The 288,358-nt window shown below is 45.6% G+C and overlaps 11 protein-coding genes across 23 annotated transcripts in view; 4 read left to right on the top strand and 7 right to left on the bottom strand.

Annotated features, from left to right (window-relative positions):
* sst6 (somatostatin 6) overlaps positions 1–983 on the bottom strand; it is a 1,827-nt gene extending 844 nt beyond the window's left edge. Inside the window, exons 1-2 of the mRNA XM_062541713.1 lie at positions 837–983; positions 191–385 (exon numbers count right to left, since the gene is read on the bottom strand). Of these exons, the coding sequence (XP_062397697.1) occupies positions 191–346 (156 nt within the window). The 5' untranslated portion in view covers positions 347–385; positions 837–983. The remainder of the gene's footprint in view (positions 1–190; positions 386–836) is intronic.
* A 1,972-nt stretch (positions 984–2,955) lies between these two features.
* Positions 2,956–10,894, bottom strand: pgd (phosphogluconate dehydrogenase). The gene is made up of 13 exons (XM_062541719.1): positions 10,742–10,894; positions 10,017–10,092; positions 9,696–9,875; positions 9,540–9,605; positions 9,334–9,452; positions 9,073–9,142; positions 8,847–8,981; positions 8,491–8,680; positions 6,080–6,210; positions 5,798–5,931; positions 4,655–4,754; positions 4,075–4,197; positions 2,956–3,610 (listed from the first exon to the last, which is right to left on the bottom strand). The coding sequence occupies exons 1-13, from the start codon at positions 10,834–10,836 to the stop codon at positions 3,491–3,493; spliced, it is 1,539 nt and encodes a 512-aa protein (XP_062397703.1). The 5' UTR covers positions 10,837–10,894; the 3' UTR covers positions 2,956–3,490.
* A 1,640-nt stretch (positions 10,895–12,534) lies between these two features.
* kif1b (kinesin family member 1B) lies at positions 12,535–87,224 on the bottom strand. Of its 4 annotated transcripts, XM_062541714.1 has the most exons (49): positions 86,963–87,224; positions 85,176–85,325; positions 65,879–65,955; positions 65,224–65,403; positions 64,665–64,730; positions 63,990–64,168; positions 62,578–62,689; positions 61,720–61,797; positions 61,143–61,208; positions 60,875–60,892; positions 60,454–60,529; positions 59,919–59,997; positions 59,553–59,695; positions 58,211–58,270; positions 56,553–56,686; positions 53,933–54,012; positions 51,260–51,335; positions 49,290–49,369; positions 48,547–48,653; positions 48,047–48,130; positions 47,662–47,842; positions 47,377–47,449; positions 37,500–37,602; positions 36,683–36,831; positions 33,544–33,722; positions 32,628–32,774; positions 31,209–31,460; positions 28,687–28,805; positions 28,304–28,389; positions 27,709–27,838; positions 26,810–26,960; positions 26,450–26,540; positions 25,863–25,981; positions 25,399–25,457; positions 22,893–23,001; positions 22,675–22,741; positions 22,453–22,537; positions 21,964–22,069; positions 19,466–19,580; positions 19,078–19,211; positions 18,921–18,982; positions 18,301–18,446; positions 17,509–17,751; positions 17,188–17,259; positions 16,669–16,790; positions 16,239–16,391; positions 15,864–16,056; positions 15,539–15,657; positions 12,535–15,347 (listed from the first exon to the last, which is right to left on the bottom strand). In XM_062541714.1, the coding sequence occupies exons 2-49, from the start codon at positions 85,279–85,281 to the stop codon at positions 15,305–15,307; spliced, it is 5,409 nt and encodes a 1,802-aa protein (XP_062397698.1). In that variant the 5' UTR covers positions 85,282–85,325; positions 86,963–87,224; the 3' UTR covers positions 12,535–15,304. The 4 variants fall into 4 exon arrangements, with proteins under 4 accessions (XP_062397698.1, XP_062397699.1, XP_062397700.1 ...); XM_062541715.1 differs by lacking the exon at positions 58,211–58,270; XM_062541716.1 differs by lacking the exons at positions 58,211–58,270; positions 60,875–60,892.
* A 557-nt stretch (positions 87,225–87,781) lies between these two features.
* ube4b (ubiquitination factor E4B, UFD2 homolog (S. cerevisiae)) lies at positions 87,782–121,938 on the bottom strand. Of its 2 annotated transcripts, XM_062541720.1 has the most exons (29): positions 121,647–121,938; positions 119,819–120,041; positions 117,301–117,436; positions 116,878–116,965; positions 115,760–115,907; positions 115,241–115,469; positions 114,561–114,983; positions 113,604–113,714; positions 112,179–112,320; positions 111,498–111,598; positions 110,944–111,058; positions 110,498–110,581; positions 109,895–109,951; positions 109,629–109,745; positions 107,193–107,291; positions 106,758–106,871; positions 106,185–106,383; positions 104,785–104,923; positions 103,442–103,541; positions 103,151–103,278; positions 102,586–102,684; positions 102,004–102,239; positions 101,196–101,322; positions 100,401–100,545; positions 99,904–100,038; positions 91,102–91,293; positions 90,368–90,542; positions 89,490–89,636; positions 87,782–89,209 (listed from the first exon to the last, which is right to left on the bottom strand). In XM_062541720.1, exons 1-29 carry the CDS (start codon positions 121,668–121,670, stop codon positions 89,145–89,147), a joined length of 4,098 nt encoding a protein of 1,365 aa, XP_062397704.1. In that variant the 5' UTR covers positions 121,671–121,938; the 3' UTR covers positions 87,782–89,144. The 2 variants fall into 2 exon arrangements, with proteins under 2 accessions (XP_062397704.1, XP_062397705.1); XM_062541721.1 differs by lacking the exons at positions 113,604–113,714; positions 114,561–114,983.
* A 1,037-nt stretch (positions 121,939–122,975) lies between these two features.
* On the bottom strand, positions 122,976–134,103 carry nmnat1 (nicotinamide nucleotide adenylyltransferase 1). The gene is made up of 9 exons (XM_062542047.1): positions 134,050–134,103; positions 133,327–133,466; positions 132,922–133,105; positions 131,677–131,810; positions 127,445–127,837; positions 124,808–124,933; positions 123,961–124,139; positions 123,684–123,785; positions 122,976–123,580 (listed from the first exon to the last, which is right to left on the bottom strand). The coding sequence occupies exons 2-9, from the start codon at positions 133,439–133,441 to the stop codon at positions 123,509–123,511; spliced, it is 1,305 nt and encodes a 434-aa protein (XP_062398031.1). The 5' UTR covers positions 133,442–133,466; positions 134,050–134,103; the 3' UTR covers positions 122,976–123,508.
* A 147-nt stretch (positions 134,104–134,250) lies between these two features.
* On the top strand, positions 134,251–137,209 carry lzic (leucine zipper and CTNNBIP1 domain containing). Its single transcript, XM_062540117.1, has 7 exons — positions 134,251–134,323; positions 134,937–135,054; positions 135,154–135,289; positions 135,382–135,480; positions 135,589–135,684; positions 135,803–135,884; positions 136,164–137,209. The coding sequence occupies exons 2-7, from the start codon at positions 134,954–134,956 to the stop codon at positions 136,220–136,222; spliced, it is 573 nt and encodes a 190-aa protein (XP_062396101.1). The 5' UTR covers positions 134,251–134,323; positions 134,937–134,953; the 3' UTR covers positions 136,223–137,209.
* Positions 137,210–137,862: 653 nt separating this feature from the next.
* clstn1 (calsyntenin 1) lies at positions 137,863–172,803 on the bottom strand. 7 transcript variants are annotated; one of them, XM_062541722.1, is made up of 19 exons: positions 172,524–172,803; positions 160,618–160,740; positions 156,817–156,846; positions 154,456–154,651; positions 153,847–154,055; positions 152,934–153,084; positions 152,474–152,667; positions 151,937–152,185; positions 150,851–150,972; positions 149,222–149,384; positions 148,530–148,580; positions 147,224–147,381; positions 146,907–147,055; positions 146,261–146,493; positions 145,049–145,219; positions 143,990–144,135; positions 143,644–143,779; positions 142,497–142,681; positions 137,863–141,756 (listed from the first exon to the last, which is right to left on the bottom strand). In XM_062541722.1, the coding sequence occupies exons 1-19, from the start codon at positions 172,603–172,605 to the stop codon at positions 141,562–141,564; spliced, it is 2,943 nt and encodes a 980-aa protein (XP_062397706.1). In that variant the 5' UTR covers positions 172,606–172,803; the 3' UTR covers positions 137,863–141,561. The 7 variants fall into 7 exon arrangements, with proteins under 7 accessions (XP_062397706.1, XP_062397707.1, XP_062397708.1 ...); XM_062541723.1 differs by having other exon boundaries at positions 152,474–152,659; positions 152,935–153,084; positions 172,524–172,802; XM_062541724.1 differs by lacking the exon at positions 156,817–156,846.
* Positions 172,804–189,296: 16,493 nt separating this feature from the next.
* On the bottom strand, positions 189,297–220,276 carry ctnnbip1 (catenin, beta interacting protein 1). Of its 2 annotated transcripts, none has more exons than XM_062541729.1 (4): positions 220,161–220,276; positions 207,580–207,697; positions 203,869–203,959; positions 189,297–191,834 (listed from the first exon to the last, which is right to left on the bottom strand). In XM_062541729.1, the coding sequence occupies exons 2-4, from the start codon at positions 207,673–207,675 to the stop codon at positions 191,776–191,778; spliced, it is 246 nt and encodes an 81-aa protein (XP_062397713.1). In that variant the 5' UTR covers positions 207,676–207,697; positions 220,161–220,276; the 3' UTR covers positions 189,297–191,775. The 2 variants fall into 2 exon arrangements, with proteins under 2 accessions (XP_062397713.1, XP_062397714.1); XM_062541730.1 differs by having other exon boundaries at positions 207,580–207,694; positions 220,161–220,266.
* Positions 220,277–247,530: 27,254 nt separating this feature from the next.
* On the top strand, positions 247,531–254,062 carry ptges3b (prostaglandin E synthase 3b (cytosolic)). Its single transcript, XM_062541731.1, has 8 exons — positions 247,531–247,684; positions 249,348–249,461; positions 249,551–249,620; positions 249,729–249,827; positions 249,972–250,061; positions 252,620–252,676; positions 252,869–252,896; positions 252,999–254,062. Coding segments are annotated over exons 1-8 (480 nt in total). The 5' UTR covers positions 247,531–247,682; the 3' UTR covers positions 253,019–254,062.
* A 2,185-nt stretch (positions 254,063–256,247) lies between these two features.
* Positions 256,248–282,333, top strand: baz2a (bromodomain adjacent to zinc finger domain, 2A). Of its 2 annotated transcripts, XM_062541734.1 has the most exons (30): positions 256,248–256,416; positions 258,505–258,634; positions 258,814–260,079; positions 260,555–262,726; positions 263,243–263,569; positions 264,392–264,940; positions 265,165–265,225; positions 265,485–265,593; positions 265,840–265,941; positions 266,487–266,712; positions 267,086–267,147; positions 267,239–267,304; positions 267,609–268,025; positions 268,970–269,224; positions 269,387–269,601; positions 269,903–269,977; positions 271,768–271,948; positions 272,137–272,199; positions 272,346–272,490; positions 272,729–273,450; positions 273,611–273,878; positions 274,025–274,180; positions 274,419–274,579; positions 275,063–275,128; positions 275,884–276,167; positions 277,008–277,143; positions 277,249–277,395; positions 278,209–278,459; positions 278,620–278,763; positions 279,774–282,333. In XM_062541734.1, exons 2-30 carry the CDS (start codon positions 258,505–258,507, stop codon positions 279,943–279,945), a joined length of 8,928 nt encoding a protein of 2,975 aa, XP_062397718.1. In that variant the 5' UTR covers positions 256,248–256,416; the 3' UTR covers positions 279,946–282,333. The 2 variants fall into 2 exon arrangements, with proteins under 2 accessions (XP_062397718.1, XP_062397717.1); XM_062541733.1 differs by lacking the exon at positions 256,248–256,416 and having other exon boundaries at positions 258,499–258,634.
* Positions 282,334–285,008: 2,675 nt separating this feature from the next.
* On the top strand, positions 285,009–288,061 carry LOC134087900 (aquaporin-4). The gene is made up of 6 exons (XM_062541735.1): positions 285,009–285,023; positions 285,723–285,917; positions 286,482–286,643; positions 286,783–286,947; positions 287,252–287,332; positions 287,846–288,061. Exons 1-6 carry the CDS (start codon positions 285,009–285,011, stop codon positions 288,059–288,061), a joined length of 834 nt encoding a protein of 277 aa, XP_062397719.1.
* Positions 288,062–288,358: the final 297 nt, after the last annotated feature.

Below are 288,358 nucleotides of genomic sequence, written 5' to 3' on the forward strand. Positions count from 1 at the left end.
AGAAAGAAATCAAAACAAAAAAAAATTGGCAAGGAGTATAATAGTGTCTAAATAACAAATGTCCATATACTACTTTGCTGACTGCAGCCGTACCAACACCCCATAACTCAATCTTCACAAATGAGGCTTTAATTCTCATCAAAGTGTAAACGGAAACGACACTATTCCCATAAGCGTGATCTGGACCCACCTCATTGCTTAGAGTTTTCTCCTGCACAGGAAGTGCTCCGGTCTGGCCTCCACACCACACGATGAGGATCAGAGGGACGAGGCTGGTCAACACTCTCATGGTGATCCAGGCACTCTGTGCTACTGAACAAGTGTCTACTCTGACGAGTACTCCCATGTTTTTATAGACCCTCACTCCAGGAGCTCTGACGCACAGCTGTGGAGATTCATGAGGAATATTGGATTAGTTATCCATTTCAAGGACTTGTTAGGCATCACTGTTTTGCTGGAACATAAATTAATACAGTGTAGCAGTTTTCTCTTCCTGAGACAGATGTATTCAACATAACTTCCCTCATCATGAATAAGTAATGTGAAAGTGAGTCAGTCCTTTCCATTATTAACCAGAAGAAAGTTAACTCGCCAAATTCCAAAATAAGTTATTCATTGTCGTCTTAGATATGTTTCATTAATTTCTTATCAAAGGGATGTTTTCTTTTACAACAAGATAAACCGTGATCGTCTGGTAACAGTAGCAAATGCAATGCTGAGAGCCATCAGGCTATGCTATCACATTATCAAAACATCTAATCTTATCAACAAAGGCAGTTTTAAATTGGATTACATATACTCAAGAGATACAGAAAAAAATCTATACAAACCAGCACCTTTTGAGAATTAGGTGGCGGTCTTTGTGGATGATTTCACTGGGTCGTGGTGGATGAATCTCATGAGAAGCACAGTTCATTGTACTGGGCAGCCTTCACTCTGACAGTGCAGCAGCCTATGCATTATTGATTGAGCAGAGGAGGGTGGTGTCCATTTCCCCCCCTGCCCCTTCACCTGCTACCATCTCCTCATGCAAGGGATGATTCAGCAGCATCCATCCACCCACACACAGCCATTTGAGTGCTCTTAACCAGGTTGTGTGTTTTTATTTACAGGCCAGGCCTGTGAATTCTCTTCAGGACACCAACATAATTAAGAGGAGCCTTCTCTCTTTCTTATTAGTCTCTCTTATTCCTGTACGGGTGTAAATGCAGAGATGCTTCTTTCTGTGCAACTAATTGGGAGTGTGTGTGTGTGTGTGTGTGTGGGTACGCGCGCAAACTTAACAGCAGACAGGGCATTAAAAAAATTCAAGACAAAGAAAAGGTTGGGGGTGAGATGGAGATGGTCAAAAACAAGCTGATGAATAGAAACAGCCAGACAGTGCTAAGTGGGCCATTGATGAAATGTGGGAGAACACAGGGCCAACCCATAATGTAATGTTGTCACCATGTTGTCCTTTGTCCTCACAAAGAGATCACAGCTGTTTGTCGGAACCGTGGTTTTGTGTCTTGATTGTGAAGTGGGCAGGATGTTCTCTTGAGTGAAATGCGCATAAATAGGTGAACAATGGGAAAGGAGGGTAGAGAAAGCAGACAAGAGGGCCATATTGGGTAACCTTTGCAAAGGGTGACCATTATAAGAACAGGTGGCCTATGTATTTTCAATAAACGGTGCTCATTTCACCCCAAGAACAACTTGACTTAAACTGGACTCAGTGTAAACTGTCCCCTGAAGTTGACCTGACAAAACAGAATCTCACAGACTATATGGTTTATACTCATTCTAGTCAAGAGAATCCACAACCATGTTATAAAGCCATAAACTGTAAACTATAAAGCCTCTAAGAGCTCCTGGTGTTCACATGCTTGTGAAGAGGTGCTCACTAATTGACGTTTCCTCTGCAGGTGTCTTTTCATTTTGTACAGACACTGACAGTTGGCCGTGAATCCAACAGAGGTAAACAATAGCCCACCACTGACTACCATGGAAATTTACCTGGCACACAATACACTTCCCTTGGTTTCAATTTAAATAGATGCACATTACAGCAACATATTCATCAATAAATATATGGGTTATATATGGGTTATATATGGGTGTCTGTCTACTCAATTCCAGAGTTCAGGAGATATCTTCTTTTTCTAAAGTAGTAGTTGTAGCCACCGCAACAGTAGCAGTTTTACATTTAATTACCAACAGTGCCTTGTGTAGAAGGGACATAATCAGCAGAGACTGTAAGACACTAACAGCTAAATACAATTTGGGTCAAAGGTCTCCAAGTCCTGATGTCATATGACTCTGTTGATCAGGCTATACAACTTAGCGCCATCTTCTGGTGAAAGCTTCACATTACACCTTCTACTACACAATCTAATGAACTAAATCACAGACCAGGGTCTATTTTAAAATCACAACCTCTGATGGCACCAAAACCCATTACAGCTATAAACAATTTAAAGACACAATTTATAACCAGATTGCAAAGAAACAATAACAATCTAACAATAATTACCTTAATGGCAATGATAGCAACCTATCCATAGTTTAGTAGTAAAAATCAATTTCACAAATAACGCAATACATTTCAAATTTCATATTAGTTTTGTATTTTGTAGACCTGTATTTTCAAAGCACACAAAAGCATGGTATTATAAAGTATACGATACCACAGCATCTCAATTATAACCTCTTTAGAATGATGCAACAAAGTTTGACAACAACGTTTTATTCAGTCTATGATGGTCAAAGATGATAAGAAATATGGTTCCTGAAATGTCATACACTCAAGGCAACACATTAAGTGTGAAGTGAATTCCTTTGGTACATATATAGACCACGCTGGTCACGTGTAACTAAAAATAACAGTAAAAATGGCAGATAAGACCCAAGCGAAAATACAAAACCTGAAACCCTGTTTACTTGTGAGGCGGCTTGAGTGAAGAGGACAAAAGCTAATTAGAAGGGATTTAAGTCTTTATTTAGCCTAATACAGTGCAATGGTTAACCGTAATCCAGGGTTAACGTTGTGAACTCTGGGGCAAACATGATTGAAGCAACATAGACTGTCAGCAGATACAAATGTGTGTGTGTGTGTGTGTGTGTGTGTGTTTATATGTATCCATTTTAATGCCCCCCAAACATACACACACACATAAAACCCTAGATCTGTAACGTGTTTTTCCAGTGACGGAAGGTCTACAAAAGCTATCTATATATGGCTACACTACTGGGGAGTTGGGGGGGGGGGGGTGTTTACATTGCACACGTGTAACGTACTATGATTTCGCTCACTCGGTCATAAATAGATCTCTGCATCAATATCAACACACCTTAAGAAACGTCAATCAGATAAGGATCAAATGGTGGAATTCTCATTGGATGCGAGTATCATAAGAGTAGGAATGTCAGATTCCTAGCGCCATCTCTCTGATCCTCAGTGGAAATATTTTTTTCTTTCACTCCTTCCTCCGTTTAAGTACTCATGGCCCCTTTAGGCGTTGTAAGACGATGAGGAGACGGTTCCTCCGTGGCCTGTCCAGTTAGTGTGAATGTAGGTCCCAGGGTTGGACAACAGCTCGTAGGTGTGGGCACCAAAGTAGTCCCTCTGAGCCTAATGGGTTTTGCACATACACACGCACGCACGCACACACACACACACACACACACACAAAAACATAAACACACACGAGTAAGTAACAGTCATAACAAATACTAACTCATCAGCATGGTAGGTTTTTTTTAGAAACAATGAAAAGTTATGCCTACAAGGTTATAGCTCTTGCCTTCAACTAGAGTATTTCACTACTATGCCCTCAAATGACCCATCCCCTTAAGAAACACCAGCACTAGTTATGACTAACTGATCATGTGACACTTTCTAATCCCCACACTCTGCCATATGGTGAGAGGGGCTTTTTGGTGTTAGCCCTTATCTGTCTTTCGTGTGTGTGTGTGTGTGTGTGTGTGTGTGTGTGTGTGTGTGTGTGTGTGTGTGTGTGTGTGTGTGTGTGTGGGCGCATGTGTTTGTGTGTGTGTGTGTATGCATACAGTCTGTGTATGTATTATGTGATTTACCTGCAGGAGGTTGGCTGGAAGCATGTCGTGTCTGTATCCATCATAGAAAGACAAGGCTGTGGTGAAACAGGGCATGGGGATTCCCTGCTGCACCCCGGTGCTCACGGCACGACGCCAGGACTCCTACACACGCACACGCACACACAGACACAGACACAGACACAGACACAGACACAGACACAGACACAGACACAGACACAGACACAGACACAGACACAGACACAGACACAGACACAGACACAGACACACACACACACACACACACACACACACACACACACACACACACCAAATTAAAAAGGGAACATCAAACTCACCCTGTTCATAACATTCTCATGTGTTCAACAACTCATGTGTCGTGGGCAACAGTTTACTCAACACTGGAATGAAATGCAACAATTTCACTCAAAGAATGTCAACCAATTTACAGTGCCAACGATTAGTTACTGCAAGTCTGAACAGACTTCTTCACAGTAAGGACAGTCAGTCACTGTATTTACAGTGGCAGCTGCCAAGTGCTGATGGGGTGAGTGGCCTGGTGGTATTTATAGTGAGGGCTGGGCTGCTTCCCCTTCTTTACCTGGCACTCCTGCACTGCATTGCTGAAGAAGGTGTCCAGAAGCAAATTCTGCAACTCGGAGTCCCGGTCAAAGGCCTCTTTGATTTTACCCAGGAACACACTGGAAACAACAAAATACAAAACAAAACAAGAGAACCGCATAGTTAGAGGAGTCATAGTATACAGATAGAGAAAAAAAAACTGTGTGAATGTCATTCTGTTTTTTTTTTTTTTGTGTGTGTGATTCTGTCTCTCACAGACACCAAAAGTACCGTGGGCAGAAGACGCAAAGGGACACTTTCTTGTGTTGCAACAAAAAGCCATCATTTCCTCATTCCTCTCTGCCAATCACTTTTCTAGATATACCTCTTCTTATTTCCTCATGTAGGCCTCCTACTCCTCCTACATTGCATCACACCAGAACAGGAAGGCCAACTCAAATATTCCCTCATTGTGTCACTGTGTCAGTAAATTCTCTCAATACACAACAGCAGCTTGATTTCAGCCTCACAGCTACAAATTTACTCTATTCACTCAGATTAGCAAAAAATGCCTAAACCAAAGTACATAGAAAAATGCATTGGTTATTACAAGACAATAATAACTAGCAACAGTACACTGAATGAATACTTGTGTCTTTGATGAGATATCGATCAGTGGTCCAGTGTCCACCATTCACTCTCAGTAAAGACATTAACTTGCACCATGTCTGTCAAGTGTGGAGCTGTCTGCTGAGTCAATGTGCCTTTCTCATGGCTGCATGTGATTTTCTTAATGACCACATGTCTCTCTGCACATTAGCCAGCGGCATGTGGCAGGCTTCCTATTGTTCTCTATGATTCGCCAGCGGACCGGTGACAACGCTGGCGTAACGCTAACGTTGAACAAACGGAGTGTTGAACTTGGTTCAACTTTCAAGCACAACGCTCGGCTCATCAATGTCAGTTTTAGAATGTTCAGGTATTTTGAGCAATCAGATTAGTCCAAGAACGTAACAACAAAGATTGTCTAGTTACTAAACCGTCTCTGGTAACAACGTTGACTGCAGCGTAATCTAGATACGAGATAGAATGTTTTGGATTATTATAGTCTGAGCGTTGCGTTACGCTGGTCGCTGCCGCCTTATATTTATGTGTGTGGACGGGGTTGTGCTGCTCTGCCCACCTGCGGATGATGCAGCCCCCTCGCCACATCAGGGCGATGGCACCGTAGTTCAGGGACCAGCCAAACTCTTTGGCCGCCTGCCGGAGGAGCATGAAGCCCTGAGCATACGAGATGATCTTGGAGGCGTACAGGGCCTGAGAACAACACACACACACACACACACACACACACACACACATTTAATTTCAGATCAACACAGCCCAGAAAGCGTTACAAAAATATAAGATCTTACAAAATATTCAAAAGGGGAGGGAAACAGGCCCAATCGGAGTCCTTCAGTACCTTCCTGATGTCCTCCAGGAACTGTGCTTTGTTCCCGCTGAACGAGGACGCAGGGGGCCCCGAGAGGCTCTTGCTGGCCACCACTCGCTCATCCTTCAGAGAGGACAGACATCTGGCGAAGACAGCTTCTCCTGTTGGGACACACACACAGACACAAACTCAGTCAGCTCAAGATGTGGCAACACTCTTTATCGGAAAAATAATAATTTAGTGTTATGCAACCCACTTGATTCTCTGGATATCTGTATCATTTTTAGCTTGAGAATACCCCTACGACCTTTCGGCAAATTTGGCTTTTGGCTATTTCCAATGTCCCGAAAACACGGGCATACACATACAATCGCTAATATGGCATGGATGTGCATGTCTTTGAAATGTAGTAAACAACTGCATTAAAAACCTTTGTTTATAAGAAATTGCTACACGTTGGAAACGTTTTGGCAAGAGTTTAATGTGCCAACTGCTAGTTACGCTCCTGCTGGGAGTCGTAAGTCAATTAACCTTTTCCAGACCGACCGGTTCAGTTCAGGATCAAAAATCATGCTCCAGTGCAAGTACACAACAAAATGCAAAAAATGGAACCTCTGTTCTGACATACTGTACCCTATTCTATGACATATTATCAAAGCTCATCATCTTTTGTTATTAACTGAGCCCCAGGGCTCATTCCAGAGCATGGGTGTCCACTGTGGCAGGTAAACATATGTACAGTCCGGGACATAAACAATAGCCCACAAGGCCACAAACAATATGATTGCATCAGTCCATTCTTCAATGACCATGTCCTTTGTGAGAGAGGCTACAGGCCATGCCTCTGTGACCAGATACTACCCTACAGTACCAGAGTAAACATCAGACCCTGGGACTTGGCCTTGTGCTGTTTCAACGTTTTCACAACACTGGAAAATTGCTGAGGACAGCTGGACTGATAGCCCAGTCTGTGGACATTTCAACATTAAGATTACATTAAGGCTTGCTACACCATCGGCACACATGAGCAATATTTAATCAATGTTTCACAAGACGACAAACCCTGTCACTGACACTCAGGAGCCAACAATCAAGGTCACCAGTGACTAAGCACTACTTCTTAGGCCTTTGTAAAAAATGGGTGAGTCTCAGCTGCATAAACAAAGCAATGGAGTTTTTAATCTAGCAGTGAAGGAAAAGCCAGTAAGCATGACACAGCAGAAACAGTCTCAACACACTAATGCCAAACTGATGCAAAGTTAAATGAGTAAGGGAGCATATCAGGCTGAGTGTAGGGAAAGAAACAGTGAGAGAGAAAACACGCAGTCACCATGAACTAAGCACCTATCTCCGCCAGCAACCTACTGAAAGCCACACACACACACACACACACACACACACTGTACAGTCCCCGCCTGCCTGCTCGCTACTGCCTCCTCTCTCCCTCTCTCTCCCTCCTTCTCTCTCTCGCTCTCTCTCACTGCCACAAACAGACCCTCTCTGCAGCCTGATGTCCAAGCACAATGCAGCCTTTTGTTCTCCAGCACACAGCGCTCTATAAGAGAAGACCCTGTAGAGGGGTCACTCTCATGCACTACTAATGTAAGCGGGTGACAGTTAACAAAGCATACCTATTCATATCATTGCTCATATGCGCAAAACGCTGAGGTCAGGGGATCTCTTAAAGTTTCATGCTTTTGAGTTTTCAGTGAATGAAAGGTGTAGAAGACTGGCTAGACCCAGCCCGATCTGCCAGCGATTGGATTTCGCCTTGCAGTTCAGGCTGGAAACCTGCATTTGATCTCTCCTGCTTTCATTACAAATTTGCGGGGACCAATCACAAAGTGGCATATCCACCCTGCGCGCCTGGATCATTGGTCTGATTGGTTGAATGACTATCCAAGCGCACAGAGACATTTGAACTATAGCCATTGATCACACCTCTTGTGCAGTAGAAATACAGCACAGACTTCCCAAGACTGATGGTCAATCTCAGAAGATTGAGCTTGGTTTGGTGATAGCCAGGCTATTAGAAAAGTAATCTGGAGCTAAAAGTTAGCACAGGTCAGGAAATAACATGATCAACTGGGGCAGACATCCATGGGGAGATGGATCAGTGTATCAGTCGTGTCCACTTGTGCTGTTTAGGGACACTGTGTTTGTATCCAATATCTGACATCACAGCCGGGGTAATTTATGACACTGCAAGCATCGCAGCGCAAGCCAAAGGCGCAAGAAGAGAGAGTCCAGAAAATCCCACTTATGTCACATCAGGATGAGGTGGTGACCAGCAAAGCCCTCAATCTGCTTAGGGGGAGGCGTCCATCTCATTCATCACGTTCCAAACGCACTGGCTATTCTGAGCCAAAGCGGTGGTTAAGCTAAACGGCCTGGTAACTCTGGCCACCAAGCAGTAGGTGTCTGGGGCAGAGGCGCCATACCTATGAGGGTGACGGGGGTGCCGTACTCCAGCGCTGAGATGGCGGTCCACTTCCCTGTGCCCTTCTGCCCGGCGCTGTCGCGGATTTTGGGCAGCAGGTGGGTTCCGTCGGCTTCCTTGTACTTGAGGATGTTGGCCGTGATCTCGATGAGGAAGGAGTCCAGCTCTGTCTTGTTCCAGTCGTCAAAGACCTGAGGGGGCGAGACACAAGTTGTGATGCAATCTTGAATGAGGTGGCAGAGACACAATGACACAAAGGCAGTAACGCTACTGGCAAGACAATAAGGAACAAGGAAGTGAGAAAGTAATTCTATACAAAAGGATGAGATTGCGGAAGGTGTGTGAGACGTGTCTTACCTGTGCCATCTCGTCATGGTCCATTCCCAGAACGTCTTTCATGAGGTGGTAGGCTTCACAAATAAGCTGCATGTCTCCGTACTCAATGCCATTGTGGACCATCTTAACAAAATGCCCTGCTCCCTCATCTCCCACCTATGGAATGGTGACAGAAGAGTTTAATCACAGTTCAATCCTGTGGCTTAAACATATGAAACCCTTAGAGATTCATCACTGCACTACTTACCCAGTCACAACAAGGTTCGCCTGTTCCCACTTTGGCAGCAATGCTCTGGAAGATATCTTTTATGTGAGGCCTGTAGTAAAACAAAAAAATATTGCTTGAAAAACATATTTGCTTACAACAAATATGGCAACTGGTCCATACAGTTCACTAAAATGACAGCTCTCTGCAGTGGTTTCCAGACACCATACATTAACAACATTGTAATTAGCCAGCTGGTCCGCCAAATCCAGTTGATGGCCATGTCATTATATTAGTCCTCACCAGGCCTCTTTGTGGCCGCCTGGCATCAGCGATGGTCCATAACGAGCGCCCTCCTCTCCTCCACTCACTCCACTGCCCACAAACAGCAGGTTCTTCTCTTTGAGGCTGCGACAACGACGCTACAACACCATAAAAAAACAATTTGCTCGTCATTGCAAGAACCATATTCAGAATCACGTTAAAATGCTCTCGTCATGGCTACTCACTGTTGTGTCTCTGTATTCAGAGTTCCCCCCATCGATGATGATATCGCCAGCCTCCAGAAGAGGAACCTGTGAGGAGGAAATGATGAGGTCACTAGAGGATCATCAGCAGTACAGACATTACAGACATGAATGTCGCTTGCTAGCTGCACCACCTACCAGTTTGTCAATGAAATCATCAACAGCCTGGCCTGCCTTGACTAGGAGGACAATGCGGCGTGGGGTCTTCAGTTTTGACACCATGTCCTCCAGGGACTCGGCACCAATAACTTTGGTGCCTTTGGCCTCATTCTGTAGGAAGTCGTGTACCTTGGACACCGTCCTGTTGTATGCACAGACCTGAACAAGGACAATAATAATAAAGACTATAGTCCCAAAATAATGCCATGCCACCTTTCAATGAATGGCCATGGATAGTTGAATCAAATATAATGCGACATCATCTTGGGACACTTGTTGCAAAGCTTTGGCTTGACTTACCACAAAACCATGGTCATTCATATTCAGAATCAGATTCTGACCCATTACGGCCAGGCCAATCAAAGCAATATCTGCCCTGTGAAGGCAACAAACATGCATTAACTTCCAGCAAACACAACTGTCTGTAAAGTAGGAAAGTTAACCTACAACTATTGCGAACTACTTTACTGTCACGCTTGCTCATAATATTATGAATAGCACGATGAATAGCCTAAATGGAATTGGTCTTTCCTCTACAGTTCACACCTTTTTACCCAATGCATCTCAGAGAGCTTCTGAAAGGTATGTTCCATTCACGGACATGCCGTAGGACAAGGACATTTCTACACCTAAAAACCTACTCTGCCCCAAAGATGTGTTCTGTCACGTTGTGAAGTCATATCGCATGATGAAATGTGGCCTTGAGGGTCCTATTTGCACATTTTACCGACATTTTGATCAAGGTTTGGTTTATGACTAATGGAAACAGCACAAAACGGCAACACAACGTAAATTTAATCAAGTGTAGTTAGCGATTTCAAAATAGTCGGGTTTAGTTAGCTCATTAAGTAAGTTAGCTTGAAGGATAGCTTACAACCAACTCGCTTGGTGTTAGCCATCCAAACTGTTAATGTTAGCTGGCTAGGCATTTAACTAACTACTGTTGTCCGTGTGATTATTGAGATGAACACACGTCAATATTATGACAATAAATGGCACATGGTAATCAAAGAGAGCCTACTTACTGTGCCATGGTTGCTGATGGGTTGCGACTGGAAGTGATACTATCCCACACAGATCTAGCTACTTGTAGTACACCCTCCTTCCCGTACTTCCTCATTCAGGGCACCAATGCAAGTCTGTGGTGTGGCTAGCAAGAACATCCCATCGCACTTCCATGCGAGAGAAACAAGAGAGACCTAGCTGTCACATGACGTATAACAGCCTCAGTCTCTTTTAGTTGTCTCATTGGTTCAAGGCATACTGAGCAGACGAGTGAAAAATCTCATTGGTCAATGGCCTCTCAATATTGTTCCGGCTGTATCCACCCATCAGTATAAATCTAAACCTAGGCCTGATAAGAAGGCCTACTTGTGTAGCCTGAGCTGAACTTCCCTTGAAATGGGTCAATGGAACAATGACTTTAAAATACTCGTTTCTACGTAATACGTAATTTATGTATCCACCTATAATCTAAATCTAGTCCTTGTTATCAGAGGAGAACTATCCCTTTGGCTAATGTTCCGGTTTCTAAACTGGTTGCAGTTCCTACTCTGGTTCCACTGGAGGACGCTCGCGGGCGATTGCCGAATGAATGGGGCAGTTTAGCCTACCCCCAGAGCCCGTCCCTTATTAGACATTCTCTGCTACTCAATATATATTTGCCCTCAATATATATTTTTTTGGTATATGTAGCATTTTGAATGTTGCATTAGAAAGAGAATACATGGTAGCCTAAATGGTCCAGTGGCTTTAAAAGAGTAGCCTAATTCCTATGGACTGTTTCTTACACATCTTAGGCTACTCAAAAAATATGCATGGCTCATCCCTGTCCAATTTATCCTAGTGTTTTCCTAAAAAATAACAATAAAAAAGAAAGCTGAATTGCTCAGCCCAAGAGCGCTTTGAATAATGAGACTTAACAACTTTGTTTATTATTCTGCCAATGCACTGGTTGTATTTTTATTGTTACCTCATTCACTAAACAGTTCAATGGTGCAAGATTACCATACACAGAATTAAGATATCTGCATCACACGTCTAAGCTATACAGCAAATGGATTATAATTATTACAAATACAGGAGACATATTTACACTTTAATTCAAGCTCCAAACAACATGTAGGATATATTTACAAAATAAGTCTGAAAATGAAGCCAATCTGACAAATAATGTACAATGTTAATGTCTTACATTTTATCCTGTTTGCCTCAAAGTCAGTGGGAAAGTATGATTTTATTCATGTATTTTTCTTTCTTTTTGGCCTAAATGATTCTTCTGAAGGGGAAAAGGCTGCTTTTCTGCTACTTTAACTTTCCAAAGGCAGTATGGGAAGCATTATGAAGGATGATACAAGAAATAGTAATGATATAAAGCTGCTGATGTGTACAATTAGGCAAAGTCTGATATAATCTTCATACGTTATTACTCCCTGATATTAGTTTTTTTAAAAATCTAACAAAGTAGCACTCCCTGTAATACCTTCCTCGTACGGCCCAGCAATAGATCTAGCAAGAGGTGTTGTACTGTTGAATGGTACAAATGGTACAAAACCCAACTGTTTGGTTTAAAACATAATCCTCAGCAACAGGAAGCACTCAAATAATAAAAAAGAAAAGAAAAAAAAAAGCCTAACATTTCCTGAAGAGATCCATTTCTGGGGTGCCATCTTAGCTTATACCACTCCATGTTGTGAGTTGGTCAACGCTTAAAGTACATTCAGAACCCACGTGAACGGGCTAAACCGGTCACACAGCCACTCTCACCCCTTCCCATTCAACCACACCGCCTGTGAGAAACAACTGAAACAGGTGCAGGTTTGATTTGATCCGTTAGTTAGAACCATTTATTATGTGCAAAGAGCTGCAAACTAATATATACAATGCAAAACAATAAATACAGTCAATGAAATGTCCACTATACATTAGTAACCCAAGCCATTCGAAACCCTTGAAATTCTTTGCTCTGGTGCTTTTTTTTTTTTTTTAATAAACTGTTTTCAAAGATCATGCTCATCATAAATTTGCTTCGGTGCCACATGAACAGTGTTTCACCTTAAAATGTATGCAATTTGAGAGAAAATTCATTTTTCATTACAAACAATTTCCACAGATGTTAAATAAATCCAACAGCTTGGCAAGCCATTAGGCTGGTCGACCCACGGTCATACCAACAGCTGTTTTCATCTTTTTATTCTGTACAAAATGTCCTTGAGAATGTACAACTGCGAAAGATTCAATGATTCAATGCACATCAATCCCCCTGATCTTTACAGGGTAAATTGCGGCTCAATTGTGCAGCCAGCTGAGGTGATGGTGCCTTTAGATATCCATACAATCAGGACAGTCAGGTTTAAAATGCAGGTCCTACTGGTTGGCTGGCCAGAGTCCTGCTGCAACCTCCGTCTATGCCTCTCACAAACAACCATCTCTCATGTGGCGCAGAATCAAGACAAACCACATTAAAAATGACAAATTCAGATGCAGGTGCTGCAACCACATGGCACTCAGAGCAAGGATTTTCAGAGAAAAAAAAAACAATAGTAAAATAAGCTCAGAGCATTTTGGTCATCCCTTTTGTTGCCTCCACTCCATTTTGCCACACTAGACACTCTACAGTAGAGTTAAGCATTAGCTTCTTGCATTAGCGACTTCAAAAGAAATCCCATTTTTTTTTCTAACCAGACAGTGCTGAGACCACCTGAACCTCCACTACTTCGTTATGCTTGGTAAATGAGCATTTTAAATGTGCAAAACAACATTAAATATCACTGGATAAAAAGGAACAAAAATGCCCTTCTCACATAAGTTTTTTTTCTTTCATTGCAGATTACTTGAATGAATGAGTGGGTAGTATAAAACAACAGTGTTAATAAAAAAATAAATTAACAGTATGAGTACAATAAGGAAATACAAGGATCAGTTTCAAGAATGCTTATAAATCAAGGAATTTGCTGTTAAGTCATCTGGTCTGTTGTGTACTGTATACTCTAAAGGAAAGCTGGAAATCTGGCCCGATGCCCCTGGTACAGTATCCAGACTAGGGGATTAGGACTTGCCCCTGGTACAGTATCCAGACTAGGGGATTAGGACTTGGGGTTAACTACGGCCTGAGCATACCACAGGTCAACAGGGAAATCTCTCAGATCCTGACTACTAGATTAATATGATGTTCAATGAAATAACAAGCACATGTTAAGTTGCCAGGTCCTTAAATCCCTGGTGTCTGAGATATTTTGAGAAGTTCTCCCACTATCATCAACGACTCGGGGTGTCAAGTCATATTTCTGCCACTGGATGAGCTACTTTGATCCCAACTTTTTCGCCATCAGTAATATTCCATGAAAAGGAAAAAAACGCGTAAGTGCAAAAGGAATGTCAGGTCTTTTATAAGTAGTGGTTAAAGCACAGTAATCCTGAAAATATGTACAAACGACATTCCCTTCACAGTCTTTTCCTCTTTGTTCTTCAGTACGTCTGTGTTTTGCTATCTAATGCAAGTTGAATGTCTACGATGTTGAGCGCACCGCTGATAACCTGGCTTTGGGGGGGTTGGGGGGGGGGGGGGGGGGGTTAGGGGAGCTCAATTGCACTGGGGTAGAGGGAGTCTGTTCAGTAACGTCCGGGAAAAGTGGATGCGACAATGACGAACATACAAACCTCCTGCTGTCCCTCTGAAACACTCCGCGGTGCCCCTTTCCCCTTATATGTACACAAACTAGGGAGAGAGGATCAGGTAGCTACCTATGCCACAGGGGGAGGCTTGTACAGCATAGCAAGTCTAATGTTGCAGTAACGAGAAAGATAGAGACCCTTTTAGAGCTCCTAAGTCAGCGCGTCAATTTAGATGATCTATTGATGTAAAAGCTAGATTCCATGAGGTTTACTCTCAATATCACCAGCAGCAACATTTCATAAGCCAACACTCCATTTTACATTGGGACGAGCGGACTCCCTCCCTCTTAATTTCATTTTACTACAGTTACTATAATTACTTAATTGTTTTCTCCTTCAGACTGCTCATCAGTAATGAGTGAGGGTGTTGGAGGGTACTAATAGTGCCCTTCATTTTGTTTTAGTAAGCAAACCTAAGTCTTCCCCTGAGCACTGCGGCTGTTTTCATGCTGCCAGACACGGGTTTCTGCCTGACGGGTAACACTGATGAGGACGATCTCTACAGATGAATAAAAAAAACAAGAGCGAAGAGAAAGTCTGTTCTGAAGAACCGTGCACACACGAATAGACTACTACAACATGCTACTAGCTAGAAGGTTTCTTTTCTTGTTATGACAAATAATGAAACAGGGCCAAAACAAGAGGGAGGGGTCAGGGACAAATCCAAATGAAAACACGGAAGGCAGGGCAGAGAGAAATCGAGAGAGAGAGGGGAGAAGAGTGAAGAGGGGGAGAGGAGGAGGAGGAGGAGGAGGAAGAAGCAGGTTATTTTGGAACTTAAAAATAAAGTTCATTTGCTGGAGTAGAGACTTAAGCCACAGGTCAACGTACAAGAGAAAAAAAAACGTCAATAATCACAAAGATTAATAAGTGTTAACACTGTTCAAAGGCCTGCCAGAGGAAGACGAGGCCTGTTAGTTCTTCATCAAGCCAGAGCGCCTCCTCGCCAACTTTGACCTAAAAGGAGAAGGACAAAACAAAAATGAGTCCTTGATATACAGTATGAATCATACACAGTCTCCAAACCTATTCCCATATCTTCCTGCCTTATGGTGCTTGAGATAAGGATTTGCAAGATCATGTCCAAAAGCAGCAAAAACACCAAGTCATTGGAAATAGTCCTAACCCCACCCTTCAGAAGTGTTTACCTTATTGTTCCTGCCAGCAGTGGGTTGAAGGCATAGAGCCAGTCGTTCATGTCTTTGTCATTGTTGGCTTGTAGCAGGATGCCTCTATGCTTGGTGCACACGGCAAATGTGTTGGGAGTCTGCAAAACAGGAAGTGAAAAACAAAATGTATTGTTATTAGAGGACAAAAAAATGCTTTCGAGTTCACAGAAAGGTTTCTCAACAGTCCATGAACACACAGCAGATAGGACAAATGAAAAAGTGAAAGACTTCCTGAAACTTGATCAGAAGGAAGTAACAAGTAGCCACTGGGTGATGGGGGTCAGTTGTGAGGTCCTGGTCTCACCTTCAGCATGGCCTGCTGGTCTTCGCTGTATTCCACCTGGGCCGTGGACAGGTTGAGCACCCCCCTCTCCACGGGGTCCTTGTCGCTGTTGTAGATAAAGACGTAGGGCCGGCGCACCACCACAAAGTGCTTCACCCAGGAGTTGGAGCGTGGCTCCATGAAGCACAGGAATCCCTTCTTGGACACCACCGCCCTGGAGAAAGTGGAGAAAGTTGACAAAACAACGTTTAGGAAAACAACACTCAGGTATTATAAAACGTCTGTATCTACCCTGTGAGTTGTGGATTGGTTCAATAATTATACACAGATGACCACGTTCATTGTTTACACAGTTTTGACAGTAAATCTGCTCTGCCAGGTTAGCGGAGTGCTTACCCAGGCCTCATCTCTTCTATGTTGGGTACCAGGTTGAGGAACTCGTGCTTGCCGGCGCGGGCCAAGTAGGACGTCTCCAGGGTGGGCACCATGGGGAAGTTCTCGTAGTCGGAGCAGCCGGGGCTGGAGGCGCGGGAGTTGTTTTCCGGAGTCCTGGCAAAACGGGAAGGGAAGAGAGAAGGATGCTTCAGATACTGCGCTCTAGTCTGGTGCTAGTTTTTAGACAATGTGACCGTATGTAACTATTTCCGGTTCTGTATATGTTACTTTAAGCAACTTTACATGAAGTCAGCTGCCTGAGCCTCCTTTAAATAAAGTAGAATGTCACTCTCAGAAATAGACACTCATTGGTCTGAGGGCTTAAGCGAGTGGTAATCTGGGGCAGGTCTGTGGGTGTGTGTTTGTACGCGCGGGGGAAAAGGCTGCTTACTTCTGATCCATGGAGCTGCAGCGAGAATCGGACAGCGAGGGGCAAGTGGAGGAGGGGGTGAGGGTGGCACTGCTGAAGCTGGTGACCGAGGGGTCACGACCCATGGGGGAGATGTCCGAGAGCTGGCAGAGGGGAGGCAGACCGCAGGGGCGAGAGAGAGAGAGAGAGGGAGGGAGGTAGAAGAGAGAGAGAGAGAGAGAAGAGAAAGTTGAGACAGGAGAACAGAGGTAAACAGTGAGTGAATAAAGCCCAACGCCCACCAGACACGCCGTTCAGCGGTGTTCGGCGGTCTGGGCTTGACGCGCAGGATTTTAGAATAGTTTTCTATCTCTGTGCGGCTGCTGCGCGGCAGACGTTTCGAGTGGGCTTTGCTCCATTGAAAACAATGGAGTTCTAATTTTTTTATTGTCGCGGCGCGCCGCGTACGTGTCTGGTGGGCGTTGGGCTTAAGTCTTAATCAGAATAGGTGATCTTGACTAGGACTGAGGGAGCTGTTGGTTGTGAGGTCGTCTAACGTACCTTGCAGTCACTGATGCTGTTGCACACCTGGTTGTACTCACTGTTGAAGGTGTGTGTCATGAGACGCAGGCACTATAATAAGATTGATAAATGTCAAGACATCACTGACAAGGTTCTAGCACATTCTATTGTGTACACGTCATTCTACAACAAGAATTCATTTTTACTAATGAAACATTTTAACATTTTTAAATCTCTATCAATGTGATAGAAGCACACATGCTGTATGAACAACAACAACAACAACAACAAGAACAACAACAACAACAACAACAACAACAAAACATTTAAACAAAAAGCGAGTCTTCTCTGTCCCCTTACCTTGGTGGCCAGCTCCTTCTCCCGGTCCACCAGGCTCTCGATGTCGGCCGAGTCGTAGCCACTGCTCTCGCTGGGCGTGATGGCGCTCTCGAAGGTGGTGCTGGAGATCTGCGAGGAGATGCTGGTGGAGGTGCTGAGGGTGCCGCTGCTCATGCTGGGTGACAGCGACTCGCTCAGCGACTTGTGGGGCGCCGTCTCGGCCAGCTTGTCACGCAGGAGCAGCAGGTGACGCGTCTTCTCCACCTGCACGGACACAACACCAGGGGCAGGGACAGGGGCACGGAAGAGGGGTGTGAAGTAGGTAAGTACAGTAAGTAAGCCTTTATTGTGTGCTTTAATTAAAGGTATGCTATGCAGGTTTCGGTATTTTAGACTCAGACTGTAGAGCTCCCTCTAGAGTCACAATGTATTGATATTTTTACTCTGCTGTTGTAAATATCAAACTTCTTACGACTTGTCCCACCTGTACACAATGAAAATGCATGCGTGTGTGTGTGTGTGTGTGTGTGTGTGTGTGTGTGTGTGTGTGTGTGTGTGCGCATACATTAAAGGGTGGGAGAGAGTCAAAGAGAGACATTTTGAGTAGTGGGTGATGTAGTGTGTGTGTGTGTGTGTGTGTATGTGTGCACATTGGAGAGCAGTTGAGTTTTAAAGAGAGATGTTAAGAACACTGGGTGATGTAGTGTGGGTGATGTAGTGTGTGGTGTGTCTGTGTGTGTACATTAGAGAGCAGGTGAGTTTTAAAGAGAGACGTTATGAACACTGGGTGATGTAGAATGTGTGACCTCTCACCTCATGCAGTTGCTCCAGTTTCTCCAGTTCCCACTGGTGCTCCAGGATCAGACTGTCCCCCCGGGGCCTCCAGCCCGCCAGGTTCTCCTCCCCACGCACATACGCCACCGAGGTGTCCAGAACCTTCCGTCTCCTCCGCTGCATGCCTACGGTAGAATATTACACACAGTGCACATGAGTCGGCAAGTAGAAGACCATCATTACAGAAGATAGCCAGTCTAAAAACAGTGGTTTACTTTTGTCTTCATACATTACAATCTACATCACAATCACGTTGACATCATGATCTCAAAATGAGTCAGATCATAAAACGGTGAACAGGATTAATTACGTCTCTGGAGGAAACTGAATGAACGTCGTCCACACAGACCAAACCATCAGGAAAGTCTTCCCTTGTATTGATGAATGTAATGTCTGAGCTTGATGTATTATGATTGGCTGTCTGCTGTTTATCATCTCAAAATCGCTCTCACAATGATCTCCGACTATATTGTTTTTCCATGTTGTTATCTTTAAAATTCAAGTGTGCACATTGTCATTTACATAAACTAGAGCGATACTTTTTGCGTTATCCTTATGGTTATCGTTCCTGATAGCCCACTAGTGGCCAGGGATCTCACCTGGGCTTCCCGTGTCAGACATCTTGCACAAGCTCAGTTCATAGATACCGGTCACTCTGTTGCTGTGGGAGAGAAAGCGGAGGGGTGAGGCTTTGGGCTCGGACTGTATAATGCAGTAAAAAATAAAGTGGATCTCTGTTGATATTGATCCGCTTACCAGTCAGGAGTCTTGGAGTAGCCAGTGCCAAAGAGGTTCCGCAACGAGCGGGGAGGGGAGATTTTGGCGTCTCTGGAGTAGAACACCATGCAGATGTCTTTGGTAATGATGGCGGGCTGGATGCAGTGGTCAAGCTGTGGGAGGCAGCATACTTTATTAGCACACATACACAAAGAAATCACCAGTTTATATGAGAAAGAAGCATGAAGGTAAGGGATCACAATTAGGAGGGGATATCAGGTGCAAGGCCATACCAAAATGAAGAACAACAGATTGATACTTGGCTGCATTTTATAAGACCTACAAGAAGCTGTTCAGTTATAGCACGGTTGATTTAAGTTTTTATCTGATGTGTAAAGGCGATGTATCCATGGCAAAGGGAATTGACCTCCAGGTATGCAGACAAGGTCATGTAGATCTTCTCTCCGTATGGAGTCACACGGTTGAGCAGGAGAGAGTTGTGCAGAGAGCTGTCCCACACGGCCTCGAAGCGGTAGAAGGTTCTGGAGACGACAGAAGAAACATTCAGATTATTTTGTCTAGACATGGATCTTAATTTTGTTGGGGAAAGTCTGCTACACAAGTCTTTTGGGTTAGTGTATCTGATTATCAATGTTTGTTTGAATGCTTCTTGAAACAACATCACTGAGAACAGTTCTTTAAAAAGGAACTGAAAATACTGAAAACAGCCAAAGGTACTAACAGAATGATTGGTACTTCAGAGGCATCATAAGTGCTACAGTTAGTGGTGTTTACTAGGCTGCTGGTCATTTCATAAGGAAGCCGGTGAAGTTTATGCACAAATACTCAAGGAAAAGAAAGCCATTTCCTTTTTACAAAACCTCTCTTTAGAAACAGACTTCACTTCTTCATTTTATTGCTACACAAGAGAGCCTATTGTACCTAACAGGACTGGCAGAGTTATGGCACTGCCACTCCTTGGCTTCTAGTCAACGTGACCACTAAAGCACATTAACAATCCAAGAGAAGACACACACCCAGCCGTCATTAAGCTGTAATGCTGAGCGTCATTTTAGATAATCATATGGGCGTGGGAGAGAAGGAATGGATTGTAGTCTGAAATTTAACATGAGGGCAAAACCAACAATGACATACCATAACAGACACAGACAGGTTTTGAATAAGTGTGTGCACCTGTGTGCACACGTCTGGTCTGTGACTGACTGACCAGACACACAGAGAGCATCTGCGTCTGTCTACAAATTAGGTGAAAGTGATGAATTCTGCGCTGATGACTCATCCTCAGTCAGTCAGTCAGCCCCCTCCATCCCACCCATCCCTTCACCCCACACTGGGCCTGTCCAGCCAGCCCCCTCCACCCCACCCATCCCATCCCTTCACCCCACACTGGGCCTGTCCAGCCAGCCCCCTCCACCCCACCCCACCCATCCCCTCACCCCACACTGGGCCTGTCCAGCCAGCCCCCTCCACCCCACCCCACCCATCCCCTCACCCCACACTGGGCCTGTCCAGACCGTCTCAGCACCAACAGAAAGCCAATTAGACAACTGATTTACAATGCAGACATATCACTCATTACCAAGCATTATATATCAGTTAGTAATACACTACGGATTGAGATAAAATGGCTACATTGGTGTTAATGGCACAATATTTCATGATTATTTGCACTATATTGCCATTCTTGGCAAAAGCACTTGAACGGTGATTTGACGGTGTGCAGTACTGCAAAAGGACATGACGGCAATACAGAGGGACAGCTGTCTTTTAAAGGGACACTTCACCGATTAGCATTAAGCTTTCTACCTCTGCATCATTCCCTCAGTTTGCCTTGAGATGGGAGAAATACGGATTTCAATGAAACCGATGAATAGGACTTGCTTTCAATGATGCGAAATGATGATTTTTGCATCATTGAAAGCAGGAAGTCCAACACTGAAATCCATATTTCTCCCATCTCAAGGCAAACTGAGGGAATGATGCACGGCCATTCAAAAACATGACTGGTTTTCTAAAGATACAAAGCTTAATACTAATCGGTGAAGTGTCCCTTTAAAAAGAGGTGAACTACTACACAGCACATCTAGTACGACTATCAGGTCTGGGGAGGAGCATAAAGGACTTAGTGCAGAAAGTTCTTTATGTCACAAATACCTAGGAATATCCTTATCAATACAGAGCCTGAGCAAAAACAAGAGTCCGGCCGCAGCAGGAAAACAGAAAGGAAAGGAAAAGAAAAGAAGAGACAAAGAGCAAACATGTCAGGCAACAGAAGATGTTTGAGTAAAGAGAAAATAATTGTATCAAATTAAAGGAAAACATCATAAGAAGCAATAATGCATAAGCCAGACAATAGACAAAAACCAAAAAAACAAGACAAGCACATGAATGATGATACATCGGACTACATGATAAACAAGGTGAGAAAAAAAATCAGTGTTCAATTTGGTTTTTGACCACCAGGTGTCTCTGTTGTCTGAGGACCTTGCTGTGCTGTTCCTTCTGGACCACCATGATGATAGAAATATGTCTCCGCCTCACTACAAAATGTCCTAATCTTAATCATAATCACAAGCTCTACTAAAAATAGAAATAGAAATATATGACTGCATCTGTTTCAATTTAAGCATGACAGTGCAATTATTCAGGGTATTATTTCTCCTCCTTCAAAATCTATTCCATCTGCAGCAGCAACTACGACGGTCCACGCACGGCAGATCTGGCAGCTACCATGACACCTGGTTCTATATACAATACACAAACATAATAATCTAATGCATAACTTTTCTGTATATTTATGGGTCATTAAGCATAATGACGCATAAATAGAGGCTGCTGGTTTGTGGAGCACTATATGTCCATTGAAAGGAAGCTTTAATAGTGCGTATGAAGTGTGTTGAGTACCTGTTGGAGTTGTGAGAGGACTTGATGTTTTTGGCTGATATGATGTTGAGTGATAGGACTGCATCTGCTGCAGTGTCGTCCACCTCAGCCTTGCTCCTGATCCGACCTGTTCAAGCAACAATTCATCAATCACTGTACACTCCTATCGTAGTGTCCTGTGTATTAACCGCATTGTGTATGAGCTGCAGAACAGTGTTTTATGCAAGTTAAAAGAAACAAAACCATATCAATCCCATGTTAACTGTCCCCTGTGTATTAATCTCATAGCTGAAGAAATTGAGCAAAATCAATGTATGAGCCGTGGCTAAAAGTTGGGAAATTAAGGTAGTTGCCACATTTGATTATGTTACTATACATAATATGGCAGATGGAGACCTGTTAAACCAGAGATGCGAAAAGAATGGTGCTATTCACTAACAATCCCCATCCACACGCAGACTCAGACGGAGAGGAGAGAGAAAAAAACCGGGTGCAACGGGTAATACGCACCAACCACCAGCTCCCTGACGTCTTTCCAGTGCAGCTCACTGCCCTTCTCATGGATGAGGGTGACTGTGATCCTACGCTGGATACCCTGAAGCACACAACACACACCATTGTATTTCTCAACTAGAGTCGTTTGTATAACAGCACATGAGATGCTTCTCTAACCAGAGACGTTTGTGTAACAGTGCATGCCATGTGTCCTCCTCTCCACTAGGGGGTACTAACCTGGTGCAGCAGGTAAGTTCCATGGCAAGGCAAGCCTCCAGAGTGATCCACTACAGCTGGGATGTACCTGGAAAAAACGAGACAAAATTAAAATTGATTACTCACGAGGAACCTTTAATGACCTCGCACTGAATGTGAAGTTATCTCAGTCAAGCCAGTTTATATAAGAGCAGAATTGATTTTCATTTCTGGCCGGCGGTGGATCAGGTCACACTTACTCTCCAGTTGGCTCCAGCTCGCTGATCTCAAACCACACCAGCAGGTCGTACTTGCTCACACACTGGCCCAGGTTGGACTTGCTGATGGTGTTCAGCTTGGTAGCAGGGACTGGGGAGAGAGATGGAGAGAACAGCGCATGAGAAACCAACAAGAAAGGGGAAAACAATGACCGTACCCACCAACGGAGAAGACGGAGAGCTGTGACTGTGGGTCAGCAAGGGTCACTCAACCCAGTGGAAACATGGCCCACGGCAGGACACTGCAAAGCCCTTGCCAAGGCCACCACGCTGCCTAGCTTAGTTTATTGAAACACCATTGATGAGGCGAGACTGACTTGCCAAAATCCATCCTGGCTGTCACACACTACATTGTCTGCCCATTTCCCAGACAGGTGGAAAAGAGCTCCTAAACATATCTCTGGCTGTTAAGGGGTGAGTGATGTGAGGGACTGAGATGGGAGATAACAGGGGGGGGAAATAACGACATCAACACGTTGCTTTTATGTTGCGCTTTTCAAGCCACCCAAAGCGCTTTGTAGTGAAGGGAAATGGATGGCTATGGTGGCTGGTGAATGGAGGTGGTAGGGATTAAAGGAAATGACTTCAGACGCTTTATTAGTCTCCGTCGGATCCACAGACGGTCTGCAGGCCGGCGAAATCAATGTGTCCTGACGTGGTTTATGCGGGCGGCTGACTAGCGAGCCTCAGCCACACTAAGCCCTTCCGTTTTTATGTCCAGTATCTCTGGTGGAGCCCTGCGTAATGGAGTCATCATGATGACAAAATAGAGAGTCACTACAACAACAACACCACAACTTCACCGGAAAGCTCGCCGGGAGACTACGAGGGAATCCTGCGTCTGCCGGGGGACCAACGGAGCTAGCGAACACGGAGAAAGGCAGCTTCCTTTGCACAAAACATCTGACATCAAACGGCATTACTGAGGGAACGAGGCATCAAAAGAGTCAGCGACTCTGCGACAATGACACGAGACAGCTGCCAACAGTGGGAACGTTAATATCTACCACTAGCTCCAGCTGAGAAGGGGAGTCGGCTGATGGGATAAGCAGCAGAAGAGACTGATCCCTTTTTTATCGCTTCATGCCCCTCCCTAACTAACACAGCCAGGGAAGGAAGGGAGGAAGGAATCACAGCCGTGGCGATATTTGTTACAAAACGCCACTCTCATTCGCGGCATATGGCTTAACTACTTCAGGGCAGCAGGGACAGGGAGCTTTAAGGATGGATACAGCCACAGGGGTACAACTAAGCACACATCACGGGGTGACACTAACACGAGGGGTCAGCGAGTTGTCTCTGTCTACACCCTTGAGTGTGCCAAGCGGTACCAACCATCGTGCTTGGGCAACGCCTGGGCCGGGCTGTTGGGCACGGGCAGGAAGGGGAAGTGGGAGAGCTGGTCGGCGCCGTCCTCCAGGCTGGCCACGGCGGTGGAGGCCAGCGCGTTGGCATGCTCCGAGAGCGTGTCCAACACCTGCCCGTGCACGTAGCCGGTCATCAGGTACCTGATCAGCTCGATCTTTCTGGCGTGGTCTGACGTGGGCGGAGGGGGGGGGGGGGGTCATTACATGCGGCAGCATGAGGGGGATGTGGGGTTAGTTGAACGTGATGGAGGGGGGGTGGTGAAGGGGGGGGGGTGAAAAAAGGAAAACAAAAACATTAAACATGCAAGTGTTGTGAAATGAAAAATAAAGATGGAGATTAAGGGTGGTGATCATGGATCATTATGTCTCAAGGTAATGCATTTAGTCCAGAAAATGATGGAGAAAGAATCCATATTTGCTTTTTTAATGTAGTGCCTGGAGTGGCTCCAATGAGAGCACAGACTCTAGACAGTCATCATTCTTTTGTTTGGACGGTGCTGTGAACACCATCCATCCTGGCTGCTAATTGAGTTTGCACAGGAGAGGCACGTAGACATGGGGGTTCAGTAACACACACACACACACACACAAACAGAAGGGATGCTGCCTTAAGGCCTTGTGATCTTGTGTGTGTTTGATTCTCTAACGTGCCTTGCCTTGCCACCTCTGGTGCTGGGGCTGCTCCAGTCTCTCCCCTCGCTCGCTCAAGGGACACAGAACCTGCGGCCCTGAACCCCCTCTTGTGATCAGGAGTGCCCAGGAGGTGGAGGAGAGGAAAGGAGAGGAGCGAAGAGGAGAGGAGAGGCCTGCCCATTCACCGCTTGATCTAGCCCTCATCCCGCTTTAATGATTCATGTAATTACTTATGATAATGCTCAGCATGGAAATGGGGGAGACTGCTCGGGGCCGGGATTATTCAAAGCATGTGTTTAATTATGCAAATAGTACATTCCTCCCTCCTCTCCGTACCACTGCTCTGGCTGGAGAACAGCACAAGGGCCGGGACCCTTTTTTCAATTTTACGTACTTAGACAGGCAGAGAATAAAAAAATACTTATGAAAGTGTGTTTGGGGGAGAAAAGAAGATAAAAGATTAAAACTGTAAAGCTCTGGTGACCTACCTGGTTTAGACAGGGGCATGGGTGGGGGGTAATACTTCCTTGAGGACTGGAGGACAGGGCTGAGGAAGCAGAAAGAAGACTCATTAGAGGCTATTAATGCATGCATCTGAGGAATAGGCATGCACATTAATGCAAAACATCAAAGCAATCCAAAGCAATGGAATATGAAGTGTTCTTATCACTTGTTCACTGAAACTCTTCTTAACCATGCTATCTATTTCTCTCTCTTTTCAGCTGAAATGGGCAGGGGATAGTTATCAATATTGAAGTGCTTAAAAGAAAGGACAGAGAAAATTCTGTATTAATTATGTATTTTCAAATCATACATGGTCTGGCCCATGCCTGAATTCTGAAACGTTTAGCCCTGATGTCAGCCTCCGCACGCAGTGACGCGAGCAGGTTTGGTCTTGATGTCCAGATCCAGGTGTGCTGTATTGTGGGACACGGCGGCCAAGCTGCCTTACCTGAGGAGATCCTGGCCATGGAAATGGAGCGGGTGCTGCTGATAGTGGCCGAAAACCTCGAACACGATGGGCTTGGTCTTGATGTACTCGATGAAAGACTCGGTGACCTCCACAGAGACCTGTTTTGGGGCAGAGGAGAGCTCAGGTCAACAGGGATTACATCACCTTGGTGCCCAGATTAATAACATGGGATCAGAGAGTATCTAACGTCGAAACACCGGCGATGGCCGAAAGCTGCTTATATAAAAACACTGCCCTCGCCTCGCAGTTCAAACCACTTCTTCACAGGTTTGTTTCTTTTTTCTTTGGGTGTAGTGAGGTGGGCGTAGTGCAGTGACATTTCCAGGACAGGGATATTGATGCTCCTGGTGTTTTTCCATTCCTCTCTCCACACTCTTTTACATCCTACTCCTCCCTCACCTCTTCTCAGCCTTCCTTCAGAACTCACTCTCTTTCTCTTTCAATCTGTAAAGTTCTCATTTCTCCTTCAAGATTCTCTCTCTCTCTCTCTCTCTCTCTCTCTCTCTCTCAAGTTCTTACTCTTCAATACGCTCAGACACAGCAGGCACATGGTCTGAGTCACTCACATTCTGGACGTGGTAGAAGCCCAGTGGGGTGCCCTTGCCGGTGTTCTTCAGGGGCTCTGTGGAGAAGGCCTCATCATGGCGGTGGAGGAAGCTGTGGGAGAGGACAGTTACCACATTATAAGAACATCACCTCACCCGAACACACCGCTGATGATGGGTTGCCATAGCAATGGTACCAGTGGAGACAGAGATAGATAGATAGATAGATAGATAGATAGATAGATAGATAGACAGATAAATACAGACAGTCAGGCAGACAGACAGACAGAATATACTGTACATCCACAGGAAAATGCAGGAAGATAAACAAGAAGAAAAACACTCATTGTAAGGACTGAATCACAATTGTGACAGACTCACTTGAACTGGCAGAAGATGTCGGCGTATTCAGGCAGGATGCCACTGGCCTGCAGGACGGTCACGCGGAAGGTGAAGATGCTGCCCACTTCCAGCTGGCCTGCCAGACCCTCGCCATGGACCAGCTTCCCCTCCACGTTACCCAGCTTCAGGTCTGATGGGGACGAACACAAACGCAAACACACGACTCAGAAACATGAATCCAAACACGACAGACTAATATAATGCTCTAGCAGGTCAATATGAACTTATCGTTTTCACAAGGTATTTTATTGAGGTTGGAATAAATAAGTTCATAAGGTCTGTAAAATGAGTGTTCCAGATGCGTTAGGCAACTACACTAGGCTTGAGGGAAATCACCCAAAATCGTGTAGAACTTTGGTATGAACATTAAAAAATGAAAGTCCAAACACACATACAAATAAAAGTGTACAAAAAAGTACAAATTTGAACATTTGAGCTATTAGGTTTATGTACTGTACTGTCAACGAGGCATGGCTGAAATGCGGAGTCAAGAAATACTGCACACTCATCATGTTTCTGAGCTGAAAATACTCTTGGGCCATGTTTTATTGAAGAGGCCGTATGAGGAACAGATTTTGCGGTATCACTCGCTTTTCTCCATTGTGGTAACATGGCAGTAACGCTACACAAAACATACCACAGACCTTATGATACAACCGATACTTCAGTACAAAGACAGGACCACCATTCGACAAAATCCTCAGAACTCGGTCAAGTCACCTGCACTTCACCCCCGACGTCATTACAATAACTAAGAGCTTTATTTGCTGCATGTCTCGCGCATGTCTCATTAAGTTAATCAGACAAAGACACAACAATGTCTAGGGCCTTCAATAGAGACATCTGCCCGCACGCCGCCACACAAAGCTGACACCTACCCATTTCATTCATCCTGTTCATCTCCTCCGAGGGTGTAATGACCTCTGAACTCTGACCCTGGCCCTCCACAATGCGCAGCTCCTCCAGAGAGATCCCGGAGCGGGTCATGGCCGTGGTGGAGAAATCGGCCTGTGAAGGGAGGGAGCGAGTGAGGAAGGGAGACAGAGGAGGAGAGTGTGAAAGTCCACAAGAAAGACATTAAGATAGAAGATGGAGGAGAGAGCAAGAGGGAGGAAGAGAGAGAAAAAAAGAGACAGAGAGAGAGAGAAGTATTAAACAATAGTAAATTGGCCCAGCTGTCCCCTAGCACAGCAAGTGATAAAGCATTCAGTCAATGGGTAGCAGCACAGGCTAATAGAAATGTCAGGGTCTACTTGTTCGAGTGAAATTTAGGACAGAGGCCTGAACCTATGTGAACTCTTCTCAGGGCACCTCTGCAGTGAAAAGGCCTCAATCCCTGTATTGTTCTGCATTATTGTCTAAAGTGTTTCACAATGTGATCCTTAGATAAGGAAAAACAATGCCATGGAATATGTAACAAACAAGATCCAATTACTTTTTAAAGGCAATAAACAGTTGGTCATTCCTACTCACCTTTTTGAAGTACTCGTCATCAAAGGAGATCTTAGCTGTGCCTGACTGCCTCACTCCTGAGCCATAGTCTGGAGCTTCTTCATCGGCTGTGGAGAATTAACAAAACAATTAACCACACTGCTTGTCTGCATCAATCATTCTCTGAAAGATGTCAATTTTCATTGGCTATATTGGCAATATTTCATTTTGAATCTAATTATTCAATATATTTAGAGTCTAGTACAATGTCTTCGGAGACAATCAAATGACATAAAGGTAACAAAACCCCCTCCCATACAGCCAAAACAAATCTAGACATGTTTAAATACAAATATTTTTCAAAATAGCCGCATCAAATCTGTCGACACAAGTTCAGCGTTCCCAATGAAGTGAGCAGCACTGACCTGCAATGGCCTGGACCCCTACACGCAAAAAGCCCCGCACGTCGCCCTTCTCCGTTACTATGGCAACACGGTGCACCAGGGGGACTGAGTATAGCAGGTTGCTCAGGTACACAAAAGCCCTAGAGGAGGTAGAGCACAGAACGCCGTTTTAGCTGTATGTGCAGACACACACACACACACACACACACACACACGCGCACACACACACACACACACACACACCGAACACGATCAGATTCTACTCTAATGAAGTTAGAGCACATCAAAGAAAACAAACTCATTAGGACATAAGCACACAAGACTCCATTACAAACAGATGTAGCCTATCTACGGGTTACTTGCAATGACTCAAACCCAGTCACAGAAAGGGCAAAGCAATCGTTTCAGTCAATTCATTAGAATGGCCATGAGCTTATTGGAAAATGGATTAACATAACAATGAAAAAAAGAAAAAAAAAAAAAACAGCTGTACACAGGTCTAAACAAATCAAGCAGAAACACAGCGTGTATGTGTGTGGGTGTGAGTATAAAGATGGGAGAAAGAGAGATAGAGAAAGAGAGAACAGGAGAGAGAGAGAGAGAGAGAGAGAGAGAGAACCATCCCCCTCCTCCCACGAGAGTCAAGGCCACGAGAGGAGGAGAGGAGAAAAAGAGTAATCACGCTGCCAAACCAGTGAAGTCACAGTGACGCAGATCCCATGAAGACAGCACTACAGGCTACAACACACGACTCCCCCTTCCCACCCTCTCGGTTTCTCTGTCCGTCATTCAAGAGACTCAAAATAGCCTTTTATAAATGGAAACCAATGACATCAGAATAGAACACTACAATATATATAAATATATAAAAAAACACAAACGCAAATCAAATAATATTACATGGATGTGAAAGCAGGGTTGATGAGAAACACAATGAGTAACAGATGCAGGAGAACCAATGACGATAACACGCGTGGATGAGTGTGTGAGCGGAGAGGCCCAGCCCAACCCCACGCAACGCAACACAGACAGATGAAGACTGGTTAATGCAGTTGGCAAGGACGGGATGGGATGAAGCAACACTCTGGGCACAACAGAAGGGGAGGTGAGGGGTGGGGGGCATGGGGAGGCACTGCCAGCTCTGATGCCCTGCCTGACTTTGCCAGCGACCCTCTGACCTGATGTATTTCTGCCTGGACTACCGTAATTTCCCAACTATTAGCCGCGGCTTATACCGGTACATTGATTTTGCTAAATTTCTTCAGCTATGAGGTTAATACAGGGGGCAGTTAATATGGTGTTAATATGGTTTTGTTTCTTTTAACTTGCATTAAGCACTGTCCTGCGGCTTATACACAATGCGGCTTATATGCGGGAAATTACTGTAATACACTAATGGTGTGTAATGGTCTTTCCTCCCATTCATGTTCTATTTACATTTTCAAATATGTTTCAGCACACAAACGTCTGATTTTCCCCTAGCTAAGAACACATGTGCTCAAAGTAGTGTGCAGGTGTTTTGATGTATGTATGGCTATGGATGAAACCAGAGCAGAATCTCAATACTGATCTATGGATCAACTGCCTGTCTGTTGCTGCACACATGTACTGAATATGGGCTTGAACTAATGTTTGAAAAGAGGGTAACACTTTATTTTAATGTGACGCTGTTACAGTGTACCTACCTAATTAGGTACAGTGGTACAACCTGTGTAACAACATGTACTGTCAGGTACTATCATTGTACTTACATTATGTATTTGTGGGTACCTACATATAGTTGTTACATTGTAACACTGAGTGCTTTTTCCAAACTTTGCCAATTTCCCTACATTTTTCATCAGAGGCAAAGGGCTGACCTGAGACCTGCTGGATGGTGTAAATCTTGTCATGATAGATTTAATATACAAACCATTCTTAGCTCCAGTCAAGGCCTCATTGTCCTCAGTGTACATGTAATAGCTGCACTGCTACACCTTTGTTACTCTTTGATACAGTGGAATAAACCTGTTAAGTGTAGCAGTTAACTACTTGCACGCGCATATGACATGTATGTTGTGTCTTTGATGTCTTGGAACATGTCTGCCATTACCCTACATAGCACATGTATCAACTGTGTTGGTACACACGTATTACTCTTTGATACAGTGGCATAAACCCATTAAAATGAAGTGTACCAGTTATGTCCATTAAATCTATCATGACCAGATGTACCCCATCTACAGTCGCAGGTCTCAGGTCAGCCCTTTGCCTCTGATGAAAAATGTAGGCAAATTGGCAAAGTTTTGAAGCACTCAGTATTACAATGTAGCAACTATATGTAGGTACCCACAAATACATAATGTAAGTACAATGATAGTACCTGATAGTACATGTTGTTACACAGGTTGTACCACTGTACCTAATTAGGTAGGTACACTGTAACAGCGACACATTAAAAGAAAGTTTTACCGAAAGAGCTAGTGCCTCCTCCCTGACCTCCCTCCGCCTCCCTCTCCACCCCCTCCAGCCTCCACCCCCTCACAGGCCCCTTTGGCACCAACCTTCCCACCAGGGTGAACCAGGGGGAGCGGTCGTAGAAGGGGTCCTGGCCGTCGCTGAACAGGTCCGAGCCCTCCTCGGTGCCAGCGTCCGAGCTGGTGTCGTCGACGAAGGCCTCGTCATCCATGAAGTCCTCCATCTCGCTCTGGCGCTCGTCGGCCAGCTCGGTGATGTCCGAGTCGGCCGTGGAGAAGGTGGGCGAGGGCGTGCGGTCGGCCAGGTGCTCGTTCACGCAGCCGTGGAAGATGGGGGAGCTGGTGTGGGTTGGGTGGGGTGGGGCGGCAACAGAAATGCAGAGCAGTAACAACAGTGGTTAGAAGGAACAAAGAGAGAGAGAGAGAGAGAGAGAGAGAGAGAGAGAGAAGGATACAGAAAGACAGACAGAAAGAAAAAGTGAGAGAGCGAGAGACAGACAGAAGGGAAGTGAGACTAACAGACAGACAGACGGAGCGCTCATCAACGGTCACAAAGCATGTAAGCATTAATGGACATTCCTTCCCAGGGGCAGACATGGAAAAAAGAGCTGGCATTCAAGAACATTCCATTAGCACAGAGTAGTCATATTCTCCTAGACCTCACAGTCACGTTTCTTTTTGAAATGGAACCACAGTTCTCCCCGTTTACAGAATATTTCTAATTTGAAACACAAATGGGTATCTACGGCAAACATATTGATGTGACGTGAAAACATAATGGCAGGGCAATGTAAGAATTCAGAAATAATAGACAAATAATCAAAGAGTGACCACTCAAAATAAACACAATTGAGATGATTTGTTGTGCTCATAAATGACAATGAGAGAGGGACAAACTCAAAAAATACATGAGACGAAAGAAAACAAAATAACTTAAGTACAAATAACAAAGAAAAGTACAAATGTCAAAGGAAAAACACCAAATAGAACAATAACGAGGGGTGGGGGGGGGGGGGCAAATACAAAACTGAACAAAGCAAATTATTATTTATAAACGTGTGTGTGTGAGTGTCTCTATGTGTGTGTGTGTGTGTGTGTGTGCGAGAGTGTCTATGTGTGTGTGTGTGTGTGTGTGTGTGTGTGCATGTGTGTGTGTGTGTGTGTGTGCATACAGTATACATAAACATAAATGAGAGGAAAAGAAGTGGATGTGGATGACCTGAGGCTTGCCGGATAAATGAGCTTAATGAATGATTCATGAAGATCCCCCCACACCCCTCTTCTCCTTCCTCCCCTCCATCTCTGCCTGAGAGAAGAGTGAGAGCACCACCCACCCCTGACTCCATGTCTCATTAAACACTCTTACGTCCTTACACTTAGAGTCTAAGTAAACACATTACACACACACACACACACACACACACACACACACACACACGCACGGAGATGACTTCAGCAGCATCACAAATCGTAGGGGTCATAAGGTCATGGCGAGCGGAGTCCTACCTGCCCACCAGCTTGAACCAGTGGAAGCGGTCGTAGAAGGGGTCACTGCCCGTCAGCGCCCCGTCGCCGCCTTCCTCCGCTCCCTGGTTGGACGAGGCCATCTCGCCCGCCCGGTCGTACATCTCGCGCATCTGGTCCAGGCGCTGCCTGCAACCCCACACAGCAGAGAGCACGGCCGGGTCAGACTCAGCGCCACAGATGGGCTTTAATAACGGAGGTTTTATTTACAGACAATTTACATCTGGAGTGTCAGGAGAGCCAGACTGAGCCTGGCAGAAGGTCACTGGTTCGGTTTCCCAGCGGCCAAGGAACTATTATGCATTTTTCAGACTGAATGTGTAATGAATGGCTACAGCTGGAACTGTCTGCTAAATGGCTACGTATAAATCATAGCCTTTAAATGTAATTCAATGCTGCCATTGTGGGGGGAAAAACTTCATTCTACAATTAGACTAATATGGTTAGGGTCAAAGGCATATTCCACAAAACTCAAAGTTATGGGCCAAGTACAGTGTTGAATGCTGGGCTTTGAGTGTGTGTTCAAGTGTAGAATGTTTTTTAATATTTATCACATGTGCTGGTAAAGAAAAAATCATTTAATTAAATTGGGAGAGTTTATCATTTGTCTCACTCAGATTTCTGTCCTGCACCTCAAATTTACTGATGGCTGGATATGATGTGCCTTTTGGTTGACAATTCCCATTCATTTGCTCAATAAGTATTAATAATAATTTGGATTTGTATAGCGCCTTTCTCAAACCCAAACAGCACAGCCAAGACAGCAATGCATACCGAACATAACTGACCGAACAAACAGAGACAGAATTGACAAGAGGCAGAGACTGTAGTGTTGAAGTGTAAGGCCTGTGTCCAGGCCACTGTGGCTGCAGGCCGGCCAGTCCGTGTCTCTACTTACTTGAGCTTCTCCAGTGACCAGTAGTGCGTGGCGCCGTTCTTCAGGTCCTGCACCTCCACGGCCACCACGGTGCGGGGGAACGGACGCAGGTCGCGGTCCTTCTCCGGCTCGGGCGGCAGCAGCTCCGGGGGCAGAGGCGAGTACAGGGTGTCCGTCAGCAGCACGAACTGGAACTGCACCTGCAGCCAGGGCAAGATGGAGGGAGCAGCAGGGCGATAGAGAGAGAGACGCAGATAGAAACAGACACAGAGTAATGAAAAGAGAGGAGGATAGAGAAACGGGCAAATGGAAAAGAAGAAACTGCATTAGCTCATTCACCAGTATGCATTGTGTGAGAATCTAGCTGTTGGCTGGAGATGCTGTATAGTGCCCCAGTGTACATGGATTAAAGTGAAAAAAACTCATCTGACTGAAATTTTTTTGTCCAAAAAAAAAAAAAAAAAATTGACACACGCAAGTGAGGCAAATCAAAGGGCCTTAGCGCAGACCTACATAAAATAGGGCCATACAGACTAATTGTACCCTCCGTTTACAAGTAACACATTTTAAAGTAGGCCTAGCTATTCAATACTGCACACTGTTGCTTATTAAGAGTGCTCCGAGGGCCGGCCATAGCCCGTTGCCCCCCCCCCCCCCCCCCCCCCCAAAAAAAAAAAAATAGGGGGTTGGGGGGAGTCACTGTCACCCCTGAGAAAATGTATTAAATACTGTTATGTAAATGCATAAATTCTGTGCATTTTCAATCAGAGATTAGGGCCAGCATTATCCCTTAAATGCATGCATGTCTCCAAAACATTCCTCACCAGACATGCATGAAAACAATTAAAACTCACAGCCATAGGTTAACCGTCAGATAGGCCTCTGTTATTGAAGATTTTGAATAATTGATTTGAAATGTAATATGCTAAAGAATTCTGATGTTTGCTGATGTCAGGATATAATTTGGTGTAACTTTACTTAGTGTGATTAGGTGACATGTTGTTTAATTAAAGGTGCATGTCGCTTTAAGACGTTTTAGTTGTTGGAGAACGTGATGCACGGCAGAAATGTTAGGAGTTTCACGGTATTTCTGACCGTGTTGGTCGTGTCAATTGTATGAGAACTGTGCTGTTTGTTACAATAAACATCCAAGAATATTAACTGGAAGACAATACGTTTTTATAAGAACACGCGTCAGTCATAGGACTCCTAATATAAAAGTTTCGTTTATTGGAAACGGACCTACGACTTTCTCTTTGAAGAAGACAAATTAGGCAAACTGTATAGACATAGCCTAAGCTACTGGATCCTTTTGAATTGTATAAATGAACCTTGTTGGCTTATTATAATTATTTTTTGAGAAATTAGCAGTTAAACTAAACAGTAGGATAGCCTAATAGTGGCGTGGCGCAGACACACACTTTTCCGTTGTCTGTCTCTGCGTTTCGGGCGCACCCGACTCTATTAATATTAATAATGACCGAAAGTAGGCTATAGCCATGTTCTTTTTGACTATTCATCTTTAAGCTCCCCAACACTGCCGACCTCTAAGTAGTCTAATTTGATGAGATCGGGGAACTAGCAAGTGTGGACAAGAAGTCATCGCAAACAACGCAGAACTTTGCGCAGCTAGTGCGTGGATGTCTGTCCTGAAGCTATTCTATAGCTTACTATTACAACTGGCGAAACTACTGTTTATTTTCATTTTACTTTTATGAAGAATAATTAGCCCAAATCATAGACTAATTAAACCGAAAAAACGACAGCTTTCCTGAACTTCTGCATCGCTTGTTTAACCTACAAAAGCCTAATAGGCTATGTTAAGCATGCGGCTCCAAAGTAGGCTATAAATCAAGACTGTTCTTTCATCTGTTTCAATTGGCCTTTTTCTCGTTTATTATTGTATCATTATGATGATGATGATGATGATGATGATGATGATTATTATTAGTAGCAGCAGCAGCCTAATAGTAGTAGCCTAGTAGTAGCCTAATGTTCATCAACGCAGTTGCACGACCGCATTTATTTATTTATTTATTTATTTTGCGCACAACGAAGATTTTAACATAGGCTAAAACACAGGCCTATCACAAAACAGGGTTCAACAAGAGGTGTAACCATCACTGCAGCTTGCAAGGGAGGTCGCGCCGCATCTCCCCCCCCCCCAACGCAAATATTTTCTCCCCGGATCTGCATCAATCTCATGATTGACCTCTAGCGCCGCCAGTTGACGGAAATCCGTCATATGACGGAAAACTTTAATCCATGCAGTGTATCAGAATGGAGCGTTCCCACTCTCTTCCTGTAGATATGCTGCACCTGAAACTGCGCACCTGAAACTACAATCCTCCCCACGGCACCCCTTCCATTTTCATATGCTTGACTCTATCCTGCCTCATTTTCGGTACCACTTCATCCATATGAATAAATGCAAATTAAAATATATATATATATATATATATATATATATATATATATATCCTATCACCCACACTGTCATCACTACTCAGAGTCAAACCCCAGAGCAGCAGGCACTTTTTTGACTCGCATGAAATATCCGCTTTGGCTCTGTCTGCTGCGAGGGAGGGGGTGCCTGTGGGCCGGGTCTTTTGAGGTAATATCTGCGAAGCGGGGGGGAAGGGACGGGGTATAAATAAAAAGCCGAGCCGAGCAAGGGATCGAAAAGCACGGAGGGGAAACGAGAACATTTACTTTCTGTCTGACATTTATGACCTAGCTCCCGGAAGCTGCCATGTTCGGTAATCAGAGGATATATCACTGGCACACCAGCATGAAGGGAAAGAGAGAACCAACCAGCGGAGAGGGGAGACAGGCGAGGCGGAATGATCTAGAAATCCAACTAACAGGGACGGGGGGGGGGGGGGACGACTCTATTCATTAGGGTCTGGACTCCAACCATCAATCAGTGCTGATGAGAAAAAGCAGTTAATGCTTCTAGGGTGTATTTCTCTCCCCCAAAAGCCTGACAAAGATTTACTTCATAAATGAGAAGATCTCCACAGTAGCTTGTGTTTAGAATCTGATTTGGTGTAACCATAGGGCACTGGCATAACCATAATGCATTTACAGTAGTGTAACAGGACTGTTTAGTAATGCATTTTACAATATTACATGAGGTGCAGGTGTGTGTGGGCCATACCTTCTTCTTGAGTTCCACACTGATGGCGTTGGCCTCTTTGAGGTACACAGCATTGCCCCACAGCTGATCACGCAGCGAGGTGAACTGGTGGTACCTCCACTTCCTGAAGGCCCACTGGGCCATCTCAAACTCATGCTGAGTCCACGGCACTGCAACAATGGGGTCACCACATCAGCTGACTCTCTTTTCTCTCATATACACTGAGATACTTTAAATTAGGGTTCAACACATTTTACCCAGACAGTTAAATATTCTGTAATAACAGAGACCATTCTCTCTTCTCTGAAGCGGGTTTCAGATTTTTAGTTCCTTATTTGCTATGATAAATGTTATCACTGTCCTGTCTGAGTGTATTTTTGTATCAATCTCTTTCTTACAACTTATTTCATGCAAACTAATAGATTGGAATATTTTCTTTATTTATCTAATCTGGCAATACAAGTACCTTCAGAGTTTTTTGCTTACTGTTTTTGAGAGGATGTACCTTCCCAGTCGTGTGTGGTGCTAAACCTGAATTGCAAAATCTTTTTTCCTTTCATGCTCTGATGAAGTAGCCTAGAAATCTAGACGCCCCTAGCGGTGGCTCGTCAGGCTACTGATGAAGGCCATGCACCCGAAACATTGACAAATTTGTTTTTGACTTGGCCAACAGATGAGATAGAGTGCAGTTCTATAGTTCTAAGATTGTGTGTGCAACCTTTGGGTAGTGAGGTTGGAACCATTTAGACTAGTTTATCTGACAGAAAAGCAATGCTATTTTAGCTTTGGGTTTGCTTGTGTTGTCAGAGATAAGGATTTGGACCAGGCTTTAAATTACCTTCCTCCTCCTCCTCCTCTTCCTCATCTTCGTCGGGCGTCTCAGCAGCGAGTGAGCGGGTCTCCACCTGCTTCTGGAGCTCCTGTAACTTGCTCTCGTATACCTGTGGGACACGCGTGGTCAGAGGCACAGAGGGAAACAAACACAGGGCCTGTCAGTGCACACAGGCCAGCAGAGGCCGCAGGGATGGGGACAGAACGTAGAGGCCTCTGAAACATTCAACATTACATCAGAAAGCTCTGCTGGAAGGCCTTGGTATTGAACCTGACTAGTATTATATACAGTAGAGGCGCCATCTTCTTCAAAACTAATGACTGATCAGTAACTAGGGGAAAAGTCCTTTTATGGTTATGGTTTTGAGATTCGACGGATGCTTCTGTCTAAAGCAACTTACAAATAAAACAATACCATAGTAGGTAAGACTACATTAAGGAGAATAGCCATAATAAACAATAATGTCAATGCAATCAATATCCTAATGAAAAGAAACAAATACTATAACATTCTGTAATATAATATACAAACCGTAACTGAAACGCTTAATTAACTAAATGCAGGCTGAGATTATGTTTCAGGTTTGGAATATGGCTCTTCTCAAGCCCACATCTGATACTATAATAGACACCATTTTCCTCCATTGTAAGGTCATTCACTAACACGACTCAGCAATGTTGAACAGAACCTTACCCAGAGTCAATTCACAGTTTCCCTTAATAATCTCCTCCAGCACCAAGTCTGCACTCAGCCCTCTGGGACTTAATCACGCCTACATGTGAATGGGGAGGAGGATCATGCGGAGGCCGTGCTGGGGATGGTGTATATGGGATGGGATGGGGGGTGGTGGTGGTGGTGGTGGTGATGGTGGTGGTGGTGGTCTGCGCTGCGCCCGTGTATGCATGTCGCTCGTCTAACCCGGAGGGGGCCCCCTAGCTCGGACGCCTCCCGTCCCTCGGTCACCAGGCTTTGGATGGCGGTGAGCTCATCCTGTTTGTTCAGCTCTGGCAGCAACAGTGCGGGCTTTTGATTCGCTTCCAGAGCGTTAACCCTTTCCTCCCCCTGCGACGCCAGGGCCCCCTCTCTGCAGAAAAAGATGGGCCCAATCCAGCAGCACAGGCGCTGTTTACAGTGCGCAGTGCCATGGCGACCACGGTGGCAGAACTCGGGCTGACCCAAATGACGCTTAATTACCATAATGGGACATTAATGAGGCATGACTCGGAGGGAAGCAGTAGGCATGGGAGGGGAAGGGACCATCTGAGAGGTTGTTTACTATGCAGTCATCCAACATAGTTTGGCACGATAAGGACAGCATTACACATGATATCTAGCAGCTATCTGGATCTGCAGCGCTTTTGGGTCCACTGAAGCTAACCGCTGGACCACCATTGGAATGAGTAGTCTGCAAATTGTTTTTAAAGAAAATCAGTACTTGTTCTCACATTAAATGCAATTTTCTTTGGACCAGAAACCAGAAAGTGGAGTTATTTCTTAAGAGCTAATACATCATTTGTGAGCAAGAACACGATGGCTTGATTAGGCTGCAGGCAGTAAGCCTGTGCCTTGAACTCTCTGGGCAGGCTCTTATTTCTGCCTTCTTTCATTACGGCTAGTTTAGTATTTTTGTCGCCCCCTCACTAAATAATTCAAAATGCAATCTTGGTCAACCAGAGTTCGCCCAGAAATATGGGTCAGATCAGCATCCATGTTGAAAAGTCCACCGCCTACTGTATACTAACATCACCAAGATCCCAAAGGCCTCAGAATCATCAGCAGGCTATCTTTACACACATGTTTGGATACGATTTGGCCAAAGTATGTGCGCACTGACAGGTCCAACCTTTGGTTGCAAGTATAAGATGAAGATGGGTAATCAAGGCTTTGACTTTACTTCGGTCTGATCAAAACCACAAAGATAAAGGGCAACCGTTTGATGAGAGGCACAGGGACACAGCTCAAGTTTTCACTGCGCTAGAACAAATCATGTGCATCCACATATTATTTTGGTGGGAAAAGCAGGCTGGTAGCTAGCCAGCTTATTCACATTAAGAGTGGAACAGGAATGGATGCATATGGTTGTTTAGCATATGAAACTAAGGACACATACACATAGCATGGGCACATTAACCTCAGTCTACCAGCATCAAAATACCCTTCAAAAATAATAATGAGTGAATCAAGGTTGGGAAACTGAATATGATATATGATCAAAATTATGATTGCAGTGTACCTCTAAAGTCTATAATTAGCTGATGAACACGACCAATACACAAAGCAATTCAAATTTGCCAGTTTATTTCAGTCAAACCTTTTTTTTTTCAGTCAAAAATGTCTGTAGTGTATACTCAGCACATGGTGAAACACAACCGCTGACACCCTTTTGTGTTCTGCTTTTAAAACCAGCAGAAGTCCTTGTGAACAAGTTTTGTTTCATTGCACAAAAAAAGTGCTCTGGCAGCTTTCACAGAAGCATCTTGGCATTGGCCGCCCTGAGGCACTCGATTTGCCTCATGGTAAACAGTCAGACAAACAAACAAAACACTGAACAGTAAGTATACTATAGATATATATACTTTCAAAAGAACAAAATCACTGTTCATTTGATCTTTTTTTTTTACAAGGGCATTAGCATCCTCCTGGTTGTGCTTGGAGTGGCCTTCAGCACCGGTTAACACAGTATTGTTCATTTTCAAAGGCAATATTTTTCACGTGGTGGAAAGGTACATACTGAAAGGCATGCGTAGATAGTCAGATAGCGAGTGTCCAAGCGCTTATGTAGTCTTGCTCAGAAGCCATGCATAGATTGGGTGAGGTGCTAAAGCAGGATTGTGTCCTTAGTGATCTTAGACACTACACGGGAAGAAGCCGCTAACACACACACATCTTTAAGGCAACATCTTTACTGTGACACAATAGTATTGATTGCCTTTCCTGCCTCCCATGTTGATCCAACCCTGTGAGTCAGTCAAGAGAAGCTATGTGGACACGTAGTGTTTTGTTTATAATATTTTTCTTTGTGAAAAGTCCAGCATAAATGTGCTCATCATCGTTAGCACGGTTCGATTTAGCAGTGGTCCAGACGCAATCATTAAAAAAACATCAAGGATTAGGGAAACATTGGAGTTCAATGTTTGTAAGGCAGCATAGGAAAGCAAGGCAGCAGCGAGGGCAGCCGGGTTCTTAACCCTTCATCTTCTGCTGGACCTCACTTCACGGCAAACAAGCTTTGGTTAAACTGTGTGTGTGTGTGTGTGTGTGTGTGTGTGGGCTATGGTACTCCACACATGAACACAGATATTTATGTGCTGGCTGTTACGCTTAAGTTTGAGCACAATAAAAGAAGAAAGTCATTTGTGCGGCTTTTGGACGAGGGCTAGCGAGTAAGAAAACCACGACCAAAAGTGAAGGTGGGTATGAGAATAAAAAGAGATAGATTGCAGCATGGGAAAGAAAGAGTGGCATAGCACAGGCAAATTATTCACTTGGTTCAGTGAAACTTATCTAAACTTTTTTGATAGCTCAAAGTACCCCTCCCCCCCCCAAAAAAAGATTCATTCATCCTGAAAACTCTTTGCTCTCCATGCTTCAGACGTGCATAGACTTGTCTTGTTTTCCTTTCAAAGTTTTTGGAGAAGAGTTTCTGGAAACCATGGCAACCCTCTGTTAGACTTCCTCCCCTGGGAAGTAATGCTTTGTGTGCTCCCTCAACGAGAGCGCCCCCCCCTCCCCTCCCTCCGCCACAGAAAATAAATGTGATTCTAATCATGCTGATTGTGAGTGGGGGATTCAGCAGACTGTTCCAGAACATTGCCTACATCTCCATGGGAACAGCATGGCCAACCTCCCCCTGCATAGCAGTTCATAGTGGTGTTCCAGACAGTGGAGAGGCAACAATGTGAACCAAACCATGACTAGACTAGTCATCTCTTTCCCTCAGTGAGATTCAGTCTTCTCTTCTCTTTTTAAAAATCTAGTCTTCATAACAAACATATTCGCTAACAAATGCCACACTAGGTGTAGTGGGCAGATAATATTATTTCATGTAAACATGTAAAAACTAGGCTACGCTTCCATTGACTAAGAGAGTGGCAGTTAATCCTCAGAATCCCAGCATAAACACTAACAAAATGTCTCTCAGCATTGTAAGGCTCCTAAATCAAACACTTAGTCATACATTCTATGTGTGGTATATGGCTGGCAGATATTAAGGGTAGAATATAAAATCATTATGGGAGTTTTCCATCTTAATGCCTAGTTTCACTGATGGGAAGACTAAAGTTAGCGATACATTTGGGAATCGCTAAGGCACTTAAAAAAAAAAATCCTAAAACACCTCCTCAATATCCTTCATTTGCTTCAATAAGGCAGATTCCTAGCTCAGAGCATTCCTGTTTTTCAGTCAATGAATCTTAGCCTGTTGTTATCTTTTTAAAAAAGACCTCCTGAATTAGGCCACCAGTATCAGTAACTACAGTGATTACAATAGCTGTCAGGAGAAACAAGTGAACAAACACACATTTGAATAAGCTGCATCTCAGTAACAATATGATCATACCAAACGTTCAAAAACACAAAGTTGTGGCTTTTCTTTCCTTATAAGGTTCTTGGGCAGCTATTACGACATCTTTTGGATATCTTCAGGACAAAAATGATTGAATCTAGCAAGAACATTCAATTTTGACCATAACATTGAAATGAGTAGACTTGTCTCAACAATAGCAGGATTTGCTCCTAGCACCTCCTGGTAATCCCAAAGTATTCGCTCTTGAATGCTTGCTACATCAATCAGAACTCTACTCTTCCAGGAGGAGACACATTAAAATGGTGGGTGACAATGCAGGTGATGACTCATTTCATGAAGATGAAAATTGCTTGAAAAATTGTATGGGGTAAATAATACAAACGTAACATTGATCCTAAATATTTTTCAACATAAAGTATATCCAGGATTTACAACACCTCAACTGTTTGTCACCTGTTTGTTTGCGTCCCTTGAAACCGAGCAGTCACTCGCTATTTGAGGCGAAACAACTGTAACAGTTGATTTGAATGGGGGGATGCAACAATCAATATAGCAATACTGAATATAGCAATACAGCTGCAATGTGAACCAAGCAAAACACCTAATACTGACTGTTCAAAAGAAAGCCACTGCTGTAGCAGGGTTCATTTCAATGAGGACAAGCCATCCAATGCAGCAATGTTTCATTCGTTCAATGAAGTAGTGGCCATGTTTGTTCGTGGCGGGCATGCGTATGTATGTGTGTAGGCGTTTGTATGTGTATGCGTGCGTGTGTGTGTCTGTGAGTGTGTGTGGCAATATGCATATGTCTGCATGTAAAGATTCTCTAATCCAGCACTTGGGCCCTTGGGCGTCCAGTCTACTCAGCGATGGGTCCTCTGCTCTCACACTGTCGTTTCCCTGCTGGCCTTCAGGTTGGGGGCGGACAGCTGCCGGCGCATGCGGGGCGGAGTGTGGAAGTTGTTAGAGTGGGGGGGCTGGTCAGGGCGGGGTTGCTGGCGCTGGTGCTGATGCTGGTGTTGGTACTGGTACTGGTGCTGGTGCTGGTGCTGTCCCTGTCCCTGTCCCTGTCCCTGTCCCTGGAAGTGGCTAGTGTTGCTGTTGTTGTGGTTGTAGGGCTGGTATTGTTGATGGTGCTGATGGTGGTGGTTTTGGTGGTGCCGTGGCTGGTGATGGTGGTGGTGCTGCTGTTGCTGTTGCTGTTGCTGCTGCTGCTGCTGCTGCTGTTGGTGGTGGTGCTGTTGGTGGTGGTGCTGGTGGTGCTGGGACCTCCTGTCGCAGCTGCTGCTGGACTCTATGTAGCTGGCCGGGCGCTGGCGGCTGTTGAGGGAGTTGCTGCGGCCGCGCTCGTGCGGCCCGTTGCCCTGGTGACCGTGCCTGCGGCCCTCGCTTTGACTCTGGCTCCGCTCCAGGTCTCGGCTGCCCCTCCGTTGAGGCGTGGGACTGGGCGGAGGCTGCGGGTGCGACTGGACCACGATCGGCCGCCTCTCCTTGGGCTCCCCTCCTCCTCCTCCTTCTCCTCCTCCTTCTCCTTCTCTAATGACGACTCCCAGTCCTCCCTCACCTCCGGAGGCACCGTCCTCCTCTGGCAGTTCGTTGGGCACCTTGAGCTCGATCACCTGGCTTTCGGTGATGATGATGTGCGTGCCGGGGCTCCAGGAGTTGCGGTGCTTGGGGTTGCTCTTGAAGGGGAAGCGCAGCTTGCGGTCCTCGGGCGGGATGAAGCGGTGCGGCCCGCTCTGCCGCCGCAGCTGCCGGGTGATCTCCTGCTGCTGGAGGCTCTTGAGGCGCGCCTGCTCCTGACGCATCCAGCGCAGCCGGCTGCGCTGCTGGCCCGCCTCCTCCTCCTCACCACCTCCTCCAACTTCTCCTCCTCCTCCACTTCCTCCTACTCCTCCTCCTACTCCTCCTCCTCCTACTCCTCCTCCTCCTCCTCTTCCTCCTCTTGCTGCAGGCCTGGTTGCCCGGTCCACTTCCCGGAGGAGGCTCTCTGGAACCGCGTCGGACCTGGCCTCCACCGGGGCTTTGCCCTCGCTGGCGCTGCGCACGCGGCCCTGGACGGGCGGCTTGTCCATCAGGCCCTCGCCACCACCGCCGCCAGTGGTGCCGCCGGTGGAGATGAGGGGCAGCACCTTCTCCATCTTGACCATCTTGTTGCGGAGCGCGCGGATCTCCTCGTCCTTCATGTTGTTCTGCTTCTTCACCTCGTGCAGGATGTCCTCCAGCTTGTCGATGTGCACCTTCAGGTCGCCCATGTCGGGGAGCCCGAGCCCGAGCCCGAGGCCGCCGCGCCCGTTGGTCGGCGGGGGCAGCAGCGCGTCCTCGATGCGCTCGTCGCCGCCCACGCCCACCGTGTCCCACACGTCGCGCGCCACCGCCCGCCACGAGTCCCGCTCGTTGGGGTCCTTCTTGGCGTACGTGGCGCACAGCTCCTTCATCTTCACGATGGCCATGGCCTCGATCTCCTGCCGGCTGTGGCGGAAGTCGTTGAGCGCCACCTCGTAGCAGATCTCCTTCACCGCCTGGATCTTCAGGTCCGAGATGGTGACCCACTTGGAGTCCTTGGTGAGGCGGCGCCGCTGCGGGACCTTGTACACCTTGACGGGCTCGCGGCGTTTCCCGCTGCTCGGCAGACCGCACTTTTTCACGATGGTCTGCAGCTTGCTGGGCGGCAGCTTCTCCCGCAAGGAGGTAATCAATCTCCAGCTCTCCTCGCACGAGCGCTTATCAGAGTCATCGCCACTATCTGAGTCGCCGTCCTTGAGGGGGGAACAGAACAAAAACAAAACAAAACAAAAAAAACAGGGGGGAAAAGTTCCGAACAAAAAGGGAAAATTAACATGGAGAAATCCAAACGAAAAGGATGTAGCTGATTTTAATGGAAACAAGTAGTAATATGTAAATTGGGAGCCTAAAGGATTTTGAGGGGCTACGGAAATGTTATCTATAGCATTTGTAGATTGTTAAAAAATATCTTTTGATTCTATAAGGTCTCTCTATAACTAACTGATGTGTTTACTAGACTTTCATTTAAAAACACGAGCCAATGTGTATCATTAGATAGATAGATATATAGATAGATAGATAGATAGATAGATAGACTTTATTGATCCCCAAGGGGAAATTCAAATTATACTACATTACGGGCTAAACTAAATTTGTCCATGTGATTACACATTGTGGGGTTAAGAGTAAATTACACCCACACAACAGTAATATAAAAAGCTGTTAAAAGCTTTGGTAAACGGCAAGGAAAATATTTTAAAATGGAATATGGAAAATATAATAAAATATAATATAATATAATAAAATATAGTATACTATAGTATAATATAGTATAATATAATATAATATAGCTCCCAAAGTTACATATTAATATTAACGTAAAAGGCAAAATATGGCTTTAACAAAAAAAGTCAACAAAAGGAGGTGGGGGCATGTCCTGGGGGCTAGATGTTCTGCCTCAATTTTTCAAGGTTATTCTGAGTACTTCCTGTTTCCTCCATTATCGAAACTTCCACCCACCCTCAAAAAAACCATGCTTCAGAAAAAGGGCATGCAAAAAAGGGTAGCTGATCTGATTCGGAAAGCTTATCCCCCGACTTGAAGTCCTTGGGAAAGAAGAGCTGGTTTAGAGAGAGGTTCTAGCGACAGCAGTGAGGTTAGAAGACACAAGAACTGCATGAGATGTTAGAGGAGGTCGGAGGAAGAGGAGGAGGAGGAGGAAGGGGGAGAAAAACGAGGTGGGGAGAAAAAAAGTGAGGAAGATAAAAGACAGGGCAGCCTGGAGCTTTTTTTGGTTAAAAGCGTCGGTTTCATCCAACTACAGTTAGGAAGTTAGTTCAGAGAAAATGCAGTTTCTCATTTCTGGTTCTCCCCTCGTGCGGAGTAGGCAAGGCACAATACTTCAAAATCACAGTCAGATCGAGCAGATGCTGTCAAGAGGACAGGACAGGTGGAGGCCTTTTTTTGTGGCAGCGATTAGGTCACGGGTGGAGACGGGTCCATTCATCGTGTGGTGCTCAAGTGAAGATAGTGAGTAGTGTTGGGTGGAGGTTGTGTTTCTACTTGAAGGGATTGGGGGGGGGGGGGGCATAACAAAGACCATGAGGAAAAATCACCATAGCATTGGAGGGCTTGTCATCATTGACTTAACAGACCCCTGAGGGGATGTAATGTATTTGTGCGTGCCCACTGCATCCGGCTCCGACACAGACTTTTGGACGACACATGGAATTGCCCGGCAGAAGCCAATGAGAAACCACATTGTCACTACGTCTTGGCAAAAATAAGAATACTACAGCAGAGATGTGGTTATCATCATCACAATGCATTGTAAACACCGGCAACTGCATTGGAAAGCTAAGAACTCAAGATGAAACAAACAGAAAGCTAAGCTAAAACAACGACTGTGGTTGTTTTTAAAAAGCAGACTCGTCATCAAACCAGTCCAACTTAAGTCTCAAGCCACAAACGCAGTGACACTAGAATAGCGACATAAGGCCTCTTGGTAACATGAAAATCAGGAATCGGTTAAGAGAGAGGACATGCTACACAAACAAAAAACCATGCAAAAGCAGCAAACGGAACCCAAGCAATACTTTGTGGAGCGGGAGCGCCCTTCCCATTTGCTAAAGCCAACTTATGAGGCTTACATTTTCAATTGAAACCCGATTTCATATTTAGTGTGTTCTCAGATGCTGTTGTGCAAGGTTCTGTCTCAAATCTAATTTAAGAGAAAAATCAACAGGATTTTGAGTATAATCCACAACCAATTTCAAATGTCATCTTTGACATTGATTACTCAATATCAGTCCATTTAGGGAACAAAGGAGATACAAGCTTTGACCCTCTTTGTAACCCCTATTATCAGCTATTAACAACTCAGAGAGAGTGGAACTCCATGCAAAGAAGTCAGCCATGCATTGAGAGAGGAGTGCTTAACACACACAGCACACACAAATAAAAACACACAATCTCTCAAACACACACACACACACACACACATACTATAATCTAGGGAGTCAAGAAATCAGAGTGCAGAATTAGTGCTGGTAGGACTTCAGAGCAAGTGGGGAGACTCTGGCTGAGATGCTGAGCAACCCACTCATGAAATCATTCGCCACATAGGCAGAATGACCTGCATCAGTGCACTCCCTCCCCTCCCTCTCACAAGGACTTCAGTGATGGACGCTGCAGGTCCGTTGTGGAAAAGGACTTAATTACAGTCACTCTCCACAAAAAAAATGATACCACTTTGGATCAGTCTTCTTGAGCTACCAAAAGGCTATTCTTGGCTATTGTCATTTGTTGGGATCATATCAGATAGCAGAAGTTGACTGAATAATAGGAACTTACCAATCTCTGTTGCTCAAGAAGTTGGTCTGCCTCTTCTTTCTCCTTCTTGTACAAGATCTCCATTTCAGTCAATCTACACACGAAAGGAAAAAGTGTGTTTTCTTCCGCAATTTTTGCCCAGAAGTATTAAAGCCCATTTTGGAAGGTTGCAATGTCACAATGTAAGAGAAGACCAAGAGCACGGAGCCATGGTCAAAGCTAACATGACCTTGACCTTGACTACAGTGAACCAACCCCCAATTTATGATGGTCATTTAACAGTCTCAATATCAACACTAGTCATACCTCTTCTCCATCTCCTGTTTCATGTCAATGCCTTGTTTCTCCAGCAGCTCCCTCTGGGCGAAGGTCCAGTCCACAGGCTCGACAGGGGTCTCAGCTGATGGGGTCTTCTCCCTCTCGGCGCGTGCCTGCTCTGGGTGGTTGAAGCGGAATACGTGGTTCTTCCCCATGATGATGCGGTTACCTTGGAGAGAGTGGACAGATTCTCAGGACAGCTTTGTAGCGACTCAAGACACTCAAGACATTTCCATCTGCATTTGAGAGTCTCCAGATTCTCAAGTGAGCTTTGGGATTGATGCCACATTGGATTAGGAACCAGAGGTTTGAGATGGTAGTACTGTACAGTATGTGTGAGTATGGACATCTCTGTTAAACGAAGGTGACCTACCTGACCGAAGCTGTACAGCTCCAATGACACGTTTGCCGTTGACATAGGTTTCAGATCCCTCACAAGGCACCAGCGTGACGATCACTGCAGCACAAAGAGAGCCTTCAGGGTCACTCAACACAAGAGGCTCCTAAACAACCCATTCATTATTATCCATGTGGTGTACACAGATTCCTGTATTTCTCTGTATTTCTCAATGTTAGTCAGAAGAAGAAATACTTCTGGTATTCTAACAAAGTTCTTTTGGTTTTCATGTGTTGGCTTCTTTAGTTTCCACTGAAAACGAATGGTCTGTTAAAAACCACAAGTGTGTTGCATTGGGACAATCTTGTAAAAACATTTTCAAACTGTGAGGTCACTGCAAAGATGACTGAGGTCACTCCATCAGCCGCCCAACCCAACCCCACTTGAGTTTTGTTTTGGCATTTGACCACTGCGGCACTGCCCCGCCCAAACTGTGCTTCAGTTCTTTTTTTTTTGTTTAATAGTGCCGCTCTTACCCTCTCCATTGCCGCCCTTCTCGCTGCAGAAGATGCAGTGCTCCTCTTTGATGTGCGCTCCGCTCAGAACAATGTCCTGGCGCCTCTCTGCGTCAGCCTGGCCCACCCTGTCAGGAGAGAAGGCAGCCATTTTAGAGGTGGTCGCATCCCCAGGGGGGGAAGGATGAACTCCTATTCCCAAAAGACACTGCGGCATCATTCCGCCTCAACAACAGCCAGTATGTTCTGATGCCGCGTCCACCTGTCAGTCACCCACAACTCACTGGAGGAGCTTCATGTACACTTCCTCCTCCAGGGGGAGTTATCAAGGGGGAAGAAGACTGACAGGGGAGAGGACGGCAGGAGGAAGAACAAAAGAAGCCATCAAAAGAAGATGACACGCTTTTCCAAAAAAAAACCTGTGAGCTGCACAAAAATGCCAATTTAATCCTGGCAGATAAGAGTTTGATTTAAGTTCTGCATGGAACTTTTGAAGGTTTTGTTTCACCTTCATCTTATCAGGGCTGTGTGGCCGATGCAGACCTTTCAGGCTAATCCCAGGTGGATTTCAAAGGAGCTCCCTGCAAACAGGGTTTTAGTAGTCCCCAGGAAATGGTAATAACCACAATGAAAGCATTCTATTCTGAGTCACCAGAGATGAGAGGGACGTTCATTTGGGGGGATTTCAGCATTACAGAAGCTATGAGCTGCTTTGCCATTGAAGGTAGACATTACAATGCGCCATCCTGAGCTGTGCTGCATACCTTGTGATGCCATCTTTGATGTAGTACAGTAGACACTCCGACATGAGCGGGTCCTCGTTGAGGTTGACCAGGTGAGGGGTCTGCAAAGAGGGAAGAGTATCGGGAGGTGGTTAGAGGGGTTCATACTATTTTTAGCTATCAAACATCAACTGACCACTAGACACTAAACATTCTGCTCAAAGGTAGGATTGTGGTCCTGGAATTAATTATATTTACATGAGTGAAGGTTAACAGGAGTCCAAGCTTTAAGCACAGTTGACACTACTACTAAAAAGAAAAATGGTGACAGTCTAAGAGTTTCGGAAGGGGGTGCAAGAGACTAGATGTTGGACAACAATCTCCTGCCACAGGGACACACAACTGCACAGGGTGGGGTCTCCACAGGTGAACACAACAACTCGTGCTCAGACTCTACAATAGCACTGTAAACAACACCAGTCTAACTCCGCTAAAGCCACCAACCTTCTTGGGCGAAAAGACCCCATTTAAGTCTGCGAAGAGATCACATGGTCTCTCTACGAAAAGCTATGTGATGGAAAGACAGCGAGCGAATGCAGGAGAGCAAATGAGATAGAGAAGAAGAAAGAAATGTTAAAAAAGAGGACAAACAAAAGCAGTCCACAAAGGCAGTATGTGTAGTAGAACAAAGCGAAAAAGGTGGGGAAGACACAGTGAGTCATAGGGGGTTTGTGGATCTGGACAGGAGTGTCTAATATTGTGTTGGCTGCACTCAACCACTCTGTGAGATGAGGGTTACTGGGGTAGATAATGAGATGACAGAACCGTGCACCCTCATGATTTAAATCGCAGCCATGTGACGCAGTCTGACGCATCCGTTAGCCTGTGCGTGAGATGGGTTAGCAAACCTAACGTGAGGGGGGGGGGGGGGGGTAGGGGGTGACAAAGAGCACTTACACTGTCTGGCTAAGTGGGTGTCGACACCTGCATCCATCTGGCCTGTCTCTGTGTGTCTGTCTCTACGTGTCTCTATGCGTCTCTCACTTTCAATCTTTCAATCTTTCTTACTTACTGGCCCCCACCCACCTCTGACCTCTACTGACCGGTCTCTCTTTCTTGACACCTAGTCTGCTCTCATTATCCTTCCTCCCAATAATGTACCCTCCAACCTTTCCTTTCTGAGCATTCACTCTTTCTCCCACAATATCTCCGTCACAAACTCAAACTCTAAGTTGCCGTCAGGCATGGCTATGACACAAGAACAAGGGGGTTCAATTTCACATGCCTTTGAAATAGAACTCTGCAGCTGAGGACTGTTGTGGCTGAGCACAAGCCCTCGAGCACTGCCTAGCTACGAAATTCACTACCTACTGGATCTGAAGGGTCTTAGAAACGTTTGGTTTTCAGTATCTCTACAACAGCCACGTCAAAACTGCTCTAATGTGGGAGAGAATATTAACTACCTACTGGATCATATGGGTCTTAGAAACGTTTGGTTTTCAGTATCTCTACAACAGCCACGTCAAAACTGCTCTAATGTGGGAGAGAATCTTCACCTACGGGGTCATCTAGAACACCTATGACTGCACACACAGGGGAAAATCAGTCATTTCACAAACCTTGTCCATTGAAAAACTATCAAAGTCTTCACCAAACAATGATGTTGGTCTTTCGGGATATGGCTATAACATAATTATGGGCATGGAGAAGAAGAGGACATACAGGAGGTGGTGTGAACAAAAAGAAGGAAGCGGACAGTGAGAGCTGAGAGGTTATACATGGTGTGAGAGAGCAGTAACTCCCGATGGGCAGACTTGTGGTTAGTGAGGATGCCCCAACTAGACGCCTCTTCAATGGACAGACAGTCGCTCTATTCTCAGCGTCTGGTTGCATGCAATTCTTATTAATTAGTGGTGGTTTTCCAGGGGAAATATCTTATGTGGGGCTAGAGAGACAGAAAATAACACCGTAGGCCTATATACCACCGGCTTTTCCAAAAGAGATCCTTTTACCTTTTTCGGTGAGAATACGCCAAGCGTTCCTCCATCCTCTCGGATTGCCACGCCCATTTCAGCCAGGAGAGCCTCCCTGAAGATGAAACATTTTGAAAGAGAGACAGAAAGAGAGAAAGAGAGAGAGAGAGAAAGAAAGAACGAAATAGAGAAAGAAAGAAAGAAAGAAAGACAGAAAGAGAGCAAAAAACATGACATTTAATTATCCTGTGTGGCATTTACAATTGTCAAATTACACCAGCTGCTTCCTGTGCTAAACTGGAACCTTCAGATGTCAACAAAAGATGCTGGTGCCTGGGGTGCGCAAGAACCAACTCGATTTCCAATCCCAGTGCTGTCACTCTGCGGAGACACCCGTCTGGGCCGTGTGACTCCATTACTGATTCTGTCGCTCAGCGGGAGGTGTGGAGTCTCAGGGAGCAGCGGTAATGCCCGGTGACATTTGAAGGCACCGAGAAATACACAACCATCTTGCATAGGATGAATGGCATGGTGTATGTATGGGTGTGTACAGTATATGTATGCATGTTGTTTGTGTGTGTGTGTGTGTGTGTGTGTCTGAGAGAGAGAGTAAGTGTGTGTGTGTGTGTGTGTGTGTGTGTGTGTGTGTTACTCGCATACATTTCTCTGCATGGGTCAGTGTGTAATGCAGGGTGCCGCGGCAGCAGCCCACAGAGCCAGGCGGTGACAGGCACCAGCTGGGCGTGTGAAGGCAGGGCAGGAGTAGTGTGACCCTGGAGTGGGAGAGACCGAGAGAGGCAGGCCAGCGAGGGAATTCCGGGTCTCGGGAAAAACTATAATTATGCTTCCGAAGACAACCTTGGACAACAGACTAGAATATTTTTTACAGAGATTTTACGTTTCTCAAAGTCACTGAATACTGTCTGTATGAAAAAAATGAAAACAATCGGCTTTACCCAGCTTGAGTTGTAAGGTTGTCAAGTTGGAGCTTCCAGGCAGCTACAGGGCTTCACTCTGGGGGCATGAAAATGGGGGCTCATGAACATGCTCCCAGAGTGTAGCACCATGGCTGCCTGGAAGCTCTCCATCTAGCAACACAAGCTAAGAATAACTGATTGTTTCCTGTTTTTTTTTTTTTCATACCGACATTCATACCGTGCACATGACCTTGAGATCTATGTGAAAATGAGCTGGATTTCTCCTTTAAGTGGGCCATACTACCTTAAAAGAATCCAACTTTCAGCATAGCAATTCTAAATGGAAAGTGGCGCACCCTTGCAACCAAAAGAGTTCAGTGTGTGAGAGTCAGTGGTGAGACATCGCCACCCCTGAAGAACGAACTGGGTGTTCCCCAGGGATCTGTCCTGGGCCCTATTCTGTTCAGCATCTACATAAATGACCTGCCATCAGTGTGCACTGGATGTGAGGTTCAGATGTATGCTGATGATACAGTCATATATGTTCATGCAAAAACTAAAGCCCAAGCGGCTGCCAAGCTCAGCGATATAATGGTACATGTACATAAATGGCTTACTTGCTCACAGCTGTATCTCAATGTTAAGAAGACAGTCTGTATGTTCTTTAGCAAAAGCAACACTGTATCTCACTGTGAACCCAATGTCTGTGTGTCTGGGGAGGTCATTCAAACAGTTACACAGTTTAAATATCTAGGCATTATTCTTGACTCCACTCTATCATTTAAACATCAAGTGAGAAAGGTAGTGCAAATAACCAAATATAACCTAGCAAACTTTAGGTATATAAGGAACTGTTTGACAACATCAGTAGCAAAGCTTTACATGAATGCTATGATAACCCCTCACCTAACATATTGTATGACAAGCTGGACCCAGGTATGTAGCTCAACATTAAGGCCTATTTTGTCACTTCACAAACAAGCACTCAAAACCCTGGATAAAAAACCCAAACTTTACCACCACTGTAACATTCTTAACAAATATAACTTGCTCAGTTGGGAAAATACTTTAAAATACAGTGATGCATGCCTAATTTTTAAGATCATTAATGGGAAGGCCCCCCCACCACTCTGCACTTTTATACAGCAGAAGTCATCTAGCAGCAGAACCACAAGGTCTGCCTTAAGAGGGGACTGTGCAGTCCCTCTTAGGTCCAGTTCCTTTGGCCAATTATGCTTTTCTGTGAGAGCCTCTAAACTATGGAACCAATTGCCAGTGCACATTAGAAATTCCACCTCTCATCATACATTCACACACCATCTTAAGGACTGGCTTTTGACCATGCAAAAATGTGAGCACCTTTCATAATACATGGTTGTCTGCCTCTATTAGCTGTCCTGTAACCCTTAGTGTATGTATGATAGTAAGATGGATAGATGGTTATGTTATTGATCCCCTAAGGGATGTATGGCTGTATGGTTATATCTTATGTTTTAATGTTTTAATGGAACCAGTCCTATGGCTGTCTGTTTTATTGTTGTATATCAATTGCTGTGTGATTTAATATGTTCTTTTTTTTAGCCACTTGTGCCTAGTATTAACATCTTGCCAAAGGACTACAGTTGAAAATTAGCCAGCTGGCTAACACTGGCACATTTACAGTAATGTTGATTAATGTGCACTGTCCTTTAAATAAATAAATGAAATGAAATGAAATGAAAGGGAAAAACATGTCATGACGGCAGTTCTGTTCATGTAACATTAGGGGACCCATTGTCTCTTTTGTCCATCTTACCTCTCCATTCGGATGGCCTCAGTCTTGCGGAGCTTCTCTTCCCAAGTTTCATTAAGTTCTGCGATAATTTTCTCTGATTCCTGCAGGGGAAGGGGGGAAGGCCAGATGTAGTCAGCATTCGGCCCTTCAAATCTGCTCTAATCTAAATTGGTTCCTTAAAATGCTGGACTGAAGGCAAGGGCAAACCTCAAAGTTTAGAGGGCCTGTGAATTTTTTTAAGTGGTGGCTAATCCACAAGATAACAAGAACACATGCGGTCAACTGAGTACACACCATAACATTATATATAGTTGCTAGATAAATATACAGTATGCCTTTGCAAAGTTTTCTTCTGAATTCTTCTGCATTTGGGTTGTGTATTGAATAAGCTGCAGCTGTATCTAAATGACAGAAAATGCAATAACTTGCTCACTGCGCATCACTAAGTCAGCAGTTTTCCTTCAAGTATAAAGAACTGTTCCCATCTTGGGTTGCAGAGTCATTGATTTGGACTCAGTGCCCCCTCCATCAGAGTCCAGTTACCCAAAACCTTCCTGCAGTGCTTTCTGCAGTGGCAGTGACACTAACTCAAGGTTCAGCAGTCAAGCGTGAGCAGAAAGTTCTAGATAAAGCGTTCACACTGGTACACAGTAAAAGCTTCAGGACCATTGTAAGAGGCTTACTTTTGCCCTTTTGAACGCTATATCTGGCAAGAAAATGTGATAAACTGAGGAGAATGCTGGGCACATTCTAAAATGAAAACAGCTACATGTAATTTTGAGAGCATTAGTTCAATCCAACCTGTATAATGTTGGGGGGAAATCTGAAACAAAAAAATTGAACTCTAAACCGCTCAGACAGGCAGAAATAGGTGCATATTCTCCAAGCACTTTCATTGTGTTCTGCGGTCATTGTTCTGGCTTAAGAGGAAGAAAAGACCCAGGGGCCATCTGGCCTCACGCAGGAAATCTGAACGCTAAGCCACATCCCATTCTGGATCCTCTTCTAAAGGGTTAAACCATCTGTTGTCCTGGAGGGCCGCATTGTTTGCTATCCTTATAGCCTTATCGGCTGCACTAGGAATTCTGGAGCACCTTTACACAGGAATTCTGGAGCATGTTTACAGAGCAGAGTGGCGGAAGCTTATGATCTGGGATGGATGCTTCTCCTTCCCTCGTCCATATGGCTGATCCTAAGTTACATAAGACTGAAACCTGTAGAGTTTGAATGGTTAATGACGTTCCTAATGGGTCCGAGCACCACAGGAAGGAACAGCGTGTTACTGTCATGTGCCTCGCCTGAAAATATGTGTGCCGTGGCATGATCAACCTGAGCCCTCCATATAAGGGCAACTAGACCACATGCATGTGAATAATTTACACCTGCTGGGGGTCTTCTCTGACTGAGGATGAACGACTGGTGTGCGGGCTTTGAGTAGGCAACTGAATACAGTTACCACTTGGGGACAACAGGGTTGTCAAATGTCATGTTGAGAGACGCTGCTAATTACTGACACAGGCACTTGATGAAAGGGAACTCGGAATTGGTAAACACAAATTAAAGGCGTAATTTCGCTCAAAGGAAGTGATGAATCATAGCAGACTGGACGCTTGTCCTCCAAGGGGGATAAGAGGACACTTCTCACACATCACACTTTCTAATTTCGTGTGTTTTTTTTCTCTCTATCATTTACGCTTGTTAGCCACGAAGGCCAGGTCTATTTTCGTCTGATTTCCTCCCTGACTGCGTTGGAAGCTGACGTCACTGGGTGACTGAGTGCCGTGCACCGCTGTATCCATGGAAACTGCAGCTCCTAATGGATGTACATCTCCTTGCCCTCTCGTCGACAACAAGAGGTATAGATGAGTAAAAGCAACAGTGGAAGCTAGTTACAGATAAAATTATGGTATACAAGAAAAACGTACATTTATGGCAATTTTGACTAAAATATCAATTAGGATAAGCAACATACTTATTTGCAAAAAAAGAAAGAGACCCTACACTACATTGATTAAATGAAAAAGGACAAAACCCAGAACACACTCAACCATATATTTGGTAGAAATGATGAGATATGTAACTGGTCAATCAATCCCTTTCTATTTCAGAGAACTAATAGACTTTTCCACAAATCATCTGCCAACACAACGGCAATGTAAGCAGAGATCAGCCCAGGGACATCTCCCTGAGGTTACCATGGTGATACAGCGCACCCTCTTGCATCCTTAATCAGCTGTCTACTCGGTGAGAGATCTTCATTTAAACAGATCTCACCAGGGCTTAGACCGAGAAGAACACATTACTTCGCACAAGAATGGCCTATGGGTGTTTCAGCCTTCCACTACATACTAGTAGTAGGTTCTTACATGGATCATCATGAGTGTAAGGCAGGTTGCTATTGCAACCGTTAACCTACTGTAACAATACACAATGCAGCTAAGTGGACAACCGTTCTCTTGTGGGCTTTAACCCAGACCCATTGCAGCAGTGTGCAGAGTGAGACCCAGTTCCAATCAGTCCCATCAAACTCAATGTGTCACCAAATCCTAGCACCAGGTTATTTGATGTGATCAGTAACTTTGAGGGGACACCAGGGTGCCATGGACTACTGGGGTGGGGGGTGGGGGGGTCGGTGAAGTACCTTGAGCCGCTCGATGGCCTCCTCTCCTCCCGGCGTGGACATGATGCGCTCCTGGATGCTGGAGACGGACGTCAGGCCCACCTGGCTGCAGAGCGAGCCAGAGGACGGGGAGGCTGTCAGGGAACCAATAGGGGCTGTGGAGAAATGGCCAGGGCGTTGGTTCTCTGAGGCTAGCAAGTATTTATGCTGACTGTTGTGAATATCTTTCAGGTCTGAGCGACAGAGAGGGAAGGCACAGCGAAGATCCACAAGGAGGAGACAGGTTTGGAAGTGTGGAAGACAATAAAAAGGGGAGGTTCAGGAGAGGGAAAGACAAAAACAGAGAGAGAGAGAGAGACACACAAAGAGAGAGACAAGAGGAGGAGACCACAGTCAGACACAGAGTTTCACAGCAAAGGACACAAACAAACAAACAAACACCAGAGAGCAATGGAGGGCAGTAGTTTTCACTCCAGGGACAAAACTAGCAAACTTGAAGAATGTATATGTTTGACCTCCTACAAAACCTCATGAAAATAATGCTTTTCACAGGTGCACTTTACAGAGGAGTTCTTACAGCCAGAAGGGCCTTATATTCAGGGGCGAAAATGCAGGCTTAAAGATGTGCTCCTAATGTCGCCCCATGGTTTTTGGCCCGGGTGAAAACTAACTGCCAACACTCTGTCGAGAGAGAGAGGGGGGGGGGGCATGAGGCTGCGGAGAGGCCAAGGGGAAAAGGTGGGGGGAGGGGGACAAAAACACCACATGCTGCAGAACATCAGGCTTTTGGTGCAGTGAGGTCTTGGTCCTTCTTGCACACAGGCACTCACAGTCAAATATTCTCTCTCCAAAACGCACAAGCGCACACGCACAAGCACACACATACACGCACACGCACACACACGCACACACACACGTGCCTAACTGTGACCGTGCCCACCATCGCTTCGCAGCAGCCAGACAGCATTGGGGCACTGGAGCATTTAAAGCATTTCAGGTGAGCAGGACGAGCTTCAGCGCAGCCAAAACCTCCCTCTAGAGCCCTGAGGTTTCAACATCTGTCCTTTCATTCACCGTCGCCGGGAATACGGCCACTCAAAGATGTCTCTCGGAAAAAATGGAACTCTCCGGAAAAGACATGACCGCTGGGCAGCCCATGTATAAGTGTACTGTTACAGTGGCTGAGAAGGTGGCCAGAGAAGGGGGCAACCACAGCATGACTGTTTCACGGCTTAATTTTCTGTTCCATTTTTTTTTCTAGCATATAATGAGAGTACGGAGGGAAGTAAACCATTTGCATTTTCTGCCTGGTGTACGTCAAGAATTCCCAGACAGATGTATACACATTTATATTGCATTTTGTTGGCACTAGTGCCTTAAGTAGCATTTAAATGGAAAGGATCGACTTGGGCTACTACATCCTTCAGAAATGTGTATGAAAATAAATTGAGGAGAAACCAGGGAGATAACAATGGAGGAGTCGGAGGAATAGAAACAGGACAGGTACAAATTGGGAAAGAGCAACAAAAGGGAACAAAGCATTTGCCAGTATCATCTCAGAGAGCACACTAACAGAGATATACCATTTTTCAGGCCAGACATCACACTATTAACCATTAACTGGCTCTAAAACTACCTCTAAAAAGTCTAGCCAAACTCAGCACGGCAAAGAAATGCACCTGTCCTTCGGTTGCTCACTGCCTCCATTTGAGAAATCAGAAGAGATCTAACATTGTCACCTGCAATGAACAATTGAGATAACAACACAAGCTTCACTGGCAAGAAAGGAGAAAGACAAAGATTGAATAGAGAAGGTTATAGAGATAAAATGGGGGACAATGAGAACAAATAGGGGGAAGAGGAAGACAACCAATAAACCAAACAAACACTAAATATTAATATTAATAATAAAATACTAATAATTAAATGGGGAATTAAATAGCATCTGGTCATACTGTTTAAAGTATAGCATTCAAATTGGAGCAAGCGCCGAGCAGTCAAAGGAGCATGCTACGGTAGCCTGGCAGCCACCCTCCCCATCCCCGCTCCCACCCCGAACCCCTTCACTAGGTCATTTGTCTGGGACTCCTTGTGTTAAAAGCATGGGCGTCAACTGAAAAATAAGGCATGCAAAGCCAAGAGGTTCGCATTGAGAGGGGGCCAGAAGCAATGATCAGCCTACTGAGAGGGAAAGAGGAAGAGAGAGAGAGAGAGAAAGAGAAAGAGAGAGAGAGAAAGAGAGAGAGAGAGAGAAAGCAGGAGTGCAAGTGCAAGAGCGAGAGCGAGAGGTGGATGGTGCAAGGCCCATCACACTTATACACACATTTGCTTCCCGGGCACTCATCCCCCATTGGGTCCACTGGAGGAGGGAACACGGGGCAGAACACGAGAAGGGTCAAAGGTCAGAGATCAGAGGTCAGAGATCAGAGGTCAGAGCAGAGCGAGGACTGGCAAAGGAATGGCTGACTGAGGCACACACCTGTCCACACCCGGTCAACCGCTCATAGAGGATGAGCAGGAGGGTGGACATGAGACTATACTACTGTCTGTAGCATGCAGACTTCAGGAATTAACTGTACAATATGAAATATTCCATCTACATTTCAACACCACTATGCTGTATTGCTGACTTCTAGAATTCAGTTACACCTGAATGTATTCCACTTCTTATCTGTTAGATGACTTTGACCAAAGGGCCTCTATCAAATAACAATGAGGACCAAAAAAAAGCAGCTTAAACTGAGCTCTTTTCATGACCAAGTGTTTCTCAGTCTTGTGGAAATGGTCTTTAGACAGTCAGGAAGCAGGGTGAATGGAGGACATGATATTAGCACATCAGAGAGACTGACAATAAAGAGGTAGTTAGATAGAGAGAATAGGAAGAGGGTGAGACAAGAGAGAGCAGAGCGCCTTGCCAGTGTGTACCAAGCTTGTGATGGCTCTAGGTTTCCCGCCTCCCCCCCCCAACCAGATGGCACGAGGCCCTGGGGCCAACAGAGGGGGCACTGCCGCCCGACTTACTGTCCAGAATATCGCCCAGGCCTTGGGCGCGGAGCAGATCCTTGAGGCGGTAGACCTCATCCTTGAGCTCGCGCACCAGCTTGGCATTGGGGTCCTCGTTGATGACGGCATTGCACTTGATCTGCTTGGCGCGGTCTGCATACCTGTGGTCAAGGCGAAGAAGAGAGAGATGTTGACAGATGCATCAATTCAGTCGAGGGGGTTATGGGGGGGGGGGGGGGGGGGGGGGGCTAAAGGACTGAGATGACCGCCAGAGAGCAGACTTGGGGGGGGTCATAAAGTAGGGCTCTACAGACAGGGCGTGGGGGGGGGGGGGGGGTCATAAAGTAGGGCTCTACAGACAGGGCGTGGGGGGGGGGGGCTTACCGCAGGGTGCTGAGGGTTTCGTCGTAGTTGATGTCGGCGGGACTGAGCGCAGCCACCATAGCGGTCCGGGAGTTTCCACCTGAGCACACAACAGCAACATTAACGCTGTGTCACTCCAAAGCACTGCACTGTTACCATAACAACAAACTGCCTAACCTAGCGACAGATCGAGAATGCCACCGGACGGATAGCATGCATACAGTCAGAGCAAGTTGAATATTTATCACAAAGAATCTGTTTGGCAGAATCCTAACTGCAGTGTATTATGAAAACATCAATCAACAGGATACATTTACATAACCCTTTCCAGGAAAAAGGCTAACGCTAACGCGCCGCCCGCGCTCACATGTCATAGCTGGGTGCAGATGTGGAAGTGAGGTCAGATGAGCGATAAGGGGAGCAGCAGCTGACTGCTCTCATCTCACACATCTCTTCTCTCTTCTCACAGCCACCACAACCACAACTACAACTGCTGGTGATTGATTACCCAACGGCCCTTCCCCAAAAACACACGCCGCTCTTTTTCAGCTCTTACCCAAGTTCTCCCGCAGCAGCCATGTGAGCACAGAATCTCTGTAGGGGATGAAGTCTGACTTCTTCTTCTTCTTGCTCTGTTTATACACACACGCACATACACACACACACACAAAATGTCGCCTTTATTCTCTGTTGCGAGAGGAGAAGAAAGTGTGGAGAAGAAAGACGAGTGGCTGAAATGCATTAAGTGAGTTGATGGGTTGATGTATGGCATATCTCCATGCTCATCTTCATGTTTGTCCAATGGGTCACACTTGGGGTCACAGTGTCACGCTTAATGAAGGTTAGGTGGGGTGGGGGCAGTGAGGGTCAGAGGTTTATGAGAGAACAGAGAGAAGGAATGAAGAGGGCTTATTTATTTAGTTATTTTTGTGTTGGGGGGGGGGGGGGGGGCAGGACTGAGGGGGTTGGGGTTTTACCTTGCTGGTACAGTTATCCTGAGCAGGGAAAGCATTGGCAGAAGGAAGAGAGAGAGCAGTCCAGTTACAGGCAGGAAAAATAAGCATGGACACAGACACACACAGACACACAGACACACAGACACACAGACACACAGACACACAGACACACAGACACACAGACACACACACACACACACACACACACACACACACACACACACACACACACACACACACACACACTTCGCTCATACTGAGAGGCCAGATTGCCTTAAGAGGTACTCACCACCTCAGCCAGTGCAGAGATAACCTTCCCCAACGTGGTCAGGGATTTGTTAATGTTGGCTCCCTCCTGTGAAGTCCAAAGAACAACATGATTAGCAGCCTGCATTTTAACTATTATCTTCATTCATGCTTTCCACCCTGAGTGATAGCCACGCTGCAAACACAAACATATCCCTAAGCCATCAAGATACCACTAATCTGACCCCTGTGTTTGATCCAACAATACTACAACAAACTCTAAATTGCTTCCGGTCATATGGCCGTCTGCAGATCTTGACAGACAAGTAGTACTAGAGCACTGCTATGTAAGAAGAAATGCTTTTATAATAAGAGGGTCAACAAATTGTAAAACAAACAAGGTGTGGGCTGCTTATGTGGTATTTAAAGGGCGAGACTAGTGAAGGAACTTGTTACGTCTGAAAACATTGTGACATTATGTGTAGCTGAAGTGGTGTATATAATACCTAGATCTATAGTGAATATTAATGTGGAGGGAGGAACACACACACACACAAACACACATCTAGATGGAGCTCCCGCATAAGGAAGTGGCCTTGAAACTGTATTCCAAGTCCTACCTTTAGCCTTGTCCCCTTGGCTCCTGTCGAGTCAGCACGCTCGCTACCTGCCAGATCCACCAGGCTGATTTTGCTGACCTGAAACAAGAGGAGTTCAGCAGGCCTTCAATGCAAATGAAACTGACACAAAGGTAGAGAAAAGACAAACACGCCACACCCCATTTCTCTATTTAGATAAGTCAGATAAGAAAATAATCAAGGTCGTATGAATCAAATAAAACAAAAGGGTTTGGACTCTTAATCTTAATCAATCTTCCCCTCAAGGACAATTTCACATGTGAAGGTCATACAGTACATGAAAACAATCATGTCCTACAAACCTTAACATAGCAGTTTGATGAAGACATAACTAAAGACAACAACAACAAATAAGAACAATAGTTTGTGAACTAGACTTGAGGTGGACCTTGTGGCTTGACATTTTACAGGAGACGGTTATGAGTTGTGGGGAAGCTCTCCATTATTCCCAGATCAAGGGGAATGTTGTCACTGTAACCAGAGGGGGAATAGTTTCCTTCAGGCCTGCAGTGCGGCCAGCGCAGAGCCGCGGTGACACAATGGCTGCCGTGTGCCTGGAGAGCACAGGCGCTGCTTTGTGCCGCCACACATCCAGACAATGACCCCTACAATGGCAGGAAGAGTGGGAAGCTCTGCTATGCTGCTATGGGACAGGGCGGGGTGGTGGAGGTCGTGGTGGTGGAGGTGGTGGTGTGACTGAGAGAAGAGGGGATGTTGGAGGGGAGGGGGGGCAGATTTGTATTTTGCACCCAACTAAGAGTGCAAGAAGGGGAAATAACAAAGGCTGGATAGAAATGCCGGTGGGCTGGCGCGTGGCCTCAGGGAGCGGCGGCGTCTGACCTTTTCGGTGGAGAGGTCGGTCTCGTTGTCGTGCCTCTTCTGCGTGAAGACGATGGTGAAGACAGCGTGCGAGCGGCTGCTGGTCTCGTTCATGTTGGTGGCGGCCACCGTCCTGGAGGTGAAGAGCAGAGAGTGAGTTGTGAGGACAGGAGCGCCAACACACACACAAACACACACACACACACACACACACCGAGTAAACAAGCCAGAGGTCATTGGAGAGAGACCAACACCTGTCGTATTGATGGGAAACCTGCCCTGTCCAGCAGAGGGATTATGTCAGTATGAAAACGGGACATGACCTAATGGACATCACTCATGTGTTATCAACCCCGGTAAAATAATCTCCTCGTCACCTCATAAAGATGGGGGACTTTTTTTACCAGGGCCTGACTCATGTCCATTCAGTGCTGTGCCGACAGACACCCAGGCATCAGAGGCTTTGATGATCTCTTAGGAAGTGAGGACAGTAGTCCTGAGTGGGAGGTGACTGGCGGTGGGAAGAGTGGGAGGAGGGACAGGGATAAGGCTGTGATGCGAGGCCCTGGGTGCTGATCGCATGACTGGTGGGATTGGAGTTTCCTGGGAAGAGGTGGCAGAGGCCGGAGGTGGAGAGAGTGACCTGCAACGTTACCACAAATACACCTTGTGACTCAGCAAAGCAGATTAAATCCTCACCACTCTTCCTCCAGGGACACCATGCCTTCTCTCGCTCCCTCTCTCTTTCTCTCTCGCTGCCTCTCTCTCTCTCTCTCTCTCTCCCCACCCACCCTCTATATCTCTCTCCCTCCCTCTCTCTTACAAGCCCAAATACATAACAGACAGAAACAGGTAAAGTCCGTCAGCACATCCTGAGAGGAGAACGAACTCTGTGACCTCGCCCCTCAGTCTGCAGTATCAGTATTCGTGTTGGCGCAGAACACTGCTTCAGGCTGGCTGAAGAGCCAGCGCCACTCTAGACCCAAATTACAGCCTCGTTTCGTAGCCTTCTACAACACTCAGGGACAAACAGTGCGCCTTGTTTTCCCCCTTTTTCTCTGCTTCAGCAAGAGCACGAGGAGCGCACTTGTGAAGTTCAAATGAGCGCAAAACAACAGAAACAAACAAAGCAGCCTACTTAATATTCCAGGAACACTCCTTACGTCAACAACAACAAACACTAGATCTGAAGAAGGGACATAAACAAACTGGAACCAGTTTAACAGGCTGCCTAACTGTCTGCCTGTGTCCATCTCCATGTGTCTTCCTCTGGAACTTTCTGTCAAACGTCAATTCATAAAAATCCCTCCCCCTCTCTAATTTCTCCATCTCCACCTCTCTCCATTTCTCTCTCTATCTAAAAAATCCCTCCCCCTCTCTAATTTCTCCATCTCCACCTCTCCCCATTTCTCTCTCCATCTTGCTCTCTCTACCTGGCCTTATTTCCGGCGTCCATGAGGTCGGCGATGTCGGTGTAGGAGGTGACGGCCAGTTTGGACAGGTCCTCCACGTAGGGCCCCAGCAGCGGATGCTCGCGCACACGCAGGTTGCCTTTGTTCTTGGGGTTGAGCAGGTCCCGCACGCGCTCACAGTAGATCTCCATGTAGCTGACCTGCACAGAGACATGGACACGGGGTCAACAACAGGCAGCTATTCATCTGTTACCCAGCAGGCCTAGGCCACTCTGTTCAATAAAAATGAATGAATAAACTAACTATTCCTATTCAGCAGTGAAAATTTGGCCAGAGAAACACTCACCTCACTCGTACACACACACACACACACACACACACACACACACACACACACAAAACTAAAAAAAAAAATCCTTTGATTCAGAGCCATTTTAATTTGTAATATCTTGGATAGGATGTCTACACACATCTCCATGTTGGGGCCATTAGCATTTGAATGGCGCCATGTAACTCGGTCCACTGAATGCCGTGGGCAGCAGCCAATCTCTTTTAGCCGAGAGGCGGCCTGAGAAAGCCACCATTACCTCATGGCTGGGACTCATTCCTGGCAACGATGAAGCCCCAAAGAGCTTGGGCAGACTTTGATACTGATGGGGAGGGGGGGGGGGGTTGAGGGGTACACAGGCTACTCACCTCCACCGAGAAGGAGATGTCTCCATTGTTGTTGTCATTGATTTTCTCAAAGAGATCTTCACAGAGCTGCAGCAGAGAGGGATGGTGTTGGGGGATGGGAATGGGGATGGGTGGGGGAGAGAGAGGGATGCATTAGACGACAAGAGGAAATAAAGAGCCCGATCGATACGGCACAAAAATATCTCGAGACGCTGGAGGGAGCCACACTTGTAGCCCAATCACAAAGGGAGCCGGCTACTTAGAGCCAGAACTAACAAACAGAGCGGAAAGGAAACGTTCCCTTGTGACTAACACTGGCTCACTGAGTTCAGGCGTAGCAAACGACTTAATGGAAGGTGCAAAAATGAACATGCATACATCTCTGCATCTATGTGAGAGAGTGTGTGTGTGTGTGTCTGTGTATGTGTGTGTGTTTGTGTGTGTGAGAGTGCATATGTCTCTGTTTGTTTGTAAGTATACCTGCAATGCAGACTCAGAGTATGATTCATTATGGTATCATGATGTCTATATGTGTAGGGTAGTGTCTGTCTGCATCTGTGAGTGTGACTCAGAGCGGTACCAGAGGTATGATGCCTTCCTGTCCTTCTTCCTGTTTGCCCATCATGGTGTAGGACTTGCCCGAGCCCGTCTGGCCATAGGCGAAGATGCAGACGTTGTAGCCCTCGAAGGCATGCTGGAGCATCTCTTTGCCAATGTCATTGAATACCAGGCACTGTGAGGCGAAGCTGGGGTCCTCTGGCTGCAGAGGGAATAAGAGAAACACAGACATTGACACACTCCATTACAGTTTGAGATTGCTTAAAGGGACACTTCACCGATCAGCATTAAGCTTTGTATCTTTAGAAAACCAGTCATGTTTTTGAATGGTCGTGCATCATTCCCTCAGTTTGCCTTGAGATGGGAGAAATACGGATTTCAATGTTGGACTTCCTGCTTTCAATGATGTAAAAATCATCATTTTACATCATTGAAAGCAGGAAGTCCTATTCATGGGTTTCATTGAAATCCGTATTTCTCCCATCTCAAGGCAAACTGAGGGAATGATGCACGACCATTCAAAAACAAATACAAAGCTTAATGCTAATCGGTGAAGTGTCCCTTTAATGACAATAACGATGGCATTTGTGCTAGCTTCGCTAACGCTAACAGCCAAGAGGAAAGAAAACATAAATAATCAGATGAATTGCAGACTAGAGGGACATATTGAGACTCACAGTGGTGTGTGACCAGTAGGAGTAATCAAAGTTGAAGGACTTGGGTGCTTCTTTGGGGTTCTTGGGGTTCTGGATAGCTGGAAGAGAGAGAAAGAAACACAAGGTTGAGATGGAGGACACAAAGGCATTCATGCACATCATCAACTCTGTTTGGCAGCCAGTTACCACAGATAACACCACTGACACCCCAGAGATGTTAAAACCACACTGGCCACATATGTGACCATTCACAGCGAAATCAGTCGTTTTGCGCACATCGTTATTTTGAGTAAATCAACAATAACAAACTTCCGGGTTAAAATGTTGAATTTCACGTTTTCGCATAATTCGGCTGTATACAGTCTACAGTTTCATATCATGAACGCATTTCACTGAAAAACCTACGTTTTGACTGTTAAACCCGGCGAAGATTCAACACATTTGCTGTCATTCCCGTTGTGCACGCGCCGCTTAAACAGGTGATTTCTCCTCTTCTGGCATATCATGACAGGAGAACCATGTCAACTTTGGATGCGGTTATCTTAGCGATAGTTTGTGTAATACCCTCGATATACATATCGTTGGAAAGCTTAGTTTATGGCCGTTCACGTGAGCACAATAACTTAATTTACTAAATTTTACCGAAACGACTGGTTCCGCTTTACAGGGTCACATATTAGCAAGGTCCCCTCCATGGTCATCATGATTCATGCCTTTAACAACAGAAACAGAACCGTTCCTCTTAAGCTCATAGGATCCTATACCAAATAGGGAAGCATAATGTGCTGCCATGATTTCTGACCAAATAGAAACCAACTACCTGCTATTTGACAATGCTGTGACTGCCCTGACAAGACATGGAACGAGGATGTAGATCAGCTTATGATAAAGACTGCTACCAGGTAGCCTGGCATATCCTGGTATTGATGTTTATTTAAGACTACCCATCACAAAGAGAGAAAAACACAGGTGCATGACTTCAACTGGTAAACAAACCGCCACTTTCATTCTAGAGCCCCTGAGGATGTTATGACACCGCTTCAGTTTCAGGAACCGAGAGGCCCTGTGAGGCTGTGGACTACTGAGCTCAGCTCAACAAGGGACAGTGGGATTAGGGCTCTGTAAAGAATAGTGGGGTGCTTGGATATCCTAGCTGAAGCACTGGATTGCCAGTGCCTTGCAAGCTATGCTGCAAGCTACGTGAGAGATTTCTACTCCGTACGCATGTGCTGCTGAGAGAGAAATGTGAGTGCTCTCCCTTGAGGGCGAGAGGCTGTGAAATGGTGAGATCGCTGGGGGAGGGGAGGGCGTTTGTGAGGATCAGAGGGTATATGAAACTGTGTGTGTGTGTGTGAGTGAATGTGTGTGTCCATGCTAGTATAAGTGTCTGTGAGCCTCTCACTGCACACTATGTAACTTCGAGCATGCCCCTCTCTGTGAGAGCGTATGCATGCATGTGTGTGTGTACATTTGGCAGTGGTAAGCCAGCGTTTCCTATACTGTCCTCCAGCCTCCCTCTCCTCCATCAAAAGGGCCACCCAGTCAGTCACTCTTTAATGAACTGGAATCTGTGGGCGCGCCAGCTATGCCATCCGTGCTGCCCGCAGAGCTGCAGCGCTCTGCGCCCGGCCTGCCCACGACACGGGCTTAGAGAGGCCTGCAGCGCGACAGGGCCTCTGGCTTTGGCAGGAATGCGCCGGGGAGATATATATAGCCAGAGTGCAGTTGTTGCCGAAGTCCCAGCTGACAGACTGCAGAAGAGTGTGTCGGTGAGTGTGTGTCTGTGTGTGTGTTTGTGTGTGTGTGTGTGTATGTGAGTGTAGAAAATAGGGGGGTGTGTGTGTGTGGGGGGGGGGGTGTTGGACTTGACTGCCATGCATGCCACCACTGGGAGAGCTAGGATTGGAAATGCGAAGTAGGGGAGAGGGGAAGGGGGGGCAGAGTCATAAAAGAAATATATATACGGACAGGAGAGACTGACGAATGTGATGAGCACGCTCCTGGGGGCCTAGCAACGGGCCAAACAAAAAGGCAACAGCAACCCGGCGAGGAACCGAGCACATGAGTGCGACAGGGGAAGCGGTCTGGAAAATAGCCTGACGTGATCCCACTGCTCTATGACTACACCTACTTCCACATCCCATCTCCTCCCTACGTCTCCTGCCCCGCCTAATGAAATGATGAAGAGCAGGCCGAGGAGGAGGAGGAGGAGGAGGCGCGGCCAGAGCGGGTGTTTAGTGGACTCCAGGGGAATAGCAGAGGAGGAGAGTGCATTGCGTTTGAATGGGGTTAGGAAGCAAGCAGCCACTATAGCCCCTTTCACATTCAGAAACGATACATTAGCGTTTAAGAAATAGCGGGTTCAGGGGATTTCGCAATGTGAAAGGTAGACGTGTTCTGGTCCCGGGGTTGTCTGAAGCCGGTTTCAGAGGCGAGTTATGGGAGGCGTTGCCTAGCAGCACGTCACACGCAATTTGGGAGTGAACAATGACGTTAAGCATGCCTTGGACCTCGGAGATAAACTGATAAACACAACTGTCATGCTAGTTCTACGTGGTTTAGCTTCGAAATGATGGCGGGCCACTTGTTATGTTATTTGAATGCCAAATGAGGTCCTTTAGTCTGTCGAAGTCATATTTCAGTGTGCTGAGTCCTGAACAACTTCTGCTCTGACAGTTAGCTCGTTGGCTAGTTAGCTATCATTAGGCAAACTTTCTAAACAGAGGTGCTGCTGGCAGCAGACGGTTTTGGTAACCTAGCAACAATAAACACTTGACCGAAGTGCTGAGAAAAGGAGGTTCAGGGCACTCTCAGCATAAAAAACGTGATTGTTGGACACACATATATGGACACAGCAGCTAAAGTTATCCTAGTCTCTTGTGTGTTTCCTGTATTTTAACCTCCTGCCTGGCTAAATACGTCATCAGTCACACACCCCTAATAGCGGGTTGACCTCTGTTCCTTTCATATTCAACACGGCTCGGCTCTGATACTACCCCCCGAGACGGGTTGGATTGCCGAGGCGGGTTGACTCCCCACCCCGTGTCGTCAATGTGAAAGGAACAGCCTTAACGTTAAATTCGGCTGATTTAGCGTTAAATTCGGTGAATGTGAAAGGGGCTTATGACGTTAACAACACTGTCCCCACTCAGCCACCTCCCCCATCCATCCCCTGCCACTGCATGCAGGGCTGCCGCCCCCCCGAGCTAATCAATAATGCAAAACATACGACAGGAGATCAGGTATCGACCTTTCTCTCGAACAAGTCACACACAGGTGTGTGTGCGTGTGTGTGTGTGTGTGTGTGTTTGTGTGACCCGTCACACACACACACAGAGAGACACGCACAAAAACAGCATCTGTTGATGCTCTAGTGAGTCTCACTCCTGCTCAGGTGAAAACGTGGTCAGGTCCACTACACGTCGTGAGCAGGGGGGAGGGCAGGCTGGGGCTCAGCTTGCCTTTCTAGGGCTTGGGTGAGATCGCGGAGGCGCGGCACTAAATTGGGCGAGATTTCACCTCCTGACCCAGGTCCTGCAATGCACAGAGGAGAGGAGAGGGGAGGAGAGGAGAGAGGAGAGAGGAGAGCGGCAGGAGCAGGTGGGAGAGGAGAGGAGAGGAGGAGAGGAGAGGGGAGGGGAGGGGAGGGGAGGGGAGGGGGGATTTACACGGCCCCGTCCTTCTTCCCTGCTCCTCTCTTTCCTAGAACAAAACCCCATGGAGGCCAAGGCTAAAAGCAGTGAGGAGGGGTGGAGTGAGGAGGGGTGGTGTGGGTGGGGGGGGGCCCATAAACCAAGCACTGGACAAGCGCTCTTCATCAGCAGCCTTATTAAAACAGCCAGTAAGCAGAGGGAGGCAGACGGGGCTGGACAGCAGCCCAACACCATGATAGGGTACAGGACAGTACAGGACAGGACAGTACAGGACAGGACAGGAGCGTCACTTCACATGTCTCATGGTCAGATTCCCACCACATCAATCAATCAAAAAATGATGGACTTCCCCTGTTGCACATCAACAGAGCAACACTACGGACGGAGTAGACAAGGAATGAGGTGACTGCCCCTCAAATACAAATACACACACACACACACACACACACACACACACACACACACACACACACCTGTTAATCAGTCGTTGTAAAATGTCCCCCAGCCTCCTGCTAGACTGGTGGCGTTGCTGTAGGTTTGCCTCATCTCTCTGTATTCTGCTCATCCCTCTTGTTTGTCAGACATGTCTTCTCCCCCACCCCTCCCCACCCCTCCTCTCCTCTACTGGTGAGGGTGAGTCATGCTCACGACGCACCTGCCCACTCATTCTCACACGATCGGCTTGCGCTCGCCATCCTCTCTCAGTCTCTCTCTCTCTCCCTCTCCCTCTCTCTCTCTTTCTCTCCCTCTCTCTCTCTCTCCATCTGCCATGTGGCATGCAGAGTGAATGGTCTGTTGTGGTGACTGCAGTCATTCTACGCATCTATATTGCTCGATGTGTGCCCTCTGATCAACTGATCTGGAATCAGAGAGAATATGGTGAAACAGATCGGTAAGGCCTTCTCTCACACTGATCTGAGGCTGCATGCTAACGAGTAGAAACACACTGAAAGCCCAAAGCCCTGCATTATGAAATGGAGGCATGATGGAGAGTTTCTAATAGCATTTTGGTCAAGGGCAATTTGCACTGACGTGCCACTGATGAATTCGTTCAGCCACTCCAAACCTTATGAAGGAGGAGGAGGAGGGAGAACACATGGTCAACCATGACGCACATTCTTTAGAATGCATGAGAAACCAAAACTGTGGATAAAAATGGACATCTTTTGGGGAGACAGATTCATTGGGCATTCACGTGGCATTGGACAGTCTGGCCAGTGGACAATGCACCCCGAGACCCGTGTTGCTCATTTTGTGACAACCTGCGTCATTCCCTTCGCATACACTGCTCACCCATGGCAACAGGTACAGCAGGCCTGAACCCTTGTAACCATAGCAACTTCCACGTCGCAGAGGATGGGGGGGGGTGCTTAACGTTACAGCAGTACTCTGCATTCCGACAAAGCCACACTGCGTTTGCCCACAAGGCTCGCCGCTCCGAGTTACTGCTTTTATGTTTACTGACAATTATAATGCAATTATGCGCTAAAGCACATTTTCAGCCTTAAAAATCCCCTAAAGCTGACTGAACATGGTAGAGACACACACAATGACGGCATTAGGATTTGTAACTTAGACATTAAGCTACTTAGCATTCTAGACATCCATAATTCTTTGATGGGGGAACTCCACGCACAAGCTAGCTACACACACACAATCCCGCTCTGTTGCAGTAACTATGAATCGCTGCCAGTGATAAGAACTAGCGACTACTAGCCACATCAGCTCATCACAATCACAGCACAGCCGGGCCTCATTAACATACTCTAGGCCCTTAATGTGGTTAGCAGTACCTTTAAAATGGTCAAGCTCATTACTCACTACACAGAGACCACATGAGGCTAACAGCTATGTGCTAATAGAACTAGCAGTGCCAAGCAGAGACTGCAGCACAATGCCATTCAGGTTGCACACCTGGCCTCTATGCTCTTGTCCTCAATGCGCCATTAAGTGGAGAACCCTTCATTATGTTAATTTCGCAGAGTACGTGTCAATGTGTCATCCACTGCCCATTAACAGTGTCCTGACCCCAATCCGCTGCACGGGCCAATGGTTGTCGCAGCAGCCGATCACATGACTCTGCAGCCTAACTAACTGGGCCCTGGCTGCACAAAGTTGTCAGGGTGGGGGGGAGTCCGAGGGAGAGGGAAGTGAGAGTGCGACTGCAAGAGTGCGAGCGAGGCCGAGACTGAGAGGGCATCTCAAAACCACCACGAGGAGGACATTCACATGTTTCTCCACCTCCTCTCCCTCCTCTGCCTCACACACTCTAGTTTGCACACACACATGCTGCATTCACACTTCACAAACCTCCTGTGTGTGTGTGTGTGTGTGTGTGTGTGTGAAGTGAAATCTGGTCCTGCTGTGCCAAGCAAGGCCAGGCGAGCAGGCTCAGATGCACACACACTAATGAGCACCTCAGCTCGTTTCTTTTGAAGGAGACGAAGCCTTCGCTCTCTTTTATGACTGTAGAGGTGTGTGTGTGTGTGCGTTTTACCAGCTCTGTACTAGTTGCGCTTGGAAAAGCACAAGCAAGAAACCATGTACCAACCCTCAGAGCCCTCCGAACCCCTTGACTAAATGACTAGGGGTTGGGTTCCAGCGCATGGCGATAAGCCCGTGGTCTTCCACGGATGGCGCAAGGTGACCTGAGAATAGTGGGGATGCCGAGGCTTAGTGCGTCTGAGCCCAGTACCCCCCCCCCACCTCCCCTCCCGTCCAAACAGCCCAGTGGGGAGTCCAGGCAGCAGCTCACCACCGCCACCGCCACCGTCAAGAGAGGGGCCATGAAACACACAGAGGAGAAGTAGTGCGTTTAGAAAAGCTTCCAGAGCATGTTAAGATTAGAGACTTGGGCGAGGCAAGCATAATAAGCACGTGTGCATGTGAGCCACCGTGAGGCAGAGGTATTTTAATGGCGTCCCTCAGGGCCTGCGTGTGTGAGTGAGTGTGTCTGTATGTGTGTGTGTGTGTGTGTGTGTGTGTGTGTGTGTGTGTGTGTGTGTGTGTGTGTGTGTGTGTGTGTGTGTGTGTGTGTGTGTGTGGCATAAGGTTTGTAGTTTCAGGTTTGTGGAAAACCCCCTGCTCCAATGCTTCAGGACATCTCCTTCTCTCTCTCTCTGTATGTACACACAATCTCTCAGATGCCTAGCTCCACTTGGAAAACCAATTAGCAGCTGAGATGATCTATACGATAATATATGAACTGAGGATACAGCTTGAGCTCCAGGGACACCGATACGCCCATACGGACACAGGGGGCCCCTCCAGGAGGAAACCCGGAGGGAGGGCACAGGGCAGGCTGTGCAGCCGGAGCTCCCCGACCACATGCCCGGCGTGCCGGACACGGGGCTGCTTTGGCAGCGGGCCCTAAGGGCTGGGGGCTGGGGACCGGGGGCCCCATGCCGACTCCTCGCACAGATGGCAGAGTTCTTGCTGGATGGCACTCAAACGCTAAGCTAAAATGAGCCGCCGACCCACTGCTAAACACACACACACACACACACATGCACACACAGACATGGAGAAAACAGCTGATCTGCGGTCACACCATATAGTCCGGACACAACATCTCCAAAACAGAGGGGGTGGCCATAGGGTGGCCAGTGGGTGTCCACAACTCCAAAGGCTACAGCAGCAAAACCTTTAGAACCCCATTGTGTCGGAACCCCACGAGGCCTCCACTTTCCATGTGGCAACTCGATCAAACCAAATAAAGAGTTCCATCCACATTCTGCACCTCAGCACTCTTTAAAAATCACCTCTCCAACCTTGTCCTCGGCAGATGGCCCAGATGTATGTACAACTGAAATGATATCAGTCCGCTTTTAGTGCACTCAAGATAGAGGGGGTGGTGGGGGGTTGGGGGGGTTACTTGAGTTACATAGACAAGTTGCTGTTGGTTTTTCCAAATAAAAATTTGGCACCCCAGAGAGGTGAAGATTCAAAAATGGAATGTCAGCAAATCATGACACCATCTCACATAGTCAAGTTGACCAATTAGGGACTTTCAACAAGCGGTTTAAAATAAAAGTCTCTGGTAAGCCCTAAAAATGACTGGGCCTCCGCTGACACTGACCACTGGGGTTCTCAGTCCGCTTGTGTGGGGCCGCGTCCCGCTGGGGGTGTGAAAGGGAAAGAGTAACAGGAAGAGAGAGGGACAATGGCGCGGGTGAGGGAGGAGCGCGGGAGAGACGAGAGCGGCGGCGGGACGAGGCCGGGCCAGAAGAGCGGAGCGTGAGCTCATCTGTTATGACAAGGCTTCATTCTGGCCCCGTTTCCTCAGACGAGAGGGGACTAAAACTTTTCCCAGCAGTCTCGGTTTTGTGAGCGGCTCCCCAGAGAAAGAGAAAGAGAAAGAGAAAGAGAGAGTGGGTCAAAAAGAGAGAGAGCGAGTAGAGATAAACAAAGATAGGAGATAGTGAGATCCTGGCTCACAAACTCAGCAAAGCGGGATGATTTAGGATGTGTGGAGAACCAGGTCATTGATAATATTTCCCCATAACAGCTCTTATCTCCGCTGTTGACATTCCTAGAGAGTGTGTATAAAGACTTCACCCGTTAATGAGTCATAAAAACGAGCTTTATGGCCGCTGTAAGGAAAACAGGAACAGCATCAGAGGGAGCAGCAGGTGGGGTGCCTTTCCTCCCTGTGATGTCTACGAGACGATCAAACTAGCCGACAGATATGCTACGAAGAATAAAAACACAGCGTGAGATTGTTAACCGGCGAGGCCATGGCTGCTTCAAAGCAAGTCAATCAGAGAGAGAGAGAGAGAGAAAGAGAGAGAGAGGCCCGGAAGGAAGGGGAAAAATGGCTGTTGCAAAACAACTGTGAGATGAGAGGAGGACAGGAGGAGAAGAAAGAGAGAGAGAGAGAAGTGGGGACTGTCCCAGCTGCCCACTCGCAGAGGCCTGGCTATTTATACAGCGGCAGGTGGCAGATGGTGCCGTGCCCGCTGACAGATTCTCACTGACAGGAAGGCAGAGAGAGAGAGAGAAAAGAGAGAGAGGGCTGTACCCCACAACCTTCCTGACTTGCTGGACATTTTTCTGGTGGCCTGCACCTTTGTGCATGTTCAGGCTGCAGGAAGTGCCCCTGCAGGACCTCTCTCAGAGTCGTTTGCGCTTGCTTTCAGGTTACATGTTGAATAGGGCAAAATAAATTATAGCTTGTAGCGGTAACCACCACTGAATGAACACAGCCAACATGGCAACTGAAATATAGGCTTTAATTAATCATACTGGCGCTGGTATTTAGCAATTTATCAAGTAATTACAGTTGCCATGGCCCCATAGCAATATTCGAGTGTAGACTCAACCTGAGGGAAGGCCTAACTAATTTAACAGTCTAATGTTGTTGTTGCTGCTGCTGGAGAAATGCTGTAGGTCTGAATCGAGCACCACAGTGGAAAAAGCAAAAGGTAAAAAGTATCGGGTCGTTTCTGTAAACATTTGAGCCACTTGAAAACCCCACAAGTTCCTGCAAGGGTGTGGTGCCTTATGTCTCTATGTCGTCCGCTAGGTGCCTAAACACACGAATGTGTGGTCCACTTGGCCCACGTGTGCGGCCCACTCCGCCAGGCTAAACAAAGAGGTCCACTAAATGTGGGGAAGAACATTTCAAAAAGAGGAAATACCAAAACCCAGGGAGAGAGAGAGAGAGAGATTCGAGGGCAAAGTTTCTGGATTGTTCAACGTGGAGGGCTATCTTACTGATAGGAGCTTCTCGGCCAAACAAGGCTTTTTCTTTGGCCGATCTGATTAACAGGAAAGTCATTCAAAGGCACATCCCCTCTTCCCCAAAAACAAGCGGTGAAAAGTCACATTAGTGTTTGCACCGAGGGCGAACCCGAACCCATTCCCCCCCTGAGTAAACAACAACATGCAGGGCGGTTTGCACCTTCCAGGGGGAGAGCAGGGTGTGGCGTGGTGGGGTATCTGTCACAGAGAGGATGCCTTGGAATCCTTCCTGAGGACATGTTCCAAATCTCAGCTGTTTACAGCTCCACTGAGCCGACACACAGCCAACAGCCAGAGCGCACGCTCCTGTGGACTCACGCCAACCAGGAAACGGCATGCTGACAGGTGCCCCAGACACCCAACACGTCTACAGATCAAAACGCAGCCCTGTCAGGAGAGTGTCTGTAGAATGTGCTGGATCGCCTGTTTTTTTACCTCTTCCCTAATGTGTGTGTGTATGTGTGTGTGTGTGTGTGTGTTCGTGTTCGTGGGTGCATATCTGTGTGTGCTTATCTGTGTGTGTGTTTATGTCTGTGACACCAGTCCACGTGGCAGGAGACCTTTCCAGTGCACTGGTCCGAGCCGCGTCTTGCTCTAAATAGAACACTTTCCAGGAGCATGGGAGAAGTACAGTGTGCCGGTCTATTTTGATAAAGGCCATTCACCTCACACATGCCCACTCTCCGGGTACAGGTTCGCGGCCGCCTCAGGTTTCTGCCTCCTTCCCTTCCCAACGTCAGACGACAATCTCACCACAGGGCTTTTATCTCCTGAGAACTGTGCATCTGAAATGTCACGCCATATCAAGGGTGTTGGTTTACCTGCACACACATGCAAATATACCCTTCTTACGCTGCAGGCTAAACAGTAACGACCCATGTGGAGTTTCTCTCATGCTTTTACCACAATCACTGTAGTTGATGGTATGACTTAAATAGCTGAACCATGACTGATCTGAGGCCTGCATGGGCTTGTAGAAAAAGTGCTTTAGGGGAGAGGCCCTTTGATGGCGGTCAGATTTATTGGTTTTGTACAGGTCACCCCTCTTTGTTCTGCCCAACACAGACCCTACCTGCCGGCCTAGTCGAACACCCCCACTGACTGTGCACAGTGCACACGCTACTGTTGCACATGTGCAGCGAGCAGCTCTTTTGAACATGAGATTCCACAACAGGGCCCCCTGCCTAACATAGGGATGACCTGTTCGACCCCAATCTGCTCTGTGAATAGGCCTCCCGAGTCGAACAGACACTCTCAGTGAAAGCGTGACCCATGACCCCCAAATCCGACCCCAAACCACCACTCCCCCCCCATTGGCCAGCATGGAGGTATCAGTGCTGCCTCTACACTGTGAGGATGTGAGCAGGGAATCTGTAGTGGCAACGTGGCATAAGATTTGTTCTGAGCTGACTGGGAAACAAGCACGCTAACGAGCATGCTGGCTGTCGGATGACTAATTGCTTTGTTCTCCAGTGAACGGAAGTGATGTGATGGCTGTGTGCTTGTTTGTGTGTGTGTGCATCTGTGTCTCGGTCTCTCTCGGTCTCTCTCGCTCTCTCTCTCTCTCGCTCTCTCTCTCTTTCTTTCGGTCTCTCTGTCCTTCTGTCTTTCTGTCTCTCTGTTTATCTGTCTTTCTCTCTGTGTCTCTCTCTCTCTCGCTCTCTCTGTGTGTGTGTGTGTGTGTCTTGAGTAGCCGTAGGCAACGGGCTCAGCATGAACAGCATGTGATTACTCCTTTTCATCAGGCAGACATTTTAACTAACAGAAGATTTCCACATCGCCCTCTAAAATCTTCCTCTAAAGCCACAGATAATGACTTTATTCATCCACTGCACAAACAAATATGCACGCGTGTGTGCATGTGTGCTTGTGTGTGTTCATATATTATGTGTGTGTGTGTATGCGCTAGTTATGCAAAACACCAACGGGTCCAAGACAGCCAAACAAAGTTCAGAGAACCCATGACCCCTGAGTGTGTGGGAGGGAGTGAGGAAGGAGATGGGGAAAATGAAAATGTGTCTACTTTATCTGGCCCTCCGTGCCTATGCTGAATAATAGAGCACGAATGCCAGTGCAGCTCACCGAAGGCCGTGCCTGGATTACAAAGGCCTGTGTGCACTGTGGCTGCTTGCTGATACAGCTTCTTACTCATTCACTGGCCAGACCACATAGGGGGAGGGAGGGAGGGAGGGAGAGAGGGAGAGAGAGAGGGAAGGAGGAGGGAGGGAGGAAGGAAAAGATGTATGGGCATCAGCAAGAACACAGATGCATGGATAGATTGAGTGGATGGATGGATGGATGGATGGATGGATGGATGAATGGATGGATGGATGGATGAGGAGAGAAAGAGAGAAGGGAGGAGAGTCGCACGACCATCTCTCAGCTCTTAGGCAACAGGCACAGCCTTGAGGGCTGGAGTTCTGAAGTCTAATGAATGCAGCTTGGTCGTGGGAGAAAAACACACCCACCCACCTTCACTCTGTGTGTTTAAGCTGCTTACACAGAGGACAGTGGACTTAGGGGAAGAGCCCGTGGGCAGTAAGCCGCAATTTGGATGCCAGAGGCTCGTTTTTAAAAGCTACATTTTGATCTTTACTACATCTAAATGACCATACTCACTTCAAGGTTCACCAAGCCACACACTGCAGTAGAAAATGTAATCAATCCGATAATGCACAATTGGATTAATCTATCATAGTCTATCATCATTCTGCAAATGGACAAAAATCAAACAGGATCAATCGGGACAAAATGGGAAAGGATGATAATGCAAGATCTGCAAGTCTGAGCTGCAAAGATTTAATTTATTATCAAGTCTGAAACATCCAGGCAGTCGGCTCCTCCTTTGAGGGCTAGTCTTGTACTCTGGCGGCGTGGACACTAAAAGCGCTGAGATTTATTCGGTGTTGTGCCGTCTCACTGGAGACCGGGCTGGATGCTGGCCTGGCTCGCTGCTCTTATTAATACAGGTAATAGATTTCGCTCTGGCCGGAGGCGCAGCCAAGCCAAATTCCGCTGGATCCTTTGAAGTCATTTCTGATGCGTCTGTGTCTGCGGGGAGCGGAGAGCTAAGCCAGGGCCAAAAAAGCTGAGTCGATACAGACCAAACGCTGGATGGACGCGTCATCCGCACCCCTCCATCCAGTCCTCAAAGTGCCGATGCTCCCCGTAAACCCTGTAAACCTCCCACCCCCAACTCCCCAGCCTAATCTAATCTCATCTCATTTAGCCTCCACTGGCGTGTGTGCCTTAAACCCCACTGTCCCTGCAGCGAAAGGGAAGAGGAGACAGTGAGTGAGGGAGAGGAGGAGAGGGGGAGAGAGGGAGGAGGCGGGAGGGGCACGAGAAGAGAGAGAAGAGGAGAAAAAAAATCCCATAATTCCTGGGCATGAGGCAGTGATGCCGCCTCACGCTCTTGTGCACGTGACGGCGCCTGTGCTCGGCACTTCGGTGCAGCATCTCCCCCTCCCCCCTCCCCCCTCGCGCCTCGTCTTCAACACAGGTCTGAGAACAGCCCGTGCAGCCGCAATCAAGAGTGTGGCTGAGGGCCGATAATGAGCACAGTCATGTGGATTTAACAAACAGCCTCAACGAGAGGACTTTGACTAATAGATATTATTTTGCTGAGCATCAGGATAAATCAACAGGGGGGGGAAACACCTCACAAAACACCCTAATACACAGAGTTTCTTGCAGTTCCATCTCAGAGACTAGGATAGTATCCATCCCTGAGCTACAGTATGATCGTGTGACTTTTATGCACATGATTTTATGATCATGCATTTTATTGTCGCAATGTGTGTCAATTCTTTCAGATACCACTGATTAGGAGGCGTCCCAGAATGGCTGCTGCCATTTTACTTGTATCATTCATAACTACAGTTGTAAACCCTCCTGAGCTGGCTACAGTCAGGACAACATACAAGGCAAGAGCGAGAGAAGACAGGGAGAGAGAGAGAGAGAGAGAGAAGAAAAAGAAAGAGGGTGAGGACAGAGGAGGGCTGTAACTGTTCACTCACGCGCAGATTTAGGCATCTTAATACGCTCGTCAAATAATATTTGGATGAAGCGTGCAGTTATTTTAGGGTTAGCTTGCCTTGGACACAGCACAGAGAAAACTTTGTCACCCATTCCTCTAATGAATGTTGTTCTCCTCATAAGGATTTCAGTATTTCAGCAATCAAATGATCCAACTACATTTTCAGGACGGGGCATCTCAGTTGGTATGGGAACCAGACTGAGAAAACATAAACAAAACCGTTTACATTGCTTTTAATATGCATTTAGCTTTATTCAGTTTAGATTAACGACAGACAGCCCTGCTACGTATCCAACTATAAAAGCAAACAATGGCTGCGTTAAAGACTTCAAGTATCTAATCCGCATAGCGCTGTGTTGGATTTAGGGCTGCTGACCCCGGCTAGACCCAGGCTGAGTTACGACCGTGAGGACCAGGGGTCGGACAGATGGGGCGACACACATGAGAGTGAAACCACACCGTGAAAGGAGAAACGCAAAGGCAATGTCACAAAACAGCAGCCATTACCCTGATGGAGCAAACCAAGGCCCACATAGAGCAGCGTGATACACTACACAATGAGAGCACAACATGAGAGAAGGCACACAGCTGCTGGGTCTGGACTTAGAGCAGCGTAAAGGCAATCTAGGGCACCTCTATATGCAGCAACACACACACACACACACGCATGCCCTTACTGCATTCTAGCTTATGTAACGGTCCTGTCGTGCTGGATGGAGACAAACAGAATATATGCATCTGTGACAGAAGTGTTGGTGCATAGAGATATGGGATGTTGTTTATTCACGGGCAATTACAGGGGATCTAGGCAAAGACTTAAGCACGAATGAACAGCAGATTGTCAGCAGCACCGACAGCACAGGAGATGTCACTATTGATCTTGGAAAAAGGAGCCGTCGCAACATGCTGAAATAGTTGCGCTCAGCTAGCTCTCCTAAAATGGCCTTCAGAGACACTAGAGGTCAAAAGGTCAGCGGCACTGATACAGGTGACAGGCTGTAACAGTGATTTATAACACTCTTACCCAACATTTGCGAAATAAATCAATTATAGCCTTTAAATGTCAACAATTCACACCCTTCATTGACCCTACGGACAGATAGACGGCGCTTCTAAGTTTAGACACATTCTCTTTCTCCTTCAGGCAGACGTCAGGTTGGTCATTACAATTCAGATCAAGGCACCACTATTTCCATCTCCGTTTGCCTTGTGTGTGGGACAGCTCAGCAAGTCTGGGTCAGGCCCCAACTGTGCACTCCACCGTCTGCCAATACATCCTGGTAACCTGAATACGGGGCTCGGCTCTGGAGTCTGGACTAGGTCTGGCACGGTGTTGTGTGGCGGCGGCGGCAGGCGGTGCGGGACAGCGACGGTTGGATGAGGAGGAGGCGGAGGAACGCGACACCTTGAGTGTGGGCGGCTCTGTGCGCGCGGGCACCTGGGAGGCTCGTGGGGGATTAAGCGCCTGTGGGGCCTGAAGGCGACCTCGGCCGAGCTCCGGGATTACGCCGCCTAATCGGGTCAATCGGCCCGCGAGCACACGCCTCCACTGACAGCTCGATACAAAGACATAACCTTCCCTCCGACCGCATTCATATTGCTTCTCCTCGCCACGCAACCTTCTCTGTCTGCGGCGCTCAATCATTCTCTGTCTTTAAGGTCTCTTGAGATGTGACTTTCTCTCAGTTCATATTCCAGCCCCATCACCAAATTCCTTCCACTGCTACTTCTCTCCCTAGGGCATCTCTCTTTTCCTCACCTTCTCTGTCTCACTTTCCCTCCCTCACTCACCTTCTCTCTCTCTCTCTCTCTCTCTCTCCCTCTCCCTCTCTCCCTCTCTCAGTGTGTAACACAACTCCTCTGGTGCAGACTGCAGAGCCTGCTAGGCATCTGCACTCACCATCTCATGCTCCATTCATCCCAGTTCTGACAACTGGCTGTCCATCAGTGGCGGAGCCATTCTTTTGCTGACACGCCCCCCCACCCCCCCACCCCTCTCTCTCAGGTAGTCCTCGTTCCCAGCAGACAAGCTGTCAGATCGCCTTGTACCTCCATTTGCCAAAGATGGAGAAAGTCTCCCACTCAATAGAAAATGGTGGCTTTTGCTGTGTTGTCAGAGTGAAGCATTCTGACCCTCTTAAAAAGGTCAGAGGCCCAGACATCCCACCATAATGCAATTATGTTTTCTTCCCTTTCCTTATATGGACACCCAGCCTCCAAATTAGTCAAAGGTGGAAAAGAGAGACACGCGTGACTTCCACTGGACCACCAGGAAAACCCTGACTGTGTGGTGGGACAACGGGAGCAGTGGCTCCACATCTTCTAAATGGGGCAAAACAGAGCACCAGTGGGACTGGGTGGCAGCAGCAGGCTGGGGTGCAAGGAAGGGGTTACATAAGGTAACGGCAGGAGATGAGCAGACACTGGAGCCACCGACCCCAGCGAGCGTCCCTCCATGGCCCAGAGCACAGGGCGGCCCTTAACGACTATCCCACTCCACACTGATTACATTAGTTCTGCTGGGACCAGGAGCCCTCGGCAGACACAGCACTGGCATACAAGGAGGGAGGGAGGGGGAGGGAGGGGGGGTCAGAGAGAGAGAGAGAGACAGTGAGAGGTCTGGCTTGAGAACAAGTTGGAAGAGTGCTTTGGAGAGGAAGGGTGGGGGAGGGGGTCTGAAATCAGACCCTCAAGACTTAATCAAATAACTACTTCACCACAACTATGCCCACTACCATCCCCCATTCAGGCTCACACATCCATATTGTTTGGCAAAGGGTGGAGGAGAGGAAGAGATAGAGAGAAAGAAAGAGAAAGAGATAGAGAGAGAGAAAGAGGGAGAGAGAAACACAGAGAGAGAGAGGATGGTCCTCATCCACTCCCACACATTTCCTGCAGGGGTGCAGAGACAGAAAGGGGCATCATGAGGCAGCCCCGTCAAAACAGTTGCCATGATCCAGCCACTGACCAGCAGGCTACCATTCTGTCCTCATACTATCACACAAGAAATTCAATAGCGTGACAGTAATGGACTAAAAGGCATCACAGCAGTTCAGAAAGGCGCACAAACACACACACACACACACACACACACACACACACAAAGATAAAGCACAGCCACGAGAGCTAGTCAACATCCGTTTTTGGGGGAAAAAATCCACGTCAAACCACATCAAGTGCCAATATGATATGTAGAGTGCATATGCATTTGAAGCAAGCTCCCATCTTTAGCATTATGCATTTGAATCCAACTTCAATCTTTAGCAATTTATCTTTAAATCAGCAAAATCCCCAAAGTGCAATCCACAAACCCGTGCTTCTCTTTTACACTCAAACATCTGCACGCACATTTTTTCTTAAGCTTTGAAGCTTTTTGAGGATGTGTGAAGCACCTTAAACCACAAGTGAGACCGAGGTATTTCCTGCCTCACACCAAACATGCCTTTGGCGGGTATTTCCTGCTTCTTGCGAAGCAAGCCTTCAGCAAGGCCTCAAGAAACACACATCAATACCACCACCACAACTGAGGCACCAGGTCAATAGTACCCAAGGTCGCATGGATGTGCAGATTGCTTTCTCCATTTCAGGGAGACTTTCCCCCCAAGGGTCATCACATTTAGGAACTGACTGAAGAAATACACTTGTGTCAAAGTCCATCTTGTTTTGAAAGACATTCTAAGCTTCAGTCATGTGATTGTGTGTGCGTGGCACAGCAAATTCAAGCCAGCTCGGCCTAACCGATGCAGCGGGACAAAGCAAGCAGCACTGCTGCTAAGCTCAGGCATCCTCCGGCAGAATGTGCTTATAGTCAGTGATATGAAGCGACCTCTGCAAGGACACACAAGCTCAAACGTGAGCATGCAGCAAGGTCACATGACCTGGAACTCGTCCTTGTTCCGTCCAGACCTACACACACACACACACACACACACACACACACACACACACACACACACACACACACACACACACACACACACACACACACACACACACACACACACACACACACACACACACACACACACACACACACACACACACACACACACACACGACTGCTGGGTGTACCTTCCGCATTAGTGTCCTGATGAGGAAAAGCATGGGCCCGGAGCCAACACTGCTCTGCTCTGCTCTGCTCTGGGGCCTGCGTGTGCCGTAAGCAAAGAGCTAGAAAAGACTGCAGCTTCACCTCGCAGGCTCTCACCGCCCTGCTTCAAACCCTGCATGCATACCTCTGCATCAGACACCTCTACTGCAGACCAGCCTGTCCGCAGGGACACAGAAAGGTTCCACCAGCTACCACACACTTTCAGTGCAGGGAACATTTTACAAGGAAACACGTGTGCATTGTAGTATGCTTTGCTGAAGTTTTATAAGGAATCAAACGGAACTCAACACACATCCACACTGAAACAATGAGGTTTACCTTGGCAAAAATGACAGCCAAACATGCATTTAACTGAACCTGAATGAACACACAAAAAGGCTACAGAGTTCACAGAGGCAGATTGAACCTTGTAATGAAAGGGAGTTGTTAAGCATGACCATCTCTTGTGGATCTTGTGATGACCCACACAGGGTTCTCTACTGACCTACTTCACCGACAACAAAACGTACTGTGTGTGGCTTGCAAATTAAAAAGATGACTTTTCCAATAAGTTATATTGTCTATGGTCTTAGTTGCAAAAAAAGATAAACCTCTTTGAAAATATATATATGTTTAAACCACAAACAGACTGCTGAAATCTGCATTATATTGCTCTTGGCAGTACAGATTCCAGCTGATGATTCATACTGGGTGGGCACGATGATTCACTAACTTACTAACGCACGTCATAAGGCCGCGTATGTCCATCCTGGCTGATCAAACTACATGTGTTTTTCCACCTAGGTCACTCAGAAAACAGTCCCATTCCCCAGCCAACAACATGAGGTACACACCAATATAAAGTCTGAGCTTAACTCATAACTATGCTGATTCTGTGATTTGGATGTCTAATAATAGATTCAATGGATCACAAGACTTTATATCAACAGGAGTACTTCAACCGCTTTTGACTAAATGATTCAGGATAAATCATGGCCATCCAGAAGCAAACAGTTAACATAGCAAACTCATTAAGATTGACCAATCACAATGTAATATTCCTCTGCAGTGGGCCCTGGGCAGATGGTGTCTAAGACATCAACAATGACATACCCTCAACACCAACTACTACATCTGAATCGTGATTGAGAATGCTGAAACACACACACACACACACACACACACACACACACACACACACACACACACACACACACACACACACACACACACACACACACACACACACACACACACACACACACACACACACACACACACACACACACACACACACACACACACACACACACACACACACACACACACACACACACACACACACACACACACACACACACACACACACACACACACACACACACACACACACACACACACACACACACACACACACACACGGGGTGGGAGGCTGCCAGCCAGGGGAGGAGAGAGTGGCTTCAAAATGGACCAGCTCAGCATTCCTGACACAGAGAGATCCTCCGGCACCAAATCCTTTGCTTCCACCTCCTCTTACCAAAGAGAGGAGGGAGGCTACTTCTCAGGCTCTTTTTCACAGCCTTTCAGCATCAAACTGGAGGTTTACGCTTTTTCCTCCCCAATTTACAGCTCAGCAGATTTATTCTGATGTCTTAGGCCTGCTCATCTTACTTTGGGGTGTGCAATGCTAGGTCTTGGGTTTTGAATCCATGCAGTTCAAACTACTGACTTGCATTAGAGAAAGAACAAAGCCCACTCCAACATTTGTGTTAGGATAATAAAGAGGGCACTTACTGGTGGTCTTGCCTTGCATCTGAATGATGCATTGGGACTCTTTGCTGGTCTCCCTCGAATTGAAGGGGCGCACTCTCACCGCAACTTTCACCGAGGCCCCCGACATGGTTGCGACTGTGGGGTTTTCACACCCAAGTTATTCCACTTTTCCTAGGGGGGGGAAATGTGAAGACCTTCAGATTTTCCTCACAATCAACACAATCCTTAAATGAGCCAGTTATGACACAATTACACAGTTATACACATATTAAACTTCAGTCTGGCAGTAAATGCTTTAACAATTAAATGTCACCAAGGGCCTGTGGCAAAATACTCCTCCAATAACGATCTTGCTTGACTGCAATCCTTCACTAGAGCATTGAGGCAGAAGACAACTGCATTATAACCATTGCGCTCTCTGAATTGTGTTTAAATCAGCGTTTGTCATAGTTGAAAGTTACAGTAGGTCTATGCGTAAAAGTCAACACAAAAGCCTGATAAACAACAAATGGTGGCACATAATAGTGAATGCAGGTAGCCATGTGTCATGAAACTGTCATGTCAGGGACAACAAGACCAAAGGAATGCGAGAACACACTGAGCATAAACAGCTACCAATGAGATCCAGTAGGCCTACGGCTATTTAGTTGGATATCACACAATTAATATGATATGTAACATTACAGCGGTCTGCGATGTGTGAAATGCCCTCAGTCGTTTCCATTCCCGAACTGTATTTCTCCGGCTCGACTCGTTGTAAACATGGCTGCCGCTAACCTGCGGCAGGGATGGGCCATATCTGGACATTCCATTTAACCACTGCCCGACTAGCTTGTAGATTTATTTGACAATATAGTCATCTATATTTGTAAACACGAATATTTTCGCACAAGACGGAAATTCATCACCTAACCTGACGGCTGTCTTTTGGGATATAATTATCGACTTTGGTTGGCTCAAATGCTCCTAGTGCTGAAGGCTAAGCCCCAATCTCTTTAAATTTGTAACAATAATGTTCGCAAAACTCTCATGATAGCCTTCTTGAAAAGAGATGTTGTGATCCAGTGCCCTTGTAGCCATTCCCTTCCTAAAGCATACGCCCATGAAATTCTATCCGACTACTTTGGGCAGAAGAGAAATGGCTAGGCTACCAGACACAATAACACTCAGATTTGCCCATGCAAAATCTTTTGATATGAACTAATCTGCAAGTGGTATTACAGTCCAGATTGTAGGCCTGTGTCTAACAGTTGCCTGTGACATAGCCTACGTATTCTACAGATGTTGAGAGGAAATCTGTAGGATCCTATGTCGCCTTGCGGTAAACTAGCCAAAATAGAAGCCTATGGTTACAATGTTGCAACTTCATGCGCCGGTGATTTTCAAACGAATATTGATACATATAAATCATCCATGGCTGCAAATCCACACAACAGCATTAACGATTAAACATGGGAATGTAATTGACGATATCATTTCGCCTGATTCCATCATATTTTAACCCAAACAACTCTTCAACGCCCTTAATAGGACAACAACTTGACGGGGCATCATTTACATTCAGAAACGTCAACAAATGTTACATTGCACAGACATAAAAAGAGAAAAACAAAACAATTTGGTTAACCTAGCTTACATCCCGCGGAGGCAAATATGGTTCCTAAGCATTTGACCCAAAATACCCCTGCCATCTTGCAAACAATGCTGCAGTACAAAATATAGCTATAACCTTAATAATGCATCCATGACAATGTATTTCTGTCTAAATTCATCAGAAGGGTAAGTAAGTAGGCCTAGAGATTACTCACCTTAGGCGATCTACTAGAAAAGACTAGAACACCATAGAAAACCAGCAGGATTTGGAGGCTGAATGACGTCTGGATCAATAATCAGAGTATAGGGACAGGAAAAGATTCTACAGTTCCGTTTTTGTCACATACACCCATTATAGCAATGCTTCATTCTCCACCATACGGGCTTCCACTGCATTCGGTGCTATCGGCCGAAGGTTATTTTTCCTTGCGAGATGAGACTAGCGGTGCTGGTGGATCGGTTCACTAGCTAGCTTTGGAGATGGTTGAATGCCTTGATTTACTGAAAAGATTACGTCAACTCTGGCTTCGCCGTGTTGACTGTCAGCTGGGTAAACCAATTGTATCGGGTTTGTCCTTGTGCGTTGTAGTCGTCGTCCAATGACTATCTTCAAAGTACATGAAGGGTTGGTACTGTCGTCGTGACGCAATACTGCAGGATTTCTTACGGCCCTCGCACCATTATTACTAGGTCGCCTGCCTGTAGTGTGAAAATACGCCACCTGGCAGGAACTTCAGGAAAGTGTAGGCTAACCAAAGTTGGTCTTTTCAAAAACCTTTCACTTTATGTTAAAACTTTGAATGATTTTAATTCTTTAACATTTGCCTTAATATCCTCAAACTCCAGATGAAAATATGGCCCAAGTGTGTAGACCACAAGATGGCCATAAAAATTGAACATTATCAAAGTAGCCTACTCCAATGTTTTTTCCAATGTTTCACACTCCAGCATTTTTAGCAGAGTAAAGGACAGGCTACAACACATGCCTTTAATCTTCAACCATAATGAGACCATGTGGAGAACCAAAATAAAAGTTCACATGAGCGCTTTTATTTATTCACACTGACAAATCCCCCTTGCATGATTCCATGTTTAAAAAAACAAGCATGACACTAGAGTAGCAAGTCTGTGTGCATCACCATTTATTACATTTCAAAGTCCTGAATCCAAAAAAAGATTTGTAGCAAAGGAAGCAAAGTCCTGTACAATTTAACTTTTGTAATCTCTTTCTTTTAAATAAAATCGAGGGGAGGGAGGTGAAAAAAAAAAGGACTCGGCCATATAACTTCACAACAGATTTCAACAACCAAAGTGGGGGTGGGGTGGGGTGGGGGTGGGGCGGGTATGGACAGCAGGATCTGATGAACCATTTTCAGTGTGGGCACAGAAATCAATGACAGTTTTTGAAGACAGACATCTGGTGTGAGCGCATCGTTCTCTAATGCTGGTCATGCTGTACGAATGCGTCACACTCGGATGAGGTCCTTGGACTCGCGCTCGAGCATCATTGCGATGGTCCACCTCCGTCGGCGCACGGAGGTGCTGCTTCAGTCATGAGCATGACGACTTGAAGTTGACAGGGTGACACATTCGATACCACAAATCATTTGCTGGTCACTCCAGAGTTGCACTGACCATTTCAAAATGCCGCCTAATCAAATCCAACCTTTTACTTTTACAGCAACGATCCCCTTTTAGGCAGTCGATTTCAGGACATTTTTTTAAATACACTTATCCCGTTTCTTTCTTTCCCAGGGTCATCAGTAGAGGAGAATGCATGGTGATTTGACATTAAAAGCCAGAAGCCGCCTGACTGTGTGGGAAGAGCAGTTTTGCATTTTCTAGACCACATCTACTCATCTTGTTTTACCTCATTGAAATACTGAAAGCAAAGTAGGATGAAATGGGCAACAAAGAGAACAGTCCATCCATCCAGTAAAAATCAGTGTCCTTTTCTTTACCTCATTGTTAAAATCAGTCAAAATGCACAAATAAAGTTGCCTTTTCTTTTACTTTGTAAATGTCACAACAAAAATCCTGGGCTCTTTTAAGATCCAATTAAGAGGCAGTCTAACTACTTTCCGCAAGTTCTCAGCAACCCCTGGTACTCATTCAATTAAATATATGTATATATGCCGATATATATACAAAGTCATCAGCAAAACTTTTTGTTTAAAAGTCTAATTTTTTATTATGCTTTCGTTTTAGACCCAGGAGCCTAAAAGACACGGCTCAATGAAAAAAAAAAAAAAAAAAAAGGGAAGGAAATGAAATCAGAATATTTTCCTTTGTGTTACTGTTGTTTATCTGATTTTCTCTCTCTTTCTCTCTATCATAGCTTGGTGTTGAATTCTGGCATGGTGAAAACCTCCCTCACTGATGGTCACATGTGGTTTACTAAGACAATCTGCCCCCCTGCTTCTCCCGCATCCAGGCATGGATACGCTCCTTCAGCTCTGGCACTGTGACACAGAAATCACACACACACACACACACACACACACACACACACACACACACAAACACATAAGAAATATGTTTTAGCTGAGTATCTCTATGCAGAAAAGATGAAAGTCATCTTCGACATACACCGATGTATGTATTTCAGTACATCTAGGACACACGTCATGTCTTTTGTAGATGTCATGAGATATCATGTTTGTGTTATTTGCATAATAACATATTTGTGTTTGGTGTGGTTTTTTTTTCTGAAGGCGTATGTATGTACAGCATATTATTTACCAGACTCCAGCATGCTCTCCGTGAGTTCCTGTCGGTTGAAGGGGTCCGTCGGAGAGTTGAGGAGATGCCGCAGGATGATGGAGCGGTCCATGATGTTGCCGGACGGCAGAATCACCGGATCAGTCATCAGGGTGTCCATCAGAGGGTCTATTATAGACACAGACGGACAGAGAGAGAGGACTGATACCACAGCTCGACCACACAGATCACCAGGCTGAGGCAGCTGACAGGCAGCTACAGCTATGAATTCACATTAGAGTGTAGGCTCTCAGTGCTTCTACACCCTCGTTCAAACGACAGGAAATCTTTTTTTAAAAGATGTGGTGAAATGTTATTGCAAAAAATTACTGTAAAATAACTGTTTTGGCCAGTAGCCAGCTCTTGTGTATGGCATGAGAAGAACTAACCCCACCATAAATAGACAGATATATAGATATTGGAGAGGCATGCTGTTTATACCCTGCTCCCTAACCCAAAGACCTGAAAGGGGTCATGGCAAAGGATTCTATTTATATACAGGGATTAAAAATAATACTGTGGGATCACCAGTGATGTTTCAATCTAGGGTTCCACTTAGTGAGACCTCCAACAGTGCTGGGGAGAGTGGGCATACCACGCTGTAGCTTTCCCAATTAAATAGAGGTGGAATATAGGGCATGTCTCCCTACACAACCTCTCGTATGTGTACAATTCTATGCAGACACCAGGCAGGTTGCGGAGAGGATGGAGACCTTTTGTGCCAAAAGTGTGATACAGGGCTCTGTGTGTTTGTGTGTGTGTGTGTGTGTCTTGAGTGATAGGAAGACAAAGGGAATACAGAAGGTTCAGGGGAAAAGTGAGACAGATGAAAGACTGTCAGTCACAGAGGTCATTCTGACCTTTAAACTCATCGGGAGCGTCACTGTAGTCCATCTCTGACTGGGAGTTCTTGGCCACAATCTCCTCCACCTTCTCCGAGAGCAGCTTGAACTTCTCAATGGCGATAGTGGATTTGATGCCAGCTTTGCGCATCTTGGAGATTACCTCCTCGAACAGCTCCCTGCTATACGATCTCTGCACCAGGGAGAAAAAGATACAGACAAAAAAGTTTTAAAAAAAGAGAATATAAGCAGAGAGAAACAGAGACCGAGAGTAAAGGAGGGAGGATAGGAGATGATTAGATAAAACAGCCTCTTTGTATCATTTTCCACAAGCCTCTAGAATAACATGACACAGCATTTATCCCCCCCACCCCCCCCCACTCTCAGGACCCACACTCCGCAGGACACGGGCAATGCAATATATGGAGTTTGCTGACAGGGAGACTTTTTGGGCTGTTGCTCCCCCTGAATTTATTCATCATTTGAGGGAGGATAGCAGAACTCTGATGATGAGGTTCAAACGGAGACAGGTGGAGATGGTGGGTTTCGAGAGCTTTTATTTCATGTGTGGATTTCAAAAACTGTGACATTCTTTATCACCAATTTAACTCTCTCTCACCTGGGCCACTTAAGACTGTAGTGAGAGTGAAGTTTTACCCCGCTGATGACGTGTTGTCACAATGGTTATCTGGCTCAGTGCGGGAGGAACCGCAGGCCTTGTTTTTTAAAAGACTAATGCAACAGGAGCCCACCTGGTCATCAGCGATAGCCTTGGCGAAGCGCGCGCAGTCCAGCTGCAGGTAGATGTCCGTCAGCTGGTCCAGGAGCTTTTTGGGCTCGAAGCCGTACTTCTCAGGGTTCTCCACCTTCAGGTCACGGCACTTGGGTCCACAGAGCTGCTGGAGGTTAAAGTTCAGCATGGCGGCCAGACGGGGTCCCAGCTCCTGTATTTGGTGAGGGTGAGGGTGGAGGGTTGGGGGTAGGGGGGGGGATAACCACAGGCAACCTGTCAGTCACACACCGCTGCACTTATACAGCTGCATTCTTTCCACAGACTCCCAGCCAAGCACTGAAGTGCTGGCGGAGCTCACTTTCAATGGTGTCCGACTCCGCTCTCCCCCCGCTCCTCCCAACTCCCCTTCCTCTGCCACTATCTCTCTTTCCTCTCTGGCTAAATAAAACCTGTGTTCTGCCCCCCCCCCCCTTCAGCAGCTCAACTTTCCATGGGGACTATAAATACCTGAGCAAATCAGGGTACAAAGTGGCCCATCTGGACCGACTGCAAAACATGAACCCCATTCTGTTTCTACATGCACCTCAGCTGCAGGGTGCTACATTTACGGCGAGCATTGTTTTGTGTCATGTATAGAATGGCCTGCTCAGAAATACATCAACACATCTAAACACTATACCTTCACCTGGTTACGTGTATGGAGACATCATTTGATCTAATTTGATATTGTTATATGTGCTATATGCAAGTTGGAGATGTCACACATGCAACAATGCTATGAAGCAAGGAAATATGACTTTGCAACTAGATTCCTTTCAATTATTTCTCATTTTGCAATTTTTGCAATTTGCAACAAGGCTTGTGTAAACGTTCTGTAATCTCCTCGTTTCAGTCTTGTAAGCAGTGACCTTGCAAAATGCCCAAAAGTCTTGGCCAAATCCTAGTCTGTGACTACATGTGGGAGGGTGTCTGTGACGGTCCCGAGTGTGACCGCACATATCTATCGCCTGGTCGGCACAGACTATGGATTTATGTAATGTACGAACTATTGGATACACCTGCACGCACACACAACCAATGCACGAACTCCTTTCATACACACGCACACACAAACAAATGCACGAACTTCTTTCATACGCACGCACACACGAACAAACTCAACGTTCTCATCAATGTCACTCACGTCAAAATATATGGACTAGATAAGAGTATTAAAACTATGCATTTTATTTATACAAAGTTGGTGCACAAACTTTTGTGTAAAGTGTTTGCATGTTTGGTTACCGGCGGCTGCTGCATTCTCCGACTTCTGACTGTCCGACAGTAAAGGGGTGCCGCCGGGGAACAATGGACTGTTTATTGTGTTCCGGGGGAATTGGCCACGTTCATGTGGGTAGCGCGGAAGGGGGGGAGCAGGGCAATCCTGATCAAGTTGCTTTGTGTATTTGTCCCTGTAACTACCTGTTTGAATGTGTTTATTATGTTATGTTTATTTGAATTGGTTATTAGTTTATAGAGAAATATTATTATTTTGACTCAGAGTCTGTCTTGTGAATTATGTGTTAATTGTTTGTTTTGTGTTCACCTGTAATTAAGAATGGTGCTGGTCACCTGTGTATATGTTCACCTTTTTGTCAGTCATTGTCAGTGCTAGTCTAGTCTTGTCTCGTGTGTTTGACTATAGGCCTAGTGACTCTGAGAACTAGTTTTTGCTATTATATATTTACATTGCTATTCTTCTATTTTTGTCGTAAATTACTTTTCCTTTTTGTCACCCGGATTTGCTTGCTTTGACTTGGTAAGCCCTACAATTAAATTGAATTATTTTTTCATCTTATCTGCGTTGTCCCTCTGACTCTGTGGCCAAGCCCCAAACAAATCGACGAGACTCATAGCAGTTCCGTCACAACTGGTGGCAGCGGTGGGATTGGCCAATAGAGGGCAGCAGATTTTTTTTTATTTTTTTTTTTTTTTTATTTTTTCCCTGTCCCTTTTTGGGCTATTTTTCCTACATTGGGAGGCTTTTTCCTACATTTTGGAGCTGTTTTTCCATACATCTCTGGTGGACTACTTTTGTGCCATGGGACCCAAGAAGGTGCACGCGGTGCAGCAGAAGGTGGGCCCCAGCGGGAGAGAAGACGAGGATGGTGATGAGCCGGAATTAGCCAGTGTGTCCGAAGACGCGTCGATGCAGGAACTTCGGGACATGTTCCGAAGCCACATGGCCCAACAACAGGCCCGAGACACCCTTATGGACCAAGAGGCTACACGACAGGAGAATCGGTGGAAGACCCTGCAACATCAGTTCAGTCTCCTGCAGCGGGAAGTGCACGAGAGGACGTCACCAGATCCTGGAGAGCCTGCTCTGAACAGCCGTCCGGAGCTCCAAGCCAGGTCCTCAGCCATAAGCGGCCATCCCGCACCACTCCGGGCAAGTAGTCAAGTCAGAAGCCAGATAGAAAAGGAACCTCGAATGCAATGTTTGAAAGACACAGATGACATTGAACACTATCTGGTAACGTTTGAGAGGATAGCCATGGCGTGTCGGTGGCCAACAGCCGACTGGGCAGTAAGGTTAGTGTCCCTCCTGTCGGGCAAGGCTAGGGCTGCTTATGTTAATATGGACCAAGAGGATTCACTCAATTATGATAAAGTGAAGGTGGCCATTCTAGAGAAGTATGACATCAACCAGGAAAGCTACCGGATACAGTTTCGGAGTTCCAATGTGCGTGAGGAAGAGACACCGAAGGAATTGTATGTCCGGCTGCGAGACCTGTACCACAGATGGGTACAGCCCCAACGGCACTCCAAGGAGGAGATCGCAGAGGTAATCATACTGGAACAGTTCCTTCGCATGCTGTCCCCTGACCTCCAGGTGTGGATAAAGGACCGTGACCCCGATTCTGCCGCGGAGGCAGCCAAGATGGCTGACATCTTCGTGGCGGCCCGGCGTAAAGGCCAACCCTGGACATACACCCACTGGAGAGGGAACAGAGAAACCAACCGGCCTCCCTGGCAGCCTCCACCACCCAAGACCAGCAGTGAGGGTAAGTCTGTGAGTGATAGGGGTGGTCCGTCCAAACAGAGCCCTGGTTTTAAGTCTAGTGGCCCCAGAGTTCCAGTCTGCTATCAGTGTGGGCAGGAGGGCCATATAAAGCCAAAATGTCCTAACAACCCAGCCAATCAAGCTAACATCTGCACAGTACCTAGGGCCAGCTCTCCCAAGAACCTGGTAGCGCTCCACTGTCATGCTGTAGAAGTAAATGGGCGGGAGGTTAGTGCACTGTTAGATACGGGAAGCATGCAGTCTTTAGCCTCCTCAGAGTTAGTGCCACCCAATCTTAGGAACTATTCAGTGCTGACGCAGCTGCGGTGTGTCCATGGGGAGGAAAGGTCGTACCCAACTGCTAGTGTACATGTGCAGGTATTAGGGCAGACTTATCTGTTAGAGGTTGGGGTGGTGGATAGTTTGCCTTATCCAATGATTTTGGGCCAAGATTTTCCCACTCTGTTTGATCTGGTGACTGCTAGGAATGATTGTAACATGGTTGTAACACGAGCCATGGCTACAAATAGTGAAGTTGAGTCCAGTCCAGTCTCTGCCCTGCCTTTCTATAATGCTGACATTGAGGCCCTGCCAGGGAAGGGTAGGAAAGCTAAGAGTCAGAGAAGAAAGGAAAAGTTCCAGTATGGGGCGTCTCAGTGTCAAGAAGAGTTGTCACCAGAACAGGTGGAGGTGCCTTTAGAGATACCCCAAGATATTAGTATGCTGCAACAGCAGGATCCACACATTGGGCCATTATACCAGCAAGCTCAGGAGAGGGCGCAGTGTGGGGGTGATGATAGTGGGGAGGCAGGACATGGGTTTTACCTCAGGAAGGGGGTGTTATATAAAGGGGGTGGATCAGAGGCAAGGATAGTAGCCCCTCAGAAAGTCAGAGGAGTAGTCCTGGAGTTAAGCCATTCTATCCCCTGGGCAGGTCATTTAGGCAGACAAAAGACCAGTGACCGTGTTAGTCGCCATTTTTATTGGCCGAATATGAGCAAAGACATTGCTGAGTTCTGTAGGGTATGTCCAGAATGCCAGAAAACCTCTAGCAGATGTCCCCCTAAGGTTCCCTTAGAGCCTATGCCCATAGTCGGAACACCCTTTGATCAACTAGGTATGGATGTGGTAGGACCCCTTGAGCGTAGCAAAGCTGGAAACCGCTATATGTTGGTGATCACTGATTATGCCACTAGGTACCCAGAGGTATTTGCTTTGAAGGCAGTGAAGGCTAGAACGGTGGCCACCTGTCTCATTCAGCTGTTCTCCAGAGTGGGTTTCCCTAGGGCCATAATCACAGACCAGGGAACTAATTTTATGTCAAAGCTCCTTAAGCAGGTCTATACACTGTTAGGGATAAGGGGCATACGGACTACACCTTATCATCCACAGACCGACGGTTTGACTGAGCGGTTCAACCAGACCCTCAAACAGATGTTGCGCAAGTTTGTGAGTGAATCTGGTGCTGACTGGGATAACTGGATTCCCTACCTTCTCTTTGCCTATCGTGAGGTCCCGCAAGCTTCGACCGGGTTCTCCCCTTTTGAGTTATTGTATGGCCGGGACGTACGAGGACCCCTGTCCCTGCTGAAGGAAGCCTGGATGAGCGACGAGGAGGTTCCACAGTCCCAGAGCACACTCGCCTATGTCTTGCAGATGAGGAAGAGCTTGAAGAGTATGGCACAGCTCGCCCAACAGAATCTGGAACAGGCACAACAACGCCAGAGGACCTACTACGACCAAAGAGCCAAAGCCAGAAGCTTTCAAGAAGGAGACAAGGTCTTGGTGATGCTGCCCAGCGATACCAGCAAATTGCTGGCAAAGTGGCAGGGACCATACCAGGTGACTCGTAAGCTTGGATCTACTACGTATGAGGTCGTTAAGGAGGGGAAGAAAGGTTCCAGGCGAGTGCTGCACATCAATCTCCTGAAAGAGTGGCGAGAGCGACCAGGGGAGAGCGCTGAGGTGTTCATGATCCGGCATGTGAAGGATGAGGAAGAGGTGGAGGAGCAGTACCTACCTGTACCATCGGAGGGCGCCCTTGACCTTAACCATCTTTCTCCTGCCCAGTTAGCTGACATCCATCCTCTCAGCAGCTCAGCCTTGTTCAGTGAGAAGCCAGGATACACCAGACTGGTAGAGCACCACATAACGTTGTGTGATGGGGCTGTTCCCCGTCGCATGAGCTACCGCATCCCGGAGCGTCTCCTGGTGGCATTGAAGGAGGAGGTCGACCAGATGCTGACAATGGGCATCATTGAGCCGTCTACAAGTGAATGGTGCAGCCCGGTTGTATTGGTGCCCAAGAAAGATGGGAGTCTACGCTTCTGCGTTGATTTCAGGTATTTGAATTCCGTTTCAAAGTTTGATTCATACCCGACACCAAGAATTGACAATATCATTGACTGTCTAGGCTCCGCAAGATGGCTGACTACTTTAGATCTGGCAAAGGGCTACTGGCAGGTCCCTCTTAGCGATTCTGCCAGGGAGCTAACAGCCTTCCGGACCCCCTGGGGTCTTTTCCACTTCGCTGTAATGCCATTTGGCTTACATGGGGCCCCAGCATCGTTCCAGAGATTGATGGACAAGGTGCTGGCTGGAACCAATGGCTTTGCGGCAGCATATTTGGATGATGTCATAGTTTACAGTAAAACGTGGGACGAGCATCTAAAACATCTGGGCGATGTGCTGCAGCGGATCAAGGCGGCTGGCCTGACCATCAATCCAACCAAGTGTGCCATCGCCAGGAAGGAAACGGCGTATCTGGGGTATGTGATCGGTGGGGGAGTAATCAAGCCCCAGGTACAAAAGCTGGATGCCATTCGCCAGTGCCCCTTCCCCAAGACGAAAACGCAGGTGCGATCCTTTTTAGGTATGGCTGGGTGGTACCGAAGATTTGTACCCAATTTCTCGGTCAGGGCAGCTGCTCTTACAGACCTGACACGGAAGAGCGATCCTGTCCATGTCCAGTGGTCTGAGGAGGCCGGGAAGGCCTTCCAAGACATCCAGAACGCCCTGTGTAATGAACCTGTACTATACTGTCCTAACTTTGAACAGAGTTTTGTGTTGCAGACTGATGCTTCGGATACAGGCATAGGTGCAGTGCTCCTCCAAGGAGAACCTGAACATCGGCATCCGGTGGCTTACATCAGCCGGAAACTCTATCCCAGGGAGGTGCGATACTCTACGGTCGAGAAGGAGTGCCTGGCGGTGAAGTGGGCCCTTGACGCCTTTAGGTACTACCTCTTGGGCCGTGAGTTCCTCCTTGAGACAGATCATCGGCCTCTACAATGGATGGACCGCATGCGAGACTCCAACGCACGGATTACACGCTGGTACCTATCCATGCAGCCCTACCGCTTTACCATCAGCCATGTTCCGGGACGGGATAATGTCACTGCTGATTTCCTCTCCCGCCTGCCGGCTTGAGACCTGAGGAGGGGGGGTGTGTGACGGTCCCGAGTGTGACCGCACATATCTATCGCCTGGTCGGCACAGACTATGGATTTATGTAATGTACGAACTATTGGATACACCTGCACGCACACACAACCAATGCACGAACTCCTTTCATACACACGCACACACAAACAAATGCACGAACTTCTTTCATACGCACGCACACACGAACAAACTCAACGTTCTCATCAATGTCACTCACGTCAAAATATATGGACTAGATAAGAGTATTAAAACTATGCATTTTATTTATACAAAGTTGGTGCACAAACTTTTGTGTAAAGTGTTTGCATGTTTGGTTACCGGCGGCTGCTGCATTCTCCGACTTCTGACTGTCCGACAGTAAAGGGGTGCCGCCGGGGAACAATGGACTGTTTATTGTGTTCCGGGGGAATTGGCCACGTTCATGTGGGTAGCGCGGAAGGGGGGGAGCAGGGCAATCCTGATCAAGTTGCTTTGTGTATTTGTCCCTGTAACTACCTGTTTGAATGTGTTTATTATGTTATGTTTATTTGAATTGGTTATTAGTTTATAGAGAAATATTATTATTTTGACTCAGAGTCTGTCTTGTGAATTATGTGTTAATTGTTTGTTTTGTGTTCACCTGTAATTAAGAATGGTGCTGGTCACCTGTGTATATGTTCACCTTTTTGTCAGTCATTGTCAGTGCTAGTCTAGTCTTGTCTCGTGTGTTTGACTATAGGCCTAGTGACTCTGAGAACTAGTTTTTGCTATTATATATTTACATTGCTATTCTTCTATTTTTGTCGTAAATTACTTTTCCTTTTTGTCACCCGGATTTGCTTGCTTTGACTTGGTAAGCCCTACAATTAAATTGAATTATTTTTTCATCTTATCTGCGTTGTCCCTCTGACTCTGTGGCCAAGCCCCAAACAAATCGACGAGACTCATAGCAGTTCCGTCACAGTGTCAGATCTTATCAGTTATCTGGTGTTTGGGCAGCATTAAAGCGTAAGTTTGGCGGAAAATGAAAATAAAGCTATTTTCTGAATGAAAATACATCAACTAAGCCGTGGAGGAAGTAATTTTCGCTCATCACGCAGTACAGAGCTAGCACTGGCAGGACCTACAGCCCAAAATCGCAAACAGTGGGTCAGCATTGGGCTTTCAGCCATGCGCTTTCAAAATCGCATTTTTAAACCACTAACATTGCTCAAAACAGCGGCAAACCTCGTCAGCAGCTTGCTCTAGGTGTCTACACATAAAACGAAGCACCAATCAGTCTGTAAACTTTGGAATAGTCTGTATACACGTGGAATCAATTCGAGACCGCAACACCGTCTGAATCACAGAAATGTCTCGCGAGATCTCACACGAGAGCTCGTGGACTTTCCTTCGTGAGGAACTGGAAGGTGTTAGTGTTCATAACAGTCTTCTTTTATAAACGTCGGGTTCGTGAGCCAAGTTGTTGGTGGTTCGTTTTATGTGTAGACACCTAGAGCAAGCTTCTGACGAGGTTTGGCGCTGTTTTGAGCAATGTTAGTGGTTTAAAAATGCAATTTTGACTACCCGTAGGAATAGCTCCCGTGCTTCCGTGTGAGATCTCGCGAGACATTTCTGTGATTCAGACGGTGTTGCGGTCTCGAATTGATTCCACGTATACAGACTATTCCAAAGTTTACAGACTGATTGGTGCTTCGTTTTATGTGTAGACACCTAGAGCAAGCTGCTGACGAGGTTTGCAGCTGTTTTGAGCAATGTTAGTGGTTTAAAACTGCGATTTTGAAAGCGCATGGCTGAAAGCCCAATGCTGACCCACTGTTTGCGATTTTGGGCTGTAGGTCCTGCCAGTGCTAGCTCTGTACTGCGTGATGAGCGAAAATTACTTCCTCCACGGCTTAGTTGATGTATTTTCATTCTGAAAATAGCTTTATTTTCATTTTCCGCCAAACTTACGCTTTAATGTCCCAGATATTGTTGCCACTCGAGACAGGCAAAAGACCAAGAACAAATTCTACTGTCCTTTTTCCACCCAGCATCACAGTTCCAGACAGCCAGACTACTAGACACAGACACTACCAAATACTGTACTGAGCAGGATGCTCGTACACCCAACACCATGACATTAACCAGTTGGCCATGCTGACCAATGGGCAGAGGGTGTGTTTGTGTGTGTGAATGGGTGTGTGTGTGTGTGCGTGTGTGTGTGTGTGTGTGTGTGTGTGTGTGTGTGTGTGTGTGTGTGTGTGTGTGTGTGTGTGTGTGTGTGTGTGTGTGCGTGTGCGTGTGCGTGTGTTTGTGTGCGTGTGCGTGTGCGTGTGCGTGTGATTGTGTGTGTTGTTGGGGGTTACTCACAGGTCGAAGGAAAGGCTTCTGGACCTGCTTGGTCAGAATGTGGAACATGTCCACAGTCTCCGTGGCCAGAGCCAAGTAGGAGCGCGAGACCCGCTCGTCCTGGGTCAGCTGGGACTGCCGGCTCTGCTGCTGCTCCTGGGGACCGATCAGAGAGCGAGAGGCAAGTCAGGAGACGCAACAATCACAGAACTCAAAACACAGTGATGCCACAACGCCCTAGCTGCAACTCACTCTAAACAAATCAGTTGGAAGTCCTGCTGTGAACATATTTGCATTTATACATTGCCCCTAAGCACATGAACATCAATCAGAGCACAAACAACAGCTATGGTAGCCAAAACAAATGTTCACTTAATATTTAAAATGCTGTGTGTAATTATACATACAACGGCACCCATGTTTAAGTCTGTTAAACTGTCTGATATATCTGAACTCTTAGATATTCTCTCGAGCGCAGGTCAGTCAGTCTCCTGCAGAGGGAACATAGATGTGCTAACCCTGGGCAGCTGATCCCACTGCTCCTTGTTCTTCATCTCCTCCTGGATCTCATGGATGCGCTTCAGGGACTCCAGGCTCTCGTCCAGCAGGAAGGTGGTGTCGTTGATCAGCATGTTGATGTAGCGCACAAACTGCTTTCCGGAGCTACGCCGGACATGGAAACAGACAGGAACAGAGGGGTGAGTGCTCGTTTACAATCCCTCATAACATTAGGATTCTCATCTTTTGTGATTACTCTGGACTTCAATTGCATTATTCTTTTGGTGTTGGCTTATATGCCGTTTCACACGGAGAGAAATGGAATAGAGCATTATGTCCAGTATTCCAATATGTGGTTTAATGTTCTGCATTTCTCATTAGTAGGTCACTTTGACACTAAAAGCATGATGCTACTTCATGACCCTGTATGACATGTCCCAAACATGGATAATGTAAGGCGCCAGGGTTGAGATCACTTCTTGTTTGTTTGGCATCAAATACCATTGGCGTCATTGATTAGGGTAGCCTGGATGTCTCCTGACTCCACTGCCACTCCTGACTCCACTGCCACTGTTACTGAATGATTATCTATCCTTTGCTGCTGTGTACTTTAAGCTGGATAATTTTGTGTCAAGTCAGTGCAATGTGCATCGTGTGTGCCTCTCTCCTGTATACAGCCCAATTAAACTCTGCCTCTTGATTGTACTTCTCCGTGACTGGATCTTGTGTCTCACTTCGGTATGCCATATTTTTACCAACAACACTGAAGCGATGAACACGGATCTAAGCATGTGCCACAGCGATGGCCTACTCACTTGAACTCCTCCAGGAAGGTTCCGTGATGTGCAATGTTCTGCCACAGGCTCTTGAAGATGGTGCTGATGTGATAGCGGATGGTGAACTTGTCATAGAACTCGCTGGTAGCACCGGTGTGCTCCACATCTGCATGTGAACAACATAGGGTTACTTTCAGTTCCAACAATCCTCTTTATTTAAATGGAATGTGTTATCATATTACAATATACTATACTTATATACCTATTTCTCATTTGGCTGGCACTATAACGACTATAGGGCCATTCTTCCTAGTGCAACTCAGTCAATTGCATGCCAGCCCAGCTCCTTAGCCACTACACTTCAACCACCCCAGTGTATTATAAAGCTTAAACTATAGATTGATATTTTTTATTAAACATAACATATATATTTATATTCTACTACACATTCTAATTTACAACAGTAAAATTCCATAACTTTCCTTCCCTGACAAAAGCCCTGGATTTCCATACTTCGGCATACCGACCAATGATCTTGAATCTTCTACTTTTTTTAGACTAGGAGATTAATAAGTAGGCACTGAATAAACACAGTTGGGCTACTCAAGCAAGCAGTAAAGCTATACAAGATATACATCAATGATGAGTGGAAATGTATTTGAATTAATGTATTTTGGCAAGCCTATTCTAAACTGCTACAACATTGCTATTCCCTGACTTTCCAAGTCTGGAATTTCTTAAATTCCATGACATTCCAGAGATTCCATGACCCCTGGAAAACCCTCAACCGTGTGCTCTGTGTATACTCCGACCGCATTCCTCCGAGGCAACTGGATGTGTTTCTCACCGGTGTAGAACTTCATGAGGGCGGGGACCAGCTGATGGATGGCGAGCGGGTGGTTCTCCATCATCTCGAAGAAGCGCTGTGTGCGGGGCTGCACGGCCGGGTTGGTGACGAACAGCACCTCCACCAGCTTAGCAATCAGGTAGGGGTTGCGGATGTAGTTCTGACTGCAGATGAACACGATCAGGAAGGTCACAATGTCCTGAGTGCAAGGCTCGTACAGGACCTGGGGAGAGTACCTGCAAACAAGATGGAGACACACACACCACACACACCACACACACACCACACACACACACCACACACACACCACACACACACCACACACACACCACACACACACCACACACACACACACACACACACACACACACACACACACACACACACACACACACACACACACACACACACACACACACACACACACACAGTGTCAAAACAGCAGGCATAGATTGAGTTGGGACATACTGCTGAGGCGATTCAATTGGTTCTCACAGCCAATTCACAAGCCATTCATATCCAATTCAAAAGCTGATGGCAGAAGATGGACCGAGTCACGGGACAAGAAGGCCCTTTACTTACTGCACAACGAAGAGCAGGAACTCGGCCACGTCCTCAATGTAAAACTCAGGCAGCGCTGCAAAGCTCTTGGGAATCTCTGGGTTGAGAGGCAGCGTCATGCTGGAGCAGACAGGATGTGAACAGGATTTAGGCAGTGGCACTCACAACTGGGATATACTGTATATATATACACACACACACACACACACGTAAATAAAATAGAATAGAATAGAATATATACTTTTTTGATCCCGTGAGGGAAATTCAGTTCTCTGCATTTAACCCAATTTAACCGAATTAGTGAACACACAGCACACAGTGAACACACAGTGAGGTGAATCACACAACCCAGAGCAGTGAGCTGCCTGCCCAACCAGCGGCGCTCGGGGAGCAGTGAGGGGTTAGGTGCCTTGCTCATGGGCACTTCAGCCGTGGTGGACTGGTCGGGGATCGAACCGGCAACCCTTCGGTTACAAGCCTGATGCGCTAACCAGTACACCACGGCTGCCCCCAAATGGACAAGTGGCATAGAATAATAGAATAAGCACAGAGAGGTGTCTGCGTTGGCAGCAGAGGTGGTACGCACTTGGGGTAGGCAGGGTCCACCAGGCGCAGGATGAGCTGAATCACCATGCTGTAGAACTGCAGGCATCGGCGCAGCAGATTCTCGTCCAGCAGCCCGGCGTCTGCACAGGCCTTGGCGCGCACCAGTTTCTGCACAGAGGGACGGGTACAATAGCATGTTAAGAGCACTAAAGCACCACTACACTACGAAAACGCAGACCCCTCAGAGGAGTTATCCCATGAGCAAATGTCGATAAATCTGAACAAAGCAACAAGGGGAAAAAAAAAAGTATTTGGTTGCATGGAGGCCGACCTTCAGCTGGGTTTTGCATCTCTTCAGCATCTCCCTGTGGCGACTGGCCAGGGGTAAGTCCTTCCATTGGCTCTCGCTGTTTTTCAGCTCCTCAACCGTTCTGTGACAGACACACACACACACACACACACACACACACACACTCTTACTTTGTGAACGCTGGGGACATTCTTTCACACAGTGTGTGCAAACCCACCCAGCTCACACGTCTGGAAGAGAAGTCATTAGCTTTGTGTGGGGTTTGTTTGCTTGAGTGCATTTGGCATTTCAGACACCAGGGGGCCCTAGTGGCTCTAGAGAGAGAGAGAGAGCTGCATAATGAGTGGGGGGGGGGGAGAAAAAAAAGAAAAGGAGGAAAAACACATCCAAAAATCGGAGCGCTTCCCTCTCCCTCTCCTCTCCTCTCCTCTCCTCTCCTCCTGGGGCCAGTGTTGTGAAGCGGAGGAGTTGAACGGCTGCCACTAATGCAGCGCTAACCCACATAAGCCGTTATTTCAGGAGATGTCTGGAAACAATGCTACATTAACGGAGCCCTAAGGAGAAGTGCAATAAGGAGTAAAATAATACAGCCTCTCTCTCTCCAGCACAGCAAAAAGGGAGGGGCGGTACAGGGGGGACTTCAGGACTTCAGGGGAGTCCATTTGGGTACTACAGGAGTACTACAAGAAATCGCATTACATGGCCCAAGCTTTGTGCGGCCCATTTTATGAAGCAAGCCTTCAAGACTACCCTAATGAGAACAATGCTTGGACATGCGCTCAGGCAGAACACGACCGCTAACAGACATGGTCATTAACTTTCGTAGTCAGTGCCTGTATCATCAAGTACTATGGACTAATGAGACTCTTAAGACTTTGCGCTCAGTCAAGACAGCCATAATGTACACAAACCTAAACAAGACTTCCACTTTTAAGTGAGCATCACCCAGAGAGGTTTTGTGTGTGTGTATGTATGTGCGTGTGTGTGTGTGTGTGTGTGTGTGTGTGTGTTTAGGGCAGGAGTGGCAAGGGAGGTGTAGTGGATGAGCACACCGTGTAATTCTCCAGGCTAATCTGGTCATTGTGTTAGCAGAGTGCCCCACTGATCTGGAGCAAGCAAAGTAATCCCCTTTGATCGAAAGGCTGCCCGACAACCTTCACATTGTCCCCACAATGTGGATTAAATAAAACAGTGGCCATCTTTAGAGATTTACAGAGGGCCTTATCAAAACCATCTCCGTGTCCCTTACTTTCCTCAATGTGCAACTGTAATGTGATATACAGACAGGAGTCGCCTTCAGGGCAGAGAGAGAAAGAGTGTGTGTGTGTGTGTCTGTGTGTGTGTGAGTGAGAGAGGAAGAGTACCTGTTCAAGTCCCGGATGGCTCGGAGCCTGCGGATGTAGCGCCTGCAGCCGGGCAGGATGGACAGGTGATGTGTGTGCAGCGTCAGGAAGAAACACTCCGTGGGGAACTTTGGCTCCGAGAACTTGGACGGGTTGTCATCTGCGAACGACCACACCAGACCAGACAAGCACGGCTCTCACAGCGAGTCCAACAGGAAGGGAATATTTCATAAGTACAAGGACAGTGCACGGCCCCTCTCAGTTACTCAGTGACAGGCATTTTAAAGGCAAGCGTGCCTTCAGGGAGCCAAGGTCAGTATTTGGTTGCAGATATATTAGCAAGGCTCATAGTGGGGCTTTGTGATGCCCCGGGCAAATTGATCTCTTTTCGGGCTGTTGAAAGAACAGCCTTCATTTAAAACAGACGGACAAGGAACACTGGGCAAATATCTTCTGGGAAGTTTTCTTTTCTTTTGTTTTTGTTTTGTCTACAGAAAAATGAAACCGTGCAACACATCTACAAACACAAACACACATAATCTGCTGAGCACTGCAGCCTATTCACAAAGAGTCCACAATTCTGGCAAAAGGTTACTGACATTTAAGCTCAACCGTCAATCAATTTACAGCCCACACCTCGGCGCTCTTGAAGCAGCGTGTTAATGCGCTGGAGGTGTTCATGGCGCCACTAACTCGAGCCTCTATGGGTGCCTCTCATTCGTCTTTTAATCTATCCTCCCTTCCTTCCTCGGCCCTCGTTCCCACTGATCGAGCTAAAGCATGATCGGGCGGCAACAATGGGATAGCCTGTCCAGTGTTCTTTATAGATCAGTGGGAACGAGCTGGAGGACCGAGGAAGGAAGGAAGGGAGGATAGATAAAAAGACGAATGAGAGGCACCCTATATCTCCCTCCCATTTGCGGAGGCAGGGCTGTGTACACCACAGCACACCCTGAACACACAGCTGAAGGAGCGATAGAAGCAGTGAACTGAACGAGCAAACACTGCCATGGGAATTACAATGACAGGCAGTAGTCTCTTAGACAGTTGTATCCCAAGTGACTTATGTACATCAGCTTCAACAGAGCAACTCGGGGTTAAGCAGAATTATGCCCCCAGACTGTAGCATTGTAGCTGCCGTTCTACTCTGTTGGCTGCAGCAACTTGAGCTAGGTAGCACTGGGGGGGGGGGGGGGGGGGGGGGGGGGGGGGTTTGTACCGACTGTACACAGTGACCTTGAGAAAGAGAAATCTATGCGAAAAATGGCCGGAATTCTTGCTCAAGGACACGGCAACGGCAGCCGGGAATTGAACCCTGAACTCTTCTGACTCCTGCTTGCTAGCCCAGTTCCTTAGCCACCTTGCTACCGCCGCCCCCCCTCATCAGCATCTGCAGTGGGTGTAGCGGCCGGGTTACTCACGCAGCTCGCCCAGCCAGCCCTTCAGCTCCTCCATGGTGGCCTTGAGCCGGGTCTCCTCGGTGCTGACCTGCAGGCGACACTTGGGGTGGAAGATGTAGAAGGGGTCCACCGTCTCCAGCTTGATCTTCATGCTCAGCTGCTGCAGCACCCACAGGAAGTTCAGCATGAAGCCGTCCGTGGAGACCAGCTTGTCGTCCGTCTGTGTGTGTGTGTGTGTGTGTGTGTGGGGGGGGCGAGGTGACAAGAGGGACAAAGGAAGAGCAGAGGCCAGAGAATGAGTGAAAAGCTCATCTCAGTACATCGGTCGAGGAGTTGAAGAAGGTTAAGACCCACACACTACATGCGCCAACATGTACAGGCATCTTACACATACTAAATGTGTCGTTCTAGGCAATAAAGTAAACCAACTGAATCTAATCTGATCAAAATATGTGTTGAAAAGCACTGTTTGACTTGAGACTTGACTGAGAAAAGAGCTGCTGTCTGAGAAAAGTGCAGTTTGAGTTAGACTTTGAGAACGCTGTGATAAATCTGAGAGCCAATGAGCGAGAGCGCGAGAGCTCCGCTGCGCACCTGCATCTGGGCCTTCTTCACATTGCGGTTGACCAGAGCGGCCATGTAGCTGAGGGCGGCCTCCCTCGTCTCCCCGTTCAGCAGGATGTTGTGGAGGATCTTGAAAAGGTCTCCCTGACGTCCAGAAGATAAAAAAAACCACACACAGCACATTCATTTCACGTTTACCAGTCATCGTGTAGGAGTCGATGATCATGCATATAAAACAAAAGCTGCTTGCTGCTAGAGTCATAATGGAGAACTACTGAAACATTCAAACGGGTGAAATGGGGAGACGGGTTCAGCTGATTTACTCTCACTACTCCAGAGAGCTCATTAAAAGCCTTAGTCAGAAGATGAGTGTCAAAGAGAGGAAGGGTACACATACGCAGAGTAGTGTGTGTGTGTGTGTGTGTGTGTGTGTGTGTGTGTGTGTGTGTGTGTTGCAGGGCGTACCCGGGCGGACTCCAGATAATGCTGCAGGGACTGACTGACCACACGCGTGTTCTCCATCGTGATGGCAGGGCCTGAGAAGTACTTATCCCCCACTTTGGTCTGGAACAAACACACACACACACACACACAGAAAGAATGTGAACAAATAAGTCACACTCACCTTCTGCACGAGAGCATACAACTTAAACGACGACAGGTCTAAGAACAACAAAGTCTATTTATAAACAATTACGAGTAAACTTTCATTGGGGACTAAAACAGTCAAAGTAGTTTTGAGAAGGACCATAGCGATAGGGGGAATCTTGCTACTTTAAGCCACTGACAAGATTCAAAACATCATCCCACTCTTGTGATAATGTGGAGAGGGTCCCTATTAGCCTATTTCATAAGATGTCGCCACTGTGTAAACTAACTTCCTCTGGACCAGCTCAGTCTACAGGAAAGACAGAAACAGGAAGATGTTTTACCCTGCCAATTAAGGCATCATTACCATCAACTAGGCCAGACACCTGGACACTGTGAAATTGGCTCATAGACAAACTGAAGTCATTTTAACTTTAAGTGTGCAAAATACCTAGGAAAAAAATCTCTGCACACTTGGATCCATGACAAAAAATGTGTATTTTACTACCAAGCTTTCAGTCCTAATGGTGCATTCCAGACAGCATTTAAACTAGTGGGATGTGGGATTTATCCTACCTCCAACTACGAAAGATGCACTGGAACGCCTGTCGAAGTGGGAGCTCCTACTTGCGAACTCGTAGGAGCTCAACCTGCCCCGACCTCAACAAAATGAAGTGGGAGGATTATGGCGGCGCCCATGGAGACATGCTCCGTGAGAGATAACTTCAAGGAATACGCTATAAACTTTAGGGTAGGGTTGTTTTAGACACAGTAATTAACTTGTTCTTCATATTATGACTTAAAATTGTGTCAACAAAGAATACAGCGTATTGTGAAAGTAACGTTATAACGTTATACAGTTAGCCTAGCCTAATATGCTAACGTTATGACGATATACTAACGTTACGGCGGTCACCCATGTTTTCTAAACCTCCCACTCCAAAATGCTTGGAACGCTTTGAAGTGGGAGGTAGAACCTTTCAGGTAGGGTAGGTCCCACCTCCCACTCGTTTAGATGAGGTCTGGAATGCAGCATTAGACCTTCATCAGGGCATTGCACACCACATACAAAGCAGTTCATTTAGTAGTCTATCAAGGGTTCAATCAGTGTAATCAACAAAGGAGACACACCTGTCTGTGATTACTGAACTACATCTCCCAAGAGGTCATGAGTAGACATATTTGTAGTCTATAGGCCTATTCGGACGGGATTAGTTTTATGGGGGGACGTACAGTAATGCAGGTTTATCATATGACCTCTGTAATATAAATGTCCAATTCGGATGGGACTAGACATCTCTGTCATTTTACTTGACATGGGAGGAGTAACTACGTTTACGTTCTGCCGTCACATCTTCGTCGCTGTGCACGTGATACTTTGCGTCAGGTACGTGCGGCATTTTCAGATTTGAAAGACTACAAGTTGGTTAAACTAGCAAACGTTAGCTTTATGTTATGCCATAAGTAGTTTGAAATGGCTAACAATATAAAGCTAATAGGCAAACTAGCTAACGTCCTATTAGGAGCTACACAGCATGTCATGTTTTCATTCAGACTATGGTGGAATTGTTTTCCAATCAGGATGTGACGAAATATTACAGACATCTTTACAGAGGGTCGCGTTCGCACGGGATTAATATTACCTAAGGTAATTTCTCCGGACCGTTTTACGGAAGGTAAAAGTGTCTGTAAATGTCACCGACATACTCCGTTATGTTTACTGACATGGCGCGTCCGGACGGGACTACATTACCTGGTAATTATTACTTTACCTGATGTCACCCCATAAAACTAATCCCGTCCGAATAGGCCTTAATACCTAATCTCCTTTGTTGATTACACTGATTGAACCCTTGATAGACTAGTAAATTAACTGCTTTGTATGTGGTGTGCAATGCCCTGATGAAGGTACAGTATAAGGACCAAAAGCTTGGTAGTAAAATACACATTTTTTGCATGGATCCAAGTGTGCAGAGATTTGTTTTCCTAGATATGTTGCAGACGTTTTTCTGGCACCTTGGTGTTTGAGAGTGCGGTGTACTACTCTAGAACTTCAAGTGTGCAGAAAGGTATAAAAAGGACAGTTTGTGCAGTCAGTGCATTAACTTACTATTACTCTGTTCACTGCCATCTTGTGAGAAGACAGTCAGTACAAGTCAATTATCAAACTTCTTTCACGTCCACTGACCGTAGTTTGTGTGGCGTTTGGTACTTGACTTGTATGACATGGACTTCACCCAGCAAGATGGCGGCGACCGGAATAAGATGGAAGTTGTGCTTTAAAATGAGAGAGGTAGGGTAAGAGCAACTCACGTCATCCTCTGCAAACACAGACAGGCTGAAGAATGTTCCAAGGAAGGAGAGTCTCTGGACCTCTCGACCCCCGGCCGGACTCAACGGCTCCGGACACCACAGTGGTAGAGTGGTGATCTGTGTGACACACACACACACACACACACAGAGACAGTAATGTTAAGATTCATCAGTGCACGATCATCTCAACCCAAAATGATGACCACAGATGAGAGCAGTCTCAGCTACCTCCACTCTGTGTGTTTTATTGCGTTGCCAGCACTTACCAAATTGCACATGGGATGAGTTTTGCCAAACTTGATTTCACAAAGCTCAGCTAAAGCCTGTCGGGGAAAACAAAAGATCAGATTAGAGAGGGACAAGACAGATTCTGCTCTCCTTTTTAATTCCCAAGATTTCATTTGCAAAGCCCACTTATTGACATTCACAGCAGGGCTCTGGGACATGAATGAGAGCAGATAGAAGCCATCTTAGTCTATCTTTCTAATGTATCTCTTCTTTGTTCTGCTGCCTCGTGGCACTTTGAGGCATCCAAACGCTGGAATTGAATCAGGCGCTGAGATGTCGGCGTGTTTCCTGAGACAACCTTCAGCACCCACACATTCACAGGTCTCTATAGAGCTCACACACACACACACACACACACAGGTACCCTATCCTCACCCACACACACACACTCTCTCTCTCAGTCTTTACTCACAGGTGACCGCGTTCGCACCACTCGGTGCCAGGCACACAAGCACCTCCGTTGGCATGGTACCCAAACGGAGTGGGTGTAGGGGCAGAGGGGTGGGTGGCTTATAACTGGAGAGCAATGCAGCTCACTCAGAGTGAGCGGAAAAGAAAAAAAAAAAAAACGTTGCACTTACCATCAGCGGGTACTTGAAGTTGTCACTGTCAAAGGAACATTCTTTTACCGCCAGGCCGAGCCCTTGGAGGATGGGCACGAAGATCTGCGGGGAGAGAGACGGATGACAAGAGAGCGCGGCGGGGGAGCCGTTAGAGAGGCGAGGCGGAGCAAAAGGGAAAAGGCAGACAAATCTCTCTGACTGGCACGTCAAAAGGGATGCTTGCCCTTTCATGAGCACATCTGAAGACGTTCTAAGCAGCAGGGGGCATATGTAGCCTAGCGTGTTTAGAGCAAAAACAACTGACAGGAAGAATGAGAGATAAGAGGGAGAAAGAGAGGGGGAAAGAGAGGCGGGGGAAGGCAATGAAAACGAAAGAAAGAGGGATACAACAACAACAAAAAAAACACTCAGTGTATTCGCTGTCTGCCTCTCTCCTTCCCTAATCTGCTGTGAGGAGAACGCACCTGTTTGAACACCTCCTCCTCCTGGTGAGTCATGCGGAGGAGCTCCAGGATGAAGCCATACGGAAGGTTCCGGCACAGCATGTAAGGGACCAACAGCGACGACTGCAGCGGAGCCCTAGACGGAGGAAACACACACACCGCTGTTGTCAGGGCTTCCTTTGTAAAACAGTTCCCATGTGAACACATGCAAATTTATATAGTTTGGCTTAAAAAGTGAATCATATTCCAAACAAACAATTCCACACTGGTAGCCACTTTCTTACACACACAGATGTAGACATAGAAATATTACGTCTACAGTACCTATGTCTAAACAAATAAAAGTTAAGAATATCAAAGTCTATACAGTATGTAAGCCATTGAAAAATCCCACATAACCACCTCACCCCACCCCACCCACACCTAACTCCATGAATCCCCCACAACTAAAAACCATCAGAGACTGAGAAGATGAGGTGAGGAAAGAGCAGGTGAGTTGTGTCCGGCCCACTGGGCTGACTGCTGGTGGCAGGTGGCGTATGTGTGTCCGTGTGGCGGAGCAGCTGGGGACTGACCTGGGCTGGGTGAGGGCGCCCTGCAGCACCAAAGCAGCATGGGAAATACACTGGGAGCGAATGTTGCTGAGCAGCTGACTGACACAAGGCTGGCTGCACATCTGACAAGGCAGAGAGAGAACACACACAGACGGGCATGAGGCCAAACAGGTTCACACACACACAGATACACACACAGACACACACACAGACACACACACAGACACACACACAGACACACACACACCACATACATGGGCACAAACAAACAAACACACGGAATTCCCACCCACAGGCCCATATGCAGAGGATCAAATTTCACTTTCAGTCGTTCCTTCAGAAGAATGTTTTTTTTAATCTGATAAGAGTGGATAAAACAAGCCTCAAACCACACCTTATTCATTCCATTTCCTTGTCATGAGACAAATGCCTTCATCTGCTACCGTACCTTGATTTCTATTTAATCTTTAACTTTATTTTCAATTGCGCTCGCATGGGTTATGTGCTTACTTTATCAAGACAATGGAACATTAACACGCCTGTGAGCACATACTTAAGCCGATTGCAGACACATTAACCAGCCATCTCTGCATATCAATTCCCCAAAGCTCTCTTCCAATCACCATAAAGTTCATCACCACAGCCCTCTCTACTGGAGATATGATATCCTAAACCCACATCTCCGCCATCATTGGCTAGTACCTTGGGGGCCTTCCTCTCCTCCATGCCCACACTGTCGAAGCGCTCGATGAGGTAGTTCAGCATCTCCGTCTCCTTGCACGCCTCAATGGTGAAGCGGTCACTGCCCGAGTCCGACACTGATGGCCCTCCTGAGGCACCCAGGCTGCAAAACAACAAACAATAAACAAATAAACAATCTCAAACGAGCAGGGACGTTGGAGGGGGGGGGGGGAGCACACAGCAGTAGCAGTAGCAGTAGTAGTGAATTTTGGCCTCCTAGACAGAGAGGAGAGAGAGGGAGGGAGGGAGGGAGAATGAGAAAATGAGAAAGACGGAGAACGAGAGAAATAACAAGGGTTCAGAGAGAGGCCATTCTGATTTCCCCCCTGAAAGGGAAAATGTCATCTGCTCCCCACTGTGCCGTAAACAAATCCTCCAAAGCCTTGTTGTTGAATACAACAGCCAGCGATCACCATCAGACGACTTCATTTACACTCTGAGGTCTTATAAAGCCTGACTGCAATCACGGGTTTTCAACACATACACACACACCACTTCGATGCAGGGGAAATGTTGAGGGAGTCGAGGCATTCTGCAGCTGCTTTACAAGTGGAATCTGGTCTGCCTCAGCACATCACACACACACACACACACACACACACACACACACACACACACACACACACACACACACACACAAAGAACGCCTGCGGAACGGCGAGATCTTGTGACAAATGCGTGGTTAGTGGAGGATTTCACAGGCACATTGGAAGCCTGGCCAGAGAAGATGAGCTGCAATGCTTCACTCCACAGCAGAGGCCTACCAGACCTGCATTAGTAGTGTTACTGATCCAACAAAGTCCAGAAGAACCCTGTTCTGACACCTCACTATGTGCACCTCTCCATGATACATCAGTCCATATTAGTTCATGTCCAAAGCGTAATGCAACAGATGTCGTTTTCATTAAAAATGTAATTTATTTGTATTTTTGTAATTGACATCTATATAGATTTTTGTTATACAAGACCATACAAAAAAACTGATTTGACCATGACCATTTGAAATGCAGGGGCTTGAACTAAAATGCTGCTAGCTTTTCAAACATGAAACAAAGTAAGTTCAACCAAACTCTTCTGAAGGCCAATGCAACAGACAAGCTCAACGTACAAATACTACAACATCACAGTGCATACATCTGATCAGGGCATACGTCTAACTATTAATGGCAACGGACCCCTGCACTGGGCCAATCTACCAACAGCCCAGACCTAAGGTTATAAAGGACTCTTCACACCCGCTATCTAAGTAGCCCAATAGTGGAGGCCAGCTATGCTGTAGACAGCAGCTGTATTAGTGGCCAGGCAGCACGCAAAAGCATGCATGGCACACACACACAGGAGGGGGGCGACCCCCTCGGACGCGAGCAGGCAGCACCGCGCCGGTACCTGGAGCCAAACTGCACCCGAGAAAAATCCTCCTCCTCCTCCTCTTCCAGTTCTTCATCACTGCTGTCGGGAGACACGTCGGAGAGGGCGAAGAAGAGGAGGGAGAAGGGGCTAGATCACCGAGAGAGAGTGAGAGTGAGAGGGAGAGAGACGAGACAGACAAGAGCAGGAGTGACAGATGACAAAAATAACAGAACAGAACGGGAGAAAGATGAGAAGAGACCATAAATCAGACAAAAGGAAAAACAGCAAGTAGAGGGAGGGAGCAAGGCATGATGGGAGATAGGAGAAGGGACTAATTCTTATGATGATGCCCTTAATACATTAAATATATTTATTCCCAAATGAATATCATAATATATCCATTTCAAATCTAGCATTAGACACTAAACAATATCTCCAAAATTGGCCGCTTTTCAAAGCATGTACCTGAAGTCTTGACTATTTCTGCTGTTGACGATAGTCAAATCATGCACTAAGCAAACACCACAGGCACTTTCACAGCAGCTCTGTTAGTACTGAAGTGTGTTAGCTGGGGGAAATGGCTGAGGGGCATTTCACAAAACAAGTTTTCTGCGTTAGTAAGATCACTGTGCTAAGTGAATCCAAAAACTCCAGACTGAATGTCCTGTGGAGATCCTGCTTTGTGAAAAACACCTTTAAAAGGAAAAGCCATCTTACAATGTCTTCCTTTAACTAAAAGGATAAAGGGTTAGGTATACAAGCATTAAGAATGTCTAGCCTCTTTGAGGCAAATAATCAACACTCCAAACCATCACTGGGTATTAATAATTAGGTGCAGTGCACACAAGAGACTGCGTGCAAATGACTCAGTCTCTATCTCTGCAGTTAAGCCCAAAAAGGGTGAGGAGAGGGGAGGGGGGGGGGTTGTTCATCAACTGGATTAGCCGTTTTAGTTGCCACTGCCTCACAAGGCACATACAAATCAGGCGGTACCTAGAGGGCATCCTGGCAGCAAGGGCAGTCCGTCTGGCCCTGGCACTGGGGGAGCTGGGTGGCAGCAGGGGCAGGGGCATGGAGCCCGGTTGCCGCTGGCGGGGGGAACTGAGGGAGGCCGTCAGCGGGCTGAAGGACGGGCCCTGCCCCGGGGTGGGGGGCCCCGTGGACCTGGGGCTGGGGCTGGGGATGGGGATGGGGCTGGGGGGCACGGCGGAGGCCGAGCCCCAGGGGGAGCTGAGGGAGTAGGGCCGGTAGCGCTGGGAGATGGGCAGCGGGGAGGTGGGGGAGCCCAGGGCTGCTGGGCGGGGTGGTGGCGGGTCGGTGGGGGAGAGAGGGGTGGTGGGGGTGGAGGAGGTGGACGACGGAGCGCTCATTCGTGCTGGGTTCAGGGCCAGAGGATGGGGACTACACCCATACAGACTGGAAAACAGTGACAGTGAAGAAAAGATTTGGCAGAAGAAAAACAGAAAACACATACACACACACACAAAAGTAGACTAACTAAAGTTCGACAAGTAAGAGTAAGCCGAGAAATGGTGGTGAAAAACATCCACAACAAGACTAATGAAAGGCGAGAACAGACACAGAGAACCTGACCACAGAGGAATGTGGATGGCCATCAGGAAGAAGCCATCAGGAGAGAGGCCGGGCCCGTCAGGCTAAAGAGCTGCACTTGCCTGGATAGAGAGCCGGCACCGAAGGAGCCGGCGCACGGCATCATGGGACTGCTGCCCTGGCTGGAGGGCGGCTGCAGGGTCAGGTGGTGGTCGGGGGATTTGGCAGCGGCGATTGGCTGGGACGTGGCGGTCAGGCTGGCAAAGGGGTTGTGGTGGACCCGCGACTGGGTGGACATCATGAGAACCTCCATCAGGATTTGACCGATGAGGTCTTTGAAATCCGAGTAGACTGGGGGAGGGTAAGGTAAAGAGAAACAGGCTATGACGCAAAAGTATCACAATTTCTGCCCAGCGGCCTTGCTAGACAGGCGTCCCAACAGGACCGTCCAGCGTATCAGCACCACTCAGATCTTTGTAAACAATCTTGCCGTTCTGGTTTGTACATCTCAAAAGTCCCATTCCCCCAAATTTCACATTATAGGTTTGATGTTTGAAATGGGCATACAAGAGCATCAAATGAATCAGTGGAAAGCGAGCAGCTGATTCTCTGATTGGCCCATCGGGTCCCCCACGGCTCACCATCTTTTGGGTTCTTCTGCTGGAACTCCGCTGCCAGGGCTGGGAGGAAGATGACGTCGCGGTCCTGCTCCTTCCAGGACACGCGCAGGATCTTACAGATCAGCTGCAGGGCCTGCTCCTCCGACACCTCAGAGTTGGAGGAGGACTCCTGAAAAGGGTGGGGGTGGAGGGGGGGGGGGGGGTGTGTGCACAAGCGCACACACACACACACACACACACACACACACACACACACACACACACACACACACTCTATTAGTCATTGCGCTTGATTCACAACGCTGGCTGTGGCTGTTTACGCTCTAGCGCATGGATGGAGGGGTGGTGTTGACAGGGTGCAATTTATGAGGCTGACATTTACGCTGGTGTGTCCAGAAGCCAACAGCGGATTGGTTCAATCTTTAATAAGAACAGCTGTGCCCAGGCACAGTCAACACACGCAGGAGAGTGAGGCAAGACTCATGCCGATGCTGCAAGCACCACACCGCGTACAGCACTACCTGCATCAGGGTTTCACTAAATTATCCTTCTTTGTGATAATGGCGCAGAGAGCTTAGCATTTTCTTTGGAACGACAGGCAGATGACAAAATCACATGTCCGCTATATCATCAAAGTGTTTTTGATCAGTATCGGTAGGAAATTACATAATGCAAATATGCAATAAATCCTGCATGCTCTCTCAGATAGGAAGCGTCTGTCATGCATATTGGCCATCACACCGCCGTTCTGAATGTCTTTCAGGACACTCCCACCAGTGTGTTGCTATACCAAGCTAAATGTATGGACAGACTGATTCAAAAATCAGTGGATCAGTGAGATGGAGCTGTGTTTCACTAGTGTGAAAAGGTAGCTGATACTGAATGTGCCTTTCAGATCATTATCAATCCACTCTCAATTTTGGGAAAATGTGCATACCGGTAGCTGTATGAGTCATATAATCAAATAGAACTAAAATGATATACAGTATCAGTCTTAGAAATATCAATCTATTTTTTAAATAGCGCATTACTACTTGCCATCAAAGACTGACCAAAATACTCCATCCCCTACACTGTTTATTTAATACTCAGGGTTGAGAAATTGCCCTTTGGTGAATCTGCAGTAAAGGGGTGTCAACCTTCTCAGAGAGGTTCCTCTTCTCTCGGCGATCACTGTCTTCCACCTCCATGTTCTCAATTCCTGAGTCCACATCCACCTGGGACATGCTGGCAGAGGCAGGGACAGGCACAGGGAAAGGGCAAGTTAGGACACATTAGCACTCCTACAAAACAAACACTTGTCTTGTGCATTCACCCAAGAGCTCATCCCATCACCATTGAAATGCAGCCACAACATGAAATGTTGAAATGTTGCCACAACATGAGCATTCCAAGGATGATGTTTTTGTTTAGCTATTGCTTTTTTTGTGTTTTTTTTTTTGCACTCAATCGTCATCTTGATGTCCTTCACATTTTTGAATTGTAATATCAGGGGGTTTGGGGGGTGGAGAGGTTCACCCTGCCTTGCCCCTCACTGGTCATGTGGGCCTGTAGCTGCTTACCTCTTTTCACAGGAGGCAGTGTCAATGTCCATGCTTTGGGATCGGGACAAGGTCTGTGACTGGGTTTCCAGGCTGTTGGAGGGAGAGCTGGAGAGAGAGCTGACCCCCTCGCTGCTCTGGCTACGATACGCCACCCCTGTGAGAATGCACACGCACACACACACGCACACGTGCACACACAAACACACACAGTGAAGGCCTCTTACACACTAGCCAGGATTCATTACCTTTTCACTATTGTAAGAGTATAAAAGAAGCAAATAACACACTATGCTGTTGTGGGATTTTCATAAACAAGTGAGTTGCACAAGACCAGGGTCACAACATCTCACAAGCTCAACATATTCATGTCAACAAGTATCCAACTAATATAAATAAATATAGCTAGCAATCTGGGCACATGATCAAGATCACACGTAAGAAAGTCACCATGTTACATAAAAGCGTTAATTGCGGAGAAATTATCTACACATTCTTTGAGAGCGGGAGATTTTCTACGAGCCACCTGGTAACCTCCAAGACAACAAAAGCAGGTCTTGTTTGCCTAGAATACACACTGACAAGCCCAGAGGCCATCTGAGCACAGTGGCCTGATCTCCCAGAGAAACAAGGGCATCTAAATGCATCTAACGGCTAAGTAGCCCCAATCGATCCTAAGTGTATTTTTAGCTGTTTTGAGTGAATGGCTTTCTATCCAACAGCAACATCCCAAAAACCATTGACTGGCTTTGCAGCTGTGCCATCACCATTTGTTTATTAGTCAACGTATTTCTAAACATTAAGCACTCTGGCTTTCCTTGCTTGCCTACTCCTGCTTCTACTCTCTGATCATCTGTTCTGGAAAATGTTAAATCCTTTTCCACAATAGCATTCAATTGTTCCTACTGCCCCAGCATATAACCCCCCCTGCACATATAACCCAGCGTTTTCTAGAAATCTCTTGAGCTCTTCTATGAGTGCAGTTCACAGAGCAATAAAAAAAACACAGACCAGGGCTCTATTGTCCTCGTGTAGATTCTAGAGACGTGCGGTCATTGACGCTTGTTCTTTTTTTTTTTTTAGAACTACAGAGTCATGAAGCCTGATGCAAAGAGTGGACTGTACAGATCAACTACAGTACACAAAGAAGCTAATGGCCTAAAAGAACTGGCAGACCTGCACCAGGGGATGTTTCAGAGGCCTGTGGAAAGCATCACACGCTATTTTGCACTCTGAAGCTTATTTGTTATTCTAACTCTAGTCAAAAGAGCTCACAGTTAAGTTTTGAACTATTCTGTAGATAACCTGCCATTCTATCAAACACTGTGTAAAGACTCTCATAAGATTGTCTTAATAAACCTATAAAACAGAGTTCCTATTAGGTCAAAGGGCATGAGCCACGCTATTAACAAACTTATGCCAGAAATATGAGCTTCAGCTGAATGCCTTACTAGGACAGGTGTGATCAACATTGTACATTACATGACATGTGAAAAACTAGGTCCAGTTCATCTACTCGACCTAAACTGAACTCTGAACCGGCAAAGGAGAGCGAGAGAGAGAGAAAGAAAGAAAGAGAGAGTGAAAGAAAGGGAGAGAGAGAGTGTGAGAGAGAGAGAGAGAGAGAGAGAGAGAGGTGTGCTATGACTCTGCACTTTCCCTTCAGAGTGACGACACAATCATCCTTCACCAGCAGGACACAGCAGGTAACCTCTGCTTCAGCTGACAGCTGATAACATCTTCTGCCCACGGAATTTCCCCACACGCGCTTTGCTCATTTAGTCCCGTAAGCGTCTATGCAAACACGATACTTCTGTAGCAAAGAAGCAGGCAAGGCCAGCGGCTCTGACATGAGACCCTGTGTCAGCTTTTTGGTTTCTTATGCATGATTCATTAGCATCCTAGGGTCTCTCCACCATCTCTGCTCACAACAGAGGTGGAGACACTGTAGTGAGACATTACACCTGAATAGATCATTTGCTTATAGACAGTGAATCACATATGTGGAAAGCAGGACAAGGAAAAATGAGGATAAAGTTAGATGGGGGGTTGACTTCTCTGACAATCACATTTGATACAGAGGAAATACAATAAATTCCTGGAGACAAAAACAATGAAAATGTGAATTACGCTACTTCACATCTTCTAAAAATAGTGCCTGATTAAACCAGAGAACAGACAGAGGAGGCCAAAACACTGAGTGGGATTTTTCTGTCATAACACAGGTAAGGGGCCACAAAAACAAGAAACCTGAGAGCTATGCCAAAGGCATGCAAAACCAAAAAGGTTTCAGGTCGTAGTGAGAATGTGGTTAGGAGAGTCACAATCATATAACAGGGGGGCATCGTGACACAATAACTTATATATATTCTAATGGTATTTCATGGTTATTAAGTAAATTCAATATGCCTACAGATATGCCAAATCTCACCTGTGGACTGGTTTACTAGGTTCACTAATTCAGAAATCTGAATAGAAGATAGAAGCAACAACTCCAGCCACGATCTAAGAACTAGTGTGAACCAGTGCAGCACTTTACCTGAGGCCCCCATCGGGGAGGTGGCAGGGGTGGTGATGCTCTGGGTGTTCAGGCCCAGAGTGTGAGAGGGGGCAGATGGCATGGGCTGCGGCGGGGGCCCCGAGGGGCCAGGCAGGGGACCCGGAGGGGTCTCTCTCTGTGGAGACGTCAGAGGCGTGCTTAGAGGGGTGCTGGGCTGAGACGTCTGTCCCCCTGCCAGCCGCGCCAACCGCCTCCTGCGGATCTGCAGAACACACAAGGACCAGTTCAGGTTCATCAGCTGCCATTTTCACCACAGCGCCATGAGTGACAAAGCCACATTTCCGGATCAATGCGCAAAACATGACCTATTTGCGATGTTGCTAGGGGGAGAGGTAAAGGGTGATCATTTTGTTTATGCAAACCAGAAGATGTTTTCAATTATAGAATTGGCCTATTTTTCCCGTACAACATGGTACTAATGTGGCAAGGTAAGAGAATAAAATCTAAGAAGTCATTGCTCCCTTCAGCACTTGGAAAAACTACAAAAAAGGCCATCAGAACATTAGGGCAGAAAACAATAGAAAACACATTTTTTTCTATGGTTCACTACTAAAAAATCTACCAAACTGCTATTTGGCCTTCATTAGTCAGTCTACGAAACATTCAGTCTTCTCGAGACTATGTCTCATACATTCTCCAGACTTCATTCTGTAAAAAGCTTTACATAGGAATAGAAAGGTGAGAGAGTAAGCATAACACTCATCTCACGTACATTAAGCAAAACAATATTAATGGCTCCATTGGCTCATCATTTCATGATGGAGGATTATCGATTCAAATAGAGTAAATATGATTGTCTCAAATTAGGCCTACAAAAACTACTACAAACAAGGCACATTCCACTTACATTGATATATGTCGTAAGAAAACAGATTTTAAAAATGAATAAATAAAAAAAATGTCTCTGTTTAAGCTTTTATTCAGATGAGAAAACAATGCGTCTCTACATATGCACGGAGTATTTTAGTTCACGGGGAGATGACTATTTGAAGCGACGTGCAGAATTTGTACACCTTCAGAGTGTGGGATCGTGATTACATTTTCGTAAAGATCAAATCACAGTCAGGTCGTTTATTGGGCAATGATAGGCTTTAGTTCATAGCTTGTCAATCGTGAATGGATATGACATGTCCCATCAAACGACACAACAATTCTTAGAAATCTGGCTAACTTGCCTAGCTTGCTCACAGGCAAACATATTTTGGTTCCTAAACGAATGTGACAAAGAAAATACATGGCAGCTAAGAAATGCTCTGAGACTAGCCCGTCATATTTTAGAGAATTGCACTCCACGAAGAATACATTATCCCGTAGCCGACCAAAATGAAACAAAGATCGACTTGTTTATTTGTCTCTTGGCGTTGACTAGCATAGCTCGATAGCTATGACCAATTCATGGGCGACAAACGTTAGGAGGCACAGAGCTATCTGATTTATAACTTAACGATGGTTTAAAAGAGACATTATACTAATACACGATTTTGCCATATGGTGCATCACATTATCTAACGATGACTTCCTAAATCCTACCATCAATACTCTCGTATTTCTCCTCGAGCCCAAACACTGAGCATTTTAGCTGGCTAACTGACATAGCCGGCTAGTTAGCCTTCGGCTAAAAGCTACTGTATCATGCTAGTAAACTAGCTTACAGGGAATACCAATGCCTCGACTGAGGAAAAGGTGACAATGACATGCAATCAAACCCAGAGCGGTGTGAAAGCAATAAGTACACAATTAGGGCTAAATAAATATACTCATTCTCAAATAAAAAGAACGAGAAGGTGAGAAACAAGAGTGACCTTACCTCGTCGGCACTGAGCTCTTCCATCGTCTTTCTTTTAATTTTAGCTAAATAATTTTGCTAGCCTGCCAGCTAGCTATCTTATAATGGCCAAAAGTGCATAGTCCACTAAGTCAAACAAAGAGCAATAACGTTAAACCTTGATTGTCTTATTATAATGTTCAAAATAAACGGAGAGACACATGTACAGTTTCCTTCTTGAGATGCTTTCCTAACCGAATTCTATGAAGAATGAAACAAACACAAAAGTATTATTCGTCAAAGCCAGTCAAAACACCATCGCGGCCATTTTGGATATCAGATCACGTGACATGGGACAGATTTCAAGATGCGGCAGTCCACTGAGGTCATCTGAGAGGTTGGCCTAAAATGATTGCTACATATTTGGCTACATTATCATACACGTAACTGCTTTTATATGTCACATAATCATACAGATATAAGTTGTTCTATTTGTAATCTGTTTTGATTTTCCTCAAGCATATACCCTTAAAACAAGGATAATCTTGTTAGATTTGTGCTGACCAATTCCTCTCATTAGTCTGTGTGTGTGTGTGTGTGTGTGTGTGTGTGTGTGTGTGTGTGTGTGTGTGTGTATGTGCGTGTGTGTGTGTGTGTGTGTGTGTGTGTGTGTGTTTGTCCATATGTTTGTGTGCAGGCCTGATGTGTTCTGACCAGTTCTAGTTTGGAATGGTAACTTCATACCATTATAGCCTACATGGCCTGCCCTACTGCAAAACAACCTAATTAATTTGCTCAAGCAAAGCGACCCACCAATTCTACAATTCACCAGCTCTGCAAACACTCTGTGTTTTTATGACACTATGTGTAGATCAACCATCTTAATATTATGTGAAATCATTTCAGCTAAATGTTTCGATGAATTACATTTAACTAGGCCATAGCCTTAGTCTGGTTTTCACCATACTAAACTCAATCTGCCTGGCGAAATTCAAATTCCCCGGAAGTTCAGGCAGGGTTCACCCAGCCTACCTCTCAAACACTGAAATCAAGAAATATTCAGTAAGATTCAGTAAATAACCAAAATATAGCCAAATTGTAAGACTTATGCATAGGCTATAAAGCCATTCTCTGGCACAAATGAACAATCTGCTTGTCAGGGTTTACCTCAGTCCATCGTTATAGGTAAATATACTGGACACCACCCATGTTTAACCAACTGTGAGTGCATGAGAATGGGAATCGTAACTCTGTGTGTGTGTGTGTGTGTGTGAGAGAGAGAGAGAGAGAGAGAGAGAGAGAGAGAGAGAGAGAGAGAGAAAGAGAGAAAGTATTCGTTTTTTTAAAATAAAATAAATATCTGCAAGTATGATCAATTAAATTCAACTTTATTATACAATTACATCCACGGAAGGAGTGTCACATAACTTTGTATATATAAAAAAAGATAATCAGTTCAACATCACATGAGAGATTGGTATCATCCAAACAGCAACTCATAAACAAAATGTCAAACAAACGGCCAAATATTGGCTATGGCTCAAGTGGGACTGCGCAGGCAGCTTATCACAAAGATTGATCTGCTCAAGGGGATGGGATGTTGTTTTTCCACTAACACAGCTGACAGCAGCAGCAGCACCTACATTAAGCACTTTCTGCCCCCCTGAGGTCAGTGAGTGTAAATCACCCCGATGGTATGTGCACTCACAATGATCAGTAGCCTGGATGCCAGACCGAAGTTTAGACGTCGTCAGGCTAAATGATCAGTGCCTGTGAGTGACTTATGAGTAAGGCAGTGTTTCCTGTCTCTGAAATGGAGAACATTAAGTTGACACCTTTTTTACATCTGCAGCTCATTGTATTTAAATAGACTTAAAAAGAGTTTTTTCTTTTTTTTTTTTAAATCAATCTTCCCCCAGTGGAAGGGCAATCCTTTTGAAAACTTGTTTGCAGACCTCGTTCTCACAGTACAGCTCCTAGTAGAGAAGCAAAGACGGAAGAGATTTTAGTATTGTTTTCACCAGAAGACAAATGTGTATACAAGGAAGCAATAAGGAGATAAGACAGTGTTGTGCATACCAGGTGTAATTTATCGTCCTCAATCCAGTGTGCCCAGCCACGGTTTTTCTTCTCTCCCTCCTGAGTGCACACCATCCTATTCCCCTGCCATGTCACCAGTGACTGCAAAGGACAGAGAGAGACTGTCATGATTATCTTGGTCTGAATGAAATTTAGATGATCTCTTAACAGAATATTGAATGGTATTGTACATTAATCCAAATAAAAACGTTCAAATATATTATTAATTCATGCGTGCAAAAAAGAACCAGACAAATAGAGAGGATGTTCATTGTACCTTGCAGTGTCTGTTGTCCAAGCCTTTGGTGAATTCTTCAAATTCTTCGCCCACTCTGAAGGAGAATGTGTAGCTTCTGAAGGTGGTGAGGGTCTTGATAATGTAGACATCTCCCACCTGCTCTATCACTTTCCTCTGTTTTAGTTTCATGGCGATTTTGCGCATGGCGATGCCAATCCCTGTGGGAAGAGATACCATTAAAATCAAACAAAAGGACACAAATCCCATACCCTCGTTCCTGCAAAGTGCTAAATGAATAAACCAAGAAACTTCCCTATCACATGAGCTGAAACTTAATCTCGGTCATGATTTTTTAAAGTCACTTTTGGATGGATTGAGGGATTCTTTCAGGCCCTATTTGGTTGTAATTTCCTAATACTCAACAAGAATATTGGTATCATAAAAAACAAAACAAATGTAGCCTAGTTGTTGCACGTGCTGTAATGTTCCAGAACATCATACGACTGATTTATGAGGGAAAAACTCAACATTGGATGCTAATTTTGACTATTTATACACTGTTTCTGTTACTCACATTAATTTAATGTCCTACAATATAAATATGCGTTAAGACCTATTTATGATGAAAGAGATAAGAAGCTACTTAAGCTGTGAAATGTATTACATACCGTACTCAACATTTCAAGTAGTTTTTATTTTTGCTTTCACCAATGCAGCAATTTGCCTGGTAGATTTTACCCCGAAGACAATGTGACTGATTTGTTTCTGCTCATTCTATTTTAAACTATTGTATCAGGTAAATAAGCTGCATTATAGCCTATACAAAACAAAGTGTGCTCCAACGTGACATTATTCACTTTACAAATTAAGTATGACAACTACTCACCCATTGTAATCATGAATCCATCAAAGTTGACGTTGCTAATCAATTCCCAGGTCCCGCAAAGACTGGCTGGCATTTTTATCAAAAGTTTTGCACAGGGGTAATTGAGACCACCTTCAAGGTCCACCACTCACTAGGTTGTTATTGAATCTGATCCACACTTTCAGTGTAATGCCTTTTTATCCTCACCTAGTAAGTGGGAGGTGCTTTGGGATGGATTTATTGACACTGGTGCCTGTGGCCCCTGTTCAGGTGAACCTTTTTTTTTTACAAACAGGAAATAAACTTGTCTGACAAGTCTATAAACTGTTGTCAAGAAACATAGGAATAGGAATATAGGAATCTCGCAAAGCAAACCCTGAGTATAATGTTTTTGTTAATGCATGTTGCACAACCAATTCAATTTGGCAAAAGCAAATGTACTCCCAAAGTGTGACTTTGCACTTCTTTTAAGCAAAACCACCAAATTTGCTTTCAGCTAATCTCAAAACTTAAAAGTTGATGTGATAATAACTTGTTTTTAGCACACGTGCCAACAGCTTGGTCTGACAGACCTAGCTATGTATAACTCTGAATGAAATATGTGTTTTCCTGTAGATAAGGAAGCATGAGAATGGAATGAAATCGGTCAGCAACAACAAGCACGGGTGAAACAGCAACAAGCAATCTGGGTGGATGGGTCTTGTCACCACTGACAGGTGTGGAAAAATACAAGCACAACACAACACCCAAACATTCAGGGAAGCTGTTGTGAAATCTACCATTATTTTTTACTAGCGTTTTTCCCATGTTTGTTCTTATGTCATCTCTTCATTTTATTTACCACCATTATGTTAGTTTCCCTCAAATAAACACCTATTATTTTGCTGAGAGAAACACAACTGCATTTATGCAATTCAATGGATCAAATGTATACAAAGGGACAATGATGAAGGGCCATTGTCTGGAGAGATCATATTTAAATAGGACAATGAAGAGGAAGTAAAAGCATATGATCAACAAAAGAGATAGTGTAATGTAATAATAGACCAATTTTACAAAACTATACCCCTATTTGAAAGACCAGCAGCCGCCACTGGTAATCACTGATGTTCCGGAATTTACTTGAGATAAGAAACATTTCTGCAATTTCTCAGCCATTCTATCTGCTTGATCAGACTTGATAGTCATGCTCGTGTCACAACTTTGATTGACAAGAGTATATTTGTGCACTGATCACTGATCAAATTGTTTCCGGATTTAAATGACTCTTCCTTTCACTACTGAAAGCAACACAGAAACTTTTTGAGAAATAAGCTTATTTGCCGTCTACCTTAGAGTTAGATAAGAGGATTATCTCAACATAGAGTTAAAAGAAAGTTTCAAGGTAATGGGTGTAACTACTGTATGCTAAAAGTGTTACACTGGGTTATTGCTCACACAGAGATGAGAAGGATGATCCTCTTGTCTAATTTTGGGGTTGATGGGAAATTAATTTAGCACAAAGCTGACTTGTTCCTTCAACTGAATTAAGCATAAAGGAAGACACTGAATTTCTACATTCAATGACACACATACATTGATTTTAGTTATTGACTTGGTTAGTTCTTAGCTAGTCAGACTAATCATTCTCGTAGGGCTGTATGCTACAGTTAGTTCTAAATTCAAGTGTAAATGATAATAATGTCTTAAGGTCTATTATAAATATGATCATTATCAGAAGATTTGTATGTTGTTCACATTATTTGAATCATTGTTTGCCCCTGGATCAGACGTGGACATCCCGGGTTCAGAAGGTGTCAAGTCCTGCCAAGTATTTGATCCAACCATTTAGTAAACCAGCTCATCCCAATTAACAGCTAGGTAGATCAGATAATTTGTGATATCACCTGTGTTAAAGGTGAACTATGCAAGTTTTTCTTAGCTTAACTTTCCTTAATTGATCAGCTTCGTAGTCATTGGAATGGTTATTTGACTTATTCCAGGTTGAATGGCGGCTATCTAGGGACTGTGAGTGGAAAAACACACGCTTGCAAGTTTGTGCTCTGCAGACAAACCTGGGTAGAAGTATGGTAGGACCAGGCTAGTAAGATATGGCAGCAGGACCTTTACTTTCTGGAGCTGGATTGTCCACCTCTGCCCTGGAGAAAGAAGTCACAGTCAAGTCACTGAGGCAATTCCTCAGCCATACATTTCCATGACATTTAGATGCACTGTAACAAAGATCCTTTATTATTGACAAGATAGAGCAACGTAATGCATCTCTATGGAAGCAAAATCCGAACAGTTCCTGTCTGCTTAAAGAGGCGTGTTGCAAAGACGTCATAGTGGAATATCGATCTCTGTCAGATTGGCAAGCAGTTCAGTTCGAATGTTAACAGGTCTGCTTAATGATCGAACGTTTGCGCCTCTCGCTCCGCTTTAACCCTCTCTGACTGTAAACAGTAACACTGAATTAAAACCACTTGACCAGGACACCAATCATTTGTTTCTCAAAATGCTTTTTTATCATTCAGTAGACCTATAGCCTTAGGCTTATAAAGATTTCCAGCCATTTTCTGTAGTAAATACACACTCTTTCTCTGTAGTAAAGATTTCACAAGGCAAGGCAATTGTGATTCAATTCCAGTCAAGTATTTCTGGATCTTCTGTCCCCTTCTCATGATGTAGTGCTGTATCTCTGCAGGGGTGCGAGAGTGACTCCGGCGTTCTTCTTCTCGCTCTCGGCACTGTAGAGGCCCCTCTCCTGGATGTACCAGAGCACGGGGTCCGGCAGCAGGTAGCGGACACTCTGCCCGCGCCGCAGAGCCCGACGAACGTGCGTGGCCGAGATGTCGTTGGTCACCCACTCGCGCGTGACGAAGATGTTCTTGCGGTTCTCCCACAGCACATCCGACTGCTGGATGAAGCGCTCCGCGTCGCTGCCGCCCCTCGTGATGCAGACAAGGCCGTGGCGGCCCACGATCTCCTTGATGTCCTCAGGCTTCCAGAGGTTGGGGACGCCAAAAGATTCCAGCACGTCTGCCCCGCACAGCAGCTTCAGCTGGGGCATGTCTGAGGACAAAACAGTAAATACATTTCCATTTGATGTGAACTAGTTGGTCTTGTACAGTGCCAGCATTCACCCACCTTGGACATTTCCTGTTTTTCATTTACAAAAATTCCCTCTATAATGTCAAAGAGAAAGCACATTTCTACAACCCTAAACCTGAAAAAGTTGGAATGTTGTGAAAATGAAAAATATGCCTATTTTATGGACAATAAAATACTTTACATTTTATGGAAAATATATATTCTTTACATTTGATGCCAGCTATGTTTCAAAAAAAGTTGGGATAAGGGAATGTTTCTGCTTCACCTCTTCATTTGACATTCTTTAAATGTTTAGGAACTTAGGATACCAGTTGCTAGAGTTTTGGAAATGAAATGTTGTCCAATTCCTGCTCGTTATAGGATTTCAGCCATTTAACAGAATGGGGTGTTCTTAATCATGTTTTCCCATTCCATGGTGCACCTAATTTGACAGGTCTGGACTGCAGGCAGGCCATTTTAACACGTAGACCCTTCCTCTATGGGGAAATGCAGTTTAAATATGTGCAGAATTGATTATGCCATTATTTTCCTGAAATATGCACTTATGCACTTCCACACCCCTTCATATATGCTGGGTTTTGAACTGAGCATCATAACAAGTTGGATAAGTTGGATCTTGGCTTCATTGAAAATGAGGGCTACCCTCAATGACTCTCCGGGAATAAATAAAGGTTGAATGAATGAATGGATAGTTGGATAAGCCCTCTCCTCTTTAGCCCAGAAGAGTCCATGATTTCCAAAAATAATTTAACGTTTTGATTGGTCTAACCACGGGACCTTTATCAACTACCTCAATTCATTTTACATGAGCTCAGGACCAGAGAAGACACTGGTAAGGCTTATTTCTTTATCATGTCTAAATATAACGATAAAGTTTACGCTAACATTTGTGAGTTGAGTAACAAACAGAAAATGGCTATCGGAAATTTTCCTGACCCCATACAATGATTTTCTTAACAGAAACAGGTCTGGTTGTAATACAGTGCCATCTGAAGTCCAAAATACCAGTCAATAATGTTTTTTAGCTCTGTTCCTTGTTTGCAAACATTTCTCTGGATTCACTGAATATTTTAATGATATTATGTACTGTAGATTATGAAATCCCAGATTACTTAACGTCATATTAAGAAGCATTATAATTATAGGGTTTCATCATTTGCCCACACAGGTTTACACAGAGTGATTAATACCTACACATCTTCATTTTTAAGACATTCTGCTTCGGAGTCTGATTTTTTTTACTCAGTCATGTTGTGAAATGTTCCTCATTTTGTTTTCTTTATCATTACACAACCTTTCCAGCATTTTGGAAACGTGTTTGCTGGTGTCAAATTCAGAATTAACATGTATATTTTCATGACTGTCAGTGTCAGTGACTGACATAATATATCAACAGCTTTCCAGCTAATTGGTGCTAGTAGTCTCAAAATTAGTGAAATGGAGATTGCCTGAGTGTAGTATAGTATAGTTATATAAAGACACCTGAGTCTGGAAGGTCCAATCACTGGTCAATCAGTATTCCTGGCTATAATTCCACCATGGAATGGACTAAATAAAGCTCCAACCCCCTCAGAGAAAAAAGGTTGTTGAAAAGTGTAAATCCATTACTAAGGAATGTAAGGAATATGGCAAATGTGCAAATCTGCCTAAAGCAGACCATCACCACAAACTGATTGACCCTTCAAGAAGAATAGTGATGGGGAGACCACCAAGGCACACTTCACGTTTCAGAAGAAATGCTTGTTAGTAAAACCTGCTGTAAGAACTAAAAATGGTGAAGCAGCTTTTAGTTGTTATGGAGTTCAGCTTTGGAACCAACTTTCAGATGACATCAGAGTTGCTAAAACTGTAGCCAGTTTCAAATCTAGACTTAAGACCAAACGTTTCTCAGATTTTCTGCTAACTGATCAAATGCTAATTGCCCATTTCATAGAGCACTCTTTGAGAGAATACTATTGCTGTCCTTAATAAGCCTATTTCACAAGATGTCGCCACTGTGTAAACTAACTTCCTCTGGAACAGCTCAGTCTATAGGAAAGACAGAAACAGGTAGATGTTTTACCCTGCCAATTAAGGTATCATTAACATCAACTAGGCCAGACACCTGGACACTGTGAAATTGGCTCATTGGACAAAGGGGAAATCTGTGAAGTCACCCTGTCATTCTACATGCAATAGACAGAACGGGCATTGTTGCTGAGGGTGTAATGTACTGGGCGCTACGGCTCTACCAGGCTTCTCTGAAGCTCTATTCAGGTGTTGACTATTCTACTTGGGTGTTAAGTACTCAGAAATACTGGGCCCTATCAGTCGGGCATTTTGGCCCTGAAAGGAAGCATATGTGTGTGCTTTAAAGAGTGCTGCTATTCACTGGGTGCTTGACTGGGATCATTATCACAGAGTTACATATTTTGAATCTGGGAAAGTCTTTCAGTTGAAATTTTAATCGATTCTGAACCCTGGGTTATGTGTATTTGTGTCACGTCATCCTGGGTGTGATTTTGTGCTGATTTGTGATTATTAAAGGTAATCATTGAAACATGTCTGAGTCCCTACCTGAACTAGAATTTGACTAGACTATCGGCCTATTGGTCGGACATTTTTGTCCCTGAAAGGAAATATATGTGTGTGCAGATAGTTCAGGGCTACTTCAAGAATTTCCATATACACACCCAAGCCCCTTCCAACCTGACAGAGCTTGAGCAGTTTTGCAAAGAAAAATGGAGTAAAATGGCAGTATCCAGATGTGCAAGCCTAACTGAAACCTATCTACACAGGCTCCATGCATTACGGCCAAAGGTGCATCTACTAAATGCTTGAAGGGGGTGAATATTTATGCAATCGCTTTGCATTATATATTTTTAATTAATTAACATGATAACTTTGTAGAAATACAAGCTTTTTATAGCCACTGTATGTACCTTGCTATGGTTATATCGCTGTTTGGCTAAATCCAGAGCGGTAGATAAAACAGAGTGGCGACACTCCCATAGACCTCCATAGGAAAAAATGGCAGCGCTTTTTCCAGGCTATTTCCTCGTTATGGGACTTTTGATACTATTTACAGCCAATCTCTTGGTCAGTAGTCAATGAGTTAATTGATTACACCTTCCAGCATCCAGAAGTACATCCCAACCTCCTGTGATTCAGCCATTCAGCACAGGTTTTTTGGAACTTTTGATCGTGTGGCGGCAACATCAAAGAGGGTTGCAACTCTCTCTCTCTCTCTATGGCTCTAGCTAAATAATATATTGTGCATTTTATGGATGGATGGATTGATGGATGGTGGCCCCTCATTACTCACCTAAACCTCTCTTACTAAAACAAGCAATCAGCGAATAGCACATGGTCAATTTCTTAGAGGGTCACAGTATGCTCTTCTAAGTGAACGTTATGCAATATGATGTAGCAATGTAGCAAATTGCAATGTCCTAATGACCCTATGGTTACAGGCCCTGTACCCATTGTAGGATCATGAGGACATTGCATTTTCAGTGCCCTAATTTCACATAGCACCAGACAGGTTACACATGTAGGGGTAATAAAGGTTTGGTTCAGAATGTTGTCATAATGCACTCGATTGGAGGAATGTCACCTGACAAATGTTGAGCTATTGACTGGCTTCATGCCTGCACAGAGACATTCCACAAACAAAGCAAATGTGTCACTAAAGCCCTGGGGTGTCTACCCAGAGGGCTTTTCTGCTCTCCACTCAGCCTCATCCAGTCACAGTAAGTGGAATGTTCTTACATAAACAACTTATACAAGCTATAGTAATTATGCCAGTGGGGCTTGAGCACCTTCTCTTGATGAACACCCAGAGGAGCCCTGGACCATACACTCAGGTTCCTCTGGACGTTTTCTTTTAAAAGACTTCACCGTGTCCACCTCGTCGTTGTTCTGCAGTGTTGCTACTAACTCCGAATGGTGATGCCTGAAAGAATCCAAAAGTGGCACAGCGACAAAAAGATGATGTCACTTTGTGTTACCTTATTATTCAAATTTGCAACACATGGAGTCACAGATCAGATTTAGAGATATTTAAGGACATCAGGTCAAATTACTACAATTTGCTCAGTGGTCCAGGACAGTGCACAGTGAAAAAGTAAGTAAAGTTAAAAGACATTTTCGCCAGGATTGTATGCTTTTATGTACAAATGATCCATGAATAGTACATCTGTCATTTTTTCTGTCATTCAAGAATTTCTGTTTTGTCTGCGGTTTCATATTTTCCATTATTTTTGCATTATTTTCCAGCTCCAGTCTCGACAGCATGACCACTTCCTCCATGCGCATCTCAGTTTTCTCGCTCTCTCTGTCCATCCCTGCACGGGGCTATAGGAGCCTTACCATTTTACCACATTGGGTTATAGGCTAGGCTACCCTCAACCCTCTACATTTTCATATTAGACTGTTTCGTCAAAGCCTATGCTTGTAATTAAAAGTAATCTAATTACAGGCACACTTCAGTCATTTTTGCCATATCTGTTTGAATTCAGTGGTTGTAACCCCAGTGTCTATGAATGGCCTATCTTAAACGACCGTGATCAATTTAAATTCCCGCAACAGTGATCAATTGGTGCCCCCTTCGAAAAATGTAATGCCCATCCGTGAATGGTGTCTGTCGTCAGGTCTGACAAGGTAATGAGCGTGCATCATATCATAACATTAATTCCTGCAGGTGCCCATGAATAGCATACTGTCATTATTGGAGTACTGTGCAGAGAAGTTATGGTAGGCCAACTAGGAGCATATACGCACACAAGAAATGATCTCTCTCGTTGATGAGTAGCCTGATGGTACACACAGTGCGTGCGGCCGTACACCTGCATGCGCGCCTGTTGTTCACAATAGCAATATCCTCTGCAGACATTCAAATGCTCACAGAAACAATGGGCGATCTCTTGGCACCACACACACCCACTGAATAATGACAGTGCCCACAGCTAGCTAGCAGGTGTTACTTGCATACAGTCACAGAGCAACCATTTGTTTGCATGGAAACACCATTTCACAAGACACATCTGCTAAAAAGAAAGCCTCACCTCACAACCTTCGCTGTTTCCACCCACTCAGATTGCTGGCTCTCCCAGTCATTGACGCGGATCCAGCCTGAGTTCTCTGTGGCAATCCGGGCCATATGCACCCTGTGATGGGCCTCGATCAGACCCTTCTTCTTGTACGCATCCCCAACAGGAGAAATTAGGCCTTGTATGACCTTGTACTTGCCTGAGATGGGAGCAAACCAAACAAGCACAGGTCTATGTATTGTTTAGATCTGTGATCTTGCATGTGAATAAAGTGCAGTTGGGGCAACTTTTAGTAGTGGCAAGACAATTGAATCCTTTTTCTTATGACAGTCAAACAACTTATAGTCCTGTTCAAAAACAGGACAAATGCATTGCGAATGTAATTAAATCATGCTAAAATATCAAAAGCATAGCACATACCTGTGTCCTCAAGGTGGTCCCGAGCCAGCTCAAACATTCTCAAGTGCATATTTGTAATGGGGTTGAATGAACCACAAGCCAGCAGGACAACTTTGATTCTCTCCACCTGCTCCATGGTGCAGATTTAGGCACTAAAAGACCTAAACAACCCCACAAAAAGTTCATCCTGACACCTAATTCAATGGCATGCACACAATAAAACATTCAATATGAGTCTGAAGCTGCCACATTATATGCAGCTTTTAGAAATGGACAAAACTAATCCAGGCCCAAAGGTACCACTCCCTCAGCAGTTTCAGGGTGAGATCTCATCATGCTCACCACCAGGGCGCGCTGTAGAGCTAAACCCAAAAGTCCACTCCCCAATGAAATGAAACATTATTTTACTCTGAACAAGACACCGCCGTAGTAGCTAGACTACTTGAGTTCCCTAACTTTAGCGACAGGGTACAATGTCAAGAACTTCACGCTGACGCTAAATCAAAATGATCTGACATAAATGAGCGTTTCTAGCTACTTGTAGCTGAGGCCCAAGCAATTTATTTTGCTTTCACACTAGGTCCGTTTAACTGTGTCACGTATGAATCAAGGTAACGCAATTTTGCAGATATCAAACAACTAGGTTGCAAAAGTTAAGATTTAATCTTTGTATTGTAAGATTGTTGTGTTTCAGGGAAAAGGGTAAAACCAGGTACATCGTTTTATTTGCAAAGCACGACTCACCGAAGCACACCACCATAACACTACTCTTCCTCTCTGCAATAACGATTATTCTTATTGGACAAACTGAGCTGTATAGATCAATCGGATTGGTTTTCATGTTTACAACTCTCATACCTCATATGTTCTCAAACTCATGTGTGCATGACTGTCACCATTCACCGGAACTCTTCCAACCTATCCTTAGTATTCATGATCAGTGCAAAGCACTGGAGCTAGCATTTTCATTGCACTGGCTGCGAAACAACTGTCTAACAAAAAGGTCTTGGTTCTAGAGGTAAGTGCCTTGGTAGCAGTTTTGTTTAGTTGTGTTTTTATAAGTTTCACGTTTTGATATAATTTGACATTAACTAAGCCCTATGAATGTATAAAGCTATCTTTTCACTTTCTGAACTCTCTCTGGCAACGCTAGGTAGGTAGGTAGTTAGCTAACGCTAGCTAGATCAACTGGTAAAGGATGTTGGGTAGCTTCTATGCCTGATAACAACCAACACCGAGTTTAGATATCGTCTCAACTTCCTGCTCCTAGAAGCACAAATATAACGTTGTATTTGTATACATGTGTAGTATGTGTAATATGTATACCTTATTTGAAGTAATGTAAGCTCCCCAGCTTCCTCATCAACCCCATTGCGATGGTTGTGTTATTCTAAATCTATTTGGAAACGTGTGACTTGACAGTAAATTAGATTAACATTATTCTAGCAGTGTTATCATATGACTGTCATTCATTGTAGACGTCATGTTGGTTGTAGTTGGCCTACTTCTCTTTCCCCAAAGGATCCTGTGCGAAGTATCCAGCAAGCTAACGCAATGAAGGAAGTTGTTTAGGAGATACATACACATGTCAATGTGCATTGTCTCATCCGTTGTTCACTACGTGTGTGTAGGTGCAAGCTTATCAAAAATGGCCTCTCGTGGGAAATCAGAAACCAGTAAACTGAAGCAGAACATGGAGGAACAGCTGGATCGGTTAATGCAACAGCTTCAGGACCTGGAGGAATGCAGGTTAGCTTTTTTAGTCAACAAGATGATGTCCAGCTGCATGCCAGTAGCCTAAATGAATGTAATAGTATTCTAATGTAACACTGTATTGTCATTCACCAGAGAAGATCTTGATGATACAGAATATGAGGAAACCAAGAGTGAAACGCTGGAACAGCTAAATGAGTTTAACGAGTCACTGAAGAAGCTCATGTCTGGAAACATGACCTTAGTTGATGAGCTTGGGGGAATGCAACTGGTAAGTGTCAAATACTACAATGTACTGGAAACATTCATATGGAAGGAAAGTCATCGCAGACTGATCAAGGGTACATATTCTGGGTTTTCCAGGCGATACAAGCTGCCATCAGCCAGGCATTCAAGACTCCTGAAGTGATCAGACTCTTTGCAAAGAAGCAGCCTGGGCAACTGAGGACAAGGCTGGCTGAGGTAGGATGAAAGTGAAACCGATATTACCACCATATTTTACCCATGCAGACAAATTACAAACGAATACGCTAGAGGCCTACTGACTATATGAGTTTGTGTCCCTCATAGATGGACCGTGATGTGATTGTGGGAAAGCTTTCACGGGATGTCTACACACAGCAGAAAGTGGAGATCCTCACAGCCTTGAGGAAACTGGGGGAGAAGGTGAGAACGCTTATCGTATCATCGTTTCCGTACGTTATATATACCGGCCAGAAGTGTCGACTGCCACTAGTTCAAAGTCACACTCTTGGATACATTTCTCTGTCTGTCTCTCTCAAAGCTCACTGCAGAGGATGAGACGTTCCTAGCAACTAATGCTAGTGCCACACTCAGCCAGTTTGAAAAGGTCACTGCCAACCTGGGTAAGTCTGGAGCTCTTTGTGGCATCCATATGGAGACTGATTTGGCCATCGTGGACATGACTCAAATGTTGGGAGTTTACATTATTTTACGATTCCGACTATATCCAGCAATATGGCTTCATCTCTGTCTGTCATAAACATATTTTGTCTGGTAGGAAATGTCGAAGCTGTGCATCCCTATTGACTTACATAGAGTTCATAGTTTAGACTACGATTGAAACGGCTTATATGATTTGTCTATCGTTTCTCATCATTCTCTTACTGATGATTCTCTTCTAGGATCTGAAGACAAGATAATGGCATTGGCTAGTTCTGGTGTGGAGAAAAACAAGGCATAGCTGCTTCATTTACAGCTGGAAATTCCAGTGATTTTGTTCATTTGTTTTTGTATAGATGATATGATTTTATTCTTTTTCTTTTTTAAGGCAGTGACTGTTGTGAACCCAAGTCTGGTTAGGACAATGGGGTTCGACCAAGCTAGCTAAATATGATGACAAAACATTTGCTTGGCCATGTGCTTGTGAGACACAGTTTTCAAGTCAACGGGCTTAGGATGAAATAACCACGGTCAAGTTACCTAATTGTGACGTACTTTAGATTGTTGCTGACTAACTGTATATATTTGCCCCTTTATCTACCTAAATTTTGTTAGGTAAACATTTCATTGTCCTTTCCAGGCATGTGGTCTAACAGTACTGCCCAGTCTATTTTGAAAAGGATAACAATTCCTGCCTGTTTTATATTGAATGTGAAGTGCCATCAAACCATAGATATAGTATATTCACCAGCTTTATTGCTGGTCTAGATGATAAACCATGATAATGTTGGGGTTTTATATCTAATTCTTACAGTCTTTTTTGATGCATGCAAAGACATGATTGTATATTAGGTTCCTGTAGGTACAACAATGAAAGTTTACATTGCTGCTTAAATGTATGCCTTACATATGTAAGAGTAGAACACGTAAATAGCACTTTGTATGTGTTATTTGTTTTCTTTTTTTGTGTGTGAAATCATGAAAAGGCATTGCAGTTATTACTTGTCCAAGAAGGTCTATGATTTGAGTAGGATCAATGAGTGACCACATTTTGAAACAATGCTGCATAATATCATTGTACTGATAATCTCTGCTATGCTGCATTTCATGCACAGACATCAAAGCCTGTGCAGCGTCCTTTGATATTGTTGTGTTTGTGAAATGAGACGGTAACATTTTACTTGGTTACTGAAATTTTATGTGAGTCATATTTATACATTTTCAAAACATCAATGTATTTGTTTGGTGATTTATGTTCACACTGTTTGCAACGTTAGTTCATTAAATGGACTTCTGACAATAATGAACACTATTTAGTTGACCATAGAAGTGTAGGATAGTAACTAAAAACAGTCATTCAGTACATTCCCAAAAATGAATGAAAGGACCAGAGAGGTCTTGAGTTTGAACTAGGATATTGCATCCCTTGGGCTATCAGCTAGAAAGGGCCATGGAGGTCAAAGGGATGGTTTTATCAGTGAAGATTGTGTACTGTCAGCAAAACCCTAAACGCCATTTTCTTAATGTGTAGAGGACATCTCTATTGCTGCGGGTTTTTTTTTCTCTTGTAGCAGTTGTTTCCATTTCCAACACCTGGGGTCACCAGAGCTCCTTACAAGAACATAAAGGTTTGTACAATTCATGGATATTTAGACATACATGGACATACAGCATTTGTTGCACTGTTTTATTAGCTACTGACCAGAAATGCAACAAAATAATTGAAATATTGAAAGTCTGCGGAGCCCCACCCCTCCCCCATTCTGGTATACTGCCATATTTGTACATCTTGTGCGATTTATTTTAACATAGTGTTATCAACATGTATGTTGCGGTTTAACAGTCACACTCGGCTAAGTACTAAATTCCTGGACTCTAGAAGGAAACATTTTGCAAGCTTTGCAAGAGCATCCATGAAAAGACATGACGCTGAGTCAGAGACCACTTTGTATCTCATCTTGACTTCCTTTATTTTTGTTCATGAGCAAGCATAAACTTCACCATATGATGCCTTTGAATGGTAGAAGAGTGAGTGCAGCCCTGACAAGCACAAAGGGAGCATCCAACAAATCTACAAACATCCATTCTTTGTGCCTTCCGTTTTAAGAGCAAAATAAAAAAGAAAAGGAAAAAGGTAGGCAGATGACACTGGAGAAGGTATATGCCTGCGAATACAGTCTGAGAATCAGTAGTTTATTTATTCCTCTGCCAACTCTCCCAAGCCCAGGGTCCAATGTGTAGTACACACAAAATGTAATAGCTGGGCTGTTCATGCTTTTAAAAACATCTCTCCTGTCAAACTTAGTCTCATGTGGGGCTTCTCTTGCAGTGTAATGGATATTCCATTACATGCCATAATGACAAACATGTCCATGGTGACCAGTAGGGCCACCAATAGGAGAAATCAACACCCAGCAAAAAAAAGGCTATAGAAAGGATTGAGCAGAAATACAACCCAATGGAACTTTTTTGCATACAGAGTCAAATCTGGACTTGAAATGGAATGGTTGACGTATTGATCCTGTGGTTACTACAGCAACCTCAACAAGATTTAGAATGACTTCACAAGGAAAGAAACATAGTGATACCAACTCATTTTGTGTGTGTTTGTGTCTGTGAAAGACTATTACAATATTGTGTGAGTTTTGCAGAGAACTGGTTATTTTTGTTGCTTCCAGTGAATTTCATGCTGCCCTCTATATATTGTTTTCTTGTCAGGTAATCAGGCAATACACTTCAAAATGGCCTTTCACTATACACAGATCGGTAAAGTCATACCCACATGATGCTGCCTAAAGCATCTCAATAATGTACAGCTTTTTAGAAGTGGATTTCCTTAAACATGACTGAGTACAATATCTATCGATGAGAACAATATGTACCTACTTTCTCTACACAACAACGTGAACACAATACAGCTATTTAGGACAATTAAAACTTTCACTTTTTGATTAACTAGCAGTTGACCCCCAGTACCCCATATTACAACAAAAAAATAATGAAATCACTCCCCCTTCATTTGTAACAACTCTAGCATTAAATAATTACAAAACAAGGTAAAAACGAAATCACCAGGACTATGACGTGGATGAGTGTGATTTTTTTCTGTCTTTTTTTTGTCTTTATTAGTTGTGTTAGTACGCTGTGATAGGCAAAAGGCACTCCCAACTTCACCAGCTTATACTTGGACCTCTCTGTTAGGCCCTATTCTGTATCGAGGGATGGGTAGTTGCTTATCCAAAGCAACATAAGGAAAATAACAATGTAACAGAAATGAATTCAACCCACTGGTCTTCAGAATGCTCAGACCTATGATCCTTACATTGCTGAGCACAGATGACCCTTACAACACTTGGTTGCTTGCCTCAAAATGGAGGGTTTTCAGATCATCTTCAGCCCAGCTACAGCAGACCTTCAACATTCTTCTTCTTTTTTAAATCAACTATCGAACCATAGATTATACAAAGCTTTTTCACATTCTTCAACATCTGCATATTGCTTCAATGATCTGTTTAGTTCTCCCCATAAATACGATTTCATCTATGCATCATTTTGTGTAGGGTAAACCTTTATTTGTCCAGTTTTTATGGGGTAAAGAGACAATCACTTTTCAACGGAAGTACAGTAGCATAAGATCAACACTAGACACATCTTCCCAATTGGTTGTATAAATTTCTTACACTTAGCAGAAGGGAAACAAGTTCAGCAAATGTAAACAAACGTAACATGACTACAGTACAATTGCGTGAAGAATAAAGCATTGTGGTCAACTGCAAAAAAATATTTCTCTGAATTTTACAATTAAAAATGGTAACACCTGATCAATTTTCACAATTTCACAAGAGTACAGTCCCATTGCCAAAAGCCTACAAGCCTCAAAGGTACGCCAGTATTCCTGAACAGAATGTGACTACCTATTACTACCATGACAGTGATAGACCAATGAAAAATGAATCAAGTGTTACATTTTTGTCAAGGTTAATCTACTCATTGTTTTTTTGCAGTGTAGCCAACAGACAACGTCTAATAGCAATTTTCAGCTGTCATTCAAGAAGCAACAGTGTGCTTGTTCCTGGACTGGGTTCTTGTAAAGCTCAAATTCTTGACACACCTCTTCGATCAGTCTATAAAATCTGTTTGGTATGACGACAACATGGCAGAACAACCATTGTCACTGAGGGCACCTATGAGGGGAAACTCTAGGCTCGGTTCCAGTAGAGTCATTATGTTAGGTGACAGGACGAGTTTGAACCCATCACCTTAAAAGATTGCACATCTGCAGGTGGGACTACTCTGTACCGCATATACGCACGTTTAGCACCTCAACGTGGTTACTGAATTTGGGCCCGTCGTGAGGCTATCACAGGAATGGAAACACATCAAAGCTTAGCGACAGAGCATGTTTCCTAAGCCTGGCAAAGATTTAGCAAAATGATAACCAACAGACCGATCCAAGTCTGAGGCCCCTCATCTTAAAAACGAAGACAAAATGAGTGACACTTTGCCCTAGAAACCTCACTGATGTTTTTTTTTTGACATGGGTTTCTCTCTTCGAAGAAAATGTTTCTCACAGAAGCATGAAGGAAGAGTTTTGCCAATTTTTTTTTTTTTTAAAACATGCTAAAAGCATTTGAGACACAAACAATCTACAGCAGGTTACTGCATCATTATAATATATACTGTACTTGGAACCCGTGGTTCAGGCCATCACTACACACACAAACTAATTACATGGTCTCGTTTTGTATTTACAAAATATCAAAAAAGCAACTTCATCCTCTACACATGACTCGGCAAATTTATTTTCTCATGCACTGAAAAGAGGAAAATGAAAGGAGAGCAAACGTAAGTATGGCAACTTGCATGTTCAAAGCATTTATCACCTGCTTCTCCTTTTCTCACCCTCACAAGCGCACAAGAAAGAAAGAAAGAAAGAAAGAGAGAAGGTAAGAGAAAGAAAGAAAAACAAAGCAAGGAGTCCAAGCCTCTCTCTTGCATTTCTGTGGCAAACAAATTAGTAATGCAGTACATGTGCAAGAAATATACATCAAATCATTCTCCGGTTTAAAAGACTTTACATGTGTAAGGACTAAAATAAAAAAGGTGCAAGGTCGTGTCCTCACATAGCTCAGAACAATGCAAAAAAATCTATACCAAGCTTCCCTGGGATTTAAAAAAAGAACAACAACTCATAAATATAAATTAAAAAAACGACCTCAGCTATCCTTTGAAAACTATACTACACTTCGGACCACCACTAAAAGATGACAACAGGGAAGCCTTGGCCGGGTGGAAATGAAGCTGAATCTGCCACATCTGTAACAACAGACACCAGATATATAGAGATTTATATATATTCATATATACTTGTTTTGCTTTTAAGTTTTTTTGATTCAATAATCATGGCTCCTTAGGAAGGGTGGAGAGGTGGGTTTGGGGGTGCGCAGGAGGGACAATGGGTCCCAGCTGACTGACAGGTGAGAGGGTGGGGTTGGTTTTGGTGGTGGTGGTGTTGGTGGTGTTGGTGAGAGTGTGTGCAGGCGTGTTTGTGGAGGTGTGCGTGTGTTTGTGGTGTGTGTGTGTGTGTGTGTGTGTGTGTGTGTGTGTGTGTGTGTGTGTGTGTGTGTATGTGGTGTGTGCTCAGTAGGTAAGTGTGGAGTCGTCCCACTCCAGCTGCTGCTGTCTGCTGGCCCCCTGCTGGTCCTCCTGCTCGGCGCCCTCCTCGTCCTCGCTGCTCTCCGACTCGGCGCTGGTGATGTCGTCCTCCTCCTCGCCATCCTCACTCTCCTCCTCCTCTTCCTCCTCCTCCTCGCTGCTGTGCTGGTCCTCATATGTCTGAGAGAGAGAGAGAGAGTGAAAGAGAGAGAGAGAGAGTGAAAGAGAGAGAGAGAGAGAGAGAGAGAGAGAGAAAGAAAGTGAGAGAAAGAAAAATTAGCGTTCCAACAGGAGATCAAATCATGAAATGTTTTTAAAATGGAGGGGGGGCGGGGGGGTGGGTGAGTGGAGTAGCTTGTTTAGTAGAGCAAGAGCTCAGCTGTGAGGACACAGCCACTCTGCTGCAGTGTTTAAATAGGCATTAGATGCAGCAACGCTAACCCAACAGCCATCCATAAATACACAACTAATCCTCTTGTCCGGCTGCCTCAATAGCACAGTGCGTGTGTGCATGTGTGCGCGTGTGTGTGTGTGTGTGTATGTGTGTGTGTGTGTGTGTGTGTGTGTGTGTGTGTGTGTGTGTGTGTGTGTGTGTGTGTGTGTGTGTGTGTGTGTGTGTGTGTGTGTGTGTGTGTGTGTGTGTGTGTGTGTGTGTGTATGTGTGTGTGTGTGTGTGTGTGTGTGTGTGTGTGTGTGCATGTGTGCGCGTGTGTGTGTATGTGTGTGTGTGTGTGTGTGTGTGTGTGTGTGCATGTGTACGCGTGCGTGCGTGTGTGTATGTGTGTGTGTGTGTGTGTGTGTGTGTGTGTGTGTGTGTGTGTGTGTGTGCATGTGTGCGCGTGTGTGTGTATGTGTGTGTGTGTGTGCATGTGTACGCGTGCGTGCGTGCGTGCGTGTGTGTGTGTGTCTGTTAGCTGTACCTCCATGGGGTTGACGGTGATGGTGAGGGCCGAGTCGTCCCAGTCCATCTCGTTCTCCTTGCCGTTCTCCTGGTCCCTCATGGTGCGCTGGTGAGCGGCGCGGATGCGGAACACGCCCAGGATGATCATGAACACCAGGAAGCTCACGCACACCACGATCACCACGGTGGCCGCGCTGGGCACCACTGCAGAGAGGGACGAGAGACACAACCCGAGGAGTGTGAGAGTGTGTGTGTGAGTGTATGTGTGTGTGTGTGTGTGTGTGTGTGTGTGTGTGACACATACACACACAAAGAGAGATGGCATGTGGGTATGTATCAGACACGGTGTGTGCATGTGTCAGAGAGAGGTGGTGCGGGGGGGGGGGGGTGTCAGGGGGAGGAAACACAACCAGTTGGGGGGGGGGCATTGACAGGCAGCTCCTTTTCATTTTGACTGTCTAAACGCCATTTGACCCAAACTCTGGGTCAAACTCTTTATGTACTGCGAAATATGTGCAGACCCAGAGGTTAGGCTCCACGCTCCTGGTGCATCCAGATGTCAGGCAGCACTCACGCGTACCCTTAATCCTTCAACTTGCACCCATTAAACAAGCTCCAAACGAAAACATTTCATGTGTGCCCTACTTTTGCCATGTTAATTGACTCTAATCCACCAGAAAAAGCATGCAGTAAAAAGAAAGCAGAATTTTAGAACGAAAAAATTAAGCAGATTACAGGTTTGATTACAAGGGCCGGATTAACTTTAACAAGAGATTAGCAACAGCAACAAAAAAAATCTAGTACAACTATTGTTGGGGACTACAAGGCGTCCTCGTGGACAAGAAGGTAACTTGACCTGGATGCCAGGAGTGATGACGTTATTCCTGGAATCTGAGTTTTGTTTCCTTTAAACGACATTTTTCTCTAGCGGTGATGAGAGGAAGAATGAGTACATGAAGTGCAGTATTCAGCAAAGTCGTTATCTACAAATTCCCTTGGACATTGACCTCTGAATAAAAAGATGACCGTGAGCGTGGGAAGAACGACTTATAAAACGCGCTCAAACACCCATGCCAGAGTGGTGCTTGTGCTCATGTGTAAAAGTGGAGTGAATCTAAAAGCATGGTGACCACGGGCCAGATGTGAGTATGGGACAGGGTGTTCACCTGAGGCTTGGTGAGCGTTGACCAGGTTGTGTCCGGAGAGGTCCACTGAGGCATGGTGCACTGGGTTGATGAACTGGGGCTGCACCATGGCGTTGTTGGCGTGCTCCATGGGGTTGGCTGTGTGGATGACGTTCACCTATAGGGGCAAACATAGACAGTGGGAATGGGACATGAGTCAAACACGGTTGCAGTTGGAAAGCTCACACTCACTGTTCTGTTCCTCCGCTTAATACACTGTGTGTCTGTTACGTGATCCTATCCGTATGGTAATCCAACCCTTATGCCGCATTTCATTTGAGGTCACGTCAGAATCTAGTCGTGCCAGAATCCGAGGATCCAGTCCTACCTCCACTTTGAATTCGTTGCTGATGTAGCGGCCGTTGAGCTCGGAGCAGGTCAGCTTGAACTTCCGGTCGAAGAGGGCCTCCGTGTGCCAGTTCCTGTAGCGGATCAGGTGCAGCACCTGCTCGTAGGTGGCCATGGTGTTCACACCTGCACACAGGAAACAGAGACACTCTTAGCATTCAGGTAAACGATAGCACAGGTGCTCATGGAGCAAATCACGGACCTGCCCCTGGCCAGCAGGCCCACTCCAGGGTTTGTCCCCGGAGCGAGGCAACCCCTTTGTTCATCCCCCCGGCACACGCACACGCACACGCACACGCACACGCACACGCACACGCACACGCACACGCACACGCACACGCAAACGCACACGCACACGCACACGCACACGCACACGCACACGCACACGCACACGCACACACACACGCACACACACACACCCTCCGTTGGTTAAAAAAATCCCGGTTCCAGCTTTTCAGACGGAGGACGGTATTCAGGTCAGACACTCATCCAATTCACTCGCTCCCAACTCAAGCACGCTGCATTATCAGCGCTGATCTCTGATGACTCATAGCAGAGGGCATTAATTGGTGCCGTGATCATCATCATCATCATCTCTCTTTCGCATGCATTAGCATCAAGTGCTCACACTCGTCAACTTATCACTCTCTCCACCATGGAACACAGGTGGGTTGAGAATGGCCATAAAAACGAGCAAATGTAGGAATTGACAGAGCGGCAAAGAAAAAGAGAGAGAGAGAGAGAGAGAGCATGAGAGAGAGAGCGTGAGAAAGCATGTGTGAGAGAGAGAGATAAATAGAGAGAGCGTATGAGAAAGACAGCGAGAGAGAGCGTGTGTGAGCAAGAGCATGAGAGAGAGAGAGAGAGAGAGATAGAGAGCGTATGAGAAAGAGAGAGCGAGAGAGAGTGTGTGTGAGCAAGAGCATGAGAGAGAGAGAGAGAGAGAGAGAGAGAGAGAGAGAGAGAGAGAGAGAGAGAGAGAGAGAGAGAGAGAGAGAGAGAGGGGGCTGTAGGAAGGGAAGAGGAGACGAGGGCGTACCGGTAATGATCATGCCCACGTTGGAGGAGCTCATCTCCAGGCCGTGCTGCTGCACCTGGGCCAGGTCCACCTCCAGGCTCTCGTGCTCGCCGTCCAGGTCGTCGCCCACCACCGTCACCTCGCACGTGTCCAGGTTGTGCATGATCTCCTCCGACACCACCGTCTCTTGAACTGAGGGACAAAGAGTGGACACGGAGGTTTATGAAAAGAGTCCGCAGTATTCTTCTTTTTAGTATTGACAAAAATCATCATGAAACAGATGCACTAGACATACTGTAGATATGAATTATGTTTCATAATCATTGTTTGATTGTGAAATCAAACCAGCTGTGGTCAGTAAGGGCTACTTAAAGGAATACGCCACCCAAAAATGAAATTAAGCTAGTCTCGGTCACCCCCAGAGTTAGAACAGTGAAAAAAACCCGGTTAAAATCCGTCCGGGCATTCTCCTGCTTTGGGAGCAGCGATGTTAGCTTTAGCTTAGAACAGTTGCTGTAGATGAAGGGTGTCAGTGAGCACGTCCTCCAAAAAAGTGACCGAGACGTCTACATTTTTTCCTAAATATATCTTGGGAGCCGTGTGTTCAAAACGAGTACAAATCATAATGCAAAATCGAACGAGACTATTACCTGGGCAGATCTTTACTTGGAACTATTTTCAGCCTCATCGCCGACGAAGCACCGCTAGCTAGGCGCAAAGTTCTCACGTAGCACCACTTGTGAAGTTCCAGTCGAATCTAGTTGGGAGTTTACAAGACTGCTAACTTTGCGCCTAGCTAGCGGTGCTTCGTCGGCGATGAGGCTGAAAATAGTTCCAAGTAAAGATCTGCCCAGGTAATAGTCTCGTTCGATTTTGCATTATGATTTGTACTCGTTTTGAACACACGGCTCCCAAGATATATTTAGAAAAAAATGTAGACGTCTCGGTCACTTTTTTGGAGGACGTGCTCACTGACACCCTTCATCTACAGCAACTGTTCTAAGCTAAAGCTAACATCGCTGCTCCCAAAGCAGGAGAATGCCCGGACGGATTTTAACCGGGTTTTTTTCACTGTTCTAACTCTGGGGGTGACCGAGACTAGCTTAATTTCATTTTTGGGTGGCGTATTCCTTTAATACTAGCTCTCTCCTATTGCTAAATAACTGCCCATTATTGTGATGGCATTAGTGATGATTATTATTATTATTATTACTGTGATTAGCAGAACAGTACCTGTGGGGTCATCCTCGCCTTCGGTCTCGGTCTCCGGCTCCACCTCGCGGGTGATGGTGCTGACGATGCGCATCTCGGGGAAGAGGGTGACGCCCTCGGGGCTCTCGAAGTCGATGGCGGCGCGGGCGAAGTGGTCGATGCCGCTGAGGCTGATCTTGGGCTCCTCGGGCTGCAGGACCATCACGTAGCCCTCGGCGTCGGGCACGGAGATGCACGTCTCCTCGTTGAAGCACCTGACGCGGGCGAGGAAGAGGAGGAAGAGGACAGGGGAAGATTACTGATATAGCAGAGCATCGTAGCAGTTACCATAGGAACAGGCTCGCTAAACTCCCAAAAATAAATCCCTGTTTGGGTGCGAGTTAGAACAACACGATAAAAATAAAAGTTGAAAACGGCGCCCTCGAGCATCTGCTCAAAGACGTATGTTTATTGACAACATGCCGCAATGAAAGAGAGCTTAAGAGCTTGAGAGTGCTGCTTTCTGCATCATAACCATTCTCATGCATACGTGCACTGGGATAATGTTACTGAACTGAAGACAGAGAGTAAGATAGATAGAGAGAAAAACAATCTGCTTGTGTATGGAGATAACAGGATGGAATGAACCGGAATGGGATGAAGAAATGGGATGGACAACGCCACTTACTTGACCGTGGTAGAGATGCGGAGGTGTCTGATGCCAGGTGTGGGGAACTGCCTGGAGTTCAGGTAGGAGATGTGCTGCATGACCTTCTCAAAGCTCTCAATGTCATCACCCTCCAGGGTCAGAGAGGACTGGTTGGGGTTCAGCTGCACCTGCACAGGACAAAAAAGATAGAGAGAAAGAAAGAGAGAGAGAGGGAGTTGGTATGACCAAGGTATCTCCAAGGAATAGCTCAATGAAAGGTGGCGAATCACAAGGGAAACTGCTTTCTATTCTTAGATGTTCACCTCTGACCTCTGAACGCTGACCCTTCCCCTTACCTTCACGTTGCTGGCCACCTCCTCCGGAAGCTGCACGTCCAGGCCCTCTTTGCAGGTGTACAGGCAGTCAATCACCTTCTTGTTGTCCAGCTTGCCCGAGCGGATCATGAGCCCGGCAAGGTTGCCCCTGAAGTACTGAGCCATGTGGGCACTGCCACCTACAGGATACAGAAACGGAGACGGGCACAGTGAGCCTCGGGAACACGTACACGCGCTGGCAAAGTCTGTTTTTTTGGTCTCATAACTCGAGCATGCCACCTCTGCAAGAACTGCCTGCGTGATTGATGGCCATGCAGGTTAGTGTGCCCTGTCAGGATGAGCGTTGCCCGGAGGCTTGGCTTAGAAACACATGATGATAACTGGCCCCGAGCCACATGCACGTCTCTCACACAAGATGGGGGAACAATAGAGTTACTGTGATGCCGTGACAGAATGGAATGCCAATGAATGGTTCAAAGTAAACAAAGAAGAAGTGGGTAAAGAAGGAGTAACAAAAAAACACTGTCATTCCATAAACATACACAGCTAATTTGTCAATCTTACTTTTTAGTGTCTTGTATATACAATACACCTGGGACTTTGATATGTGTTCTATGGCTTACCGGTAAATCCATAGAGTACATATCAAAAATATAATCCTAGATATCATAGGTGAGATGCCACCTTTTATACTGATTTAAATTCAGATGCGGTATCTAAAAATGGCCCAGTCATGGTGGCTAGCGGGAGCTGGCTTTAAAATGCAGGAGCTCAAAAACTGCCTGATCATGCTGGCCAATGGAGCTGAGTGGAAGTTTATTTCAGGACTCTCTCTCTCTCTCAAGGTGACACAGCAGCACTGCAGAGTGCTGGCCAGCCCTGACTGGCCAAAAATACTAGACACCGTGTCTACTGTGTCTACTGTGTCTACGGCAGTGAAACGAATGTTTGCCTTCTCCGCTATTGTGCATTGTGTCAAACCAGCCAGCCTGTGACCTGAAAACAGAAACTGGCAGAGCAGCTGAACTGTGGTTCGTAAAAGAAAAAGAAGAAAGAACAGGATGAACGTAAAAGAGCGAGGGACGTACAGACGAGCGAAACTGAAGACTGCCTCATGCTATGAAGTGTTAACGCGAGCTAAGAAGCACGTGCGACTCCTCGGAACAACTAAAACGCTCCCCGAGGTGCGGGTCGTTTTAGTTGGGGGGAGGAGGCGGGCTTGCATAAGCACACAGGGTTAACACTGCATGTGTGTATGTGTGTGTGTGTGTGTACACGCATCGACATGTCTGAGAGAGACGTTTGAGGGAAGAATTGTGCGCGCAACCTGTGGGAGGCTCAGACACGGCCTCGGTCTCATTGTCAACTCCTGAGCCGTCTGTGGAGGTGAGACACACAAGAAGAGAGAGAAAAGCAGGGAGAGACCAAGTCTTCGTTAACCAACAGAGAGAAGAACTCAGTTAAACATATCAAGAGTGTCAAGATACATTTTCAGATTGTGTTTCCCAAATAAGCTTTAAATGCTGCTGCAACAAACGTTTAAGTTATATACCATATTTGTTGCTGGAATGTTATTCCTTATTTTCTAAGTCGCTCTGGTTAAATGCAGGTGCTAATTGAATCAATGTAAATGCATTTCCGAGCACTCTCGCCTTCATTGAAGGCTGCAGCACAATGCCACGTTTGAGAAACACAGCCTGGGTTACTCCTTTCGTACAAATTACATCCAGGGTTTAGGACTCTTGCCTCCAGAAATAAGAGTCTCTTTCCGATGAATGCATTTCACTTAGAGCTACACCAAATTATCCGTCTAATGATCATCGCTTAGCTACGCTAGCAGCCTACGTTGTTATGCATGCAGAATATGTCGCCTCAGGTGGCGACAACATGCTCTATGGATTACCTAAATCTACAGGAGAGAAAGAACGGGAGCAACAGACAAAGAGAATCCCTTCTACCCAATTAGAGACATTGTCTGGAGACAAAGAGGAGCAACGAAAGCCAATTGCCGCGCGTTACCTTGCCAGCAGGCGCCGATGGTAAGCTGGCTCTCCAGCTTGGAGGCGTGCAGGGGGTAGTCCTCGGTTACCAGGAACGGCTCGAAGGTGACGCCGTCGACAAACAGGCTGACCGAGGGGAACTCGATGTTCAGCACGTAATGATGCCATTCCTTATCGCAGACCTGAGATGGGAAGAGAGAGAGATAGAGAGATAGAGAAGAAGGGAAAAGAGGGAGAGAAGATCAAATCGGGATGAAATATTCACTCGGTGGATATGGCTGCCGTAGTGACTGTTATGGCAGATAGAAGGACTGCGGCTGTGCAGTCATCATTTCATCTGACAGCCATTTGCCATCAAAAGTACATCAAATCTACTCTGAAGACGATGCTCTTCATCTCATACTATTGGGTGAGAATGCTTAGGGGTTTAACAAGGAATTTCATGAGAAAAGGGGCTTCAGTTTCTGATGCTCATCCTGCAGTGCAGTTTCCTACAGCTCACTCTGCAGTAGTACAGCGCAGTCACTGTCTGACTGTCTGACAGCCAAAACAACTGCAACCCGCATCATGAGCACCCAAACAAACGAAAGCCTTTGAAGCATGATGATGCAGAACACACACACACACACACACACACACACACAGACACACACACGCACGCACACACACACACACACACACACACACCTATCTCCCCTCCCTCCTCCTTCTGCGCTTGCAGAGGGCCCTTCACTCCAACACAATTTCCTTCCGATTCCGTCGGGGTGATTTGGTGCTTTATTAAGTTTCAAACAAAAGGGCGTTTCAATATGAAAACCCACATCAAAGCCAAAACCGACTGCTAAGGGGAGCGCAGAGACTTTTGGAAGTTTTTTTTTTTTACTTTCCTGAACTCATCTCCCCAGCAGTTTTCTTCCACTGGGAACTGAACCCACCTCGGGCTAGTTTTGTACTTTCTGAGGCAGGCACTTCCCAGTTTGAAATATTTAAACCCCTACACAGAAGTACAGTAATGCTAACAAAAATAGGATTTAACGAGTGTGGATTATATTCTGATCGCGTGCACACGCCAGAAAGAGCAACTCTGGTATATCCCGTTCTTAGGTCTTTATGCAGCTCCAACATCAGCAGCTTAAGATTCATTTGATTTACCAATGTTTTGGGAGGCTGGAATAATTACGCAGCCGAGATAAAAGAGCGAGCGCACAAGAAAAAAGCACAAAATTACCAACCTTATCCAATTAGTGCTTAGAACATGGCTGCCCAACTTAACGTTTTAGCTGAATAAAAGCAGGATTAAGATCTCCTCCTTGGGTCAGACGGGGTTTGGTCGTCTGCTTTCAGATTGGAGTTGGATCTGCTTTAAGCCAAATTACTCCAGCAAGCCCTTTTGCTCACAGTCAGCAAATATTCTACCCAACCACTGGGCACTGTGTGTGCCCACACAAAGAGGAGGGCACCATCGAGACCCTCTTGGCTTGTTTCCACCGAGGACTCCTCAGCGGTTCTATTCACATTCCTTTGAGGAAAGGTTCTATGGGTGTCAACAAAGGTTCTTAGCGGAGCTTTCAGCTTTGTGAGGGAACCCATGAAAAACCTTTCAATGAAGAAAGCTGTGCACCATGGCTAACTCTCACTCTGAACTGACCTGGTCCAGCTTCCAGTGGAACTCGGCAGGCTTGTAGCTCTCGGCCTCTGTGGGGTCCTGCCTGAGAAGCAACACCAGGCGACAGTTGTGGACGTACAGCGAGTAGTGGTGTCTGTTCATCTCTGCAAGGTAACGACCACAACCAGAATGATGTTATGGCTTCATACATACAGCAATCACGATAAGATTTGACTAGAGTGCCAAAGTGGACAGAAGTCAGGAGATTAAACGAAACTATTCAGTATGGCAGATAAACACTCAAAATGTCTGACAAAAACATTCAAGATAACAGTTGTTTTCAAAGAAATATTTAAGCCTTCGTCTAGAATTCTTTGCTAAGAATAAGGCATATGAATTGCATAACTAGGTCATATGGGCAGTTAACCATATAAGGTAAACAAAACCTTCACAACAGACAATCAGATTGGCCACAATCCCATCACCGGTGCCAGCCATAGCTAAAAGCATAGCATGACCGCCTGCGATGGCTACATGCTAATGTCCACATGATGTAATCCTACTTACATAAGTACTGTAGAGTTCACTGCTAGAACAAGATTGGATTGTAGTAAGACTGGGAGATCCTGTACACTACAGTATACTGCGAGGATGAACCGCTGAGAGCAGTGCAGCCTACACAGCCTGACATGACCCTTGCCTTTACGGAACCCACCGAACATGACACCCTAGTTGTCCTAGTGCCATTTCTTTATTTTGTATTTTTTTTTTAATTTATCCTTTATTTTACCAGCTGATATCTCATTGAGATATTCAAATCTCTTTAACAGGGGAGCCCTGGACATAGCGGTTGACATAGTGTGTTTTATTTTCAGGCCATTTTCAACCCACTAAGGATAGGAATTCAGTATCAAGCAAAACATTTCTAGTACATACAACCACACAGATACAACCACACAGATACACACACACACACACACACACACACACACACACACACACACACACACACACACACACACACACACACACACACACACACACACACACACACACACACACACACACACACACACACACACACACACACACACACACACACACACACACACACACACACACACACACCTGACTTGTCAGAGTTGCAGAGGATGGTCTCCTTCTCGCGGCCCCCGGGACCGTGCCTCATCCACACGGAGACGGTGAAGGGCTCCTTCAGGCTGGTGCTCACCACGCCCTCGGGGATCTTGATGGCCTGAGTGCCGTTGAACTCAAACACCTGGTCGCTGTCGTGGCCGTTGTCGGTGGGCAGCCCCACGGTCCAGTTGGCAGTGCTGCTGGGAGTGGGCAGCAGCTCCACGGTGTTGCCACTGGCACCTGCGACAGGCACAAACAAACACACCACGTGTGACTCATGACAGAACAAGTGGTTGCACAACAGACCTGGCGCGGCATACTTTTTCACAAATGTGCTTTAAATGTGTTGCTGATAAAAAAACAAAACAAACAAAAACTCCTACAGACCATTCGAACCAAACACAGCTTCCACTGTATAATCCTACTGAAGGTGTTTGTTCAGGACAGAGGCGTTCGACCGTAAAGTTAATATTTTTTGGGCCCTAGTGTAATGTGAGATGGCATGAGGCGTTCTGGCACTGCACTCACCACACAGCTTGTGCAGGGACTTCTCAGAGTACGTGTCTCTGTCGCAGCCCTTGCCAATGTGACTGGTCTCCAGCTCAATGGTGGCCTGGATAGAGGTGATGGGCTCCTCGCAGGTCTCCAAGTGCATGCTGGGAAACAGGGCCAGGCTCCCGGTGCCGGGCTCATACTCGATTCTCTTATTAAATCCTGTCCCCCCAGGATAAGGAAAAAAACAAAACATTTGTTATTCGTCAGCGACAGCACAACAAAAATAGCAAAATCATTGCATAAAACGATTACTTCGGTTTTTGTCTGTGTTCCTATGCGTTCCCGGGCCAACCAAATGACTACCCTTTTGAGATTAAGTAGCTTATCCATGTACTGCTTACATGATAGGATCACCTCGCTTCATTGAAGATAAAACCAAAAATAAAATCTGCTAGTGTGTGTTGGGCAGTGGGGAAGTGGGCAGTCTGTGCTACCTTGCCAGCTGGGTTTGCAGGTGGGCTTGATGTTGATCTTGACGAGGACATCCTCGGAGGCCCGGTTCTTTCCACAGTCGTAGGCGGTCACGGTCAGCTTGTACATGCGCTCCTTGCTGTAGTTGAGTTTCTCTGTGTTCTTAATGTTGCCTGATAAAAAAACATAGGAACATTAGATTGTTCTTTTCAGGGTTGCCTTAGAATCGCTGTAAAACGGAATACCAAAAGCAATTTAATATAACCTGTCTATTTAGACGCATCACTTAACAATTTTAACTCATAATTCTTATACTCCAAATGGACTGCATGCTCAAAATATTAACATTTCTGCATGGTTGTGACCTTGCACTGACAAGAACAAAAGAGAGTGGAGGGGAGTGCTGACTAATGCTGGGTACCATATTAGAGAGCTACCCACAAGAAACTCGATCGCTGCAGCTCTGACTCTGCAGGGTATGTATTAAACCGTTTGAACAGGAGATGAGTAAATTCCAACCCCATCTTTCATTTGCACTCCATCTCCATCGACGATTGAAACAGGAGATTGAAAACATCCCTGTTCAGTGAAGTTGGCACAATATGCAGCCGAGCTAAAGCCGTCGCACCACGTAATTCACTGTGTGTTCAAAGCCCTGAGCCAACAGTCAAAACCCATCATTGCATTCAGAACACACCTCAAGGTGACGGGCGTTCACTTCAAAGCTACATGTCGTATTTAATTTTAAAGCAGGCCACTGCTTTGCAGAAATCAATTTCATGGGTGCAGCTTCGAGCACCACAAACTAAACCACTTCCGAATTGCCCTGATCGCCAACAGTGTCACTGTTGCCATGTCTAATGTACCACCGAGGAGCAGCAATTACAGCTAGGGTGACATTTTCCCGCCCCCGCCTGTTCATCCGGGACTCCTACCGTCCTTGTCGATGGAGAAGGGCACATCTGGAGTGACGATATCATAGCTGCAGATCTGGCTGTACTGGAAAGAGCAGTCGGCGTCAACAGCCTCCACCTTCAGGATGTTGTCGTACTTCTTCCCCTCGATGACGGTGGCCTTGTAGGATTTCTCCTTGAACACGGGTGAGTACTCATTCACGTCGTTCACCTGGATGTGGACATTGGCCCTGTGCAGGGAGGAGGAGGGGGGGGGGGTTGTTGGTGCAAGATTGAATTGGGAGAGGATCAGAGTTGAAGGGTATAGCCATGAGCCACAGCCATGACGCATGTTTCATTCAAAAGCAGATAATTGGATGCAGCCTGCATCGAACTGCTGGACGAACATATAATGATTTTGGGTCATCTGTGTGACAACCTCTCTCCCCCAGGATTTCAAATCACATTATGTCACAGTTGGCTTGTCTGAACCAAGGAAATCTTCATGTCGCTAATTACTTTTTTTTTCCATTAAGATTTACTAATACAATTCCTAATAAAAAGAGATGATGAATATAGTAAGTGTAAGTTGAAGTCACACAGCCTGGGTTTATGGAGGTCGAGATAAATTGGACATGTGTGAGAACATACTTATGGGACTTCTTCATGTTAGCTCCGTCTGGGCCCTCGCCACAGTCGTAGGCCTGGATGGTGAAGGTGTGCTCCTTCTGCAGCTCACAGTCCAGCTTGTCCTTGGCCCGGATGACCCCCTCGCCCGTGGACTTGTCCAGCACCACCGCCTCGAAGGGAACATTCTGTCCGTGGATCCGGAAGCCACAGATCTCGCCTGGGTACGCCAAAAGATGGAGAGCAAGGAGGCGTGAGTTGAGCGTGACCATGACTTCCGGGAGGGAGAGAGGAAAGGAGGGAGGGAAGGAGGGAGGGAGGGAGGGGAGGAGGGAGGGTGGGAGAGGGATGGGAGCGGAGGAAGTAAGGGCAGGGTAAGGTGGGGGGGGGGGTGAAGGGGTGTTTGGGGAGGGCATCACAGCAAAAGAGAAGCTACCCACTGCGGCAGATCATGTGGGAAAAACAAACAAACAAACAAACAAACCAACCAACTGACCAACCAAAACCAATAAACACAATGAAAACAAGAGCACACCACACATAAATAAAGAACAGCCAAAGTTGTTCTGTGTTTAATTCTCTTGGCAGCCAAGGGATTGTACACTGTTTGTACACTGGTGGGAAGGCGAGGGAGAGGGGTCTGTGAAGGAAGCTGGTAGCACTGTGGGGGGGTGGGTGAGTATTTGGGAGGAGGAGGGGAGGGGTGTTGTGGGCAGGGGTTCGAGTGGAAGCATAGTGTTTCATCCAAGCCACTTTGATCACATTGCATCCACACATGCAGTAAGTAACCCAGAAAAAAAGACAGAGTGAGAGAAAGGGAGAGAGAGAATAAAGACAGAGAAAGAAAGATGTGGAAAGGCATTTCACAGGAATACTTTAATACAAAAGTCAGCAAAATCAAGAGAAACAACAGAAAAATACAAATAAACTAGTAAAAGTGATAATCGATGTCTGTGAAAAATCTCTCACAGCCTCAGAAAATTCTGAATTTTTGAGGATGCCAACAGAAAAATAGAAGATTAAAATATTGCATTTATGGTCAGTGGATGGACAAGTATTAATGATGGAGTGTGGCACATATTACTACTAATACAATTACTGTTGTCCAGAAATTATGACAAAACAATGGAAGAAAACATAAACAAAGGGGAAATCCTTAAACTGAGAGGCCATTTTCCACCTAAAGCTAGGCTTTTAGCATGATGGAAGTCTTCCTGTGCAATGTTGACTCTCCCACACCCTTTTAAGAAACAAAGGGATGAGAAGAATAAAACAAAGAAAAAAAGCAGAACAGTAAGAAGTGATCAAAAAACGTAAGCACTGGATGAGAGCCCGGGGGTTAGAAATATCCACTTGCTTGACATCCACATCCAAAACACCAGCTGCAGTCATGCTGTGACCAGGTAGGGGGGTTAATGGTGAGAGAGGTGGACGAGACCAGACGAGGTGTACGCTACGGTGAATCGACAGAAAGCTTCGAGAGTTTGCATCAGTTAACAATCTCAGCAAAATTTCGGGCTGGCGCAGGGCTCCAGGAGACGATAGAACGCATTGGGAACCTTCTAGAAACTGGGCATTTGCTTCCACTTTTCTTTCTTCTGTTTGCAATTTTTTTTTTTTTTTTCGGGATTCAGATTTTAGAACAACCACCAGAATTTTTGTGCATGTGCATATAACATGGTAACAACTGAAAGTGTAGCATGCCATGTCCAAGACCATCACAATATATTATAAGTATTGGAAGGTTGTATAGATGGTGTAAATATTTCCAATAGTCTTTTCATAAATGAGTGTCACTAGTATTTTAACCATTCAGTGTCATTTTGAGAATGTTTCTCAACAATAAATAAACAACTGATTCCTCAATTTAGGATTTACAAATGTATCAGTAAATCTTACTCCGTACCTGTAAAATGTAACCTATTTACAGGTTATAGGCCATAACCTAGTATTACTACTTCTGCCTACTTAGAATTCATATCTGTCTGTAATATTTGACATATGCACATGCTTAGTTATGGATTTTTCCTGCATGGAGAGTTTTTTTTCCGTAAAGAGAATACACTGCTGAAGCACTGTTAGGGTCTGCAAACTACAATGGATGTCTCATGCACAGATATTTCTAGATACATTCATCCCCACAACACACTTTTCATCCAGTTATTGTTCTTTTTCCCACAACAAATTTAGGGTGAGTGAAAAAAAACAAACAAAATAAAATAAAAAGTAGAACCAAACGGAAGTGAAATCAAAAGACTAGGAAGAGATCACAGAGCATAACAGGAGTTTCTGTGTGAAATGCCAATGCTTTTTGTTTTGTTTGCGTTAGTGGGGGGTTAATCAAAACAACAGTTCACAAAGCAGTAGAAAGAACCCGTCATTCACCTTCTTTGGTGAAGGTCACCTCAAAACTCTCTACAAGAGGGGAAGAGAAGATAAACCCAGATCAGTCAGAGGGAAGAAAAGTCAAGAAAAGGCTGAAGAGCAGAGAGAAAAGACAGATAAGAAAGAGAGGAGAGAGGGAGAGAGGGATGAACAGTTTATCATGTGGACAGAACATACGAATGGCACAGCAACATTGAAAGACAAACAGAGATAGACATTGCAGTTTCGGTCAGACATTAGAGCCCAGGGTGAAGGTATGGAGGACATTTTTTATCAAGAGACAGAGAGCACTGATATAGAGCAAGGGGTCAATAAATAATGGCTGGCAGTGGCAGGGGGTGGGTGAGTGGGGAGGAGGGGGGAGGCATGTTATTCTTTTCCAGAAGTATTGGGCACACACGCTCATATTTTCCTCATATATACAGGAAGGGAAAACAGAGATGGACTTCCTTTGGGTATTTTGAATACGAATGCGGATATTCAACAAATGGAAATAGAAATTCAGCCACTTGAAATGGACATCATGTAATTTGTAACTCTCACAGCCTTGACGGCTCTAGATTGTGTCTCAGAGAACCATTTCATTACCACCACCTCCACACAAACTGAGCAGACAAAACAAAATAAAAACAAAACAAATCAAAACAAAACAAAGGCCAAAAGGCAGCTGGAAACCAACATAGTTCAAATGTTTAGTCTACTGTGCTAAAGCTCAGGAGGCTTTAAAGCCGGCCAGTCAACAGTGCTGCGCGAGGGGTTAGTTCTGCTCGGCTGCCCGTGCTGAGGCCTGGCTTTGGCACCCCCACCCCTCTACCCCAACCTCCCCCCTTGGCCTCTCGCTAGCCGGGCTGTCCACCCAGGTTTTCACCTCAGCAATCCAAAATGGATTTCCCATTAGGGGCTGCTGTTCAAAGCAAGTCATGCAATGTGGGCCTTTGTGCCTCCCCCAATGTCCAGGCAAGGGCTTAACGACGACCTCAGCGCCATTCCAGGAAGACAAGAGGCTTCAGCTGCTTCATGCCAAATGTCAACTAAAAGGGGGGAGGCGGGGTGGAATGGGGGGGGGGGGTTCCCATCAACCTCAACCACAAAGAATATCGACTCAGCCACTAGACTCCGATCCCGAGAACATCGATCCACTGGGACCAAACAAGTCTTTGCGAGGGACAAAGGGTGAACATAATAACAAGGAACTGGCATTGCTGTGTGCCACATTGTTAAGGTTCCTATTTTGTCCCTGCTTGACTTCTCATCTCGAGGATGATGGCAGATTTAGGTTTTTTATGAGCCCTCTATATGGTGTGTGGACGGAGCGATGCTCTGAAATGGCTGCCCTATACTGTAGATGTGAAGAGTTGATGGCTGTGTAATATCAATTCAGCTCCAGGGCCTCCTCTCAGCACAGCTGATCTGGGGTCAGCATTCTCATGCCAATGTCCAGAACAGAGAATGTGGGGATAAAACTGTCTGAGAAAAGAAAAAAGGACCCCCCTCTCGGCAATTTATCTTAGACTTAAGGTCACCTCTAGCCCACAGCACAATATCCATGAAGGGAAATGTTGGATGAGAAGAGCCTGATTGATTTGAGCTGAACTGTATCTGCACAATTGTTCAAAAATCAGTCTAGAGTTTAGAAATAAGAAACAACAGTCATAATTGTGTTGCCTCGTGTGTCATGTATAACACTGTACTGTGTTGTTCTAGAATGTGATGGTGGGGGGGGGGGCTGAACCTGTGCTCAACAGTGGGAGGGAGGCCTGGGGCTGAAAGCTTCACTTGTGTGCCTCGGCCCCAAACTGCAGAGAGGTGCACATTCACACAGGCATGACAGAGGATGACTGTGCTTATTCGTCAGCTAGCAGGGGCCCCTCTCAAGCTCGCAGGCAGGCAGCAACACACACACACACACACACACACACACACACACACACACACAAGCGGAGCAGAGACCCAAGTCCTTGCTCAGCCACCCATAGAGCGTTGGCCAGCGTCGCACCAGGCTGATCTGCTGACAAGGAGAGGCGGCGCAGTGCCGACGCGGCGTGGCAGCGCCAGAGCCAGAGCGATGCCAGTCACCCCCACCGCCACGTGACTCGGCCAGAGAGGGAGCACTGGCCAACAGGGACAGATCGTCCGGCTCTCTGCTCTCCGTCGCCTGATCAGAAGGGTGTGCCTCAGTGACAAACCAGCCCAGTTTGGTTGGGGGGGGGGAGAGCATTCCCAACGGAGCTACTCCGTGTTTGAGAATATAAATGAGTACTTACAAAAAAAAAAAAAAAAAATGACTGCATATCAGTTTATTTGAAATTCAGAGTGGATTTTCAAACAAATTGGGTCAAGTAAAGTCCACTGAGATGCAGGTTTTTGAAGATGGGTAGAATGGGGGCTTGATTAAGACGGAAGAAAACAAAAAATGCACATCCTGCGACTGGGACTACCACCACCACATCAGTCAGAATGAATGCATCCTGTAGTAGGCCATGGAGAACGATCATTTAGCACATGTGCCACGGAGTTGGAAGTGACATGAAAGCAGGGCTGCTGTGAGCAGGCCGTTAGGGAGCGCCCAAAGGCGATGGGGGTGGGGGTGGGGGGTGGGGGTGGTGGTGGTGGTGGTGGCGGCGGCAGCAAGTTGGCGTTGTCGGCAGGAGCCGAGTGCTCACTGCTCGTCTGCATCAAGAGCAGACCCACCAGGGGCCCTGGAACAAGGCCATCTTGATGTGATCTTGATGTCATTAATGAGAGACATGGATTACCGCTGCCAGGGCCTGTTAATTGTGTCTTATCAGGACAGGCAGCATGGAGAGCCAACCTAAATGCTGACTAGCTCCAGAACATTACTGGATCCTAGAATTCGACCGATTCTACAGAGCGGTTTCATGAATAACAAGCCATCACAGCTTTGATACAAATGTGATGTTTACTGTGTAAAGCAATATCTGTGTTACCAATTTTTCTTTTTTCATAGAGGTATAACAAAAGAATAATCAGAGACAACACCCAGGTATTCAATAGAATGAATTAATGGTGGCCTATTCATTGGTATTCATAGGGGAAATTAATGGGGAACATTCCATTTCAGTCGAACAGTGTTGACATTCACAGCTTAAAAAGCAATCTTGTCAGAAAAATCCATGAAGATCAATTTGTCAAGGGGCCGAAGCTGTCTTTCAGGAACAACACAATGTCAGTAATATAATAATAGTCCAAAAACAGGACTGTGGCCACTTGTGTGCGTGTCTACATTTGCGGTGGGTATCGGAGACCAGAGAAAGGGCTTAACAGCAACACTACAATTAAGTCATACATGCATAGTTACATAGACATTACATTAATACCAAGGGATCCATTAGCAAACATATTAAAGAGATTCCAGCAGGAAATTATCATTAAAAGCACTGAACCATCAATAGCTATGACTTTAGATTTACTGTTTGATGCCTAGTTTCCACTTGACTTAATGGGTTAAACGACAGGTTATCAGAGCACAATTCATTTGCTTGCACGGAGACTGACAGATCGTTTATCGACTTAACCCAAGGGGAAACCGACCGTGGGTGGTTGGGTGGATGTGTGGATGAAAAAAGTGGGTGGGTTTCTATTGAGGTAATTACTGTGAATTAGCAGATCAAAATCTGACATCACAGACTCAGCGTGGGGGCTCCACAGGAGCCACAGAGGGCCACCCCCCATACAGGCTGGAGAGGTGGGGGTCTGCGTACGATAGTGACCAACACCACAAAAAAAAAGAAAGAAAAACAGCACAATTCACAACACAATTTGGCAAAACAGCATTCTCACCTGCGTAGCGCAGCGGGGCATCTTTGTCCAGGGCAATCAGAGGAGGGTCCAGCAGCACCTTGTCATCATTCTCTGTGACGATGCCGTGATACGTGGTCTCGATCCATGGCTTATGCTTATTAACTGCAGGGAAAAGGGAGACAGAGCAGCGAAACGTCAGGACATGAGGACACGGGTACTGACCACCCTGACCAACGTGACTGATCTGGTACCGGGGTTGACGAGATGTTGAGGTCCAATTATAACAGCATTCATGACAGCTTTGGGGTGAACTTTAAGAGAGAATCAACTCCCCCTCAGTCTTCTTCGCCGTGGAGGAAATGATCTTAATAAGCATCTTCCAGGGGCAATACATCCTGCAACACATCTGCAACACAGCATGACGGCGTCTTTTTGCTTTTGTTGTGTGACATATTCTTGCTGCACCACAGGGCTGACAGCTGCCTTTGAGAGAGAGAGAGAGAAAGAGAAAGAGAAAGAGAGAGAGAGAGAGAGAGAAAGAGGAAGAATATGTGTGTGTGTGTGTGTGTGTGTGTGTGTGTGTGTGTCCAGTACTGGATCTCATTAGAAGGGCCTGTTTGTTGTTTGTGCAGCGGTGCTGCCACCGGCTCGCTTTTAAAACGTCAGTTCCAAAAGCAATCCCCCCCCTCCACCACCACCACCATCCCCACCCTCCCCACCTCACCTCCCTACCAAACACATCGTGGCTGCAATGTCAGGCCTGGAAGCAAAAGATGGGATGGGGAGGCTGGGAGGGGAGGGGGGCAGTGCAGTCCAGTGCAGTGCAGTCGACGTGAAGGGCAGACCGCTCTCCTCCACAGAGAGACATAAGCCTATCCTCTTCCTGTTTTCAGAGCCTCAGCAGTTTTCGTGCGAAACCTGATATCTTTGCACCAGACGCAGCACGGACTGATCATTTCACTGCCTCTACCTCTACCGAACGACTAATGGGCCTGACCGAACGAACATCGCTGAATGCTTGCGGCTCATCTTCACAGAAGGCAGCCTCCATCTTACAAAAGGCACATCCTTCAGGTAACCATAGCAATGCAAGCGCCCATAGACCGGCCGCGTTTATGAGGCTATAAAGCTCAGCTTCACTGCTACTTAACCGGAGGCCTCAGCGTCAGCAGCTGTAGTTATGCCTTTTGGTTTCTGGCCCAGAAATCCAGGTTAAGCCCGCTGGTCTCATGACCCCCAGACCTGCTAACAACAGCACAGTAGCCATTTTAGAAGGGAGAGGGGGGGGGGGGGGATCCTACTTAGCACTTTCATCAAGATCTGCTCAAAACGGCAGAGAAAAAAACATATTGCATATCTTGCAGTGACATCTGACACCACCCTGCCTTCTCTGAGGACAGAGCATCTCCAGCAGCAGAATGAAAGCATCTGCTTCAAAGGATATTCATCCCCACACATTAAAAATAAATCAGCCAGCAGGGAATAGCAGAGATTTGGCAGCTGCAACAAACATGCTCGAGCAAAGTCTGGAAATGTATGAGCTTGGGCTAATATTCAGCTGGCTATATGCACCTGGGACCAGAGACTCACCCCAAGGCTAAAGCCTCCCATCTCACAGGGAGCCCATGAAAAATGGCTTTTTAGACACAACACTAAGAAATCGTTGCATCTCCTCGTTATGAAGTGGTATACAATCTCCTTGGTGTGGTGAAATTTGACGTGCGACTTTGAGTGCCTTTAATGGCTAATCTTTTGCTTTTTTAGAGCGGCTTTCGTGACATGCCATCGCTATGAGTTTAAAGACAATAAATCTTTCACCGTGACAGAAATAGAAGCCGGAAAAGGGGGAAGGGCGGGGGGGGGGGTGTCAATGATTCCAGCTGAAAGATTTATCTCACTGCCCCCCAGTTATGACTCAAGGGAGGACAGATAATGAGCCAACTGACATGATATCGGTCTATGGCTTCTGGCACAATAACCACAAATCTATTTAAACAACTCAAGCGAAATGCCAACAGATAACAAAAGGCTAGCAACAAGATCTAAAAGGCTAAATACTGCACTGCGGCCACAAACCACACCAGCATATTGTGATTACCATCCTGATTTGGTGGTGTGTCTTTAGGGGAGATTGGTGGTGGGTGGCGAGGGGTGGGGGGCGGTTTAGGGGTCTGCCTCTGAGTTCCAATCTGGCGTGGTTCAGCGTAGTAGCCACGCCCATGGGTCATCTTTAGCGCTGGCTTGCTCACATGACCTGAAGTGTGCCGCTGCGGTTGATGGCCGTCTCTGGACAGATTGCCCGGCCAGACTACGGGGATAATCTGCTTTAGGCCCTGGGTTTGTCCAACCCTAAGAGGCATAGTTAGCTATGTCACATGGCCGGTGGGGAGGGAGGGAGACCAAATGTGTCTTGTTTTTTTGTTAATCATGAGGTCAGCGGCAGGATAGGGTGTCCAAGCTGCTGTTTTTCGGTCTTCTCATTCATTAAAAGAGGACTGAATAACAAGGACTTAAAAAGCAAGCATACTGGGATTCGGACTAACGTGAACATTCAATAATCTAGTTGCTTACCATTTTCAACAATACTGTCCAATCAAGATTTGGAAATCAGTTTAAATGATTCATCAATTTCACTGAAAAATACCTAAAACCACAAAGTGGGCGCTATATTGAACAACTACACCCTTATTATACTATATTATACACTTATTATACCTGGTATACCTGTATCCAATACATTGGCCATTCGATAAAATCATGTTAGACTGATGATGGAGCTCACAGAATATCTGTTAGAGGCCAGTGGGCAAATCTGGCCTACAATTAGGCATTACACTGGGATGCTTATAATGAGCACATAACCATGTTTGTAGTACATGTCCAGAACAGGTGGTGTGGAGCAGGGTCATGTCAGGCACTAGCTAACCTTAATCCTACAAATGGTACACGTCAGGGAACACACACACACACACACACAGACACACACACAGACACACACACAGACACACACACACACAGACACACACACACACACACACACACACACAAACCCCACATGAAAAGACTAAAATATTCATTTGATCATTTAGAACCGTTATTAATGACTAGAAAGACCCATGACTTATAGCTTTGTTCTTCTTAAGTGGAGTTAGAACACATGAGTTCAACATCTGCAGTCGCACAAGTGCAAGCACTCACACACACACGATCCCCAGAGCCACAGCTTTATACCTCACCTCACACAAAGCTAAGCTCAAAAACAACACACCAGCTCCGCTCTAACATCTGCTCCACATGCACACACACACACCCACTCACCAGCAATCGCACCCTGATTAAGAGCAAATTAGCAGTGGTGCCACCGCTATTTTTCTTCCGGACGCGACGAGCCCAGCCATTTCAAACCATTCACTCACAGGCGGCCACGCACTTCCAGTCTGGGGCTATTAGAGGACCATTATTATTAAGGGCAGAGTTAACCTTCAAAGTGGGCCGCGTGTCTCTGTGGGGGCCGCTGTGGTGAATGAGATTACCGAGGCATTTCTGATGTGGCTGATAACTTTTAAAGAGCTCCAGGGCCCTGTATGTCAGGCACATGCGAGCCTGTTTGGGGTGGCTTCGCGCCAGCCTCTCCATCTTTTCCGCCCGCTCTTTCAAAACTCTTTCTTTTCAGTTCTGTCGTTCACATGCACTTTGTGCGAAAGCCTTTCAGCATGGCAGGGTCACACTAAAATAGTCCCGGCCAGCCAACTCCTGCAGAGCAGTTCAAATCTGCAAATCACACAAAATGGCGGAAACAGAGAGCCATTAGTCACAGGCTACAAGTTAACATTTGCTTTGAGGTAATATGGACCAGAATGACAAATTAGCCCACACAAACAACCAAGCTATTTTTTCCCATTTATTCTATACCAACCCCTGAGCCATCATTTGGTGGCACTGAAAACATCCATCGCTAGAGCTGAGAGCCCTTGACTGCATCAGGCATACAAGCTGCTACGAGCTCCTCTCCATCTCTCGATCTCCATATTAATCACACTCTGGCTTAACTCCATACATAGGAGCAGATGCCACACACGGGCATGTAAGTTACACTCCGTCCATTTTGCTCCCAAGGGCAAAGCGAATAGCTTAATTTGCATGCATCCAAATGGCACTGTGAAACACGTAGCATAAACAATGTATGGATGAATGGCATAGGGTCACATTAAGGGGTTGAAAGAGAGTTGCGTAACATGCGTAACGAGGTGCAAATGGTCTGCTGTGAATGTGCTCATTTCCAACACTTACAGTATATCCCGATACTGCAGTGATGCTTAAGCATACATTAACATGCTTTGCTTTCTATTTTTAACATCTCTCTTCGAGCATTTTGACGCAGAGCATAAGACTGATCAAAGTACTTTCTGATCATTGAGCATCATTGTATCTGCTGAAAAGACCCCTTCACATGATGAGTTTAAGTTTGTGTGAGTCACGATCATTCAAAACTCCCACATATGCTTCCGGTACTGTTCGACTGCAGAGATGATTTCACTTGATTTAAAATGAAGCCAACTAAGCTATTTGCGCCACATTAGAGTATGGAGAGAATGCAGCCTAGCTCTGATGACAGCACAGGGGTTGAAAAAAAAAACAATGCAAGGCTTTGGGACAGGGACAGAGCCAACTATTTACTTTTCCCTCTTTCTGTGTGTGTTTGTGTATGTGTGGTTACAGGCTTTCGGGAATGGGTTAAATTGGGCTGCCTGCCAGTGTGGAAGTGGAGGCATCCGGAATACCCCTGCCAAGCCTGCCACAAACACCCACCCCCCACCCCCCCTCAACTCCAATCCGACGCTTAACTGCTAACCTCAGCATTCCGGGGACATAGACTGCGGCTGACCGTGGGTGGGAGAGCCGTCTGGTCACCACTGCGACCGGCTCCTGCTCCTATCAGCAGCCATCTTGCCTTCTAGCGAGTGCACTCTCTTGTGTCACCGCTTTGTTACAGTGCAGATGCATCAACTGATATGTGATCGCATGATCCATGCACACGATCGATCTAAAGGGGGCTGAAGCCAGGCGGCATGGGTCATGTACAGAATTGGTGGGTGGAGTGTGGGTTTGGTGGGGTGGTGGGGTTCAGGATAGGATGTAGCAGTGCTGCGATGCATGGCATGCAATCCGTTTACCCATCACGTAAACCTAGTGACACCTAATCTTATAATGGGATGTGCACCCGTTTCATTCACTTGCAAGGTCATAGAGCGCAGACACACCGCGGAGGAGGTTCCTCAAAAGGATGGCTCTCATGGGTCACGGTTCAATGGGTGTCCTCTTGGCCCTGTGCAAAAAATGCATCAGCCTCAAGGCAGGAGATTGTTCCTCTGGTTTGCTTGGTGCATGCATCTCAAATTGCTCGTGAAGTGGGTTGAAAGGTTTTGTGCTGCTCTGCTCCGATTGTTTCCCCATGTCTAAGGTTTCAAAATGTCAACAAAACAAGTTGGGTCAGGGTTTAAGCCAGAAGAGGTCAGAGGCATGCATATCTGACCGAATAAGAACCGGAACAATTATTGAGTCTGCAGTCCACTGACAGACTAAGGAGGTAATTGGCAAACAGTCACAGACCTAAAGGGAGCAAAAAAAGGAAAGGAAATGAGGAATCTGATAAGGCCGCTCAGCCCAGGGGCATATTTTGCTGTTGCAGCCAAGCGTGTCACAATTCCCTTCGTTCCGTTGTCTGACCTGAGCTTTATTCAGACATCGGTTGGGTGGGTGCCTTTCAGTAGAATGAGGAAACGTCGGCTATTACAGAAATGCTGATGGCAACTACAATGCATTGATGGAGACAACAATGCCTTGATGGTTCCAACTCAATTCTACCGTCAAGATATTTATACTGACTTTGGGCACTACATCCTCACTGTTACAACACAATACTGTTTGTCAGGTCAGGTCAGTCTTGTCCGGTCAGAGGTCTTTTCTTATTGGTCAGCCAAACTTGAGAATTCAACATGACGTTCAACCTTTTGTGATCCCTTTCTAACCCAGAGAAAAGCCTGTGTAACACGTCTATTGAATCAATCCGTGGTAATGCTTAACAAAAAAAGGGTAGGCTAATCTCTCTGACCGATTTAACTAGATTTTTGTAAGGTGTAAGGTGATGGTGATTGCATCCAGCTTGGGGAGAACACAACAGGCAACAATCTGTACCAATTAGCACACAACACCTCCCTGCTCAACACCTCTCTCTGACGATTGTAAGCTGTGAGATCTATCGCGAAGGGTGTTAAAGATCAGATAGCAGAGAGCTTCTGTTTGCAATTGGGAAAAGGGGTTATGGGTGGGTGGAGCAGTGGTGGTGGGGGTGGAGGAGGGGTCGTCGTATGATCTCTACCTTGTCAAGTTGCACTAGAGACAAAAACTTGAATGCCTCTTCACAGGTGTCTAGGAGCGGCTTCAAACACTTTTCAGCAAAGGAACCTTCCCTTTGACCCGACATACGCATTTGTCACAGTTATGTGACGTCTTCACAGAGCACGTTGCAACTCGTGAGAATGGGCAACCCAACAATGGGCTTGTCCTAATCCTGCATTACAATGGCCAGTCTGCCCACACACAACGTGGCCCCCAGGCAATGGCTACGCCACACCTTTGAAAGGAACTGTGAAATGTGGGGAATAATATTCGCCATCATTGCACCTTCTCACCCTTGTACAACATTCATCTACGAGTAGACGAGTGGGAAGAAGGAATGTGGTCTCTCTGAACAGTGCTTATTGAAACGCTGCGGCTATAGTCCAGTGGCATTCAAGATGGCTTTGCTGCCAGTACATGGCAAAACTGTATTAGTCATTCAGTGTGTTTCCTTCATAGATCATCTTTGATCTCTTTCATAATAACTCTGCCACCCTCTTTGCATTGCTGGCATGACCCAGCAGAGATTTTTTGTGATGGCATCAAAAATCCATTTAATTAAACTGTCAAAACTCAGCTCATACTTTTTCATTTCAGGCGCCTGCATAGAGAATTAGATTTAAGACAGGAAACGCTACCATAATCCCTTAGTCAATTTGTCCCCAGTCAGAAATGTAGGCGCACACTCCTCTGTTTGCGGTAGAATTGAGAAGTGTCAGAGCTTGTTGAAGCAGGCCCTCCTCAATCACAGAGCTTTGACTGTTCACAGCAGCCTAACGGCCCTCTCTAGACAAACCTGTGGGTGGGGGAGCCCCCCCAAACGTCCCCAAAAATATCCCTCCCCCACTGGTCAAAGCCTCCAACGCCTCCCCCCTCTCTATTTCGCAAACAGAGGAGCCCTCACAGCCACACCAGGGCAGGCAGGGGGTCAATGTATGCTCAAGCAAACGTCTGTTTGTTCAGCGGGCAATCAAGGCTCGCACAAACAACGCAAAGGCATTTTCACTGGGGGTGGAGGCAGCAGGAGGGGGTGCACGGAGGGGGTTTTGGGAAGGGTGGGGCGTAGTGGAGGCAGCTACGATCGGTGTGAAAGCTCCTCAATCAGCATTCAGCGCCAGCCACACAAAAGAGCCAGTGAAAGTGAGAGTGGAGCGGGAGGAGGAGGAGGAGGCGAATGAGGAGGAGGGCCCAGGCCCCGTGGAACCCAAGAGAGCACACAAAGCTGGTTTTCATTCCCACCTGTGGCTGTGGAGGCCACTGGGTGCCTCGCCTGCAGGTGAATGTGCTCTCTAGTTACCTCGTTCCCATGGAGTGTCAATGCAGTGACGCATTCGGTGTGGAGTACAGAGCGGGGCGCAATATTTTTTATGGTGACAAAGCGCTCCAGGGGAGTTTCAGATTGGAACGGCTCAGCTCCGCCGTTCAAAATGAAAGTCATCATTTGCCTGGATTGCGTCTGCATCTTTGCAATTACGTTGTAATTAAATTTGACGCCCCTGCCGAGAGAGCGAGTTATCCTTCCAGGGTTTTCTCAAATATCATAATAAAGCAACTATCTTGGTTTGTTGTCCATCAAAACAGTTTCTACCCAGCCAGCTACCTGCCTGCAATCATCATGATCATCATGACACATCCTTATCGAGGGCATCTCAAAAGGAAACACTCAACCAACTTTACAAGACCAACTACATGGAAGTGACTAACATAACACTCAGTAGTCAGCAAACAATTCTTGATGGATCACTGACTAAATTCAAGCAGGCAAATGAACCTAGTAATGGTTACAGCTGCCTCTTCACAGACCTGACACACAAATACAAAAACACTCACACTAAAGGCCCGTCCACACCAAGAACGATAACGATAACGATAACTTTAACCATAACGATAAATGCGTCCACACTGGCCAACGATAAGAAAAGTCTCTCCTCATGTTAATGAATGTGATGGCTAGAATATTATGGGTTCTGATTGGCTGTTAGCTTTTTATCGTTCTCAAAATCGCTCTGAAAGTGATCAACAACGATATCGTTCTTCATGTCGTTATCGTTATAGTTTAGGTGTGAACGTTGTCATTCATATTAACGAGAGCGATATTTATTTATAGTTATCGTTATCGTTATCGTTCTTGGTGTGAACGGCCCTTAACTCATCACACGCACACACAGACAGTAAGGTAGACATTTCCTGCAAGTTAGTAAGTTCCTGAATAGTGCATTATTGGTTTAAGCAGCCTTTGGCGACAAATGAAAGCTACAGTACCCATGTAACAGTGGCCACATTGTGAGGCAGTCATTCCACAACTTTGCCCCAATCTGTGGGCCAAGAAACCCCTTTGTTCCTGCTAGTTGAGATTCCTTGAATACATAGGCCAACAAATCAAGAGGTAGCTGCGCAACATGGGGCTCATAGGCAAACCAGTAAAATACAGTGTGTGTGGGAGGTGAAGCGAATCAAACCAAAACTACTTAAGGGTTATCTTCACACAAATCAACATCAGTTTTATTCTGGCCATCTGAGCAAGACCATAAAGACTTGACACGGCCATGCTAGATTTATTCTCAACTTCAAGCCACAACACATTCCTCTGTGAGAGTTAAATACAAACCACTGGGTATATTTAGTGTGGTTGTGAATGCTAGGCGTTGTGGGTTATCTTGAGCATAAGCTGACAGAGTTGTTGCCATGACCAGACCAACTCATGCTCTTTCAAGACCGCAGGTCTTTCCATGTATTGAGAATCATGCTGTTTAAAAATGTGCAAATTAAAGATTAAAAGTCTCTTAATGTATGTGTTCAGATAGGCCAGGATTTATGTCAGAGTGGGCAGCCCCTGGAGAGCCAGAATGGTCAGTTCATTTTACACAAGACTTGCGTCCAGGGCGCTTTCCTGTCAGTATGACGACCAGCGGAACTGATTAACAGCGACTGTATACGTTAATGTGCACAGGATGAGGCAAAAGCTATTAGTCAATTAACCTCTGGACCTTCAATATCACATCACAATTTTTCCAGGGAATAATTGAATGACACAACTGGGATGAAATAGTCACTCCATATGAACATATTCATGTGAACTGCCTGCTGGTACTTCAGAGAGGAGTGTGGAAAAGACAGCAAATATGACAGTACCGTGCAATGCTGTGTGTCTGCTGGGACAGGCCAAGCGTTTGACCGGAGGCCACAAAAGAGGAGCATGCAGCTGGTTGCATCTGTTTACATGAGTATGCTTCGAAAGGTTTTATATAGCCTCTAGGATCAGTGTGAAACAGGAATGAGGCTCCTTTAGTGAGACAGAAAACTGGGTTGTACAACATATGACTAGAACATACAGTAAGTAGAATAGAATGTGGTAATTTAAACTCTTATCAAAACCAAGAATAAAATACATAAAAAAAAACCAGACACCTGAATTAAATGGTGTAGGAGAGTAAGGAGTTCTTCAGATAGAGATTTCAATCTCTCTATTACCTCTATCTCCAGAGAGTGTTGTTGACACACTACCCCACACTAAACTTTAGTTTATGATGATGTCCACACCCTTGAAGCAGGAGTGGACTTAAAACATTACTCATTTCCTGGTGTACCTGGCCCAGTACTCTTTCCACCTTCGCCAAATTCAACAGAATACGATTTGCAATTACAAGCCACGTGCCAAACACTTCCTCAAGTCCTTGAAGAGGTTTGCTTTGAGAGATATGCCTAATGACAACATAGCCTCTATGTTTAGACTCTGACTGCTACGTTGACCACAAATAAAGTAAACCAACACCCTTAGGTCAGACTGAGCTGAAAGTGAATGTTTTTTCAGCCTGAGAGAAAGGCAAGCACCATCCAAATATGGAAATAGCACATGTTGCTTGCTTTCTCTGCAATGGCTGTGAACAAAGCAGGTGTGCTATGCAAACACATTTGGTCAACTAGACTAACAGATCTCACAGTGAGTATGTAACGTGTCCATAGACCCAACAGCAAATCTCTATGCTTTCTTATTCCTTGTGTTTCATTTACCATATTTCATTCTTTAATCAAATGCTTTCGCTGTTTTGTTCTTTCTCTATCAAATTACAAATTAATTTAAGTAGAAAAGGCACAGTAAAATTGTTCCTATTGTGAAAGGATAAACAATATCCAGGTATCGTGTCTGCTTTTCAGATGGTCATCTGGAGCCTCGAATGACTGTCAACATTTGACACCAAGGCTTTGAATAATCAACCATCAACTGTGAAGCAATAGGTTAATTATCTGATCTCATGCTGGTGGTTCATGCATTCCCAACTGCGTCTCATTGCAACATTTTACAAGTCCTAGCTACACCACTTCCACATGAGACAGTCTATTGTGGGGCCGTGTTCTATAAAGTATCGAGGCCATATAACTATGTAACCAATAAAATGGATGATAGGCTATGTATAAAAAATGGGGGAGGGGGTCCTGCCTGCGATTTGCGATTAGAAAGAAGGGGAGCGCCAGAACACTTAAGGGCTAGCTGTTGTAACGCCGGTGAAAATGGAAACTTCGATTGTTCTGTGATAGCCTCACAGAACAGAAAACAGCTACACTGGTGGGTAATCCATTCACACGGCACCACCAACCATTCAATTAAATTAGTTCTGTGCTTTAGTTCCACACTGAAGTATCGATGAGAGACTGACCGCCCTGCTACCACTGGGCTAAGCTCAGACGGCTCTTTCACGCTATATTCATCATCTACGGAGCAGCTTGGTGCACCTGCTGCGATGATTTAGCTGCGCTCGGGAATGTGATACACATGAATTTTTAAATTACCATACAAGTGTTGGCAAGTGGATCTGCAATGCGTACATTGGTAGATAGATCACCTCATCCGCATGGTGTTCGTTTGGGGCTTATTTGACATTACACAATAAATTATACACATATTTTACAGCTAACACCATAGGCTACACTGCCAGAAGCACTTGGTTAGGGGCGAGCCGAATGTAACACTGATTGTAACAGCGGTGAGAAACGCAGGTATTACTAAATACTGTTATAAAATAGGTGTGCTATGCTACTTCGCTCACAACTGCGTTGGTTAGCCAATAATAACAAAATCCTCAACTGGGAGTTGCCAACGTGGTTTTACCCGATAAAGAAGCCTCAGACAGCTTTGCTTTCAATAGCAAAGGGCATTCCTGCATAGATTTTATTTAATGGATGACATTCTGGAAATACGCTAAACCACCTGCATAGGCTACCTCTGAGGAAACTGCCAACAAAAACAGAATTTAGTCGTTTGAAAATGGCAGTGCGCTTTATATTTTGCGACACGCGACATATTATAAGCTACACAGATACTTTGGGAATGAACATCCATCCGATTAGGGTGCGAGACCATCCTATCGGCTGGGTCGCCCATCGGGCATCACCACAGAACCTAAAACATCCCATTGTTATCCCAAGCAGAAATCACAACCCCCTGAAAGCAAATGATTCGAATGAATGGTTTTTATTCTTTTACCACGGAAACAATCCCTCTGAATGAACGAGACAGTGAGGGATAAACGCAGCGTCTTGCGGCTTACCTTTGGTTGCCTCCACCGCACATAATAGTCCTAGGACCAGTCCGATTGCAGACGCGAAGGGTTTATACCTACGGAACTGCATCCCGTTTTTTAAGTAAAAAAACACGAGAGACGTAAACACTCTTCTCTATTCCTCGTCAACGCGATCAATTATAATTCACCCTGTAAATAAATATCCATAAGATGTAATTCGGCAACCGCGATAGTTCTAAGATGGCTGCCGCCACCGCCGCTTAGCTATTCCCTTCAATCACCCCTCTCTCTTGCAGTTTTGCAGCTGTATCCAACGGGAGCGGTGGTAGCGTGACGTCAACACTGTTATTGTGGGAGTGCTTGCCCAGTGCTCAACCAGACAACTAACCGAGACCCAGGGCGAGACCCAGGGAAAGTAATAAGAAGTCTGTTTGTAGAGGGCAGTGCGCACTGTTTTTAGATGTAGATCTCTACATCCGTGATGAACCTGCTCTGCTTTTTATCATCTATATAATAAAATAAATAAAGAAGACACGCTGTAACCAACAGCCTATTTAGTCCATATAGGCCATCACATACATAATTATAGCCTATACACACATTTTAATAATATTCTATTGTATATCCATTGCTCAGGCGTTAAATAAAAATGACATAAATATTATGGTGACTGATGATTACTTCAAAGTAAATTGGTAGTCATTTGGTGACCAGTGTTATATTGTTTTTTTTTAATTTATCTCTAGATTGAATGCACTGTAGAGCAATCACATCTTAGGATATGTAGCCTTTCTAATCTTCCCTCTTACTGCAATACATTATTCAGTCTCCTGCATTGAGTAGGCTACTCACTACATGCAGGGGTTGGCGCGGGGAATATAGCCGTGCATGTCTGAATGCATGACAAATGTGTTTTCTTGAGTCAAATGTATGATTACTTTAGACCCGAGTATTTGTATTTGTATGTACTTGCATTTGTCTTTGTATTTGAAAAATATTATAAATAAGAAGAGGGCTGAACCATGGAGGAATCCAAAGACTACCTAACTGCAGTTTTGCAGTCATTTGTCATACTCTCATCAGGGCCTCAGATTTCTACAGCTGACGAAGCACTGTGCACTTCTAGAAAGACAGAGTACTGACCCCCACCATGAGTAAGCATCTCCCCCCCCCCCCCTCCTCACTCTCTTTCTCACCATTCTCTCTGTCGCTGCTTCCCTGCCTCCCTTCCTCCCTTCCTCCCTTCTTCACTCCTCCCTTTCAGTCTGTCTGTCTCCAGTAAAATTTTAATTAAACTGCACCATGGTGTGAGCGTGGCAAGGTTCACAGAGGGGGGAGAGGTGTGCTCGGAGAGCAGAGTTGCTTTTCTCCGTCGCCTGACTGCAGCGCGCTGTCGGATAAAACAATGCTGGGGAATGCGATCGCACAGGAGACTGATGAGTCACAGCCGCATGGGTTTTAAAGGTTACAGTGCTCACAGTTTGCTGAGTGTAAAAAAATGTGTGTGGCTCCCAGCAGAGGTCTGCATTAATCGATGAGGGTGCTAACTGAAAGTAGGTGAAGGTCAGAGAGGTTTGACATAACCCTCTGCATGACTTTGACATGCATCTGATGTGATTCCCATCATCAAGATTTATAAAAAATAAAATCAACTCTGACTTTGGGGTAAATGTGAAGTACCCGTGATGTGAAAGCCAGGGGTTTAAGCACAGGTGAACAGTTCAGTGATGTTTTTGCACATTGTCTTTTCAGAGGGAAGTGATCCTGATGAATTAGGTGCACATGAACACAATGCTCTTGCGCACGCTGAACCACAGGACTCTCTCTCTCTCTCTCAGCTCTAAATAGCTTAGTAATGTCTGGGAAATGTAGGTAAAGAGGAATGCTTACTCGTGAGCACACTCATGTAGCCTCAGTTCACTGCCGGGTCTATTAAACCGGCGCTGTCTTCCCCCGGCAGCAGGGCCAGGGCACAATGGGCATTTGTTCCTCTCTGGCAAGGCATGAACTAACTGCTAGCAAAGCCGTAGCCTCTACAGATGTCCATTCCTCTGGAGAAAATGGGGGCAACAGAATGCTCTTTGTGGATGCTCGTGGACAATAGCTCGTCTAGGCCAGACTGAGTGTTTGCCACAACCACTGATCTATAAAGAATACCTGGATAGAGCATCTACGTCAAAATTCTGAAGCCTACATGGGGGCGGCCATTATGGGACCACTTGCCATAGGAATGCATAGACAGTAAAAGACAGTAAAAGAATGTTGCCGTTCTGCAACAATGGAATTGGAACACCTCGCCGCCATTATGGGACCACTCGGGACAGTTCCATTGGCTTCATTGTTGATGGGTCAGCAACAATGAGATAGTCTATCCAGGTATTCTTTATAGATCAGTGGCCACAACAGTGAGACTTGAGCAGGATAAGGGCATTTCCTCCGGGTACACAGCTACCTTTTTTTTTATTATTATTATTATCGTGGGTCATAGAAACACCCATAAACACTTCAGAGAGAGACTTTGTTCTCATGCCAGCCGCAGGGATGGGGCTGAGGAGGATCTTTGATCCTCACAGTGCAAGAGTATATTTCCCCCCCCCGTAGAAGAAGCAGCAGACAGGATTTGAGGATTTGATTTATGAACTTCCTCGGGTGAAAGTGAGCTGAGCTTAAGCTGCGGAAGTGTCCCCCAAATTCGGCGCCGTCTCATCCTCTCAGCTCTGTCAGGCTGCCTTATTGTCAGCACGTCGGCTTGCGGCTACAGATTACAAAATGGTGTGAGTCAACCATAAAACTTACCGGAGTGCTGAAAGCAGAAAAACAGATCACCCAAATGACTACAGGACTTGCTGATGATTCGTGCAGAATTGTATAATTTGCACAATCTGCTGTCAACAGTCTATGTGCAGTGTAAAGAATGCAGAAAATTAGGATGGCATCAGACAAAAGTGCTTAAATGAAGTCATCCCATAGTCTCAAGATCTGAGAAGCTGTAAACGTCAAACATTGTTTGTACCCACTGGCTTTCAGTGTCCCCAAAACATTCCAACACGGTTAGTTTGTGTGTGTGTGTGTGTGTGTGTGTGTGCATGCGTGCGTGTGTGTGTGCTTCTATTTGCAGCGGAGTGATATGTGTTTGGTGCCATGAAAAATAGATAACTGTATCTTCCCAGCAATTTCTATGCACGTTCCACCCACCAACAGCATGCTGGCTCTCTGCATGACGTCCTGGTGGTTTCATGGAATTTCAGCGTCAAATGAGGGAATAAATTAACAGGGATGATTAGTTTAATGTGATTTTCTCATGTATTATCCATCAAAGATTTCAGAAACAATATGTTGGCACAAAAATCAGTGGTGCTAATTTATCGGTAATTACCCATTTATGTAAATCCAAAGTTTTAAAGCTATTTGAACATAATAGCAATTATATAAGTGAGAGCAACACTGTTATTTCTGCATTGTTTGTAGTTTTCTCAACCACTTAAAAATATTTCTACCATATCTCCTGAAACTGGATAATAATCTATCTCTGATTGGAATTTATACTTCCATTTTGAAATCCTTATGTTAACTGGATGTTCATTATCTGAGACAATCTTTTTCTTAACCAAAAGTGTTTCAGTTTGAATACCTTATGCAGCGTGATAGGCCAGAAGTATCAAGCTTTGCAAAGAGACACATGGTTGCTTAGAAATACCGAAGCAACCTTCAGCAGAAGCAAGTCGTTGAGAAGACAGTTTGTCATCAGTCTAAGCAGAACTCACAGTGCACTTTTATACAGAGAAATATGTCCCAAAGTAAAAGAGTAACATTTTTATCTACTCAGAGAGAAAGAAGGGAGAGAGAGGCAGAGAAAATAAAGCCAAAATAAAGTCAGCTGTCCATATTTCAACAGCTGACCTTGTTTGGAAGCAACCTGACCATACAAATACAAGACAGCCAACAAAAAATATAATTTTCTCAAACCTTTAATCCCTACACATCCGTGAAATCAGACTTGCTCCACAACAGCAGAAACAATGTGGACTCCACCGACTCTCATATTCAAACCTTCCTCCTTTGATTGATTAATAATTTGCCAATGCATATTTCATGTAAACAGGGGACCCACTGCATGGTCTACCCAGGCGGTGTTGTTGCACTGATTAATACGAGGTAGGGGCAGCGGGCTCTGAAGTTTTAGGAATACATGAATTTTGATATGTGATGCCTGACTCCACATTCATCATCGCCGCACGATGTATGCATGCCTCTGAGAGAGCAGCAGGGCTGTGCGAGAGAGAGTTCATTTTTAAGTAAACACACCGGCTCTGGCTGACAGAGGCACAACACATCACACAAAGCCAAAGATCATGAAAGGAGGAGAAAGAGAGAGAGAGAGAGAGAGAGAAGAAGAAGTGAGGGGAAAAAAAACAACCTTGCCAATTACAGGGCTCAGCTGCAGTGCGGCAACGTGCTCAAGTCGCTCAGTTGCGCAGAACGTCTTCATCTGTTGCCGGGTTGCCTGTCCCTTGACAACAGGGGTGAAGCTGGGGAGGTTGCCAGAGTGTGACAGGGTTGACGACGAAGAGTCGTATTCTCAGGAGCCGACAGGTCCCACTGGGGAGAACACAGGATCTGAGACGTGTGCAGGTTCTATTGAGATGTCGTGTGTGTGTGTGAGTGTGTGTGTGTGCGGGAACAAGGCAGATGGTTAACAGGGAAAATGGGAAGCTAAGAGTTAAATGGCCTGTGCTATAGAAACAACTCCTTGAGGCTTTCTTTCTTCCTTGAAGGTCTCAGCAACATGTTTATAACTTCCTCACTGTGAGTGTGCTGTTTATAACTTCCTGTATGGTCACACATAAGCAACACATTTCTCTAGAGGTCTAATTTGACAGTAAATGCTGTATACAGTAAATAGGACAGCAAATAAGGCAGTGCATCCTGTGAGACCTTATACCTTGATGATCTTATGGATTGTAATGTTTACATTTTTAATTAAGACCCCCCCCCCCCCCCCCCCCTCCCTAATTGTTTAATTTAGCATAGAAAGGTATCTAGGACTTTCTCGCAATTGGCTCTGAATGGGAATGTGTCCATATGGGAAACACGTTGGCTTGGTGGGGTCAGGAGTGTGATGAGGGCCGATGGAAGGTTTTGACAGTTGTGTTCTTTTAGGACCTTGACCTTTGAACTGCTGTGAACTGCTGAACTGAAATGCTGTGAACTGCTACTGACACACCATTTTCACGCCCCAGCAGTGGTCCCTCTGCAGCCACTGGTCACTCACCGGACTGTTCTCCACTGAAGGACACACACATACAACACACACACACACACACACACACACACACACACACACACACACACACAGACACACAGACACACAGACACACACACGCTCCCCAGTCACCAATCAGTCACCAGTGACTGGCGTCTCTTGAGATGGAGGCGTGTGCTGCTGCTCAGCTTCTCTCCACTCCATCAGCGTAGAGCCTCGGGGCCGGACCCACGCCACACCACCACGCCTCCTCTTATAGGGCCAAGGACTCAAGGGGGCACTTCTGACACGGCTGCAAGCATCAACTCACATGCCTAGGCAAGCGCGCAGACACACACACACACACACACACACACACACACACACACACTCACTATACACAAATGCGCACATATAAGGAAACAGACACAAATGTCCACTGACACCCCCAGTGATGTCAGGGCAAAGGCTGAAAAATCAAAAATCAAAGACTGAATCAGACAAGCACACTCCTAAAAGCACACAAACGCGGACGACCAAAACAAATACTGTGCATATATAGCACGCCTATGCACACAGATGCCCTGCTCTGAAGAGAGGCTGAGCTCCCTAGAGCAAAACAAAAAGAAAAGTGAGAGCAGCTTAGAGAAAATGTGGGACAGTGGGACATCTGCGATCACGTTCACTTGCCGCATGAGAAAACCTGTCGTCCAGATGAAGGAAGTGAGCCCACTCATTATCCCCACAACACCGCTCAGAGGAAAGTGGGTGATATAACAGAAAACCAGAAGAAAGAAGAAACGGGACACATGCCAGAGCTTCCTCCTCCTCCTCCTCCTCCTCCACCTCCTCCTCCGCCTACAGCCTCCATCTCTCTCTCTTCGTGCTTCTCTGTTGTGTGTGCAGTTGGGTGTGGAGAGCCACAGGCCGAGGCAGCAGCAGACTCCAGCCGGGGTGGATCAGACCGGCCGAGGCCATTAAACGGGGTCAGTGCTTAGTCAGGTGAGGCGAGGCCCGGCCCGCGTGGCGTGGCATGACACAGCACAGCACCGCGCCTAGGGCCGTATCAGCATCGACTTGCTGCCAACGCCTGTCACTAGACCTCAGCTTCTACCCATGCCCCACGTCCCCCCCTACACACACACACACACACACACACACACACACACACACACACACACACACACACACACACACACACATACACTGAGTCTGAGTCTGTGAGACAGATAGAAAGACAGAGCCACTGAAGCTGCTGTCTTTGCCCAAGTCAACCATGAGTAATGTCAGGAGGCAATGTCACATTTTCCTGAAAAAAGAAAGAGGAAATTGTCTCATGGCTGGCTCTGGCAGAAGACTGGAATAGTCAGGGACCAGTGGTCTGACTCTGGACAGTCTGTCTGGCAGTGGCCAGGCTAACTACCAGACTGAGTGGACTGAATGGAAAGACGGTTGGTTTGGTCAAGGAGATGACGTAATGGATGCCAGTGATGGTGGGTGATTTCTGGGATGGTGGAAGTCGGTGCACTCCGTTATTGACTGTCCTTTGTGTCCTGGGAAGCTCACACCTGCCTCCACTGATTATTGGCGTGGGCGAAAGGCTCCTGAGGCATGCAATGCAATCGCTTGACAATGTCAAACACGTGTTTTTCTGTGCGACCACTGAAGACCCAAATGACATGCTCCTCTGTGCTATTCAGCTTTGACAGACTGACAGAGGGAATGGTTCCTTCCTCTTGATCTTGGATCTTGAGCAGATCCCTGTCCACTGAATCAGCCGCCCAAGTGGCACTATTTCTGTCATGTCTGCTCTAGCAAGCAGGGGCTCACGATACACAGCGGTGGCCGAATGACCTTTCAGTTATTGATCCCCTCAAGCATCAAGAACGCCTCCCCGCCCCCCCCCCCCCCCCTCTCTCTCTCTCTTTCTCTCTCTCTCTCTCTCTCTCTCTCCCCATATCTCATAGTCCCCAGATGTGGTTGTGTGTGTATTTGCAGTATCAGCAGAGAGAAGCGTGAGGTGAAGTGATTCATCCAGAGCTGCCAGCAGAATGCATAAGGAATGAGGGGCGATTTCTAAGCCTCAGGCAGACAGAGAAACACAAACCGGTCGTGAAGAGAGACCACAATGCCCCCATACATCATCATCACATCGCACCTCACCAAAATGTCCCTATGTACTATTATTAACACAAAAAAAATGACACAGAACCACCAAATTTTGAAAGGCCATGAGATAGAATGTGATATAGAATGTGAAATGCCGATTTGTAATACCTGATATTTTTAATTATATTTATTATAAATTACAGCAGAACAACTAAAATATCTGGGGTCAGAAATTGACATCAGCATCTGTACCATGTGCATTCGTATCAAACTCAAAATACATGACCTCCGTAGTGGCTGTAGCTGTGTTGGTTCAGATGGAGGAATTTGTGTAATTTCACACAGTGTCCAGATGAATCTGACGTCATTCCCTCCGACACCCACGGGAGAGAACTGGGCATGTGTTTCCACCCGTCCGGCCCTCAGGGAGTCTGTAAATAGTCCACTTGTTCATAGCTGCCGTAAAAACCCTCGTTGCCCTGGACCTCTGAGCTCACACACATACACTCACACACAGACACACACACACACATACATACACACAGAGGCAAGCCTTGTGGATGGTGGCAAACCTGTCCAAAATAACTGCTCACTCACTACCGTCTGAAATAGTCTCCCGCTCAACATTTTCCCCTGGCCAGCCCGCCAGCCCGCGCCTTGATAAATGTGGCGAGGTATTTTAGGAATCCGTCTTAGGATGAGATAACACGGGGACAGCTGCTCTCTAATTTTAAATTGGACGCCTGGGGATAGAGGTGCCTCAGGAAACCAATGTGTCCCAGAGACAAGACTGATTTCGGCCCCGCTGACGTCTCGGCAAATTGTCTGCATTTATACCAGACGGATGCTCTGCACAGAGAACAGGGGCCGCGTTCGGCCACAGGAAGAGGAACGTATCAACAGAGAGCAGAGCGACTGATGGAGTGCTGAGACAGACTTGAGTGGCCTTTTATATCAGAAACAATGACAGCCTATGTGACAGCCCCATATTGGAAGAGAATGGTTACTATAGCAACACAACCTGTACATGCTGACTGAAAAGAATTGTCATGACTCTCTTGGGTGTGTGAGTCTGTGTGTATGTCTTTCATTTGTCCTCTTCTTGTCTTATCTGCCCTTCAACTGAGAGAACACACACACACACACACACACACACACACACACTGTATTTTTGTAAGTCTCTTTTTACTGTGTAAGCATGAGGAGGAGATACAGTGTACAGTGTAGTGGGAACACTATATCTTAATGCATTCCACTCTGCAAAGCCTGAACATCTCATCATCTCTCTAACCCTCACCTACACTCTTCTTAACTCAGACTTATTGGAAAGTTGTGCACACAGAGAGACACAGACACACACAGACAGACACACACAGACAGACACACACAGACAGACACACACACACACACACACACACACACACACACACACACACACACACACACACACACACAGAGAGATAGACACACACGCATATACACACACGCACACACTCAGACACACAGACACACACACACACTCCTCCAGTTATTCCGGGCAGGTGAAAAAGATCCTCATTGCCTGCTGGAACGTTATCTCTAAGCAAAACTGAAAAGCCATTTGCTCTCCTCCGCACAGGAGCTGAACAGCTGGTGGTGCGGAAATGGCTTCAGCCGTGTGTTTATACAGGCAACAAGAGGCCCATCGCACAGACACATCTCCCGCAGACCAACTTATGGCAACACACTGATCTCATAATGTTGCAGAAAGTAAACACACGTCCCTCACGGTGAAAGATGGCTGAATGTTTCTTTGATGGGGTCGCGATAATGTGTTTTTGATGTGGTGATGGGGGACGACTGGCTTTGCCATGGCCACTTGTGCTGTTGATGTTTGGGGTTATTAAACCAACACAATAGGAGCACACTGAGACGGCACTGTGCTGAAATAAAAAAACAATATGCGGTGTAATAAAAATCAACTTATGCCAAGTGCCTTTTCTCCCTTCGTTTCCTTAGTTACAGGTTGGGTCTAGCACTCTAAGAAACTAGAGGCTGCTTCTGTTCCTGTACACAATGTAGAGAGTTTTACCAGAGACTTAAGGATCTTTGGTTTTACCATGGATTAGTATTTTGATGGCACACTGACCTATAACAGGGAGAATGATTTCTTTGTCATTGCCACTGTGTGGTAACCTTGGTGTACCTAGCAGGAAACAAAGCCCCTTTCTTAAAGTTGCCCCTTCAGCATCATTTTCTCTTATGCAGGGCAGTCCGATAGACTGCCATTGATAGATCTCAATGAAATGACGCCAAAGGCGCACCCAGCACCCTGAAAATTGACAACAAGGGATGAATACCAATTCTTATATTGTGTTAAGCGCCGTGCATGAAGCAGTGAAGGGGAAATGGAGGTCCTACGTAGGGACTAGGGAGGGAGAGCGCGGGCGAGAGCGAGAGTGCGGGCACGGTCAGCCAGTCAAAGGAGCAGCAGGTCCCTTCTGCGGCGGGCGCCTCAGGGTGCCCTGCAGATGCTCCGCCAGTTCTCAGACAGCCTTCCTCCTCCTCCTCCTCCTCCTCCTCCTCCCCCTCCTGATGCTGCCGAGGCTGCTGAGTCACCATGAGTCCTGCCCCAGTTCACACACCACACGACAGATGCTGATCTAATAAACTGATAAACAGGAGGTGGCAGAGGGGGTAATTGTTGATATTCACAGAGATGAGTTGGACTGTTACTTTTATATATATAATAGATGTTTTAGGTTTTCTGTTGGCTAAATGTAGAATAGAAACAACATGGAATCCAGGAATGTCCGTATTGCTCCATCAATACCCAGCAAAACTCCTGAGTTGCACTCTCTGTTTGTAGTTTGAGAAGAAATACCTCCCAGCTAAGCAGTCTGTCTTTTCAGGTGCACCACTGGGTCTTCTTCAAACATTTCCTGCTTGCCTGCCTGCCTGCCTTCTCACAGGAATTCAATCAGGTCAATCCCATTTTCCTCCAGGTGCGTAGCAGCCACATTTCCACACAGGAAATAGCTGAATCTGCCAGTGTTTTGTACCACCCCCCCTCCACCCCATCCCCCGCACCTTCTCCCTCTCCCATCTGCATCACTCTCTGTTGTGCTTCCAAGCCCTTATCTAATATGGAGGGGGAAAGAGTGTAATAACAGCAGCTCTGAACTTTCAGGTCGGTAGCAGCTTTCATTATTCACTGCCATGGCAACTGCTTGCAGAGTATCATTCTCTTTTTTCCCTTTACCACGTGCAGTTTATCACTCCTGGCTTCTCCTTTTCAACTGCACGGTGTGGTGAAAAAGAGAGCAAATTGTGTATGCCATGTGTGCACTACTGAAAAGGTCTGAGCTCAGTATGGTTGGACGGTCTCATATGCTCTTTGGTCTAAATTGGTATGTTTTACTCCTATATAGAAATAAATAAGATATGTTTGCGCAGACAGGCCGACGATATCTTTGATTGTTATCATGCATGACAGGTTGATCTTCAATGCTCATTCATTATCCCTTTCACCATTCAGTCCAGGAGAAGCACAGAGCCATATGATGTCCACTTATTGATGTTTTATAGTCCCATTTATTTTCTTTAAGGCAACAGAGCTCAGTTCCATAAACATAGCTCCTTCCATCATGATAAACTGGCAGACTAATATTTAGCTGTGAAAGTTCAAGGCTGTAAATGATAGTCTGGAAAGCCCGCAGGCAGCATTGGAAATAGCACTCAATGACATATTTTTCAACAGACTCTCTCTGTGTATTTATGGGAACGCAAGTCATTGCGGCCCCTATGTGTGACCCATACCCCCCCCCCCCCCACACACACACACACACACTCACCATCAGAGTATTCTGAAGCCTATTCAGCCGTGGCGCCTGTCGCTCCTGTCTGACCCTTCACTCATAATTAGGATGTATCAGCGGGTGAACTTTAAACAGAGATAGAGCGTGCTGATTGCCAGGTAGCCCTGGACCTTGGCTCAGACGGCACTGCACCGCTGATTGCTGTGTATAATTATAGTTAGGAGTTGGGCTTAGCGCTCAGATGTGTATGGGATGAGGGCTCTCTGTGTGTGGCGATATGAAAAAAAAAGAAAAAGATTTTCAATTAAATTCATTTACATTTTTTTGTGCAAGTTTGTTCACTTGAGGGTGGAGGGTGCATACTGAGTGCCTTGCTTTACATGCCTCAAATTATAAGTACTCTTTCTTTGGTGTGTGTTTTTCCTTCTCATCAGTTCTGCAGACTTTTGAAAGTACAATGAGCCAGTCTAAGATTCTACTTGTGTTTCTGAGCTGCTTCTTAATCTTAGCTAGACATAAACATGGCAAATTATCTACTGAAATTGAAAAGGAGCCTTGGATAGCTTGAATGTAGATTAGGTGTTCCTGTACTCTCTTGTTAATTGACCAGAGAAGCACAGGCAAAATTCAGCAATGAATATTTCATGATTGATTGATCATCATTACAAATGCAGCCCGCGTGTCCCTTCAGTTCAAGGCGAGTGACCAGATCACAGATAAGGCTACACAACAAATATTCAAGGCCACTGTTCAGCGAGTAAGACCAAAAATAGAAGACATCAAATGGGGACTCTTATTAAATTTTCCACTATCTGAAAAAAAGAAACTTCCAGAAATGTTAAGACTTTTGAATACCTGAAAGGGTGAGGGGAGAAAATGTCCGCAGGCTCCGTCATGTGGAGTGCTCATCAGGATCGCTGATATCTACAAATGTTTTTCCTCACAATCCTTCCGAGCACAATTACTTCTCAACACAGATGGTATCTCCATAATTTCTCCCCCCACACACATATCAACCCACTAAAGGAAGTGGGAAGGCTTCCTGATAGCTTAACTCATTAGTCTGTGGGAGGCACATAGCATGGGAAAGACTTCTAGACAGTCACTAGTTGCAATTTCAACAGACACACTGATTGGCAGGTGTGTGTGTGTGTGTGTGTGTGTGTGTGTGTGTGTGTGTGTGTGTGTGTTCCCAAATAGTCCCAGTAATTACAGTAGAAGAAAATAATGGACTTTTTGGCTGTGCAACACTGTGCCTCAGTGATAAGTTTCAAATCCAGCAACCATTAGAAGATAATTGGTCCATTTCAGTGAATGAGGTGCAAGATGACATGGGGGGCAGACCTGAATGTCAGTTTTGGAGATTGCATTGTTAACGGCAACATAGGCCTGTGCCTAACAGCTGATTGCTGCTTTTATAAAGGACCTTTTGCCATTTGCGTAATGGCTACTATGCAAAGTAATGATTGTATATAGCTTTTCAGTACACATTATCCTAATGGCATAATGTCTGATATAATACCAGGGCACCTGTTAATAGTCTTCATGTCTGTGCCCATACTTAATTGAACATGGTGGTTAATTTGGAATATTATGAAACACATTCATTAGCTAACTTCAGTCTTGTGGTTTATTCAGCTGTCATTTCTTTTCATAATGTGTGTATGGTGAAGGCATCAAAGGGATTGCATCAGTTAATCAGGCAACTTCAAAAGTTTAGCAACGCAACAGCTAGCACAGAAATACTGTTCATTCTTTACATCAACGACCTCCTCACAAAAGTCAATTACGCACTGTAGTAAACATGAATAAAGCACAAATAAGGTCACTTCTAGTTTATGAATGATCTATGACATGGGTTGTTCATGTGAACTAATGCATTAACTAATGTTGGCTATAGGAACATTTATGGAGAGCGTGGCCATTATTTCTGCTGTAATGCCTCCATTGAATAATCTCAAAGCATTTGACCTTGTTATCCACGAACCAGTTAGCATGTAGATACAAGTTGCCTTTAGAGTAACTACCACTGAACAGAACAATAGATTATCAAACCAATAGAAAAAGCTGAGGGAAAATGATGAAATGAGAAATGAAATGATGAGTGAAAAGCTCACTGAGAAATTCACCACTGGTGAGGTGAAAGCTTGTAGCATGGCTAAATTGAGGGACCAGATGATGTTACACTATCTCGCTCTCACTCTCTCTCTTATCCCCCACTTCACAACCTCCATCGCGTACAGTATATGCCCATCATCACTCATCTCCACTCTGAGAAGAGGAGGATGCATCAGGGCCCTCACGACGGGACAGGCCCGGACTCCAATCGCTCTCCACCCCCAGCTCACCATGACTCATCAGTATCAACAAAGCCATTTGGCACATCACTGAGGACAATGAGGAGGGGTTGAGGGTGGCTGCACCAGACCCAACCCCCCCAACACACACACACACACACACACACACACACACACACACCCACATCCACACACACACACACACAGCCACACAGTATTATGCTGCAGATTCACTTCAGCTCTCTCCTAAGCTTATGATTAATTTAGCAGATATCTCCCTCCCATTCGCTTCTCCGAGCATTATGTACACGCTTCATTTTTGCCTCCCTCGCATCTTTTCATGCCAAAACCTCAGCCGAGCATCCAACAAATAAGTACAAATCATGTGAAATGGTGCTAGCCGTCGGCCTCTAGCAGGCTACTTGAGATGGCCGCCTAGATGGTGCTGGGCCGTTGTTAAATTTACTGCTCTCCCTAAATGCATCATCTGCTAAATGGCTCTCCTTGTTTATGCCTCTGTCTGGAGCACATCAGACTGAACACAGTTCAGTAGCGACTCCCCACACACCATTAAGGAAAACAGATAACCAAATGCAAATGAGACACCTGCTGAGTTGAAATGCAGAAAAGATGGAAGTCTTCCACACCAAAGCATCTGTTAATGAATGTTTTCAGATAGAAGCATCATGTCTCCGTAATTAGGGGATGGCTAGCCACACTAACGCAAAGTCAAATCATTGCATGCTGTTCCCTAGTAATGATGTGTTGTCTAACTCCCTATGAGCTCACTGACAGGTTTCCATAATGAAAAAAAAAAGATATGCTAGAAAGGACAAGAAAGTCATGTTGCGAGATCAAATTGAGGCGTTTCATAAAAAATACAGCACACCTTCAATGGTTGTGCAGCTAAGCTAAACCAGTAGCATAGGGTCTGCCTGTGGAATGGTGTGTGCAAAGACCGCAGCACAGATGGCAAGTAACTGATAGTTGAAACATCTCCAAATTCAGACACTGTCCCTGTGCCAAGCTGACAATAGCTTCGGTGTCCGCTTTGTGCGCACTCAAGTGCTTCCCTTCGTGCCCGGGCCTTTCAGTTAGAAATGCAAACATGTTGATGCCTCCCTGTGCCTGTTGCACCCTCAGGAGAACATGGCCTTGTGCCACATCTTGATAACACTTGCCAGCAACAGACTATGCTGAACTGGAGGCAACAAAGACTGAAGCGGAAGACAAGTATGCAGTGATTGTGATGTCATGTGCTTTTAACCTTTCCATTTTGTGTGCAGTCATTGAAGGGTAGCAGCAAGTGGTGGGCATATAATCCAGTTTTAGTTCCTCTAATTGTTGATCAAACTGAAGAATGTTGCTGTTGGTTAAAAAGCTGAGTGGAACTTAAAAAGAAGTAGAAGAAGAAGAAGAAGAAGAAGAAGAAGAAAAAACGATTAATTTAATGGACATGGCAGACCATCGATCGGCCTGTACTCCTGCCCCACTGCGCAGAAATAGTTTGTCTAGGCCTGCATCAGATAAGACATCTCCATGCCTTTCTTTCAGCTAATCTAATCAGCATCTCATAACCAAGCAAATAGAGTGAAGCCCCCCCCCCCATCCTTCCCTGTTCCCTCACTGTCTTGGCAGGGGTAGATGGTTTAGATTCGCAAGCTGGCCCATGCTGGGCTTGCTGCGGCTTGTTGACTGCTGTCTCGACAGAGTGGTGTGCGCTGAGCTACAATGTCCAGACCCTCACTGTTGCGTAATGTGGCATGCCGGAGGCAGTTATCGCCTCACATTGTAGACACACACACACACACACACAGATAGAGAGAGAGTGGGGGGGCTCAGACTTGCTGTACAAGTCTGCCAGCGGTGCCCGTTAGTCACGCAGCTTGAATTTCCCAGGGCACCCCTCAGCCAGTCTGGGGGCTTAGCATGGCTGCAGTTCAGCTGAAGGTGAAGGCACACAACACCCAATCATTACCACCGCAGCCAGCCAGCCACCCAGTCAGTCAGTCTAATCCATTCTCGCCCCTTCCAAATAATGGCATTAATATTTGAAACCTTAGAAGAATGTTTTCATAAAGAAAAATCCATCCCAATTTTGTGTGCGATTACTTTCAGATTTGAAATGCAAGGGTCATATTACCAGCTTGTGTGTGTGAGAGTCAAGTGCACGGGAGGTGGCGAACCCCTCTCAGCCCGTGTGATGTGCCACGCGTAATGCAGTCGGCGGTGACACGCGGCGTCATTTAAACACAATGACAGCTGGCGCTCTGTTCCCGAGCCAGTCATCTCTAAAGCTCCAGGATTTAATGCATCTGTGAGAAGTGGCCTCAGAAACTGTGGGCAGATGTTGGTCTTTTCAGGAGAAAGCGCACACACACACACACTGAATGATTTAGACCACCGCTGCCACCTTCTGTGGTTTGGTGCACGACACCGTCGGTTGCCAAGACAGAGCTGACGGAATAGTCGGAGAACATACATTTCTCCACGGACACACTAAAAATAAAAAGAGCCATGCTTGTTGACATTAAGGCGGATGAATGTCACCTAAGGCATTCACGTGTGAGCAGCTCTCTGCATACCTCTCAGTCGATGAACGGAGAGAGAGAATCAGACCGAGTACAGCAGAGAGCTGACAAAGCCTTTATTATTAGAACTACAGCAGCCGAGAGAGCTTCCAAGAATTTGTCAGAAATCCTCCAAAACAATGTGCTTCAGAAGGGGCTGGGGAGAGAAAACAAAGGCAAGTAAAAGAACAGAACAGAGCAAATGGGAAGAGTAAAAAAGATAAGAGGCAAGAAAAAAGATTGTAAAGAAAAAACAAACTTCTTTTCTTTGGACGATCTTTTTAATGTAGCTGATGGTTGACTCCCACACGGCCCTAGATAGAGTTATCTCAGTGGCGTATCCTGTGGGACGGCAGTCCTCCTGCTCGAGCCTCCGCTGCAGACACGGCCAACGCCAGTCCCTGAGGCTTATCTGATTGGTGCCCGCTGCCTGGCTGCCTGGAGATGACAGGACTTCCACCAAGCTGAGAAAATATGGCCTGATTAGGAGGCCGGCACGGCATGAACCATCTCCTGCAGAGTCCCTGGCTGTCCGAGACCGGAGGCGGAGCAGAGCTAACACAGCACAGCACAGCACAGGCACTCTGCAGTCTCCACAGACACGCTGCACTACAGGTATAGGGAAACGTGACTACAGGAACAGAAATGCACACTCCTAATAATAACCCCCACAAAGCATGCGGCAGCACCATAACATTGCAGCTTAAACGTGTGCTTTGTCAGTTGTTTTTCTATTTGAGACAATGCTAATGAAAAGGAGAAAAAAAAGACAGAACAGTATGACAGCCATCTTTAAATTCTTTTAATGGTTCAGTTGGTATAGGTTTTGGAAGCATTTAGTCAAAAGACATGGTCAGCAGCCATATAGCAAAAACCAACTAATCAGTTATCAATGGAAAAAAAAAAAAAAACGCAAAATCAAAATACAAAAAAGCAACACAATTTTTAGAACCCAAAGAACGACAGCTAGGCAACATCAGGCCATCACATTAAAAGATATACAGCACTAGGGATCATAAACAGCATGCTGTCAATTATTTAGACTTTAAGTCCAATGTAAGTAAACAGACATTCTTATACTAATAGACTAGAGATGCTGGGCCTAAATGGACAGAACCTGATGTCATCACAGTAAGACTGTTGATTAAGGGACAAAAATGCATAGGCAAAAATGTTTTAGAAACAAACAAATAAAAACAAAAGTAAACATATAAAGAACAGACTTCCTTGTCACTGGCAGAGAAATGAAATATGTCATTAGCCATAAACACTGAGGACATTCGGTTTCAAGATTTCTGCCATTATTGCCAACAAGATAAAATGGACGACAACAATAATGATAAAAACCTATGATGTCCAAGAGGACGACCTTCCGCAGACATCAGGGATGTACAAGTGATGGTCAATGAGTCACGATTCTTTGAAGAACTACTGAAATGAACACTTTAAAAACCACAAGGCAAGCATGCTTAATTTCATAAAACATTAAGTTACAATTGTTTTTTTTTTTTTTTTAAGTTAAGCACGTTAACAAAATATATTTATACACATTAAATATTGCCCATGGTGCCATGTCATCACCAAAAAAGACCAAAAATTTAATGCAGATTAGAAAAAAAAAAAAGAAATGAAAAAATATTTTTGACATTCCAGTTCAGAAGAAACTAACTAACAAACAAACACGATTATAAAGTGTTTCTGTTTGAGGTCTCGGGGGGTAATTTAATGGTGTTTAGAACACCATGCTCTGGATATTCCCTTTTACTGTAGCTCTTCATGCTATTGGCATAACTGCAATAATTAAAAGATTAGAGTCGGAAGCTAATGTGTAACTGTGTGCTGTGTCCGTGCTTCACTTGCTGTTGATGCAAGGGTGCCTGTGTGATGTTTTAAGGCTGAGGTTCTGAATAAGTGTGACTGGTCTTTAGTCACCTCTGTCCCATAGCACAGTGGAGCTTTGATTTTGGGTGTGAAGAACAACAGCTAAATACTCTGCTAATTACATCTCGCAAGTCGGGAGAGGAATCTATTTTACTGATCAAACATTATACAACACCTAGTTCCACAGTGTGTCTGAATTTGGGCAAACATGACCAGAATGATGAGTGTAGTTGCAAAATCACAGTCCATCAGGCCTTGAGTCATGAGCAAAACACCCTTCACTGGAGTTAGAGTGTAACAAGATAAACAATAAATTAAGAACTAAGACATTCATCAGATTCTTAAAATGTTACAAAAAACACAGTTGGCACACGTCATTCATTGTCCTATTTTTTCTTACTGTTTATACAATAAAAAACAGGTTAAGTCAGTACATTTCAGTGAAAAGACTTTCTGAAGGAAATTTGTATGCACCTTTTTTTTTTTAAGAATGTGCTTGCTTACGTGTGGATTCTTCCGGTTTCATCGTGGACAGTCGGTAGGCGCCTCAGCACTTTAGCTTTTAGTGTGAAATACAAAGAAACTATGCAAAGAGCACTTCTCATTCAATCAAATGAGGAAAACCAAAACATGACACATGTCACATAAACACCCCTTTGCTTGCCTGGTTCTGTCGATAACACTCACACATCAAAATGAACAGAATATGACGGCCCTTCTAAGGACACCCTTGAAATACATCTAGTCCCCCCCCCACCCCACCCCCCACTGTCTCCCCTTTAGTTTGACCAAACAAATGGATAATGTTGGTCCATTCACACACTCTGAGACATACACACATCAAACACAACACTGCCCCAATAATACATGATGCAAAAACAAAAACATGAAACAAACAAAAAACCCTCACAAGAAAAACAATGACTAAAATCCAACAAAAAAAATGGTTCTGCACTCACAACAGTTCTCTCCCATGTCTTCTCTCGGCGTCTTCCCCCATCACCATGGCCTGGGACCACTGGAGTGAGGGCGCTTAGTGTGGCAGTTCATATCGGGAGGAGGAGGAGGAGGAGGAGGAGGAGGAGGAGGAGAGGAAGAAAGGCGAGAGAGAGAGAGAGAGAGATAGAGAGAAAGAGAGATAGGGAAGGGGAGAGGGAGAGAGGGAGGGTAAGGAGTGGAAGGACCGAGCCAAGTGCCCATGATGGATTCACCTCCGCCCCCCTTCTCCTCTTCCCTCCCATCCCTGTCCCAACGCTCGTCCCCTCTCCTCTTCCATCCACAGTGTTAGGCTTGGGAGACACAACACAACGCGGCACGGTACAGCGCAGCACGGCACAGCACAGCACAGCACGCCGCGGCGTGTCGCAGCAGGCGGGTGGGACGTCACTGCCTCCGGTCCTCCGTCTCTTGCCGGGAGAAGGCCATCACCACGTCCTCCGCGCCTGCCAGACCAGAGAGAGATCACAGTGTAAGCGTTGCTATTATCTAGAGACGGAGCGGAGCGCTCTCCTTCCAGCCGCAGGCCCATCTGCCCACTGATGCTACAAGGACATGAATAATAGCCCTCCATCATAACACTCCGGGCTGTTTTGGCTTCACACATATGCACTGCACACACACACACACACACACACACACACACACACACACACACACACACACACACACCAACATTACTGCTGAGGAGAAAATTGAGACTATACAACTGAGACGGGCATTGATTGGTGTTGTGTCCTGATTACACGTCGGTGCATTTCAGGCAAAAATAGTGCGAGCGAGCGAGTTAGTGAGTCATGATAAATGACGGAGGATTTTCAGCTCGTTCTGAGAGGACGGAAAAACACAAAGCCAGAGCAGGCAGCCGTCACGCTCCGCATCAAAGACACTAATCCCTAGCAAAACGGTCTCACACATAGGCAATACAAAAAAACATGCAATCACGGTCCTAGAGGATTCAAGTCCTGCTTGAATATACGACTGTTGGCTGCACATGACAACCACCACAGTCAGCGAGTGATCAGCTCGGCTTTTGTTTTTGTTTGTGTGTTTTAATCCGCTGATAATCTCACCCACAACACACACTATTTTATCATTTCACAGGCGCTGGCCCTGGTGGGTTGACATATATATCTCTGCTTTTGGCATGGATGGTCCAATACACTTTAGCCTACTAAGATTCTATTCCCGCTCGGTTTTTTTATTTATAGCTCTCCACTGTCGAAAATCTCCCTTTGGCCTCAAAGCAAAAAACATAAAAACATTCAGTAACAAAACAGAGAACATTCAGGCCTAGGGCATAAAAATATGGAAAGCTGTCTGTGTGTCTGTGTGTGTGTGTGTGTGTGTGTGTGTATTACTGCATGAAAGCCACCATTTTCATCAACCTGAGACAAATATACAGTGAGGAGAAAATGTATTTGATACCATGCTAAAGTTGCCTAAAAAGAGGAATATAAAATCGTCATTTGACAATTGATCTTAATGTCTTAATTCAAAAATTGAGTAAAAATAAAACCGCTAAGTACGCCAATTTTCTTTGTGATGGAAGAATGTTTCGTAAATAAATAAATGTTCTTCCTAAATGCTAGGGGGAAGTAAGTATTTGACCCCCAATGTAACCCTATGGGAATTCAACACATAGGGTTAACATAGGGGCGGGCAGATTTTTATTTTTTAAGGCCAGCTATTTTATGGATTCAGGATATTATGCATCCTGATAAAGTTCCCTTGGCCGTTGGAATTAAGATAGCCCCACATCATTACATACCCTTTACCATAGCTAGAGATTGGCATGGTGCTTTTTCCAGTAGGCCTATTAGCCTGTTTGATGCTCATTGAGCTCAATGCAAATCAAACAGGCTAATAGGCCTACTGGAAAAAGCACCATGCCAATCTCTAGCTATGGTGAAGGGTATGTGATGATGTGGGGCTATTTTAATTTCAAAGGCCAAGGGAAATTTATCGGGATGCATAATATCCTAGATCCATGAAATAGCTGGCCTTTAAAAATAAAAATCTGCCTGCCCCTATGTTAACCCTATGTGTTAAATTCCCATAGGGTTACATAGGGGGTCAAATACTTCCTTCCCCTAGCATTTAAGGAAAACATTTATCTATTTACGATACATTCTTCAATCACAAAGAAAATTGGTGTCCTTGGCGGTTTGATTTGTACTAATTTTTTGAGTTAAGGCATTAAGATCAATTGTCAAATGATGATTTTATATTCCTGTTTTAGCAGGGTATCAAATACATGTGCTCCTCACTGTACGTATGCAAGAATAAAGTATACATGTTTACATACAATATTGTACTGTAATATTGGTCAACAGAACCATCATGTCCAAAATCTAAATGCGTCAGTGAAGTACCATTGCTTTGGTCTTTTAAACCATGGTCTCCAAATTCACACAGCCTGCTAAGTGGCCAGGTGGGAACTGCTAATGCCACAATATTCATATCCATTCATTGCCTTTAAAGTGGCTTTGTTAAATAATCCTCCAAGCCGTTTCCCGAAGACTTGTGCTTTCTAATCATGAGCGGCAGAGGTACTTCATGAAAAATGGGCACACTTTATGGAGCATCCAACCCCCCCAGCGCTCCGGGAGTAGTTGACTCTGACCTTTGACCCTGACGACATTCGAGATGGATGGTTTGCTGAGGCTGAAAATAACGACCCAACACCGACAACCAACGAACCAATCAACAGGCAGTCCGACGGCCAGCCGCGCCGAGCCCCACTACATCACTTCTCATACACGTAGAGGACACCAACTCCGACCGCAAAAAAAAAAGCGTGTGTGTGTGTTTGTGATGTGTGCAGGTGAGTTATTTCCTAGTGTGTGTGTGTGTGTGTGTGTGTGTGTGCGTGCGCGTGTGTTTTCTAGGTGGGGTACTATCCATACACTGAGCTGGATGACAGCCTGTGCGAGCACACGGCAGACCCACTTGTGATTTCAGTCAGGTCTGACGCCAGATACCGACGGGGATTGGAGCTAATCAATTCAAATCCTGGATTACGAATGTCGCCCCAGACAGGGAAAACAAACATGCGCACACACACGCGCACACACACACACACACACACACACAGAGAGAGAGAGAGAGACAGTCAGGAAAATAAATGCCAGAGCGGTCACAGGAGCAGGAGCCGCCCTGCTAATGAACATCAGATTAGCGGGACAGAAACAAAGGCAGTCCCTTTGTCCATGACGCCAACACGCACAAAGACCAAACAGGACACACCTGGGGTCAGACAGCGATATTCATCCGTTAAAGTGCCCTAAGGTGCCCTGTAAAGTCTTAGAATGAGGCGTCAGGCGTGCTTCAGGGGCTCTCATACCAGGATCATCTCTCTCGGAATAGACATATCAGAATAGACTCACTACTGCCTCTTGTCTTCTTAACTGCCGAAAAGTTTTTGGTCCACCATGTAGCTTTTCCTCTATCTGAGACCAGAAATAACCCCAATTCTCCTCATGTCACATCCAGTATGTATTTCTGCAAAAGTATTTTTATGTACTTATACACATAATTGAAAATGTATGTGCTTTTGACCTTGGTGCAATTTTGTCATTATGGCGCAATCACAGCTCCATTATAAATTCTCTTGTGCTAAACAAATCATAAACTAACAAGAGGGATGAAATGATGGGCATGTATGCCCACGCCATGGGGGGGGGGGAGGAGGACTGTCCATTAGACAGTGTTGCACAGACGCATAATTGCTGTTGCTCGGCGAGTGACAGTAAAAATACCCTGACGAGTGGGTGGCATACGCATGTCGTATTTTCACAGCCAAATCAGTCGCTGACATCTCCAAGAGACACTTGGATATACACTGGAACTGGATGCTCCAATATGTGTGTGAAAGAAAGAAAGAGAGAGAGAGAGAGAGAGAGAGAGAGTGTGTGTGTGAGGTAGAAAAAGGGAGGGAGAGGTGAATGTTTGCCCACCTTCCCAGGGCTGCGCATGCTTCCTATGATGCTCTGTTGGATTTGATTATGAGGTAGAGATGAAAGTAGGCCACAGACTATATTATACACATCCATCAGACAGGGAGGGAGGGAGAGAGAGATGGAGGGAGGGAGAGGGGCTAAGAGATGGGAGGAAGAGGAGGAGGAGGAGGATGAGGAGGGGGGAGTGCAGCCAGCCCTTTTCACAGGCTGGTTAAAAGGCTCCCCTGCACGGCGGGCTAGGAGCCTGCCCGGCACATCAAAAAGGGCCATAATTAGGAGGTTTCCGCAGCAAGTTCAGGTCGACCTGAGTTTAATGGGCATAAGCACAGGGGGGGGGGGGGGGTGGCGGGGGGGGGCAGGAGTTAAGAGGTGGGGGAGGGGACGTGGCCTTGGAAGGGGAGGGGAGGGGTGGTCCTTTCATGTGGACTCAATCCGTCTTTCATGTGGGAGGAGACTGCCGGGTCCAATCTGATACCCCCCCCCACCTCTGCTGGGCACGGGATTAACGTCCTTCTGTAATCCCGCTGTCTGTCGTACAGGAGGAGGAGGGGGGGGGGGGGGCGCACACTTCAGACGTGCCTGCCTCCATCACTCAGGCAGGTGACTGCGGTAAGACCGCCTGCTCTTCCGCAAGGCCATGCCAAAAATAAACACAGCCCCTCGGTGACAGGTTGTCACGCTGGGAACTGCAGAGCGTTCAGCCAGCAGTATGTTCTCAAGGAGGAAACACACACACACACACACTATACACACACAGTACATATGATGTATATCAGCACTAGAAAACGGCTAAACGGAATGGATTGAGGCACCGACAAAATCATCTCAAGAGATACGAATCCGTCTCCTTTCTAAGCATTTTGCCCCAGCGGTGTTATCATGCACACTCATGCTTTCCACACAAGGCCCAGAGGAAGAACACAATAGCCCCGTTTACATGGACACTTCTATTCCGATTAGAAACGGAAGAAACAGCTCAATCGGAATAAAAATCGTCATATAAACACCTCAATCGGAATGAAAATCCTGATCCGATCAGAATTGTGATCGGAATAGAAGAGGTGGTGTAGTCCATTCCTATTCCGAATGAACGCTCATGTATACGGTCATTCGGATTGACCGTAATATCTTCCCAATGAAAAGTAGCAAACAACGGCTATTCCGATCAAAGATTCTAAAGCGCTTACAGACGTCTGATCGGAATAGAATGTAGCCCATGTAAACAGACGGCGCAAAAGTGTTAAATCGGAATAGTTTAATCGGAATGACAAAAAACGGTCCATGTAAACGGGGCTAATGTCCCTGCAGTCCAGTCCAGTCCAGACGGGCACAAGCAGCAGCTAGCGGGGCTGCGGAGGCAGCTTCAGGGCTGAAGGCCACTCTGTCCTCCGGGCGCCTCTGCAGAACCCGTCCGCCATTACGCCACCGCAAGCAGTGCGCCAAGCTCGGACATAACTCAGCTTCCCCTCAGGGCACTGCCAGTAATCATTACTAGGCGCAGTCGCCACAGTGCAACAGTGCCCCTTGCCAGCAGCCGGGATGGCAGGAATGGCCTCTGCGACACACAGTCAAGGTGAGGAGGGGCGGCATGATTTCTATTATCCTCGCCAGGAGCGGCTATTGTGGATCTTTGCAAGGAAGGTTCTGGGTGATGAATAAGCAGTGATCTTTACCCTTGATAATCAGTCACACAATCAGTTACCACCCACATAGAACAGGGTGGATTATCTAGATCAATAAAAAAACTGACCTCCTTTTAAAGTGAGTGACAGGAATAATTCATGCCAATTAACACAGCAGCAAAAGGTTAATAACAAGGCGCATACACACACACATATATAGCCTTTTTATGAACTGCCATAACCAAAACATGACAAACGTGATGGGTAGAGTCAAAGTTCAGTTGATCAACTCACTTGGATTTATGGTTTCTGTACTAAGAGCCTTGAGATATTCTCTCAACATGAACATGGAAGTAAATAAAACCCTGCGCCCTCCCTAATCTACACGTGTACACCCCTTCACCTCCAGTCTCCTCCTCCGAGACTCCACGACTCCCCGACTCTCCCTCTCTGGCCATATCTCTACCACGCTCAAACAAGACATTCCACACGAATGTAGAGGCGATACGACGTTTGTGAGGGCTTAATGGTTAACATGCTGGCAGGTCCCCTCGGTCTCTCTCTCTCTCTCTCTCTCTCTCTCTCTCTCTCTCTCTCTCTCTGTTGTTAAGTGAATTATTGAGTGCTCTTCAAGGCTTGCGCAGGGGGAAGTTCCTGAGAGTGTGGAGATGGGAGGAGCCGTGTGGCGTGTGATGGGGGATTCACGTGGATCAGGAGCGACACATACGCAGGAACAGGGATATCTGGAACAGAGCTGCATAGCGGCCCCCTATCAACAACAACATCAACAGCAGCAGCCTTCCCAAAGCTGATGGGAACAGTGTGTCATAGCGCGTACAGAGACTCGATCTGGCGATCAGCATCTCTTTGATCCAGAATCATCTGTGAGTTGCGTAATGAGGGCTCAACCTTGCATAACAAGCTGTGTGTGTGTGTGTGTGTGTGTGTTCGAAACAAGCAGAGGTTAGAATGCTACTGCCCACGGGTCAGTGAACATCAGTTCTGGCCTTCAGTCTTGGCAGCATCTGTTCTGGTCTCCGCGCTGAACGGGAGGCGGCAGAGCTACGCTAGCCGCTAACGCTTCCCCCTTCATGCCTTTCATGGTCCTGGCTTCCTTAACGACGAGCGAGGCAGTGAGCCCCTCCCTTGGACGCGAGGGGCGCGGCACGGCACAGCGCGGAGAGAGTCACACGCACACGCGCTCGCACGCCCTCAGCCAATGCACCACCGACGTCAGGCCCCTCTGAGCCCGTTGCCCCGGCAACAGATCATGGAATCAGATTGCATCACCACCACCACCCAGCAGGCTGCTTAGGCCTGTGAACAAACAGCTGCGGGCGAGCTTCAATCCACCTTGCAGTAACTCCCTCCTTCTCTGTCTCCCTCTCTTTCTTGCCCTCCTTTCTCTACATTTCTTCCACACCCCCCTGTCCCACCGTGGGCTCATCCTGCTGAAGAGACTGGGTGGGGACAATATGGCCATTTTCTCTAATCCACAATTACAGGATACTTGCAGTTTATTTGGAGCTTCTGTTTAATATTTGCTGCAACTGTAGCGCATGACTTAAGTTTCCCTATCACACACAGCCTAGTTTAAGCAAGTACTTATTTTTTTAATCTGAAATGGCCTTGCATTACGAAACAATCTTAAACGCCAAATTCTCAGAACATTCAATGTTATATCATTGATCTGAATAACTCAAATCTGTGTATGTTTGACGCACGTCCTTTTTCAGGGTCCAGGCAGAATCTTAACGGTCTAAAGATGTGACGAACAACAAAGCCACACAATCTGTTCTTTGGGATTGGGTCGTTGGATGTGTCCCCAAATGCCTCAGAGCCATCGAGTCGGGAAGCGAGACACTCGGAATAGGGCAGGTCGAACTAGTGTAACAGCTGTGCTATTAGGGGGAATCACAGACAGCAGTTAAGGACAAAATCTGTATGAAGAGAGGGTCTGAGGACACACTTCACCTCCACTTACCAGTCAGCGTGCACAGCCACGAGAACATGACAGGTGCACTTTTAACTTTCAATAAAAAAAAAGCCAGGCCCAGGGGATAAGGTCGGCTTCCTCAACCTATTCCTACTCTAGAACCTTTCTGCCAGCCTTCACTCTTTAACAGAAAAATCAAAACAATTTTGAATAAACTATACTCCATCAATAAGGTACAAAGTATGTACATTCTAAATCCATTTACAGTTCTGACAGTCATTCTGTTCTGGCTCGTTTTAAACGAGGAGGGGTGGGGGGAGGAGGGGTGTCAGAGCTGCCATTTTGGATGCCATTTTGGATGATGACTAACAGTAGCAATCGTGTTTGTGTCCTCTGAGGGAAATGTGACCAAGGCGAGAGCCCTCTTTGTGTCCGTTCAGTGTTACAGGGGAGGGGATTAGCCTGCCAGAGGGGATTATGGGGGAGACACAAAAGAGCCTCGATGCCACAACTGCTGATGTCTGATACATGAGGAGAGTGTGATATTGTGAGCAGAGTCAGCCTGGACAATGCCAGGTAGCGTCCTATTGTTTCCTGCGTCCGATCGAAGAGCACAAACACCCGTGTGTGTCTGTGTCGAGCACGTCCTTGGAGGCCAACTGTGCTTTTCGGGCCAACACTGACACTGAACATGCCTGACACGTCAGGTGTTCAACTACAAAAGAAAACAAAAGAAAAAGAAAAAAAAAAGACCCAGAGATGGCTGCGATGCTTCAGCTTCCCACTGTTTTTTTTTGTCTCCTTGTTTCACATACAAGTGTGTGAAGTGCAAGAGACAGCAAACGCAGTTGCACCACTCGCCTGCACTACTGTACGTTTTGGCGTGCAGCTATAAAAAGCTAAAGCGTCGCACGTCGCGCCTGCTGCCACAGCTCCCTCACAGCACCTTGCTCTTTCCAATTTACACCCTCTCTTCCTGGAGGCCACCTAATGAGGCCCGCACCCCACCTGCCACCTCATGACGCTAACGCGCTCCTCCCCTACTCCTCCCTGCTATTCCCCTGGTGCCGTTCGCGTTCCCATGACAACCACCCACCATACTCTCCAATAGTTTAAGACCCCCCCCACACCCTCCCCCAGGTGGTCTGCAAAGACTGCAGGATCAGGTTTCGGGTCGTTCCGGATTCATCTTTTTGCGCCCGCCTCCAGGACTACCGAGATATCTTGGCTCTTTTCTATTTTCACAAGGGTTTGATTTCCCCTCTTCAGGTGCCACAGCAGGGGAGAGCGGCCGGTGCAGTAATTAGCATACTGTGAAGCTCTGCTACAACAGAGAGGTGCACTAGACCCTAGCCAGGAAATCACAGACTTCAGCCACACTTTTAAGTGACTTATCTATATCTTCAAGTCCTGCGGTAGCCTCCCTTTCATCTTCCAGTGGCAGCCATCAATAGAGACATTTATAGGGTGTGTGTGTGTGTGTGTGTGTGTGTGTGTGTGTGTGTGTGTGTGTGTGTGTGTGTGTGTGTGTGTGTGTGTATGGGGGGGGGGGGTGCAGTGTTCAGCTGTGGCCAAACTTCAGCAGGCTAGAGTCGAATTCTCTGCAGGCCTGTTTTAATAAGTGCGTCTTGCTTTTTGGTCAGCACAGTGCCTTGTGCATTTTGATGCAGCATGAAAAGAGACCCTTCCGCCCACTGCCTCTCCTCCTGAAATGCACCACCCATCATCACCCCCCCAAAAAAAACCTCTAACTTCAAGGCACCCGAATAAATTAGAGCGGGATTAAAGGATTCATAATTTGTGTGTATGCTAATGTGCCAATTAAAATGATCTGGAATGCAAATAAGGCTCTGCCCGTTTGCTCGTTGGCGACCGACACAGAGAGAGAGAGAGAGAGAGAGAGAGAGAGAGAGAGAGAGAGAGAGAGAGAGAGAGAGATACACAGAGGCTTCCCGAAATGTGTTTATCCGAAAAAAAACTGTTTTAACCGTTCCACCTCTCACAAACATTTCCCCTTTTTCGCTCGAACAGTCATTGTATGGTGCAACATGGTACATTGCATTCTATCACGATGACAAAGCAGCACCTCCGATGCTTGCGGCCGGGGCACATACAGGCCTGTTTGTGGATGTGGCGCAAACAAAAGCGGGCGAGGGAGGGCCCTGAAAAGAGCGTCCGACTGGGGCCCCCTCACTGTGCCACCTCCCCCCCTCTCTGTGCCACAAACACAAACGCCTCACTGTCCCCCTGCCTCAGATGAACTGGGGGGGCTCTTTCACAGGGCTCTCATTAACGGCGTGGATGCCACTTCCATTTACTCGGGCAAACATTTGATACTCTTGCACGACAGCGACGGCGCTCTCCCTCCAACTGAGGCACAATCGCTTCTGGTTTCCCCCCAAGAGAGGGAACTCTGCGGATGAATGAGTGAACGAAGAAAGGGACGAATCGCTCAATAGCGTTCAGGCTTTGTTTATGTACAATCACTGGCCATAACAGTGTCTAGTGGTCTGTGATTATCTATGGCAGAGGCAATTGTGAACGGCATGTACTATGTCAAATGGCAAACACGGCCATCGTTTTTGTCATCGCATTTGGAACCGTGCATTAGATTACGAATCTTTGTCCTCTTGGAACTCTTGTTGGAGACATGACTTTCACTTGTGCTTCCTCTCTCCCAAGAGCACAGTAGCTTCTCACGTTAAGGCCCCTGGATCAATATTTGTATTGGTGGAGAGAATACGATATAGGGGGGTCTCCCTAGGGGGAACTACCAGAAACCCTGCCTGCCAGCTCAGCACTTCTCTCTTCTCTCCTCCAAGACACACCAGCCATTTTGTGTGGAGAGGCTGTTCTAATTTAAGGCCGTGCTTGAGGAGAAGAGGTCAACCCTACAGACAAGATCAGCCCACTGATTGGTGACAGGATACTGTAATGAGGCGCTTATCATGTTTCCCAACCAGGGCTGTGTAATAGTGCAAAATACAAAGGGCACGGCCATCGACGCTACTGTGAGTTCAGCGGACACAAAAGCCCACAGAAATCCAGATATGGCCAGTTAATGGTGGCTGTTCTCGTGGCATTGTCACAGTGTCACAGTGTCACAGAGAGCAGAACAAAAAAGTGCATTTCACCCGTGTTAAAACACTGGAACTACAGGAGGAGCATGCAGCAATGGTCCAATCCCATCAGCTGCCCATGTGCTCCAGGAAGAAGTAGGACCATGACAACAACAACAACAACAACAACAACAACAACAGCAGAAACAACAACAACAAGAACAACAGCAACACAAGGGGGATCTCACTAAATAATCACGTGTAGCACTCACCTGGGTAATGCACGGCAGCCATTACGCGGCAGAACTCTCACTACATACCATCTTGAGGTGGAATCAATTAGTCAATTACATTGGGGACGATTAAGTGGCCAGATTGGATGAGCCAGGTCGGGAATTAACCCCAGACATATGAATTCAGATTCCTGTAGAGGATCAATAATCCTGTTTATTCCTATGAAATGATGAAGAACTCACTGGTCTGGCTTTAATGAGATAGCATGTCTTCATCGACTGCATGGGCGCACCGAGGGAAGCTTCTAGGAAAATACTCCCCCCCCCCCCCCCCCCACAGGAAGGTTATACATGTGATAATATGAACAATTGCTTGAGTCCCTACGTTTACACTCATACTGCATTAAAATGGGTATTTAATTAGTAATAATGATGAAAACCAAACCTACCGAAAAGCACCGATGCTTCAAGATGCAAAGCACTAGGTGCAGTACAGAGGAGAGCAAACCTTCCAATGTGTGTGCACCGGTGCTACAAATCCACACAAAGTCTTCCCAGAACAATTAGGAATGCAGATTTAGAAGCACCTTAAACAACCCTGTTTGTGCATTATTGATGAAGACTGCGCTGAGGGAAAGAGAACGAGGAGGAAGAGGAAGAAGAAGAAGAAGAAGAAGAAGAAACAGAAAAAGAAGAGTGCAGAGTCTTGACAGCGCCTCTCACGAAGAGCCAAGCTTCCATGCATATTTCATGACCCTAAAGTGGGGCTAAATTTGACATGCAATTCCACGGATACTGGCTCTGGATACGCTTATAAACACTCAAAAATATGTTTCTCGATCTATGTTGCATCCTCTGCAAAGAACCATATAGCAGTACATGGGGAGAAAAAGACACCCCCACCCCACCTCTCACCTTCATCCACCCGCCAGACAACATAAAGGTGGCCCGAGAGTGGTAACCATTCTTTCTGTGCAAATACAAGACACCATGCAGGTGATCGTCTCAGCCTGCTGCAGTCTATCTGTGAGCTGAGAGAACAGAGACCAGCTTAAAGCCTTACAGACAGGGTCTGACAGGGACTTGAACACTTCCCGCTGAAGATGATCTGGCATGAGACTGTTGGGCTGCTGGTAAGATTGGTCAAATCAAGGGAGCTAATCCCAACCGTTTTGCAAGCCGTGTTCCACCCTACTGAGCGACTGGTGAACTTATTCATTCTACTCTGGCGCCCCCAAGTGGTGAATATCTATGTTACATGGGGGAAAAAAGCAGGTATCTACTGTAGCTCTATGGTCAAATCTCATTTATGACACACATGTTCATAAACAGTGCTGTAATGTTTGAAATCTGGCTGCCATTAACCATTCCAAATGTCAGTTTGGTACTTCATTCATTCACAACATTCTATGTATGCAAATCAATAATCTAAATAACTCAACCACTCATCTTAGTTACTAAAGGAGAAGATGCTAAATTGTGCCAATAATTTGTGATTATTGTGTGTTTCACTGAAACAGTGGCACAAGATACATTTGGATCTGGCGTGCACACACACACACGCACACGCACACACACAGAACCAGTGACCATCTGTGTAGGGGATAGCGGAGAAGGTTACGTAGATGCTGTACATGCTTCCCAGTAAGGGGAGGGGCGGTATCTTACCCTGGTCAATGGGGTGCTGCGGTAGTTGGCTCATCTGACTGTGAACCACACCGGCGTAATTCCTGAGGAAGGCCTCCTCACTGGGCGTCAGCTACGGCAGATGATGGCACAGACAAAAGCAGCTCAGGTTAGTAACAACCACCACAACAACAACATGACAGCTTATTTGTTGAAATAACGTTATGTGAAATTTTAAATACTAAACATGAGCCTGGATGCCAGGCAAACTTAGACCCGCCCACAACATTTGAGGTTGTTCTGTTGTGAAGCAACTATGCCCGAACCAAAACCTTTCAGATCAGAAGAACTCCTGAACGGTTTTGTTCAGAGCTGAAAATGCAACTGTATTTGACAGCTACGGCAGATGATGGCACAGACAAAAGCAGCTCAGGTTAGTAACAACCACCACAACAACAACATGACAGCTTATTTGTTGAAATAACGTTATGTGAAATTTTAAATACTAAACATGAGCCTGGATGCCAGGCAAACTTAGACCCGCCCACAACATTTGAGGTTGTTCTGTTGTGAAGCAACTATGCCCGAACCAAAACCTTTCAGATCAGAAGAACTCCTGAACGGTTTTGTTCAGAGCTGAAAATGCAACTGTATTTGACAGCTATAGGACAGATGTACAGGTAGGTTGCTAGTGACAAAATATTGGCTTGGCATGGTACAATGTCTATGCACCAAAGCTATGGAACACCCTGCCTCAAACAGGCAAGTTCAGTGAATATCTTCAAAAAGATGTACGAGTGTATATGAGAGCTTTTAGTAAACTAATTTTATGCCCAATTTACAAGATTATTCTGCATTCGACTGCTGCCATTAGAGCTGCAGCCAGCAAGAAGCAGATGGGCTCCCCCTACTAAATCGGGTTCTGCTCAAGGTTTCTTCCGGGAATATGGGAGTTTTTCCCTTGCCACCGTTGCCATACGGCGTGTTTGTAGGGGGTTAAGGGTTGAGGCTGCCAGTTTTCTGGTCGTTGAGTGCCTTAAACGTCTATATATAAATTCATATAATCACAACAAATACGAACAACATACTAAGGCTAACAGATTAGAGTCTGCATCAATGGGGCCTAAGCATTTGTTAGCAAACCATACATACATAAACCGCAAAAACTGTGTCATTATTGTGTTAAATATTCCAAATGTAAAGCGCTTTGAGCTGCATTCTGTGTATGAAAGCTTATAAATAAAGCGTATTACTATTATAATTATGTGTATGAAAGCTTACAAATAAAGCTTATTACTATTTTATTATTATTATTATTATGACATTTAATTACAAAGTGTTTCATCCTGGTTCTCCCTAACATAAAATACTGTTCCTAGAAGGTAGACATTTAGATTTCACAATTGTGTCTGTTGTAAAAGGCATTGACAGCACAACAACAACAAAAAAAACCCACCAGAAAACAATGTTATGGTGGAGAAAAAGGATGGTTTGAGTGTTCTTCCTACAGGATTCATCGCCCGCATCGGTTGAAACGCCCCATAATCACATCCCAATGGAACAGGATCAGACTCTTTAAGTGACATGACGTCAGGCTAACTCAACATGGTTTACTGGATCACACTGCATTAGAACATGCTGCGGAGGACATGTCCCGGAGCCTATTTATCAATGCGGCTCTAGAAAAACAACAGATAGATAGGAGATACAACTATTTTGTCTATGAGCGGTGTGAGGTACAGTGGGTATAGTAAGTATGCACACCCATGCTAAAGTTGACCAAAAAGAGGAATATAAAATCATCTTTTGAGAATTGATTTTGCCTTAATTCAAAAAATGAGTAAAAATCAAACCGCTAAGGACACTAATTTTCTTTGTGATTGAAGAATGTATCGTAAATAGATAAATGTTCTTCCTTAAATACAGGTTGCATAAGTATTTGACCCCCATGTTAAATTCCCATAGGAGCAGGAGGATTTGTCATATGTTTTTATTTTTAAAGGCCAGCTATTTCATGGATCCAGGATATTATGCATCCTGATAAAGTTGCCTTAGCCTTTGGAATTAAAATAGCCCCACATCATCACATACCCTTCACCATAGCTAAAGATTGGCATGGTGCTTTTTCCAGTTAGCCTATTAGCCTGTTTGATGCTCATTGAGCTCAATGCAAATCAAACAGGCTAATAGGCTAACTGGAAAAAGCACCATGCCAACCTCTAGCTATGGTGAAGGGTATGTGATGATGTGGGGCTATTTTAATAGTGTGGGCTCTGGGAGGGGCTGTGTGAGTGGGTGTGTGTTACTATACCTTAAAATATATCTATGAATAACATATGATTGCATACATAACATATGATTGAATGATTTTGAATGTAAAATATATATATTTTTTTAATTTAATAGAAATCTTTGAGTGTGGTGTGTTGTCTTAGGGTGACTCACTGAACTGTGGTCTAGCAATAACGTATACCAAACTCCTCAGAACTTAGAGTCCAATTAGACTGTTCCCACAGCACAGGCTGGTCCCTTGTCGTGCGGGGTTCAGAAAAGTGGTGTGTGCGAAAGTTAACGTGCAAAACAAAGTTATGTGCGCATGCATGTGTCACAGGGTGGAAATTTGTGATGTGTTTTGTGTTTTTGTAGTGTCTTGATGCACAATGATTTTTGCTGTGCTCTTGTTTTTGCCTTTGAGTGCCGTGTCTGCTTTCCACTTGGTTTTGTTCGATGGTCATGGGGTTGGAGTTTCTCCCACGCACACAAGCTTCATTCTGGGTAGCGGACTTTGTTCGTGCGAGTAGTCTTAACGGGCCCAGTTTGGCTAGAGCCACATTGTTCTGTTACCAGTGCACTTGCCCACTGCCTGAGGTTGTTTTTCCTTAAACAGAGCTGTATCAGTGATGCCAGACTGACGAGGTGGGACGTATGACCGGTGGAAAGCATACAGAACGGACGGACGGGCTCGGCGATTGTGTGGACTTCCTGCTTGAGACCATGCGTGAATTGCCATGATAGGCCTGGGACTGCATCTGTGTACGACTGGGACTTTGTGCCTTGGATTATGGTGCTGCTGAATCTTACGAATTTCTCTATGGTTTAAAGGTGCCTGTGGAAGTGATATTTGTATATAATACATTTGACAAAAGAAAAGATATTGTGAGCCTAATGTGTCTTTCTGGGTTCCACTGCCCCCTGCCTATTGAACCTAGGTCCTCTGGACCGGACCCGGGTCCGTTGGGTCCGATAGTTCGGTTGTTTTTGATAGTGTGAACGCAACCGTACAGAATTCGGGTGCGGACCCAGGACCGGACCAGGGTCCGCCTGAAAAGGTGGTCTGGGGTCCGGTTCGCTAGAACCCTGGAGCAGGTTGCTAAGCAAAAGTTCTGAAGAATCTAAAGAATCTTTGCCTTTGTCTTCTTCATTGCACTGCCTTCTGCTGTGTTGCCAAGTGATATTTGTAAACAGAATTCTTGAAGTTCGTGTCTAGAAGCATGGTGCTTATGACGCAAACGGACCCGGGTGCGCAGACAAACATGTAATGTGAACACAGACCAACTACGGTAGAAGTAACCACACTCGGGCCCGGTCCAGTTAAACGGACCTAGTGTGAAAACAACCTTAGTCTATTGCCGTCTGGTCAAGGAGGGCTCCAATTTTCCTTTAACTCTACCCTGTGACACATGCTTGTGTGTGTGTGAACGCATCTGCATGCACATCTGTGTGTGTGTGTGTGTACGTGTATCAGAAACTTACGTTGGATCCCATCTTCTTGAGCATGAGCAGCACCCGCACCTTCTGCTGGATGTACATCTCCTCCGGAGTCTTCCCAGGGGCCTCCTCGCGGTTCATCCCCCCAGCTCCCGCAGCACTGCTGGGACACACACACCAGCAGAGCACAGCTCAGCACAGTACAGTACGGTACAGTACAGTACAGTACAGTACAGTACAGTACAGTACCTCTCTCTCTCTCTCTCTCTCTCTCTCTCTCTCTCTCAAAGCACTGCTATTCGAGTTTTGGTCGTAACACTAGCGTGCTAGCTAACTAAAAGACAAGCAAAACCTTTCGAGCACCAACTAGGAGCTTGCTAACCGATAGTCAGAAATGTAATGCTGCGCAAGGTTTTCTTTCATTTTTGCACTGTGTTCCAGTCTGGGAGATAGAACTTCATGGCGCATAGTCCTGGGAGGCTGGTGGACAGATGTGATGCTGACTGATTGAAGCTAAGGTTACTAACTGAAAGAGAGGGTTCATTGCAATGCACTAAAAAAACAAGAAGTTCTGAACTGCTCTGCCTCGCATTGTTAGCCTGGCAAGCCAAACTGTACATTAAATGGGTGTTTCTAGATTTCTAGGCTATCGTATTGTGCCTAACTGAAAAGTGCTTAATAAAATCTCAAAAAGTGACTAAAAAGTGACTAAGTGTTTATAAACCATCCCAGTTTCCCTACTCTACCAGTAATATTCAACACACCACCACAATATACACACACACACACACACACACACACAATCTAACGTCCTTCATACGGTTTTATCATTTTGTTATGTTCTGACAAAATCACACAAATACAACCAAAACTAACATACAAAACAGTGAGCGAAACAGTATGTGCATGGCAGACCGACATCTCCCAGTTACAACAAAACAAATATCAACATCCCGTCAGCAGGCTATTGAAGACAAGCCCATTACTGTAAGACATCCCGTTTTTATGGAAAGCCTGAACCTGCTGGCAGCCCACAAACCCAAACCAATGCAAACATGGCCCTGTAATGACTCCCCTGACCTCGCCTGGATCCACATCCTCCAGTTAGCCTAATTACCAGTTGGGATATGTGACCGCCAAACATTTCTGGGCCTTCAGGCTTTTTTTTTTTTTAATCCACCCGATGTCAAAATGAATCTCCACCAAATACACCAAAAGCTTTTAGACATATCTTTTAGGCTTTGGGGGATTCTTGTTTGGGCTTTGAGCTGCAGTACATGCGACGATAGCGCAAAGACAGATGCTGTCCTCGTTACCGAAATCTGGGAGCTTAAAGGCAGTAGGGGCAGCAGTGAGAATATCATTTCAGTCTTGTTCAGTAGCTTACAACACACCCACCGCAACTGCGCACAGATAACCGGATTAATGAATTAAGTGTTTATACACAAACAAAACAACACAAGTCAGATGTAGGCCATAGGTTACCATCTCTCATGCAAGCACAAACAGGTACACACACACACACACACATACATACACACACACACACACACACACACACACACAAAGAAAGACCAGACACCGATGGGGGCAGGGCACAGCCCAATTGTGATGGAAGTGGCGACGTGCTTGAAGTGGCTATGCAGGTTGGCACAGCAATAGAAATGGCCCTCATCAATATTTCATGGGAGTTTTCACAGAGCGACTCACCCTGCCCTGCCCTGCCCTGCTCTGCTGTGCTCTGCACCGCAGCCCTGCACCCTTCCACCCCCACCCCCCCCCCCCCCCCCTCACTCAACATCCACCCTTCTCGCTAATGACCTATTTTCACAGTCAGACTCTGCACGGCCTTCAAAAGAATAAGAAGGGGAAAAAAGATTGGGGAGAAGAAGATAGGGGAGACAGAGGAGAAGGAGGAGGAAAGGAAGATACGAGGAGGATCATGAGGAGGATCATGGGGATGAAGTGGAGGAAGCGTGGAGGAGGCTGTGCGGACAGAATGAGGGAGGGGAGACGGAGTGAGAGTGAGTGAGTGAGTAGGAGAGTGAGAGAGAGAGAGAGAGAGAGAGAGAGAGAGAGAGAGAGAGAAATGTGTTCTTTGCTGACTCCAAAGAGATGCACGACAGCATGTGTTATTTTCAGCTCTCGTCATGGGTTTGGAGGGGGGAACTCCACATCAGTGGAAAATACAATGGAACCCAAGCAGATTTTCCAGTTGGAGACCAATAGTATTGTTACATGGAAGTGTAGCTAGCAAGAGATGTGCTGCTTCTATAGAGGGAAAATAAAGAAGACAGCAGGACACACACACACACACACACACACACACACACACACACACACACACACACACTTTTATTTCTCAATCTGTCACAGAGAATCCCCCAGGAGACACCCCAACTCTAATACCTCTAGCCCTCTTTATCTGTGGAAAGGGCTTGTAATGTATGTTGACAGCCTGTTTGATGTTAGGCTTACAGTGAGGAGAAAATGTATTTGATACCATGCTAAAGTTGCCTAAAAAGAGGAATATAAAATCGTCATTTGACAATTGATCTTAATGTCTTAATTCAAAAATTGAGTAAAAATAAAACCGCTAAGTACGCCAATTTTCTTTGTGATGGAAGAATGTTTCGTAAATAAATAAATGTTCTTCCTAAATGCTAGGGGGAAGTAAGTATTTGACCCCCAATGTAACCCTATGGGAATTCAACACATAGGGTTAACATAGGGGCGGGCAGATTTTTATTTTTTAAGGCCAGCTATTTTATGGATTCAGGATATTATGCATCCTGATAAAGTTCCCTTGGCCGTTGGAATTAAGATAGCCCCACATCATTACATACCCTTTACCATAGCTAGAGATTGGCATGGTGCTTTTTCCAGTAGGCCTATTAGCCTGTTTGATGCTCATTGAGCTCAATGCAAATCAAACAGGCTAATAGGCCTACTGGAAAAAGCACCATGCCAATCTCTAGCTATGGTGAAGGGTATGTGATGATGTGGGGCTATTTTAATTTCAAAGGCCAAGGGAAATTTATCGGGATGCATAATATCCTAGATCCATGAAATAGCTGGCCTTTAAAAATAAAAATCTGCCTGCCCCTATGTTAACCCTATGTGTTAAATTCCCATAGGGTTACATAGGGGGTCAAATACTTCCTTCCCCTAGCATTTAAGGAAAACATTTATCTATTTACGATACATTCTTCAATCACAAAGAAAATTGGTGTCCTTGGCGGTTTGATTTGTACTAATTTTTTGAGTTAAGGCATTAAGATCAATTGTCAAATGATGATTTTATATTCCTGTTTTAGCAGGGTATCAAATACATGTGCTCCTCACTGTATATTTAATTGAAAAGCTGGCTCAGAGCCCCCCAAAAGCCCACCCTCCTTCCAAACGCCTGCTTTCGACCCCCATCACCACGACAAGCCTCACAAAGATGCTCACGCATGTCTGCACTGGCCTATCTCAGCATCGCGACCATAGCGACCACCTCAATCCGATGGGGCCCAGGTGATGCTTCACAATTGACATAAGCACAGGTTCATGCTCATCCTTTAAACTCTACTGCCACCACTTCAGGAGTGGCAGTGCAGCTGATGGGCACTTCCTTTGTGATGGTTCCAACACATAGCCTGTGTCTCAAACCACATACTTCTGTCAGTACACTGCTAGTGTACACTGAGCACTTACTTGCATTGTTCACATTTTTCAATGGTTAGTACGGTCCCAATATCTGCACTAAACTTAAAGTAAGTATTTGAAGTGTGTAAGTAGGTGGTTTGAGTCAAAGCCATAGTGCGTTGTGTCTACAGGCTTCAAATGAGTATTTTCATTGTCCATTCATCGGTCAGTTGTTTTCTCAATTAATTGACTAGTTATTTGGCTTTTTGGTATAATGTTATTACATTTAATATCGGAAAATGGTGAACACATCTATATCAGTGTTTCCACAAGTGCAGGATGGCGTCCTCAAATGTTAATGCTGATACACTGCACATATTTATATTTAATTTATATGAATGTAAACCTTATGTAAACCAACTGTATACTACTGTCTACACTGCACTATACGTCTTGTCCTGTCTATGCACCACCTGTCTATACTTTGTATATCACATTGCACTTTTCTGCTTTTTTGCACTTCTGGGTTAGAGGCAAACTGCATTTTGTTGTCTTTGTACTTGTACTCTGCACAATGACAATACAGTTTAATCTAATCTCATCTAATATTAAGGTAACTAGCCTAACCATCACTGAGGAGTAAATAAGAAAATCGAAACAGATATTTATTTCCCATAAAAACGATTGATCAATTGAATTCTCCCTGATAGTTGCAGCTCTGAATATCACACACTATACAATAGCTACTAGTTCAAGCATAATTATCTATGGTCTCTGTTAACAGCCATTCTAACAAGTCAAGAAGCTCAGTCTCAAAAGGACCTTGTCTTGTCTTGTCTTTCAGATAAGGGCAGACAAAAAAGGAAACCAAAAAAACAGGCTATATACAGTACCCTCCAGAATTATTGGCACCCTTGGTAAAAGTTGACTAAAAATAGGTATAAAAAATAATCTTTAGGTGATTTATTGTACTCCCACAATGAAAACAATGAGGAAAAATATACCCTGCAAGGCAAGCAAATTTATTCTGAGAAAAAGGAAGATCTCATAAAGAAATAAATATTTTTAACAAAAACAGCTTGCTCACAATGATTGGCACCCCTGAAACATATTATGTACAACATTTAACAGGAGCATTTTCCTATGTAAATGCAACGTTTTAAAGTAAATCAGAGTGTCTGTGAACTTTCAGAAGTAGTTCATGACGTTCTTTTTCACTATGGTATGAAAATGAAGTCACTCAGAGGCTAAATCCTCTAGTCATTTTTCAACATTGGAGAGACAAGAGAATACACTAAATTGAAATAAAAAGAAATTGTGTTGACATTTGTAAGTAAGAGAATGTCTATGGAAACTAGGTATTTTGTTGAAAATGCCTATATTTCCAGTTAAAATGATGACTAAAAGGTTCTAATCATCTGGAAATGTGGCAAACATGCTTGGGCAAAGACCCATGGCTATTTTGCTCCCACGCACAGTATGGAGGATGGTATGATAGGCAAAAAAATCCATAAGAACCACTGTTGAGAGTTACAGACAAAGCTATCATCTTGGGGTCACCAAGTCCCCCCCAAAAATCTTCAAAAGTGACCTCACTGCTAATAGATTATTTAAACAGCATGTCAGATTAAAGCCAGTAGAGTCATTTAATGAACAATGTAAATGGCAGGAGTTACTGAATGGTACCATGACATGTCTGGGAGTGTGGTCTATTGTCAGATGAAAATAAAATTATGCTCTTTTGCTAAAAACACTTAAGGTGTCTTTGGCGTACATAGAAGAATGACTATACTAAAAAGAACCCCATGCCTAATCAGAATTATGGTGGAGGGGCTGTGCTATTGTGGTGCTGTTTTAATTCCCAAAGGCCTTGGGAACCTAATTAAGGTGCATGGCATCATGAACACCAAGAAAAACCTGAACATTTTCAAAGGAAATCAAACAATCTCTGCCAAGGCCCTACAAGTTGGTCATGATTGGATCATTCATCAGGTCAATGAACCAAAACAAATGCACAGATCAAAACAAATATGGTTTACTGAACACAAAATCAAGCTTCAGACATTGCCATAGCAGTCCCCTGATCTAAACTCCATAGAAAAACAGTGGGATGAGTCAACGAGAAGAATGCACAAGTGTGGACCTAGCAATCTGGACGATCTGGGGAGGTTTTGTAAAGATGAATGGTCTTAAATCCCTTACTCTGTATTCTCAATCTTTATGGGGTGTCAGAGAAGAATATTACATGCTTTTTTATTGACAAAGGGAGGTTTAAGAAGGTATTACAAGTAGGGGTGCCGATAATTGTGAGTGACGTGTTTTTATTAAAAACATTTATTTCTTTATGAGATTTTCCTTTTTCTCAGAATACATTTGCTTCCCTTGCAGGGTGTATTTTTCCTCATTGTTTTCATTGTGGGAGTACAATAAATCACCTAAATATTATTTTTTAGACCTATTTTTAGTCAACTTTTACCAAGGGTGCCAATAATTCTGGAGGGTACTGTATGTGCTTGGGGTGATGACTATTCAAAGCGAACAGGAAGAAAGGGGACATGAAAGACAGAGAAACTGAGTGGGGGGCTGTCTGTGTGTGTATTTGTGCATGTGTGTGTATTTGTGCATGCACGTGTGTGTGTGTGTCACCAAGCACACCTCGGGGGGAGGCAGCTCTTGAGAGGGAAGCGACAGAGAGGGCTCGTTTGATCACGTCTGCGCTCTCTGGCTTCTGACGGGCGAGAGGGCAGACTAGAATTGCAGCAGCTGATGACTGCGCGGATTGGCGAAGGTGAAAACAACGGTGGAGGCAGGGAGCTTTCAAACAGCGAGAGTACACACACACACACACACACACTCACTCATGTGCATACAATGCATACAAACACACAAACTGGCCTCATACAATAACACAGACTAAGCACTACTGTCAGGCATCATGACTGCCATCAAAATCAGTAAAAGTGTGGCTTCAGAGAGCAAAAGTCCTGCCAAATTTTTGTTCAGCCATTCACTTCTGAACTGATTCTACTAATTAGTGAAATCACCTGTGTTAAGCGCACAGGTAGAAACAATACATGGCAGGACTTTTGCTTTCTGAAGCCGGACTTTCACATCTCTGAAAATCATTAGCGAGAAGTTTACAAAGGCGCTGTGAGTGTCGTCTCCTGCCAGTGGTAGCACAGACTCCGAGTCATGTCACTGAGGACATGAAAGAGGACGGGCCTAATCAATGTGACCGAGGCGTCATCTATTTTTAATGAGCGCGCGAGGCATCACTCCCGTCTTTAATTCAAAGCCCTCGCGCCCTCTCGTCGAGTGTTATCTGTGACATCTGCTTAAAATGCTAAAAGCGAGTGCTAACTGCACCCGCTCTTCGCGCAGGGGCCGGGGCCAGTGTGCCGGAGGGCCCCTCAGGTCCTTTCATCCAGACAGGTCCTCTCCTCAGGCGGACAAACTGCAGCTGACGCCCGCTGGCAGGGACAGGGGAAAATTGGTCGGAGATACGGACAGTCTACTCGGTTCGAAGAGGTAGCTAAAATGGCTCAAAACAACATGTTCTCGCCTCTTTTTCTTTTTTGTTCTCCATCCTCAGAATTCCTTTTGAAGCTCTAAAATGAGCCACTTTTAGAGCCTCACTGGCTACAGCTTCACATTGGGTTTTTGATGTTTCACTTTTTCCCCCCAATCTTGTCGAGGCCTATATCAGGCAGATTTCTTCCTCCCTTTTAACTCAGATGCACATATTTATTTATTTATTTGTACCTCACCCATACCCTACTTCAGCTCAGAGAAAATTCATCTGTAGAAGGTGATGTGCTTGTTTCTGGAAAATTCCACAGGGAAATGCTTCTGTGGATGAGGAGCACAATGCAAATGGGGAGAAAAGAAGAGAGGGGAAAAAAGAACAAACACACACAAACACACACAAACACAAACTCACACACACACACACACAGATGTCAAACAGTTGTCAAGACATGTCTCCAACCCGTTTTACAAACGAACTGGGGATGATTTCACCATGCAGTTGAAGTGCAACTGATGCCAGACTGGTAAACATTAAAGATCTCTCTCTCGCTTGCTCTCTCTCTCCACCCCATCTCTCTCGTCTCCTGAGACAAGAGCAGACGTCTGCAGAGAGGAGGAGGAGGAGTGCAATGCAGATGGGTGTGCGTGACTAGCTTGTTAGGATCATACAGAAGAATAGGGTGAGGCCCTAGCAATCTAGGACACAGAGTGTTAGCATCCCCCTCTCATTGCTTTACAGTCAGACTGAGAAAGGTGTAGGTTAGACGGAAACAATCAATCACACGCTCACACAACGACTGTTGGGTGCTGTTGAAGCATCTCCAAACTGTCTACTGCAAGGCAGTCTTCCTCTTCCAGCTTGATTTATCTGGGCTGAGTCAGTTGGCAACATTATGATGCAGCTGCTATGCAATACAGTATGATAACACTATGTAGAAAATGGCACATGTTTGGCACATCACCATACGTTTCAATAACGTGGCTTATCACCATGGAACTGATCGCCTCCACTGCACAACAGTCCGACAACATGAAGACCACCTGCCACCCAAAATGCAAAGGCTGTCAGAAGATCAGGATTCAAATTGCTCTCAGCCAACCGGACTGTCAGTAGATTCAAACCCTGATTATTGCCATCTCGTCCCTCTCCGTAGAGTTTAGTTCAGGAGAGTTAACAACTAACTTGCATTTGTAGCGCTTCCACCAACACCAATGTGTAGCACCCACCTGGGCGATGGACGGTAGCCAGCATGCGCCAATAAAGGCTCACAACGCAGCAGCCACAGTTAGAGAGAGAGAGAGGTAATCAGCAAAGATCCTCCACGTACAGCCTGACCAGTCCCTGAGAGGGGTCTGTGCTTGGCCAGTAAATCTCAGCTTACCCTGGCTTAATGTCACACTGAACTGAAGCAAACCCCATGCCCTGGCAGCCTCCGACTGCTTTTAGTTGGAAAGGGTCTGTACTGTCTTCCGAGGGTCGTGACATTTCACAGTGACACTAATATGTTTCTTGGCTACACACACAATGTGTGTTGTGGCTTGATACGGATCCATTTGTCATGGAGAATGGGCCAACTGGCACAGCGTTAACTAAACCGACTGAACTCGCACAAATCACACCATACAGCAGGACAGCAGCCACACAGTCAACAGTGATTACACTAGCCATGTCACAGTCATGAGATACTACCATAACGCACTGCCGAATATTGTGTGACACAAAATAAACACTTTAGTTCAGGCAGCGTCTCCCTCAGGTGCCGTTTGTTTAAGGTACATTTCAAAATGCAAATAATAATGTGAGTAAAAAGTGCTATGATTTTTTTTCTGATGTCTCAGCTCTACTCAATGACAATAACAGAGAAGGTATGAAACACAAAATGGACTCTTGCATGAAATGCTGCAAAACAGAGAGCCTGCATTAATATTCTATTTTAAGACAACAGGCTAGTGACTGCGTGACAAGGATGGGGAAAAAGAATAGCAAGATAATGTGAAAAAAAAGAGTACCATCAAGCAAGAGACAGAGCTAAAGAGTAAGCAAACAAGAGATTGAATGAATGACTGACAAAGAGAGTGAAAGAGAGAGAGAGAGAGAGAGAGAGAGAGAGAGAGAGAGAGAGTGAGAGAGAGTGTGAGAGAGAGAGATTCTGTGGTGAATGTTTTGACATGGCCTGCTCCCCTTACACCAGCTCTGGCTTTGGGAACGCAGCAAATGCCTGCTGCGAGAGATTACCCCTAGAAACGCGATAGGCCCTTGCATGTGACGGGGGTCAGGGAGGTCACAGGCCACCATCCCTGCCTTCCAGCAGCAGCTGGGAGAAACACAACTCACTCTGTGCGCACTTAACCCAATCCATCACACCATTTCCTCAGCACACAGGCCCAGCGAGGGAACAAGACGTCCACTAAACTCAGCTAGCGAATGCCTCGAATGTCCTCAAGAGTCGTCAAGAAAATCTCCATCTCACAGAGTCAATGAGCCGGCACAGCCGGACGAGAATAGCCAAGATCCCTGGAGATCTACCATGCTCAGCCTCCTTCCAAACATTACTATGGCATCCGTGAGTCCATTTAGCCACCTTCAGTCTTCCCATTCCCACTTCCCAGCCAAGATGAATGGATGGAGGCTTGAACTGCAGTTGCTGACGGCCCAAACCAAATAGGAAGTGGGTCAGCTGGTCAGAAGAGGGCTCTCCTCCAGACGCCACAACCAGCTGAGGGTACATCGCAGAGGTATAAAGGCCAACGGACACTGGCGCCATCGCTGCCATGTAAATCACAATTCAGGTCCATTTTGTCAGCGCCGCTGCTTAAAATCCATTTTTTATATCCAGGGTTTGCCAGTTGAAAATGTCAGTGCTGATGTGCGCGGCAAATGACGGGACACTCACGTCGGCTTCGGTGCGCAAAGCTCTTTAAAGTCCGGCTTTAAGCAACAGTTCTGCCATGTATTGGTATTGGTTCTACCTGTGCATTTAACATAGGTGATATACCTGGCTTGGTAGTTGTGCTAATTAGAATCTGCTGATTAACTAGTGAATGGTTGGAACAAATATGTGTCAGGACTTTTACATTATTCACGACTACTAACTAATGCATGGGTAACAACAGATTAACATTTCTGAGTGGAACTATATAGCACTACTTCTCTTCAGTGTACTATTTGGAGACTTGTAACAGAGTGTATTTTATAGCACTTCAGAATGGGCAATTAGGTCTAACCAAGAAAAATCTACTGACTAGAAGAAGACCCTCTACCAGTGATCACATTACATTATCCACCTGGCAGATGCTCATACACAATACGACATGAAACATTACAGTAGCTTGTGCACACAGGCTAATATGTCTGGCTTTGAACCCAAGGCCAAGGGGTGGTGGCACATGATCTGCAAGTTGATATGTTGGACCAATGCAGATGCAAAGATTGCTGGGGTTCTGAAACAAAAGATTTCTTCAAGGATGACCAAATACAATCACCAGGCTATTTTACTGCTGGGCCTGCGACTGGTACATGCAAACAGCACATGACATAACTGACCACACGTCCACCAGCAGGCAGCGATGAGCTACAGTTGTGCGATGCTGCCGAGCTCCCTTTATTTTTATAGCACAGTTACCATTCCACATTTACAGTTGCTACACAATGGCCGCCCTATCTACGGACAATGGCGATGAACTGGCTCGTGAACTTATGATTGATAAGTAGGTCAATGTCTTGTTAACGCCATGCGAGGCATGAACTCACAGGCAACTCCCAACTGCACACTCACAAGACCCATGAGTCCGCCTGTGCGTCACGGCGGCCAGGTTACAGGGACCCCATTGTGGTTTGTGGTAGCACCAGTATGTTGGGCTGAAAGCCTTTTCTGCACATGTGTTGGACAAGACTACTACTGGCTGGCATAACTCTAGACCTACTAAACAATGCTACACACATATCCTTTCTACTCACTATGGTAAAGGGTTTTAAATCAGGAGGTATTCAAAGCATTACTGTAACATCCTTCAGTCACATTCTCACAAGACATAGTAAATGCGTTGTCTAAACTCAGGACAAGGAGAGGCACTGATTGTCTTGTTGCACTGCACAAATGAGCATGGGGGGGTATTTTGTGTCAAACATACAGTATGTGTGAGACAGGCACACATGAAATCAAGCCAAGGTCAACTGGTCCAACCCATGGTTTGCATTCTGGAGGGGCACAGGGAATTCTCATTGCGTGGGACGTGCCCCCTGTCATGGCACAGATGGGAAGGGAAGGTGGAGGAGATGGAGCCGGTCAGACGCTAATCTATTCCAACATGAAGCAGTGGCTCAGGGGAATGTGCAGACAGCGGGAGATAAACCGTGTGGTTCATTTGAAAGTTCACAAGTAGCCAGGAGAGGAGCGGGCCAACCCAGACACCCACATCACACTTGGAGTGCCTGCTACAGGCAGCATGCCAGAATCCACGGCTGAATGCGATTCGTTAGCGGACCATTGGAGGAATCAAGCATCTTGTGGGCACAATGAATGCATGGGTGTGGAGCGCCCAAAATAGAATTCGTCCGAAACCAACAGTAGGTGCAAAGTGATGGGGTGTAGCAAGACGCATTGCCGTTGGCTCGTGCCAACAAGTAGTGAAGTTCTATAATTTCAGCTGCGCGCACTGAACCACACTCAAAATATGACAATACTTGCCCTGAAAGACAACAACTACAGCTTACACAGGAGGCTGGCTTGCTAAGAACCATGTTCTTGAACGTTATGGTGCTGGTCGCGTAGTCGCTGAGTATGAAATCAACATAAGGCTTTCATGCGATCCACTAACATTCAATCATAAAATGAGCATAGTCTGCACACACATCTGTATGCAAACAAAAAGCTAGCAATAGCTATAACAATCACTAAACAATCACACGTGAAAATACGGTCCTAATAAGCTCCACACCCCAAGAGTCTCCGAAGTACAGCCTAGTTACTGATGAACAGTCGAAATAATGAAAGTTTTACTTTACACAGAACTTAAACGTTTCTGTACTGCTACCTAGCAAGCTAGCTAACTGGCTAGTTAGCCGAAACGCCGCTTCCTGTCTTCTACAACTAGCCAGCAGCTTAAACGTTATTCCAGCGAACTCATGGATACGGGTAACGTTAGGGTCTATATGCACAGAAATGCGACTGACAACACTCCAAATTCACATTAGCACGTATATTATGTCTACTAACGTCTTAACGGTCTGTATTGGTATCGGACAATCGAGTAGGTTTGTTTCTCAATCACTGCAAGTGTGCATTAGCTGGGAAGCTCTAACAAAGCCTGAATGAAGTTCCTATGAGAGGGTAGTTCCATCCAGGTAGCGAAGCCCGAGCGCAAATACTCGGTGTAATGTTAGGTTAGCTAACGAACTACTACAAGACCTACGATGGTTTCATTATAAGTATTGTAACTGGAATTTCTTTAGACTAATTATGGCTTACCTCTCCTGGTCCAGCTTTCTGTCGTTTGGATTTTATTTGAATGGTGTGTTGTTTCTAAGGAGGCGTCCTGTTCCGGGGTCACATCCCGACAGTCTCCATCTCCAAGTACGCCTGGCTGCAGTGTGCAGATCGGGGCCGGGCTCAATGTGGGGCGGAGCTCTACGTTGTGCTCAGCCCACGTTGATCATGTCCCTTCCTGGCTGTCTGTCATCAATGTTTACCTGTTACCATGCTGTATACAGAGCTTATATTTCTCAACACAATCTCAAGGACATTTTCAAGGAAGACCTTGATACCTTTCCCCCCCTCTTTTTTCTTATACGGTCCTGCCTTTGTCAAAATGCAATATGCACCCCTCTTTATAGGCCTAACCAATTGTAATTTTGTCAACAATAAAAAAGAAAAATAATTTAAAAAGTAGGCCTAGTTTGAGGACTTCCTTGAACATTTCCTTGAGATTGTGTTGAGAAATATTAAGCTCAGCATACAGCAAGTAATGAGACATTCGTCACAGAGCGCAAAGTCATAGAAGAACAGTTCTTTGTGCCTTAGTAGGCCTATTATTGGAAAGTCTTAGAGTCCATATAATTGTTGATCAAGAAGGTAGGGAAATAAGGATACCATCACTGAACTTGCATTTATATGAAACTGCAAGCAAGAATAAAAGAGTATTTACCTTCATATTCTTATTCATAATCAAACATAGGCCTACCAAAGAATATGTCCTTAAAACATAAAGTGGATATGAATCTCTGAACATTAGTCCAAAATAAGCTGTATGAGGACAGTTCCAAAATAGCACATACTCTCCAAATATTGCAGAAAGAACACACTTAAAATTATTGTGTTGAAAACAACACATCTCTGTGTCCAAATAGGGACAAGCTTGTGTTATTTCCAATGCATTGCTTTTGTTATTCATGTGTTGTTTTTTGTGTGTGTTTTTTTTTTAAAGTGTCCTGATAGCTCCAACACATTAATTTTCAAGAGTTCAGGTTGTCTCAATATCTTGATTGTATCTCTAAGAAATTGTCTTTCAGCGTAGAATTTGTGAATTAGTTTAAATAAAACGTATTAATGACAATGTTTCTATTTCACATTTTCTCGACTCAGTGAAATTGTTCATGGGAAATATCACCATTTGTTTTTGTCTCAAGAAAATATATATATAATATAATATTTTGCCTGCTCAACACTCTGCTTTCTTTATAATGTTTGCCCTTTAATTAGGCACCAAGTGTGACAGGTCTAGACTGCTAACAGGATAGCACCAATTTGTCTACTGTGGACCTGTGGTAATTTTATGCAGATTGCAGTTTGGCTTGGTTTTCTGAAATATTCAAGGCCTTTCCTGTAGAGATGTTGTCTGCATGCTGACAGCATATTGCTCAAACATTCATCATTCAGCATTAAAGGTTGGGTACGGAATTAGCAAAACGGACGGCAGAGTTTGAACATATACAACCTCAAGTCCCGCCCTCCATGCACGAGCGACAATTCAAATGCGCAGCGCGAGAGCGAGCCAGGCTAAATGAAATGCCAGCCTGGCGTCTACAGCACTATGAGCTCTAGTCTCCATACAATCACTCACATCAACTTCCCCAATTACATTCTTTATTCACCTCCAAAGGGTTGTAGTACATATGGTTCAGTAGCCATAGGTGTGTATATTTGAACAGAATCTGGTTTGTTCTTACCAGGGCGATTATCTCCTGAAATATCCGAGTTTAGTGCTGGCCCGTTGGTTCGCCTATTCCACCGTAGCTCCAAGCTGTTAAGTTTCGATTTCATGTTTACAGCACTCTTCGTGTCACGGTAAAATGTAATTTTTGCTACATAGCTTATTTATTGCGTGGGTGATTGAGTTTCCGTAGGTATCCGCTGCCTTAGTTAGTTTGTATAGAAATGAAGTGACACATACAACAAGAGGGGAACATGGACGTGCAGCAGCAGGCAGTTGGTTTCGTTTCAGCACTGACTCGCGGTCACCAGCTTTCGAAAGGGTCGCGCGCGGTGGGGAGGGGGAGTAGGAAGAGGAGTAAGACGTTAGATTGACGATCGAGCTGTGAAATGATGGTATGGGGTGAGGAATTCTATTGGCTGGAGTTTTTCGAGCCCTGCCCGTTCCGCAGATGATTGACGTGTTTAATTTCCATTTCAGTGCTTCCAACTTAGTGGCTATAAGTGGGTTAGGAATAGGATTTCAAGTGATTTTGCAAAAATGGCCAAAAAAGCTCATTCCATACCCTACCTTTAATTTAGCCTTTGTAGATGTTCAAACTGCTCATGCTATTCATGGGTTTCATCAGGTCCCTTTCAAGTGGATTAATCAAGCACCATACAGTCTGCATTCATAATCTAGGTGCTTGATTTTATAGGCTACACCTGTGGAAAGGGACCTGATGAAACCCATGAATGCACTAATTTATCCCTATAGGAATGAAGGTGTTCACTAGTCTTATAGTAAAAATAAGTTACCAGTTATTAAGTCAAACCTGTTTGGAAGTATTGATTGTGTGTGTGTGTGTGTGTGTGTGTGTGTGTGTGTGCGTGCGCGTGCACTAGTTTGCTGTACTGGTAGTGTTTTGGTACACATGCACAAAAAGCAGAGTGTGTGTCTGTCCAGTGGGTAGGCTGATATGCTGGTAACTGCAAATGAAAACAATAGGTGTGTTTCCTGTGTTTTGATATGTCCATCATACTTTCCCCATTTCCCCAGTTAATTTCCTTTGGAGTAGGCAGGGGTAGACATGGTGCGTGTTTAAAAGAAGATGAAAGATGAAGATAAAATTCCTCTGAGGTGTCCTCTTGTTCAATTAAATGGAAAAAACATAACTGAATAACTGCAATATTAGCTTCAAGCCCAAAAGTGAAGATCCCAAGGTGATACAAGTTCTGTGGCGGTGGGCATATAGCTTGACTCTCCGGGTCAATTGACTCTCTCTGCATGCCTTTTCAAGTGTGGGCAGTAGGTGGCGGTGTTGCAGAGTTGATTGTTGGTTACATGCATGAACTGGACCTTAGTTTATCTCAATTGCTTTGCCGCATTTCTCAGAATTGTAATTATCAAAAATGTTTGTTCAAACTCCATATCATCTTATGAATTGTGCACATCATTGAAGTAATTTCTCCCCAAATAGCAATGGTAGCAGGTAGATCTAGGGGCCTGCACACATAGGCCTAAATCAAATCACATAAAAATCACAAAAACATTCCTAATATCAATACTGCCATAAGAATTACACAGACATGTAGTAGATATTAAAAGTATTGACAACGGCATGCAATAATGTCCTGAGTAAAACGCAATTCTTTATCCCGTCATGGGCATCTGATTAACCTAAAAAACATGTTAAAACCAAGTCTTCATTCATACCCCCCAGATGAAGAGTTTTGAGGGTGGAGATCCAATAACATTCCCTTTGTAAGAGTTTACCAACATGTATTTTGAGCAAGATCGCAGTTTTGCAGGTCATCAGCAGTGCAGTTTGCACTAATTTTGAGAAATGCACCAAAGCGACTGAAAAAAAAAACTGTGATAGTCATAGCCATTAAGGCTGCACGATATTAGAAAAACATGCGATATGCGATATCATTATTGAGTACTGCGATAACGATATAACTTGCGATATTTAAATATTTAAAGGGATATTCCGCCATTTTTGGAAATACGCTCATTTTCCACCTTCCCTCGAGCAAAACAATCGATATTTACCTTGTTCCCGTTCATCCAGCCATTCTGTGAGTCTGGCGATACAACTTTTAGCTTCAGCCTAGCATAGATCATTGAATCGGATTAGACCATTAGCTTCTCGCCTGCTAGCTTCATGTTTAAAAGTGACAAAGATTTCTGGTAATTTTCCCATTTAAAATGTGTCTCCTCTCAAGTTAGAAAGTGCAATAAGACCAACTGAAAATGAAACCTGGCGTTTTTCTAGGCTGATTTGACATGGAACTACACTCTCATCTGGCGTAATAATCAAGGCAACTTGCAAACGTACCATAGGCGCAGTAATATCGTACGCAGCACCTGAAAATAGTCCCCATAGACAACAAGCAGTAGTAGTGCCAGTAGTCTGCAAGTTGCCTTGATTATTACGCCAGATGAAAGTGTAGTTCCATGTCAAATCAGCCTAGAAAAACGGCAGGTTTCATTTTCAGTTGGTCTTACTGCACTTTCTAACTTGAGAGGAGACACGTTTTAAATGGGAAAATTACCAGAAATCTTAGTCACTTTTAAACATGAAGCTAGCAGGCGAGAAGCTAATGGTCTAATCCGATTCAATGATCTATGCTAGGCTGAAGCTAAAAGTTGTATCGCCAGACTCACAGAATGGCTGGATGAACGGGAACAAGGTAAATATCGATTGTTTTGCTCGAGGGGAGGTGGAAAATGAGCGTATTTCCAAAAATGGCGGAATGTCCCTTTAATGTTTTTCACCATTCTACTTGCTGCTAGCATAGACTGATGCAGACTATTAAAAAAGAAATGCATTGATTCCATTCCAACATTATTTTTATTGGGAAAAATGCTGATGGCTTAAAAGATGGAACAATGAGCAACAATGTAGTTCAACTAAAATACACCTGGTCGAGAACAAACACTGTGTGATGACCATCATTAATAGTCGGCAGGCCAAGACCCTAAAAAAAACTTTTGATGGCATTTTTTGTTAAAAGTTGGCAACCATGCTAGAAGTTATCAGTAGGGTCTGAGGTTCCAGAATCCAGTGGTTGCCAAAATCATATTTATAATTCAAGGTCAAATTTGAAGGTCAAAAAGTTGGAAACAATAGATTTTAATGGTTTGTCTTCTGGGGGGCTCTATTTTCATGACATCCTTTTTAAAAGTTGGCAACCATGCTAGAAGTTATTTGTAGGGTCTGAGGTTCCAGAATCCAGTGGTTGCCAAAATCATATTTATAATTTAAGGTCAAATTTGAAGGTCAAAAAGTTGGAAACAATAGATTTTAATGGTTTGTCTTTTGGGGGGCTCTATTTTCATGACATCCTTTTTAAAAGTTGGCAACCATGCTAGAAGTTATTAGTAGGGTCTGAGGTTCCAGAATCCAGTGGTTGCCAACATCATTTTTATAATTTCAGGTCAAATTTGAAGGTCAAAAGGTCAAAAACAATAGATTTCATGGTTCGTCTTTTTTGGGGGGCTCTATTTTCATGACATCCTTTTTAAAAAGTTGGCAACCACGCTAGAAGTTATTAATAGGGCCTGAGGTTCCAGAATCCAGTGGTTGCAAAACTCATTTTTATTATTTAAGGTCAAATTTGAAGGTCAAAAGGTCGAAAACAATAGATTTCATGATTCGTCTTTTTTGGGGCTTTATTTTCATGGCATTCTTTTTTGAAAAGTTTGAAAGATTTTTTTGATAAATATTTATTTTTATTGATAAATAATTTGGACATATAGACTTGATATGGCCATTACTCCTTTATGCTATGAATAACACAAAACGTTCTCTAGAGAATATATTGCTAATGAATAACAAGAATGCTTCCAGGCATGTGTGCGGCACTTGGTTCTACAACCACAAGTTATCAGCTCCAAGCAACTACTTGGAACAGGAGGTTCCTGAGTCACACAACCACCAAGTGTTGGTCTACAACCTTCCAACCACCTGTCTCCTCAGGGATTTCACTAATGTATGGCAGGGTCAGACTATAGGCTACAATGTTTTTGTCGCTCACAATTGTCGTTTACGATATACCATGTCACACTATACGATTTTAGAACCATGAAAACCTCTCCGCGTCTTGGTCGGGAGAGTGGCCACATACCCCGAAAGCATCGGTCGCGTTATTACGACTCCCGTCAAATTTCTGACAAGCCAGTCTTTTGGTCGGGCTGTTTTAGATCGTTGTGAACGACAAATCGCAAGTCGTGAAGCATGTCACATTATAAGATTCCTTCCGCGTTTGATGTTGTGCCCGATCATTTGAAATCGGATACGACGCTGTAAACTTGTCGGTCACGACAAATGGCCAAAATCAGGCTGATATCGTGTAATCTGACCAGGCCATAACATCTACCTTGTCAGATTGCAGCCAAACTCCTCAACGTCACCTTGAGGCCCATCCCAACCAACACCATGTAACAATTCTGGGTGTTGCAAATACACAGTCCAACATGACTTCTTCCCATGTCCAGCAAATGAGGAGACAGTATCGCAACCAGTTAGGGCATGGAAGCCGAGTACATTATCCACAACTACCTGAGGTAGACACTCATTGATAAGGTGGACTGGGTAGCACTCATATTCCTTGGAAGTCCCACTCATCATCCACACCTTGCAGACTTGGTCCCTAGTGAAGTGAGGCAGAAGGAGGAGATCTGTATCACGGCACTTCACAATGATGTTCTCGTACCCAGCATTAATTACTTCCAGCATATGTAGGATGATGCGTGTGTCAGCCTCCTCATGGTTTGCCTGTAGACCATGAATAATACCACGTGGAAAGTGTGCAATACAGTCTCTACTCTCGGTTTTTATTTCCGAATGATGTCATTATTTTTTGTCATCCGCAAAACTGAAGATTGTTTTATGTAGCTAATCACCTAACCGTGTGTTCACATCATAAGCAACCAGAGTGACGAAAGTCATTATTTCTCTGCAAATAGGGTGGCCATAGCAAATTCGGTGGCAAGGCAAGTTTTATTGATATAGTGCATTTCATACAGTGGGGCTCAATGTGCCACACATGAAACAAAATAATAACGCGAAACGAATTGGGTGACCAGATCGAAAAAGTTAAAAGTCTGAATATGCTAATGAACTATGATGTAGCTCGGCGAAAACCAATTGGAATGTACACATTTTCGAATACCCCAGGCTGACAGGCCAGAGCCGCTCTATGATAAGCTAAATCAAACATCCCAATATAAAGTCATGAGTGGATAAAACAAATTCATGTTGAAGCGGACTCATGTTGACTCTTCTTCAGTGAGCCCGGCGACCTGGTCGCTTCTGATGTGAGTGTTAAAATCTAAATTCTTTACCTATCATTGTGGCAAGTACCATCTGGAACCTCAGACCCCACTGTTCTAGCATGGTTGCCAACTTTTTAAAAAGAATGCTATGAAAATAGAGCCCCCCAAAAAGATTAACCATAAAATGTATTGTTTTTGAGCTTTGGACCTTCAAATTTGACCTTAAATTCTAAATATGATTTTTGGCAACCACTGGATCCTGGAACCTCAGACCCTACTGTTAGCTTCTAGCATGGTTGCCAACATTTTAAAAAAAGAATGGCATGAAAAAAGAGGTCCACAAAAAGACAAACCATAACATGTATTTTATTGTTTTTGAGGTTCTGACCTTCAAATTTGACCTTAAATTATGAATATGATTTTGGCAACTACTGGATTCTGTAACCTCAGACCCTACTGTTAACTTCTAACATGGTTGCCAACATTTAAAAGAGAATGCCATGAAAAAAAGAGTTCCCCAAAAAGCCAATCCATAACATGTATTTTATTGTTTTTGAGCTTTCGACCTTGAAATTTGACCTTAAATTCTAAATATGACTTTGGCAACCACTGGATTCTGGAACCTCAGACCCTACTGATAACTTCTAGCATGGTTGCCAACTTTTTAAAAAGAATGCTATGAAAATAGAGCCCCCCAAATAGACAAACCATAAAATGCATTGTTTTTGACCTTCAAATTTGACCTTAAATTATGAATATGATTTTGGCAACCACTGGATCCTGGAACCTCAGACCCTACTGTTAGCTTCTAGCATGGTTGCCAACATTTTAAAAAAAGAATGGCATGAAAAAAGAGGTCCCCAAAAAGACAAACCATAACATGTATTTTATTGTTTTTGAGGTTCTGACCTTCAAATTTGACCTTAAATTATGAATATGATTTTGGCAACCACTGGATTCTGGAACCTCAGATCCTACTGTTAACTTCTAGCATGGTTGCCAACATTTAAAAAAGAATGCCATGAAAAAAGAGGTCCCCAAAAAGACAATCCATAACATTTATCATTGTTTTTGAGCTTTTGACCTTGAAATTTGACCTTAAATTCTAAATATGACTTTGGCAACCACTGGATTCTGGAACCTCAGACCCTACTGATAACTTCTAGCATGGTTGCCAACTTTTTAAAAAGAATGCTATGAAAATAGAGCCCCCCAATTAGACGAACCATAAAATGCATTGTTTTTGACCTTTTGACCTTCAAATTTGACCTTAAATTATGAATATGGTTTTGGCAACCGCTGGATTCTGGAACCTCAGAGCCCTCTAATAACTTCTAGCATGGTTGCCAACTTTTAACAAAAAATGCCATCAAAAGTGTTTTCTAAGCACATTTCCTGGTGTTGGCCTGCCGACTATAAGGCATGTGTGTGTGTGTGTGTGTGTGTGTGTGTGTGTGTGTGTGCGTGTGTGTGCCTGTGTGTGTGTGTGTGCGCGCTTGCACATGTGTGAGGATGCTTTATTATGGCAAGATTTTGGCTAAGAAAACAAGCATGTTTACTTTGCTGGGTTTTAAGCATGTGCGTTGGCATGTCACAATATTCCCTGATGTGCTAAAAAGTCTCTTTGAAGGTGAACTACTTGCATTCCAACATTATTTTTGGGAAAAATGCTGATGGCTTAAATGATGAAATGAAAAACAACATAAAATAACAGTAATAAAAACAATAATATACCATTATGGTGAGTTCTTGGCCAAAAAGGCTAGCACAAGGAACAATGAGCAACAATGTAGTTCAACTAAAATACACCTGGTCGAGAACAAACATTGCGTGATGACCATCATTATAAGGCAATGCAGTGCAATGTTAAAGTAAGTGTGCGTGTGTGTGTGTGTGTGTGTGTGTGTGTGTGTGTGTGTGTGTGTGTGTGCCTGTGTGTGTGTGCGTGTGTGTGTGTGTGCCTGTGTGTGTGTGTGTGCCTGTGTGCATGCACGTGTGTGTGTGTGTGTGCACGTGCACATGTGTGAGGATGCTTTATTATGGCAAGTTTTTGGCTAAGAAAACAAGCATGTTTACTTTGCTGGGTTTTAAGCATGTGCGTTGGCATGTCACAACATTCCCTGATGTGCTAAAAAGTCTCTCTGAAGGTGAACTACTTGCAGGTATACAGAGATACTTCCTGGCTAGTTTACTTAGCTGTGGGAAGTGAACCCCGTGGAGTCTCCACCAGGCCAGAGGGTCTGCCTCACTGTCTATGATAGGTGACAGCTAGCTGTTAAGCTCAGCTTCTACAGCTCGTTCCAATACCACAGAAGGTGAAACAGGGATTGGGGCCGTCTTGAAGAAACTGCCCAATGATTTTCTTGCTTTCTTTAAAGTGGTGCTAGGTGGATCCACACTCTGGGCCCCGCTGTCAGTAGGACATCTCTCCTACAGCAGAGAAAAGAATACAAAAGTGAAACATTTTCCTCACTACATATTGGTCTTATGTCATGGTTAAGATCCAGGTTTAAGATTGCAGATTTAAGATCATGCAATATGGGGCGGTGGTAGTATAGTAGGCACTGCCACTTAACCCAAAGTTGCTCCAGGGAAAATGTAATCAAATGTACAATGTAATCCATTGTAATATAGTTGACATATAAGTCACTTTGGACAAAAAGTGTTTGCTAAATGTAATGCAATAATATGTGGGATATGACCATTATAATCACCTTCCATGCTGTTGCTTCCATTTCTGACATCACTCTGGCCTTAATGTCTGCAACCTTTTCACTGTTAATGTAGCTTGCTTTGAATCTGGGATCCATGAAGCATGCCATGTCCAGAAGTTCTTGGGTTGCAGGGTCATCATATTTACAGCTCATGTAGTTCAGAATGTTCATCTTAATGGATTTTGTTAAATCCGAGTCGTCTTCCTTCTCTGCAAGAACCGATGTCTTCATCAGATGAAGAACTGGTTTCACATATGAAACACTTACGTAATTCTCACCTGATAGTGCATCGGTAAATTCTTGCAGAGGCTGTAATGCCTGGTTTACAGATTCAAGCACATCCAAGTCCTGCCAGGTAGGAACCAAATGCCTTGATTTTCTGTCTTCTGACAGGACATCAGATAAAGCCCGGTGCTGCTCAAGGACTCTCTCAATCATTTTTTGCCTGCATCCCCACCTTGTTTGGCATTCTGTGATGAGTGAGTGTTCTGGGAGGTTATGCTCCTGCTGTGCCTTTTTTAGTGCCATTTTCTCTTTCCAGCTATGGGAGAAATGTCCCACCAACTTTCTGCAAAGTCCAGTTGCTCGAGCAATGCGGCCATCATCTTTAATAGAATTTTCTAAGGAGCAGACAGAAGATTAAATAATTAGCCATATTAGTTTAAAGGGTTCAGATTCAGATTCAGATTTTATTTGTCACATACATAAAATGCAGTGAAATGTTACAGTCGGCTCCATGCTAGGTAAAAAGAGGCATACAAACTAACATAGAACAGAGACAGTACATTCAAGATGTCGGGGGGGGGGGGGGGGGGGGGGGGGGGGGCTATTGCAGGTAGAGTAGAAAGTGCTATGTGCAGTCAGTTCCATTTAAGTGCCGGACGGCTTGGGGGAAGAAACTCTTCCTGAGTCTCTCAGTCCTTGCCGCCAGTGTGCAGTATCGTCTTCCTGAGGGAAGCAGAGAGAACAGACCATAGTCTGGGTGGCTGGGGTCTCTGAGTATCTTGGTGGTCTTGTCCTTGCACCGCTTGGTATAGATGTCCTTTAGGTTAGGGAGTTGCCCCCCTATGGTGCGTTCAGCTGAACGCACCACTCTCTGCAGGGCCTTTTGGTCTTGGATGGTGGTGTTACCATACCAAGCGGTGATGCACCCAGTCAGGATGCTCTCTATGGTGCTGGAGTAGAAGCTCTGCAGGACTGTTTTGGATGCTCTGAATTTCTTCAGCCTCCTTAGATGGTACAGTCTCTGCCCAGCTTTCTTTACCACAGTGTCCAGGTGGGTAGACCATGTCAGATCCTCAGTGATCTGGACACCGAGGTACTTGAATGTGTCCACCCTCTCCACAGGGGTCCCATTGATGGATAAGGGTGTGTAGTCCCGCACCTGCTTCCTCCCAAAGTCCACCAGCATCTCTTTAGTTTTGGTGACGTTGAGATGGAGATTGTTTCTCTGACACCACTGGGTCAGGCACCTCACTTCCTCCAGGTAGGCCGCCTCATCGTTGTTGTGGATTAGGCCTACCACTACGGTGTCGTCAGCAAACTTAATGATGGTATTTGAGTCTGTGGTGGCTGTACAGTCGTGCGTATACAGGGAGTACAGCAGGGGGGACAGAACACAGCCCTGGGGGGCCCCTGTGCTGAGGGTGAGGGAGGTTGAGGTGTGCCTGCCCGCTTTCACCACCTGGGGTCTCTCTGTCAGGAAGTTCAGGATCCATGTGCAGAGGGCGTCATTCAGCCCCAGGCTCCTGAGCTTCGAGATGAGGGTGGAGGGAAGAATTGTATTGAAGGCTGAACTATAGTCAACAAATATTTTATAGGAAAGAGGATGGTGTTCTTAACTAAGTGTATTTCTAAACTGGAGATGGTCTGAAACGTCCCTTTTTAGTTGTTTGTAGAATTGAGACCCTTAAAGAGGAATAATGCAGGATTGGCGATTTCATCATCTGGTTTTTCGTTTTTGCCCGTTTTATGCTTGCATATTTCTCTGCAGAGCTTCCCCGACAGCTTTAGCGTGTATATTTATACATATGTAGGCTATATATAAATATATAAATTGCAAGCGTGGTTCTTCTTGTTCCTTTCGCATCTCTGACTTCCAGATGTAAACAGCAAACGATCGTTTATCAGAAAGTTGCAAGGTTGTAATAGCGGAGAGGGACACTAGGGGCGGGAGGAAATGTGACTGTTTTCGATAAAACTGGTCAGTCAAGCAAAACAACGATTTCTAAGCGATTTTATGACTATGAAAGAGTTGCATAGGGTCTCTTTAAAGGTGGGGTAGGAGATGTTTGGAGCATGCTCTCTGGAGCATTCTTTAAAATATTGCTTGAAATACTCTTCACACCCCCATTGCAACCAATCAATTACAATTTTTGACACAAAAATGAAAAGTTTTAGTGGCCTCTAGAACCAGGGGGTCAGGATTTGCATGATTAGCTTCCGATTAGCAAGGCACTTCCTCGTCGCCATTTTCCAGAAATACATCATGTCCGGTGCCGATTGCTGATTGGTGGCTGTTCCACTCTCAGCTCATGCACGAGCGTATACACTAATCCAGCGCGAACTTTATGGGCGCTGCCACCTTGAATATCGCCATTACTGCGTGCCTGCGAGGATGAGTGACACATGCCTGTGCTTTTCAATGAAAGCATCCTGTCAGAGAATGTCTAACAAGAGATCCCGCTCATGAAAGAAAATGTCAGGTGAAAGGGTCTACAGTATGGGCGACAGACTATTTTTCAAAGAGACGACACAGACTATGTATGCGCTTGTTAAAGGGGACATATCATGCAAAACTCACTTTTTGCGGGCCTTTGTGTTCATATTTAGGCCTCTACTGTTCTTATAAACACTCCAAGCGCAAAAAAACCCCATCCATCCGTTTTCTGTAGATCAGTAGAAAGACTTTGGCAGAGAATGTCTAATAAGGGGAGAAGGACCACTAGCGAAATACTTCCGCATGGTACTGCAACTAGAGGGCGATCGCGAGCAAGTGATGAATGAATGGGTAGCAATGGAGCTGAACCCCCCAGTACCACATTTGTCGTTATATAATTTTTTCTCCTGAAATTGCATTAATGCATGCGATGCAGGATAACTTGACTTGACAATCAGCTGACCAATACAATTTTCAATATGTGTTGTTATTCCTAAAAACCCTTTCAAAGTTTTCATGTCACGTGACACAAGCGAACCACTTTACGGCCATAGACCTAAAAGAAGGTTCAGCTTCACGACGGTCGTAATCGGTCGCGATTGTCGCGAGCATCCATGAGCTAAATGCTAGCATGTTACAGGGAAAACGGCCCATCCTATGAAAAGCAGAAAGGACATGAGTGACTTTTTATTTCATTTCCAGTGGAAAACCTATACTCAGGTAGCTACTACGACAATGTACATTAAGAAATGAAGTTGTCAACTGTGAAAAAAACGAGTTCTAGCCGCTTAGCCCCATAGACCACAATTCATTTATCACTTGCTCGGCAACGCCCCTAGCGGAATTTCAACAGATTGCAGGAACAATCCGGTACAATGGAGTTAATAGGAAGTGGACCGGCTCTCCCTAAAGGGGCTCTGACTTTGGTGTCAAGAAAGTATGCTGCTGTGAGCCATTTGGATGGCTCCCTTATTCTGATGTCATACTAAGGGAATTTGCATAGACCAACCCCTAGCACCAGGGTCTAACATATGTGGTTGGATGCCAGCAAAGATAATTAAGGGCGGAGCAAGATACTTCATGAGAAGCCCCTTCCTGGAACCCGAATCGCAAGAGGGGGGGTCAAAATCCCCCTTTATGCAGAGCAGAGGCAGCAACTGTTCCATTGAAGTCTATGGACATAGATCAGAATTTCAACTATATGCTAAAATCTCCATTCTCCAGAGTTAGGAGTGTGAATTTTGGGCACGGTTTCATGACCCTCAACCCATTCTAACCACTTCATGTACCTTTTTAGCATTTTTGAGCATTCCCGTCTGGAGAAAATCGACTTTATATCAGGTGTGCCCCTCTTGTTTATTCTGCTTATTGGCCGGTTGCTACGTACGCTCTACCTTGACAACACATTAGCCAGCCTGCTGAACCAAATCCTGATTTGTGCTAACGACGATCAGATGGCGCTGGGGTAACTTAATGAGAGCAGCGACATATTTCCATTATTCCATTGATGTTTTTATTCAATTCCTTGAAATGTATGCTTTGTGTGTGTTACTTCCATATTAGAACTAATAAATGTAGAGGGCTTGAAAGAGCAACAAGATTATTTTGGAACATCATCAAGCATTGATAATCGAGTGCTTGATTTTGTACACCTGTGGAAAGGGACCTGATGAAACCCATGAATACGTCTGACACGCAATGACGCGCCTCTTTATGCAGAGGAAGTGATCCCCGTTTTGCGCCCATAGACATGAACTACGACCGTATCCGCCGTTCATTCCGACATACCAGCACTCCGACATTGACGTCCAATTGTCGTAGTGGAGGCATGTCTCCTTATGGGAAAAAGTCCCACCACTCCGACATATTTTTTTTTCATGGTCGCAGTGGCGGTATTTAACTTTTTTTTTCAAACAACGTGCCATTCCGACATGAGGTAATTAATAGGCTATTAATGTTACAGTTATTATTTTCCTGTCACTTCGTCTGTTTTATGACCTAGAAGGTTGTATTTGGCATCTGTGGATAGCTCTAGCTCTCCTCTTTTATCTGACATGCAAGCCATATATTTTTTACCATGGTTTCACGAGTAGCCTAAATCAAACGAAAGTAGCGGTAGCCGAAGCTATATGACATTCTTATTTGTTTGTCACTTCGTCTGTTTTTATAACACAAAAGGATCGATGTGTTTGGTATCAATGGAAAGCTCTGTTTCTCCTCTTTCATTTGATATGCGTGTCTGTTGCCTGCGATGCCTGGTCCCGGAGTAATCCAAGCGAGAGCAGTGGCTGCGTGGAGCAATATAGACTGTAAATATGATAGGCCTATACTTTGATTTAAATTCATGATTTTATTTTATTTTCATACTTGATCGTACAGACACTGTCTAGTCTCGTTAAAGCCCCGGTTCTGCTCTTTCATCCAATATAGGTCTCATCTCGCTATGACTAATAATCGCGGAGCAATGTAGCCTACAGAGAAAAATGGGTGTGTTTTTTGACGCACTTTGCGTCCGTCGGGCTCATAGGGTCCGTTAAATTGTCTTGGAAAAAAATAGGATTTGTAAATTGTCGGAATGGGGGTACTAAAATGTGTCGGATTGGCAGCATGTCTAAATAGCAGCATGTCGAAATAGAGGCATGTCTAAATGGAAGCATGTCGTAGTGGTGGCATGTCTGAGTGGCAGCATGTAACCAACTACGACGACGTATCTTGCTACGCCTTAAGGATCTTTGATGCCAGCTCTGTTTTAGTCATTTTCACCTGTGAAACGAGCAGCGTAATCAATACATGCAGCCGGAGGCGTGGCCAGCCCAGAAACGGCTCAATTTGGGAGAGACCAATTCTAACCTCGTTTAAAAAGAGGTATGATATGTCCCCTTTAACTGGGCTGGGGGGGATGATGAGGGCAAATAAAGTGTCGCACCAGTTAGAACCATACAAAATTTCCGATGCCTTTCTGGACGGCCTGATTTCATCGGAAGAAGAATTTGCCATTGAATGGGGTCAAGGGAAACTATATTCATGGCAATGGTGCAAAAACTAGCAGGTAAGAGATTTTCCATTATTAATTAAACCTCAGATAAACTGAAAGCATTACAGTATATTAAAAATCATGATTTATGAGATTGACATTATGCAGGTGTAGTTAACTTTGGCTTACGTAAACCAAGATAGCTTTGTTAGCTAACATAACCGTTCTGCTAACAGCAGATAGAGCAACACTGGAAAAGGTTATGGCCTCGCGGCACTATGAACAGGATGACGAAGACATTTTCGAAAAGGCACCGTGTGCCGAAAAGGCTCTGGGTCATCCCAGAAGGATATGGCCTGACCATTATCACAAAAAAGGTGGGGTTTTGTTTGAAATCTTTACACATAAAATATTAGTACATATTTTGTCTGTTTTGATATATATATATATATATTGGGTTTTTTTTCCAGGAAAAAATGGCCGCAAAGCTTGATCAAGAGAGGGCAATCCTGTCCTCTCTTTCCTGCCAAGAGCCTCCAAGAGATGACACCACAGAAATAATAACTTTATGTCAAGACTTACTAATGGGTTTAAAATATGTACTTGATAGAGGACTACACACTAATATTAATATTACATTGTTTTCAGTGTCAATAACCTTCAAAGTCTTAGGGCCCGTCCCATTTCAGACCCTAGCCCTAGATTTGAGCCCTTTGCCTAGATTTTGCGCGTTCCCACAGGGAGTAGGGTGTCCCAATACTTTAAGGAGAATGGGAAAGTATGTATCCACCCCTAAAAATGTCCCTCGGCAGCAAGTCAGCTTTGGACTAGACTTGCGGCCAAGGGAGTATCCCATGATGCTTTTCAAACTCAGCCAGCGGCCATTTTTTCGGGTCAAGATGACTGACACCGGTGCCACATCATCGTCAGGTTCAAGGACATCCCCGTTGTCTATGCCCACAATAGGCCCTTTTCCACTGACAGAGAACCGGCTCCATTCCCGTTCGCAAACCAACATTTGAACCGTTTGTCGTGTTTCCACCAAACAAAATCTGGTTCCGAACATGGCACCTTGGTTCGGAAGTCGAACCAAAAAATACTTGTTTTTTCCTGCGAACCGGAGTGGGCAAGTCATTGCGCAATTCAGAGGGGAGAAGGCTAAAAGCATGAGTTTTCCGTCCATATCAACTGTTGCTATGAGTAAACAAAACGATTCAACTAGCATGGCACTGCTGACGTTGACTAGCATTTTAAATAGCTAGTTTCTGTCCTTTTTATGGGACAACTGGTCATATCATTCTCCCGTTTATGCATCTCATTAACTTTCGCTTTTGCATGCACCACCCATTGTTGATGACGCATCCTTGGTTCGGTTCAGAACTGGTGTAAATGCGGGCTGGTTCACTAGATAGCACCACGGTTCAAAGAATTCTGAATGGCACCAGTTCAACACCAGGTTCGTTTTTGGTGGAAAAACGCCTATTGTGGAGGATTGCACACAATGCGAGGCCTTGAAAAGAGTAGACCTCCATCGGGTCTTCACTCTTCATTACACCAAAAGCTCTCTCGACTCTCCTTGATTGGCATGATTAGGCAGATTGGAGTCTCCAAACATGGATATCCACCATCGCCAAGCAGAAAGTATCCATCGAGAGGGTACCTTTAATAGCCCTTTTCAACCGATAGAGAACCGGCTCCGTTCCCGTTCGCGAACCAGCATTTGTACCGTTCGTCGCGTTTCCACCAAACAAAAGCCGGTTCGGAAGGTGGCACCTTGGTTCGGAAGTCAAACCAAAAAATACTTGTTTTTTCCTGTGAACCGGAGTGGGCGTGTCATTGCGCCTATAGGCGAGTTCATGATGGCTGCGCAGCACAAGAACTGCGCAGCACAAGATGCACGTGGTTAAAAATCTGTCCACGATGGTCTAGATCGGTGTGTTTTCGACACGGCAGTCGGTATCACATGGCCTCAACTTATCGCGGGAGCAAGGCGGGGCAAGGCGGCTGCTGAGCAGCGGCGCAGCAGCTCTTTGGTACTGCGGAGCCTATCTTTTATCGTTTTCCAGCGTGGAAAAATAATAGTACACGCCATGTTTCAGAGGTGACAAAAAGGCGAGGAATGGCATGGATAGCAACAGTAAGGAAGCGCAAGATTATGTTCTGTTTTTCACACTTAGTTTTCATTATTATCATGCCAGATCATAGACCCAGAACACTAGTTTACATGGGCTGGCATCAGGCGATGAAGTTGGTCACATGTCTTAGCGATCTCTATTGAACACTGGATTTTTAGATACCTGGCCAAGTCCAAGTCCAATATTGTCCAGATCTGCAGGCCTTGGGAAAGAAATGGCTCAATGTAAGTTGTTCCAAATATGTTGAGCAGTTTTGTGAATGATACGGTGGACTGTTATGTGTTTCTGAAAAGGGGACCCGTGTAACGTTTACAGGGGAGACTTTGACCTGTGCATTGTTTTTTTGTGGCAACTCTACACTTTGTACCATGGTAGGGAGTGATTGTGCATGGCAAACGTGATGTTTGTGGAACTGTTGTGCTTGTGACTGAGGACCGTGCTGTGCCCAGCTCGGCAAGGCAACGGGGTACTCATGACTGCATGGATGAAGACAGTGGGCTTGTTTGGTCATTCCCCGTGGCTTTACTGCACAGAGGGAAGACGGCATTGCAGGTCGACAGTGGGCATGATCGGTCAGTCCCCGTGACTTTTCTGCACAGAGGGAAGACGGCATTGGAGGATGAGTGGGAGCATGTTCGGTCATTCCCTGTGGCTTCTTTGCACAGAGGGAAGATGGCAGCACGGGCTGAGGCCCCCTTCTCTTGACGACGGTCACCGCGTCAGGAACGCTGAAAACGCTGCTGGGGGCGTCCCTGGCGTGGTCCCTGCGTGTCCGGTCTGAATTCACGTCTCGCCCATCCTCTGCCTGTTGTCAGCCTTGGCGGGTGGAAAACGTGGGGAGAGGGTCCGGGCCGTTGCCCAGCTGAAGCTGGTGCTCGCAGCCGTGGGGCTCCGTGAGGTGGCCGAGTGAGAACGTCTCTGTATCGCTCCCTGCTGCTCTGCGTGCTGGCGGACAGTGGAATGCTGACGACGAGGAAGCACGTGCTGGTACGCCGCAGACTGCTTCTGGGTCGCTTCAAACTTCTCTGTCAGCACGGAAATCGCCTCGCCGAAGAGACCGCCTGGCGACAGTGGGACGTTTAGTAGGAAGGACTTGTCTCGGTTGTGGATCTGTGTGAGATTCAGCCATAAGTGGCGCTCGAGGACCACCAGGTTCGACATGGTCCTCCCCGTGGCTTGGGCTGCAGCCTTCGTTGCACGGAGGGCGAAGTCGGTTACTCGGCATAGCTCCTCCAACATGTCGTCCTTCTCCTCTATCTCACCCCCCGCTAGCCGCTTCAACATCTCAGCCTGGTAGGCTTGCATCGTGTTGAGAGCCACACCCGCCTGACCCGCCGTGACATACGGAAGTAGCTCTGCAGGGCTTCGATGGCAGGAGGGGTTTTGACTTCCAGCGAGGCGCCGCGGAGGGGCACAGATGGGAAGCCATAGAGTCTTCCAGAGGCGGCATGGCTACGTAACCAAGGTCGACGAAGCCGTCAACGTTGGTGTATAGTGAGCGGTGTATGGCGCCTTCCATGAGCGTCTCAGTTCCTGGTGTACCTCAGGGAAAAAAAGGAGCTTTGGCTTCCGCCTCGGCTTGCTTCTTCTCCAGAAAACAGTCATCTATCCGAGATGGAGCTGGTGGGGCTGACTCCGGCCAAGCCAAGTCCAAAAAGGAGGCCGCCCGCTTAAGGACACCATAGAATTCCGCCTTCGGATTCGGCCTCGTGGTCTGCTCTGGTGACGCAGAAGGCTGACTGTGTGGAATTATCTCGCTCGTCTCCCCCTCTGACTCCTCTTCGGAGTGAAAGGGCGATAACGGCTCGTCGTGCTCAAACACGAACACCCCATCCAAATCTTCGTCGGGCAATTCACCTCCGTCGAGGAAGGCTACGGGGGGCTTGATGATCTCGGGAGGGTCAGCGTCCGTCGCCCTCGAGGGGGGGGGGCGTTATCGCAGCCCGGGTCCGACGTCGTCTCCTCCTCTGAAGGGAACAGAGCTCTTCGGTCCCGAAGAGTCTTTCCAGACAGGACATCGCAGTGCGGGCAGTTCGCCTGCGACGAGAGTGCCATCACCGCGTGGACAAAGCCCAAACAGCCCACGCACGAGTTGTGGGTGTCCGGGGGGGAAATGGCGGTGCCACACTGGCATGTTCTTCCCGGCGTGGTCAGCATCTTTTACTTCTTCGCCGCCTGTTACAACCGAGGGTTGAATTAACTAGAGACCCACAACACACATACGCGAATGCCAAACACAACCGCATACGAAAAGCCAGCCTATCTGAATCATTACAAAATATGCTCGTAAGTCTAGGGGGATTCTAATAGCTAGCCAACCTTCAGTGTAACTTACCCTGCGTGTCTGTGTTAACGTGGACGTGAGACTATGTCAATAGTGTGGGTGATGGTGTATGTAACTATTGAAGGCCACAAGAGACAACCTTACCAGCTCCGAAGGCGAGCGTGCAAACCGGGCCAGCACAGGTCTTGCTCTTCCTCCGAGAGCGGCCAGCTCTCTCTGTTGTTCGGTTGATTGTTGTTTAGTTCAGTTTTCTTAAAAGACTGTCCGGTGCCAGACTCAACGTTGCACATAGAAATAATAACGAAACCCCAAAAGGGCGAATGTCGGTTCAGGTCGAAACGGCGTCTCTCTCAGTTGCGATGCTCTGGCGTCTTCCCGCTTCTCTCAGGTGTCCACCTGTAATCAATTTTTGAAACTCCGCGCCTGCCCCACCCAGCAATCAGCTGGTGCTCGAGCAGCCTTCAATCAGCATGTGTCTTACCCTAACCTGACCGTAACACCGTCATGAAGACAATCCAAAAAATATCCAAAAACGTTGGAAAAAGTTTACTCGCTACCGTCCGGGCTTTCTTATGAGCGGTGGACCGTTCAGGCAGTGAGTGAGAGTAGATTAGCCTAGTATACAAACCAGAAAAAACACAGCTATCAGCATACACTGAGTGTATCAGTCGCGCTGAAGGAATCTAGAGGAAGTAAGCAGGCACGTCGCTGGTACTTATACTGCGTTCATGCAGCTCGGAACCTCGGAGGACCTGCCTTTAAAAATTCCCGACCTCCGAAAAAATTGTGTTCATGAGATCAGTTCGGAAAATAAATACAGGAAACACATAAATACGTTATTACAACTGCTTAGTATGGTTGAGCCAGACGGAAATTGTCTTGGGCGAGTGTTTCTGTCTGTGTTGTTAATTTAGTGACAAATTACCTTGCCTATTCGTAATGACAGTGAAATTCACCTCTTGTGTTGTTGCAAGGGAGGCCGTCGTGGTTGGAGAATATGATAGTGACGTCAAGTCGGACACCTCGGGGCACAACACTTCCGCACGAGTCTCCGAGCAAAAAATCCAACCCGACCTAGCGTTCATGTCATTTTTCTGCTATCGGAGGTCAGAAATTTCCGAAGGTCCGATGTGCATGAACGCACTATTATAGCCGCGGGGGCGGGACTAAGATGCGCGTGCCTGCAGCCACGTGATTGGCTCTTGGTGTTATACAGCTTCAGTAAGTCGTCCTAAAGGACTCATTCCCATAGTGTCTTCGACGCAGCGTCTCGTGACCGATATGAAAGGGATGTTCCTGGTACATAATAGGCTATACTGGGATTTAACCTAAACTTTTCTGTTAAGAACTGAGCAGTGAACGTAGCCTACTTAAAGTGCTATAGTGCATTGCAGTTGTTACTCACCTCTCCTTTAGGCGAGTTTCCAAGTTCAGGTTAAGTGTTAACTTTGTCTTTATGGTAAGTGTTCTGAAGTCTTTGTCTGTCTTTGTCTTTGTCTTTGTCCTCCGTTCAATGTAAGGGGTATAAGAGATATTGTAAAGAGAAAAGCCTTTTCTGAAAATCTGAAGCAGATTTTTTCAAGAGACACATTCAATTGAAGCAGACACTAGGTTTTGGAAAGCTCAGTGGGGAAATACTGTGTATTACAGTCATGGCAGTAGTAACTCAGCAGGGGTAGCTATTTTTTTACACAGATTTAAAGGGGAGGTACTGGAGGTATCAAAATCCTCTGAAGGAAGATGACTAATATTGGTCATAAAGCAAGAGGATTTTACTTTTATTTTATGTAATATCTACGGTCACAACTCGCATGTCTGTAACAAAGCCTTGTTTGCTGAAATATCAGACAAAGTAAGATCTCTGTCTGATAAGTATATTCATTCTTATATTATTTTGGGTGGAGACTTTAATGAATGTGTTGATGCTAGCATAGATAGATTTCCCCCAAGAGTAAGCAGAGGTAACTTAATTTTGTCTTTATGCTCTGATCTTTCGTTGATTTAATTGACTTTACTTGGTCTAACAAAAATGTAACTCTTAAATCTAGGATTGATTTGTTTTTAGTTTCGAATGATGCTCTTAATTTAATTCTAGATGTTTCTCACTCATTTGCACCTCTGTCTGACCACAAACATATATTCCTTAAACTAGGTGACCGACAGAAAACCTCTTCACTACGTGGTTATTCGAAGATAAGCAATGCTTTACTAAAGGATGAGGACTTTAATGACACACTCTAAAAACATATATACAGGCTCAACTTAAAAACATTAAGGTAACAATTTGCGTCTGTCTTTTTAAGTAATTTCAACTCAAGCCGTTTTTGAGTAAACGTTGTGAGACTTATCAGGTTAGACCAACTACATTTTTTTAGCACAAGCAACTGAATTATATTGTGATCAAATTAATATAATTAAGTTGGTTCAACTTAATTTAGCTTTTAGAGGACAACTCAAATTAGGTTAATGGTACTAAACTAATTGAGTTCTTTTAACTAGAAAAGTTTCACAATATTTACTCAAAAAAAATACTTTCTACGCAAATTGTTACCTTAATTTTTTGAAGTTGAGCCAGTGTAATTCTCTCATGTTCTGTAACTTAACTTCTGTCTGAATAAAAACACTGCAATTACATTTTTCTAATACAATTGTTTATTTTCAAAACAGTGCCAAATGATCCAAGCAGCAACAATGCATAACACTGCTCTTTATAGAAAACAACACAGGCCATTTTACAATATTATCAAGACAGTGCCAAAATATGGCAAAAACAGTCTTAGTCAGTACTAAGAAGCAAAAACATATGTAACTTTTTCACAACATTGCTCTTTATAGTAAAATAGTCAGTTGTCAATTTCAATATTAATTATCAATAAAGTGCCAAAACATCTTTGGCAAGAACAGTCTTAGTCAGTACTAAGAAGAAAAAAACATAACTTTTGCACAGCATTGCTCTTTATAGTAAAATAACAGCACCTTCTTGCCTTTCTCAAAAAAATAATAGTAATACAAATCAGAATTAGACTGAAACATTAAATTGCATGTCAAGAGTGACTTAAGAGCAACAAAACTCACCAGTGTTACATTTTCTGAGGAACTCAATGACTTAATACAAATAAGAATTGGACTTAAACATTAAATTGCATGTGAAGAGTGACTTCTGTATGAGCAACAAAACGTGTCATACCAGTGTTACACTTTGAGTAACTCAATGACTTGATTCTAGCTTAATCCTTCACATCTTTAGTACAGCAGTTTATTTTTTTACATTACCCTTGGGCTAGCTTTCAGCCCATCCAGCTCGAGGAATACCTTCTGAAATAATTCAAAAGTGTGCTTCAACAACTTTGGATAGCTGAGATTAAGTGTGTAGATCAACCCCATCAGTAAGGCATAGGCCCTGGCTACATCTAGGCCCTCAAGGACTTCATTTCCCTCAATCACGATCTTAGCAGTTGTTGGATTAGATGGAGTGGCACCTCTCGCTATGGCTATCTTCATCAGTTCATTGGTAATATCCTCACCAATCTAAGTAGATCAGAAGCAATGTACACGTTTTAAGTAATCATTTCAGAGTAAAAAAGTGCAGTGTTTTTAAATATTAGTGTCAATTTTACATACCTTGTACTCTTTGAAGAGGTCTTCCTCCTTTTCTCTCAGACACACGATGATGCAACGAATAGCGACCTCTCTCCTTGTGTCCACAGAATTATCCTGTGAAGATATGAAGTGAAATGAAGACAGGCTTTTAACTATTACCACCACTGACTAAGAAAAGTTGAAGGATGACTTATGTGTTCTGTCAGGGCTGGAAGGGAGTTCTAAGACCTTACTTGAGCATCTTGTGTTTCTTGGCCCATGTCTCCTCTGAAAACTCCATGTCTGAGATCTCAGAGACTTTGTGATGAGGCGATCTGGCAATTCATGCTGTATTGTGTGCTCCATCTTCCATGCAGAGATGAGTACATGGTGTGATGAAGGTTGCAGGTCTCATCTGCTTTTTTTCTGCAGGATGTGTTGCTTCACAATTCCAAACCATCCTTCCACGTGACAGTTTGTTTATATGGTTTTCCTTTCGTCCTTGAATTCACCCTCTTCCTTCCTTTTGCTGATGTCAGCTGCATGTCTTTTCAAGTCCCCTAACATTATCCCACTCCACATAGGAAATATGGCCATGTAGCTGTCCATCAGTGCTTTGATGATCTTAGGGCAGTGATATTGTCCTCCAGTGACTCCTCTGTAGTAATGGCTACAGCATCCTCCTCACTCGGCGGAAGGCAGCAAAAGGGAGATCTGCCCACAACCGTTTTGGATTTCTCCAGGTCTCAGGATTGATGTGAGCGTTATCTATCTTCACTCTGGGTTCATACTTGAACGCAGTCTTGGACAACTGTAATGTTGGTCTTGGCAAGCAAGACGATGCAAACACTGAAAAATCTTGATTCCTTCTGCCATCAGTGACTGGCTGTTTTGCAGCCTGGCGAACACGAATACTAGTCACGTGTCTGCCAATGACTTGGCCCACAGCTTTCAACACATGGGCAGAACAGAGATGGACGACTGTAGATTTTCTGAAATTCTTCCACTTCTGTTTGCCCCTGCAAATTGCAAAACACCGGCTGAGGTAATAGGTAACTTTTCTTTGTTTAAAGAAAGAATAACTGCTTAAATTAGGGCCTGTATTCTGTCTCCACATGCCTGACTGTATGTACTGTGAAAGTGGACACTGTGTGGAGAAAGCGCATTTGAGATGGATGGAACGGTGTGGTCATTCGACAACATCTCCGCAACTGGTAATGGTGGCGTGCTGCGCCCCCCTCCAGCCAAAACCAGAGCATGATACGGCACTCTCTTCTTTTGCTCTGGTATTTTCGACACCACACTTCCAGTTGCATCTAAGTAGAGGTTTACTGGTGTGTTCCTCCTCAGATGACCAACCAAAACCCCAATCCCTGTCTCACTGTACATATGAGTACAGAACGGTTCAACCTGAAAATTCTGGATGTACTCAGGGCAATTTAAAATTCATGTCACATTCTCTTATTATTTTTTTGTGTGAGAAGGACCTCCAACACCACATTGTCATTGAGGGATGCACCCTTCCTGATTTCTGATGAGATAACTTTAAGAGTCATTGCACGAGAAAACCAGGCAATACCAGACAGAGGTCGGGAGATGGGGCTCAACTATGAACAGCCATATAATTAAAACCCTCCAGCTTTTTTGTTATGGAGTTCAGGGACCCCCCTCAGAGACCCTCAAAAATCCAACAATTTACGGCTGAAAATTACAGAAATTGTCGAACTTTATCATCATGTGCGGAGCTACTACACTACCATTGGCTCCTCCACGTTCGATGGGTGGGACTTAGCGAAAGGTCAATTAAAGTTGTGCTGTTTACGATTTACGGACTGCACTATAAAGATATTTATTTTTCAAGAATTAAATTCAACCAAAACATAAATATAAAAAAAACTAGTAAAGCACTCCGAGAGAGCAGCTCATTGAGCTCAGTGCCGGTGGTCGAGTTTTCCCATTTTATCCTATGGAGACGGACGATCGTTAAGGGCACAATTTTGTGCTGTGGCCTACCTAACCCACGTAAAAACCTAGTGAAACGATATTTTCCACAATAGAAACATGATATAAATGGGAAAACTTACTGTTCTTGCAATAAAAAAGGTCAGAATCATCCACAGAGCATGATATTTCAATAACCGCTACACTACGCTTCACTATTGCAATGAGTTGTTAGCTATTCACGAAGACGTATAGCCCAGCAACAATCTAGGCTACTGCCATTTTATTTTGTTCAAGGAGACGGCTTCTTAGAACTTGCACAGGAACTCATAAATGTTGGTGCAACACATGGCAGAGTTGCTGCAAGCTCTGTCCTTCCATCTCCCAACACAGTAGCGTCACGTCTGCCCCCGCTCCATGATTGCATGCACGTTGCATGCAGCAGCCAGACTTTCTTAACGGTATAGATAGATACTGTATTGATCCCCAAGGGTGGGGGGAAGGAAGTATTTGACCCCCAATGTAACCCTATGGGAATTTAACACATAGGGTTAACATAGGGGCAAGTAGGCCTATTAGCCTGTTTGATGCTCATTGAGCTCAATGCAAATCAAACAGGCTAATAGGCCTACTGGAATAAGCACCATGCCAATCTCTAGCTATGGTGAAGGGTATGTGATGATGTGGGGCTATTTTAATTCCAACGGCCTAGGGAACTTTATCAGGATGCATAATATCCTGGGTCCATGAAATAGCTGGCCTTTAAAAATAAAAATCTGCCTGCCCCTATGTTAACCCTATGGGTTAAATTCCCATATGGTTACATTGGGGGTCAAATACTTCCTTCCCCCTAGCATTTAGGAAGAACATTTATTTATTTACAATACATTATTCAATCACAAAGAAAATTGTTGTACTTAGCGGTTTTAGGGCGCTTTCACACCACTAATTCGATTATTTGGTCCGCTTCGGGCAGTGAAATTGTTATTATGTAGCATATAGACTCCAGTGAGGTCTGCTTTCACACCAGAAAACGAACCAAAATTAGTCTCAATGATTTTTTTCTCAATGTTTATCTTCCGGTAGAAATCGGCGCCAATTTTGACTCACTATTTTGACCTACAGTCTATGGTTTGGACCCCAGTTCGCGTTCTCACCAGAGGGACCGCACCAGAGGTCTACTTTTGGTGCGGAGTCAAGCGGACCGAGACCTCCTCTTTTTGGAGGTCTCGGTCCGCTTGTTTTGGTGCGCACCCGAGTGCGATTAATGCTTTCACACCAACGAAAACGAACCAAACTAAGAGGTTTTGGTACGAATGGACCGTTTGGTGCGCACCAAACGATGTTGGTGTGAAAGCACCCTTATTTTTACTTTTTTTTTAAAATTAAGACATTAAGATTAATTGTCAAATGATGATTTTATATTCCTCTTTTTAGGCAACTTTAGCATGGTATCAAATACATTTTCTCCTCAATTTGATTTAGCCCAGGAGCTTAGGCTGGAAACCTCCAAATGTCTCTATCGTACTGTCATTACAAATCTGCGGGACCAATCACAAACTGGCTTATCCACCTGGCGCACCCAGGTCGTTGGTCTGATTGGTTGGAGGACTATTCAGTTGCGTATAATGTAATTTGAACTATGCTTGCTGATAATGCCCCTGTAGTAGAAAATACAGAGCAGACTCCCCAGACTGATGTCCAATCTTAAAAGACTGGGCCTAATCTGGTGATAGCCAGGCTGCGTTTTAAGTTGGCTAGGATGATTTCATTTCTCTCCCCCAAAACACACACACACAAACTGGCACACTAATGCATGCACACACAAAATGACACACTCCCTTACTCGAGTAGGCTAGAATGAGTTGCAAGAATAGGAGATGGAGAAATTTACGAGCGTGGTTTATTTTTGCGGAGAGAAATGTGCAGGACTGAGCGATTTATTAGCTTATTTGTCTGTCACTTTACCCTAATTGCAATCAACATAACATAACCAAATGTCCTGGTACATTTCTGTCACTTTAGCATTCCCTTCGAATAATCGCATTATCCTCACAGTCTTCTTGGGGCACCCTTTCATCCTTCACGACCATAGACTGTAACAAGATTATCTCGAGACGTTCGACAAGTTCCAGAAACGTCCAGCAAGCGTGTGGCATTGGATCGTGTGTATCGGGGACTGTTAGTTCCCACCCACTTTTCCTCCACAGTCCATTCAGTCGGAATCCCCGAGTTGCTATCTCCGAAGAAATTTGTCATCCCAAAGACCTGACTATCTATTTATTACAGAGATATGTAAGTATCAACGTTACAGTGAGTTAAATGGACAACGCAATTATGGATACCTGTGTTTAAAGGCAGAGTAGTGTGATGTGATAAGTGGACACATTGTTGGTTGCTGTTCAAGTAGGCTAGTCTGCACACTTGTTAGTGCTAGTTAGCGCACGGGTGAAATGAAAGGCGGGAGGGTAATGTGAGCTAACGCAAGGCATCGGAATTTAGTGAGCGCTACCGTTAGCTAGTAAGACCTAGCTCATACTTAGTCAGCATTTATATGTGGTTGCTGTGATGAATCGCATGTAATGAAGAGAGAAATAGTACACGTGTGTTCACTGGGCGTCTGTGTTCGGCACACAACCTGCTAGCTCAAAAGGAATGGCTAACGTTAGCTTATAGTATTCTAAGCATGTGTATGATCTTGCTAGCCAGTATTTGGCTTGTCTGCAGAGGCATGGGTTGAGGTAGCTGGCTAACGTTAGCAAGCGTTGCAAAGTCATACTTCAGAGAACCGTAACGTTAGCCAGTTTACTTAGGCAGTCACCATCATCGGACACCAAGTGTAGTTAGATGGATATGAACACTTACTTGAGTTAGATTGAGCATCTTTGATAGAAAGGTAGCATTGCGATAAGCACAACATTCTACCTGCATCTTAGCATGCTAACCTATTAGCGTATTCGGCAGGCAGAGCATGTTGTCAGCCTGGTGGCGAATGAATGAGGTAATGTTAACTAACGTTAATGGTCGCATGTCGGCTTACGAACGATATGGCTTAAATGGGGCCGAGTTGGGTGCCAATTAATCGCAACATTAATTCAGAATATATCCCAATTTTTAAAAGTTTCCCTATGAAATCAATATGGTTAGACTACCGTAACACGAGCTTGAAATCGGCCATTGTTGGATACCGTTGCCAAGGATTAACTAGCCAGTGAACCATGCTCCATTTGTTAATTTACTAGCTAACGTAGCATGCTATCGGCTAGATTCCCAAATGGCTAGTGTGTGCTTGTGCACCTGCAAGAAGTGTCATTAGCTAACCATGAGCTAGCAAACGCCTTTGCGAGGGACCTTCTTAGAAACTGATGGTGTTGGTGGTATTTATTGTTATTCATTGTAGTACTACAATAATTAGGGCTGTTGGTTATGCTGTTTTAGGGTAGCCTTAGTCATCTTACTAGCTTTCATACATTGTCCTATGTTTGATTACTTTATACATGTGTACTTTAGAATGTGAATACTTACCGTTATTGATGTAAGCCTCCAGGGATTATGTAGTGCGAATTGAAATGGTTTCTCAACCATCGGTTTTTGATTCTTGTGTTCTTTTCCTAAAACAATGGGCAGCTTCCAGTCTGTGTAATCACATACAACAGACGTTTGTTGGACAGTTTCAGCCTGTTTAAGATTTCTCAGAAACAAGGAGACTCCATGGATTAGCTTGAGCGCAATATGATAGTCATTGTGGTGGTAAATTGATGCAGGACCATTGTCTCACCTGTGTAGGCCACCTGTCAAATACAGATGGCCAATGACTTGCTGTTACTGTGCCTACTAGATCACTGATGTATTTAATTTTGGTACTCTTTACTGTGTTTTAAGTCATTTGCAGCTGACATTCTGCTCTCTGCATCCATTGACTGATAGTGCTCTTTCTTGGCCCTTGAAAACTTAACAGGCATCCAGCAACTGCCAAGTGGTATGACAGACGGGACTGTGTCTTCATCGAGTTCTGCGTCGCTGACAGCAAGAATGTTGAAGTCAAATTTGAAAAGTCAAAGTTTGGTTTTAGGTAAAATTACATTTAAATACAATTTTTGAAACAGTGTGGTCTGATGTTTTTGTCCCAGTTACAAGTATCTTCCTCATTATGCACTTTAGTTGTCTAGGTGGGACAGACAGTGTGAAGCATTCAAATGAAGTTGACCTGTTTGAAGCTATCGATCAAAATGTAAGTTGTATATAAATTAAAAAAAAAAAAATTCAATCAAAACAAAACTAGTCTATATGTCTGTAATTATTGAATAGAGTAATTTGAATACTTATTTCTTGTTCACAGGAATCCAAACATAAACGTACAGATCGGTCAGTGTTGTGCTGTTTACGAAAAGTTGAGGCTGGGAAGAAATGGCCAAGATTAACAAAAGAAAAAGCCAAGGTAACTGAGCAATGCCGTCCATAAAATGAAACCCTTCATTGTAGATTGTTAGTTTGGACTTGATTTTTAACATGGCAGGTAAAACATTTGCCATCAAAAAAATCTGCCATTAAAGGTAGGATAACTGTGTTTTATGATTTCTAGCTGAATTGGCTCAGTGTGGACTTCAACAACTGGAGAGATTGGGAGGATGACTCAGATGAGGAACTTGACAATTTTGACCGTTTCTCAGAGGTGAGCATACAGATTCTTGGGTTTAAATGAATAGTTTAACACATACCTCTCAGCGAAATTCAGATATTGATTAAATTGTTGGCACAAGATGTTCACATTATGTGCATAGCATACTGGAGTCGTTTTGTCAATACCTTTTAGGGCCTAAAATGTAGGTATGATTAGACATAGACAGAAGTAGACAGACAGATTAGATAGAGATCTATTTTTATTCATCCACAAAGGGAAATTATTGTGTAGCATAGATTACATAGTTTACATAACTTTAAAACGCATAATATACTGTAATTACTTTCATGTGATTTCTGAACACATTTTGGAACAGGTAGAGATTTCAGACATGATGAATTTTATTGCTTCACAGTACAAATTAAACTAGTCTGCATTTAAAATAATGAAATATTTGAATATTTAATTATTTGGGTGTATGTATGAATTGAAAGTAAAACTTTTATCAGCAAATCCTGGCTTTAGGGTTGGAACGTTTACTTGTCATAGGAGGCATCTGACACTAGGGGGTGCCAGAATCATATATTTGTTGTCACTATGACAAAGACCCTGTTCAGACCTGCCACCATGGTTGAATCTTGACCGCTTCAGACGGTTAAAGGAACACTTCACCGTTTTTTCATATTAAACTATGTTATTCCCTTAACTAAGATGAGTTGATACATATCTCTCACGTTTCAATGCATGCACTCACTGGCTCTGGTGCGCGGCGCTACTTTGCTAGCCCAGTTCATTCAGTAGGATCCAAACAGAGATGAAGTTAGAAGCGACCAAACACCTCCATGTTTTCCCTAAAATACAGTTACACGAGTAGTCACACGACCAAGTATGGTGAGACAAAATAAAACGTGGTGCATTTCTAAGCAGGTAAGAGGGATAAAGACTCGGCGCAGTAATATCCTCACTCCAAAGTGAAACTGAAAGTGCAAGAATGAGGATATTACTGCGTCGAGTCTAAGTGCTCCCAATTGTTATTCCGCCACACACTATAGTTATCCCTCTTACCTGTGTGTAGGATCCCTTATCCTGTCATTATGTCAAGACGTGCATATGTGGCATTACAATGATGGAAGACGTTAAAAAGAAGTTGGCCATCCACCGTTGATGCAATCCTTTTTCTGCATAAGAACATGAATTAGCCTAAACTAAGGAAAGATAACCTAAATATCTTAATGCTTGTCGAGCTCGGGTCTAGTTCAGTTACTGTCGGACGCGGGCCGGGCTCGGACAGAAAAATATGGCCCGATCCGCATTCTATTTCTGACGTCAATAATAAAGACTCCCTATATGCGGTGTGCTTGAATAATTTCCGCGAATTTTGCAACAACACGGCAACAAATACGGGATTGCAGTGGCTATCAACTCATGTGGCTATCAAAACGACATAAAACTATTTGCAATAAACAATAGACAATAAAAGCCCAGGCAACTTTGAACTTTTTTACACACTTTCAGTCATGTGCATTCTCCCATTCCCGCTTCTGTCACACCCATGGTGCGCAAGTTCGAAATCAAGGCATACTTATGAAAGCGGTGTGATTTATTTTCAATTGAACCAGACTGATTCACCACCTCGTTAATTTATATTGATATGAAAACGTGGAACATGGATTCTCATTGACCTTCTGAATGCCATTAAATCCAGAAAGAACACAAGTCAGTCTTTGATATTGAAAACGTAAGCAAGGTCAACTTATTTGCGAGGGGCCTACTGTCAAATTATGTGTAAAATGATAAAACTTAATGTTGATAAAGAACGTTTTAATGGTAGCCGCTTCTCATAATATCCATGTATTTATGCTAATGAAGCTGGAGACTGACACCTGCAAACTGGCATAACAATACCATCCACCATTAGAAACAAATCAGAGACAGGAGAATATAAATGATCATTTCTGCTCGACAATAGTGCAGGCATCTGCGCCAAGTGTATGGATGACTTTAGTGAAGTTGGAAAGAAATGGACAGATTCCAACGAAGTAGGCTGTGGTGCTGTTGGTAAAACTCCAATATCCAAACGGAGTGATTATTGAGGTTTTCCCTATTTAACAATGTAGCCTTCATGTTAAGATAATGTCCAGAAATATGCCACCTGACCTTGTGACACTGTAATGGGAAAAACATAAGGCCATATCAGCATATTAAGCACCAGACTTGATACTTAATTTGTAACATTCTGTGTAACCTACATGTATTTAGAACTAGGCCTACTGCCGACATTGAGCAACATACTGTTTCACCTTGTAGTGGCACTCGACCCTAATACAGCCCTCTGAAGTGCTTAGCTGGAAAAGTGCTGTGACAGAATGCATGCAAGAGTTTTATACATAAGAAATGCCCGGATTTTGGACTAGCTCCTCCCAAAGCACTTAACTGGCTCCATGGTGTGTAAATGACAGATTTAAGTGAAGTGCAGAATGCGCGCAGGCTGAAAATTTCTTAGTAGCACACATGGGAGAATTTGCCCCTTAGATCATTTCCTACTAAGTGTGCACGGGCCCGTAATCAAAGAACTTGAATTGCTCCAATGTTTGCCGTAATGTTTGCAGATGATGAACACCATGGGTGGCGAGGATGGAATGCCAGACCTGGATGGAGTAGAGGAAGTAAGTTTAAACACTTACGGAGTGATTTTTAACCGCTATTCCTTCCCTCAGCAGTCTCATAAATCACCAGACCTGCATTATTTCCTTGATTTTAAGACATGTATGTTTGCTCTTGGTAGCCATAGGTACCTATAAGTAGACAGCAGAGTTTTACAAATTGTTCTGTCCTCTTCTGTCCATTTTCCCATCTAGGAAGACAGTGCAGACAGTGATGATGAAAGTAAGTATTATTCTTCCATTGTATGGTAATTGTGGTGGTGATTGTGTAGATTTTTACTTGTGCGTATAGGATTTTTAAAACGCATTTGGTGTCTCCTTCCAGAAATGCCAGACTTGGAATAAAGCTGCTCAGGAACCCTTAATTAAAATGATGGGAGAGTCATGACTGAAAAGTTCTCAATCTGGAAAAGAGGGGAAGACTAGACCAAGTGGACAAATCTGTATCACCATAGACTCTGCTTGCAAGTCCCTCTCTAAACTCACCCATGGCTCCACTGAAGGTTGATATGCATACTGTTGTACAGCGCTCTTCACAATGATACTGTACTTGCTTATTTTTTCATCTGTTTTAACTTGTTCTGTTGTACTATGAACTATGAATACTCTTAATCCTGTTCTTAAGTACGGCACAGTACGTTGTACAGTTTTTCATCTTGTAAGCAATACAAAATGAATTGAAAGGAAATATGATTAATATTTTTGTCCGCACCCTCATTGTTTGATTCAGTTGTCAATATGATTATGTAGGACTTAAATGGCCACCAAGAGCTGTTTAGTGTACAAAGAAATGTGTCCGTAACAGTAGTGCTATTGGATATGCTGCCTTAAGTAAAGTTATATCAAAACTTCTGTTGAACTAAGTATCCCCTTGTAGTATTCAACAACCTAGTGTATTACATATGCCCCCCTTAAACCACAAACTGGAACACCGCCCTGTAAGAATAGTGTATGAATATTGCAGTTTGTCATGCTATTTGGAACTTTAACCCCACTTGTGATGTCCCTCCTTGCATAACTTGTATGGCGTGTCTCCTTGCTGTTAATCATACCCCTGAAGTCACACAATGTATATCATTTCATACACAAAGTGGATGCTGGGTTCTATTTAATAGTTCCTCCACACACTGGGTGTGTTTTTTTCCTTGTAAGTGTAAATGTTGTAGAGTCAGGCAGGACTCGGATGAAGCAGAACTGTTAACATTATATTGACCAAATTATATTTGCACTGTTCGTTCAATGCAAGTATGGAACAGGGATTACAATAGTTTAGTCTGAAGTATGTGTGTCAACCTGTCAGTGTCACTGGCTATCTAAAATATTGGGGAAATCAGATTTTTTTTTTTTTAAAGGATTGTCAACATCTTTCTAATAAACTGTTAAAGATTTGCCCATGTGACCTAATTTCACCGGATGCTAGTATTTGAAGATAGAAATTTAAAAATAAAATGGTAAACTCCCCAATAGATGGGGAACACTCAGAATATTAATCTGAATACTAATCTCTAAATCATTAGATTCTTAATTGAGCTGGAAATGTAATGTTTGTATGCTATCCAATTTGATACCTTAATGTATTTCTAAATGAGGGAGACCATTCTTTGCCCATGTTTTTATAAGAGTTAGTTGACGCCGATTTGGCCTGGATCTGTGTTTCAATGGCATCTAATCTCACGATATGTAGGGGCTGTTTCTCCATGCTTTGTCTTACAATACCTCCTGCTGAAAATGCTAAGGCGGAAGATCATGGTCACTTGATGTTCTTGATAATGTGACCCGGGTATACCGTCTCAGGCATAAGATTAATTTACAATGGGGTTGAAATCCAATGTGGGCATCAAATAAGGCGTTTTGTCAGCTGCAACGTAAGCCATGTGTACATTACAATGGTCATTAGCCTACCTCTGAAGTTATGACACTTCGCCCACTATTGGACTACTGTCCATGATGCGTTTAGGTGCAGATGACATCATGTCCGAGCTCTTGACCACCTGCTATCTGAGGAAGCATCATTTCGACAGCTCGTCGACGCGCATTCTATAAAACCGTGATTTTGAATAGGCTATATTTGATGCTTTCTTTTTTCCCTCTGCAAATAACCTTTTGGCCTGTGCATGCTCCCTTCGAGAAATAGGCTAAATTAATCTGGCCTCTGAAATGTCAGTGTACTAAAGGGTTACAATACATTTCGATAACGTCGATCGCTATTTTGCCTTTGATTGTTAATTAGGCCTATGTTTACACGGCAATTTCATAATAATGCCATATTAGTTTTTATGTTGTTCTGCTGCTGAATAGTCTCATGTCCCTAATGTAGCCCGTAATATCCAAGACACCACTTCCTGTAGCCGCATTCTGACCAGACATCCTTTGCGCTCTGATGGTTTCAGATTTGGAACGGACATGTCGTGGGGTCCTAAAGCCTACCTTTCCGTAGTCGATTTTAAGGCGTCAACACTTTATTAAAAGTTCAGAACGCTTTTGATGCCTTTTTCCACTACATCATCATAGAAGACAGCCTAAGATCTAGGTTGACTGTAAGATAAAACTGAAATAGGCGCGCCTACTGCTGAAGGCCTGAGTGGTCAACCGATACGGTCCATTCGCAGGCTTCTTCAAGCACCATTTCAGATGACGAGTTTTAGGCCCTACTTCGGAGTAGGCCTACAGGACTGCGCAATTAATTGATTTTTAATCGTCATCGCAATTTACATACACAATTAAATAACAGTTGGCAAAGGCGCAGCAATTAATAATAATGGTCCAACTCTCGGTTCTTGTCACGTTTATAATTTTATAGGATGATAGACAGTGAAGCTCAAGTAACAGGAGTGAAGACAAATCAGAAGTGGTCCAATTCAAATTCGGAATATGAAATGCAAGCTTGACTTTCAAAAATGATGATAGGCCTACAAATCATATCAGTCAAATTAACCAGGTTGCTTCTAACAGGGATGGTATATTTGCTTCTAATCCAACAAATATTGTTTTTTTTTAATGATGGAACTCTAAACCGGATTGCATTTCGCCTATGTTACATTCAGTCTGGCTATCACCATAACTAAATCTTTTTAGAAATCCAAATCGCCGGCCGTTCAGGCAGCCTATTCACGTAGACACTGCAAAGGAAACCTTTCATCGTGGTTATCAAACTCTGACGCTGATATAATATAGCCAGGCAGCTTATAAATAAATACATGTAAATATGTCACGAGAGAAAATATCCAGAACATTAATACAAATAACAGACAAATAACCCCGGTTATAACTATATCAACAACAACATTACATGATAACAATACTAGTCTATTAACAGTACTATGCATAAAGTTTCGGAACCATGTAGCAAAATAATCTAGCAGAAGCTGTCTTTTAGTTCCTCACAGGCACGTTCATTTCAAAATATAAAATCATAACATCAGCTCAACCTAGGTCAGTCTAATTGACAGGTGTCTGCCTTTCACCAAAGTAGCCATTTATCTGTCGGCGTTAAGACCCGTTACTCATGAGACACCCTGCAGTGTGTAGGGCACGGGCACCATTCACTTCCTCTTTCAGCTCGGTTTCTTTCTCTTCTGTGATCATGGCTGCGCTCAAACACACCAGCCATGTTTGCTAATTTGAGACCCAAAGGTTAGCGAAGACCTGTTTACTATTTACATCGCCTGCACCATCTTCAACCATATATTTCTTCAGTCGGAGTGTCAGAGGCTTCAGTGCCTTTGATATCCAAGGATAACAAGGTTAGGCAGATACAATTTCATTTTTGCTGGAGAAGTTTTGAGTATGTGTGTATGTGTGTGTGTATGCGTGAGAAGGATGCTGCTTCAGATATTCCCTTCACAGTGCAACGGGAAAACAATGTGAATTTATCAACAAAAGAAGAGCATCCCATAAAATAAACATAATAAACATCAATCTGATGAGACGTTAAGGCTGATATGTCGTGTCGTCAATTAAAATATAACTTTCTGACAGTCTGGTTTTAGATGAAACGCGTGATGTTAAGGTTAGATACGCGGGCGCTGCACATTAGCTAGCTTGATTATCTGTACGTTTAACTTCTTTAATTATTTAAATAACCTTGGATTTGACGTTATCTAACGAGGGCTCGCATAATGAAGCACCTCGTGAATGTTTGTTTATTAGTATTAATAATCCAAATATTTATTGTATTGTATTCTATGTGGTGGAAATTTCTGGTTGAACTGTACTGTTTCCGAAAGCATTTTAAGATAACAAACCAGTAATGCTAACTGTGGTGTTGCTAAATAGGCCCAGTTGGAAATGACGTTATTAAATGAGCATTAACATTAGCTCGCTAATCTGTCGGATTGTTAGTAACGTTACATATTGAAATATTTATTTCAAGAGTTGCGGTGGCGTTTTAGCGTCTCTTCCATAACCAAACGAACCCTTTCATTTGTCAAGTCACAGTTCTTCTTAGGACCCCCGTTTGTATAGAGCCAGATGGCTAGCAGAGGCTTTTTTGTTTTCTTTTTGTCGAGCGTTTGTAGCTAACGTTAGCTGCGATAAATGGGTCCAGTGTTGGCTAGCGCCGTAGCTAGCTAATCTTTTTCATTGGAAGAAGTTGGTGAGTAAGTTCTACTGAACAGACAGATTAAGGAATACATTTGTATTGTTTAGTGTTTTTGTTTGATTATTATACTTTCTGGTATTCGTTGGGAATGTAAGGACCTATTCGGTCAAAGATAGGCAGAATGGTTGAGGTGTATATTGGCTGTTCCCTTTACTGGATGTTGGCTATCCCGTATTATAAGGAGATGGTTAGGTAGGGAACTCGCGTAAGCTGAGCGCATGGTCACATGTATTGGTTAGCATGTTTGCTAACCATTTTTCTTTCTTTCTTGGTGGCAAGTAGCTCGCCAATGTTATTAAGACGGCATTATTGATATCATAAGTAGGACTCGAGACTACTGTACATTTTATTTGTAGGTCCTATACGTTACTTAACTGCAGCTTCAGAAATTAAAGCAAATGTTTACGCTTGAAACCTGCTCACTTGCCTGGCTGTAGCTAGCGGGATGTGTTATTTTTGCGGTTGGGTTAGCTGAAGTGCTAATGATGTATCAAGCCGTAGCACGGACGGAAATCAACCAAGGAAATGTTGATGTATTAATATTCGGTTATCTGAACATCATGTACGATCGTTATTCTTTTCTTTCATGTTTCCAACGGTCCACGCCACAATAACGTTTCTTGTAAATAAAAACATCGCCTGTTTGGCTGTGTGGTCAGCTGCAGGAGATCTTGTTGTGTCCATTATAAACACGGTAGGGCATCCCATCCGCGTTATCTGCGACATTTTAGGGAAGAGTTGTGGGAGTGAAATGTTTGTGATGTCGGCCACAGCGTGTCATCATAATCCAGCATTCGGTTGCGCACTCTTGCTATCTTCTGTTTGTAATTACTTTTATCGTAAGTGATTGCCGTTTTTATGGTAAAGTAATGCTATTTATGCCAGAGTTCGATTGCCGTGATATTTGTTTAAACGAGGGTGTTGGTGTTGTTTGGGTGTTAGTCAAGTTACGTCCAAGCTCTCATCAATTCAGTTTCCATTTCCCTTGTGCGTGTTAAGTTTTGTTTTTCTTTCTTACTGTGGTTGACGTTAAAAGCAAAGATGAACAAAAACATTTTAGAATTGCAGAAATGAAGAGAGCGTATATTCTCTTGATAAATGGAATTTTAGTGGGGAAGATAACATCCATTGTTTACATCGTCTCCAAAATTACACTCTTTGGAATATCACTTGCCTTGGTGAGCATGAAAGGTGCACACTATGTTCTTATGTTTCTTTCTGTTCCATGCAGATGGAAGCAAATAATCATTTTAACTATGGCCCACACTCGTCTGTGTCTGCAAACTCAGGACTGAAGCTTTCCTCAGGGGAGTCTCTCTATACTAATGGGTCCTCCATGAGCTTCCCCCAGCAAGGGAAAAGTGAGTAGTGGCAGTGTGTTCATCACCACGTTGAGCTGTTTGTGTTATTGAATTTTTGTTGTTTCTCTGCACATTTGCTTACATTTGTTTCAGTCCTGTTTTAGAAAATGTAATGCACTGAATGCTTTCTGCTCTGTTCTCTCCTCTGTGTTTCTAATCATCTGTTAATATCCATGCAGATATAAACGGCGACATGAATGTGAATGGCATCACTACTGCAATTGGGACCAGCCAACCTGGCCCACACCCCACCTCGTCATCGTACCCACACATGAGCAACCACCACCACCAGGGCAGCATGACCTACGACTACCTGTGGGGCCAGCCCCAATACAGCCCAGCCATGTCGTCAGGGCCCCCACACGGCATGCACCAAAAGCAGGGCTCCCCAGGGGTCCTGCAACAGAACCAGCACCACTTCCAGAGCCACGGACAGTATCAGGTCAATGGGGCCATGGGGGCCTCCCACCAGAGTCCTGTGGGTGGGGCGCCTAACGTTAGCCTGGGGGCTGGACAGTACTGGAACAGGCCAACCCCAACACAGCAACAGGGAGGTGCATCCATGGCAATGGGCTACAACTCCCATAGTGTGTATGGAGGCTACCAGAGCCAGGTGCACCCAGGCTTGTCGCCCGCCCAGCACCACCAGCAATCAGCTATGACACACCAAGGGCCTCCCACGCACCACCACCCCCATCATCCACACCCGCACCACCCGCATGCCCACCACCACGCGCAGCAACAGCAGCACTACGGCATGGTGCCCAACGGGATGCCCTACTACCAGCATCAGCCTCAGCACCCACCCCAGCACCCGCCTCTTCCTTCACCTCAGCCCCAGCACCCGTCTCAGCATCAGCCCCTACCCTCGCCCCAGCCCCAACACCCATCCACGCACCAACAGCTGGCATCGCCCCAGCCCCAACACCCACCCCAGCACCAACAACTAGCCTCGCCCCAGCCCCAACACCCGCCCCAGCACCAAACCTTACCCTCACCACAACACCCACCGCAACATCAGACCATGCCCTCTCCCCAACACCCACCCCAGCACCAGACCATGCCCTCTCCTCAACACGTTTCCCAGCACCAGACCATGCCCTCTCCCCAACACGTTTCTCAGCACCAGACCATGCCCTCACCACAACACGTTTCCCAACACCAGACCCTTCCCTCTCCACAGCACCCGGCCCAGCAACACCAACCACTCCCATCCCCCCAGCACGCCCCCCAGCCACCGTCTCAGATGATGCCTCCCACGTCCCAGAACTTCACCCCACCCAGGGGGAGTCCTCAGCACCACCACTTGGGCCGTGGCGCCTCGGGCAGCCCCCTTCCCATGCAGGTACCCATGATGTCTCCCTCGGCTATACCTGACGGTGGCTCCCCGCAGAGCCGGGACAGCCCCCTGGGAAGCAGTGTGCCACTGCCTTCAGTCATGCAAGGTGATTACACTGTGTGTTGTGTATTATCATTTCTAATCGGTCATTTTTGTAATTCATATCTTGCGACCTGTGAGGCGGATGTGAAAATCCAAAGTTTGTGTGTGTGTGTGTGTGTGTGTGTGTGTGTGTGTCGTGAAAATGCATGTGTATTGTGTGCAGGTCGGACCCTTACATATTTTGTGACCCTGTCCTCCTGTCACACACTAGACTGCATTTACACTATGAAACTATACTGCCCCCCCCCCTCCCAACAACAACAAAAAAATGTGTTTGCTTTAATGGAATATTTCAAACCATCATTGGTCAAGTGAGTGAGTAATTTAAGCAGTCAGATGTCTTTTCTCGTGCATAGTCCTCCGTCTTTCACACCGAAGGAGTAAATTACAGACGTAATCTGGCAGGAGGACATAATCATCCGTCTTCTGTGTATGGGGTCATCCATGATTAATTCTCTCGTTCTCCTGTGCTCCCCAAGGGCGTCTCGGTGAAGCGTACAAAGAGGTGGACAAAGGCTACAACGGGGTGGAGCGTGCATCTGCTGCCCAGCGGCTTCCCAAAGCCGAGGGATACCCAGCCCGGCCCTCGGGCCACCTCTTGGTGCCCACCAGTGAATACTGCCAGCGCGTGCCGCACGGGGCGATGGACGTGGAGCCGCACCACAAGCAGCGGCACGACATGGGAGGACCCATGAGGGAGGCCATGCACTCGGCCGTGTCTGCGCCTCCTCCGCTCCTGTCCACGCCGCCGCGTCAGGCTCCGTCAGGGCCTCCCCCTCCTCCTCCTGTGGTGTCCGTGCATCACATGAGCGCCTCGGATCCCCCGCCCTCCTCTTCCTCCTCGTCCACCTCCGCGTCTGCGCCTCCTCAGGTCGGGGCGAAGAGTCCTCACGGGAGCCCCGTGTCTGCTCCTGCGCCCATGCTCTCCTCTCCCCCGCTGATGGTCCAGGGCCTGAGGCCCATGCCTGGTGGCATGTCGCCTTCCTCCATGGGAGGGGGACCGCCGGAGCTCATGCCGGGTCCTCCCCCTCTGATGACCCTCGTCTCAAGGCCGGCTCCGGCTCCGGTTCCTGCACCTCCTCCTGCGGTGAGTTCGCCCTCGCCGGTCCTTTCCGCGACCCACCCGTCTGCCCCAGCCACGTCTGCACCTCCTCTATGGACGAGTGCGCCTCCTGTGCCGGCCTCGCCGCACTCTCAGGTGGCCTACGTACCTCCTCAGATGGTCCAACCCCCCAAACATCAGGAGGCAAAGCCTCACTCCCCTGTGTCTTCGCCCTCGAAGGTGGCTCAAACCCCCAAGCTAGGAGAGCTGTCAAAGCCTCTCTCCCCGGCATCTGCGCCTCCTGCGATGGCTCCTGCTCTTCCCTCGGCCGCGTCTGCGACCTCTTGGTCTCCCCCAGAGGCCCCTGCGTCATCGCCGTTGTCCACGTCACCTGCGAAGGCCGGCGTCCCTTCACCCCAGATGTCATCGTCGTCGTCGTCTCAGGCGGCCAAGTCTCTTCCTGATGCGCTCGTTTCCGGGCACGCTCCTGCTGCCGGCGCGCCCGTCACGGCGCCCTCCGCCACGGCCCCCGTCTCCACGCCGCCCCCTCCTCCTCCTCCGGCGGCTGCTGCTCCCCACCGTGCCGCCTCCGTGCCTCCTGCCGCGGCCTCCTCTCCCCCCGCGGTGAGCGCCGCCCCTCAGGCCGCCTCAGTGTCTCTTCCTGCTCCCGGCGCGCCTCCCCCCGGAGCCGCCGCACCTCCCAAGACGGTCTCGGCGCTCCCCGCCGTCTCCGCACCGACTCAGGCCGCCACCGCTCCTCCGGGCGGCTCCATGCCGCCGCCTCCTCCGCCTCCTCAGCCTGTCTCCGGACTGCCTGCTGTCCCCACGCCCTCTCAGGCGGGGTCCGCTCCGAGCGTCTCGCTGCCGCCTCCGGCCACCGAGGCCGCCGCCTCCTCCCCTCCTCAGGCCGCCGGGCAAGCCTCGCAAGGGTCGGCCCAGCAGGACTCCAGCAACGCTGGCAAGAGCTCCTCTTGCCAAGCTGCCAGCGAAAAGGAGGTGAGCGCTCCTCCGCCCGATGAGGACGTCGCTGTCAGCAGCTTTTCAAAGTCGGACTCCACCCCGTCTCCGCGCTCCAAGTCTCACGAAGGCCTTGGCGATGTCGCTACTGAGAGGTCGGCCCACAAGGTCGATAGCCCGGCCAAGAACACTCTCCCCGAGGCAGGGACGGCCCCTGTAGCGGCAAAAGATCATGACACCCCAAGGAAGTTCGATTCACTTGATGACACTTACGACACTTACGACACCGAGTCTCTGGACTACACCTCCGTGGCTGAGTCAACGCGCCTCGAAAGCTCCCGCGCCGAGGACACCAGTGTCATGGAGGACACGTTCGATGACTCGACGGCTGACACCTCGTGCACGGACGAACCCTCCATGTTTACAGAGGACTCGGCCGCGGAGGACTCCAGGCACGTGCCGGCTGACGACACCCAGGAGGATTGCGACTCGTCTCAGGTTGACGAGACCATGGACAGCTGTCTGAGCAACAGGGAGTCTGGCACAGAGGATGACCGCTCTTGCCTGAAGGACTCCGTGAGTGATGACTCACAGAATGATACCTCACTCATGTCAGTGGACAACCACGACCTCTCGGGACTGCCCAGTAAAGGTGAGTGCCTCAAAGAACTGGGAAGGGTTGGGTGTGCACATCTGGTGCGGTGATGTTTGTGCCAGATGGTCGATTGGCTGTACTGGTTAACTATTTCTTTCTTTTTATTGCATGATTTATTTTATTTTTTAATTTATTTTATGATTTTGCCTCCGCAGTTTGTCAAATGTTTTTTTTTTTTCATACTGTTTTCTTTTTTTTTTTTGTGGATTTTATGTTTAGCCCTATCTGTAAGTTACCAAAAGACAAACCACATTACAAGTAGAGCTCAAACCTCTAGACCACTGTGTATCTTTACAATCTGAATTGTACAATTCTACATCATCTCCTTAACCATCGCCTACTTTATTCCTCTGTCAATTCCTTTGTTTATGCCTTTGCTATATTTTTCCATCAGCATCATATTTGGATGAGAGTTAGGAAATGATCATACTCATGCTTAAAAATGGGGGGGGGGGGAAAGGAAGGCTGTCCTGTGTCCTCACACATGCTCAATGTCACGCTGTCCTCTTGCAGCCCCTGAGGAGTGCAACGAGAGTCAGGAGAAGGCTGTGGAGGCGAGCGGCGATGGGCGTGACGCTCCAGACGGTCCTGGCGCCTCCGCTGCTGCTGCGCTCATGCCTGGCACAGCTGGCACCCCAGTGAGCGCTGATGAGGGCTGGCAGGAGACGGTAGTGGCGGCAACAGCAACGGCCACAGCAGCGGCGGTGGCGGCAGACCCCAGCCCTGCGGAACTAGCAGCCAAACCACTGCCCCTGTCCACCTCGGCCGTCACCGTGGCAACAACAACACCCCCTCCACAGAAGCCTGCTGCCAAGAGAGGCAAAGCTGCTGCAAAGCAGGGTAACAGCACTGTCCACTCGGACGCTCCTGACTCTTTGGTGTCCTTAATAGTACAGCATTTTGCATCTCAGTTCTTGTCATGTTTTTAAATTGTAGAGGATACTGGGGAACAGCACTATCCACTCCTGACTTGTTTGGGTGTTGTGGTCCTCACTACTAGTAAAGCATTTTGCATGGTTGGTTTGGTTTGGTTGGTCTCTTGTTATTACACTGTAGAGCAGTGGTTCCCAACCTGGGGTTTGGGGACCCCAATAGGGGCCACCAGAGATGGCAGGGGGTCCGCACAGTTGTTGCCAGGGCTGAGGTTGTGAGATTGCCAAAATGATATTTGAGCTCATTAAATGTATAAAATCCCAATAACACGCCCAATTGGATAATCAAAACTCTGTATAATCCAAATTAAAACATATTTTTGTTCCACATTTAAATTCACACAGCTATTTATTACCTCAACCTCTGGACTTGCGTAAGCAACCTTCAGGTTGTGCTAGGCTGGGTGTTAGTAGGCGTCAAGGAAAAAAGGTTGGGAAACACTGCTGTAGAGGTTGTTAACAGCATCGTAACTGGTGGGAATTACATTTGTCATTCTGAGATTTCATGCTCTCTCAGCAGGCTACCCAGACTACTGTTTGGCACATAAATTAGTGCGCATCATTAATCACTTTCAGTCACTGATGTCTCCTTCTTCTTGGCTTGGTTGGCATGAGGATAATATGCATAAACTTTACAAATCCTTTGTGTTGTATGGTACATATGTGTCATAGTGCAACTATATGAGGTTCTGAGTCTCGTAGTAATTCTTGTGTGCGGCCATTCTCCCAGGCTCTCCAGCGACCCAGGCCTCTCAGAAGAAGACCCCTGCAAAGGCCCCCAAAGAGGAGAAGGAGAAGCCGAAGCGGAAGAGGAAGAAGAACGAGGACAAAGAACCTGCTGGAACAAGGAAGAAACGCAAGCTCTCCAAAGACGACGCATCTGGCGCAGCCGCCACTACAGAGGTGACCCCACTCCTAAGCTCGCCGGACGCCGGTAACACAGCTGCTGACCAGACCCCGGCGGCCGATGGAGCCACTCCTGCCAAGCCCAAGAAGACCAGGAAGCCCAGGAAGCCCAAGCAGCCTGCACCTGCTGCCGGCGCTGCCGCTGCCACGGCAACCGCCTCTCCAACCAAGACCGATGGAGAGCCCGGCCTGGAGAGTGGTCAGACTCCGCCAGCCAAGCCCAAGAAGCCCAGGAAGCCCAGGAAGCCCCGGGAGCCCAAGGCCACGGACGGAGCAGCGAAGACGCCCAAAGCGGCGAAGGCCAAAGCCAAGCCAGCAGACACGCCCAAAGCTGAGCAGGACAACGAGGATGATGGAGAGGGCTCCACGACAGGTACAGCCTGGCAGATTGACCACCCCCTCACCAACCCACACACACACACACACACTTCTCTCTCTCTCTCTCTCTCTCTCTCTCTCTCTCTCTCTCTCTCTCTCTCTCTGACTCTCACTCACTCACTCACTCACTCACTCACTCACACACACTGTATGAACATGCATGGTGCATTGTTTCTGTTTGTGCACTATTATTCACGAGTGCTTGTTTCTGGCCTGCAGGAGACACTCCAAAGAGGAGGATTGCCACAGAGGAGCAGGTCCACTTTCCTCTTCTGCACGGGTAAGTGTCCTCCACATCTCTCTCAAACGGCGGTGTTCCCTGCCCCACCTATCGCTGTTGCGATTCCTCCAGACTTCTGAGCTCGTCTTGGTGCTGATCTCAGCGCTTTCTTCCTGAGGCTTTGCCCGTCACTCTGCTGAATTAAGTGCAGTGGAGCTCCACTGCGGACGGCACTGTGATCTGCGAGATGCTGACTGGCGATCTTGCTCTCTGTGTGTGTGTGTGTGTGTCTGTGTGTGTGTGTGTCTGTGTGTGTCAGGTGGAAGAGGGAGGTCCGTGTCAAGAAGCTTGAGGACCGCCTGAAGGGTGAGACCTGGTACTACAGTCCCTGTGGGAGAAGAATGAAGCAGTTCCCTGAAATCATCAAGGTGAAGAGACCACTGCGTACATCACTGATTTGGTGTTTTCTACGCCAAACAATACATGTTTCTCTTAAGGAGTCAATATATATAAATAAATAAAAACATTTGGAAATGATGGGCTCAATCAGCAGAAATGAGCTGAAATGAGGGTTAGTTGGTTAAGACTACTAAATCGAGCAGAATAGGGTTTCTACCAGTCGTAATGGCGAGGTTGTCTTTGTGTCTGACACCGTGTGGCTCTTCCTCCTACAGTACCTCCGAAGGCATGAGTGTGGGGTTGTGACCAGAGAGCACTTCAGCTTCAGCCCACGCATGCCTGTGGGAGACTTCTACGAGGAGCGTGATTCACCTGAGGTCAGTGAGGCCATATCTGGATAGTGTGTGTGTGTGTGTGTGTGTGTTTCATTGAGTTTTGAGTAGGACTTGTTTGGTGTAGTGTCGCTTTGCTTGTCATGGGATCAAAATGATAAGGGGTCTCTCTGACATTTAAATTTTTTTGCGTCATGCACAATAAACTACCTTAAACATGGTGGCTTCGGGGCCCCCTTCACAGGTGAAGCCAGAGGTGCGTTCAAATTCGCAAACATAGGCAAACGTTCGTGATGAACATGTTTTCTTTGAACTGTTAAATTTGAACGATTTGGTGTTAACATTCCATTTTAACAGTAATTGCATTGTTGCGTTCGTCAAACTCACATCCAGTTCCACTGTATGTTCGCGGCGCACCACCTCCTCAGACTGTTTGCGATTGTTAGCAAACGTTCGCCAAAAACTCAGGGCTAACGGAATACTGTTGGCGAACGTTAGCAAACGTTCGCTTATGTTCGCCTATGTTCGGTGAACTTGAACGCACCTCAGTTCAGCTTGTAACCTGTTTGATTCCCCATGTCCTCCCCCAGGGGTTGAAGTGGTTCCTGCTAGCCAATGAAGAAGTGCCGTCCATGATCATGGCCATCACTGGCAGGCGTGGCCGCCCTCCCAACCCAGACAAGGAGAAGCCGCGAGCCCGGGTCAGAAGGGCCAAAGGCACCCCGGGCCGCCGGCCCGGCCGACCGCCCAAGACCAACGCGGTGGACCTGCTGAGCAAAGTGGACGCCAGGATGCTGAAGAGACTGCAGGCGAAAGGTGAGTGTGAGTGTGAGTGTGAGTGTGAGTGTGAGTGTGAGTGTGAGTGTGAGTGTGAGTGTGAGTGTGAGTGTGAGTGTGAGTGTGAGTGTGAGTGTGAGTGTGAGTGTGAGTGTGAGTGTGAGCATCGGGGGCAATGGGAGTATGATCTCTGGCTAGGGCAAAGGTCACAATGGTGATTATGTGTGTATGACTGTGTGTATGTGTGTATGTGTGTGTGTGTGTGTGTGTGTGTGTGTATGTATGTATGTGTGTATATATATATATATATATATATATATATATATATATATATATATATAAATAAATTAACTTTTTTCTTTTAAAAAAATTATTTATGTTCAATAACTAAGAATCCTTGACCAATTTTTAGAAGTACTTACTGATGAGGACAAGGAGAAACTGGTCAAGATCAAGAAAAAAATGAAGAGAAAGGTATGGTCATCCTGCTTAGCATGTCACATCTACATAACCTGCATTTACACTACTGATAATAATTCTTAACCTGTTTGTCTTCATATTTTAGGCAAGACTCAAGCGCAAGGAAGATGCCAAGAACAAGGTTTTAAGACAACTGGTCAAAAAAGCTAAGGTATGAACGAGACCAGACCTGTCTCAGTCTCTCAAAGAGATATAGGGTGGAGACAATGAATAAAAATGGCTAAAGTTTCACTTTTCAACTTCTAACAGTCCTACATTTCAGTGGTGGATGCAGTCTTGTTTGCCTCATTTTGTTGCTTTGAGACCTTTTAGACAACTTTTTACTTTTAGCCGGCCAATATACTCAAAGAATCGCCTATGTGATCATATAAATTATGTACTTTCTCCATAAGTCATAAACTTTAACAGAGTTGTCTCCTCCACACTGACTAACGCCTTCTCAATTTGAATCCCAGATCGAGAAAACCAAGGAGGGAAAGGACCAACCCCAAGACGAGGAGAAACCAGCCCAGCCCGGGCAACCTCAGTCCCAGCAGCCTACCGACCAGCAGACCCCCCCGCCTGCCGCCGTGCCCAAGAAGCCTGGTCGCAAGAGGCGCGTGCTGACCCCCGAGGAGCTGGAGAAGGCCGGGCAGGTGAAGAGGGTGGTGAGCGCTCGGAGTCAGGCCAAGGCGCTGGCCAAAGCCCAGGCCGAGGCTCAGGCGCAGGCCCAGGCGGAGGCTCAGGCCCAAGCCCAGGCGGCGCTGACGGCCAAGCGACAGGCAGATCGGCGAGCACAGGCCCAGAGGAGGCTGGAGGAGAGGAAGAGGCAGCAGCAGATCATCGATGAGCTCAAGAAGCCCACCGAGGACATGTGCATCTCCGACCACCAGGTGGGGGCGCTAGTGTCACGCCATAAGACAGTCCAGTCTCTCGAGTAGGGTTGGGTATCGTTTGGGTTTCATCCAATGCCAGTGCTAAATCGATACTTTTGAGATGATGCCGGGGATGAATTGGTCGAACGCATGAAATTGCTTTGAAATGTGTGTGACAAATTTGAACATGAAATTGTTAAATTGTTTAAATGTAAAAATGGCTTGTCCTGGATGCGCACACAATTTCAAACTTTCAACTGCTTTTAAGTTTATCCAGTGCAGATGGCTTGCCATAACTTTAAATGTTAATGCCAGGCCATATGCTGGTCATGGACTGCGGCAATTGCAGCCTAATCTAACGTCGAGGGACTCTGCTTTCAAGTTTATCCAGTGTGTCCTCAAATGCTTCAACACCGAGTGTTTCGATTCAGTGCTAGTACGCATTTTAACTGCAACTATGTGCTAATAGAGCAGATTAGTTAGCAATAACGTGCAGAGATGGTTCCATAGCCTCTTTGACAGCTCCTGAAGTGGCACCAATGCCATATCAGAACAGTTTAGGTGCCCTACCCTTCTCATGAGATAATGGGATACATGTTTCACACAGTCAGACACCACCTGTCCTACCTGTTTAGGCAACCGTGTAGTGCAGCGACGACAGGTCACTCATATCCGCCTCCACCCACACACACACACACACACACACACACACACACACACACACACACAGAGACATTCTCCACCACTGAACCAGACACAGCACATACAGTACGTTGCCTCTATTACTGATATAATGGTGCTACCGCTTTTTCTTAAACTGAGGAGGAGGAATGCAAGTGAAGTTTGTCTGATGGACATTTTTAGGGCATAGCTTTCCCTCTTCCCCCAGCTGGAGATGAAAAGAATGTGCAACATGTCCTAATTCTCGTCTTCCCCCCCATTTCCCACTCCGCTGCGAGCAGCCTTTCCCCGAGCTGTCCCGCATCCCTGGAGTGGTGCTGTCGGGCCGGGCCTTCTCCCACTGCCTGACTGTGGTGGAGTTCCTGCACAGCTACGGGAAGGTGCTGGGTCTGCAGATCCCCCAGGACGTGCCCAGCCTCAGCACCCTGCAGGAGGGCTTGCTGGGCGTGGGGGAGAGCCAGGGCGAGGTCATGGACCTGCTCATCAAGCTGGTGGAAGCCGCGCTGCATGACCCAGGCCTGTCGTCCTTTTATCAGGTACGTTGTTCTCACGAAAATATCAACATTATGTCACTGCGTTTGTTTTATGGATGCTGAATATAAGGTGCAGTAGACGGATCATAACATTATTCTGCTTCTTGGTTTTCCATCACTTCCTTAACACCGTGTTTTTGTGCAACTTTTGCTGTCTGTCTCCAGTCTGTGAAGATCCTGGGGGAGAAGCTGGTGGATCTGGAGCTGAGCTACAGCACCGTGTCGGAGTGCCTGCGGATCTTTCTGGAGTCCCACGGCTTCGAGCTCGAGGTCTGCAACACCCTCCGCACCAAGACATTCCAGGCTCTCAAACCAGACGTGAAGGCCGCCATCTTGGCCTTCATGGTGGAAGAGCTGAACGCCAGCAACACCGTCACGAGGTCAGTGTTCGGCTCTCTCTCTCTCTCTCTCTCTTTCTCTCTCTCTCTCTCTCTCTCTCTCTCTCTCTCTCTCTCTCTCTCTCTCTCTCTCTCTCTCTCTCTCTCTCTCTCTCTCTCTCTCTCTCTCTCTCTGCAGACATGTTGTCAGTTTGCTTGTTAATGTGTCTCTCAAGGCTTGATTTGAAGGAGGTGGTTCCAGATTAGAGTCTGCCTAATGCAGAGTTAAACTCCCTCTCACAGGAGGGTTGACATGATTTCTCATGACTTACTGATGCCATTTCTCCACTCTCATTTTTTACAGGGACATTGACAACACACTGGAGAATATGACTACCTACAGGAAAAACAAATGGATCATTGAGGGTAAACTACGCAAGTAAGTTTTGAAACATGTGCTACTGATCTACCCTCAGAGAGTGTGTGTGTGTGTCTGTGTGTGTCTGTGTGTGTGTGCGTGTGGAGTACTCCTCAGTCATCTTTGCTTATCTCAGAGGACTTTAATGTGTTTTAGATGAATGACTCCCTCTGCTCTCCTCATGTGCAAGTTTGTCTGAAAGCTCTTACTGTAACTGTCCATGCATCTTAAGTGAGCCAGAGGGTGATTGAGTGTGTGTGTGTTTCCCCAGTGTTGTTTTTGGCCATAATATTTCCGTGTTGTGTGATCTGCTAATGGGCTATGAATGGAATAGAGCAGGGCTATTCAATTAGTTTGTAATAGGGGCCAGTTCATGAAAAGTATCACAACAGAGGGGCCGGAGAAATACCGCTTGAAATATGAGTAATTATACGTACAAATTTAGATACAATAAACTACAACAGCACCAATATGGGTGATCAAATGTTGCATTTTGTAAATGCATAATATCAGAGCCCGTCCCTTATTAGGCATTCTCTGATAATATCGTTTTTTTGGTGGTTATTTGTGTTTTGGGAATATTTCTGCCACAGGCCCAGACTACCACAGTGGTAGGCCAACATTGGGAAGGTGACACTGGATCTATGTTGCTAATATGTTGCATTTTGTAAAAGCACAATAATTCTGTGGTTATTTTGTTGTATTTGTGTTTTGGGAATATTTCTGCCACAGGCCCAGACTACCAGTGGTAGGCATTGGAAAGCTAACACTGGATCTGCATTGTGGCTATATGAAATCTGTGATAACATTAACAGCAATGGAATCTGAGCTTTGCGCAGTAACTGCTAGGTCCATACAATTTCCAATGGGCACAAACAGGCTTCAAACAGTGTTTAAATGAATTAAATGTGCGTAATCGGTCGCATATGTAACTCTTCTCAACATACATAACGTTCCCACCATTTAAATTGGATGAACGTGTTCACAAATCAATGTTACTTACAGTGGACTTGACATCAAGGCGATGGATGTGTATTAGTTTCACACTGAAACTATTTGCGTGGTGCAACCCGTTAAAATGTTAGTAGCTTATAATACTCCAACGTAGTGGCAATTTACGTTGAAACTAAGCTAAGATGTAACTTATGTTCAACTCGGTCAAAACGTTACGTGCAATTGGCTGAGGTGCAGTGGCTGCAGGACTTCAGAGCGAGTGAGAGCATGCAACAACTTTTAAACCGACTCCTATTTGCTCCAATAACTACATTACGAGTGGCGAATGTTTTCGCGAGGATCTGCTTGGACTGGAGAGGCACACTACCGGTGAGATTTCATGCACCAAAAATGCTTCATGCTTTGAGGAAAACAGCTTGGATTTGGCGCACGTCAACATGTTGGTGACGCTGCGTAAAAACGAAGCAAGGCACCTCTTTGTATAATATCCAGTAACAAAGTAGCCTACAACGGCAACGCACCTCACAGAACATTATTTATAGGCGCTACTCGCAGTGTAGCCTATCACTGCACCTCCGTTATCGTGTTTTCCACCAGCTATTTACGTCTCTACCGATCATAAGGATTTGCTCATATATAACATCAGCCAACACTTCAAGGGCCACTACAAAGTATCTCGGGGGCCGGATCCGGCCCGCGGGCCGCTAATTGAAGAGCCCTGGAATAGAGGGTTTGCACATGTTACATTAATTCTGTGATGACTGCTAATTGTAGAGTCTGTTATTAATGATATTCATGAGTCAACCAACAGTTGCTTGACATAAGCTGTGTGTGTGTGTGTGTGTGTGTGTGGTCAGATTGAAGGCGGCTCTGGTGCGTCGCACAGGTCGCTCCGAGGGGGAGCTGTGCGTAGAGGACCGCAGGAGGAGCACGCGGGCGGGGACGGCCGAGGAGGAGAGCCTGGAGGAGACCACCCTGCTGGAGAGGAGCAGCCGGCACGGACGCGGAGGAGTGAAGGAGGAGCCCAGACTCACCGAGGTACGACAGGGCCACAGGGAGAGGAGACCCACACTGGTCAGCAGGCTTGGGGAGAGAGGGAGGGAGGGAGGGAGGGCTTGACCAAGAGGGGTCACCTGGGTTTGGGCGTGGTGTTAGTCAAAGAGCAACCTTGCTGCAGGGATAGAAGTGTGATGGATGCTCATTCCTCTGTGTGCTTTTACCCACAGGCTGAGAGCCCAACCAACGCCAGCATCCCAGAACTGGAGAGACAGATAGATAAGCTAACCAAGGTGAAGAAAATAAATATAGAACACACACACACACACACACACACACACACACACACAATTACCAGATGAAGCATCAGGATGGAGTGCCAGGTTGAACATGAGGCATCTGCTCTTTTACCATAATGGGTTGTTCTTTGTCTTTGCAGCGCCAAGTGTTTTTCCGCAAGAAGCTGCAGCAGGCGTCTCACTCCCTGCGGGCAGTGTCCCTGGGCCAGGACCGCTACCGGCGCCGGTACTGGCTGATGCCTCACATGGGGTCCATCCTGGTGGAAGGACCAGAGGAGATCTTGGGTAAATCAGCCAATGCCAAACAAGAGAATATTCTCTATTCTCGTAGAAATCCTAATTTTAGCTGCATTATTGGTAATCTTCCACCAACTAGTTTTGAGTAGTTTTTTTTTTTTCTTTTTTGAAGTCCTGTCTCTTAAGAAGTTTTGAACTTAATCTCAGTCAAGTAGCTTTGAACATGTGATGTGTGATGTATGCATGTTTCTGAATGCCGTGTGTGTGTGTGTGTGCCTCCATGCAGACTCGTGCAGTGACATTCTAGTCACAGATGAGCCCATGGTCTACGTGAAGAAGGAGGTGAAGGTGGAGGTCAAATCCGAGGAGCCTCTCTCTCCCGTCACCCCCGTCACTCCTTCTGCCACCGCGGTCACGCCGCGCTCCTGCTCCCCCCGAGCCTCGGGCAGCGGCAGCGGGCTCTCCCCGACGGAGGTGGACCCGCTCCCCGGCGAGGCGTCCCTGATGAGCAGCAGCAGCCCCCGGGGCCGCGGACGCCCGCGCAAGATCAAGCCCGAGGTGGAGCTCCACCTGCGCACCGCCAAGTGCCGCCGGCGACGCCGCAGCAGCAAGTCGGTCGGCGAGGAGCCCCCGGCCGCCGCCGCCGCCACCGCCGACGCGCCCAAGGCGGGCATCCAGACCGACCTCACCCAGGCCGCGGTCACCGCGTGGCTCAGCCAGGCCCAGGTCGCTGGCGCCCAGGACCCGGCCACCGCCGCGGAAGTGCTGGCAGCCGTGGCGGCGGGAGGCAGGGTCCCGGAGGACGGCGGCCTGTCGAAGGAAGCCGCGAAGGAGCTGACGGAGAAGCAGGCCCAGTGGTTCCCGCTGCTGCCCAAGACGCCCAGCGACGCCACGGCGCTGTCCGAGCCCTGTCTGCCCTCTCCCAACGCCACCTCTCCCACCTCTCTGCTGAAGGACGCTCCCCCAACCTCCCCCTCTCAGCAGGCTGCCCCCACCCCCCTCACACAGGTTAGCCCTGCCCAAAAACATGAACAGTATTATGCGTCACCATTAATTTTTTTTATTATTTATTTCGCCTGTAAATGCTGAATTTCTTTAACGTTTCTTGGTCGCTAGTCGGTGCATATGTGAATGGGGCTTATGAAACTGTCTCGGTTGTCCTTTCTAGACTCCGTTACAGAGTCCCGCGCAGCCTGCGGTCCAGACTCCTGATCCGGCCGCGCTTCTCCCGCTGCTGCCCGGCTCGGTCCCCACTCCTCCAGCGTGCTCCACGCCGGTGCAGAAGCCGACCAGGCGGAGGAGGAGAGGCAGCAGCCCGGCTCGCAGGCCGTACTGCACCAGCACAGGCAAGCGTCGCGGCAGACCCCCCTCCACGCTCTTCAGTGACATCGAGCAGAAGTACCTCACCCAGCTGGTGGCCAAGCCAATTCCGAAAGGTCCGTTTTTTTTATTTTTTATTTTCATTTTTTTTACTTTTCTCAGCCAACTCCAGAGTTTTGCGGCAGTTCACCAAATATCTCTGGCTATTTGAGCTGAATTTGCTGATGTTAAGGTGTGTTTGTGTTTGTGTGTGTGTGTGTAGAAATGGCTCAAGGCTGGTGGTGGGTGAAGACACCAGAGGAGCTTTCTGAAGTCCTGAAGGCCCTGCATCCTCGTGGTGTCCGGGAGAAGGTGCTGCACAAGCACCTGACCAAGCACCTGGAATTTCTGTCCGAGGTGTGCTCGAGACCCAGCAGTGGTAAGAGCCGTTCCCCTCTCCTCACATTCGCTTTGTAGCCGCTTCCACAGTTCCTCATTGTTTACTACATCTTTACTGATTTGTATCCACACAATTTTGGGGGGAGTTGTGAAGAAATTACAGCAATGTATACAGCATAGAATGAATGTATTGCGTACAGAATAGAATGTATTGCGTCATCATGCTTTGATTGGACTGTGCACCCTTACAAGCCCCCCTTTTTTGTCCCTCCTCTCAGACCCTGTGTTCAGGCATACACAAGAACAGGGCAGTTCTGTGCTGGACGTTTTGAGTCAGCCCTGGCCCGAGGTGCCTAAAGCCCTGCAGACTGACATCAGCGTCCTCCAGTGGGTGGAGGACCTGGAGCAGCGCGTGGCGGCAGCAGATCTCCACCTGAAGGTGAGGCGGGCCTCTCCAGGAGAGGGCAGTCTACTACAGGGATGCACACAGTGTCAAGTTTTTGTGTACATTCTTTCACTGATGTCACACCAACATCTCTTGTCACGTGTCACCAAGTTCAACGTTAAGTTAAAAGATCTGGTCCTGTTTTTATGAGTCCCCTTCCCCTCAAAAAAACTGCAGGTATCTTGCTCTGTCAGTTTATATATCAGGTCAACTTATAGTGATGATCTGAATTATAACAAATCAAGTAAATGCATGATTTGTTAAAAGTTTGGTTAGGAGAAATTGTATTAATTCATATCATTCACACAGGTGAGTAAATAAGAGAAAGAAATCCTTGGGTACATAACGTTCCCAAGCTTGTGTAATTGATGGGTGCACTTCTGGTGCATGACCAGAAGGAGGTGGTGTATAGCTTGTTGGTGCAGCTGCAGCACACACACACCACAACATCACATTTCCACCATTTATATTCCAAAGATGGCTCCCCAGAGTGGAAAGAGCGACACAGAGCCTAGCACGGAGGAGCCTGTGGCAGGATTTCAGGTACAGTATGCGGGACACTGGAACCAGGGAAGGAGGGATTTGAACCAACATGGCTGATTTCACTAACAAGGGTTGACTGCAAGCACCCATTTTTAATCCCACAACACCATTTTACATAGTTTAACCTAATTTGCACTAAATTCATACTGCCTTGTTGGAGTCTTCCTCTCCAGTTGCCTCCAAGCCATTCCTTCTCCTCTCTGCATTTCCACTCCACTCCTCCTCCTCCTCCTTCTAGCCGTCTTGTGTAGTAGCTAAACATTGTCCAAGATTAAAACCTGCTCTAGGCATGTTACACTGGACAAGGCTTTTGTGATGTCCATGGTAAAAGGCAATTTATATAAAGAATTTCTGTGAACTTACTTCACATTTGATATTTTTGATACTTGATATTGTATGTTGAGGACAATGTTTGAAATGTAACGAGGCCATGGACAACACTTAATCCTTATCTAAGCCTTGTAACCTCTAACGGTAGATCTGAGATATTAAGCCTTTGTCATTTCTCTTTCTCTTCTCTCTTTTGGTGTCTAGTAGAAACTGCACAAAGTATTAATTGGTTACCGGTGTTTCAGTTTGTGTTCTTTAATTATGGGTCAAGTCTGTCCTGTGTGTTCTGTTAGGCATGCAAATTGTATTATTTGTAATGATACAATACGCTTTTATACTGTAATAATACAATGAACCATTTCCCTAATCAGATCAGGCAGATTAATTATCTAATAATCTTTCTTCCTTCCTCTTCCACCCTTAAGCCATACACCGTTCCAGAGCCAGACTCCACCCGTGAAGATCTCGAGTTCTACGACCATGAGGTTGACCCGCGGGACGACTGGATCGTTAGGACAAAGCGCGAGTGGTCCGACCTCCTACGTGTGCCCAACAACCCACTGGATCTGGCCGTCCTGAGGCTGGCCAACCTGGAGCGCAACATTGAGCGGCGCTACCTGAAGGAGCCGCTGTGGAACCTGGCCGAGGTGGTGAAGCTGGCCCCTCTCACTCCATCCCCGGGGGAGGAGGTCCCCATGGACGTGGGCAGGTGAGTGGGATGCCTGGTACACACAAACACTGGCAGATCAGGCAGTTGACCAATCCCTAGCTCTGCCCATCAAACGCAAATAGGCCTAGTATTAAATTTAGCACTCAAGTGCCCACCGTCAGCCTTTTAGATAGCTAGAATAGTCAGCTAATTGCTACTAATGTCTCATTGAATTATAGACATTCTGATTCCATTCTAGGGTATGCTTTTTCAGAATGGCATGATTATTGATTATTCACGATGAAAAGAATAAGCTTAACCATAAGTGTATTATGTTTCATTATGTATGTATTGTTAGGTGTTGATGGGGCCCCTGGTTGTTCGGGGCCCAAGGCAATTGCCAACCTGACTAATGGTAAAGTCCGCCTCTGCGCATGGATATGATAGATTTGAGTGCATCTGTCTGGACAGTGTGTATGGTGATCCAGCACAATGGCTTCTCAATGTGCTTTACACAGACAAAGACCGCATCAATTATAAGTCCATGGGCAATTGTGGCTCTTGCCAATAACATCAGCATGGTGTTCTTAGTCCAGCTATAGGCTGATATTATGTGGTTACACATTGTTGATATACATGAAGTTTAACCTGTAGATCCATTTCCTTGTGGGGCAGTAAATGTTTTGAATCAATGAAATTCCCTGGTAGCTTCTTAGTCTGTTCCCCCGGATCAGAACCTTTGGGGGCTCGTCCAGGATCTCTCAAACTCATACTGAATAGCTTTAGGTCTCTTCCTGTTCTCTTAACATACTGTAAGTCTGAGATTCAATACAAGCGTGATGTGCTACAGCCAACTCATCTGTCTCTCTCTTTTGCCTCCTTATCGCTGTCCTGATGCAGTTTGGAGATGGAGATCACCCCAAGGCTGAGGACGTGGCGACAGGGCCTTGACCGTTGCCGAAGTGCTGCCCAGCTCTCGCTGTGCATTATTCAGCTGGAGAGGGCCATTGCCTGGGAGAAATCAGTTGTCAAAGTGGTAGGGGAATTGAAGAGAAATGTAATAACTCAAAATCAAGTGTTGGTCATTATTTCATCGCATCGTTTCTCATCACTTGCCTGTTGTGTCTGTGTGCCATCTCAGACCTGTCAGGTGTGTCGCAAAGGGGACAATGACGAGTACCTGCTGCTTTGTGACGGCTGTGACCGTGGCTGTCACATGTTCTGCCTCAGACCCAAGGTGACAGAGGTGCCTGACGGAGACTGGTACTGCCCCATCTGCGTTGCCAAGGTAAATCCCACCGTTCAACAACTCTCTCTCCCCCTTCAATCACATGTAGACAGTTGATTGCAGCAGTTTGAATTGAGATTGAATAGAGTACTGAAGTGTGACGTTCAGTTTCCATGACTGCAGTGTCACTGGATCTAAACAAACTTTCAAAGTAGCATTGACTGCATTGCATTTAGACTTTTGGCATCGTTTCCACCTCTTATTGTTTTTAAATGTAGGCTATAGCCATTTAAATGTGTTTAACTTGCTAGGCAGCCGTTTAGCCACAAACGTCCGACTCGCTTTCAGGTGTAATAGTAAGAAACAAAATACCAGTGGATATTTTATGTATTCTCAATTGCTGAAGGCTGTTACAAGTTTACAAGGATTTTAACCTCATGCTGTGAAGTTGTATGCCAGTCTCTTTTTACGGAGGAAACCTATGCTAAAATAAAACTCTGTAGTCACAAATATGGTTGTGTATGAATATATGTTGTAGTATGTGATCCTACAGTGTATAAAAAATGTAAAAGTTGTAAAATAATTAGATTTATAGATTTTTAATAGATTAAGAAAGCCACTGCCATGGTCACCACGATGGTTACAGATTGATCTTGTTTAGATCCATTGGAATTGCTGCCTTGACAACGTTACAGCAAGGCTTCGGTCCTCTATTGATTAATTGTGGTTGTGATGGCGAGCAGTTACAGGTTGGAAGTCCAGAGCAAGTCTGTTCCATGTTTGAATGTGATTAATGTGTGACTCTGGCTGTCTTGTTCTTCGTCATCCATCCAAACATCTCAACCGGTTTCTTCCTTTTCTGCCGGACTCCAGATGGGCGACGGCGAGATGCGGCCGCAGCGCTCGGCGAGGCAGCGCGCCCGCAGGCGTAAGCGCCGCCTGGGCGCCTACGTGGGCGACAGCTCCGAGGAGGACGAAAGCCCCCGCCGGTTGGCCGGCATGAGCACGCGGCAGAAGGACGGACCCTCGTCGTCCGCCAGCAGCACGAACGGCACCTCTGGAATCTCGCCCAGCAAGCGCCGGCGCATGACCACGCGCAACCAGCCTGACCTCACCTACTGCGAGTGAGTACAGCTCCGAGACAAGGACGCCTCACAATCAGTTCACCCCCAGTCATTTTATGCAGTGACCAGTGAGATGCAAGTGATTTAAAACCAATATTCAGCCATGTCTGTTGCATATGATTGTATGTCTGACGTTAACTTTTGACCTGCTGACCTTCAGGATCATTCTGATGGAGATGGAGGCGCATGCGGACGCCTGGCCATTCGTGGAGCCAGTGAACCCGCGACTGGTGCCCGGATACCGCCGCATCATCAAGAACCCCATGGACTTCCTGACCATGAGGGAGAGACTGCTGCAGGGAGGGTAAGGGAGCGCGAATGTCAACATGACTACAGTATGTTCAACACGTTGGACATATTTTCCACATCATGACCACTTCCAGTTTGAGACATCTCTGCGAAAACAAATGCATGGATCAACTTAAGTGAATTTAAAAAAAAATCAGTAGTCAGTAGTTTGTAGGGCCACTCTCAATTTTGCTGTCTTCAGGCTGTAACACTTTTACCTGTCGGTCAAGCTCTTAATGAACAAATACAACCATGTGGTTTTGTTTTTACCGAGTGCAGCAGCCATAAAATTGAGGAAATTACGATATTGGGATATCGAGAATTGCTCTACAGTGGGTGTTTTTTGACCGACAGAACACGTTGTTGAACTGGTTGGGTTTAGAATGTTTTGAACCTTGGTGCCATGACCAACCAGATCGCATATCCACTAGCTTTGAACGGACCAAAGATGCATCATCAACAATGGTTGCTGCATGCATAAACATAATTTAATGAGATGCTTAAACAGAAAGATGATATGACAGTTGTCCGTAAAAACAGCAGAAATTAACGGTGTGAAATGCTAGTTAACGTCTGAAGTGTAGTGGTAGTTGACTAGTTTTGTCTACTCATGGCAACAGTTGATAAGGAGGGAAAACTCATGCTTTTAATATTCTCTTCTGACTGGTAGAATGACACGGCCACTCCGGTTAGCAGGAAAAACAAATATTTTTTGCTTCCAGCTCCGGAAGAAAAATGCTGAACCAGTTTTTGTTTGGTCAAAATACTCCGAGTTGTTCAAATGTTAGTCCGCGTATGGGAACGGAACCAGTTCTCTGTCGGTGGAAAACACATCTGTGGCCTTGCACGTTACATTATGTTCGAGACCGTGCGAGAGGTCATCATTTATTATACTTGACCTCATTGATGATCTAGGATTGGTGCCAGATGAAGGGCAGGTCAGTTCCTGAGTGAACTGCTGGTTTTGTGGGGTTTCTGTTCCTCAGGTTTGACTGACCAGTTTCCTCTGCTCTGTTCTGCCCTTAGGTACTGCAGTGTGGAGGAGTTTGCTGCTGATGCCCATTTGGTGTTCAACAACTGTGAGCTCTTCAACGAGGACACTTCAGAAGTCGGCAAAGCCGGACACTCCATGAGACGCTTCTTCGAGAACCGCTGGGCAGAGTTCTACCAGACCAAGGACAAAGACAAGGACAAATGAGATCCCAGGATTGGCTGTATCCTGGGCAGGGCCTTGTTTTGCCCCTCCCCCATGTCGATGTCGCCTACATTTCCCATACCTCCCCAAGACTGCTACTGGAGCTTCCTCCCAGACCCTTGTATACATAAATGTACAGATATATTTAGAGTTTGTTCATTATTCTTCTTCCGTTTATCCTGTTCTTGTCTTTTTTTTTGTTTTGTTTTGTTTTGTTTTTCCCTCTTATCATCGTTGTTCTCAAGCATGGGACATTTACAGGCCGGCAAAACAAAGCCTAAACAGGAAGAGAGATCCACCTCGAGAGGAACTTCCGTTTTTATTTTTCGTTTTTTAAATTTTATTCACCCGTTACTCACCCCGTTCACCACACGTTCCTCTCACAACAACACAGACAGGCACTCACTCCCACGACTCCTCACAAGCAGGGCCTGGTCTGGAACCAGAGGACTGTTTCGGTTCTGGCCTCCTCCCCTGCCAGCTCTGCGTTTTTCCGTTACGGTTGGATCGTCTCTCTGACACAACCCCTCGTGGACAGGACCCTCGGGTATCTTGCCCACCCCTGGACCAGCGAGTGGACGAGAAACTGGCCTCTTTCTACACAGCGTCTCTCACCAGGCAGAGCGCCTTCCACGTCTTGTCACACGACGTGGTGACTGTCTCCATGACTAGAGGCTGTTTTGTCCCCCTCCCCTCCTCAGTATATTTTTTATTATTATATATTCTATATACATATAAAGATTAAAAATAGCTGGGATTATTTAATAGCAATAGCTCGTAGTGACTCTGTACAGACCACACCGTAGAGATGTATAGGTGATTTCATGAAATGGCCAGTAAAAGTGATTTTAAAAGGAGCATTTATCCTTTAAAACTATATATCCTCGATCATGCACACCTGCAATGCACCCACCCCTTCCCCTTCCCTCTCCTCATCCCTCCTTCCCTTGCTTCGTGTAGAGTGCTGTTTTATCATCTACTGGAGGTGTTAACCTATTTCTGTTCTCTCTCCCACTAAGCTTTCTCTCCCTCCTCTTAACTGATAACCGCCTTCCAACTCTTTTAGCTAATCATAGTCTTTGTGGCAATGGCAATCACGTCAGAAGAAACTGTGTGACCACATGTTAGAGGATCTTGATGAGCAGCACTGAAGCGATAATAATGGTTGTGATTTTTAACCTCCCTTTTGCTCGCACTGCTAGCTTGTGTAGCAGCTAACCTGCCCCACCAAACCCATCCCTCTCCTCATCCCAACCCTCCTGTCCCAAGCTTTTGCCAGTTTGTTCAATAGTCTGTCAAAAAGAGAAATAGACTGATTCAATATTGGTTAACAAAAAAAAGAAAAAAAAGAAAGGTTATGTATATACATTTGGAATACAGAAAGTTTAATTATGTGTCAGCGATATTTGTCCTTCATTGGAAGTGTTTGGTTTTAATTATGACAGTCGCAGCGGTCCTGCTGCTTAGTTCTCAGTACGTAAGTTCGGAACTGTTTTAAAGTGTGCTCTCTTTCGCTCTCACACCTTAACTCTCCAGGGCCGTCACAGACGGAAACAGCCTCAAAATAAAGCCTCATTAGTTGTACAGCTCTGGTGGAAATTGGCTTTGAATGTTGAACGTATCCAGACCGCACTTGTTCAGATGCATTCACTGGGAACAATTAAAATAGTTGTACATTTCTTCCATTGTGCTCCGACTACGCTGCGTCTGGTCGGTTGGATCTGGGGTACCCAGTTACCAGTCTGTGGCCAAGGCCACACAACCTCATACAAGTTCTCAGACGTTGCATAGACCACTTGAAGTAAAACGGGACTTGAATTGGCCAAAGGCTATATGGATAACTTAACACAGCGTGGCTGATAGGACTTGATAACTGTTGAAAACGCATAGCTACAGGTAAATGTGATGTTATGAGAGAGTGCACAGCTGTTTCTTTCTGGTTTTCCTTTTGTGTTGTTCTTAACTCTGGTAGCACCGACACCCTGGCACTGAAGTCACTGAATTTCCTGTGGGATCATGTCAAGCAGGACTCCAAATAACACAACTGGCTTTTATTTAAATGTAGTTTCTTACACTGAACTCCACCTTATCAATAGGAAAGTGCATATATATGCCGTATGTGTTCCTTGCAACCTGAAAGGGACATTGTTTTTTTTTTTTTTCTACAAAAATGAAAAAGCTAATAAAAAAACAACCAAAATGTGGTGTTTAGTGAATTTTTAATAATGTACAGTTTTTGTGACTTTAAATTTGTTCCTTTCTATATTTTTAGGACCAATATATCGTTTTTAAGAGGAGGCATTAAATGATCATGTTGTTTCGAGGTGATGTAACATGTGCATCTGTAGAATGTACTGTAAGCTGAATTAAAACCACATCTAGTAGAGACAACTCTTGTCTGTCGCATGCTTTGTACTGTGCTTTTGTACTGAGACTTTACTCACCATATATAAATGGTGGGAGGTTAGATTCTAAAAGGCCCACCGACCCAATGATAAACCAACCGTTTGACACAGTATAACAACCAAGGATATTTAGTTTTTCTGCGTTCTCTTTTAGCATTCCCTTGGATTGCAGCACATATGATCAGCAATTAGTTCTAAACACCATCTGATCAGTACTAGGCTGACAATCTGGAACACAGGAATGATTCTCAGAATTCAGGCAGAGTCCAGATCGGGTGACTCTGCTGCTGCTGCTGCTCCTATCCTCTCCCCTGGCTGGGGGCCCTATGAAGTGGCAGTGGGCTTTGACGGGCCCCCGGTCTCCCTGTAGCTCCCTGTCCACTGCACATGGTCATGGGCTGCCCTGCTGTCTGGTCCAGCTGGGGCTCCTTGCACAGGGGGAGGGACAGGAGGACTATCCCCTCCCTCTCTCCGACTGGCCTATCTTTCCCCATTGGCTCCCTCTTTCACTCTATCTGCATGGAAACACTTTGAAGGCACCCTGTTGGGTTGCTTATAGAGCCCTGGTTAACTTAACTTATATATGGAGTGACATGCTGTGTGGGAATAGGGGGCCTGTCTGTTTTTATCATAGTGCTGTTTTATCATACAGTATGTCCCTTCCCCACTCTGTTGATAGTTGGGTTGTTGTTGTGGTGGTCTCATTGGCTTTGTATCATCTCTGCTCATCTTCAGTCTCTTTTATCTCTCCCCTCAGTATCCCTGAGCTGGCACTCTGTGCGCTGCGCACGGTATTTTTGTGCTGCCGATGGCGGGGATCAGGAGCAGTGGTCCAGCCCGGTTCTGCCGCCGTCAGCACTCCTGTGTGTGTGTGGGGGTGCCGCGCTCGGAAAACTCCCCACGCCAGCGGGTTTCCGCTCCGTCAGGGCCCTCACCACGGAGGGCGGGGGGGTGAGGTGAGGGGGACTGGGTGGAGAGGGGGAGTCGGCTTACCCTCACAAAAGGGGGGATCACAGGCCCAGTCCTGCGCTGGGAGGGAGTGTAATCCAGCCCATTATGAGGTGTGCTTATGGACCCCCTAACCAGTTTGTTCTGGACCTGGCCAGGCCGTGTGCGGTGGTCAATCTCTGTGGTTTACCATTTGGTGCATACATGGCCCAGTCTGTCTCCCTGCTCTCCTGTCTCCAAACACATGTACACACACATAGACCCTCTTGCAGATACGTATAGCATGTTTACATTCTCCTCTGACGCAGGGGGTATCATTATTATGATCATTTTGTTTGATCTAAAGCTCCTTTACCGTGCACCCTCTTTCCCCCTAGGCCGAGAGCCTTTCCTCTCACCTCCCTTTGTCCATCTCATTAGGTGGATAATTGGGTGATTTCCTGGCAACACCACTGAAAAACCATTCACTCAAGCTAATTTACAGACAGAACCAGACAGCTGTGTCAACTTGAGTATTATCGATGTATCAGGCTTAAAATACGTAAAAGTTAGAAGAAATTAAGCTTTCTGAAGATAAAGACATGTTTCCTTCATCAAAGTAGTTCAGTGATTACTATCAGACTTCTACTAACTGATTGCAGCCCATTGAAAACATGCTGACGTCATAACAATTTGCTTCTCTTGTTGTCTTCAGACAAGATGTTGTCAAGCAAGAGACACGTTTCGCAGGTCATAGACTCAGAGAACCACTTGGCCCATCACTAACAAGAGTAAAGGTGACTCAAGAGAATGCGCTCAATCCCAACATGATGTTTATTCCATCTAAACTGCACCATCACAAAAGGTGTCATGGCAACAGCATTGCGCCAGAGAGGCAGTCTCCATGGCGATGCGAGCAGCGGCACACAAGTGGGCAGATGAAAGGGAAGAGAGAGGATGAGGAACGCGGAGATGCTGCTAGAAGCGGGGGGATCAGACAGGACTGCTCGTCTTTTTCATGCCACAACGCATTTAGCTCCATTTTTTTTAGTTCTTTTGCTAAAAAGACTTTTTCATTGCCCTGTGCAAAGGCCCAGTGCTCCTCATTACCTCAGCCCTGTGTCTTTCCTGCCTTTCATCCTCCTCTGATCTCTACACTGTCATCTCAATCCTCATGGATTTGGACAAATTTGGTTTTCAAAAAAGTTACTTTATGTTGAAGTGAAAGTCAAGCCCATATAATCCTTCCCCTGGTGACCTGTTGGTCCTGTGTTTTTTCGTTTGTTTACTTGTCAGCAATCCAACTACAGTATGCCACACTCAATGCCAGGTGTACTTGACAAATCCACAGGGATTATGAGAAGACAACTCACTTGTATTAGTTTGCCATCTCCGATTTTCACCTGACATTCACTTAGGTTTTTTTAAAAAAATGTTTTAATGATTATTATTTTAAAGAAAATGCACCATGACTACATACCTGAAACACTGAGGGGTACACACACAGGTGGTATGTCTGAAAACAGTCTAACACAAAGAGAGGGAGAGAGGGATATGTGGTCAGGCAGATGGAGGAGGGACACATTTGGGAGGACCTCCTGGAGGCTCCTTCAGTGGAATTAATGAGCATGCGAGTGATAAGCGCCCAGCGCCCCCAGCCCCCCGGCCCTCAGACGGACACGGGGACGGCCAGCTCCACACCGCGTGCCCGCCGCTCTCAGACACACACTCAACATGACACTTCAGGAGGTAAGGACAGAATCACGCAGAATCCGACATCACTTCTAGGCATACAGAAAAGATAGAAGGGGAGAGGTGAATTGGGAAACGTAATGGATTGATACTGAGAGAGATTTGCCATCTTATTGTTGAGGGATAAGCGATGGCAATGTGTTTAAAATACTGATAGAAGTTCAGTTCAGTACATTTGTAATTTTATGTTCACTGTGTTTATGTTTTGAGTTGGAAGATTGCTGTGTGTTTGAATTATGTTCTGGGCATCAGTTAGTTGTTGTGCCTTGTTCTCATCATTGGACCACTCTTCCTTTCATTGTGCACTTCTTTTCATAAACATTTTTGAGTAAGTTACCAATGATCATGGGAAAGAAACCACACCAAACACTTGTGGTTATTACTGTATGTATGCTTCAATCTTGCATGTATTGTATGTGATTGAGAGACCTTGAGTGTGAAGACAGAATGGGAGTTACGTATTTCCAGCTATCTGTCCGTTACATTTTACTAATTGTAAAAGTTAAGTCTCCTAGGAGCATTTTGAGTTTCCCACATTCAGGGGGAAATTGTAGGGTAGCACCCAATGAGACTGCCGCGCTACACATTAGTGCTAGTTAGGGAGGTTCCCCTTTTTCACTGTGAAACGCTTTGGGTACCTTAATGTAGCGGTATATGAATGCAAGTTGTTTTTGTTGTTGTGGACCCTGCTCTCAGGAGCTGCGGAGTCGTCAATTCTGGCGGGCCACAGTCGCGGAGGTGCTGGGTACGCTGGTGTTTGTGTCGGCAGTGCTTGGCTCCTCTATGCCAGGGCCAGAGGGCAGTGACGTGGGGCCTCTGTACCCTGCGCTGGCAGCGGGCATGGTGGCGGTAGGCCTGGGACACTGCTTCGGGGAGATCAGTGGAGCCCAGGTAAGGTGGATGCAAATAACCTACATAACAGACAAAACTGGAGTTCATGTCAACCCTTTCTCCTCTTTTTTGAGCATGTGCATATGTGTGTGTGTGTGTGTGTGTGTGTGTGTGTGTGTGTGTGTGTGTGTGTGTGTGTGTGTGTGTGTGTGTGTGTGTGTGTGTGTGAGAGAGAGTACAGGCATGAAGACAGGCTTGCTAAGAAGGCACTGTTGGACTCAGAAAAAGTGCCCATATAATAGTTTAAAGTGACCTTACAGAACCTGTATGTGTGCGAAATAGTGATACAGAGTTCTTTATATAAAAGCGACCTCGCAATGAGCCCCAGTCTAGAGGTTTGTCAGGTTTAAAAGACCTGCACTGAACAACAGGCCTTACAGTAAAGTGAGTTACGTTGAGGTCATGACAACAAAGTCCAGACGCAAGGTGTACATGATTGATTTAGATTACAGTGATTCTCTGCTGTGTATAAGATTACAGATGTCAAAAGAGGCTTGCGCCTCTGTATCACCAAAAATGATAAAAAATAATAACTTTCACTCCTTGTTTTGCACCTGTGCTCAGGTAAACCCTGCGGTCACTCTGGCTTTCCTGGCCACCAGGCGCCTGGAGGCTCTGAGAGCACTTGTGTACGTAGCGGCCCAATGCCTGGGAGCCACTCTGGGCACCGGGATCCTCTACCTGGCCCTGCCGCAGAAGTCCACCGCAGACTCCTTCGCCAACAAGGTCAGACACCATGGTTGGACCACAGACATAGAAACATCTCCCTGACATCGACATAGAAATGATTATATGAACAATTATGATTTGGTTTATGCAAGTTATCCGGCTGACTCTATACGCTGCTGGTGGTACTACTACTCAGGTGCCCATGGAGGTGAACGCAGGCCAGGCGCTGGGGATGGAGATGCTGGCCACCTTCCAGCTGGTCTTCACCATCTTCTCCGTGGAGGACCAGCGGCGGCGGGAGGGGGCTGAGCCAGGGAACCTGGCCATCGGCTTCTCACTGAGCGCAGGGATCTTTACAGCAGTGAGAGCCACGCAGATGTGCTTTTAGAAGATACCACATACATTTGCTACTGTAGTTCTCTCTCTCTCTCTCTCTCTCTCTGCCTCTCTCTCATTTTCTCTCTCTCTCTCTCTCTCTCTCTCTCTCTCTCTCTCTCTCTCTCTCTCTCTCTCTCTCTTTCCCTCTATGTCAATTTCAACTTTATTGGCATGGCAATTTCGTTTACAATAGCAATGGTAATAATAGTAATGATAATAATAAAATAGTAATAATAGTGAAATACTAATCCTCTCTCTCTCTCTCTCTCTCTCTCTCTCTCTCTAAGGGTCGCCTCTCAGGGGGCAGCATGAATCCTGCCAGGACGCTGGGCCCCGCCATCATCACTGGAGTCTGGGAGCACCACTGGGCAAGTTTACATGTCTCATATCAAAGTCTCCGCACAATTCTGAGTAAATGCATTTAGTGCATTTAGTCTGCCACTCATTGAAGTATTTTTTTTATTAACTTATATTAACCCCTTTGGTTATTTATAAATCATTCCCTTCCCAGAGTAAAATGTCAACATCAGTTCAAGCAAAATTAAGCACATGCTGCGTCATGTTTTTATTAACTACATTCTGAGGAAGTCATGGGGCTTGAAATGTCACTGCAAATAATAATAATAATAATAATAATAATAATATTAATAATAATAATAATAATAAAACACCTTAAATGGGAGCTCCTAGGTGTGCGGATCAACTCTTATTCCTGTGTACTAATGTACATTAGATCCTACACCCATCCAAATGGCCTTTGGTATGTACATGGCCTCATCGTGTCACCAAATAATCTGAGCAATCTTGCCACTGTACATCTCACATTTCCTTTGCTACCCCACACATTTTATTTGAGTGTTTATTGGTCCCACTCTTCACAGGTGTACTGGATTGGGCCGGTGTTAGGCGCCATCCTGGCTGGCGTGTCCCACGAGTTCTTCTTTGCTCAAAGCGCGTCCAGACAGAAGCTGGTGGCGTGTCTGACATGCAAGGACATCGAGATGGTGGAGACCGCCAGCGTCTCCCGCTCCTCCCTCTCGACTGTCACGCAGACGGCCATGAGGGCCAAGCAGGCCCACAAGTCTGAGCACAGCTGAACTAGGGATGGCGAAAACTACTAATTTTCTTGACCGACCACCGAGCCTCATTAGCCGGTTGAAACCGGTTAACCGATTCGTTTAAAATATTATACGCTATTTGAAATAACAGCCACGCAGTTTTGCAACTCTGTCGCATCTCTCTGTCCCCCGCTCACACACACAGCCCCGGCGGCGGCGCCGCACTTTCACTCACGTCACTGTTTTTAAAATCCCCTAGAGCGCGAAACATGAGTCCCGCAAACCAAGGAGCTTGTAAATAAGTGGAGGACAAATGGCTCCTTCGTTTCGAAATGG

The sequence above is a fragment of the Sardina pilchardus genome, chromosome 7 (genome assembly GCF_963854185.1).
Source record: "Sardina pilchardus chromosome 7, fSarPil1.1, whole genome shotgun sequence".
In the NCBI taxonomy this organism is placed as follows: domain Eukaryota; kingdom Metazoa; phylum Chordata; class Actinopteri; order Clupeiformes; family Clupeidae; genus Sardina; species Sardina pilchardus.

Excerpts from the sequence above, each read along its gene's own strand:
- pgd (XM_062541719.1), bottom strand. The coding sequence starts at position 10,836 with ATGAGGAAGTACGGGAAGGAGGGTGTACTACAAGTAGCTAGATCTGTG. Across the intron at positions 10,093-10,741 it reads CCATCAGCAACCATGGCACA|GGCAGATATTGCTTTGATTG; the intron begins GTAAGTAGGCTC and ends TTGCCTTCACAG. Across the intron at positions 9,876-10,016 it reads TGAATGACCATGGTTTTGTG|GTCTGTGCATACAACAGGAC; the intron begins GTAAGTCAAGCC and ends GTCCTTGTTCAG.
- kif1b (XM_062541714.1), bottom strand. The coding sequence starts at position 85,281 with ATGTCGGGGGCCTCGGTGAAAGTTGCGGTGAGAGTGCGCCCCTTCAAT. Across the intron at positions 58,271-59,552 it reads CCTGGGCGATATTCTGGACA|GTGACAATGTTAGATCTCTT; the intron begins GTAAGTCGGGCG and ends TGTTCATTGCAG. Across the intron at positions 48,131-48,546 it reads GAAGGGCGGCAATGGAGAGG|TGATCGTCACGCTGGTGCCT; the intron begins GTAAGAGCGGCA and ends TTTGTGCTGCAG.
- ube4b (XM_062541720.1), bottom strand. The coding sequence starts at position 121,670 with ATGGAAGAGCTCAGTGCCGACGAG. Across the intron at positions 111,059-111,497 it reads GGCGCCCTCACCCAGCCCAG|GGCTCCGCTGCAGTCGTCGC; the intron begins GTCAGTCCCCAG and ends TCCTCCGTCTAG. Across the intron at positions 100,039-100,400 it reads AGTGGGATCAGCTGCCCAGG|GAGCAGCAGCAGAGCCGGCA; the intron begins GTTAGCACATCT and ends ATCGGTCCCCAG.
- nmnat1 (XM_062542047.1), bottom strand. The coding sequence starts at position 133,441 with ATGGAGCAGGTGGAGAGAATCAAAGTTGTCCTGCTGGCTTGTGGTTCA. Across the intron at positions 133,106-133,326 it reads GGACCACCTTGAGGACACAG|GCAAGTACAAGGTCATACAA; the intron begins GTATGTGCTATG and ends CTCCCATCTCAG. Across the intron at positions 131,811-132,921 it reads GAAACAGCGAAGGTTGTGAG|GCATCACCATTCGGAGTTAG; the intron begins GTGAGGCTTTCT and ends GGATTCTTTCAG.
- lzic (XM_062540117.1), top strand. The coding sequence starts at position 134,954 with ATGGCCTCTCGTGGGAAATCAGAAACCAGTAAACTGAAGCAGAACATG. Across the intron at positions 135,685-135,802 it reads TGAGGAAACTGGGGGAGAAG|CTCACTGCAGAGGATGAGAC; the intron begins GTGAGAACGCTT and ends TCTCTCTCAAAG. Across the intron at positions 135,885-136,163 it reads AAAGGTCACTGCCAACCTGG|GATCTGAAGACAAGATAATG; the intron begins GTAAGTCTGGAG and ends ATTCTCTTCTAG.
- clstn1 (XM_062541722.1), bottom strand. The coding sequence starts at position 172,605 with ATGCAGTTCCGTAGGTATAAACCCTTCGCGTCTGCAATCGGACTGGTC. Across the intron at positions 153,085-153,846 it reads CTTCTCCATCGACAAGGACG|GCAACATTAAGAACACAGAG; the intron begins GTAGGAGTCCCG and ends TTTTTTTATCAG. Across the intron at positions 145,220-146,260 it reads AGGCGAGGATGACCCCACAG|TTCAAGAGACGGTGGTGTCG; the intron begins GTACTGTTCTGC and ends TTTGTCCCTCAG.
- ctnnbip1 (XM_062541729.1), bottom strand. The coding sequence starts at position 207,675 with ATGAACCGCGAGGAGGCCCCTGGGAAGACTCCGGAGGAGATGTACATC. Across the intron at positions 203,960-207,579 it reads TCAAGAAGATGGGATCCAAC|CTGACGCCCAGTGAGGAGGC; the intron begins GTAAGTTTCTGA and ends CATCTGCCGTAG. Across the intron at positions 191,835-203,868 it reads GCAGCACCCCATTGACCAGG|GCGCGGAGGACGTGGTGATG; the intron begins GTAAGATACCGC and ends CTGGTCTGGCAG.
- ptges3b (XM_062541731.1), top strand. Across the intron at positions 249,828-249,971 it reads TAACAAAAGAAAAAGCCAAG|CTGAATTGGCTCAGTGTGGA; the intron begins GTAACTGAGCAA and ends TATGATTTCTAG. Across the intron at positions 252,897-252,998 it reads TGCAGACAGTGATGATGAAA|AAATGCCAGACTTGGAATAA; the intron begins GTAAGTATTATT and ends GTCTCCTTCCAG.
- baz2a (XM_062541733.1), top strand. The coding sequence starts at position 258,499 with ATGCAGATGGAAGCAAATAATCATTTTAACTATGGCCCACACTCGTCT. Across the intron at positions 268,026-268,969 it reads TGTGCATCTCCGACCACCAG|CCTTTCCCCGAGCTGTCCCG; the intron begins GTGGGGGCGCTA and ends CGCTGCGAGCAG. Across the intron at positions 278,764-279,773 it reads GAGAGACTGCTGCAGGGAGG|GTACTGCAGTGTGGAGGAGT; the intron begins GTAAGGGAGCGC and ends TTCTGCCCTTAG.
- LOC134087900 (XM_062541735.1), top strand. Across the intron at positions 286,948-287,251 it reads GCGCAGGGATCTTTACAGCA|GGTCGCCTCTCAGGGGGCAG; the intron begins GTGAGAGCCACG and ends TCTCTCTCTAAG. Across the intron at positions 287,333-287,845 it reads GAGTCTGGGAGCACCACTGG|GTGTACTGGATTGGGCCGGT; the intron begins GCAAGTTTACAT and ends CACTCTTCACAG.